Raw genomic sequence first — 288,358 nt, 5'->3', positions numbered from 1 at the left:
GAAGGACCTTTCCAAAATAAAATGGCGAAAAAAGTTGATCAGAACCTGTTTTTACAGAGAGGGCTCAGACGCCATCTTGAAAAACATGGCTCCGGTGGATTTCAGCTACCAGAGCGTTTAAACGGGTTGCGGTCGGGGAAATCATAGTAATACCTCTACCACCAGCCATTCTGAGAGGAAAGGGTAACTTTTGAGGGCTATATGAGTTTTCTAGGCATAGGGAACACTAGGTATTCCCTCCAGCACTCTGCTGTAAGGCAGTGGGTGCTGGGTCTAGCAATTTAAAAAGACTAGCAAAGTTAATTTAACTTTACATTCGCTGGGAGACAGTGGTCAGTCCCAGAGAAGGTATTTAAAGCTTGGGAGTCTGTAAGATACCCCTGTGCCACTGCACTGAGGGTGCTGTGTGACATACAAGAAAAAGATGATGCCTATGAAATTGTCTAAAACTCCATATCCAAAGAACACAAAAGGAAAACAGACATCAAAATACATGAAAGAGTGGGAAAAAAGGTTCACACTCTTTCCAGGTAAAAATTAAACTGCTAAAAATCCAGCAAAGTTTCTGGGGGTCTCAAAAGGTAAGGGAAATTAGCACATCTATGAGAATTCTCCCTAACAGTTGACTGTGTCGAAAGCTGCGGAGACGTCAAGTAGAATTAGTGCAGAGTTTGTGCCGGAGCATGCTTTTGTCTTTAGGTCATCCCAGATGGATAGGAGTGCCGGTACTGTTCCCCTCATCGGTCTAAAGCCAACTTGCACCTGGTCCAACAGCTGGTGTTTTTGTATGTGTAATTGTGTTAGTTTGTAGACGTAGGTTTCTAGTAGTTTTGCTGGGTATGGAATGTTTGAAATCTGTCTGTAGCTGGAGAGGTCTTCCACATCTCCTCCCATGTCCTTGAGGAGTAGTGGTTTGATGGGCACCGATTTGAATGATCGCTGTACTTTCCCTGTTGCATGTAACAGGTTAAAAAGTATTTATTAGTAATAGGATTTTGCACAATGCAATGTACCCCTCCTCCCCCGAGTATATAGCTGAAGTGTGAAACTTATGCACATGTAGGCTTGCTTCTGTTTTATAGCCTCATTACACGGTAGGCGGTAAGGATTTACCGGTACCAGTATTTTACCGGGACCTCGGAACCTCAGAGCTAATTACGGCACCGCAAAATTGCGGTGCCGTAATTAGCGCCTTCCCCATCCCCATAGAGCCCTATGGGGCAGTAATGGGAATGGGGAAGGGCAATGGCGGAAAGGGGATTTACCGCCCCGCCAATCTTGGAATGGGGCGGTAAATCCCCTTTCCGCCAAGGCGGTGCCGGTATTTTACCGGCATGAGCCATGGCGCTAATAGCGCCATGACTCACCGCCTACCGCGTAATGAGGCCCTTAGTCTTTCATCAATCACAAATGTTTGTAATAACTGGCAGTTTGATCTTACAGTGAGATAATATGCTCTGCTTAAAACACATTTTCAGAAATCACGTTATTGGTGAGTTATCAATTATTCATGAATCCAAATAACAAGACACTTTCCTTTAATTCTATACATACATCATACTTCACAAACTGCCTGTCTGATAATGGTACGACGTCCTTTCATCGCCAGTTTTTTCATCGCCAGTTTTTTCATCGAGGACATTTCATCGAAAAAAACTCATCAAATTTTTTTGGGGGGGGGTTAAAAATAAATAAATGGTTGAGGGTAAAGGGGAATATGTAAAAAAATAAATAAAGGGGGGGCTTTGGGGGGAGACCCCCCCAAAAAAAAAAAAAAAATTTCAATGAGTTTTTCGATGAAATGTCCACGATGAAAAAACTGGCGATGAAAAAACTGGCAGCGAAATGACATGGAACCCTGATAATATGGTTTAGTAATTTTTCTCTCCAAAAACAGCAGGGCCCAAGAGACTTTGTAAGTTGTGGATGTTTATGAATTTCCAATGTCACCACAGTTCACAGATTTCCATGAAAGTCTTCATTTAGAACATGTATATGACTCCCCCCTGTGTGATTTTTTTGGTGATGGAGGAATAGGTCAGGCTTCACTGCAAACCCATAGTGTACCTTCTCTGAATATTAGCCTGTGCCACATTGCGATAGGACTGTGAATATTAGCCGGCGTCACACTCAGAGAGAATTGTTAATACACATCTAGTGAGGACATTGACCATTGGCCTCAGCCACATTAAGATAGAACGGTGAATACCAGCCTGTGATACACTGATAGAGAACTGGGAATATCGCCTTGAGTCACATCTAGTGAGGACATTGACCATTGGCCTCGGCCACATTAAGATAGAACGGTGAATACCAGCCTGTGATACACTGATAGAGAACTGGGAATATCGCCTTGAGTCACATCTAGTGAGGACATTGACCATTGGCCTCGGCCACATTAAGATAGAACGGTGAATACCAGCCTGTGATACACTGATAGAGAACAGTGAATATTAGCCTGTGCCACATTGAGATAGAACCGTGAACACTGGCCTGCGTCGCACTCTGAGAGAGTTGCTAGTGCTGCCTTGATTCACATCTAGAGATTGCCGCACTAAGATAGAACAGTGATTACTAGCCTCCATCGCAGTCAGAGAGGATTGTGTATGGGAGGAAGGTGCTGTTTTGAGCCCCCCTACATTCTAGGCAAAGCATATGTTACGCTCATTCAATTGTTGGCAGTACCCCGATGACGGGTCGTAGGTAGCCATTGAATGACACCTAACCAATGTGTTTTGCAGGACCCCAGGGACTCCATTCTGTATTTACAACAATTCCATCGTTTGCTAGGCCTCACATGAAACTCTGAGAGGCAGGCCTGCCTATCTCCCCTGTCCAGTGCCGCACACAGCCAGCATGACAGCCCCCACCACCTCCCCACTGTCGACGCTGCAGCTTTCCTGTTCTCACGGAAGCCTGGGAGCAAATTGTTGCAAGCTGACACTGTATCTCTCTTCTTCCTCTGAGATCATTGCCCTGTGTGTGACTGCCCAAGCTCAAACAGCCCCCACCATTAAGAGTTACTGCCTGAATGAACCTCGAGCCCCTCACCTCTTTGATGTAGCAGTGGTGGGACCCCTGACCATGGGCCACCCTTAATTGCCCCCCATATAACTAATCCATAGCAAACATATATTTACGTGTACTAACAAATCCAGACACCCTTGTTTGATCCTCGAAGCACCTGATAAATGTTCCCCAGAATCACACGCGAGATAAGGCACCCGGACCACGGCACAGCTGCCCCACTCAGGTCTGAGTCAAGAACGCCACCCTTCGTTTACAATTTATCGATGTTAATGTGTTATGATGAACCCTGTGTGCCAAACTAAATCGTGCATGCCTATGATTACTCGTTGCGCTGTACAAGTGCACATCAGCTTGAACACAACACAGTACACAAGCACGCGCTGGGTGGTGTCCTTGTGTTCAGTCCCTGTTCTTCAGGACAGTGGTTGATGTGACATGTGGGTAACACCAAATCCTTGTTCATGGGTAGTGCTGTTACTATCTAGTGCCACACTGTACAGAAAGGAGAGAGGTGCACACGGCTTCACTATATACCTGTATACCTACCAGTGATGGAGAAAAGCACACACACGTGTCAGGTCCTGCACACTGAGGCAAAGTGTGGCATACAGTGGCAAGCGGTTTGCAGTGTGTAGGCCAAAATTACAAATGTTGATGACAAGGACTGTATTTTGCAATGAAGGGATGAGATGATCTATGTGCAGCACCCCAGGGGTACCCCAATAATGCATCAAACAGTGCAGAAGCGGCAAGAAATAATTGGGATTCAATCGATATGAGAAATCAACAAAGATGGAATCGAATAAACCCCTCCTATCCCCTCCCCACCCACCACGCCACAATGACACCAAGGGATCAAGCACAGAAAATAGAAAGTGTGAAGCTGCCCATGGAGAGTCCCAGGGCTCAGGGGGTCTAAGGGAAGAGGCAGGGGCACATCAACACCCGCCATCCTGCTGACAACCTGCACTTAACACTGAGCGTAAGTGGCGTTCTTGCAGGCGCTGGGACAGGTCAACACACGCAGGACCCTGGACATGCACGGAAACAGCACCAGGAAAACAAGTGCGAGAGAACTCCTCTGAGGACGAATCCCTCGACAGAGGCCTCGCTGCAGAGAGATGAGACTAGGGAACCGAGTGCACAGTGTTTTATGGTCACCCCGCCGCTGTGGACGCAGGTCATCTTCCATCCATCAAGGCACAGTGGAAGGAAAAGCAATATCAATGCACGTGTCACTGCACAAGCCACTGCAGGCACAAGACATCCTCCATCAATAACACACAGGGGAATGAAAAGCAATATCAATGCACGTGTCACTGCACAAGCCACTGCATGCACAGGGCATCCTCCATCAATAACACACAGGGGAAGGAAAAGCAATATCAATGCACGTGTCACTGCACAAGCCACTGCATGCACAGGGCATCCTCCATCAATAACACACAGGGGAAGGAAAAGCAATATCAATGCACGTGTCACTGCACAAGCCACTGCATGCACAGGGCATCCTCCATCAATAACACACAGGGGAAGGAAAAGCAATATCAATGCACGTGTCACTGCACAAGCCACTGCAGGCACAAGTCATCCTCCATCAATAACACACAGGGGAAGGAAAAGCAATATCAATGCACGTGTCACTGCACACGCCACTGCATGCACAGGGCATCCTCCATCAATAACACACAGGGGAATGAATAGCAATATCCATGCATGTGTCACTGCACAAGCCACTGCATGCACAGGGCATCCTCCATCAATAACACACAGGGGAAGGAAAAGCAATATCAATGCACGTGTCACTGCACAAGCCACTGCATGCACAGGGCATCCTCCATCAATAACACACAGGGGAATGAAAAGCAATATCAATGCACGTGTCACTGCACAAGCCACAGCAGGCACAAGTCATCCTCCATCAATAACACACAGGTGAAGTAAAAGCAATATCAATGCACGTGTCACTGCACACGTCACTGCATGCACAGGGCATCCTCCATCAATAACACACAGGGGAATGAAAAGCAATATCCATGCACGTGTCACTGCACACACCACTGCATGCACAGGGCATCCTCCATCAATAACACACAGGGGAATGAAAAGCAATATCAATGCACGTGTCACTGCACAAGCCACTGCATGCACAGGGCATCCTCCATCAATAACACACAGGGGAATGAAAAGCAATATCAATGCACGTGTCACTGCACAATCCACTGCATGCACAGGGCATCCTCCATCAATAACACACAGGGGAAGGAAAAGCAATATCAATGCACGTGTCACTGCACAAGCCACTGCATGCACAGGGCATCCTCCATCAATAACACACAGGGGAAGGAAAAGCAATATCAATGCACGTGTCACTGCACAAGCCACTGCAGGCACAAGTCATCCTCCATCAATAACACACAGGGGAAGGAAAAGCAATATCAATGCACGTGTCACTGCACACGCCACTGCATGCACAGGGCATCCTCCATCAATAACACACAGGGGAATGAAAAGCAATATCCATGCACGTGTCACTGCACACGCCATTGCATGCACAGGGCATCCTCCAAAAATAACACACAGGGGAATGAATAGCAATATCAATGCACGTGTCACTGCACAAGCCACTGAATGCACAGGGCATCCTCCATCAATAACACACAGGGGAAGGAAAAGCAATATCAATGCACGTGTCACTGCACAAGCCACTGCATGCACAGGGCATCCTCCATCAATAACACACAGGGGAATGAAAAGCAATATCAATGCACGTGTCACTGCACAAGCCACAGCAGGCACAAGTCATCCTCCATCAATAACACACAGGGGAAGGAAAAGCAATATCAATGCACGTGTCACTGCACACGTCACTGCATGCACAGGGCATCCTCCATCAATAACACACAGGGGAATGAAAAGCAATATCCATGCACGTGTCACTGCACACACCACTGCATGCACAGGGCATCCTCCATCAATAACACACAGGGGAATGAAAAGCAATATCAATGCACGTGTCACTGCACAAGAAACTGCAGGCACAAGTCATCCTCCATCAATAACACACAGGGGAAGGAAAAGCAATATCAATGCACGTGTCACTGCACACGCCACTGCATGCACAGGGCATCATCCATCAATAACACACAGGGGAATGAAAAGCAATATCAATGCACGTGTCACTGCACAAGCCACTGCAGGCACAAGTCATCCTCCATCAATAACACACAGGGGAAGGAAAAGCAATATCAATGCACGTGTCACTGCACAAGCCACTGCAGGCACAAGTCATCCTCCATCAATAACACACAGGGGAAGGAAAAGCAATATCAATGCACGTGTCACTGCACAAGCCACTGCATGCACAGGGCATCCTCCATCAATAACACACAGGGGAATGAAAAGCAATATCAATGCACGTGTCACTGCACAAGCCACTGCATGCACAGGGCATCCTCCATCAATAACACACAGGGGAAGGAAAAGCAATATCAATGCACGTGTCACTGCACAAGCCACTGCATGCACAGGGCATCCTCCATCAATAACACACAGGGGAATGAAAAGCAATATCAATGCACGTGTCACTGCACAAGCCACTGCAGGCACAAGTCATCCTCCATCAATAACACACAGGGGAAGGAAAAGCAATATCCATGCATGTGTCACTGCACACGCCACTGCATGCACAGGGCATCCTCCATCAATAACACACAGGGGAATGAAAAGCAATATCAATGCACGTGTCACTGCACAAGCCACTGCATGCACAGGGCATCCTCCATCAATAACACACAGGGGAAGGAAAAGCAATAACAATGCACGTGTCACTGCACAAGCCACTGCATGCACAGGGCATCCTCCATCAATAACACACAGGGGAATGAAAAGCAATATCAATGCACGTGTCACTGCACAAGCCACTGCAGGCACAAGTCATCCACCATCAATAACACACAGGGGAAGGAAAAGCAATATCAATGCACGTGTCACTGCACACGCCACTGCATGCACAGAGCATCCTCCATCAATAGCACACAGGGGAATGAAAAGCAATATCCATGCACGTGTCACTGCACACGCCACTGCATGCACAGGGCATCCTCCATCAATAACACACAGGGAAATGAATAGCAATATCAAGGCACGTGTCACTGCACAAGCCACTGCATGCACAGGGCATCCTCCATCAATAACACACAGGGGAAGGAAAAGCAATATCAATGCACGTGTCACTGCACAAGCCACTGCATGCACAGGGCATCCTCCATCAATAACACACAGGGGAATGAAAAGCAATATCAATGCACGTGTCACTGCACAAGCCACTGCAGGCACAAGTCATCCTCCATCAATAACACACAGGGGAAGGAAAAGCAATATCAATGCACGTGTCACTGCACACGCCACTGCATGCACAGGGCATCCTCCATCAATAACACACAGGGGAATGAAAAGCAATATCAATGCACGTGTCACTGCACAAGCCACTGCAGGCACAGGTCATCCTCCATCAATAACACACAGGGGAAGGAAAAGCAATATCAATGCACGTGTCACTGCACACGCCACTGCAGGCACACGGCATCATCCATCAATAACACACAGGGGAATGAAAAGCAATATCAATGCACGTGTCACTGCACAAGCCACTGCAGGCACAAGTCATCCTCCATCAATAACACACAGGGGAAGGAAAATCAATATCAATGCACGTGTCACTGCACAAGCCGCTGCAGGCACAAGTCATCCTCCATCAATAACACACAGGGGAAGGAAAAGCAATATCAATGTACGTGTCACTGCACAAGCCACTGCATGCACAGGGCATCCTCCATCAATAACACACAGGGGAATGAAAAGCAATATCAATGCACGTGTCACTGCACGAGCCACTGCATGCACATGTCATCATCCATCAATGACACACAGGGGAAGGAAAATCAATATCAATGCACGTGTCACTGCACACGCCACTGCATGCACAGGGCATCCTTCATCAATAACACACAGGGGAATGAAAAGCAATATCAATGCACGTGTCACTGCACAAGCCACTGCAGGCACAAGTCATCCTCCATCAATACCACACAGGGGAAGGAAAAGCAATATCAATGCACGTGTCACTGCACACGCCACTACATGCAGAGGGCATCCTCCATCAATAACACACAGGGGAAGGAAAAGCAATATCAATGCACGTGTCACTGCACACGCCACTGTATCCACAGGGCATCCTCCATCAATATCACACAGGGGAATGAAAAGCAATTTCAAGGCACGTGTCACTGCACGAGCCACTGCATGCACATGTCATCATCCATCAATGACACACAGGGGAAGGAAAAGCAATATCAATGCACGTGTCTCTGCACAAGCCAGGGCATGTACAAGGCATCCTCCATCAATAACACACAGGGGAATGAAAAGCAATATCAATGCACGTGTCACTGCACACGCCTCTGCATGCACAGGGCATCCTCCATCAATAACACACAGGGGAATGAAAAGAAATATCAATGCACGTGTCACTGCACACACCACTGCATGCACAGGGCATCCTCCATCAATAACACACAGGGAATGAAAAGCAATATCAATGCATGTGTCACTGCACACGCCACTGCATGCACAGGGCATCCTCCATCAATAACACACAGGGGAATGAAAAGCAATATCAATGCACGTGTCACTGCACATGCCACTGCATGCACAGGGCATCCTCCATCAATAACACACAGGGGAAGGAAAAGCAATATCAATGCACGTGTCACTGCACAAGCCACTTCAGGCACAAGTCATCCTCCATCAATAACACACAGGGGAATGAAAAGCAATATCAATGCACGTGTCACTGCACACGCCACTGCATGCACAGGGCATCCTCCATCAATAACACACAGGGGAATGAAAAGCAATATCCATGCACGTGTCACTGCACACGCCACTGCATGCACAGGGCATCCTCCATCAATAACACACAGGGGAATGAAAAGCAATATCAATGCATGTGTCACTGCACACGCCACTGCATGCACAGGGCATCCTCCATCAAAAACACACAGGGGAATGAAAAGCAATATCAATGCACGTGTCACTGCACAAGTCACTGCATGCACATGTCATCCTCCATCAATGACACACAGGGGAAGGAAAAGCAATATCAATGCACGTGTCACTGCACAAGCCACTGCATGCACAAGGCATCCTCCTTCAATAACACACAGGGGAAAGAAAAGCGATATCAATGCATGTGTCTCTGCACAAGCCACTGCATGCACAAGGCATCCTCCATCAATGACACACAGGGGAAGGAAAAGCAATATCAATGCACGTGTCACTGCACAAGCCACTGCATGCACAGGGCATCCTCCATCAATAACACACAGGGGAAGGAAAAGCAATATCAATGCAAGTGTCACTGCACACGCCACTGCATGCACAGGGCATCCTCCATCAATAACACACAGGGGAATGAAAAGCAATATCAATGCACGTGTCACTGCACACGCCACTGCATGCACAGGGCATCCTCCTTCAATGACACACAGGGGAATGAAAAGCAATATCAATGCACGTGTCACTGCACGAGTCACTGCATGCACATGTCATCCTCCATCAATGACACACAGGGGAAGGAAAAGCAATATCAATGCACGTGTCACTGCACAAGCCAGGGCATGTACAAGTCATCCTCCATCAATACCACACAGGGGAAGGAAAAGCAATATCAATGCACGTGTCACTGCACAAGCCACTACATGCACAGGGCATCCTCCATCAATAACACACAGGGGAAGGAAAAGCAAAATCAATGCACGTGTCACTGCACACGCCACTGTATCCACAGGGCATCCTCCATCAATAACACACAGGGGAATGAAAAGCAATTTCAAGGCACATGTCACTGCACGAGCCACTGCATGCACATGTCATCATCCATCAATGACACACAGGGGAAGGAAAAGCAATATCAATGCACGTGTCTCTGCACAAGCCAGGGCATGTACAAGGCATCCTCCATCAATAACACACAGGGGAATGAAAAGCAATATCAATGCACGTGTCACTGAACACGCCTCTGCATGCACAGGGCATCCTCCATCAATAACACACAGGGGAATGAAAAGAAATATCAATGCACGTGTCACTGTACACACCACTGCATGCACAGGGCATCCTCCATCAATAACACACAGGGGAATGAAAAGCAATATCAATGCACGTGTCACTGCACATGCCACTGCATGCACAGGGCATCCTCCATCAATAACACACAGGGGAATGAAAAGCAATATCAATGCACGTGTCACTGCACAAGCCACTTCAGGCACAAGTCATCCTCCATCAATAACACACAGGGGAATGAAAAGCAATATCAATGCACGTGTCACTGCACACGCCACTGCATGCACAGGGCATCCTCCATCAATAACACACATGGGAATGAAAAGCAATATCCATGCACGTGTCACTGCACACGCCACTGCATGCACAGGGCATCCTCCATCAATAACACACAGGGGAATGAAAAGCAATATCAATGCATGTGTCACTGCACACGCCACTGCATGCACAGGGCATCCTCCATCAAAAACACACAGGGGAATGAAAAGCAATATCAATGCATGTGTCACTGCACAAGCCACTGAATGCACAAGTCATCCCCCATCAATAACACACAGGGGAATGAAAAGCAATATCAATGCACGTGTCACTGCACAAGCCACTGCAGGCACAAGTCATCCTCCATCAATAACACACTGGGAAGGAAAAGCAATATCAAGGCACGTGTCACTGCACAAGCCACTGCATGCACAGGGCATCCTCCATCAATAACACAAAGGGGAAGGAAAAGCAATATCAATGCACGTGTCACTGCACACGCAACTGTATGCACAGGGCATCCTCCATCAATAACACACAGGGGAAGGAAAAGCAATATCAATGCACGTGTCACTGCACAAGCCACTGCAGGCACAAGTCATCCTCCATCAATAACACACAGGGGAAGGAAAAGCAATATCAATGCACGTGTCACTGCACACGCCACTGCATGCACACGGCATCCTCCATCAATAACACACAGGGGAATGAAAAGCAATATCAATGCACGTGTCACTGCACGAGTCACTGCATGCACATGTCATCCTCCATCAATGACACACAGGGGAAGGAAAAGCAATATCAATGCACGTGTCACTGCACAAGCCAGGGCATGTACAAGGAATTCTCCATCAATAACACACAGGGGAATGAAAAGCAATATCAATGCACGTGTCACTGCACACGCCACTGCATGCACAGGGCATCCTCCATCAATAACACACAGGGGAATGAAAAGCAATATCAATGCAAGTGTCACTGCACACGCCACTGCATGCACAGGGCATCCTCCATCAATAACACACAGGGGAATGAAAAGCAATATCAATGCACGTGTCACTGCACAAACCTCTGCAAGCAAAAGTCATCCTCCATCAATAACACACAGGGGAATGAAAAGCAATATCAATGCACGTGTCACTGCACCCGCCACTGCATGCACAGGGCATCCTCCATCAATAACACACAGGGGAATGAAAAGAAATATCACGGCACGTGTCAATGCACAAGTCACTGCAGGCACAAGTCATCCTCCATCAATAACATACAGGGGAATGAAAAGCAACATCAATGCACATCTCACTGCACAAGCCACTGTATGCACATGCCATCATCCATCAATAACACACAAAAGAATGAATAGCAATATCAATGCATGTGTCTCTGCACAAGCCACTGCATGCACAAGGCATCCTTCATCAATAACACACAGGGGAATGAAAAGCTATATCAATGCATGTGTCACTGCACACGCCACTGCATGCACAGGGCATCCTCCATCAATAACACACAGGGGAATGAAAAGCAATATCAATGCACGTGTCACTGCACAAACCTCTGCAAGCAAAAGTCATCCTCCATCAATAACACACAGGGGAATGAAAAGCAATATCAATGCACGTGTCACTGCACCCGCCACTGCATACACAGGGCATCCTCCATCAATAACACACAGGGGAATGAAAAGAAATATCACGGCACGTGTCAATGCACAAGCCACTGCAGGCACAAGTCATCCTCCATCAATAACATACAGGGGAATGAAAAGCAATATCAATGCACATCTCACTGCACAAGCCACTGTATGCACATGCCATCATCCATCAATAACACACAAATGAATGAATAGCAATATCAATGCAGGTGTCACTGCACAAGCCACTGCATGCACAAGGCATCCTTCATCAATAACACACAGGGGAATGAAAAGCTATATCAATGCATGTGTCACTGCACACACCACTGCATGCACAGGGCATCCTCCATCAATAACACACAGGGGAATGAAAAGCAATATCAATGCACGTGTCACTGCACAAGCCACTGCAGGCACAAGCCATCCTCCATCAATAACACACAGGGGAAGGAAAAGCAATATCAATGCACGTGTCACTGCACAAGCCACTGCGTGCACAGGGCATCCTCCATCAATAACACACAGGGGAATGAAAAGCAATATCAATGCACGTGTCACTGCACACACCACTGCATGCACAGGGCATCCTCCATCAATAACACACAGGGGAATGAAAAGCAATATCAATGCACGTGTCACTGCACGAGTCACTGCATGCACATGTCATCCTCCATCAATGACACACAGGGGAAGGAAAAGCAATATCAATGCACGTGTCACTGCACAAGTCACTGCATGCACAAGGCATCCCCCATCAATAACACACAGGGGAATGAAAAGCAATATCAATCCACGTGTCACCGCACACGCCACTGCATGCACAGGGCATCCTCCATCAATAACATACAGGGGAATGAAAAGCAATATCAATGCACGTGTCACTGCACAAGCTACTGCATGCACAAGTCATCCCCCATCAATAACACACAGGGGAATGAAAAGCAATATCAATGCACGTGTCACTGCACAAACCTCTGCAAGCAAAAGTCATCCTCCATCAATAACACACAGGGGAATGAAAAGCAATATCAATGCACGTGTCACTGCACCCGCCACTGCATGCACAGGGCATCCTCCATCAATAACACACAGGGGAATGAAAAGAAATATCACGGCACGTGTCAATTCCAAGCCACTGCAGGCACAAGTCATCCTCCATCAATAACATACAGGGGAATGAAAAGCAATATCAATGCACATCTCACTGCACAAGCAACTGTATGCACATGCCATCATCCATCAATAACACACAAAGGAATGAATAGCAATATCAATGCATGTGTCACTGCACAAGCCACTGCATGCACAAGGCATCCTTCATCAATAACACACAGGGGAATGAAAAGCTATATCAATGCATGTGTCACTGCACACGCCACTGCATGCACAGGGCATCCTCCATCAATAACACACAGGGGAATGAAAAGCAATATCAATGCACGTGTCACTGCACAAGCCACTGCAGGCACAAGTCATCTTCCATCAATAACACACAGGGGAAGGAAAAGCAATATCAATGCACGTGTCACTGCACAAGCCACTGCATGCACAGGGCATCCTCCATCAATAACACACAGGGGAATGAAAAGCAATATCAATGCACGTGTCACTGCACAAGCCACTGCAGGCGCAAGTCATCCTCAATCAATAACACACAGGGGAAGGAAAAGCAATATCAATGCATGTGTCACTGCACACACCACTGCATGCACAGGGCATCCTCCATCAATAACACACAGGGGAATGAAAAGCAATATCAATGCACGTGTCACTGCACAAGTCACTGCATGCACATGTCATCCTCCATCAATGACACACAGGGGAAGGAAAAGCAATATCAATGCACGTGTCACTGCACAAGCCACTGCATGCACAAGGCATCCTCCTTCAATAACACACAGGGGAAAGAAAAGCGATATCAATGCATGTGTCTCTGCACAAGCCACTGCATGCACAAGGCATCCTCCATCAATGACACACAGGGGAAGGAAAAGCAATATCAATGCACGTTTCACTGCACAAGCCACTGCATGCACAGGGCATCCTCCATCAATAACACACAGGGGAAGGAAAAGCAATATCAATGCAAGTGTCACTGCACACGCCACTGCATGCACAGGGCATCCTCCATCAAAAACACACAGGGGAATGAAAAGAAATATCACGGCACGTGTCAATGCACAAGCCACTGCAGGCACAAGTCATCCTCCATCAATAACATACAGGGGAATGAAAAGCAATATCAATGCACATCTCACTGCACAAGCCACTGTATGCACATGCCATCATCCATCAATAACACACAAAGGAATGAATAGCAATATCAATGCATGTGTCACTGCACAAGCCACTGCATGCACAAGGCATCCTTCATCAATAACACACAGGGGAATGAAAAGCTATATCAATGCATGTGTCACTGCACACGCCACTGCATGCACAGGGCATCCTCCATCAATAACACACAGGGGAATGAAAAGAAATATCACGGCACGTGTCAATGCACAAGCCACTGCAGGCACAAGTCATCCTCCATCAATAACATACAGGGGAATGAAAAGCAATATCAATGCACATCTCACTGCACAAGCCACTGTATGCACATGCCATCATCCATCAATAACACACAAAGGAATGAATAGCAATATCAATGCATGTGTCACTGCACAAGCCACTGCATGCACAAGGCATCCTTCATCAATAACACACAGGGGAATGAAAAGCTATATCAATGCATGTGTCACTGCACACGCCACTGCATGCACAGGGCATCCTCCATCAATAACACACAGGGGAATGAAAAGCAATATCAATGCACGTGTCACTGCACAAGCCACTGCAGGCACAAGTCATCCTCCATCAATAACACACAGGGGAAGGAAAGGCAATATCAATGCACGTGTCACTGCACAAGCCACTGCATGCACAGGGCATCCTCCATCAATAACACACAGGGGAATGAAAAGCAATATCAATGCACGTGTCACTGCACACACCACTGCATGCACAGGGCATCCTCCATCAATAACACACAGGGGAATGAAAAGCAATATCAATGCACATGTCACTGCACGAGTCACTGCATGCACATGTCATCCTCCATCAATGACACACAGGGGAAGGAAAAGCAATATCAATGCACGTGTCACTGCACAAGCCACTGCATGCACAAGGCATCCTCCTTCAATAACACACAGGGGAAAGAAAAGCAATATCAATGCATGTGTCTCTGCACAAGCCACTGCATGCACAGGGCATCCTCCATCAATAACACACAGGGGAATGAAAAGCAATATCAATGCACGTGTCACTGCACACGCAACTGCATGCACAGGGCATCCTCCATCAATGACACACAGGGGAAGGAAAAGCAATATCAATGCACGTGTCACTGCACAAGCCACTGCATGCACAAGGCATCCTCCTTCAATAACACACAGGGGAAAGAAAAGCGATATCAATGCATGTGTCTCTGCACAAGCCAATGCATGCACAAGGCATCCTCCATCAATGACACACAGGGGAAGGAAAAGCAATATCAATGCACGTGTCACTTCACAAGCCACTGCATGCACAGGGCATCCTCCATCAATAACACACAGGGGAAGGAAAAGCAATATCAATGCAAGTGTCACTGCACACGCCACTGCATGCACAGGGCATCCTCCATCAATAACACACAGGGGAATGAAAAGCAATATCAATGCACGTGTCACTGCACACGCCACTGCATGCACAGGGCATCCTCCTTCAATAACACACAGGGGAATGAAAAGCAATATCAATGCACGTGTCACTGCACAAGCCACTGCAGGCACAAGTCATCCTCCATCAATAACACACAGGGGAAGGAAAAGCAATATCCATGCATGTGTCATTGCACACGCCACTGCATGCACAAGGCATCCTCCATCAATGACACACAGGGGAATGAAAAGCAATATCAATGCACGTGTCACTGCACCCGCCACTGCATGCACAGGGCATCCTCCATCAAAAACACACAGGGGAATGAAAAGAAATATCACGGCACGTGTCAATGCACAAGCCACTGCAGGCACAAGTCATCCTCCATCAATAACATACAGGGGAATGAAAAGCAATATCAATGCACATCTCACTGCACAAGCCACTGTATGCACATGCCATCATCCATCAATAACACACAAAGGAATGAATAGCAATATCAATGCATGTGTCACTGCACAAGCCACTGCATGCACAAGGCATCCTTCATCAATAACACACAGGGGAATGAAAAGCTATATCAATGCATGTGTCACTGCACACGCCACTGCATGCACAGGGCATCCTCCATCAATAACACACAGGGGAATGAAAAGAAATATCACGGCACGTGTCAATGCACAAGCCACTGCAGGCACAAGTCATCCTCCATCAATAACATACAGGGGAATGAAAAGCAATATCAATGCACATCTCACTGCACAAGCCACTGTATGCACATGCCATCATCCATCAATAACACACAGGGGAATGAAAAGCTATATCAATGCATGTGTCACTGCACACGCCACTGCATGCACAGGGCATCCTCCATCAATAACACACAGGGGAATGAAAAGCAATATCAATGCACGTGTCACTGCACAAGCCACTGCAGGCACAAGTCATCCTCCATCAATAACACACAGGGGAAGGAAAGGCAATATCAATGCACGTGTCACTGCACAAGCCACTGCATGCACAGGGCATCCTCCATCAATAACACACAGGGGAATGAAAAGCAATATCAATGCACGTGTCACTGCACACACCACTGCATGCACAGGGCATCCTCCATCAATAACACACAGGGGAATGAAAAGCAATATCAATGCACATGTCACTGCACGAGTCACTGCATGTACATGTCATCCTCCATCAATGACACACAGGGGAAGGAAAAGCAATATCAATGCACGTGTCACTGCACAAGCCACTGCATGCACAAGGCATCCTCCTTCAATAACACACAGGGGAAAGAAAAGCAATATCAATGCATGTGTCTCTGCACAAGCCACTGCATGCACAGGGCATCCTCCATCAATAACACACAGGGGAATGAAAAGCAATATCAATGCACGTGTCACTGCACACGCAACTGCATGCACAGGGCATCCTCCATCAATGACACACAGGGGAAGGAAAAGCAATATCAATGCACGTGTCACTGCACAAGCCACTGCATGCACAAGGCATCCTCCTTCAATAACACACAGGGGAAAGAAAAGCGATATCAATGCATGTGTCTCTGCACAAGCCACTGCATGCACAAGGCATCCTCCATCAATGACACACAGGGGAAGGAAAAGCAATATCAATGCACGTGTCACTTCACAAGCCACTGCATGCACAGGGCATCCTCCATCAATAACACACAGGGGAAGGAAAAGCAATATCAATGCAAGTGTCACTGCACACGCCACTGCATGCACAGGGCATCCTCCATCAATAACACACAGGGGAATGAAAAGCAATATCAATGCACGTGTCACTGCACACGCCACTGCATGCACAGGGCATCCTCCTTCAATAACACACAGGGGAATGAAAAGCAATATCAATGCACGTGTCACTGCACAAGCCACTGCAGGCACAAGTCATCCTCCATCAATAACACACAGGGGAAGGAAAAGCAATATCCATGCATGTGTCATTGCACACGCCACTGCATGCACAAGGCATCCTCCATCAATGACACACAGGGGAATGAAAAGCAATATCAATGCACGTGTCACTGCACCCGCCACTGCATGCACAGGGCATCCTCCATCAAAAACACACAGGGGAATGAAAAGAAATATCACGGCACGTGTCAATGCACAAGCCACTGCAGGCACAAGTCATCCTCCATCAATAACATACAGGGGAATGAAAAGCAATATCAATGCACATCTCACTGCACAAGCCACTGTATGCACATGCCATCATCCATCAATAACACACAAAGGAATGAATAGCAATATCAATGCATGTGTCACTGCACAAGCCACTGCATGCACAAGGCATCCTTCATCAATAACACACAGGGGAATGAAAAGCTATATCAATGCATGTGTCACTGCACACGCCACTGCATGCACAGGGCATCCTCCATCAATAACACACAGGGGAATGAAAAGAAATATCACGGCACGTGTCAATGCACAAGCCACTGCAGGCACAAGTCATCCTCCATCAATAACATACAGGGGAATGAAAAGCAATATCAATGCACATCTCACTGCACAAGCCACTGTATGCACATGCCATCATCCATCAATAACACACAAAGGAATGAATAGCAATATCAATGCATGTGTCACTGCACAAGCCACTGCATGCACAAGGCATCCTTCATCAATAACACACAGGGGAATGAAAAGCTATATCAATGCATGTGTCACTGCACACGCCACTGCATGCACAGGGCATCCTCCATCAATAACACACAGGGGAATGAAAAGCAATATCAATGCACGTGTCACTGCACAAGCCACTGCAGGCACAAGTCATCCTCCATCAATAACACACAGGGGAAGGAAAGGCAATATCAATGCACGTGTCACTGCACAAGCCACTGCATGCACAGGGCATCCTCCATCAATAACACACAGGGGAATGAAAAGCAATATCAATGCACGTGTCACTGCACACACCACTGCATGCACAGGGCATCCTCCATCAATAACACACAGGGGAATGAAAAGCAATATCAATGCACATGTCACTGCACGAGTCACTGCATGCACATGTCATCCTCCATCAATGACACACAGGGGAAGGAAAAGCAATATCAATGCACGTGTCACTGCACAAGCCACTGCATGCACAAGGCATCCTCCTTCAATAACACACAGGGGAAAGAAAAGCAATATCAATGCATGTGTCTCTGCACAAGCCACTGCATGCACAGGGCATCCTCCATCAATAACACACAGGGGAATGAAAAGCAATATCAATGCACGTGTCACTGCACACGCAACTGCATGCACAGGGCATCCTCCATCAATAACACACAGGGGAAGGAAAAGCAATATCAATGCACGTGTCACTGCACAAGCCACTGCATGCACAAGTCATCCCCCATCAATAACACACAGGGGAATGAAAAGCAATATCAATGCACGTGTCACTGCACAAGCCACTGCAGACACAAGTCATCCCCCATCAATAACACACAGTGGAATGAAAAGCAATATCAATGCATGTGTCACTGCACAAGCCACTGCATGCACAGGGCATCCTCCATCAATAACACACAGTGGAATGAAAAGCAATATCAATGCATGTGTCACTGCACACGCCACTGCATGCACAGGGCATCCTCCATCAATAACACACAGGGGAATGAAAATCAATATCAATGCACATGTCACTGCACAAGCCACTGCATGCACAGGGCATCCTCCATCAATAACACACAGGGGAATGAAAAGCAATATCAATGCACGTGTCACTGCACAAGCCACTGCAGGCACAAGTCATCCCCCATCAATAACACACAGGGGAAGGAAAAGCAATATCAATGCACGTGTCACTGCACAAGGCACTGCATGCACAGGGCATCCTCCATCAATAACACAAAGGGGAAGGAAAAGCAATATCAATGCACGTGTCACTACACACGCAACTACATGCACAGGGCATCCTCGATCAATAACACACAGGGGAATGAAAAGCAATATCAATGCACATGTCACTGCACACGCCACTGCATGCACAGGGCATCCTCCATCAATAACACACAGGGAATGAAAAGCAATAGCAATGCACGTGTCACTGCACGAGCCACTGCATGCACATGTCATCATCCATCAATGACACACAGTTGAAGGAAATGCAATATCAATGCACGTGTCACTGCACAAGCCACTGCATACACAAGGCATGCTCCTTCAATAACACACAGGGGAATGAAAAGCAATATCAATGCACGTGTCACTGCACATGCCACTGCATGCACAGGGCATCCTCCATCAATAACACACAGGGGAATGAAAAGCAATATCAATGCACGTGTCACTGCACACGCCACTGCATGCACAGGGCATCCTCCATCAATAACACACAGGGGAATGAAAAGCAATATCAATGCACATTTCACTGCACATGCCACTGCAGGCAAAAGTCATCCTCCATCAATAACACACAGGGGAATGAAAAGCAATATCAATGCATGTGTCACTGCACACATCACTGCATGCACAGGGCATCCTCCATCAATAACACACAGGGGAATGAAAAGCAATATCAATGCACGTGTCGCTGCACAAGCCACTGCAGGCACAAGTCATCCTCCATCCATAACACACAGGGGAATGAAAAGCAATATCAATGCACATCTCACTGCACAAGCCACTGTATGCACATGCCATCATCCATCAATAACACACAGGGGAATGAAAAGCAATATCAATGCATGTGTCACTGCACAAGCCACTGCATGCACAAGGCATCCTCCATCAATAACACACAGGGGAATTAAATGCAGTATCAATGCATGTGTCACTGCACACGCCACTGCATGCAAAGGGCATCCTCCATCAATAACACACAGGGGAATGAAAAGCAATATCAATGCACGTGTCCCTGCACAAGCCACTGCATGCACAAGTCATCCCCCATCAATAACACACAGGGGAATGAAAAGCAATATCAATGCACGTGTCACTGCACAAGCCACTGCAGGCACAAGTCATCCTCCATCAATAACACACAGGGGAAGGAAAAGCAATATCAATGCATGTGTCACTGCACACGCCACTGCATGCACAGGGCATCCTCCATCAATAACACACAGGGGAAGGAAAAGCAATATCAATGCACGTGTCACTGCACATGCCACTGCATGCACAGGGCATCCTCCATCAATAACACACAGTGGAATGAAAAGCAATATCAATGCACATGTCACTGCACATGCCACTGCATGCACAGGGCATCCTCCATCAATAACACACAGGGGAATGAAAAGCAATATCAATGCACGTGTCACTGCACGAGCCACTGCATGCACATGTCATCCTCCATCAATGACACACAGGGGAAGTAAAAGCAATATCAATGCATGTGCCACTGCATGCACAGGGCATCCTCCATCAATAACACACAGGGGAATGAAAAGCAATATCAATGCATGTGTCACTGCACATGCCACTGCATGCACAGGGCATCCTCCATCAATAACACACAGGGGAATGAAAAGCAATATCAATCCACGTGTCACTGCACACGCCACTGCATGCACAGGGCATCCTCAATCAATAACACACAGGGGAATGAAAATCAATATCAATGCATGTGTCACTGCACAAGCCACTGCAGGCACAAGTCATCCTCCATCCATAACACACAGGGAATGAAAAGCAATGTCAATGCACGTGTCAGTGCACGAGCCACTGCATGCACATGTCATCATCCATCAATGACACACAGGTGAAGGAAAAGGAATATCAATGCACGTGTCACTGCACAAGCCACTGCATACACAAGGCATGCTCCTTCAATAACACACAGGGGAAAGAAAAGCAATATCAATGCATGTGTCTCTGCACAAGCCACTGCATGCACAGGGCATCCTCCATCAATGACACACAGGGGAAGGAAAAGCAATATCAATGCACGTGTCACTGCACAAGCCACTGCATGCACAGGGCATCCTCCTTCAATAACACACAGGGGAAAGAAAAGCAATATCAATGCACGTGTCACTGCACACACCACTGCATGCACAGGGCATCCTCCATCAATAACATACAGGGGAACGAAAAGCAATATCAATGCACGTGTCACTGCACACGCCACTGCATGCACAGGGCATCCTCCATCAATAACACACAGGGGAATGAAAAGCAATATCAATGCACATGTCACTGCACAAGCCACTGCAGGCAAAAGTCATCCTCCATCAATAACACACAGGGGAATGAAAAGCAATATCAATGCATGTGTCACTGCACACATCACTGCATGCACAGGGCATCCACCATCAATAACACACAGGGGAATGAAAAGCAATATCAAGGCACGTGTCGCTGCACAAGCCACTGCAGGCACAGGGCATCCTCCATCAAAAACACACAGGGGAATGAAAAGAAATATCACGGCACGTGTCAATGCACAAGCCACTGCAGGCACAAGTCATCCTCCATCAATAACATACAGGGGAATGAAAAGCAATATCAATGCACATCTCACTGCACAAGCCACTGTATGCACATGCCATCATCCATCAATAACACACAAAGGAATGAATAGCAATATCAATGCATGTGTCACTGCACAAGCCACTGCATGCACAAGGCATCCTTCATCAATAACACACAGGGGAATGAAAAGCTATATCAATGCATGTGTCACTGCACACGCCACTGCATGCACAGGGCATCCTCCATCAATAACACACAGGGGAATGAAAAGAAATATCACGGCACGTGTCAATGCACAAGCCACTGCAGGCACAAGTCATCCTCCATCAATAACATACAGGGGAATGAAAAGCAATATCAATGCACATCTCACTGCACAAGCCACTGTATGCACATGCCATCATCCATCAATAACACACAAAGGAATGAATAGCAATATCAATGCATGTGTCACTGCACAAGCCACTGCATGCACAAGGCATCCTTCATCAATAACACACAGGGGAATGAAAAGCTATATCAATGCATGTGTCACTGCACACGCCACCGCATGCACAGGGCATCCTCCATCAATAACACACAGGGGAATGAAAAGCAATATCAATGCACGTGTCACTGCACAAGCCACTGCAGGCACAAGTCATCCTCCATCAATAACACAGAGGGGAAGGAAAGGCAATATCAATGCACGTGTCACTGCACAAGCCACTGCATGCACAGGGCATCCTCCATCAATAACACACAGGGGAATGAAAAGCAATATCAATGCACGTGTCACTGCACACACCACTGCATGCACAGGGCATCCTCCATCAATAACACACAGGGGAATGAAAAGCAATATCAATGCACATGTCACTGCACGAGTCACTGCATGCACATGTCATCCTCCATCAATGACACACAGGGGAAGGAAAAGCAATATCAATGCACGTGTCACTGCACAAGCCACTGCATGCACAAGGCATCCTCCTTCAATAACACACAGGGGAAAGAAAAGCAATATCAATGCATGTGTCTCTGCACAAGCCACTGCATGCACAGGGCATCCTCCATCAATAACACACAGGGGAATGAAAAGCAATATCAATGCACGTATCACTGCACACGCAACTGCATGCACAGGGCATCCTCCATCAATAACACACAGGGGAAGGAAAAGCAATATCAATGCACGTGTCACTGCACAAGCCACTGCATGCACAAGTCATCCCCCATCAATAACACACAGGGGAATGAAAAGCAATATCAATGCACGTGTCACTGCACAAGCCACTGCAGACACAAGTCATCCCCCATCAATAACACACAGTGGAATGAAAAGCAATATCAATGCATGTGTCACTGCACAAACCACTGCATGCACAGGGCATCCTCCATCAATAACACACAGTGGAATGAAAAGCAATATCAATGCATGTGTCACTGCACACGCCACTGCATGCACAGGGCATCCTCCATCAATAACACACAGGGGAATGAAAAGCAATATCAATGCACGTGTCACTGCACAAGCCACTGCAGGCACAAGTCATCCCCCATCAATAACACACAGGGGAAGGAAAAGCAATATCAATGCACGTGTCACTGCACAAGGCACTGCATGCACAGGGCATCCTCCATCAATAACACAAAGGGGAAGGAAAAGCAATATCAATGCACGTGTCACTACACACGCAACTACATGCACAGGGCATCCTCGATCAATAACACACAGGGGAATGAAAAGCAATATCAATGCACATGTCACTGCACACGCCACTGCATGCACAGGGCATCCTCCATCAATAACACACAGGGAATGAAAAGCAATAGCAATGCACGTGTCACTGCACGAGCCACTGCATGCACATGTCATCATCCATCAATGACACACAGTTGAAGGAAAAGCAATATCAATGCACGTGTCACTGCACAAGCCACTGCATACACAAGGCATGCTCCTTCAATAACACACAGGGGAATGAAAAGTAATATCAATGCACGTGTCACTGCACATGCCACTGCATGCACAGGGCATCCTCCATCAATAACACACAGGGGAATGAAAAGCAATATCAATGCACGTGTCACTGCACACGCCACTGCATGCACAGGGCATCCTCCATCAATAACACACAGGGGAATGAAAAGCAATATCAATGCACATTTCACTGCACATGCCACTGCAGGCAAAAGTCACCCTCCATCAGTAACACACAGGGGAATGAAAAGCAATATCAATGCATGTGTCACTGCACACATCACTGCATGCACAGGGCATCCTCCATCAATAACACACAGGGGAATGAAAAGCAATATCAATGCACGTGTCGCTGCACAAGCCACTGCAGGCACAAGTCATCCTCCATCCATAACACACAGGGGAATGAAAAGCAATATCAATGCACATCTCACTGCACAAGCCACTGTATGCACATGCCATCATCCATCAATAACACACAGGGGAATGAAAAGCAATATCAATGCATGTGTCACTGCACAAGCCACTGCATGCACAAGGCATCCTCCATCAATAACACACAGGGGAATTAAATGCAGTATCAATGCATGTGTCACTGCACACGCCACTGCATGCAAAGGGCATCCTCCATCAATAACACACAGGGGAATGAAAAGCAATATCAATGCACGTGTCACTGCACAAGCCACTGCATGCACAAGTCATCCCCCATCAATAACACACAGGGGAATGAAAAGCAATATCAATGCACGTGTCACTGCACAAGCCACTGCAGGCACAAGTCATCCTCCATCAATAACACACAGGGGAAGGAAAAGCAATATCAATGCATGTGTCACTGCACACGCCACTGCATGCACAGGGCATCCTCCATCAATAACACACAGGGGAAGGAAAAGCAATATCAATGCACGTGTCACTGCACATGCCACTGCATGCACAGGGCATCCTCCATCAATAACACACAGTGGAATGAAAAGCAATATCAATGCACATGTCACTGCACATGCCACTGCATGCACAGGGCATCCTCCATCAATAACACACAGGGGAATGAAAAGCAATATCAATGCACGTGTCACTGCACGAGCCACTGCATGCACATGTCATCCTCCATCAATGACACACAGGGGAAGTAAAAGCAATATCAATGCATGTGCCACTGCATGCACAGGGCATCCTCCATCAATAACACACAGGGGAATGAAAAGCAATATCAATGCATGTGTCACTGCACACGCCACTGCATGCACAGGGCATCCTCCATCAATAACACACAGGGGAATGAAAAGCAATATCAATCCACGTGTCACTGCACACGCCACTGCATGCACAGGGCATCCTCAATCAATAACACACAGGGGAATGAAAATCAATATCAATGCTTGTGTCACTGCACAAGCCACTGCAGGCACAAGTCATCCTCCATCCATAACACACAGGGAATGAAAAGCAATGTCAATGCACGTGTCAGTGCACGAGCCACTGCATGCACATGTCATCATCCATCAATGACACACAGGTGAAGGAAAAGGAATATCAATGCACGTGTCACTGCACAAGCCACTGCATACACAAGGCATGCTCCTTCAATAACACACAGGGGAAAGAAAAGCAATATCAATGCATGTGTCTCTGCACAAGCCACTGCATGCACAGGGCATCCTCCATCAATGACACACAGGGGAAGGAAAAGCAATATCAATGCACGTGTCACTGCACAAGCCACTGCATGCACAGGGCATCCTCCTTCAATAACACACAGGGGAAAGAAAAGCAATATCAATGCACGTGTCACTGCACACACCACTGCATGCACAGGGCATCCTCCATCAATAACATACAGGGGAACGAAAAGCAATATCAATGCACGTGTCACTGCACACGCCACTGCATGCACAGGGCATCCTCCATCAATAACACACAGGGGAATGAAAAGCAATATCAATGCACATGTCACTGCACAAGCCACTGCAGGCAAAAGTCATCCTCCATCAATAACACACAGGGGAATGAAAAGCAATATCAATGCATGTGTCACTGCACACATCACTGCATGCACAGGGCATCCACCATCAATAACACACAGGGGAATGAAAAGCAATATCAAGGCACGTGTCGCTGCACAAGCCACTGCAGGCACAAGTCATCCTCCATCCATAACACACAGGGGAATGAAAAGCAATATCAATGCACATCTCACTGCACAAGCCACTGTATGCACATGCCATCATCCATCAATAACACACAGGGGAATGAAAAGCAATATAAATGCATGTGTCACTGCACAAGCCACTGCATGCACAAGGCATCCTCCATCAATAACACACAGGGGAATGAAATGCAGTATCAATGCATGTGTCACTGCACACGCCACTGAATGCAAAGGGCATCCTCCATCAATAACACACAGGGGAATGAAAAGCAATATCAATGCACGTGTCACTGCACAAGCCACTGCAGGCACAAGTCATCCTCCATCAATAACACACAGGGGAAGGAAAAGCAATATCAATGCATGTGTCACTGCACACGCCACTGCATGCACAGGGCATCCTCCATCAATAACACACAGGGGAAGGAAAAGCAATATCAATGCACGTGTCACTGCACATGCCACTGCATGCACAGGGCATCCTCCATCAATAACACACAGGGGAATGAAAAGCAATATCAATGCACATGTCACTGCACACGCTACTGCATGCACAGGGCATCCTCCATCAATAACACACAGGGGAATGAAAAGCAATATCAATGCATGTGTCACTGCACACGCCACTGCATGCACAGGGCATCCTCCATCAATAACACACAGGGGAATGAAAATCAATATCAATGCATGTGCCACTGCATGCACAGGGCATCCTCCATCAATAACACACAGGGGAATGAAAAGCAATATCAATGCATGTGTCACTGCACACGCCACTGCATGCACAGGGCATCCTCCATCAATAACACACAGGGGAATGAAAATCAATATCAATGCATGTGTCACTGCACAAGCCACTACATGCATAACGTATCATCCATCAATAACACACAGGGGAATGAAAAGCAATATCAATGCACGTGTCACTGCACATGCCACTGCATGCACAGGGCATCCTCCATCAATAACACACAATGGAACAAAAAGCAATATCAATGCACGTGTCACTGCACATGCCACTGTATGCACAAGGCATCCTCCATCAATAACAAACAGTGGAAGGAAAAGCAATATCAATGCACGTGTCACTGCACAGAGGTGATCTCTGCTAGGGTGGTAAAAAGGAAAGCTGAAGCTTCTGGTGCAAACATCCTGACTCTCTTGCAGCCTATAAGGCCACTGTGAAGTCTTTTACAAAGGTTGTGTTGAAAGCCATAGAAGCAAAGCTCAATGCCAGGATCCAGGCAGTCAAACCTATGCCCGGGGGACTGTTCTTAGTTCTACTAGAGTGGTAGATTCTGAGGTAGACAATGCATGGTGCAGAAGATTCATGACAGCTTCATACAGAAAACAAAGCTGCACCAGCATAGAATTGCAAACCAACTCCCTCTGCTCCAATCAAGGGGTAAACCTATATCTCTGCCCTCTCTGCCTTCTCCGCCTAATGCCTCGCTCCTTTCAACAGGTATCTGAAGAAGAAATTAGGGACATTGTGCTCAAAATAAAACCAACATCGAGCGAAGGAGATAGCTTCCCGGCTCAATTAAGGAGGCTTGGATTTCTCCACTATTGAAGAAAGAGAACTTAGTTCATAGTGACCTTGGAACCTTTGGCCCATCACTAATGTCACATTTTTGTTGAAAATACTGGTCAAGCTGGCCTTTACTGAATTTCAAATCTTTGTGGAACTAAACGACATCCTCGCCACTGTTCAGTCCGGGTTCCGTGATAGGCATGGAACCGAGACTGCTCTGCTGGATTTGAAATACAACATTGCAGACATAATCGACAAGGGTGGCCAGGCACTGCTTCTTCTTCTTGATCCGTCAGCCATTTTTGATTTAGTGGATCAAGCCACCTTGGCCCATAGACTGGTCCTGGTTGGTAGCTGCAACATTCCTGCAGCAGGCTGGTTTAGATCATTTCTTGGTCCTAGGTCTGCGTATGTGACTAAGGACAATGCACAATCACGGATGGCATCCTTAATGTGGAGGGGGCTGCCTGCAGCGTGGGGTCCCGTGTGATGGGGGTTGGGGTATCCCATGTGGAGGGGGCTGCCTGCAGGGTGGGGTCACAGGGCTGGGGGCTGGGGTAGCCCATGTTGAGGGGGCTACCTGCAGGGTGGGGTGATGGGGGTTGGGGTATCCCATGTGGAGGGGGCTACCTGCAGGTTGTGGTAATAGGGGCTGGGGTGTCCTGTCTGGAAGGGGCTGCATGACGTGGATTGTGAGGTGTTGGGGCGCCTTTTTCTAGGGGGGAGCATAGGGTTCGTGGGGTGTTTTCATGCGATTACGCTGGGATGCGAGCAGGGATTGCAAGGTGTTTATGCGTCATTACGCTGGGGTGCATCCGGGGATTGCGAGGTGTTTTTGTACGATTACTCTGGGGTGCGGCCGGGGATCGTAGGGTGTTTTTGCACAATTGTGCTGGGGTGAGGCCGGGGATTGCAAGGTGTTTTCATGCAAAATCGCTGGGGTCCGGCCGGGGATCGCATGGTCTTTTCACACGATTACACTGGAGTGCGTCCGGGGTGCCCGGTGTTTTCACGCAATTACGCAGGGGTGCGGCCGGGGAACGCAGGGTGTTTTTGCGAGATTACGCTTGGGTGCGGCCAAGGATTGCAGGCTGTTTTTGCATGATTACGCTGGGGTGCGGCAGGGAATTGTGAAGGGTTTCTGCGTGAATTCGCTAGAGGGTCTGTATGCTGGCCCAGGGATGGCACGGATGATTGCGCCGTGTTAGGCATTTCACTTGCTTTTTACTTTACGTGGGGGCGTGTTGGTGGCGTTACTCGCACAGCTTGCTGTTACATGCGTGAGGGCTACTCATGAATACGCGTGCAGTGCAAAGTTTTCTCTGCGCCACGGCTCATGCAGACTCTTTCTCAGCATGCGCCGTTTGTGCCTTTTCTACGCACGATTCCATGAATCGGGCCCTAAGAGTCTTTAGATGATCCAGAATGGAGCTGTCCGTGCCATTTTTTGCATGGGTCGTCGGCTTCATGTTATGGAAGCCCGCAGGAGACTGCACTGGCTGCTTGTCGGTCAAAGGATTAGGTTTAAAGGCACTACCTTAGTCTATAAGTGCCTGGCAGATGAAACCCCGGACTATCTTTCAGCCAGACTCTCAAGGGTCCCTTTTCGGCATACTCTTCATTCCAACAAGGACATCATCCTTTATCAACCTTGAGTCCTCCTGAAAAGAATTGGAGGCTCTGGCCTTCATGCCTGGTCCCTGAGTCTTTGGAATCAACTCCCCTCAACGCTGAAGGCTTGTGCATAGAGTTCCCTGTTCAAGAAACAACTAAAAACGTATCTCTTTGATCTGGGTACATGCTAAGCATGTCTCCCTGTTAAGACAGATTTCTGAACTCTGACCTGGTAGGGAGAGGTTCAGGAGGCCAGCCTATTTTCTTGGAACAGGGTAACCTGCTGGACAAGCCAGACCAATCAAGGTAGACTAGGTCCTAGGAGGGGTGAGGGTGACCGAAAGACCTCAATAAGCACACAGAGTAAAGGACACTTACAAATCACTCCCAGTCAGGTGTACATATAAAACGTATATGTACATTTATTTCAAGGCCTTTGAAAGTTAACCACACAATAATAATCACAGTAATATTTTTAGATCAATACAATCCTATCTAAATACATATATACAAGACCAAGTGGCCTAAAGGGTTAATGCACTGAATGGGTCCACAACCTAAAAGGGGAAGGAAGCAGGTAGTGCAAATGCTGTCTTAATGTAAGACCTTTCTTTGTCTGACGTTCTGCATGCCCTACTTTTGGTAGGTAGCGGGCGCCCCTCTCTCGACAGAACAAGGCCTGATAACCTGTTCAGTGGTGTGCCTTTCACAGATGGGAAATATCCATTTGTGAAAGGCACAGTGAGTAAAAGCAGTGGCTGCAAACTCTCAAGTGGTTAATAACCACTGAACAGGTTATCAGGCCTTGTTCTGTCGAGAGAGGGGCGCCCGTTACCTTTGCATACTAAATTTCAAGGAACCTGGGATTGGTAACCCTAGGTCTCCTGGGGGCAACGAGACGTGGTCTCCCTCTCACTGTGCTTAGAGAGGCATCAGCTTCACCTCACTGATGATCCCCAACAAGGGTGAAACACGTGTATGGGGTTGCTGGTGGTACTCTCGTTCAGATTGGAGTTGCCATTGTATTTCGGTGCTGGACTGCCCCTGGGCAGGACAAAGACTGATATGCAAATGGATATTTCCCATCTGTGAAAGGCACAGTGAGTAAAAGCAGTGGCTGCGAACTCTCAAGTGGTTAATAACCACTGAACAGGTTATCATGTCTGTTCTTGCGAGAGAGGGGCGCCCGCTACCTTTGTAAAACTATTTTTTAAGGAACCTGGGATTGGTAACCCTAGGTCTCCTGGGGGCAACGAGACGTGGTCTCCCTCTCACTGTGCTTAGCGAGGCATCAGCTTCACCTCACTGATGATCCCCAACAAGGGTGAAACACGTGTATGGGGTTGCTGGTGGTACTCTCGTTCAGGTTGGAATTGCCATTGCATTTCGGTGCTGGACTGCCCCTGGGCAGGACAAAGACTGATATGCAAATGGATATTTCCCATCTGTAAAAGGCACAGTGAGTAAAAGCAGTGGCTGCGAACTCTCAAGTGGTTAATAACCACTGAACAGGTTATCAGGCCTTGTTCTGTCGAGAGAGGGGCGCCCGCTACCTTTGCATACTACACTATCAAGGAACCTGGGATTGGTAACCCTAGGTCTCCTGGGGGCAACCAGACGTGGTCTCCCTCTCACTGTGCTTAGAGAGGCATCAGCTTCACCTCACTGATGATCCCCAACAAGGGTGAAACACGTGTATGGGGTTGCTGGTGGTACTCTCGTTCAGGTTGGAATTGCCATTGCATTTTGGTGCTGAACTGCCCCTGGGCAGGACAAAGACTGATATGCAAATGGATATTTCCCATCTGTGAAAGGCACAGTGAGTAAAAGCAGTGGCTGCGAACTCTCAAGTGGTTAATAACCACTGAACAGGTTATCAGGCCTTGTTCTGTCGAGAGAGGGGCGCCCGCTACCTTTGCATACTACACTATCAAGGAGCCTGGGATTGGTAACCCTAGGTCTCCTGGGGGCAACCAGACGTGGTCTCCCTCTCACTGTGCTTAGAGAGGCATCAGCTTCACCTCACTGATGATCCCCAACAAGGGTGAAACACGTGTATGGGGTTGCTGGTGGTACTCTCGTTCAGGTTGGAATTGCCATTGCATTTTGGTGCTGGACTGCCCCTGGGCAGGACAAAGACTGATATGCAAAAGGATATTTCCCATCTGTGAAAGGCACAGTGAGTAAAAGCAGTGGCTGCAAACTCTCAAGTGGTTAATAACCACTGAACAGGTTATCAGGCCTTGTTCTGTCGAGAGAGGGGCGCCCGCTACCTTTGCATACTAAATTTCAAGGAACCTGGGATTGGTAACCCTAGGTCTCCTGGGGGCAACGAGACGTGGTCTCCCTCTCACTGTGCTTAGAGAGGCATCAGCTTCACCTCACTGATGATCCTCAACAAGGGTGAAACACGTGTATGGGGTTGCTGGTGGTACTCGCGTTCAGGTTGGAATTGCCATTGCATTTCGGTGCTGGACTACCCCTGGGCAGGACAAAGACTGATATGCAAATGGATATTTCCCATCTGTGAAAGGCACAGTGAGTAAAAGCAGTGGATGCGAACTCTCAAGTGGTTAATAACCACTGAACAGGTTATCAGGCCTTGTTCTGTCGAGAGAGGGGCGCCCGCTACCTTTGCATACTAAATTTCAAGGAACCTGGGATTGGTAACCCTAGGGATTGGTAACCCTAGGTCTCCCTAGGTTTGCTTAGAACCAAAACCATACAGTAAAAGAAAATTTGGAGGATCATCTTTCTCACACCTGGCACCAAAAACATGGAATGGCCTACCAAAAAGTATACGCAATACAAGGGATCATCTGGAATTCAGAAAATGACTAAAAACCTGGCTCTTCACCCCAGAATCAGAAGGGAACGAGTAGGAATCATAAATTCTGGCAGAAACAGAAAGCCCACGGAGGGACCCACAATCCATTGCTCCATCATCCCCAACTGGTGGATGGAGGGAGGACGCGTCGACGTCTCATGTACACACGCGAGCTGGGCGGATAACTGAAGGGAAACGTGCTTGCCTTGGAAGTAAGATGACGCAGAGCAACACAGATTCGATCCCCAGATCTGCGATTAGAAAACTCTAGGTATTAAGCGCGTTATAAATAACCAATTACATTACATTACACACACCACCAAGCTCACAGATTAATGCCACAGTAGGCAGGGACCCCCCACTAGAAGTCCAGAGAGGGACCCATAACCTTCCTAACCTCAGCATCTCTAACCCTAGGGCAGGGGGGAACACACTAGCACCACCCATGTCCACATACCGCTAGATTTCTACAGAGGAAAATGACCACACCGCAACGTGCCCGCCGACTAGGATGTCAAACAATATCAAAGCATACAGGATGTTCATAGATTTAGACCATGAAAACCAATACAAGGAGGTAAAAAAAACCTGCTAACCCAATACTAAAACCTCAATTTTCCGCAAACACTTCTCCTACAGAAACTCAGACAACCACATCTCTCCACAGAAATCGCACATACTTCACCACACTGCAACACCATACAATCAACACATAACCCTGCACAACAGCACATGGGAATCGCTGAGACACGAAAATCGCACCTAAGCTCAGCGAACGGTGCAAACCAAAACTGAAGCTGCCAACAGAACATCATATCTCACTTTCCTAATCCCACTGCCCCCTACTAACCGATCCCACTCCCTCCCTGTTTCACACCGTCCTTTTCAGATCAGCGAGAGCACCAGGGGACCACTCTGGTGGTGATAGTGCATGGTACAAATAACCTTTAACATTCATATTAACATCAGCACGTTGGGCTTTATGCAGAGATTGTGGAGCAAGCAACATATCATGACAATGATATTAACCTTGCATGGTGCATACATCAGGGCTGCACTGGCTCTCGCTCCGGGCAACAGAACTCTGCTTTTAGGAGAACAAAGAGCTGCACTGTGACGTATGTCACTCATTCATACATCGGATCACTAATGATCATGTTCTCATATTCACATTTTGAGTGTGTATGGAATTGCACTCCACAAAGACGTGCACAGGAGCCACTGCCACTGCTGGACAGAACATCTGCAATTCTAATGATGCACTATATTAGTGACTGCCATGGTACTTGCTGTGTTATCAAGGAGCAGTGTGGCTGTGCTTCTGCAACTTTAAGAAATCTACAGAAACCACAAGGAGGCACAGAGCACCCGTGCAGAGTCTGGTGATGAGTACAGTCACTCGCCAGTCAGCCAGAAGTCACCAGAGACCCCATACTACTGCAGAAACATGGAGGAGTGCCCTAGGCTAAGCCTCCAGAGTAGCACAGTCCGGTGATGTGTCCAGTCACTCGCCAGTCAGCCAGAGTGTTATGGAGAATTCTCATTCTATGGCTAATTTCCCTTACCTATACAGTCCCCCAGCAGCTTTGCTGGATTTGAAGGGTTTGTTTTTTTCTCCTGCTAACAGTGAGACTCTTTTTCCCAGTCTTAGGCATTTTTGCTATGAATCTCAACACCTTGGATCCTGCCTTTGGTACTAACACAACTGGGCTAGACCATGGACTAGTAGAGGGCTCTATTACCCCAAGACCAAGCATCTTGTTGACCTCTCCTTTGATGTGGGTTCATTTTCTGACATCCTGTAACCCCTGCTTTTGACAGGTACACAGTCACCAGTATTGATATCATGCTGGCCCCAAGGGGTCAAGACTGGTGCTAGAGAAAACAGAGGGGCAAACTGATTTAACAAAACTTTGCACTCCTCCTGTTGTTCAGAAGTCAGATTAGAAGAGAGATTAACTCCTTCTATTTTCTCATCTAAAGGTTTGCCTCTGAGGAGGTCAGGCAGAGGTTCACTCTCCTCCTCCTCTTGAGCTGAAGCTAGAATCAAAGCTCCAAGTTCTGGTCTCAAGACATAAGCTTTTAGACGGTTGGTGTGAAAGACTCTAGGAGCCTCAGCCATCATGTGTGACATTCTCCTCCGGAGTCCTAGCACATAGTCAGTGACTCTGACTGGCGTGGGGGAAGGAGCACTCTCCAACCCCTACTCGATCAGGGTGTCATGACCACTGCTTTCAAGGAGTCAGGACCTACCCAACACCCTTGGAAACAGGCTCATAACATGCCTTATCGGCACCAGCAAGTCCCAATAGGGACCTTTTGGACCTTGTCCTGGCACCGGTGGTGCCAGGCTCATAGTAAGGACCCGTCCCGGCACAGGAAGCGCCGGGCTCATATCAAGTGTAAAAGTGCTTGGGTGAACCTACCTGAAGCAGACCATGCTGCTTACTTACCAGCCAGATGATGCTTTACTCTCTTCTAACAGGAACTACTTTTCTTTCTGGGTGGGGCAGGCACCACTCCCTGGATCACTGATGCTGGAACTCTTCTGGAAGCAGGAACTCTTTTACCCGGGCGCGGCTGCTGTGGAAGAAGACACCTAAGTACTCCTATGGGCTATTTAAACCACACCCGATTGGTACCACATGCTTCGCGTTATTCTGCATCTGCAGCAGGACGCTCACCGTGTCAGCTCCAGCGAATCTTCAGCTCCGGATCCTGTAGTTACGAAAATTACCTGCTGGGAACCAATCCTCAATCTTCAGCAGCTCCTGCAAAACAAAAGGCACAGGTTAGACAAAGGCAAAGTTAGCGCTTCAACTCACCCGAGCCATCGGCAGCATCCAAGTCGTTTTCTTTTCTGCATTCCGCGTCCGGCATCGGGCCTGCAAAGACAAAGAACATTGGTTAGTAACGTTCAGTTACAATACTGCTTACCTGTGTTGCGCTTGCTCCAACTTTGTTCGCGCTGCATTCCGGCACCTGTAAAAAACAAAAGGGGACATTAAGGTGCATTCTACGGCCCTAAAGCAGTCTTCCTACTTACGTGCCTTCGAATTCACCATCTTCTTGTTACGCTCTCTGCCACGAATCTGGGAGAGCATCTTCTTTGGCATCGACAGCATCCTAAAAGTAAAAGACATAGACATAAGGAAAAAGACATTTAAAGAGAGCAATCCAAAGAGAACTTTAATACTTACAAGTCACGCTCGTGCAGCAAAACGGCGGCATCGCTCTCACCTACCCTCTGCAATCAAGAGGCGGAACTCACATCCAGTGAAGTAACTGGACCCAGCGCCCCTGCACAAGACGCAGGATGGAGAGCTCAGCATTCACTTACTTAAGGTGAGCACAACAATCATCTGAGTACCACGGGGAGAAAGGGAGAGAGGGGCTAGGAACTTCTCCCATCCTTCCAGCCACTAATGCCTTGATTTTCCACTTGCAGACACCTCACTCTGCAGGTCAAGCTTTCGGTGAGTAAGGGGCCAAATCCGGGAGCCAAACGAACCCTACGCCTAACTTTGAAGACGTTTGCAGCGCCCAGCCCAAGACCAGCGCCTCCGAGGGAACCAGGTGAGCGTTACAGAACGCGAAGCCTCCCAAACATTTCCCGCCCAGGCGCAATGGAGACTTCAGACACAGACCAATTGGCCCAGTTGCTCGGGGAGTTGAGAGCAGAAGTACACGCAGCACGCCAGGAAACAAATGCCCTAAGGAGAGAGCTAGTGGTTTCTAAGGAGCGAACAGACGACTTGGCTAGACAATTGTTACAAGCCCAAGCGGGACAGACTCCTCTGCCTACCCTTGGTGGAAGCCATGCCCCAACGGCTTCCTCTAATCCGGTGCAAATTAATCTACCAGGAAATGTACCTTTGGCTCCGCCCGAACGCTTTTCAGGTGATCCGAAAAGGTTTGCTGTGTTCATCAATCAGTGTCGTTTGCACTTTCTGTGTAGACCTGCCGCTTTTCCAACAGACCAGGCTAAGGTAGCCTTTGTGCTCTCATATCTTAGTGGCAGCGCCGCAGATTGGTCTATTCCTTTAGTGACTCAGGATAACCCTATCCTTTATAATTTCCAGGACTTCCAAGCTAGTATGGAAAGATTGTTCGCAAGGCATTCTCAGGGACAGGCTCTGGACAATGAACTTCTTTCACTACGACAGGGCAATCAAGATCTTCTGGCCTACATTGCATCATTTAACAGACTAGTGGTTGAAACCGGATGGCCTGAGGATAAGAGAATCACCCTTTTCTATAGAGGCCTTCGTGGAGAACTTAAAGACGTTCTGGCCCAGGTGGTGAATCCACCACAAGACTGTTCCGAATACATTGATCTGGTGGTGCAATTAGATCATAGAATACAAAATCGAAAAGCCGATCGTTCCAGGTTTGAAAATCGAGTTTTTTCAAGACCACAGAGCTCCGTTAAAGGAAATGATACCGTGGAACCCATGCAGATTGGGGTGGTGAAAGGACCTCTAACCCAAAAGGAAAGAGAAAGGAGAAGACAACTACAATTGTGCCTCTATTGCGGGAACTCAGGGCACTTCCTCCAAGATTGCCCAGTGAAACCAAAGAAGAAGACAGTTGGACATTCCGATAAGGGTGCCAAAGGTTCAGAGTCGGAAAACGACCTCGCCCGACAAGTGTAGAGGTCCGCTTACCGAGCGTAAAAACCAGTTCTTTGACCTCGCATTTTACCATGCCCATGGTCCTCGTGAGTCCGGAACAACCCAATCGTATGCATGCCATTAAAGCATACATTGATAGTGGCGCAATCGGCAATTACGTGGACTGTGAATTGGCCGCCAGGATGAATCTGTCTCTTTGTCCTAAGTCGGTGAAAGACGTCATCACCACCGTGGATGGTACGGAAATAGCTTCCGGACCAGTTACTCACACCACCATGGAAGTGACGCTGGTAAGCCAAGATGGACATCAAAAGAAAATCGTGTTTGACGTGATCAAGGCTCCACAGTTTCAAGTTATCCTGGGAATCCCTTGGCTGGAAAAACACAATCCTCAAATTGATTGGCGAGCAAAGACAATCCGGTTTCCAGAATGCGCACCTACCTGCTATCCGCAGCCCCCCACGAAACTAGCTGCAACTGCTTCTGAGAGTCCTCACCTGCCTCCTGAATACCGGGAATTTCAGGATGTCTTTCGAAAAGATCAAGCTAATTCACTGCCTCCTCACAGATCATACGACTGCCAAATAGACTTGGTTCCAGGATCCACTCCTCCATGCAGTCGAATTTATGCCCTCACAGAACCTGAAAATCTTCACCTAAGGCAGTATTTGGATCAGTACCTGGCTAATGGATTTATCCGTCCCTCGAAGTCCCCAGCCTCTTCAGCTTTGTTCTTCGTGCCAAAAAAAGAGGGAGACCTAAGAACATGCATAGATTACCGTGCCCTGAACCAGATTACGATTAAGAACAGATATCCGTTACCATTGATCCCTGAACTTCTTGACCAAGTTAAAAGTGCCTGTATCTACACAAAGCTGGACCTCAGAGGAGCTTACCATTTAGTACGAATAAAAGAGGGCGATGAATGGAAGACGGCCTTTCGTACTAAATATGGACTGTTCGAGTATCAAGTAATGCCCTTTGGGCTTTGCAACGCTCCGGCAGCCTTTCAGTATTTTATGAATGACGTCCTCAGAGAGCTCATTGATGTATGTGTAGTTGTCTATATTGATGACATTCTGGTCTACTCGTCCTCTGAGGCGGAACATCGAAAACATGTCACCGCAGTACTGGAGCGGCTCCGAAAACACAGACTCTTTGCAAAATTGGAAAAATGCGTTTTTCACGTCACGGAGGTCGAATTTTTGGGATTCATTTTGTCACCAAATGGAGTCCACATGGACTCAAGAAAAGTGGACGCTATCATTAAGTGGCCCTCACCAACGTCAGTGAAAGGAGTTCAAAGCATGTTGGGCTTTGCTAACTTTTATCGAAGATTTATCCCAGATTTTTCTCGAGTTGTCCAACCCATTACAGCCCTCCTCAGAAAGAATAAACGTTTCGAGTGGTCTACAGAGGCTGAACAAGCCTTTCTGGAACTAAAAACAAAATTCACCTCGGCTCCAGTTCTAAAACATCCTCGCCCGGAACTTCCCTATGTCGTAGAGACTGATGCTTCCAGTCTCGCAATGGGAGCAGTGCTTTCGCAAAGAGACCCGGAAACAAATCAGTTACACCCAGTGGCATTTTGGTCCCGCAAATTTTCAGCTCCTGAAATCAACTATACCATTACAGATAAGGAACTTTTGGCGATTAAGTCCGCCTTTAAAGCTTGGCGGCATTATCTCTTGGGAGCCCGACACACAGTCACCGTCATCACGGATCATCGTAATTTACAGTACCTTAAATCAGCCAAAGCTCAATCCTCTAGACAACTTCGCTGGGCATTGTTTTTCGCCGAATTCGACTTTGTGATAACTTACCGACCAGGCAACAAGAATGGTAAAGCAGACGCTCTCTCCCGAATTGGAGTAGATGAACTCACGACCAATCTTGAACCCGTACCTATAATTCCGGAACAGAGAATCCTGGGTTTAATAGATGCACAATCCATTGAAGACATTGAAACTAAAGTTAAAGATCTTCTGACTCCAGCAGAAGTGCAAGACTGGCAGCTCAAGGGAAATGATTTCACAATGGATAAGAACCTATTATACTTTCGAGGAAGATTATATCTACCATGTACCGATTTACAAAGACAGGTGATCTCTTGTTACCATGACTCCTTAATGGAAGGACATCCCGGCATTACCAAAACGTTGGAAAAGATAAAGAGACATTTTTGGTGGCCATCTTGGAGAAAGGACATTAAGGACTTCATTAATTCTTGTGGCGTGTGCGCTCAAAGCAAAAGCCAGAAGGAGAAACCAGCAGGCCTCCTACATCCAATAGACATTCCTCCACATCCATGGCATACTCTCTCCATGGACTTCATCACGGATTTACCACCATGCTCCGGATTTAATACAATCTTAGTGATTGTGGACCTATTCTCGAAAATGGCTCATTTCATCCCATTGAAAGGGTTACCTACAGCTCCAATTTTGGCCCGAGAATTCCTCGAAAACATCGTTCGGTTGCACGGCTTTCCTTCAATTTTAATCTCAGATAGAGGGAGTCAATTTATTTCTCACTTCTGGCGGAGTTGTTGTCGTCTAGCCCAAATCGACATAAGGCTTTCGACCAGCCACCATCCCCAGACCGACGGGCAGACCGAGAGGACCAATCAAACCTTGGAACAGTATCTACGCTGCATGTTACAACAATCAGAGGGCACTTGGAAAGACATTCTCTGGATTGCGGAGTACGCTTATAATAATTCAGTCCACGCCGGAACAGGAAAAACTCCGTTTTTTCTTTCATATGGAATCCACCCTCGCACCTCAAATCTTGACCCACCTCAGACTCTTGGAACACCCGCTGTAGATCATCTGCATTCGACAATCACTCAAGCCTTTAAGGAGGCCACATCTCACCTTAAGCAGGCCAAGGAACAATATAAAAAGAGTGCGGATCTACATCGAAAGGAAGCTCCTCAATATCTTGTGGGAGATCAGGTCTGGCTATCCACCAAACATTTACCCCTAAAAGGACCGCGTACTTTCAATCCACGATACCTGGGGCCTTACCCAATCACTGCCATAATCAATCCAGTGGCGGTAAAATTGGGCCTACCTGCTCATATGAAAATACATCCAGTTTTCCACGTTTCACTACTGAAACCCATGCAACCTGGAACCCGTTTGACAAAATCTCCAGACCCTATTCTCGTGGACGGAGAACTAGAATTCGAAATACAAGACATATTAGACTCCAAGATTTCCAAATCTAAATTATACTATCTGATTGACTGGAAAGGTTATGGCCCCCAGGAACGATCTTGGGAACCGTCGGAACATGTTCATGCACCCCGTCTGGTTAAGAAATTTCATCGAACTTTTCCTGATAAACCAAGACCCCCGGAGGGAACAAATTTGGGAGGGGCCTTGAGGGGGGGTGCTGTCATGACCACTGCTTTCAAGGAGTCAGGACCTACCCAACACCCTTGGAAACAGGCTCATAACATGCCTTATCGGCACCAGCAAGTCCCAATAGGGACCTTTTGGACCTTGTCCTGGCACCGGTGGTGCCAGGCTCATAGTAAGGACCCGTCCCGGCACAGGAAGCGCCGGGCTCATATCAAGTGTAAAAGTGCTTGGGTGAACCTACCTGAAGCAGACCATGCTGCTTACTTACCAGCCAGATGATGCTTTACTCTCTTCTAACAGGAACTACTTTTCTTTCTGGGTGGGGCAGGCACCACTCCCTGGATCACTGATGCTGGAACTCTTCTGGAAGCAGGAACTCTTTTACCTGGGCGCGGCTGCTGTGGAAGAAGACACCTAAGTACTCCTATGGGCTATTTAAACCACACCCGATTGGTACCACATGCTTCGCGTTATTCTGCATCTGCAGCAGGACGCTCACCGTGTCAGCTCCAGCGAATCTTCAGCTCCGGATCCTGTAGTTACGAAAATTACCTGCTGGGAACCAATCCTCAATCTTCAGCAGCTCCTGCAAAACAAAAGGCACAGGTTAGACAAAGGCAAAGTTAGCGCTTCAACTCACCCGAGCCATCGGCAGCATCCAAGTCGTTTTCTTTTCTGCATTCCGCGTCCGGCATCGGGCCTGCAAAGACAAAGAACATTGGTTAGTAACGTTCAGTTACAATACTGCTTACCTGTGTTGCGCTTGCTCCAACTTTGTTCGCGCTGCATTCCGGCACCTGTAAAAAACAAAAGGGGACATTAAGGTGCATTCTACGGCCCTAAAGCAGTCTTCCTACTTACGTGCCTTCGAATTCACCATCTTCTTGTTACGCTCTCTGCCACGAATCTGGGAGAGCATCTTCTTTGGCATCGACAGCATCCTAAAAGTAAAAGACATAGACATAAGGAAAAAGACATTTAAAGAGAGCAATCCAAAGAGAACTTTAATACTTACAAGTCACGCTCGTGCAGCAAAACGGCGGCATCGCTCTCACCTACCCTCTGCAATCAAGAGGCGGAACTCACATCCAGTGAAGTAACTGGACCCAGCGCCCCTGCACAAGACGCAGGATGGAGAGCTCAGCATTCACTTACTTAAGGTGAGCACAACAATCATCTGAGTACCACGGGGAGAAAGGGAGAGGGGGCTAGGAACTTCTCCCATCCTTCCAGCCACTAATGCCTTGATTTTCCACTTGCAGACACCTCACTCTGCAGGTCAAGCTTTCGGTGAGTAAGGGGCCAAATCCGGGAGCCAAACGAACCCTACGCCTAACTTTGAAGACGTTTGCAGCGCCCAGCCCAAGACCAGCGCCTCCGAGGGAACCAGGTGAGCGTTACACAGGGCCAATGGACCTCTGACCGGATGGCCATAGAGAAGTTCAAAGGGACTGTAACCCACTCCCTCCTGAGGGACTTCTCTATATGCAAAGAGAAGGCATGGCAGTAGAAGGTCCCACTTTTTCTTAAGGGGATCCTCTAAAGCTCCTATCATGCTCTTCATGGTTATGGTAAACCTTTCTACCAATCCATTTGTCTGAGGGTGGTATGCTGTTCATGTAGTGGGATATAAAATTTGACCCCCTGTCGGATATTACCTCCTTAGGAAACCCAACCCTGGTAAAAAATACCAAGGAGGGCCTTAGCCACAGCCTGAGCTGTAACAGTCCTCATAGGAATTGCTTCAGGGTACCTAGTAGCATGGTCTACTACAACAAGTATAAACCTATGCCTGAAGAGGTTGGAGGATCAAGGGGACCAACAATGTCGATTCCTACCCTCTCGAATGGTACTCCCACCACAGGGAGAGGCACTAAAGGTGCCACGTTCTTGGAGACACTTTTACCAGAAGTTTGGCAAGTGTGGCAACTCTTGCAATACTTATCTACCTCAGCCCCCATTTTAGGCCAATAAAAGTAGAGAGAGAGCCTTTCCTTGGTCTTCTTGAAACTCAAGTGACCATATTATAAATCAAGGGGTAGTGTGTCCCTCTTTTTGGTCAGGGGGGCCTAAGTTATAAGGAGTATTGTAGTAAAACAAGGAGAAGAACCTAGGCTACCCCACCTGTTTCACACTGGCCGGTACTGGGTCCAGCACACACTTAACAGATCTCTGTTAGTTAATCTGCACATATGAGAACACCCAAACTGTATGCAGAACAATTACATTTATTTGTATTCGAATTTTAAAACAAGTTGCATCACACTGCTATTGACAAAAGCCCTTTTTGCTTTGCTTAAATAATCGTGGATGGTTTCAGCATTTAAGGCATTGTAAAAAAAAACCTGATACATTGGTTCTTTACTTTCACTGTTTCATAATGTGGGTTAGTAATGTTTGTGACTTCAAATGTGACAAGAACACATTACTCAATTTCTCAAGCTTCAACCTGCAATCTCTCAAAGAAAATTTGCCATACGGACAGTTCTTAAGAATAAGAAGGAACTGTTCATTCCTACCCGAATATGACCATCATGGGAAAGACCTAGATAACCGTTTGAAAACAAGAGGGTACCCTCCAGCCATCATCAGGAAAGCACGGAAAACAGCAAGAAACAGAAATAGAACAGATTGCCTAACCAAACAGACCAGAACAGAACATAAGGAAAAAATGACATGTGTCACTACATTCTCACCCGTAAGCAACGCCCTCAGAAAAACAATTCTCGCCAACTGGTATCTGCTACAGACAGACAGTTTTACACCAACTACGCCACGTTTCGCTTTTAAAAGAAGCAGAAACATCAAGGATCGGCAGGTACACACGTACCCAACAGAAAAACTCATAACCAATGCCAAAAACACCCTATGGCATCTACCCGCCGTGGTAGGACACTACCGCTGTGGCAAATGCTCAGTGTGCCACCTAACTCAAGACCAAAAAGAAATATCGCTCAATGGCACTATTTGGAAATACAAGACCTTCTCTAATTGCCTCACAAAATGGAGCGTCTACTTAATCAGATGCCTGTGTAACCTATATTATATAGGTAAAAGCAAACGTGAAATCCGACAAAGGATCTGTGAGCACAGGTCTTGTTTGAAAAACAAAATAGAGGACAAACCAATGGTAGCCCATTTTGTGAAAGAACAACATAAACACACAGAACTGAGATGGTGTGTGATTCAAACCGTTGAAGCAAAAGCAAGAGGGGGTGACAGAGATCTAGCACTAAGACAACTAGAGCAGAAATGGATACACCGTTTGGATACGGTGAAGAATGGGTTGAATGTGGCCATAGAATGGAACCTCTTTTTCTGAATTATGGTAGAGAATGTCCAATGAATACCTTTATTGAACCCCGGGTTGTTCCATAAACACGATATAACTGCAAAAGTTTGTTGAACAATCCGCAGATTTTGTGATGACCTTGTATGACAATGGCAGGTTCTGTTTTTGATGTATCCAAACATATGATGACAATGGTGAACAACAATACAACAAATATATGATGATGTATAAATACGAGAAAATGTAAGAAATTGCTGTAATATTATGAGTTAACACACTATGGGCCTCATTACGACCCAGGCGGTAAGGGGTTTACGGCAGCGTAAACAGCGCCGACCCTTACCGCCTGATTATGAGGTCCCTTAGCGCCATGGAGGTTTTAACACCTGCTTTTAGCAGGTGTTAAAATCCATGGCGCTAAGGGACCATGGAGTTAATTACGCCACCGTAATTTACGGTGGCGTAATTAACGCCTTCCCCACTCCCATTATGCCCTATGGGGCAAAAATGGGAATGGGGAAGGGTAAATGGAGATTGGGGACTTACCGCCCCGCCAAGGTCGGAATGGGGCGGTAAGTCCGCCAACCACCATGGCGTAAACGTAGTTTACGCCATGGTGGTAAAGTCACGGCCCAGGCGGTAACTTACCGCCTGGGTCGTAATGAGGCCCTATGATGCCACTGTGTTTTCACGCGACTACTGAGTACACATAAAATACCCGTTCACATAGGAAAGAAGACACACCAAGCTAGCCTGTGGAGTAAGCATTAGCCCTTAACCCACATGCATCAGACATGCCCGCGACAGAGCCACTACTCCCCATGACAGCGAGGTAAGACACTACCCACTCGCGCATGCACGGCCATAATCAAGGCGCGCTAACACAAGCGAGATCCGATTAAAAAGAGCCTACGCATGCGCGTAACTGTAGACGCCGCAGACGTTTGCAGCGAGCTACAGTTACGGGATGCACAGGTAAGGAAACAGAACAGCTCTAGAGCGGTTCGTCCGCACGCACTGAACAAGTGCGCATTCACCATGAGAGGGAGCACTTTTTCTTAAATTAATATAGGTCCCTCACGGTGAGCACACGACCATCTACCAGACAATGAGAAATAGCCACCCACGCATCACCAGGCTTAGACATGCAGCAAGCACTATACCTGAGAATGATACTGAAGTAGAAGTATCAACACTCTGTGTTTTGTAAATCTACCTTCACAGCCTTAGGCTTTTTACAATACGAGCAACATAAGCGCAGTACAGCGCTTCACTGACTAGATATTGATTTATTTATCTTTTCGACTAGCACATCCTAGAAGCACAGGATCAAAGAAACCCAGCGCACAGACGGCGCTGCAAGCAATGAACTCTCAGCAGAGTCAACGCTAACCTGTCACACCAAATAAGTACGCCACAGGTACGACAATGTACAAGCACCCGAGTACAGGATTGTCCTGTAGAGACACACCCATCACAGACCCCCCATTTTATTTTACTTACCTATATTTTAGATGTCCCAACCAATGTGACAAAATAAGTCAACTGAAGTTGTCCTGAAGACGGCACCAGACACAACAATAACAGCTGAATGCCAGAAACACCATTTAAGTGTCGACCAGATAGATGTGAAGTCAACTAGACCACATTTGAAGTCACAAACGTTACTAACCCACATTATGAAACAGTGAAAGTAAAGAACCAATGTATCCGGGCTTTTTTTACAATGCCTTAAATGCTGAAACCATCCACGATTATTTAAGCAAAGCAAAAAGGGCTTTTGTCAATAGCAGTGTGATGCAACTTGTTTTAAAATTTGAATACAAATAAATGTAATTGTTCTGCATACAGTTTGGGTGTTCTCATATGTGCAGATTAACTAACAGAGATGTGTTAAGTGTGTGCTGGACCCAGTACCGGCCAGTGTGAAACAGGTGGGATAGCCTAGGTTCTTCTCCTTGTTTAACTCAAGTGACCAGCCAAAGGTATCTCATGGGCTAGTTGCAAGAATTGGAGTCTGTTTTCTTGGGGCACTACAAGTCTTTTGTAGTCTCCAGGGATTGACTCTGTCAGTTCACTATAGAAGAGGCCATCTTCCCAGTGTAACCTATACTTCCCAGGCTCTTGCCCTTCAAGCTGAGAAGCTGCCTGGTGGCAAAGACCTTCCAGAGTTGGACATTCTCTTTGTCACTTACTGAAGTCTGCCCTCTGGGCCCACCTTCTGCCAGTAAAGACTGCAGCTCAGGATGGTCCACAGGGTCAAGATCTCCAATGAGTTCCTGGCCTCCTACTAGATCTGAATCTTCAGGCTCTAGTTCAACCACACAGGGTTGTACCTCACTCTCAGCTTCAGCTGGAGGAGGAATCACAGGTGTGATTTTTGACAACCTAGGAGATTTCCTGGTTGGCAGCACTGGAGTGCTCTCTGCTGGTTTCTTTTTGGAAGTCTTGGGTTTCCCCTTTGCTTCTGGTTGCTTTGAAATAGCAGTTAGTAACTCCAGTGGAGTAGGAGTGATTTCTTTGTCTATCATCTCCTCAGGAGAGCCCCTCAAGGTCCTCTCCCTTGCAGGTCTGGTAAGCTTCTGTAATCTCTTACTAGGAGGTCTGGGAGTACTTGACACTACTCCCAGGTCTTTCAGATCATTGCCCAACAGCACCCTTCCTGGTACTTCAGATTGTACACTCACAGGTATCCTGACAGTCATTTCATTGCACTGGATGAGAGCTGGTAATTGGGGAAGCATCTGTACAGGCCCTCTAGCTAACTTGGTGAGGCGTTTGGGTGCCTTAGAAACATCCTCCACCTTGAAAAAAGATTTGTCCACCACAGTTATGCTAGCCCCAGTGTCTCTAATGGCAGGAGTCTCCTGACCATTGACTAGGACACTGTCTTTATAATACTCTTTAGTATTAGGAGGGATAGAATTATACACATCTAAATTCTGTTGTTCCCACAACTCTAGGGATACTAAAGATACACTAGCTGAGACTCCAATGGTATCTTCAGCCAGTAGTTGAAAGTTTCCACTGACCATATGTACTTCCTCCTCTGGAGCGAAGGCTAAGGAGACAGTGTGGACCCCTGAAGGTTTACCCTTACATCTGGGATCCCCTTTCACATGATCAGTAGAGCCACAAACATAACATTTCCCAAATGTCTTTATGAATGGTGGCTGGTTCTGACCTCCTTCTGGTCTGGGACCAGAAGGTACACTAGCCTGATTAGGTTTCCCTTGTGGCTTACCCTTAGAATTTAGTTTGGGGGCCTCTTTGGAATTGGAATTATTTGAATTCTCTTTGTTGTATTTCTTAGGCTGTTATCCCTCATCCTTTTTCTGAGTTACCCCTGAATCCTTGTGAGTGGCCCTGTTGGCAACCCACAAGTCAGCAGCCTTAGCTAGTTTCTTAGAATCTAATTCTTTTGAATCAGCCAAGTGCTGTCTGAGCTCAGGAGAGCAGGCATCATAGATAGACTCCAACATTACAAGATTTCTCATCCCTTCATAAGTGTTAACTCTATAACCCTTAATCCATCCTTCTAAGTTCTTCAAACACTCATTCACCCAAGTATCCCAAGAGGTACTATCATGCTTTTTGAGGGTCCTACACTTCTTAAGGTACTGGGAAGGAGTCTTCCCAAATCTAGCTATCAAAGCTAGCTTTACACATTCATAATCCATCCTATCCACCTCCCTCAACTCCATTACCACATCAGATGCAACAGGGGGAGCCTAGAGAATAACCAGGGGATCAATTGATTCCCTGAGATGTCCTGGAGCCCATGATTGTATTCAAACATAGCTAGCCAATCTAATACATCCAACTTAGGTTCATACATACCCAGAATCTCTTTAGGCATCCGGGGTCTTTTTGGACTGGAAGATCTAGAGGATTCGGGGAGAGAAGCATTTTCCAAAGACAATGTCTTCATCTCAAGCTCATGATTGAGCTCCATTTGTTTGAGCCTTAGTTCTTGATGTCTCTGTTCAGTTTGGGCACTAATTCTTTTGAATTCTAGTTCAAGTCTCATTTTTTCTAGAGAGATAAATTCAGGACTTAATGTGGGACCTGATAAGGGTACAGTAGCTACAGGTTGAGGCCTTTCAGCAGGTAGAGGGCCATAGGGGGTGACATTGTTATCCTCCTCTTCCTCATCTGGTTCAACAATAAAATGTTCAACATTATCATCCTCAATGTTTGCTACATTTGCTGGAGTAGTGGGCACTACAACACCACTATCCAGACTTTGTTTCTCTAACAGTCTATCAATCATTTCTAATTTCTTGCCTTTGACAGGAAGACCTTTCTGTCTACACAGATCCCTTAAATAATCAGCAGTATTAGTAATGAGGGTCTCCTGGCTGTAACTTTCCATATTTTTGACTTTGTTTTTAAAATAAACTTTTTGTGATAGTTACCCTTGTGGTTATTTGAACCAAGGTACTAGCAGAACTCTAAAATGTAAATCCAATACTTTTATCCCACAGCTGCCGCCAGTATTAGGCAGAATCCTGTGCAGTTCCCTTAGGGAGCACTACAGAAGATTAGGACTACAGGTGAGAGCAATAAATCCCCTTTGGTATCAGTCTGTACCACAAAGATTTAGTTGGTAGATGTGACTGAGCAGTCAGACTTATCTCAGGAGGGAGATGAGCAGTATTCAGGGTTTACACAATAGGCCTACAGTACTATGGCACAAGGAAACACTGTCCAAAGCTTTGTATTAAAAAGTAGATATATATTAATTTTATACACTTCTAGTAAAACACATTTATCACAGTTCATAAGTAAGTTAAAGTAAGTCAAAGAAAAGTAAACACAACTCCCTATTTAAATTGTAGACCCAGTGAACCAAAGTGAAAACTGAGCAAAACGGCACAGTGTAAACTACACACAAGGGATCCTCTAAGAATTTCTCACAAGGGAGGGAAAGTACAAGTTATATAGAAATAGCTTCTTACACACCCTAGCAACACTTCCCATAAGTTTGTGAACCAGATTAAGCAAAACAGTGCTTCAGTATTGACAATACATAAATGAAACTGAGCAAAATGGCATTTTATGCACATGTGTTACACAGCACCCTCCTTGCAGTAACACAGGGGTGTCATAGACTCCATACCCTGGGACTGACTACTGTCTCCCAGGGCATGTAAAGTCCCCATTGACTTTACTAATCAATTTTTATGAACTAAACCAGTACAACCCATCTTACTATGGAGGTACTGGGAAGGGTTAATAGTTTTTCCCTTGGGTTCATTTTTGAGAGGGTACCGTACAGTCCCTCTCTCTAAAGTTTCTGGCTGGTGGCAGTGGTTACTACCATAAATACTCGACCGCGAATATTTCCCCATGGGATTGTTCGAGGCTACCACATTTTCTGACAGCCTCTAACATACCGCTGGTGTATTTTAATATTAACTTTACTCCGGTAGGTTTTATTTGCCAGAACTTTAATATAACTTCTTTCTTGTGTCTTTCTCTAAACTCCTAACCCAGGTCAGGGATCCTTTGTTTGTCCTTTTGGCGGGCTTCTGCCGAGAAGCCCTCCTTTCGGCACCACTGACTCTGGGTGGGTCCATTGTGTGGGAGGGGGAGTAGGACCCCTGGACAGGGTTGCCTCAGCAACCCATGTCGCACTCTATCTTGATAGGCTGGAGGGTCTCCCGCCAAGATGACCACTCCACTGTGTGAGTGACAGCTAGGCTGTATGAATGGGGATCTTTTTGCATAAAAGCAGGGTCCTGAGGACTGGAAGAGCAAGATGTCGCCACTGGAACTAAGAAGCCGAAGAGGAGAGAAGCCAAAGACATCTGCAACGACTGAACCTCCGGTGAAGCCCTGTTGCAGCGTCTCACCACTTTTCTCCACACAACGAGAGAAGATCTTCATCTGCAAGAGCCTTCTTCCCTTTAGCTGGTGGGGCCAACCAGTTTGCCAATCGCATTCCCGGACCTGTCTTGGTTGAATCGCCAGTACCCAGTATTCGGAGGCCAGATAGCCAGGCACCAGTCCACCCGGACCGCGATTTAAAGGAGCGTAGCTTTTATTCATCAGGCAGCACCGCGGCTGGTTTCATCCCTGGGCAGTGCAGTAACTTGAACCTTCCTCCACGACGAGGGCCTCTCTTCCTCTGCTGGATCCCCCGAACTGCAGGAACTACCAGGAACAACCGCCACCGCAGGAGCCACTTCTTCATTTTAAAGGTACATTGTTCCGCCAGGCCGCCCTTTCTTCGCGGTGGAGCTAAAGGTGTTTTAAATCCTTTACCTACCTGTTGGGTTGGCCGCCCCTCTCTTTTAACATTGTCTTTCACCTTCTGCATCCACCTTTTCAAATCGTTACTCAAAGACTTGACTGCAGCTACAAGAACATTTTGCTCCTGGGCCCTTGCCCTGTACCACTGACTCTGGCACAGGCCTGCTGACTCTGGCTACATTTGTTAGAACTGCCTTCTTTAGATTGATTCTCAACTAGAACTGTGTTGGTGCACCTACTTCTCATAACTACCCTTTTCTTCCCCTTTCTATACCTTGTGAAATGCCATTTTGCTCAGTTTCATTTGTGTATTGTCAATACTGAATGGAAGCATCCCCAAGAAGTCCCCCCCTCCTTAGTGAGAGGCAATAATGGACACACCCCAGAAGGGAATGAGACCACGACCAAGTGCGGGTGAGATCAAAAGGGTCTTTATCAAAATCGATATAGGGCATGCAAAGGACTCTGCAAACTCCGAGAGCGCTCTGTCTGACAATAGCAAAGACAGTCATACTTATTACAGAAAAATACGTCACGCCTGAAGTAGCTATAGGGGGCACAGAGCGTTGGGGATTGGGTGGTGGATGCTAGCTACTATGTATGCTGCAGGTCCGGTGTTCCAGGATTGGCAGAGGTCCACGTGGTGCAAGTGCGGGGTGGACGAGTCAGCTGGGCTCTCTGGGGTGAAGTGCTGGACCGGACGCAGCTGTAGTGATGATTGGTGGCAGTGTTGCTGCTTTGCCCTTGTGGCCACACACTCACAGGCATTCATTATACTATACAGTTTCAGTTGTCCTGTAAATTCTGTAATACATTGACCTCAGATCGTGCGGGGAGACAGAGACATCGATATGCAAAAGGAAGTTCACTAATACATCTTTATAGAGACACCTTGGATGAAACAACTTCTGATCCCATGGGTCTATGTGTGTTGTCAGGGGGCACAGGATGGGCTACTCGATCACCCTGTCTTGATGGGTGCAGTGAGAGACGGTGTTATGATATGTTGGTTCAAGGGTGGATGCCCACCTTCTAGGACCGTTAACTTGGGGTCAGTAGAAATACCAATGGGACATGGGAGACATGTAACGGGTGCCTTGGAGGCGGTGGGATTTTAGGACCAGGTAACTCATAATTCACATAGCCAAACCACGGAGGCCTCTGACATGGGGGACGTGGATGCTTGAAGCGGGTCCAGCAAGATTGGGAGGGGAGGCAAGGCTGTGCTGTTCGAGCACCAGCTATCCCTGGCGGGCCTAGGAGGGAGGAGGGGGAGATGGCCTTGCAGCTCTGAGCACGTCTCTCTGCACAGGGCTGTGCGCCATACCTTTGGCGAAGGCCGGGTGTTACTGCTAGAGTTTTTAGGATTCTTCACATATGTGTTATTATTATATCATATGCAGATGCTTTACATATTGCTTTGTAACCACTCTTTTTACAATAGCAGCAAACGTTAGTCAACATGATATTTACATGTATTGCTAGATGGCCATATCAAGATACACAATGCCTCGGGGGTAGGCGAGGGTGAGGGGTCTCAGACAGCACAAGCCATGGGTGAGTTATTCTGCATGTGTTGGGTTTTAGCACCCTCTGGCAAATGGAGTCTTGCTCAGTACAAAATGGTGTCTATTCTACGCCAATCAATGTGGTCGTGCAGCTTCACGTGTCGGTCCGCAGTGCCCCTGGCTCCCGGGCCCAGGTGCATGGTGGGCTGCTGACGAGTCATGAGTATTCACGTGGGTGGGCGATGCAGGTGAGGGGGGTCCTTCCGACCAGTCCTCCCATACATTTCCCCCTTTCATTACTTAAGTAACAAATACTTTAATTCCCCCAACCTCTGGCGTTCTTTCTCATCTAGAACTGCCTCCTACCATGCAGGTGTCCCCTTGATCAGCATCCAGGCTCTACACACTCCCCGGAGGCTTTCCCCCCTTCTAGCATATTCATCTGGGGTACAGGTCATGTATATACACCCTCCATCCCCCTCCAGGTCTACCCATACCTCTTTATACCATTCAAGTTCAAAAGGCTTGTTTATCGTTGTGTAATATAATCTGTCAACTATGTCCCCATCATAGTATAATGGCACCATTCTATACTTGGGCCCCAAGTCCTCACCTGTCTGCACTTGTGCCTCTTGAACGAGTTGTGTTGCGCCTCTACTTTTGCCCATTGTCACCATCATCATTGCACCATTAGGGACTACGTTTGCGCAGCACCAAAGACCTAGCTGGCACACACAAAAAATGAGGAGCAAAAAAACGATGATGGGCATCATCATCTTAATGGTCAACCCCAGCCAGGGGGCAACCCAGGAAAAAATGTTGTTGAACCATGAGGTTGACTCTGCGCCACCTTCCTTTTTCATGGGTTCTCCCAGTGTCACGACCCGTGACCCAGAACCCCACTGGCATGGTCACATGCCAGGTAGGGTCAGGACTCAGGGTTCATTTGGGGCCCCAAGGGCCTTGCATTATCATCATAGACTCTCCTGGAGTCAGTCCTTTGGCGCCAGGCTCATGTTCAGATTGGGACTTTACCTTGAAGGGACTACTTTTCCTGTGAAGGCTTGCAGCCAACATGGAGGCACCCATACAGTCTAGTTCCTAGGAACCAGACTGAGCGGTGCAGTGTTTTAGGGTGCGGTAGCCTGGACTACTTTACCTGGACTACTTTACAGAGGGCTATATAAACCACAGCCAAGCTACAGAACGTGCTTCGCGTTATTCTGCAGCCAGCAGCGTGACGGTCATCGTGTTCAGAGACCAGCACCCGGTGATCCTTGAATAGCGGACCTGCAGAGGAGACAAAAGAACATCATTAGCAGTCTCTGCTTACCTGCAACTTTCCATCCGTCGATTCCTGCTGCTCGCGGTCTTCCATCCAGTTGGCAGCATCATCAGGACACCTTGCTAGCACCGGAACGAAGCACCTGGAGGGAGAGAGAAAGAAGGACAAAGTTAAACAGGTTACTCACGGCATTCACGGCAGTAATCACAAAATCCTCACCTGGCTGGGCATTTCTTGGCTGGTTCCGCTCCGGAAATCTTCACACGCCCAAAAAGACCATCGCGACCTGAAAAGGAATACAGAATACAGGTTAGCAAGAAAAAGACATTACCGCGCCACACCTCGCGCTTAACCTACCTTCCATCGTACGCTCCTGCGTCCATCATCCTGGCAGGAGCCTGATCCAAGTAGCGCACCCATCGAACCTCCATGCACCTAAGGGGAAACAAACCAGAAAAGTCATTATTAGCAAGAAAGGAACGCAAGGACCTTTAAAGACTGCTATAACCAGACTTACCTCCTTAAAGACACTTGAATGGGTTAGCACCAGTGAAGTTAACTCGATCGCTTCAACCCGCAGAAGACTACGCACCCCTGCACAGAAGGCAGGACGGAGAGCACGCCAGACATCCTAACAAGGTGAGGAGTGGGCCATCAGGTCGAGTCCAGGGGGCTGGTGGGAGGAAAAGAAGTTTGTTCCTTAGTCCAGTCCACCTGTGTTTTCAGGCCCGAACTCCACTGAAGGCATCGTCTAGAATTGGGAACGTTCAGGATGAATCCGGCAACCATGGCATAAGGGCATCCCCGTGGATACCAGGTGAGCGTAACAGAATGCGAAGCCTCATAACATTATCCACCTGGGCGCCATGGAGACTTCAGAAATGGACCAACTGGCTCAGTTATTAGGACAATTACGCGCCATAGTGCATTCGGCTAGGCAAAAGACTAATACCCTGCGAACGGAGCTTGTCGTCACCAAGGATCGAACCGAAGAAATTAGTAGGCAATTACTACAATCACAGGCCGGACAAGCTCCATTACCTGGGACAAATCCACCGGCACAAGCAATCACGTTGTCGGCTGCTCCAGTGCAAATCACCTTACCCGGAACAATACCGTTAGCACCGCCAGAAAGGTTTTCAGGTGATCCAAGGAAGTATGCTGCATTTATGAATCAATGTCGCCTTCACTTCCTCTGCAGACCGAGTGCATTCCCTAACGATCAGGCACGAGTAGCATTTATTTTATCATATATGAGCGGTAGTGCAGCAGATTGGTCAGTGGCGCTTGTGAGCTATGATGATACGTTACTACGTGACTTTGGGGGCTTTCAAAGAGAAATGGAAAAGCTCTTTGCTCGACACACCTATGAACAAGCTGTAGATAACGAACTCTTATCACTCTTTCAGGGGAATCAGGATTTACTAACATACATAGCAACCTTCAATAGGTTAGTGGCCGAAACCAGGTGGCCTGAAGACAAGAGAACCACATTGTTTCACCGAGGCCTTCGAGGGGAATTAAAGGACGTCTTGGCTCAGGTAGTTGATCCACCTAGAGACTGTAGTGAATTTATCAATCTGGTGGTGCAATTAGATCATCGACTACAAGATCGGAAAGCAGATCGGTCCAGATCAGACACACGGGCCGTGTATCTACGAACCAAGGATGCTACTCCGCGCACGCCAGAGAATACCACAGAGCCAATTCAAATTGGGGGAATACGACCACCGTTAACAAAATCTGAACGAGACAAGAGAAGGCAACAGCAGTTATGTTTGTACTGCGGACAATCGGGGCATTTCCTAAAAGACTGTCCAATAAAAACCCCCAAGCGGATTGTGGGAGCTACAGAAAAGGATGAGAGTAAGGAGTTGGAAAACTGCCTAGCTCGACAAAAGAAGAGGTCAGTTTGTCGAGTGAGAAGAATGAGCCACCGACCACACATTTTGCAATACTTTGCAATACCAGTGATCCTAATTAATCACCAACAACCTTCAAGGATGCATTCCGTTGAAGCTTACATAGACAGCGGAGCAGTTGGGAATTATCTGATCAAGTCCTGGCCGCACGGATGGGGCTTCCCTTAAATTTTAAGCCGAACACAGAAAAGGTAACCACAGTGGATGGGACTGAAATTGCTTCCGGACCAGTAACCCAATGTACAGCAGGAACAACCCTACTGTGCCAGGATGGACATCGGGAATCAATTTCCTTTGATCTCATCAAGGCGCCTCAGTTTCAGCTCATATTAGGGATGCCATGGTTAGTTGCTCATAACCGCCGGATAGATTGGCAGGCTAGAAAATTGACTTTTCCTCGTGACTGCGCTTCCACCTGTTATTTCCAAGAAAACAAGTCCAGTGTCAAAGTTCCTACGAGTCCTAGAATTGGTATATCTACACTTAGCGCAACGAGTACTCTCCCTGAAGAATATCAAGACTTACAGGATGTGTTCCAGAAGGAACAAGCTAATACACTACCACCGCATAGGTCCTATGACTGTCAGATTGACCTCATACCTGGTGCACAGATCCCTTGTGGCAGAATCTATGCACTCACAGTACCAGAAAACCAGCATCTAAAGTCCTATCTGGACCAGTACTTGGCAAATGGGTTCATTTGCCCATCCAAATCACCGGCAGCCAGTCCCCTATTCTTCGTACCAAAAAAGGAAGGGGACTTGAGAACCTGTATTGACTTTTGCGCCCTGAACCAGATCACCGTGAAAAACCGTTACCCCCTGCCCATTATTCCCGAGATGCTGGACCAAGACAAAGATGCCCAGATTTATACTAAGTTAGACCTCAGAGGAGCGTACCACCTGGACCGAGTTAAAAAAAGAGATGAATGGAAAACAGCCTTTCGTACTAAATATGGGTTGTTTGAGTACCAGGTAATGCCGTTCAGGCTTTGCAATGCCCCGGCGGCGTTCCAATAGTTTATGAACAACGTCCTAAGGGAATTGATTGATGTTTGCGCCCTGGTCTACATAGACGACATCCTAGTGTATTCAACCTCAAAACAAGACCATGTCAAGCACGTCCGTGCTGTCCTTGCCAAACTGCGACAACATCGATTATACGCAAAACTTGAAAACATTTTTTTCCACGTAACCGAAGTAGAATTTCTTGGTTTCATTCTTACTCTGAAAGGCATTTGAATGGATGCACACAAGGTGGAGGCCATTCTTAAATGGCCCTCTCCGACCTCGTTAAAAGGAGTCCAGAGCATGCTGGGCTTTGCAAACTTCTACCGTCGCTTCATTACAGACTTCTCTCAGATTGTGCATCCAATCAGGTTACTTCTGCGGAAAAACAATAAAAAATTCATGTGGACAGAAGACGCCGAAAAGGCCTTCCAAGAACTTAAAGAAAGGTTCACCTCGGCCCCGATTTTACGACACCCTCTTCCGGACCTCCCTTACATCGTGGAAACAGATGCTTCCAGCATGGCTATGGGGGGTGGTTCTTTCTCAGAGAGACCCTGAAACTGGCCAATTGCACCCCGTGGCCTTCTGGTCGCGAACATTCACACCTCCTGAACTCAATTATGCCATCACCGATAAGGAACTGCTTGCTATAGATTCCGCCTTTAAGGCATGGCGACATTATCTCTTGGGGGCCAGGCATACAGTCACGGTAATTACAGACCATCGGAACTTACAATATTTAAAGACAGCAAAAGCACAATCCTCGCGCCAATTACGATGGGCCCTTTTCTTCGCCGAGTATGACTACGTAATCACTTATCGACCAGGCGTAAGAAACGGGAAAGCTGACGTACTATCTCGCATGGGCATCGATGAAAAAGATTATGCAACCCCAGATCCAGTGGCCATTATACCTGAGGACAAGCTTTTAGGCCTCACCACAGCCTTAACACAAACTGAGCTTAGAAACGTGATCCAACGCAAAATAACCCCGAACGAGTTACTGGAATGGCATATCAAAGTAAAACAATACACCGATAAAAATCAATTGCCATATTTTGATGAACGCCTGTACGTGCCTAAAACTGAACTACAACAACAAATCATTTCGGACTATCACGATTCTTTGATGGAGGGTCACCCCGGAATTGTCAAAACCCTAGCCAAAGTGAAATGCAATTATTGGTGGCCCACTTGGCGTCGAGACGTCATCCAATACGTTCAGTCATGTGGGGTGTGTGCACAAAACAAGTAATTGAAGCAAAAACCAGCTGGCCTCCTGCAACCATTAGAAATACCTCCGGCACCATGGCACACACTTTCTCTCGACTTAGTTACCGATTTACCTCTCAGCCAAGGATTCAATACCATTTTAGTAGTAGTGGACTTATTTTCTAAAATGCACACTTTATCCCTTTCAAAGGCCTTCCGGATGCATCCCATCTAGCAAAGGTGTTTTTGGAAAACGTTATCAAACTGCATGGATTCCCGTCAGTCCTGGTCTCTGATCGAGGCAGCCAATTCGTATCTAACTTCTGGAAAAAGTGCTGCGCTATGGCTCACATCGACGTCCGGCTATCCACCAGTCATCACCCCAAAACGTATGGTCAAACAGAGAGGACTAACCAGACTCTCGAACAATACCTACGATGCATGCTGCACCAAGTCGAAGGAACCTGGAGAGACCTCTTATGGATAGCCGAATATGCTTATAACAATTTATTGCATTCCAGTACTGGTCAGACACCTTTCTACACCCTCTACGGCAGACATCAACGTACTTCCGAATTAGACAGTCCTCCCAGTCTAGAAATGCCGGCTGTAAAGACTCTTCATGCAAACATCACTCAAGCCTTGAAAAAGGCAACAGAACAGTTAATCCAAGCCAAAAATAGGCAAAAAAGGTTTGCTGACCAACATCGGAAAAAGGCCCCTGACTATCAGGTAGGAAACAGAGTTTGGCTAGCCGCAAAGCACATACCACTAAAAGGAACCCAGACTTTTTGCCTTCGCTATTTGGGACCTTATCCTGTTCAAGCCATCATCAATCCAGCAGCAGTTAAACTAGCATTACCAGCCAACATGCAAATTCACCCAGTATTCCACGTCTCACTGCTAAAACCAGTACAACCCGGTACACGATTTAAACCACCACCTGAACCTATAATGGTCGATGGAGAACCCGAATTCGAAGTGAAAGAAATCCTGGTTTCCCAATATACCCGATCCCAACTATACTGCCTAGTCGCTTGGAAGGGTTACGGCCTTCAAGACAGATCTTGGGAACCTAGTGAGAACATTCATGCCCCTCGTTTAATAAGAACGTTTCATCGAAACTTTCCAGGCAAGCCTGGACCAGGCAGGAGAATCACCTTAGGATGGGCCTTGGGGGGAGTGCTTTCATGACCCGTGACCCAGAACCCCACTGGCATGGTCACATGCCAGGTAGGGTCAGGACTCAGGGTTCATTGGGGCCCCAAGGGCCTTGCATTATCATCATAGACTCTTCTGGAGTCAGTCCTTTGGCTCCAGGCTCATGTTCAGATTGGGACTTTACCTTGAAGGGACTACTTTTCCTGTGAAGTCCTGCAGCCAACATGGAGGCACCCACGCAGTCTAGTCCCTAGGAACCAGACTGTGTGGTGCAGTGTTTTAGGGTGCGGTAGCCTGGACTACTTTACCTGGACTACTTTACAGAGGGCTATATAAACCGCACCCAAGCTACAGAACGTGCTTCGCGTTATTCTGCAGCCAGCAGCGTGACGGTCATCGTGTTCAGAGACCAGCACCCGGCGATCCTAGAATAGCGGACCTGCAGAGGAGACAAAAGAACATCATTAGCAGTCTCTGCTTACCTGCAACTTTCCATCCGTCAATTCCTGCTGCTTGCGGTCTTCCATCCAGTTGGCAGCATCATCAGGACACCACGCTAGCACCGGAACGAAGCACCTGGAGGGAGAGAGGAAGAAGGACAACGTTAAACAGGTTACTCACGGCATTCACGGCAGTAATCACAAAATCCTCACCTGGCTGGGCATTTCTTGGCTGGTTCCACTCCGGAAATCTTCACACGCCCAGAAAGACCATCGCGACCTGAAAAGGAATACAGAATACAGGTTAGCAAGAAAAAGACATTACCGCGCCACACCTCGCGCTTAACCTACCATCCATCGTACGCTCCTGCGTCCATCATCCTGGCAGGAGCCTGATCCAAGTAGTGCACCCATCGAACCTCTGTGCACCTAAGGGGAACCAAACAAGAAAAGACATTATTAGCAAGAAAGGAACGCAAGGACATTTAAAGACTGCTATAACCAGACTTATCTCCTTAAAGACACTTGAATGGGTTAGCACCAGTGAAGTTAACTCGGTCGCTTCAACCCGCAGAAGACTACGCGCCCCTGCACAGAAGGCAGGACGGAGAGCACGCCAGACATGATAACGAGGTGAGGAGTGGGCCATCAGGTCGAGTCCAGAGGGCTGGTGGGTGGAAAAGAAGTTTGTTCCTAAATCCAGTCCTCCTGTGTTTTCAGGCCCAACCTCCACTGAAGGCATCATCCAGAATTGGGAACGTCCAGGGTGAATCCGGCAACCAAGGCATAAGGGCGTCCCCGAGTGTTAGGGAGAATTCTCTGTTTAGGCTGAATTTCCCTACCTAGTGAGTCCCCCAGCAGCTTTGCTGGATTTCTGGGGTTTATATTTTTCTCCTGCCAAGAGTGAGACTCTTTTACCCTCACTCTTGGACATATTTGGAGTGTGTTTCTTTGGTTATCCTTGTGATGAATGGGCTATGGGTTCTTTTACTCCATAGGGCCTCATGTGGTTTTGTGATGTGGGTTACACAGCACCCTCCGTGCAGTAACCCAGGGGTGTCCTAGGGACCCCCCAACATAGACTCCATACCCTGGGACTGACTACTGTCTCCCAGGGCATGTAAAGTCACCATTGACTTTACTAGTCACAAATCCTGAACAGAACCAGTACAAACCATCATATTGTGGACGTACTGGCCGGGGCAATTCAATTGCCCCTGGGTCTGTTAGTCGAGGGGGCACGTCTCCGTCCCCCCTGATCGAGTTTTGGCTGGTGGCAGTGGAAACTACTTTTTATATTCGACCGCGAATATTTTCCAATGGGATTTCCCATTGTTTTAGGCTACTACATTTATTTATTTATTTATGGTAGCCTCGAACATACCGCCGGTTTATTTATTTATTATTAAAACTCCGGTTGGTATTTTTTGCCAAAACTTGATTCTAAAATGGCGTTTGTGTTCTCTTCTGTGACTCCAACCCAAGTCAAGCCCTTTGTTCCACTTTTGGCGGGCTTCTCCACAGAAGCCCTCCAAAGTGGTGCCACTCTGTCTGGGGTACTTAGGAGGGGTGGAGGGGGATTTAGGCACCCTGGACTGAGTTACCTTGGTAACTCAAGTCGCACTCCGTCCCGACTGGCCCAAGTGGTGAGCCGGCCGGCTCACCACTTAGCATGTTTGAGTGACAGCTAGGCTGGGTGAATGGGGGTTTGCTGCATAAAAGCAGGGCTTTGGGGACTGGAACTTCAGAAGTCGCCACAGGACCAAGAATCCGACGAGGGAAGAGCTGAGCCGACCTGCTACGACGACACCACCGGTGGAGCCCTGCTGAACCGTCTCACCACTTTTCCCAACGACCGAGGAGATCTCCCGCCGGAGAGTCTTCTTCCCTTGACTGGTGGGGACAACCAGTTTTCCCTTCTTTTCGCTTCTTCGAGGTATCTCGTGGCCGCCTTGCCCGTGCCAAGCACCCCGGCAAGCGGAATACCACACTTTACCGCAACCGCGAAAGCAAGACAACCCTTTAACCGGAAGACTCCGCGGCTGGTCTCTTCCCTGGCAGTGCAACGACCTTCTTCTTCTGCTCTACAGCGAGACCTTCTTCTCCTCTGACCGACGTCGAGCCTTGCTTCCACTGCCAGGAACAACTGCCACCGCTGGAAGATCCTTCCCACTTAAGGTACCGTGTTCCGCCTGGCTTCCCTTGCCACCGACTGTACGGGGTAGTTTTAGCCCCCGGCTTTCGATCCTGGGCTAGCCTGGGACACCCTGGCTAAACTTTCTGAGCCTCTCTAAACTCTTTGTGAACTCTTTGCAAGACTTTGAATCCCTAATAACTTGTGTGATCTTGGGCACATTTTCGCTCTGTCTGCTCTAAGAGTGGGCCAGGCCTAGTGACTTTTGCTCACCTGTGACTTTTTGCTTCTCTGACCTTGCTAAAAGTGTTCTTGACCTTAGAGTGGTGTGTGTTGCTCATATTCTGTCTTTGTCTCTCCCTTCTTTAACTTATTGGAGTGTCATCTAAAGTTAAGCACTCACCTCTGTATGAAAATAAGTGGTGTTAACCAAGAGTTGTCTAAATAAGTAATAAGGCTTACCCCTGACTGAGCCTGGCTACCTTCCTGAGCTCTGTTGAGGTCGAGCAGGAGCTCCCTCTCCCACTAGCTGCAGGAGCAGCTCCATGTCGCCCGAAGCCCTGCCTGTTCATAGGTAAGCCTGGAGGCTATACCTCTGCATTTAGGCATCCTCTCCTCATCACATCGAAAATCGCCCGTTTTTCTCATTATTGAAAGCCTTCAGCTTGTGCAGCCACAGCAAGCTTATCAGCCCCCTGTACTGCATGGATACCAAAAACGAAGCTCAGAACACCTAGATTTGCTATTGCAAAAACACAAGGTTTTTGCCTTTTAAAAATGGCCGCCGCCTTTTCCTCTCACCTACTCTGCCTTGTTGTGAAGCCCCAGTAGCCTGCTGCCCTGTGATTGGTTGTCCGCCACATCTTAACCAATCAGGGTGCACCGGCAGGCGAAGCCGGCCCCCGACGTGGGCAACAGACAAAGGCTACCACTGACTGAGCCTGGCTACCTTCCTGAGCTCTGTTGAGGTCGAGCAGGAGCTCCCTCTCCCACTAGCTGCAGGAGCAGCTCCATGTCGCCCGAAGCCCTGCCTGTTCATAGGTAAGCCTGGAGGCTATACCTCTGCGTTTAGGCATCCTCTCCTCATCACATCGAAAATCGCCCGTTTTTTTTCATTATTGAAAGCCTTCAGCTTGTGCAGCCACAGCAAGCTTATCAGCCCCCTGCACTGCATGGATACCAAAAACGAAGCTCAGAACACCTAGATTTGCTATTGCAAAAACACAAGGTTTTTGCCTTTTAAAAATGGCCGCCGCCTTTTCCTCTCACCTACTCTGCCTTGTTGTGAAGCCCCAGTAGCCTGCTGCCCTGTGATTGGTTGTCCGCCACATCTTAACCAATCAGGGTGCACCGGCAGGCGAAGCCGGCCCCCGACGTGGGCAACAGACAAAGGCTACCCCTGACTGAGCTACCTTCCTGAGCTCTGTTGAGGTCGAGCAGGAGCTCCCTCTCCCACTAGCTGCAGGAGCAGCTCCATGTCACCCGAAGCCCTGCCTGTTCATAGGTAAGCCTGGAGGCTATACCTCTGCATTTAGGCATCCTCTCCTCATCACATCGAAAATCGCCCGTTTTTTTTCATTATTGAAAGCCTTCAGCTTGTGCAGCCACAGCAAGCTTATCAGCCCCCTGCACTGCATGGATACCAAAAACGAAGCTCAGAACACCTAGATTTGCTATTGCAAAAACACAAGGTTTTTGCCTTTTAAAAATGGCCGCCGCCTTTTCCTCTCACCTACTCTGCCTTGTTGTGAAGCCCCAGTAGCCTGCTGCCCTGTGATTGGTTGTCCGCCACATCTTAACCAATCAGGGTGCACCGGCAGGCGAAGCCGGCCCCCGACGTGGGCAACAGACAAAGGCTACCCCTGACTGAGCCTGGCCGAGCGCAGCCAGGCGCAAGGCGCTGTCCCTATGCCCAAAAATGTGTATATCTCATCTGGCCTCTAGCACCCTTCCTGCTACCCCAACCACCTACAACGTAAGGTAATCTACGCTACTTGCACTACCTTTGATGTACTTCAGTGTCTTTGAGATACAGCGCTCTGCCTATCATCTAAAGTGACCGCCTCAGCCTGCAAACAACGTGCTCATCTGCAGCACCACTTCCTAACACGTGCCATATTGTCTATGTTTTCCTGCTATGCTCCCTGATTGCACTTGCCTCTGACTAACATGTGTGCCTCCTGAATTAATCTGCCTATATCATGCATTGTCCAAACTTGTTGCTCACATATTATGATCTGCTCCACATGTTTTGTCACACTGCTCTTCTGCCTGATAATGCTTCGACGCACCATGCCTCTTTGATGTCCCATACTCTGGAATGGTTCTCTAGACTGCTCCCTACTTGACCTCGCCTGATGTATACGTAGTGTACTAGCATAACCTATCGATTGCCTCACTACTGTCTGGTACCCCTGCCTTAAACGTGGCATTGCTCTTTGCCCTGACCTATTTAGACCCTTTGCTCGCTAGCTACTGCACCCTGTGACCTATCTGAGACCCTTTTGGTCGCTCGCCATCGTGCCATTTAAAATTGCCCATAGAATGCCTTCCTAGTAACTATATCTAGATGATTTGAAACTGTCTTGATCTTGGTCATAGCAGTGATCCACACTCATAGTATTCTTGATTCTGCTCAACTGTTTTTACTACTGCACTTAGAGTGCGGGAACTGTCAAATTTAGGTGCACTCTGCTGTATGCATCTTAGTCGCTGCTGGGATTGTCAAATCTAGGTGCTCTTGCTATGCGCACTTTTAGTTGCTGCTGGGACTGTCAAATTTAGTAATGTTGATTTTGCATTGTCCTAGCTAAAATCGACCCTGCCTATTGTTGATTTTGCATTGCCGTAGCTAAATTCAATCCGGCCTAATGTTGATTTTGCATTGCCCTAGCTAATATCGAACCTGCCTATTGTTGATTTTGCATCGCCCTAGTGGCAATTGCACTTGCCCATAGCTAAGAAGCTTACCCCCTTGGTGTTCATCTACCATGCTCCTTAGGGTGCTCCTCCTTTTACTGTTCCACTCGCCGCCATCTGAAACAACAATCCTCACTCAGCCACGCACATACCTGACACGGCCGATTCACCCTCAGCCACCTGACACTATGTCTCGCCTCAGTCTTGGCCCACAGACCCTGCGTATGGCGACCTCCGCTATGACACCCACCTCAGGCCTCCAACACCTCACTACCGACCACAATCCCTACCTCAATGACCCAGCCCTTTGGTTGGAACACTTTGCTAGCAAACCTACGCCGAACCAACCGTGCCCTTCATCTCTTAGAAATAAAAGATTAAGCACCAGATTCCGCATACGCCCTACCCGCTGCAACCTCTCCAAACACACACAACACACACTCCCGGGCGACCCTCGGCCCTCAACAACAGCAAACCCCCCTCTACAGAAGTGAAACTGCCTGTCATCAAAGGCGCCCTTATCAACGCTAGATCCCTCCCAGCTCACGCTTTAGACATAGCAGACCTTATAACATGGTCAGATCTTGATTTCATTGCCATAGCTGAAACCTGGCTACATGCTGCCTCCGGTCCTTCACTGTCCCTTGCTATACCACCTGGCTTTAGCATATTGAGATGTGACCGTACCTCTGCCTCCCACTATAGAGGTGGGGGCCTTGCCATCATCCATAAAATCACTTTGGACCTAAGAGTAACGACCAATACCAAACTTGAATCAGCTGAGCTATTGTCAGTCAAACTCACGTTAACACCCAACCAAACAGCCACCCTCCACCTAATTTACCGGCCCCCAGGCCCTGCACCCTCCTTTGTCGGCGACATATCCACCCTCCTCCTTGACAACGCTAAAACCAATTCACAAATCATCATCCTGGGCGACCTCAACTTGGGACTAGGTGACCCTAAAGATCCTATTGCACTTGATCTGGAAAACTCCCTCTCCAACTCTGGCTTCACCTCACACATCCAAGAGCCTACACATTCTAAAGGCAGGACCCTTGACTGGCTAACCAGCTCTAATTGTAAGATCAATATCCTGGCCATTACCCCCTGCCTCTGGTCAGACCACCACATTATCACCTTTAATATTGAAGCCGCCCGCCGCATCCCAACCGCGATAGCGCCGGCTCTCCCGACCAGAAACAAAAAGGACATAACCAAAGAGAAACTCCTCCCTCTACTACTCCCCTCACTTAAAATAGCTACTGATTCCTGTAACGACCCGACTGCCTTAGCTGACATCTATAACTGCAGCATGCTGACAGCTGTAGATTCTCTGGCCCCCATCAAACTGAGGAAGGCCAAACCATGTGCTCACCTGAACTCTTGGTTCACCCCACAGCTAAGAATACTCCGTAAATCCAAACGCTGCACCGAAAACCGATGGAAAAGCCACCCTTCTGACGCGCATAAAGACGGCTTCCTCCTGGCCTCGCTCAGCTACAAAGCAGCCATTATAGAGGCAAAAAAAGAATCCCTCAATAATCGCATTCTGCATGCTGATTCCAACTCCAATGAACTATTTAAGATTTTAAAAGAGCTTGAAACCCCTGTTACTCCCCCTGACACCTGCATTAAAGACAGCAAATGGTGTGCCAACATTCAGGCAGCGTTACTGAATAAAATCACCATGCTTCAATCTAAAATCACAGCCAAACATGCTAGCCTGAAACTGGACAATCACCCTCCCATCCCAGCATGGGCCCTCCCTCCTGACGTCCCCAACTGCAAACGATTTGCCTTCTCACCGCTCACCATTGCGGAGGTAGTAAACATTATCCTGACGATCAAACCGTCCAACTGCCAGGGCGACCCCTGCCCTTCCCCAATTATTAAGGAGTCCGCCCACGACCTGGCCCCATTTATCACATCCTTCATCAACGCATCCTTCAAAACAGGAACTGTCCCCGACAACCTTAAGGATGCTTGGGTGATCCCCTTGCTCAAAAAACCTTCCCTCGACCCTAGCATACCCACCAACTACCGACCCATCACCACTGTCCCGTTCCTGCTAAAAATCCTAGACTGTGCAGCATACCTGCAAATCCAAGAGCACTTGGAAGCCAACAATCTTCTAGGCCTTAGACAATCTGGTTTCCGACCCAAACACGGAACAGAGACAGCTCTACTTGACTTAAAAACCCAAATCGAAGTATTAAAGGACAATGGCAAACTTGCCTTATTACTCCTACTTGACCTCTCTGCGGCCTTTGACTTGGTCAGTCACCAAATCCTATGCAAGCATCTTCACTCGGCCGCCCATTTCTCACCATCAGCCACGGCCTGGATCAAATCATTCTTGAGTAAGAGATCTATGCGGGTCTTCTCTCAATCTGCAGCTGCAGATCCTTCCCCGATTCATTGCGGCGTCCCCCAGGGCTCTTGTGTCTCGCCAACGCTCTATAACGTCTTTACAAAACCACTTTTTGATGTACTTGACTATCTGGGTGTCTCCTATACGAACTACGCTGACGACACCCAGATACTCATTCCCATCACTGGTGACTACTTGGCTGACACTAAGGCCTTGAACGAGGTCTACTTGGTTATCCAAGCTTGGATGGCACAACACCAGTTATGCCTCAATGATGACAAGACTGAGCTCCTCATCTTGGGCACAACGCAACGCCTTAGTAAACTTGAGCCATCCTACCAATCATTTGTCATCGATGGCAACACCATCCAAGTCTCGAAAGACACCAAAACCCTAGGTGTCTATCTTGACGCCACCCTATCCCTATCCCGACAAACTAATGCAGTCAGATACTCTTCAGCATACACCTGCAAACTCATTGCAGCTTGCAGGCCATTCCTGACCACCCCCAACGCAGTCACTCTGGCCAGAACTCTTATCATGGCCAAAATTGACTATGCGAGCGCCCTCTACCTTGGAACGAGCCAAGAGAATATGAACAAACTGCAAATTACCCAGAATAACGCTATCAGAGCAGCCCTAAACATCCCACGAAACCACCACATCTCGGAATCTAGATCTAACTTACACTGGCTACCGGTCAAACAGAGAATTTCACTGAAAGCCTTAAGCCTCACCCACAAATGCCTAGCTAACCAAGCCCCACCATACCTCTGTAGCCGGCTATCCCGACACGCGCCCACCCGTCCACAAAGAACGGCTCAGCCCCACTGCCTAACCATCCCTAGGTTCAAACTACAAAAGGCGGGTGGATCTAGCTTCCCCGTCCTAGCCTCTAAGCTTTGGAATGCCCTCCCTCTCACCATCCGATCCGAAGAACGCTTTAGTGCCTTCAAAGCTAAAACCAAATCCTGGCTCTCCAACCAGCCATGATGTCCGGACCAGCCCTGGGAAACTCCTGCGCTAATCTACCTTCTGTAAATATGTATATTGCTGTATGCCTTGTATACTATGTACTGTTCAATGCTTTGAATATATTTAATTGTATGCTTATGTAACCATGTCTAAATTGCGCCCTGATGCCTCCGGGCCGGATGGTGCGCGTTACAAATAAAACAAATACAAAATACAAATACAAATAAGGGTTGGGGTCTTTTCATATAACTGTGTTTGGAGTGTTTTACCATAGAGTGCTAGAGTGTATTTCAATCTGTGTGTTTTTAAATAAATAATTATATACTTTTGATACCAAAGCTCTGGTCAGTGTTTACTTGTACTATTGTGCCTGAGTACCTATTGTGTATACTTTATATACTGCCTAACTCTTCTTGAGGGAAGTCTGACTGCTCAGCCACAGCTACCAGGTAAATCTGGGTGGTACAGACTGCTACCAAGTGGGTTTACTGCTAACACCTGTAGTCCTAAATCTTTTGCAGTGTTCCCCAAGGGAACTGCACAGGTTTCTGCCTAACACTGGTGTACAGCGGTGGGATTTGTATTGAGTATACATTTTAGTGTGCTTTAGATACCTTAGTGCAACTAACCACAAAGCTTAGCACTGTAAAAGTAATCCTCTAACATACAAAAACTGCTGATTGTTTAAGAGTTCTCTGTAAGCATAAGAATCTCATGACTAAGGGCAAGAAAATGGTGCTGATAGAAAGGTTATTAGCTAACCAAAGTCTGGATGATGGTTCAGAGGAACCTACCACTCCAGCAACTGTAGATAACAGTATTGAAATTGACACAGAACAAAATGTTGGTGATCTTGAGGAAGAGTCAGAAGAGGAGGGTGAGGCTGCTGTGACTGTCCCCCCTGGGCCTCTGTCTGCTCTACCTGCTGTACCTACTGGACCTTTACCAGGTCCTACATTTAGTCCTCAGTACTTTGAACTGGAGAAAATGAAACTAGAATTGGAGTATAAAAAACTTAGTGTTCAAACAGAACAAAAACACCAAGAACTAAGGCTAAGGGAAATGGAGCTCAAGCATGAGCTAGAAATGAAGAAACTGTCTGTTGAGAATGCTTCTCTCTCTGGCTCCTCTAGAAGTTCCAGTCCTAAAAGACCCCGGATGCCTAAAGAATTGGTTGGTATGTATGAGCCTAAGTTGGATGTGTTGGATTGGTTGTCTCTGTTTGAATATAATCATGGGCTCCAGAACATCACAGGAAATGACTTACTCACCTGGTTGTTCTCTAGGCTTCCCCCTGTTGCAACTGATGTGCTAATGGAGATGGGGGAGGATGATAAGAAGGATTATGAATGTGTGAAACTAGCTTTGATAGCTAGGTTTGGGAAGACCCCTTCCCAGTATTTTAAGAGGTTTAGGAGCCTCAAAAAGCATGATGGTACCCCTTGGGCTACCTGGATGAGTGAAGGGTTGAAAAACTTAGAGGGATGGATTAAGGGTTACAAAGTGAACACTTATTAAGGTATGAGGAATCTGTTTATGTTGGAGTCAATTTATGATGCCTGCTCTCCTGAGCTCAGACAACACTTGGCTGATTCAAAGGAATTAGATTCCTGGAAACTGGCTAAGGCTGCTGACTTGTGGGTTGCCAACAGGGCCACTCACAAGGATTCTGGGGTAACTCAGAAAAAGGATAGGGAGAAACAGCCTAAAAAGGACTCCAAAGAGAATTCTAATACTGCAAATTCCAAAGAGGGCCCCAAACAAAACCATAAGGGTAAGCCACAAGGGAAACCAAATCAGACTAGTGTACCTTCTGGTGCCAAACCAGAAGGAGGTCAGAACAAGCCTCCATTCCAGCGAGCCTTTGGCTCATGCTATGTTTGTAAGGCTACTGACCATGTGAAAGGAGATCCCAGATGCAAATGTAAACTTCCAGGGATCCAACTTGCCTCCTTAGCCTTCGCTCCAGAAGAGGAAGTACATATGGCAAGTGGAAACTTTCTATTACTGGCTGATGAACCCACTGGAGTCTCAGCCAGCGTTTCTTTAGTCTCTCTGGGGTTGTGGGAACAACAGAATTTAGATGTGTATAATTCTATCCCAGATAATACTAAAGAGTATTATAAGGACAGTGTCCAGGTGAATGGTCAGGAGACTCCTGCCATTAGGGACACTGGGGCCAGCATAACTGTGGTGGATGAATCATTTTTCAAGGCAGAGGATGTTGCTAAGGCACCCAAATGCCTCACCAAGTTAGCTGGTGGGCCTGTGCAGATGTGTCCCCAGTTACCAGTTCTCATCCAGTGTAATGATATGGCTGTGAAGATACCTGTCAGTATACAGTGTGAAGTGCCAGGTAGGGTTCTGTTGAGTAATGACCTGAAAGCTCTTGGAGTTGTGTCACATACCCCCAGACCACCTAGTAAAAGGTTACAGGAGCTCACAAAACATGCAAGAGAGAAAACCCTGCAAGGGTTATCTCAGGAGATGATGACAGAGATCACTCCTCTCCCATTGGAGCAACTTACTGCAGTAACTACAAGATCAGAAGCAAAGGGGCAACCCAAGACTCCTAGGAAAAAGCCAGCAGCAAGCACTCCAGTGCTTCCAACAAGGACTTCCCCTAGGTTGTCCAAAATTACACCTGTAACTCCACCTCCAGCTGAGGCTGAGAGGGAGGTACAACCCTGTGTGGTTGAGCTAGACTCTGAAGAAGAGCTAGAAGGAGGCCCAGACCTTATTGGAGACCTGGACCCTGAGGACCATCCTGAGCTGCAGTCTTTACTGGCAGAAGGTGGACCTAGCAGGGCAGCTTTTCGTAAGGGACAAAGAGAATGTCCAACTCTGGAAGGCCTCCGCCACCAGGCAGCTTCTCAGGCTGATGGGCAAGAGCCTGGGAAGTATAGGTTACACTGGGAAGATGGCCTCTTCTACAGTGAACCAACTGAGTCTGAACCTGGAGACTACAAGCGCCTTGTAGTACCACAAGAGAACAGACAACAGTTCTTACAACTAGCCCATGAGATACCTTTGGCTGGTCACTTGAGTTTCAAGAAGACCAAGGAAAGGCTCTCTCTCTACTTTTATTGGCCAAAGATGGGGGCTGAAGTTGATAGATATTGTAAGAGCTGCCATACCTGCCAGACTTCTGGTAAGGTTGGTTCCAAGAATGTGGCACCTCTAGTGCCTCTCCCAGTTGTGGGAGTCCCATTTGAGAGGGTAGGGATTGACATGGTTGGTCCCCTTGATCCCCCAATCTCCTCAGGCAACAGGCTTGTACTTGTTGTAGTAGACCATGCTACTAGGTACCCTGAGGCAATTCCTATGAGGACTGTTACAGCTCCGGCTGTGGCTAAGGCCCTCCTTGGTATTTTTACCAGGGTTGGGTTTTCTAAGGAAGTAATCTCTGACAGGGGGTCAAACTTTATGTCCCACTAAATGAAAGCCATGTGGAAAACCTGTGGAGTTACTTACAAGTTCTCAAAAGCATACCACCCCCAGACAAATGGATTGGTGGAAAGGTTCAACAGAACCATGAAGAGCATGATAGGTGCTTTAGAGGAACCCCTTAAAAAGAAGTGGGACCTTCTACTGCCATGCCTTCTCTTTGCTTATAGAGAAGTCCCTCAGGAGGGAGTAGGTTATTCTCCCTTTGAGCTTCTGTATGGCCATCCGGTCAGAGGTCCATTGGCCCTGATTAAGGAGGGATTGGAAGGTGCTCCTCCCCTCAAGCCAGTCAGAGTGACTGACTATGTGATAGGTCTCCGGAGGAGAATGTCACACATGATGGCAGAAGCAAGTGACAACTTGAAAGCTGGACAAGCTCTGGTCAAACATTGGCATGACCAGAAGGCTAACATGGTTGAGTTTACTCAAGACCAGCTAGTTCTCGTTATGCTCCCAACAAGGCAGAGGGCCTTGCAAGACAAATGGATGTGGGACCCTTCAAGGTTGTGGGAAAACTTGGAGAGGTCAACTATCTGGTGGATCTGGGCAGACCCAGGGAAGCTCCTAGAGTCTTCCACACCAACCGACTAAAAGCGTATATCTCCAGACCTGAAGTAGGAGCCTTGCTTCTAGCTTCAGCAGCAGAGGAAGAAGAGAGTGAATATCTCCCTGATCTCCTCAGAGGTGTACCTTTGGATGAAAAAGTCGAAGGAGTCAATCTCTCTTCCGACCTGACACCTGAGCAACAAGAGGAGTGCACATCTATGTTAAATCAGTTTGCCTCCCTGTTCTCACTTTCACCAGGCTTGACCCCTTGGGGCCAGCATGATATACTCACTGGTGACTGTCTGCCAGTCAAAAGCAGAGGATACAGAATGTCAGAACATATCAGAACCCACATCAAAGGAGAGGTCAATAAGATGCTTGATCTCGGGGTAATAGAGCCCTCTACTAGTCCATGGTCTAGCCCAGTTGTGTTTGTACCAAAGGCAGGATCCAAAGACTTGAGATTCTGTGTGGACTATAGAGCTTTAAATGCAGTCACTAAGACTGATGCCCACCCTTTGCCAAGAACAGATGAGTTGGTGGATAAACTTGGTGCAGCCAAGTACCTCAGCACATTTGACCTTACGTCAGTCTATTGGCAAATAGCCTTGACAGACCATGCCAAGGAGAAAACTGCATTTTCAACCCCAGTTGGCTTGTACCAGTTTAAGGTCATGCCTTTTGGATTAAAAAATGCACCTGCAACATTCCAAAGGATGGTGAAACAAGTTCTAGCTGGGATGGGGGACTTCTGCATGGCATACTTGGATGACATTGCAGTCTTCAGCCACTCCTGGGAGGAACATGTGAACCACCTAGGACATGTTTTGCAGGCTCTTGAACAGGCCCATTTGACAATCAAGGCCAGTAAATGCCAGATTGGTCAAAGTAAAGTGGTCTACCTTGGGCATGAGGTAGGAGGTGGAGAAATAAGGCCTTTGCTCAGCAAGATTGAAGCTGTGCAAAATTGGACAACACCTGCTACTCAAACCCAGGTGAGAGGCTAGGCCTCACTGGGTATTACAGGAATTTCATTGAGAACTATGGGACCATAGCTTCTCCACTGAATGTAATCTCCTCTCCAAAATTCCCTAAAAGGTCAAATGGAATGAGGAGTGCAATCAGGCCTTTGAAAAACTGAAGAAAGCTCTTTGCCAAGCTCCAGTACTGAGAGCTCCTGACTACCACCAAACTTTCATTGTACAAACTGATGCTTCCAATGTACTTTTGTCATTCAGACTGACCACCAACCCTTGAGATGGTTAATGCAAATGAAAGGGGAAAATCCAAAACTATTGATATGGTCAATCTGCCTGCAAGGGTTTGATTTCACCATTGAGCACAGGTCAGGGTGTCACCATCAAAATGCTGATGGACTCTCTAGGATGTATATCATCGACTAGAGGTATGAGGTTCATCCAGGAGTGGATTAAATCCTCCTGTCCCTTAGTCTGGGAGGGGTGGCGAGTGTTAGGGAGAATTCTCTGTTTAGGCTGAATTTCCCTACCTAGTGAGTCCCCCAGCAGCTTTGCTGGATTTCTGGGGTTTATTTTTTTTCTCCTGCCAAGAGTGAGACTCTTTTACCCTCACTCTTGGACATATTTGGAGTTTGTTTCTTTGGTTATCCTTGTGTTGAATGGGCTATGGGGTCTTTTACTCCATAGGGCCTCATGTGTTTTTGTGATGTGGGTTACACAGCACCCTCCGTGCAGTAACCCAGGAGTGTCCTAGGGACCCCCCAACATAGACTCCATACCCTGGGACTGACTTCTGTCTCCCAGGGCATGTAAAGTCACCATTGACTTTACTAGTCACAAATCCTGAACAGAACCAGTACAAACCATCATATTGTGGATGTACTGGCCGGGGCAATTCAATTGCCCCGGGGTCTGTTAGTCGAGGGGGCACGTCTCCGTCCCCCCTGATCGAGTTTTGGCTGGTGGCAGTGGATACTACTTTTTATATTCGACCGCGAATATTTTCCAATGGGATTTCCCATTGTTTTAGGCTACTACATTTATTTATTTATTTATGGTAGCCTCGAACATACTGCCGGTTTATTTATTTATTATTAAAACTCCGGTTGGTATTTTTTGCCAAAACTTGATTCTAAAATGGCGTTGGTGTTCGCCTCTGTGACTCTGACCCAAAGTGGAGCCCTTTGTTCCACTTTTGGTGGGCTTCTCCACAGAAGCCCTCCAAAGTGGTGCCACTCTGTCTGGGGTACTTAGGAGGGGTGGAGGGGGATTTAGGCACCCTGGACTGAGTTACCTTGGTAACTCAAGTCGCACTCCGTCCTGATTGGCCCAAGTGGTGAGCCGGCCGGCTCACCACATAGCATGTTTGAGTGACAGCTAGGCTGGATGAATGGGGGTTTGCTGCATAAAAGCAGGGCTTTGGGGACTGGAACTTCAGAAGTCGCCACAGGACCTAAGAATCTGACGAGGGAGAAGCTGAGCCAACCTGCTACGACGACACCACCGGTGGAGCCCTGCTGAACCGTCTCACCACTTTTCCCAACGACCGAGGAGATCTCCCGCCGGAGAGTCTTCTTCCCTTGACTGGTGGGGACAACCAGTTTTCCCTTCTTTTCGCTTCTTCGAGGTATCTCGTGGCCGCCTTGCCCGTGCCAAGCACCCCGGCAACCGGAATACCACACTTTACCGCAACCGCGAAAGCAAGAAAACCCTTTAATCGGAAGACTCCGCGGCTCGTCTCTTCTCTGGCAGTGCAACGACCTTCTTCTTCTGCTCTACAGCGAGACCTTCTTCTCCTCTGACCGACGTCGAGCCTTGCTTCCACTGCCAGGAACAACTGCCACCGCTGGAAGATCCTTCCCACTTAAGGTACCGTGTTCCGCCTGGCTTCCCTTGCCACTGACTGTACGGGGTAGTTTTAGCCCCCGGCTTTCGATCCTGGGCTAGCCTGGAACACCCTGGCTAAACTTTCTGAGCCTCTCTAAACTCTTTCTGAACTCTTTGCAAGACTTTGAATCCCTAATAACTTGTGTCATCTTGGGCACATTTTCGCTCTGTCTGCTCTAAGAGAGGGCCCGGCCTAGTGACTTTTGCTCACCTGTGACTTTTTGCTTCTCTGACCTTGCTAAAAGTGTTCTTGACCTTAGAGTGGTGTGTGTTGCTCATATTCTGTCTTTTTCCCTCCCTTCTTTAACTTATTGGAGTGTCATCTAAAGTTAAGCACTCACCTCTGTATGAAAATAAGTGGTGTTAACCAAGAGTTGTCTAAATAAGTAATAAGGGTTGGGGTCTTTTCATATAACTGTGTTTGGAGTGTTTTACCATAGAGTGCTAGAGTGTATTTCAATCTGTGTGTTTTTAAATAAATAATTATATACTTTTGATACCAAAGCTCTGGTCAGTGTTTACTTGTACTATTGTGCCTGAGTACCTATTGTGTATACTTTATATACTGCCTATCTCTTCTTGAGGGAAGTCTGACTGCTCAGCCACAGCTACCAGGTAAATCTGGGTGGTACAGACTGCTACCAAGTGGGTTTACTGCTAACACCTGTAGTCCTAAATCTTTTGCAGTATTCCCCAAGGGAACTGCACAGGTGTCTGCCTAACACCGTGGATACCAGGTGAGGGTAACAGAACGCGAAGCCTCATAACATTATCCACCTGGGCGCCATGGAGACTTCAGAAATGGACCAACTGGCTCAGTTATTAGGACAATTACGCGCCGAAGTGCATTCGGCTAAGCAAGAGACTAATACCCTGCGAAGGGACCTTGTCGTCACCAAGGATCGCACCGAAGAAATTAGTAGGCAATTACTACAATCACAGGCCGGACAAGCTCCATTACCCGGGACAAATCCATCGTCACAAGCATCCACGTCGTCGGCCGCTCCAGTGCAAATCACCATACCAAGAACAATACCGTTAGCACCGCCAGAAAGGTTTTCAAGTGATCCAAGGAAGTATGCTGCATTTATGAATCAATGTCGCATTCACTTCCTCTGCAGACTGGGCGCATTCCCTAACGATCAGGAACGAGTAGCATTTATTTTGTCATATATGAGCGGTAGTGCAGCAGATTGGTCAGTGCCGCTTGTGAGCTATAATGATCCGTTACTACGTGACTTTGGGAGCTTTCAAAGAGAAATGGAAAAGCTCTTTGCTCGACACACCCATGAACAAGCTGTAGATAACAAACTCTTATCACTCCGGCAGGGGAATCAGGATTTACTAACATACATAGTAACCTTCAATAGGTTAGTGGCCGAAACCAGGTGGCCTGAAGACAAGAGAACCACATTGTTTCATCTAGGCCTTCGAGGGGAATTAAAGGACGTCTTGGCTCAGGTAGTTGATCCACCTAGAGACTGTAGTGAATTTATCAATCTGGTGGTGCAATTAGATCATTGACTACAAGATCAGAAAGCAGATCGGTCGAGATCAGACACACGGGGCCTGTATCTATGAACCAAGGATGCTACTCCGCGCACGCCAGAGAATACCACAGAGCCAATGCAAATTGGGGGAATACGACCACCATTAACAAAAGCTGAACGAGCCAAGAGAAGGCAACAGCAGTTATGTTTGTACTGCGGCCAATTGGGGCATTTCCTAAAAGACTGTCCAATAAAACCCCCCAAGCGAATTGTGGGAGCTACAGAAAAGGATGAGAGTAAGTAGTCAGAAAACTGCTTAGCTCGACAAAAGTAGAGGTCAGTTTGTCGAGTGAGAAGAATGAGCCACCGACCTCACATTTTGCAATACCAGTGATCCTAATCAATCACCAACGACCTTCAAGGATGCATTCCGTTGAAGCTTACATAGACAGCGGAGCAGTTGGGAATTATATTGATCAAGTCCTGGCCTCACGGATGGGGCTTCCCTTAAATTTTAAGCCGAACACAGAAAAGGTAACCACAGTGGATGGGACTGAAATTGCTTCCGGACCAGTAACCCAGTGTACAGCAGGAACAACCCTACTGTGCCAGGGTGGACATCGGGAATCAATTTCCTTTGATCTCATCAAGGTGCCTCAGTTTCAGCTCATATTAGGGATGCCATGGTTAGTTGCTCATAACCCCCGGATAGATTGGCGTGCTAGAAAATTGACTTTTCCTCGTGACTGCGCTTCCACCTGTTATTTCCAAGAAAACAAGTCCAGTGTCAAAGTTCCTACGAGTCCTAGAATTGGTATATCTACACTTAGCGCAACCAGTACTCTCCCTGAAGAATATCAAGACTTACAGGATGTGTTCCAGAAGGAACAAGCTAATACACTACCACCGCATAGGTCCTATGACTGTCAGATTGACCTCATACCTGGTGCACAGATCCCTTGTGGCAGAATCTATGCGCTCACAGAACCAGAAAACCAGCATCTAAAGTCCTATCTGGACCAGTACTTGGCAAATGGGTTCATTCGCCCATCCAAATCACCGGCAGCCAGTCCCCTATTCTTCGTACCAAAAAAGGAAGGGGACTTGAGAACCTGTATTGACTTTTGCGCCCTGAACCAGATCACCGTGAAAAACCGTTACCCCTGCCCCTTATTCCCGAGATGCTGGACCATGACAAAGATGCCCAGATTTATACTAAGTTAGACCTCAGAGGAGCGTACCACCTGGACCGAGTTAAAAAAGGAGATGAATGGAAAACGGCCTTTCGTACTAAATATGGGTTGTTTGAGTACCAGGTAATGCTGTTCGGGCTTTGCAATGCCCCGGCGGCGTTCCAATAGTTTATGAACAACGTCCTAAGGGAATTGATTGATGTTTGCGCCCTGGTCTACATAGACGACATCCTAGTGTATTCAACCTCAAAACAAGACCATGTCAAGCACGTCCGTGCTGTCCTTGCCAAACTGCGGCAACATCGATTATACGCAAAACTTGAAAACATTTTTTTCCACGTAACCGAAGTAGAATTTCTTGGTTTCATTCTTACTCTGAAAGGCATTTGAATGGATGCACACAAGGTGGAGGCCATTCTTAAATGGCCCTCTCCGACCTCGTTAAAAGGAGTCCAGAGCATGCTGGGCTTTGCAAACTTCTACCGTCGCTTCATTACAGACTTCTCTCAGATTGTGCATCCAATCAGGTTACTTCTGCGGAAAAACAATAAAAAATTCATGTGGACAGAAGACGCCGAAAAGGCCTTCCAAGAACTTAAAGAAAGGTCATCGATGAAAAAGATTATGCAACCCCAGATCCAGTGGCCATTATACCTGAGGACAAGCTTTTAGGCCTCACCACAGCCTTAACACAAACTGAGCTTAGAAACGTGATCCAACGCGAAATAACCCCGAACGAGTTACTGGAATGGCATACCAAAGGAAAACAATGCACCGATAAAAATCAATTGCCATATTTTGATGAACGCCTGTACGTGCCTAAAACTGAACTACAACAACAAATCATTTCAGACTATCATGATTCTTTGATGGAGGGTCACCCCGGAATTGCCAAAACCCTAGCCAAAGTGAAATGCAATTATTGGTGGCCCACTTGGCGTCGAGACGTCATCCAATACGTTCAGTCATGTGGGGTGTGTGCACAAAACAAGTAATTGAAGCAAAAACCAGCTGGCCTCTTGCAACCATTAGAAATACCTCCGGCACCATGGGACACACTTTCTCTCGACTTAGTTACCGATTTACCTCTCAGCCAAGGATTCAATACCATTTTAGTAGTAGTGGACTTATTTTCTAAAATGGCACACTTTATCCCTTTCAAAGGCCTTCCGGATGCATCCCATCTAGCAAAGGTGTTTTTGGAAAACATTATCAAGCTGCATGGATTCCCGTCAGTCCTGGTCTCTGATCGAGGCAGCCAATTCGTATCTAACTTCTGGAAAAAGTGCTGCGCTATGGCTCACATCGACGTCCGGCTATCCACCAGTCATCACCCCAAAACGTATGGTCAAACAGAGAGGACTAACGAGACTCTCGAACAATACCTACGATGCATGCTGCACCAAGTCGAAGGAACCTGGAGAGACCTCTTATGGATAGCCGAATATGCTTATAACAATTCATTGCATTCCAGTACTGGTCAGACACCTTTCTACACCCTCTACGGCAGACATCAACGTACTTCCGAACTAGACAGTCCTCCCAGTCTAGAAATGCCGGCTGTAAAGACTCTTCATGCAAACATCACTCAAACCTTGAAAAGGGCAACAGAACAGTTAATCCAAGCCAAAAATAAGCAAAAAAGGTTTGCTGACCAACATCGGAAAAAGGCCCCTGACTATCAGGTAGGAAACAGAGTTTGGCTAGCCGCAAAGCACATACCACTAAAAGGAACCCAGACTTTTCGCCTTCGCTATTTGGGACCTTATCCTGTTCAAGCCATCATCAATCCAGCAGCAGTTAAACTAGCATTACCAGCCAACATGCAAATTCACCCAGTATTCCACGTCTCACTGCTAAAACCAGTACAACCCGGTACACGATTTAAACCACCACCTGAACCTATAATGGTCGATGGAGAACCCGAATTCGAAGTGAAAGAAATCCTGGTTTCCCAATATACCCGATCCCAACTATACTGCCTAGTCGCTTGGAAGTGTTACGGCCCTCAAGACAGATCTTGGGAACCTAGTGAGAACATTCATGCCCCACGTTTAATAAGAACGTTTCATCGAAACTTTCCAGACAAGCCTGGACCAGGCAGGAGAATCACCTTAGGATGGGCCTTGGGGGGAGTGCTTTCATGACCCGTGACCCAGAACCCCACTGGCATGGTCACATGCCAGGTAGGGTCAGGACTCAGGGTTCATTGGGGCCCCAAGGGCCTTGCATTACCATCATAGACTCTCCTGGAGTCAGTGCTGGCGCCTTTGGCGCCAGGCTCATGTTCAGATTGGGACTTTACCTTGAAGGGACTACTTTTCCTGTGAAGTCCTGCAGCCAACATGGAGGCACCCATACAGTTTAGTTCTTAGGAATCAGACTGTGCGGTGCAGTTTTTTAGGGTGTGGTAGCCTGGACTACTTTACCTGGACTACTTTACAGAGGGCTATATAAACCGCACCCAAGCTACAGAACGTGCTTCGCGTTATTCTGCAGCCAGCAGCGTGACGCTCATCGTGTTCAGAGACCAGCACCCGGCGATCCTAGAATAGCAGACCTGCAGAGGAGACAAAAGAACATCATTAGCAGTCTCTGCTTACCTGCAACTTTCCATCCGTCGATTCCTGCTGCTCGCGGTCTTCCATCCAGTTGGCAGCATCATCAGGACACCATGCTAGCACCGGAACGAAGCACCTGGAGGGAGAGAGGAAGAAGGACAATGTTAAACAGGTTACTCACGGCATTCACGGCAGTAATCACAAAATCCTCACCTGGCTGGGCATTTCTTGGCTGGTTCCGAATACATGAGATCTCGTATTCGTCATCATTACTCATGGATGCAGGAATGGAGGTAGATCGAGTAACCCGTGAGTGATCCGCACTTCTCAGCAATGATCCATGAAAAACGGGGTAAACCCGCTTCAAGGAGGGAGGTAGGTTGAGGCAAAATGTCACAGGGTTTATTTTGGCTGTGATGGAGAAAGGGCCAATGAAACGTGGAGATAGTTTAGAGGGATGAGACCAGCGTGGGAGAAATTTGGTGGAAAGCCACACCTTGGAGCCCACTTTCCAATCGGGAACGTCCCAGCGATGCCTATCAGCTTGTTGTTTGTACCCCCGGAGGCTTTCTGATAAGCTCAATTTAGCTGTCCTTTGAGCTTCCTTTAGCTGAAACAACACGTCCTCCACGATTGGATAACCATAGGAACAGAAAAAGGGTGACATCTTAATGGCAGAATGTCGGGAATTGTTATACGCAAACTCCGCCGTGGGTAACAGTGACACCCAGTTGTCTTGTTCGACATTGGTATATGCCCGTAGATATTGTTCCAGAGTAGAGTTTAATCTCTCTGTTTGCCCATTAGTCTGGGGATGATAACCCGATGACAAAGCCCTCTCGATGCCAAGGTTCTGGCACAGGGATTTCCAGAATCGGGACACAAACTGACTCCCACGGTCAGACCGAATTTTATCCGGGAGGCCGTCTTTGATGAAAACCTGAGCCATTGCTTCTGCGGTGGGCAATCCAGGTAGCGGGGAAAAATGAGCCATCTTGGTGAAAGAGTCAATGGTTACAAGGATACAGGAACAGTCTTGTGAGACCGGTAAGTCCACAATAAAGTCAGTTGTGACATGACTCCATGGATGAGTGGGAATGACATCTTGTTGCAACAAGCCCACCGGTTTCTGAGTATTGTATTTGCTTTGGTTACAAACAGCACATGTCTGTACGTACTGTTTGACATCATTGGAGAGACGGGGCCAGCAAAATGTCCTCTTAACTAGTTCTAGAGTACCAGCCAGTCCGCTGTGACCCGCTGTCTCGTGATATTGACACCAAGACAGTACTTTGTTCTGTAGTTCCTTAGAAGGCACCCACAGTTGTCGCCCCTTAAACAACAATCCATCCGTCTTGATTAAACCATTGGGTTCTTGGTGATTCACAGTGGCTTCTTTGATTTGTTGTAGGAAAGAAGAAAGAGAACCAATGACCTTGTTTCGTGGAAACATTCTTTCGGGAGTACTAGTGGGTAGCCTGGAGCCATAGGTCTTTCTGGACAGGGCATCTGCCAAAGTATTTAGACTACCAGGAATGTATGTAATCAGGAAATCATATTGAGAAAAAAAATGTCTCAATATGTCTCCTGTCTGGAGTTAATACAGTCCATAGATTGCAACAGCCGTAGGTTTTTATGATCGGTCCTTATGATGAAAGGGTGACTGTTACCCTGAAGTAGGTGCCTCCATTCTTCACATGCCTTTTTCATAGCAAGGAGTTCTCTTTCTATGACAGAATAGTTGCGCTGGCTTTCAGAGAGCGTCTTTGACAGTTAGGCCACCAGATGTTCTATGCCTTGGTATTCTTGAAGAAGAACTGCCCCAATAGCAGCGGATATTGCATCTGTCTCCAGTATAAATTGTTTCATTTGATTGGGCTGTCGTAAAATGGGTGCGTGGCAGAACTGTTCTTTCAGACGGCGGAAACTATCTTCTGCCTGTGCATTCCAGGTAAATGGCATAGATGATTTCTTTAGCAGACTGGTAATGGGCAGAACAATGTCAGAAAACCCGGCAATGAAATGCCGGTAAAAATGTGCTAGTCCTAAAAATTGCTGTATCTCCTTTACAGATGTGGGAGCCGGCCATTGAAGAATGGCGTCTACCTTGCTCTTGTCCATCTGCACCCCTTGAGGAGAAAGAATAAATCCCAAATAAGGAACAGAAGAGACTCCAAAAAGACACTTCTCCCTCTTGGCCAAAAGGTGGTTACTTTTGAGTCTGGATAATACTTCAGTGAGGTGTTTAGTATGGTCAAGCATCTTACTGGAAAACACCAAGATGTCGTCGAGGTATATGACAACTGAGATGAACAAGAGATCAGAGAAAATGCAGTACATAAATCTTTGGAACACTGCTGGAGCATTTACGAGCCCGAAAGGCATCACATGGTATTCAAAGAGGCCGAATGGCGTTCTAAACGCAGTCTTCCATTCGTCTCCCCTCCTGATTCTGAGCACGTGGTAAGCGTTCCGTAAGTCTAGTTTAGAGAAAACTGAGGCACCTTGGACGGCTGCTAGTATGTCTGGAATCAAAGCCATGGGGTAACGGTCCTTTTTAGTTACTTTATTAAGGCCTCTATAGTCTATGCAGGGTCGTTAATCTGTGGAATCCCGTTTGGGGACGAAAAACAGCGGAGCTCCCATTGCATAGATTATCGTCCAGGTATTTCCTAAGTACCTCTTTCTCTTTACTGGACAATGCAAACATTCTGCCAAAGGGTACCAATGCGTTGGGAGCCAGGTCTATGGAACAGTCCTCTGGCCTATGGGGAGGCAATTCCAAAGGAGAAGAGTCGGCGAAAACTGCATTGAAATCCTCAAGAATCTGTGAGATTGAGTGAAGCCCTACCGTGGTATTAGGCGAACTAGAAGAAGTTTTTACTGTCTGGTATTGTACACCCTGGAAACAGTGTTCTTGGCAATAGGTAGAACTGAAGCTTAGGCGGTTGGATGCCCAATCAATGTACGGATTGTGTTGATGGAGCCAAGTAATTCCCAAGATGACCGGAAAATACGCAGCTCGGATGATGTCGAACCTTATGTTTTCAGATTGTTGGTGGATGGTGAGTAGCAGTGGTTCCGTAGATTGGGTAATTAACCCGGAGCTTAAAGGCTTACCATCCACGCCCTCCACTTACTGGCCTTCCAGAGGATCAATGCGTTTGGCTCCCACCTTATTTACCCATGGGGTATCTGCAAAGTTTCCGGCGGCTCCACAGTCAAGTAGAGCCAGCGCCTCAATCTGGGTATCCCCAATGGTAATTTGTACGGAAACAACCATGAGGCGAGAGTCTCTGGAAGTATTGGCTGAGCCGATCGACATCGAAATGTAGGGACTATTAACCACCCCTCGACATCCCATCCCTTCTAGGATCGAGGGCGTTCGTTTTCCGGCTGCTTACTGGATAACTCTGTGCAATTCCTTACAGAATGTTGATTTGATCCACAATAGGCACATAGCCCCTGGTCCCTCCTTTTCTTCCTCTCTTCTGGAGTAAGGGAGCGGCATGTTGCACCTATTTGCATCGGTTCTTCTGTCCGTTTAGGCGAAGCAGGTGGAGGAGGGGGGCAGCTAGGAAAACATGACCAGGTCCGCAGTCTCTCTTGTCTTCTTTCTGACATTCTGAATTCTATCTGAAGAGCAGCTGTCATCAAATCAGCTAGTGATTCAGGATGAGGAGAGCGAGCCAATTCGTCTTTTAGATCCTCTCTAAGGCCACGCCGGAATAAGATGATCTGTGACTGTTCCGACCAACCTTTTTCTAATGCCAGTCTTTTGAATGTTGAAATATAAGAAAGCACGTCAGTCTGTCTCTGACGAACATCTAGCAGGTCTTCCCCTGCTGCCATGGCAGTCTCGGGTCTCTCGAAGGTGCTTTTGAGAAGATCCAAAAAGGCCCCATAGTTCTGGAGCACAGGGTCAGCACCGGTTACCAGGGGGGTAGCCCAGGCCAATGCATTTCCTGACATATTCGAAATCATGAAGCCCACCTTGGCATGGTCTGAAGCATAAGTGCGGGCCCTAAAGGTGAAGTACACCTTGCAAGCGTCTAGGAACACCCTCAGTTTCTTAGGTGACCCTTCAAACTTGCCCAAAGAAAGAGCCATGGGAGGTAAGTCTGTAGACGGTGGTTCCTGGGCTGTTACCATCTGTTTCAACAGGGCATTCTCAGCCTTAATGTTTTGCATCTCCAGTGACAAATTCTAGACCGCGGCCACCAATTCCTGTACTTGCTCAGGGGTAGCCATTGTAGGTACTGGGCGTTGCAAACTGTCAGACTCTGTGTTAGATTTGTCAGTAGTGCCCAAGATACTCCCTTCTTCTTCCCCCTCCTCACCTGTGCAACAGTGGTCACTGTCCTCTGGGCTGATGGACCTCTGTGATCTGTAGTCTTTTTCCTTCCTTGTAGGGTGTCTGTGTCTCACACGAGAGGAAGCCACAGTGGAGGCCAAAGGAAAGCACCCCACTGTGACCCCGTTCCCGGGAGGGACTATTAGGGGAAAAAGCTGTGTGCGACAGAAAAATCCCTGCTGATGGCACCGGAGTCCTCCTGGAAACTGGGCTCCTCGGGAAGAGGCAGCGGTGTAAAGCGCCGAAAACAGAGAGCAGCGCAAAGGGAAGGCGAGCCACTAAAAGAACAGTGAGGCAGGCCAGGGGAGAGAAAAAAAGAGGAACCAGGCGGGAAGCCGTAGGAGGACATGGTGGAAAGAGGAGAAGGAAGATGGGAGCTGGCGAAAAGCAGATAGCAGCAGGAAGAAACAAAGAGGTAAGTATAAGCCGAGATGGCGAGAGCAAGAAAAGTAAACACAGCGTTCGCAACTGCGGCAGCATAGAGCGGCTGACTGAGAAGGTTGCAACGTGAGATGCTGCAGAGGAGGCGGGGCTAAAAAGGAGCCGCGGATATCCAGGGGAAAGACTAGACAGCACGAACGTGCGCTGCAGTGTACGTGAAGCGCTTCCCAGCGCTAAACCGGAACCTTGGCCACACACGCCAGGAAGGAATGCGGCGCGTGACAGTTAGTACCAGTGAAGTTAACTAGGTCGCTTCACCCAGCAGAAGACTACGCGCCCCTGCACAGAAGGCAGGACGGAAAGCACGCCAGACATCATAACAAGGTGAGGAGTGGACCATCAGGTCGAGTCCAGGGGGCTTGTGGGAGGAAAAGAAGTTTGTTCCTAAGTCCAGTCCTCCTGTGGTTTCAGGCCCGACCTCCACTGAAGGCATCGTCCAGAACTGGGAACGTCCAGGGTGAATCCGGCAACCAGGGCATAAGGGCGTCCCCGTGGATACCAGGTGAGCGTAACACCCAGGTTGTGCACTGCTGCGATGACGTGTGACAGTGTCCCATTATCCGCATCTTCAGAAGGCACGAATGTGCAGCACGCGCTCCCGATTTTTCGGTAAACACCTCCATCCATCGCCGTTAACAGGTCTAGGACAAACCTGTTCTGCATTGTCATTAGCCTAAGAGCCCTTAGCTCCACTTTGATCATGTTGAACCCCCCTTCAGTGTCGTTAGCCAGTTGGATCAGCTCCCAGCGCGTGATCTGCAACCATTTCGCATTTGCTCGTGCCTCGATACTTGGGACAAGGGAAGCGAAGAACGTCTCGGCTGAATTGAATAACCTGTATCTGTCCGGGATCTGTGCCAATAATTCTGAGGAGGCTTTGGATATGTAGTTTGACGACCTTCGTTTCCTGGACACGACCCCTTGGATGTTGCCCTCCGACAGGGCATACAGCGGCGGCTGCTCCGTTGGTTGGGCATTCTCAGGGCTGCGAGCCACTGGCATTCCTTATTCTCCGATGTGGCTCTCTGGAATCACCATTAGGGCTGAGTGTAGCGTCGCCAGGGAACATGTGCCTCTCCATGATGGTGGGAGGTGCATGTACGCCCGTTTGCCACAGCCCCAGTAAGTGTCCATCAGGGCTGCCATCCCTTTTTTTCATGTCTGGAATTATGAGTGTTTTACTACAGTTCATGTTTCTTCCCATATCTTTTTTACCAGGAAACATAGTTCGTTTGATATTTCTTTTTGCAGCTTAAATGGTTTTTCGATGGCGCTCACCCATGTCAGTTTGGTGTTATGTTCTGCCCAGATTGAGGTACTGGTTTTCTCGATCCATTGTAACTTTTTGGTTGTCAAACCTTGCAGTGCTTCAGCCTTGCATGTTATCACTTCTTCTTTCCATTTGTTTTCAGCAAAAAGTGTTCGTTTTATTACAAAAAAGGGCTCTTTCAGACATACCACTCCTTGGGCTCTAGAGTAGCAGGTCTTTTCATTTTGCATCATTTGGAAAGATATTGTGTGTGCTTGAAAGGTGTTCTTAATTCTACATAAGGTGAGATGGACAAGACACTGGGCATCTGTAAGAGGCAGTTCTTTTGGCAGCAAGTCTTTGGGTGTGCCTGAGGCATGTGGGATCAGTGAGCACACATAACTACTCTCGTTGGTTGTTTGTTTCGCCGTGAAGCTCATGTCCGCATACCATTTGTTTGACTGGTGTGGATGTCGGGGGTCCTCAATTGTGTCCAACCCCAGGCCAGAGTATTCATTGTATTTCTTCCTCCCCACCTCCCTTCTCCTTACACTACTTTTAAGGAATCTTTTAGCCTCTCTAGCTGCATGCAGTACTACGTCTCCTGTAAGAAGGTTGCGTGTTCAAATCATGTCGGGGTCACCACTGAATGGAAGCGTCCCCAAAAAGGCCCCCCCTCCTTAGTGAGAGGCAATAATGGACACACCCCAGAAGGGAATGAGACCATGACTAAGTGCGGGTGAGTTCAAAAGGGTCTTTATCAAAATCGATATAGGGCATGCAAGAGACTCTACAAACTCTGAGAGCGCTCTGTCTGACAATAGCAAAGACAGTCATACTTATTACAGAAAAATACGTCACGCCTGAAGTAGCTATATGGGGCACAGAGTCTTGGGTATTGGGTGGTGGATGCTAGCTACTATGTATGCTGTAGGTCCGGTGCTCCAGGATTGGTGGAGGTCCATGTGGTGCAAGTGCGGGGTGGACGGGTCAGCTGGGCTCTCTGGGGTGGAGTGCTGGGCCGGACGCAGCTGTAGTGATTATTGGTGGCAGTGTTGCTGCTTTGCCCTTGTGGCCACACACTCACAAGCATTCATTATACTATACAGTTTCAGTTGTCCTGTAAATCCTGTAATACATTGACCTCAGATCGTGCGGGGAGACAGAGACATCGATATGCAATAGGAGGTTCTCTAATACATCTTTTCAGAGACACCTTGGATGAAACAACTTCTGATCCCATGGGTCTATGTGTGTTGTCAGGGGGCACAGGATGGGCTACTCGATCACCCTGTCTTGATGGGTGCAGTGAGAGACGGTATTATGATATGTTGGTTGAAGGGTGGATGCCCACCTTCGAGGGCCGTTAACTTGGGGTCAGTAGAAATACCAATGGGGCATGGGAGACATGTAATGGGTGCCTTGGAGGCGGTGGGATTTTAGGACCAGGTAACTCATAATTCACATAGCCAAACCACGGAGGCCTCTGACATGGGGGAGGTGGATGCTTGAAGCGGGTCCAGCAAGATTGGGAGGGGAGGCAAGGCTGTGCTGTTCGAGCACCAGCTATCCCTGGCGGGCATGGGAGGGAGGAGGGGGAGATGGCCTTGCAGCTCTGAGCACGTCTCTCTGCACAGGGCTGTGCGCCATACCTTTGGCGAAGGCCGAGTGTTACTGCTAGAGTTTTGAAGATTCTTCACATATATTTACATTGAGGGAATCACATGCTGGGGGCTTGTCACTTAGCACAAACATTCCATATCAGTTGTTGACATATGAACATGAGGTAGTGTTAGGTTGGGTTATGTACAGAGAGGGCAATATGTTTTATCTATTATTTAGCACAACTTGGCTCTGTTGCTTTATCTGGTCTACGCGTGGTACAGACATGTGTTATTATTATATCATATGCAGATGCTTTACATATTGCTTTGTAACCACTCTTTTTACAATAGCAGCAAACGTTAGTCAACATGATATTTGCATGTATTGCTAGATGGCCATATCAAGATACACAATGCCTCGGGGGTAGGCGAGGGTGAGGGGTCTCAGACAGCACAAGCCATGGGTGAGTTATTCTGCATGTGTTGGGTTTTAGCACCCTCTGGCAAATGGAGTCTTGCTCAGTACAAAATGGTGTCTATTCTACGCCAAGCAATGTGGTTGTGCAGCTTCACGTGTCGGTCCACAGTCCCCCTGGCTCCCGGGCCCAGGTGCATGGGGGGCTGCCGACGAGTCATGAGTCTTCACGTGGGTGGGCGATGCAGGTGAGGGGGGTCCTACCGACCAGTCCTCCCATACAATACTGATGCACTGTCTTGCTTAATCTGGTTCACAAACTTATGGGAAGTGTTGCTAGGGTGTGTAAGAAGCTATTTCTATATAATTTGTACTTTCCCTCCCTTGTGAGAAATTGTTAGATGATCCCTTGTGTGTAGTTTACACTGTGCCATTTTGCTCAGTTTTCACTTTGGTTCACTGGGTCTACAATTTAAATAGGGAGTTGTGTTTACTTTTCTTTGACTTACTTTAACTTGCTTATAAACTGTGATAAATGTGTTTTACTAGAAGTGTGTCAAATAAATATATATCTACTTTTTAATACAAAGCTTTGGTCAGTGTTTCCTTGTGCCATAGTACTGTAGGCCTATTGTGTAAACCCTGAATACTGCTCATCTCCCTCTTGAGATAAGTCTGACTGCTCAGCCACAGCTACCAACTTAATCTTTATGGTACAGACTGATACCAAAGGGGATTTATTGCTTTCACCTGTAGTCCTAATCTTCTGTAGTGCTCCCTAAGGGAACTGCACAGGATTCTGCCTAACACATAAGTCACCGGAGACCCCATACTCCTGCAGAAACATGGAGGAGTGCCCTAGGCTAAGCCTCCGAGTAGCAGAGTCCGGTGATGCGTCCAGTCACTCGCCAGCCAGCCAGAAGTCACCAGAGACCCCATACCACTGCAGAAACATGGAGGAGTGCCCTAGGCTAAGCCTCCGGAGTAGAAGAGTCCGGTGATGAGTCCAGTCACTCGCCAGTCAGCCAGAAGTCACCAGAGACCCCATATCATTGGAGAAACATGGAGGAGAGCCCTAGGCTAAGCCTCTGAGTAGCAGAGTCCGTTAATGCATCCAGTCACTCGCCAGTCAGCTGGAAGTCACCGGAGACCCCATACCCCTGCAGAAACATGGAGGATTGCCCTAGGCTAAGCCTCTGAGTAGCAGAGTCCGGTGATGCGTCCAGTCACTCGCCAGTCAGCTGGAAGTCACCTGAGACCCCATACCCCTGCAGAAACATGGAGGAGTGCCCTAGGCTAAGCCTCCGAGTAGCAGAGTCCGTTAATGCGTCCAGTCACTCGCCAGTCAGCTGGAAGTCACCTGAGACCCCATACCCCTGCAGAAACATGGAGGAGTGCCCTAGGCTAAGCCTCCGAGTAGCAGAGTCCGTTAATGCGTCCAGTCACTCGCCAGTCAGCTGGAAGTCACCGGAGACCCCATACCCCTGCAGAAACATGGAGGAGTGCCCTAGCCTAAGCCTCCAGAGTAGCCATTTGAAGTGGAGAGTTGGAGTTTGTGCTGGGACGATTGAGGCGAGGGTGCACCTGCTGGCACCCCCATTAACGAGAGCCAGAGGAGGTGAGCCCATGCACCCACCAACTGCGCATTATATAATTACAGACACAGAGGTTCTCAACGTGCATCCTTCTTTATTAAATGTCTGGCTCCAACTGCCGGTACCCCGGACTCCCACATCACTTCCCACCCTGCCTCCTGCCTCCACTTGACCCGGAACACCAGTGTCAACATGACATCCCCCCCAATTTAAGCAGTCACCCAACGAGGTGATAAACCATACAGGAACATTGTTTGCTAAGCCATCTCCTCAATAAGGCGGCAAGGCTTATTCCTGGCCCTCTGTGGTCGAGAGCTGAAACGTTCACCAGAGCCGCTGGCCCCGTAGCCCTCGACGTGGTCCTCTTGGCCAGATGCTGCAGAGTCTTTGTGATCACCTTGAGATGGGTCATCAGAAATGTAGTCAATGGGTATCTCCACTCTACCACTTAATCTTTGGGATCTGGACAGGGGAATTCTCTTGAAATGAGAGGAATTGCGGGTGGTTGTACCATTGTCTCCTTGTGCCGTGATCATGGAAAAGTTCTTCTCCATGATGATCAGGGGTTCCTCATAAAACACGGCCGTATGCTTGTGCGTTTGGGGCTATCTCACAGCAATGATGTCCCCTACCTCTAGGTGAGGGTCCCGCACTTTCTTCCTCCCATCGGCATAGTCTTTCATGCAATCTTTTGCAGCTAGAACCCGTTTTCTCAATTCAGTGTTTATTGGCCGGTTGATCTTCAGGAAGAGTGGCCTGTGGTGGTCTCGTCCAGATGTCTCTTCCGAACATGACCTCCGCGGGGGGTTTTCCCCGTGGAGCTGTGGAGTGTGCTTTGGTAATCCCTCAGCAGTTGGTGCAGTACTTGCTCATATGGCTGACCGGTGAGACGGGCTACCTGCAATGCTCTCTTCAGGTTGGCCATGAACCATTCAATCATGCCATTGGCCAGAGGCCACAATGGGGCGACCTTGTGATGGTGAAACCCCATGTATTCTCTGAACTTTGCGAAGCTGTGTCCGTTGAACTGAGGGCCGTTGTCGGTCTTCATTGTCCGAGTGACACTATAGGCCGTGAAGATGTGGTCTAGCACTGGTGTGACGTGGTGGGCTACAGTCAAAGGTATGATTTGAGCTTCTGGGTATCTGGACTACTCATCCATGACGGCCAATAGGTACCTACCCCCTTCTATTGGACCAAAGAAGTTGACCGCTACGGCTTCCCATATGCCTTCCGGCAGTTCTGACACTCAACGGTTCAGGATGTTAATTCGTAGTAAGGAGACAACACGTGGGGCACAGTTTCAGGAGTTCTTCCACCATGGTGTCTAGCTGCGGAAACCACACTTTCTGGTGCAGCATGCCCTTCGTGGAGACCACGCCTTGGTGACCCTCAATCACCTTCTGTTTTAGAGATGCTGGAATCACCACCTTGTGGCCTTTCAGCAGGAGATTGTCATCGGAAATGCCAACTCCTCTTTCACCTGTAGCAGCCGATTCACTTCCAACTGTACCTCCTGCGCTGCTAAGCGACCTCGCTCTTTGGCCCTTCTCCATTGACCCGACATGAGCCCCTCACATATGATTTGGCAGGCCTGGTCCGCTTCCACTTCCTGGGCCAGCTGTGCAGGCTTGATCCCTTCTGGAATAGCTTGTTGGATTAAGTATCGGAGGTACCGGTCTGCCACTGATGGTTCAGGGGTACACTCTGTTCTTGGATGTCTGGATAAAAAGTCAGCAGGATTTTCTTCTTTCCCTGGCCTATGCATGATTTCAAAGGAATAGTCCTGCAGTCGTAGCCCGCACCTCGCGATGCGGGGTGGCATCTTGGCCTGTGGGTTGCCGTATAGGAACAGGAGTGCTTGGTGGTCCGTTACAACCCAAAACAGCTTGCCGTACAGAAAAAGGTGAAAGTGTTCACACGCGCAGACTACCGCCAGGCTTTCCTTCTCTGCCTGGGAATATGTCTACTCAGTAGCCGACAGGCTTCGGCTTGCATATGCGATGATATGGGTTTGCGACAGGTCTTTTGGGTCTATCTGGGCCAGGACGGTGCCCAACCCGACAGGACTGGTGTCAACCGTTAGTTCAGTCTTCCTTTCAGGATCATAATATGACATGTTCTCAGCTCTGGCGACCCTTTCTCGGATCATCTTGAAAACGCGTTGGCACCCCTCTGACCAGTCGAAAGCTGCATTTTGTTTGGTCAGTGCTCTCAAGGGCTTGCTGACCGTCGCAAATTCTTTAATGTACCTTATGCAGTAACTGGCGAGTCCCAGAAACGACCTGAGTTCTGATACGTTGCTTGGTGGCGATGTTTCATTCAGCGCAGCAGCCTTGTCAGGATCAGGTGTCATTCCATTTTGAGAAAATACATGGCCAAAGAAGCATAGTGTGCCTTTCCTAAACTCACACTTCTCTTGGTTGAGGGTGAGGTTTGCGGCTTCCAACGCCTTACACACTTTGGCTAAGGTTTTGTTGTGTTTTCCCACATCCATCCCGTACACCAGAATGTCGTCTCTATAGTTTATGCAGTTTGGGATGTGTTTTATCACATTGTGGACTTCAGACTGAAATATCTCCACAGCCGAGGAGACCCCAAAACGTAATCTTTTATACCGGCATAGCCCAGGTGGGTGATGAACATCGTGACATTCCTGTTCTCGCGGCTTGTTCCCAACTGATGATACCCTTTTTTTAAGTTCAATTTTGAGAAGACTCGGGCCCCGTTCAGTAGATGGATCATATCAGTGATGCGCAATGCCATGTGTCTCTCTCTCTGGATGGCTTCATTTGGCCTCCTCATGTCGACACACAGCCTGATTGAATCAGAGCCTTTCTTGGCAACCGGAACTATGGGCGTCACCCATGTGATGGGACCCGTGGCCAGCTCTATAATGTCCTGTTCCAGCAGCTTGTGTAGTTCGTCTTCCACCTTCTTTTGGATGTTTGTCAGTAAGCCCCTGTAATGTTGCGCTATGCGGCACACGTCTCATCTATGTGCAGTTTCACTTGCCTGTTCCGCAGTTTTCCAAATCCTTTGAAGATGTTGGGGTAGAGGTTTTGAATCATAGCCACGGGGTCGATGTACTTGTGTACCATGATCTTGTACAGGACATGTATTAGGCCCATCTCAATGACTGCCTTGAAACTGAGCATGCAGCCACTCTCACATTCTGTCGCCAGCATGTGTATTTGCACTCTTTTCTCTTGCCCTTTGTAGCAGCATGATCCCTTGAATTGTCCTTTGCACTTGAGGGGTGTCTTGGCACCGTAAGCATAAATGTCTACCGTGGCCGGGTTACATTTTGGGTTTTGTGGCAGCACTTTGAAGACCTTCTTGCTGATTACGTTCAGTGTATCCCCAGTGTCATTGAGAAATTCTGTTGGTCTTTCATTGAGTTTTATGATCAGAAGTGGACTGTGTTCGGTCGCTACTTGGTTGCCCAATGCATAGACATATGCTTTCCTTCTTTGTTCACTACCATATGAGCTGACCTCCGATGAAGACGGAGATTGTTCCACCAAGTAGCGCACATGGCGCCTGGATCTGCATTCAGGTCTCACTCGAGTGACGTACCTCCTCCTTTCCCTTCTTTCTCTCCTTTGTCTCTCGTCACCCAACTCCCGCTCCTTTGGTTCAGGGTCGTTATGGCTCAGTGAGGGATGCGATGCTGTCCCTGACGAATGTGATGATGGAGGCATTGCACTTGGCTTGAATCTTGGAAGTGGCTCTCTGGTTCTCTCTCTCCCTTTCCCTCGGGACAACCGACACACTGATTTAAAGTCTCCTTCTTCGCCACACAATGGCCAGGCAGGTACCTTCATGGGGGTATTCAAACCCACATTTGAAGCAAAATGGTTCCTCAGGTATTCTTTCTTGCTGTAGTTGATGTATTGCGTCGGCTGGTGTGACAGTATTGAAGCTTTACACTTGGGAGTCTACTGCTTTTTCTGCACGTGCGAGTGTCAAGATTTCATCCAAAGTGCAGGATTTCTGTAGCAGTTTCCGTCTGAATGTCTGTGATTCGCAACCTGCGGTGGTTTGAGCTCTCAGTGCCTCTGTGTTTGAATAGTTTGCAAAGTCACAGTGGTTCATTTTGATTCTCAATCTCATGCCATATGCGTCCATGAGTTCACCCTTCGCCTGTTTGGTGCTATGGAATAGGTGGCGCTCTTAGTCCACGTTGGTGTGTGGGGTAAAGTATGCCTACAAAGCCTCCTTCAAGTCTTGTATGGAACCCAGTGTGTCTGCAGGCATCTCATCAATGATGTCACGTGTGTCTGGCCCTACTACCAATTTGAGAAGACATTTTTGTCTATCATCTTCAATGTGCCCAGTGGCCCCCATGTATAGTTCAAAGCCCCTTATCCACCGGGCCCTCCTCGGCCCCATGTTGCTCGGCAATCTGTATGGAGCTTGTTCTAGAGGGATCTGTGGTCCATGGGCCTGGGTGCCCTGTCTGGTATCCTGTGCAGGCATTTTATCCCCTTCCTGCACTGTCTTGCTTCCTCAGTGCAGTCCTACAGCGTTCACTTTAGCTCCACGGCCACCTGTAAGGCACGAGCACCATGTGGGGGCTGGCGTGGGTGGCCCTATGGGCTTAAATACGGTGTGATACCGAGGATGGCTGCCAGAACGGCACAAGCACCATCCTCTGACCTCCTCTCCTGTCCCCTCTCACCTTATCACGTACGAGTCGCTGCCGCGGCCCGGGGTTTCCAGCTATCTCTTATACAGTGTTCTTGATGGGCGGGCACAGCTTTATTATCGCCGTGGTACAGGAGCTTCCGTTGCTTCTAGCAGTGCGATGAGAGTGGGCGGGCACAGCCTTCGAACGCTCGCGGCCGGGGCCTCCGCGGCCTCCCTATGCGAAACGCCCTGATGTTTCAACTGGGCAATGGCGGCCGCACCTCCTGGCGTCCGCTCCTTCCAGCACCCGGAAGTGGGTATGTGCACCGATGGTGCACCGTCTTCGTCGCCAGTGTGGTGGCCTATGTGGATGCCTCTCGTGCACACACCTCGCTGCGCATGAAATAATTACAGACACAGAGGTTCTCAATGTGTATCCTTCTTTATTCAATGTCTGGCTCCAACTGCCGGTACGCCGCCCTCCCACATCACTTCCCACCCTGTCTCCCGCCTTCCCTTGACCCCGAACAACAGTGTCAACATGACAGACTGCTGCAATGAAAACAAAAGTGTATGCTAAAGAGAGCTTAGCACCTGGGCTGAGACCCAACCAGCCCCGGCCAGCCACATAACACTGACCTTGAAACCTGCAATGGCGGGGATCCGGAGTAGAGGAAAAATAACATTCTTTTTCCATTCTAAAAATAACAATCAGCAGCAATGGTTTAATGCTTTGGGGAGAGTTACTGATTCCAAAATAGTGGAGGGGGACAAGGAGGTATTGGAGATGGCATCTTCCCTAAAGGCGAATCAATTAACCGCAGCATATTTGAACACTTCAAAACAACAGGCCCAGCAAAGGACTGTGGACTTTGGAAAGGTACCACTGGGCAGCGGTGAAGCTGTGAGTCAGCAAACATTCCAGGAAGGAATTTTCCTCTTGGAGGGGGCATTTGGGGACCTCACAGCTATCCATACTGGTACCCTGGAAATGTAGCTTATTAGAATTGAAAAAACGATCAAAATGGTGGACTCTGGATGCCTAACGGCTTTGTTAAAACAGACCGAGCAAGTGGGAATAGCCCCTAGCACTGACCCGACCGTTGGAGGAGTGCAAAGTGAGGCGGTCTGTGGGCTATTTGAAACCTTGGGGGACCTCAGGAATGATATACCGTTGGGTAGTCCTGTAGACAGGGACTCCAAAGGGGAGGTATTTCTTGTCTTATCTAACTCATCATCAACGTCAACAGACTCCTCATATTGAATACACGAGCGCACATGGGGAATAGACTTATTTTTTATTTATTTTTATTTATATGCTTCTATAGCGCCGTAAGCCCGCAGGCTTAGAAAAGATCATGCCATTGGCAAAGCCCCCTCCCCATGACAGAGCTTTGCAGCTCCATGTCTATGTTGACTATCGCTTTGGCCCCATTCCTCAAACTTTACAAATCAATGAATGACAACATGAAGGATCAGGCGATGTTGATCGCCATGTTACATTAAAAATGTCAATTTATTGGGGGTTAAATCACTCCAGTCAAGGTGATCGAAACACATGGCCAAAATGAAAAGGGGAAAATACTGAAAGACCAATGGGAAAATAACATACCAAGTAACAATCTGAGATTAAATTGGAAGAACGTTGGTCCCACTGTACTACGGGTGGTCGAGAAGCCAACTTTCAATAGTGCTGATGTTGAACTTCAAAGTCGGTCAGGTAGAGAACGAATCCCAGAGATGCCTTTGGAAGACCTAGGGCCTCATTAGGAGTTGGCCGGTAAAATCGGGGTCATTACCAGCATGCCGGTAAGAGCGGGTCCGTGCTCATATGAACCCGCTAATAGCAGTTGATTATGAGTGCGCGAGCACACGCAAACCCCCATGCCGGTAATGGAAATTCCGGCATGCCGCTAAAGGCCCTCCAACCCCCCGATAGCGGCATCGCGGGACCCGCCGACACCAGCACCGCCTCAGAGCAACCCCTAAACACTGGCACGGTAATACCACCATGTAAATACTGTGTTCGTAAAAACGGACCCGGAAATTACGTCATCGCGCAGGAACGGGAAATGGGCCAGAGGCCATCTTTAAAAACACAATCCATTGCCATCCTCCCCAACCAGCAGTCCTTTCGTGTTGTGCTGCATCAGAAAACACTCCGAATGTCCAAGGCAACCAGGAAGATGACCCCCCGGAAGCGGAAACAGCGTTTCTCTGATGCTGAGCTCACCATGCTGGCAGACACTCTGGCCCAGCATGCAGACATCATCAGGTCAAACGACATGAGGCATGCTGCCCAGATGAAAAAGAAGCAAATCTGGCAGGAGGTTGCCCAGAGGGTGTCGGCTGTGGGGACCACCCCACGTACAGTGCGCGACTGTCGCAAGCGGTGGGACGACCTCCGCCTGATGGTGAGGAACATCCTAGCAGTCAACAGGAGTGCGGCCATGGAGAAAGGTGGGGGGCCACACTCACCAGCAAAGCTGATGCCAGCTCATTCATTGATCCAGAGTCAATAGAGGGATTTGGAGAGATGGAGATGGGCGCCGCATCATCCACAGAAGGAGGTGAGTGACCCAGCACATCCCTGTAGGGGAAACCATGACGTGGCACAAGTGACGTGGAAGTGAAACTAGGCAAGGCAATGCATGTCCCAGACCCACATCTACATATCCAGTCAAGAATGCGTGCCATACCCTGCCACACACAAATGCATGCTGAGTGCCAATCCCAATACCAACACACGAGCAACATAACTCGATCGTGCCCATGTAACCCAACACACAGACACCATATCAATGGCATGCCACCTGCCATGCATTCATAGCATTCATGCCCCGTCAGAACACCAAATTCCACACCCCTGTAATAAATGGATGCATGAATGTATGGAGATTTCACAGCGCAATAGAATGTCGCTAGCATGTGACACCATCACTGATGACCTGCATCTCTTCTAACCCCCAGGCACCGATGAGGAAGATGCCAGGCAGGACAGGGGTGCAAGGGCATCAACATCACGGCAAGGGAGAAGGGCCACCGCTCCCACCACCCCCCAACCTGAGAAACAGGCCAGACCAACAGACACTGTGGCAGACCGGGCTGAAACCAGGAAAGAACACCTTCAGCCAGTGTGGGCCACACACATGGAGACCAGCAGCAGCCACCCACAACAGTGGTAGGTGTTCCCGTACCTGCACCGCCAACCACCGCGGACGTAGCGGATGCTAATGTGAACACTGAGGGTGTCACAGTCGTGTCCACTACACCCACCCCAAGGCCCATTACCACCCCTCACCCCATTTGGAGGCCGACGGCAGTGACGATCCCTGCCTCCACGACTCCGACCTCGGAGATTCCGACATGTGCACCTTTGAGGAGGACAGCACCCAGGATGTGGGTCCCACGCAAGCGCCATCAACCACCCCGGCTACCACCACCCCGGCTACCACCACCCCGGCTACCACCACCCCAGCTACCACCACCCCGGCCACCAGCACGCCCGCTACCAGCACTCCTGCTACCAACGACACCTATGAGGCTCGCCTGTCGAGGGTGGAGGCACGACAGGAGTCGATGCTAGATCTAATGCGGCAGTATATTGCTGATGGGGAGGACTCCAGGAGGGCCATCGCTAATGCCATTGGGGAGACCACAGCAGCCATCGCTGCAAACACTGCTGCCGTTAACGCGTCCGCAACTCTCATGAGGGACTGTCTGGGGGCAGTGATGCAAGTCCTGACGTCCATCCTGCTCCAAATGCAGCGGCCACGCCTTCGAGCAGGCGTGGGACCAGCCTCTGACAGTCCACTGCTACGACCCCTTCAACCTCTGTCCACTCAAGCCCCGTGCGGATGACCCGGAGGAGTGCACGGCAGTCGGACATGCCAGCCCCAGATGCCAAGAAGGCCAAGAAGTAGGGTGGCCAGACAATGGCCGTTGGACACATGGACGTTGGTGAAGGGAACAATCTTCAGAGTACATTTGGGGTTATTTGGGGTTTGTAGGGTGGGTTGGGGAGTTCACTGGGGTTATTTGGGGTTTGTAGGGTGGGTTGGGAAGTTCACTGGGGGTTGGGGGGAGTGTTCACATTGTTGCCTGTTTGAAAAATACACCCGTTGTGTGCCAAAAATTCAATGGCTGGACATTCTTCATTTTGGGCATGTACTTTTAATGTGTGATGGTGTTCAGTGGCCAACTCCAAACAATACAAGTGTGCATGTACACATGGAGCCAGTGTGTCACTGACACATGTCTATCATAGTCCCTGTGTTTCAGAAGTATTCGTGAATAAGTGCTTGGCGTACAGCATGGCCATCCCGTGCATCACGTGCTGGCAGGGGGGCTCCTTCACCTCCGTCTCCATCCTCATCATCCTCACCCGGCCCATGCATGTCAATGTCAGGTGGCAGTGGTACATTCCTTCGGACGCACATGTTGTGCAGCATGACACAGGCCATGGTGATCTTTGCCACCTTCTCAGGCCTATATAGGAGTGCCCCACCAGACCTGCTGAGGCAGCGGAACCGCGCCTTCAACAGGCCAAAGGTCTGCTCAATGACAACACGGGTACGGGTGTGCACACGATTGTACTCCTCCTCATGGCTGTTCTGTGGGTTAGGCACAGGTGTGTGTAGCCACGGCCTCAAGGGATATCCTCCATCACCTGCAAGCAGATACAAATAGGTGTGTGTCACTCTGAACTGCCACCTTCAGGGAGCACAGTCATGGCGGCAGCTATTTGGTGAGGGCATGCACATGTCCCTGTACGCATGCAAAAGTGTTACCTAGATGCAATCTATACTGTCATGAGGTGTGGTAGTCTGGATGGCGTTCAATAGATGATGCAGGGTGTAATCATGCATGCTGAGGCAGATGTGCTGTGGTAGTGCAACAATGTTTAGCCTCCAATTCATGCTGTTCATCCCTCACTATGCATGGTCACACTGACCACATTGCCACAGTTGCCATCCTGTTCATTCATGCATTGCTTGCCATCAACATGGTGGCCTGGTTGTGCCTCTTATTTGTTGTCATCGATATGCATTGATTGTGATATGTGGCCCAGTGATGTGTCATGTTCCGTTTGGCTGGATCAGGTCAGGAGTGTTTAGCTCTGCATGCATTCTCCAATCACCGGCTATTGGCACCCAGGTGTAGTATGCCCTCCCCCTTTCCCACCCAGGTGCAGTATGCCCCCCCTTATGCATCCCCACACATCAGTACCCCAAAGCACTGCCATAGGACAGTTGTGCTACTCACCAAGCAGCCAGGCACGTGGTCCAACATGTCGCTCCATGTGACGGGGTAGCATGGAGTTATGCAGTACCATGGCATCATGTGTTGATCCGGGATATCGGGCGCAGCAATGTGTGATGATCTTGGTGGAGTCACATACCATTTGCACATTGATGGAGTGGTATTGCTTGCGATTGCGTACACCGCTCTATGGCATGGGGGACTACCAATTCCACATGGGTGCAGTCGAGTGCACCAACACAATTGGGCATGCCTGCTAGTGCATGGAAGCCCACTTTGGTGTTGGCTATCTCCTGGGCAGTCCGAGGTAGGGATATGTGGTTGCTTGCGTGCTTCAGGAGGGCATCCAGCACTTGGTTCAACATGCGTGAAAATAGTGGCTGTGAAATGCCATGCAGCTGGCCCACTGTGTGTTGGTAGGTGCCTGTGGCCAGGAAGTGTAGCACAGACACCACCTTTAGTAGAGGGGGTATGGCAGTGCGTATTTCTATGAGGCTGGCAATGCTGTTCAGTATCATGTCCACTATGGTGGTGATGGTGTCACGGTCCAACCGGTACAGGGTGTGGATATGCTCAGGGGTTAGGTTAAAAGGGCTGGGTCTGGTGCGAGGGATTGGTGGTTGCCTACGAGGCACTGCTGCCTGCGCTGGTGGTAATTGCTGGACCTGTCTCACCCTCCTTCTCCTCCTGCGTCTCCTCTGTGCTGCCTGTTGTTGCTGCTGTAGTTGTTGTTGCTGTTGTTGCTGCTGTAGTTGTTGTTTGTTGTTGTTGTTGCTGTTGTTGCTGCTGTAGTTGTTGTTGTTGTTGTTGCTGTTGGTGCTGTAGTTGTAGCAGTATGGGCATGTCCTCCAGCGCCATGATTGCAACAGCTAGTGGTAGCATTTTGGTGTTGGAAGGGGCGTGGTGTGTGGGTGTGCTCAGTTTATACTGGCCCAGCCTCCATTGACTCCACCTGTGGGGATTGCGTGCACCTGTGGCAGCTGCCTTGTATCCTGATTGCTGTTTGCGGGTGGTCCGCGGGTCCGTGATGCCTGTATGGCCGGCATCATGCAGCCCGTGATTACCGGCTTTGCGATGCCGGTATTTACATGTCCACGTGGGTTGTAATGTCCCCCTATTACCGGCATGTCGGTATTTGCTCCACGAAGGGGCACGTGTACGCGCCTATGCCGCTATTGGCGGCGCCGTTGTTTAGGGTGCCGCTTATACCGGGTTTGCGGGTCGGAATACACCGGAGCGGTAAACGATGCCGGTATTACTATACCGGCATCGTTTTGGCTTTACCGCCAACCTTGTAATGAGGCCCCTAGTGTTAGTTATAGCTCCTCAGTTAGTTTTACGGCTATAACAAAGACCCCCTTAGAATCACATTCTACACACTCAGTTAACGGGCATCACTGTGTGGTTTAGTCTTTAGACTTATCTAGACGTTACCTGATTTTTGGGAATGGAGACAGAGGGCCTCATTACACGGTAGGTGGTAAACCATGGTGCTATTAGCACCATGGTCAATGTCGGTAATTTACTGGCACCGCCTTGGCGGAAAGGGGATTTACCGCCCTATTCCAAGGTTGGGAAGGTGGTAATTCTCCCTTCCTCCAAGGCCCTTCCCCATTCCCATTTTCGCCCCATAGGGCTCAATGGGAATGGGGAAGGTGCTAATTACGGCACCGCAAAATTGCGGTACCGTAATTAGCACCCTGGTTCTTTTGAGGGTAGGTTTTTAACGCCTGCCAAAAGCAGGCGTTAAAGTCACCAACCCGCAAAGGGACCTCGTACTACAGCGGTAAGGGTTAACAGTCACTGTTACCTTTAACGGTGACCGTTAACCCTTACCGCCGTCCGTGTAATGAGGTGCAGAGAAAAAAAAAACAGCACAGCCCGGCAGACTGTAAAGTCAAAGAAACAGAAATCTCAGTCTATGACAAGATCAAATGACTTGAGGACATTCCTACGGGATTTATCAAACCCATTGCAGATAATGAAGTGCTGTGAGAAAAATGGCATGAAATCAAATGAGAAAAACCACATCAGTAATTGATCGACAGAATCTGAAGCCATTGGTGGAGGTGGAAGGACCAGGTGGTGTCACGGATTGTGTATCTTCAAACCCCTTGATGGACATGATGTCTATTCAATTGAAAACGAGGAGCCTCAACAGGAACCAGTCTTTAGTAACACAAATTCCAGGGTTGAGAGTTCGGGAGCACCGGTCACAGCTATAGAGTTGTGGTGGAAGAACAAGAGGTAAGGTTCCAAAACTTATCAGACAAACTTGTTGAAGCAGATACTACATTTTTCTTGCATCAGAAATCAATATCTGCAGGTAAGGACTTACAAGCTACTAATGAAAAAACTATGGATTTTAACAACTTCAAAATTCAAGTCTTAAACTCAGTCACTTAAAATGGCTGGGCATCGATGGCCAACATGGAGTCCGGTGTTAGAATGTTTTGGCACTGGCTCAAAAGAGATTAGCAGCGGACAACTTCCACAGGCAGGAAGAGATGCAAGTGGGCATGGTCGGAAATACGGATTTCACGCTAAACAAATTTGTGGGAAAAGGGTCAAGGAAACATTGTAACAAAGAAGAGTTCAGGTGTCTACGACTGGAAAGGTTGGTAGAAAGAGAAGACAACCTTATCCTGAACAGGAGAAATGTTGTGGCCCTTTTTCACTTTATACCAAATTTAAGACAAATACGTTCTGACAACTTGTTTTTGATTGAATTTGCAGATGAGGTTCGTTTGAACGCGGAATCTCAATCCCCAATAGTCAAACACACTCTTCTAGAAGCAAGTGTGAGTCTTAGGCTACTGGGTTTTTACTTAATGTCAACGGAAAATTGCAGATCGAAATGGAAGCTAAGAGTGGAAAAGGAGATAAATGTCGGTCTACAGTCAGGCACATCGTGCTTAGTGAGGAGCAGAACTGTGGGGGAAGGGAAGCTGTCGACGAGGGACCCCCAGCTGTTGCAAGGAAGTCATTGATCCCGACCGGGCCTGTCCAGCCAAAAGGGAATGTGTGCAATACTGAAGGCGGGCTTGTCACACCTTTGCCAAGAAGGAGAGGTTACATTGGGACCTCATATGTCTACAAGAATCTTGGCTACGCCACAAGATAACTTTGGACGGTTGTCAGTATTTTTAAACCCAGCAACTAGTGGCATGAAGGAAAGACTGACTTCTGGTCTTTTAATGGCAGTTAGAAATGGAATTGGTCTTGAAGTGACTCAGACTGAAAATCCAAACCCATAAACACAAAAAGTGGTGTTGAACTGAGAACGCAGAAGCACACGCTCTTCAAACAGTGGAAAGAAAGATCTGACTATTGTAAATGTGTATTGAACCCACCAGCAGTGGGTGACGTCGACTTTATTGGCAACGTTTCTGATATTATAGGCGATGCTTATATCATGAATGAGAAGGGTTTAGTGAGCATTTGTGAAGATCTTAATGTTACTTGCCTAAAGAAGAAAGGGGCAATACATCAGTCCAAGGGGGTCCACCTAAGACCATCTGAAAGGAGTGGGCTGGCAAGGACGATCTTAATGGACTCCAGGGACTTACACACATTGAACGGGTGCACAGAAGGCGATATGCCTTGTAAGCCAACATGGTCCCGTTGTGCCCAAGTTGCCATAATTGACTACAAGTTTGTCTCTGAGGGTTTGGTTCAAAATGTAAGGAGTTATGAGGTAGCAAATGCCCCGGTTAGTGACCACAATTTGTTGAACATGTCTTGGTGGTTAGGGGCAGTGAAGGAGAGGGTTGGGATGAAAGTGGATGTAGTGATGGTGAACGGGGGAAGTAGGCTCAAGATGTTGCGGCAGAGCATCGAGAGACTGGCAGCCCAATACTCTCATAGGGGGAACTTACGGAAATGGTCAGACGCTACGGAGCATTTAGATTATACCACAATCCTGCAAAGCTTTAAGGTTAAAGGAAAGGGAAAAATGGGCGGGATGTTCAAATACCGCCATGTTTATGTTAAAGTCCTTGTGGGAATTATAAGATAGCTGACAATTTGAAAACCTGAGGCCTTAAACCTAGCTGTCAATAAATTGAAGAACATGTATAACAATTGGCTCCATTGGTACATGGCCACTATGCTCCATGAAAATGCAGGGGGCATGTTAAGGGCTATTTGCAAAAATAACTCTAAGGAGGTCTGGAGTCTAATTAAAAGCAATGATACCTCGCAAGTGACCCTTCAAACAAACAGTGCGTCAGAATCTAGGTGGGTGGACCACTTCAAAGCTCTGTATGCTGATGAAAATAAATGACAAGTGGAAGGAGGCAAAAGGGTGGGGGTGGAATGGCAGGTCCCGCATAACAAGAAGAGATACTGGCGCTATACATGAAGACAGGTGCTTCTCGCGGCCCAGGCCCTGATGGCCTGACTAACACCATGCTAAAGCAAGAACCAGAAGCATGGCTCCACTTCTTGAATATTTTATTCAAACAAATTGAAGGTTCCCGTAATCTACTGACTCCTGGAGGTAAGAAATTGTTGTTCCAACATTCAAAAGGGGCAATAGGGACGACCCTACAAATGATCGCGCTAGTGCCCTTTTTGATGTTATCGGAGAGATTCTTGGACCCATACTGTTGGTAAGATTGAAGGAGTCGTCTGTAAGAGAAAAACATCTTGATATTTTCTAACCAGGATGTGTGCAGGATCTGGGCACCAGCCGGAATATTACTCTCATTACCGTGTTAAAGGGAAGAGCCTAGGAAGGAATAGCTAGGACCTATGTTGCTCCTGTAGATTTGGTACAGGCTTTTAATAGTGTTAATAGGTCCAGGTTGTGAGACAAATTGGCAAAATGGAATTGTCCAGATGATCTCCTGGAGCAGTTTAAGGCCTTACACACAGGGACTAGTCTGAGGGAGAGGCTGAACACTGCTGGGTTGTTATCGGATAAGAATAAACACACTCAGGGGGCTTAAACAGGGCTGGCCCCTAGCCCCGGCACTTTTCAACCTCTACATCTAAGATATAGCTTAGAAGTTAACCCAGGCAAGAAGTATTCCACCAAGATTTGAAGGTGGTCCAATCAGTTGGCTGCTATATACAGACAATTTGGTTTTAATGGACAAACACTGTTTGGCCTGCAGCAGCAGTTGAATAAATTGCAAGAATACATAGAAGAAAAGGAGCTAGCTAAACATATAGCTAAAAGAAAGATCATAGTCTTAGAAAAAGCAAATAAAAGACCAAGAGTGCAGCTTTCTAGGCATTTGGGGTCAACGCAGACCGAGCGTTTAAATACCTGGGAGTGTGCATAAAGATGAGCAAGGAAGAGGCTGAAACAGAACAGATAATTATAAACAAGACAGGAATGCTAGCAAACCAGGCAAGGCTTCTCCAAAAATTATTCTACTTTTCAGTTTTACCAGTGTTGAATTTGTATACGTTGAAAACTACAGCAGTATTGACATACGTCTCTGTATACTTGTTTTTTTATTCCATGTTCTCTATGGTCTGTGGCTGAAGGACTTTTCTGGAAGAGGGTGTTGGGGTTGCCGAGATCGACCCCAGTACAGGTGATTAGGTGTGAGCTGGAACTGATCTTGCTAAGGGCCATGGTTGAATGGAAGTCATTGGAACTGTATAGAAAATGTGTTTTGGAAACACCCCCAAAGTTTTTTGCCATACTAAAAAAGAAATGGAAACATTTAGGGATAGAACTTTGGGGAAGTGGGAATTGTATTGGAAAGACCTGCTTGAAAGAGTTTGTGCCTCTGAAGATGATTTAAGAACAAACCCAAACAAGGTTAAGCTGAACCTTTGGAGGTCAGATCGGATACTGACATCAGAAGAGGCAAATACATGTAAACTCTTTTACCATCTGAGGCACAAATGTAGGCATTTGGTACTACTCCAAAATACTTGATGAAATTCCATAATATTTGTATAGATCTCAGATCTGTTAGAACCTGTGCAGGGCCTAAAGACGTGCAATGCAGATTTTATAAGCAAGAAGGAACGGTTGAAAATGTGTACCATTTACTGTTATTTAGCAATTCACTAACACTCTTAAGAACTAAACACTTTGAGTCCTTTTGCAATAATCTAAGCACTGGTGGACCCTCCTACTTAATGGGGAAATGACATCATTGGGTTTAGCAGTGGTCATATTTTTAGGAAATGTTTTTGATGTGAAATCTTAAGTTCATTATTAATGTGGAAAAGTTTATATTGTTGAATGGAAATTAGTGACTGCCATTCAAGGTGATCCTTAAACCCCTCAATGTGAGCTTTTAAAATATATATCCCGATTAGTTCATGTTCACAAATATTCTGTTCTCAGTATTAACTTTATTCGGCCATATGGCCATCAAAGTACATCATATACATAACACATAACTCATATACAGGTACTCATATACACTTGCATCCCAACTTCGCTGTGCAAAGTGTTGGAGCCCTCTTCCCCCTGCAGGAGCAGCCATCTGAGGATCACTGCGTCTCCCCTGACCCCTGGCAACATCCGTCGAACGATGTGCAACACCCAACCTATACCAGCACCCTAGACCCCTGTGCCTCTGATTCCAAAGCGCCCACACTTGGGAACGCTATTTCAGCCAATTTGTGGTTGATTGTCAATCTGATCTGCACATTGTTTGTGCACCGTGCCAGCTTACCTGTTCCTAAAATGGCCGGCGTAACATCCATCCCTGATCAAGGCAATCTCTCCGCAGCAGGGGCCTCCCTCTGGAATAGCCTTCCTGCCTCCCTGAAACTTGAGGAGAACCATCTCCCGTTCCGGAAGCACCTCAAAACCTTCCTCTTTGCCTCCGCTTTCTCTCCCTCTCTCCCCTGCTAAAACCACTGAACCTGCTCCGAATCTGCTACTGGGCCACTCACCGATCTCGGTCCTTGGCCCAGCTACTCTTCCCTGCACTGCCTACCTGCACTACGGGTCTGTCTCTGTATCCCACAGCCCCTTCTCCCGGCACTTACCTTGCACTTGCCACCAGCTGGCCCTATTATTTATCTTGTATTCTACTAACCATTTACTGCACTTCCTTGCACTTGCCACCAGCTGGCCCTATTATTTATCTTGTATTCTACTAACCATGTTTAGCACTTTCCCCCTCTCCCCTTCCCCTTGCACTTTTCCCAGTCCCCTCTACCCTTGCACTTGCACAGTCTGAATGTCACCTGGCCTAGTAGGATCATTGTCTGTCTCCCCGTGTCCCCCCCGCCTCGTCGCGCCTTGAAACACTTGTGTATAGGCGCGTTACAAATGCCATATCATATCATATCATATCATAAGGCTGTTTACCTGTTGCATAGTAACAGGCATGCTTATTCTCCAATCGGATCCTCCGGCAGGCGTAAGCCGGCCTATCCAGTGAGGCCCTTGAAGAAAGTCCTGTACCTGAGATTTGAGACACTTGCTTCCCATCTTTGCTGTGGAGAGGGTTGGAGCCCTCTCGCCCCTGCAGTAGCAGCCATCTGAGAATCACTGTGTCTCCCCTGACCCCGGTAACATCTGTCGAGCGACGTGCAACACCTGACCTATACCAGCACCCTAGACCCGTGTGCCGCTGATTCCGAAGCGCTCACACTTAAGAGCGCTATTTCAGCCAATTTGTGGTTGCTTGTCAATCTGATCTGCACGCTGTTCGTACACCGTGCCAGCTTGCCTGTTCCTAAAATGGCTGGAGTAACATTCAGCCCAGATCGAGGCTGTTTACCTGTTGCATAGCAACAGGCGTACTTATTCTCCAATCAGATCCACCGACAGGCGGAAGCCAGCCCATCGAGTAAGGCCCGTGAAGAAGGTCCTGTCCCGAGCCTGTCGGATCCGGGAGGACCAACAAGTCACTTTGACGCCTGAATGATAATCTGCCCGCCGTCTGAACCATCTGAAACAAAGGCTGAACATTGTTGGTTCCCATATAGGTCTGAGACATCCTGATGCAACCATACCTTGTGGTAAGAGTGTGCAGCGATCATGCCGCGGACTCATGGGTGGGGGTCACCCCACCCGCTCCGGGTCACCGAAGCGCCACACTTGCCCGGGGGCACCCGGCTCACAGCGGCCCCGGCTCTGGGGGCACCCAGGCTGGGGTCACCACCACAGCTCACATGGCTAAGGGATTACCCTAGAACGGCTTTGCCCTGTAGGGGCGCTGTCCTCGTGCTGGGCCCCGTCCGTGGGCCCAACGCATGCAGCGCAGCACCAGCATGGTGCCTGACAGACGACACTGGAGTCAAGATTACTCGGACTGCCGAGCCGGAAGCAGCTCAGACCTTTTATTGACTTGGTCACATGGGGAACCATGTGACCACACACACACTCTGGGAGTAACCATGTCCCCCTACAGGGGTGACATGCAACACTCTGGACCTCCAAAGAAACCGTCTTTAAATAAAGGCAGTCTTCCTGGTAAAAAGGGTCAGCACTTTGAATAATGTTCTGGGTAAAGTCACCCCACTTACCCTTTTAACAAACTTTTTCTATAAGCATGCAAATTCTAGCACTGACAACAGACTCGAATTGTCTGACGCAGAGATACTAGAAGCAGTTCTGGACACTCAGCCTCCCCACAAGCATAGGAGGACAGAAAATTCAACTGCAACCCCTACAGAAGCTCACTCCAGATTCAACTACTGAATCCCTTCCATGGACACCTGAAACTGAAGAGGCCTTGAGCAGAATCATGCAAGGATTATACAACACTATAGCCTTGGGTCTACAAATGATCAGAAACCTTACACTCTCTAATGTGAGCAATGTAAAGGTTTGGTTGTGGGAGCTTGCACTGTAATGCATAATGACAAGCATCGAGCTGTTGCGTATTACAGTGCTGCACAGGATCTGGTGACGGCAGGTTTGCCAACTATTTATGTGCCGAAAAATCATACACATTGGTTCAAGGTCATCCAGTTACTGTAGTGGGGCTTCAGGCTGGCTTAGCATTGCTGTTGAAGATAAAATGCAGCGCCTTTCAAATTGTTGTTTATCTTAATATGTTGAGGGGGTGTTCGTTTTTATACTTCAGAGATGGCTAGCTGGTTCTTGAGGCTTATATGTACTGTTTATTCGAATAGTATGAAAGTTCATCATCATTTGCTATTATTATGAATACCCCCTTAATGTGTCCCTGACTACTGTTAAGTGCTGCTTTGCTTATTAAGCAGCTGTGGTTATATTCAAGTGCATTATAGCTCACTGAAGCATGGCTACTAGTGTTTTGTTGGGCCTATGCAGGGATGTTTCTATGTTTGAAGCTGCTCTCTTTGTGCTGCTCTCTTTGTGCTGCGCCTTTTCACAGTGACTTTAGAAGCCTGTATTTTTGTGCACATTTGAGGTATTGAATGTATTCCCCAACATTATTGTACCCCCCAACAACTTCCTCATCCACACTATTACTACTCACTTCTCCCATGCTATTGCTATTCCAACCACCTTCAAACACTTACTAAAGAAGAGACCTTTAACACTGTAATATTCTCTTCACAGACACTCCTTACACTACCCTGTCTACACATCTGCCACACAAACACGCACAAAGTGCTGAACCACTTTCACTCCTAAGTCAATACCTCAAGTGTGCCACAAATCTTCTCCACAAACCACCACTCCTCCCTTCCTCCTGCTGGTCTCTTGGTCGCCTTCCAACTCTGCCTCTGTCCTGATTCTTTTTTACTGTCCCTCGTCTGTGGCAGTTGGTCTCCTTTCCCGATCCAATCCTCTCCTGTCTCCCCTCTCAGGTTATGAATGTGAATGATAAGAGCAGAACGGTGTGTTAAGGTAATGCCTGCCCACTTTCTCTGCATGCTTGAGCTGTGAAGTTTCCATGGTGTCTGGTGAGTACCAATGGCCACATTCATATCATTGGACTGAGTGTCATGGCCTCCACAGGTAAGTCCTTTGGTGGGGGGGTTTGCACCCTCTTCAATTGCCCCAGGTGGTCTAGGGTGGGTGGTGATCCATGTCCAAGTATGCCAGTGGCTCTACCTGGCCCATGATGCGGGTCTCTGCACAGTGTCTGCTGAAGGCTATTGCTTGTGTCTTTTTCGCTCGATTGAAGGTGTGCGACAGCTGTCGTGTTGATAAGGGGTTTTAGGGAGAATTCTCATACATGTGCTAAGTCCCCCACCTTAGAGCCCTCCAGCTCTTTTGCTAAACTTAGGGACTTTGAACTTTTCATTTTTAATGAGCTTTCTGTGTTTTACACTTTTTGTGTTCTTTGGATATGGAGTTTTAGACAACTCCGTAGGCATCATCATTTTTTTGTGTGTCACAAATCACCCTCAGTGCAGTGTCACAGGGATATCTTTCAGACTTCACAAGGTTGAAATACCTTATCTGGGACTGACTACTGTCTCCCAGTGAATGTACAGTTACATTGACTTTACTAGTCTTTTTAAATTGCTAGACCCAGCACACCCTGCCTTACAGCAGATTGCTGGAGGGGATACCTAGTGATGTCTATGCCTAGAAAACTCATCTAGCACTCAAATGCTACCCTTTCCTCTCAAAATGGCTGGTGGCAGTGGTATTACCATGAATTTCACGACAGTGACCCATTTAAATGTTTCGGTAGCTAAAATCCACCGGAGCCATGCTTTTCAAGATGGAGTCTGAGCCCCCTCTGTTAAAACAGGCTCCGGTCGACTTTTCTCGCCATTTCTTTTTGGAAAGGTCCTTCTAGTGTTTGTCTCTGCGCGCCAAACCAGGATTGGTCCCTTTGTGTGTTGGCCTTTGGCGGGCTTCAGTGCCGAGTGACCGCTAGGCTGGAATGAATGGGAGAAAACTGTTTAAAAGCAGGTCTCTGGGACTTGGAAGGCAGAGTCGACCACTGGAACGAAAGAACCGAAGACGAGCTGAAGGAAGATGACTGCTGCAACTCCTGGACTGTTGGTTTGCCCAGTGAAGCCCTGCTGCAGGTCCGAATTGCCCGAAACTCCCTTGATAGAGAAGCCCTTCAAGAACGACTTCTTCCCTTGAGCTAGTGGGAACAACCAACTCGCAAGCCACCTGAAAACCGTCTCCATACTGGTCGAATTTTCTTCAGAGTGCTGTAGAAAACCGGATAGACAGTGAGAAGGATACCAGATTGTGGACTTTAAGGCACTCACACCTTATACCAATGTTTTGCTGAGCTTGTGGATCCGTCCCCGTGCAGTGCAGGAGTCCCCAACGTCCTCCCTCTTGTCCCCACAACTGAGGCCAAGGAACAGCGAGATCTATAGGAACTGCCAGGAACAATTGCCCCAGCTACAGCTTTTCTTTATTACCAAGGTACTGTGCAAACACGGTTGGGGCCGCAGTGAAAGTTTGTGAAACTTTACAAACTTTGGGGTCTAATCCTCCCCTAGTCTGACCTATAACTCTTTTTCGTGCAATCTACTTCCGAGAACATTGGCAAAGACTTAACTGTTTACTACCAGAACTGTGCTATCCTATCCAAGACACTGGTCCATTGACTTTGGCCCAGGCCTATTGAATTGAACTGCCTCTAATAGTGAACTATAACTATTTGCCCTGCCAAGAAAGTGTTTGTGTTTGATTCTTATAACCTTTGACTTTTTACTCCCATTGAAAGTTACTGAAGTGCCATTTTTTTCCCATTTCTGGGGAGCCTAACTTGTTCACAAACTACTTGGTTCAGTACTGGAGTGCATTATGGTGAGATATTGAGCTGTGTGTTGCTAGTGGAATGTTTTCCAACTGACTGTGTAAATAAATGTATATTCTTTTACCAAGAAACCTTGAGTAAGTGTTTGTTTGAACCACTGTGATTGCTGGTCCTTTGTGTAACTCCTGCTACTGCTCACTTTACTCTTGAGATAAGTCTGGCTGCTCAGCCAATGCTACCACATAACTTTGTAGTACATGCTTGTACCAAAGGTGAGATTGTGCTTACACCTGTAGTCTTAACTGTGTGTAGTGTTCCCCAAGGGGCTGTGTTTTAGCATTGTGAATGTTCTTCTTCATCACCTTTTCAGGCCTTTTTTCTTCCATACTGCGTGTAGGTAGTTGGAGATGCTTGAGTTTCATTGATGACTTTCTGCTCTGGGCTGGTGGTCTCTGAAATAGAAATGAATCACTGGGCAGTAACTGAGACAGGAGGCAATGCAGCATATGAGGGTCTGCAAGCAAACATGTGGGCACAAGGGGAAACAGGTATTGGGGCTCTCTCAGCTGCAACCATCCATCTCAGGGGTTGGACTGACTCTGGGTTGCTCTTTGGTGGGCCTCTCTCCCATACTGAGAGGGCACGAGACAGGTTACTTGCCTTGTCACGGCATCCTCTCGCCTTCTGTCATTACTCAATTCCTATCATCTTTTCCAGTTCTTCTCCCTCTCCATCTCACACATATGGCACCTTTCAGGCATAATATTTTCTTCCTATATTCCCCAACTGTATCTGCTATTCTCTTCATCTCTCTGATCACTTCCTATTATTCTTCTCTTCTTCAAGCCACATTCATACCGATCTGCTTATTCCTCTTCTGCCTTCCCCCGCGTAGCCTCATATCTTTCAACTCCTCTACCTTTTTAATTTTTTTATTTTATTGTAAAGCTTCAGTTCAATATATTCTATCAAACCTTTGTTATATTAATTCCAAAAAAAAAGAAAAAAATGAACTCTCCACTCCAAACCAATAAATTGTAGGTCGGATGACAAAACTGCGGATAATGATGGGCACTGGGGGGCTTGATTGGCCCATGCATATAGCAATTATGCTTGGTTTAGATAAATAAATATGAAACATCATAGTGGTAAATAGCCTTAGGCTGTTTGCACCCACCAATGGTTAAACGACTGTCATTATTTACCACTATGATGTTTCATATTTACCTTGTGGAAAAACAATAATAAAGTAACAGGTTTTAAGCACAAAAACGACTGCCCTGATCTGACCATGAATCTAAACCAAGAGTAATTGCTATATGCATGGGCCAATCAAGCCCCCCAGCGCCCATCATTATCCGCAGTTTTGTCATCCGACCAATCATTTAGCCAATTGGGGATCTGGAGTTGGTCCTCAGACGAACAAGGAGTGAGGCTGCAGGTTGACTCACCAAATATTCCCTATACAAAGGTACGCGGCAGGCAGGGATTCCCGACCCAAACAACTCCAATCAATTGTAACCAATAAATTGTAGACCAAAATCGATGTTATCAGGAGAGATAAAGGATACAAAAGAAATCAAAGTAGGATCAGAAACAAATCATAACAGAAGAAAATAGACACAGAAGAAGAACAGCCTTAACAAGTTCTTAAGATCATATTTGTCACTCAGATTGAAACTTGCTATAGAGATGCATCAAGAAAATTAATTAGACCACAAGAGAGCTTTATGTTATGGCCTGCTACAACATGCTCCCACCAGTCATCAGGCATATAAAGTTGAGGTTTAAATTCACTTAAGTGAAGTTCACGCAGATTGGTCAACATCGGGCATGCGGTGACTAGATGTTTTAAGGACTCGACTTCATATGATTTACAGAAGCGACAGGTGTTGGTTGTTGTCTCTTTGCTCTTACATAGCCAAAGCATTTCGTTGGTGTTTAAGGCATTCAATCTGAGTCTAAGGAATTGGGACCTGTGGTGACGAGATGGACAGTTCGTGAGATATTCTGGGTTGCAGATGTAGTTTCACCAAACCTCTGGAGGTCGGTAAAGAGGTTTTGAGAGCTAGGTGATTATTATAGGTTGTTATCCAGTCGCATGCAGCTAGCTTCTTTTTAGCATATTGGGGACGACAGAGTAGCTCTTCTTCAGATATGCCAGCATCTTCCATAATTGCATGTATTTGAGTTTCCAGGATAATATTAGGGAAGAGTCATGACCATCTTCATTATTCTGAAAGATTTTATATGGAGGAACCAGGCAGGATTTTACGTAAAGTGGATAATGATTTCCACACAATTGGCATGTAGATTGAATTTAAGGCTAGTTCATATCTCAGAGCTGACATTGAAATATAATTAGGAAGGCCTAGCACACGCCTCCAAAACATGCCTTCCAATTTTTGCCACAGGTTATGGTTGACATTCCAGGCTGATTCGCCGCCGAAGGTAAGAGTTGGAATTACCTTCTGAAGGTAGAACATTATTACAGGAGTTGTTGAAAATTTCCCGTAATCCTTGTTAATTTTTGTGACTTGGATACTCAGATGTTTTGTTTTGGTTACCAGGTCGCTAATCCAGGCGGCTTCACAGATTGAATCGTTTACCATTACACCCAAGTAACGAATTGACTTGACAGCAGTTAGGGCCTTTTTTTCGATAAACCATCTGTAGCTCTTATCCTTCTTTGACATGGATCGACCAATACTCATGATCTTAGTTTTTTGAGTATTTAGCAGCAGGTCATTAGCAGTTAGAAACTCGCGTAAACGAAGAATCAGGTGTTGTAATCCAATTTGAGTTTGGTCAACCAACACTATGTCATCTGCGTAGACCAAGTATTTAACAAAGCATCCATTCAGCTTTGGCGGGAAGCAATGGACAGAATCTAGCCACTTTGGCAAATCAGCAAGAAAAAGTTTGAACAAATCAGCTGCTAGTGGGCATCCTTGTTTGACCCCTTTAAATGTTCTTATCGGTTCAGTGAGATCTCCCTGTGAATTCACTCTTATTTGGATCGAAGTATTAGAGTATAGGGCGATTATGGGGTCTAGCAGCATTTCTGGGCATTGCCAAGATCGTAATTTGGCCCATAATTTGGTGCGATTTACAGCATCAAAGGCTTGACAGAGTTCAACAAATGCAAAGAAGATTTTTTTCTTGGCCTCCAGTGCTGACAACTTTAAGATTGACAAAATTGTAAGGTTTACATCAACGCCCACTTGGCTCGTGAAATCCGTTTGGCGACAATCAACTACGCCTGCAGCGAGCGCCCAATTTACCAGACGTTGTCGCGGGATGGAGCAAAAGATTTTCCCAATTGTATCAAGAAGGGCGATCGGGCGATAGTTCGCTGGATCGCCCGACAGCCCTTCTTGTATATTGGCACCACAATTGCTTTTGACCAGGAGGATGGAAGTTCCTTGGTGTTTGTAATCTGAAGAAATAGCCCGTTGATAAATTTGGCCCACAATACTTTGTGCTTTTTAAGCATAAGATTTGAAATTTGTTCCGGACCAGCGGCTCGTGAGTTCTTTAGTTTGGAGATCAAGCTTTCAAGCTCTTCGCAAGAAGGTGTTATATGCCAACAGGCAGGTGTCGCTATAGTTTGCTTCAAGGCTTCACACACTGGCTCATTATAAATGGCGGTAAAATAATCTCGCCATTTATTGCTTGGGATTTCATTAGAAATTGATGGAATAGATTTGGAGGAGCCCCTGTTCAGGATTGCCCAAATTTCACATGTGTTCTTCGTGACAAGGAGTTTCAGCATTATTTCTGCTCGACTTTGGTCAATTTCAATTAAATGCGATCTTAGCCAGTTGCGATAGATCTTACGTCGATCCTTAACGTTCGTTGCCTTTGCACTAGAATTGCTGAGCTCTCTTTTGATATGCCGTAGGTCTTTCCTTAATAATTTTTTTGCTGATGCTATTTCAGCACTATAAAGATGTTTTGGAGAAGACCCAAGCAATTGTGAATTAAAGATTTTCATGGTGTAGTCACTCAGCAACAGGGAATATTCTACGGTATGCAACGCTTTTAGTCTCTGTCTTAGAGATGCAATTGCTTTACCGTTTGTGACAAACCTCTTTCCTGCGGCATTTGTTTGTAACTGAAATTGATGTTTTTCTGATGCACAGGAACAGGCTTCTAACCAGGCAAGCCGTAGCAAATCATGGTCGCTGTGCAACATCGGCTGCACCTTGAGAGAAATAGCTTTGTCGAAAAGGTCCATCGAAGCCCAGATATAATCTAGGGTATTTGAACTGCTCATACTGTGGCAAGTCGGATTAGGAGGATAGTCACCATTAATAGATCCATTCATCATTTGACAATTGCGTTGAAGGAGATCACGAGACCAAGTTTGACCTCTACAAGTGACTTCATTATCGGGAAGCCGAGTATTTGTCCTTGTGGCAGGATCATATCTAAACCAACTACAATTAAGATCGCCACATATTAGCACAGAGACGTTATGATGGGCTAGAAAAGTTTCGTCAATTTCTGTCAATACTGCATCAATGAAAGATGAAGCTGAAATCATCGCAGGATTCCAGTATGCATTGATTATCAGCAGGTTTGAAATGTTGTTAGACAGTGATAGTTTAACCAATGTACTTTGAACAAATGGATTAGGATTGGAAGAAGCAACTAATGACCACCAGTTCTGTATTTTTAGAAGGGTTATCAAGCCGGAAAAGGGGCGACCTTTGGTGTTTTTACCGGCTGGATTTATCAGAATGGGGAATCCATCACGAGACGGTGAATCACGTAGCCAAGTTTCCTGTAAGCAGATAACAAACACATTCTCCAGAGGTTCTTAAAAGGTATTGAAAAGATGCTTAAATCCACGCGTATTCCATGAGAGTAAGATTAATTCTTGCTGAGCGGAATTGACTCATGGTTACTTTCTGGGTCCTTTAGGAAATCTTCGCTCATTTATGGCCTTTCCTTCAAGTGCTTGAGGCATTATGGCGTTGTGAATGTCTGAAGAGGGCGCTAGAGATTGACGCAGAGCAGATCGTTGATCGATCTTGCAAAGCTCTTCATTATCATGGTTTGCCTTGAAGGATGATGGGGATCTCATAAGAGCGGGTTCAACAGTAAGATCAAAACCGTAGAGCAAAAGATCTTCATTTGCCTGTAATAGCACGTTTTTCATAGCTGCAGATGGTATATGGAGAAGAACTTGGTCGGATGCTAATTCCGTTATGTATTCCACGATTTTGATATCATCTGAGGAGATTGCTCGTAATGGTGGAATACATGCAAAAAGTTTCAGAATATTTGCTCGATTCAGATTAACTTCGTTGCCATCTGAGTGAATATTTTGAAGACGGAGTTTCCACCGGCAAGATGATTTTGAGGTGTTTGAGAGTATCGAAGCTTGAAATAGTTGGACTACTAGATTTCAACTGATTCAGAGTTTGTTTAGGATTTAACTTTGAGCTTAGAATTTGTTGAGGAGCCTTCATGATGGTGGCAGAGGGCTTACTTGCATTGGACCCAGAATACTGCTTTCTCGAGATTTCAGTTGAAACTGATCTTTCTGTCACCAGGGGCTCGATTAAGGCAACCCCAGAGGACACACCAGAGACATCATTAGTATCATCAAGGTTGACCGAATAGGTCGATAGATTGCATAAATCGATGGAAGAGTCGAGCGTGACATTGTTGGTAGAAGTGTCACTTGATCCTACTCGCCGACGTTTGGCAGAAATGTTTGCAGGCTCGGGTAGGTCTCCTGTACCTCTCAATGGATGATTTAAAGCATTAGAGACTGCATGAATTGGGTTGATTTTCCGATCAAAGAGGCTTGTCTTTTTAGGGGTCGTGATGTTTCGTATGAATTTTGTTCACATGTTGTTCTACTTGTTTCGGTGGCAAGCTTTTTTTTCTTAAGTTGCTTGGCTTGTTTTACAGAAGCTCTTTGAAGCTTAATTTCGAGGCTCGATGTAATAGTTTTAGCTGGGCCTTTAAATATGTCAAAAGAGTTCCCTGATGAGGAGACCTGATCAGAGGTTTGGACTTGGGCTGGGATCTCATTTGTTGTAGGTTTGATGATTTGAGCCACAACGGGTTCAGTGATCATGGTAGAGACTGGACCTCCATGGCCGACTGCTAAATTGCACGTCATGGAACCAGGTTGAACCATGTTATTAGCAAGCACGGCTGGAGCCTTTGGTCCAAGTAGATGATGAGTTCCAAGCAGTGGGTCACGTTTATTGGAGGGTTCCAATGGAAAAGAATTTGCATTCTTTCACATCCATTTCACTGATTCAAGCAGACCATCCACCAGGGAGTAATTTTGGCATTGGTGGCGAGCTGCCAAATCGCTCAACCTGTCTTGCCATCTCGCTGAGTTTTCGGCATTAGACTCCATTTGGACTTGCAAGAAGCCTGAGAATTACTCAAGTTTGTCAATTTTTATTGTTAGGTTGAGAAGAGCAGCTCCTTGGTCACTTATTGTCCCTGTCAGTGATTCAAGGAGTTTTGAAAACGGAGCTAGTGCAACAGCAGAGGCAGCAAGAACATTATTATGTATTTGCGTAAGGGCTTCAATGGATATGCCCAAAGATTGTGGGATGAAATCATGAGACGTCGAAGAGCACACTGAGCTTTCAAGGTTGTATTGCCGATTTAAGGAAATGAGATTTCCAGCATGGATTGGCTTGTGAGTGTCATTTCTGGGATGAGCCAAAAAAGCTTGAGGGGTACTTGCGTTCATCGAAGAGTTCACACCCATGGAGGGAGTTGAAGAGGTACCCCTTGCTTTTAGCTCAGCAACCCGTTGCAAGCGGCTAGCACGAGCAATCGCGCTCCGCTCGAGGTGAGTGTGAGGTAGTTGAGATTCCTGTACAAGAGAATGAACTGCACAGGAGGGAGGAACCTCAGAAGAAGGTTCATTTAAGTTCAACATAGAAGGTCGACCAGGCTCTGGCGCTTGGCAAGCAAAAGTACTGTTGTTGCAAAATTCGAAGTCATCAATCGCAAGCTCCGAAGAAGCTCGACCATCTATCTTCATCACAGTAGGATTGGTTAGGGAGTTTGCGAGAGTAGAAACGGACGAGGAGCATTGAACAGGATCACGGGGCCTCAATAGATTTTTACTTGCGGATGGTGAGATCTGCGCTGAAGACAGGATTCCGGAGACAGTAGCAAAGGTCGTATTTGTGGCAGAAGAAAAGAGTGCTCCCGTCGTTGTTGGCAAAGATTTTGTCAAAAGACAGCTTGAAGATTTCATCTGCTGCAAGATGGCCCTATCAAAGGGAGGGCAATTTGTAGCGGAAGTGGGGATAGAAGACGGAGGAGCCGCCAAATGTTGTTTAGAACTCAATGAAGAGGCCAGTTGAATATTCAGCACAGAGTTGAAAATCTTCAGGAGTTCCTCATCGCTGATTGAGTCTGGCAGAGTCCTTTTATCAGAAGACGAAGCAATGTTTTGAATAGGTTCATTTGATTTGACAGCATCAGGTGCTGTGGAGGCAAATGAGACCAACTCAAAGGAAATTGCAGAACTAATGGGGGATGAGGGCTGTTTCGGCGCCTCAATGTCAGTTGAAGGGCAGGGGGTGAGCATGGAGTGGGTAAGGGGATCGCCCAAAAATTGTTGCTGATGGACGGCCTGGTTGTCTAACAGGCAATCCAAGGGAACAATAGAAGCACTGGCCGGAACAGCATTAGCAGCACCACAAATAATAACATTGTCTTCCACAGCATGCGTTCTAGAGGACAGTTTGTGAATAGCAGCTCGATTAGAGTCGATATTAGTATGCAAAGAAGAGATTACTTGGACTGCAGGAGCAGCAGAACATGTGGATAGAGATGAAATTTGGGGCGCAGGTACTTGACACTGAGCGCCAGAATGCAACGCTGATGAAGGCTGCGGCGTGGTGGCACCCAAAGTCAGTGTTGGAGCATTAGCAGAATGTACAGCCAATAGAGCCCGTCCAGTGGCTTTGCTTACCTTGTCCCCGGCGGCCGCCTTCATCGTTGACCAGGGATTTGGCAGACGTCGCAGCTGAGCAGACTTTTTCCGCGTCTGAGGTCCGTCTGCAGACAGAGTCATTTTCGCACGGTTCCGGACAAGAAAGGTAAACAAAAAGGAGTCGGGGCAAATACAGCGGGCTGGGACCCCGGCTCCCTTGCTTCGCCAACCAGAGCCAAACAGCTGCTCAACAGCGTTGTAATAGACACGCTGCAGACACGTAGCACAGCCCTTTCCTCCGCACAGGGCTTCACGCTGCAAGGGTGCAGAGCCCTGGATTTTATTTCCAGGTCCAGGACCTGTGGGCAGGGCTTCCTTCCGCACTTCCTCACTTCTCGTGTCAGATGTTTCAAAAAATAAAAAATAAAAAATAAATAAATAAACAAAACGCGTTTCTCTCCCTCAGTAAGCGGATATGCTTGGAAGTTGCTGGGAAGTTTATCAGAACAATGTTCAAAAGTTCAGAATATGTGTGCAGATATCAGTCGCCTCAATAGGGATAGTAATCCAGAGCCACAGCGGCTTAACAGCGTTGTAATAGACACGCTGCAGACACGTAGCACAGCCCTTTCCTCCGCACAGGGCTCCTCTACCTTTATCTTCTCTCTTTCTTCCCCTCTCTCCCCTCTCTCCCAGGATGTTCTCTTCTCTCGACTGACTCTACTTCTTTAGCCCTTAACAATGCCCTCACCTCAACTATTGACTCTCTCCATCCTGTGTGCTCCTTGTGACTCTCTCCATCCTGTGTGCTCCTATTGACTCTCTCCATCATGTGTGCTCCTATTGACTCCTCAATCCTGTGTGCTCCCTTTGACTCTCTCCATCCTGTGTGCTCCAATTGACTCTCTCCATCCTGTGTGCTCCTATTGACTATCTCCATGCTGTGTGCTCCTTGTGACTCTCTCCATCCTGTGTGCACCTATTGACTCTCTCCATCCTGTGTGCTCCTTGTGACTCTCTCATCCTGTGTGCTCCTATTGTCTCTCTCCATTCTGTGTGCTCCTATTGACTCTCTGCATCTTGTGTTCTTCTATTGACTCTCTCCATCCTATGTGCTCATTGTGACTCTCTCCATCATGTGTGCTCCTTTTGACTCTCTCCATCCTGTGTGCTCCTATTTACTCTCTCCATCCTGTGTGCTCCTATTGACTCTCTGCAGCCTGTGTGCTCCTTGTGATTCTCTCCATCCTGTGTGTTCCTATTGACTCTCTCCATCCTGTGTGCTCCTTGTGGCTCTCTCCATCCTGTGTGCTCCTTGTGACTCTCTCCATCCTGTGTGCTCCTATTGACTCTCTTCATCCTGTGTGCTCCTTGTGTCTCTCTCCATCCTGTGTGCTCCTATTGACTCTCTCCATCCTGTGTGCTCCTTGTGACTCTCTCATCCTGTGTGCTCCTATTGTCTCTCTCCATTCTGTGTGCTCCTATTGACTCTCTGCATCTTGTGTTCTTCTATTGACTCTCTCCATCCTGTGTGCTCCTTGTGACTCTCTCATCCTGTGTGCTCCTATTGTCTCTCTCCATTCTGTGTGCTCCTATTGACTCTCTGCATCTTGTGTTCTTCTATTGACTCTCTCCATCCTATGTGCTCATTGTGACTCTCTCCATCATGTGTGCTCCTTTTGACTCTCTCCATCCTGTGTGCTCCTATTTACTCTCTCCATCCTGTGTGCTCCTATTGACTCTCTGCAGCCTGTGTGCTCCTTGTGATTCTCTCCATCCTGTGTGTTCCTATTGACTCTCTCCATCCTGTGTGCTCCTTGTGACTCTCTCCATCCTGTGTGCTCCTATTGACTCTCTCCATCATGTGTGCTCCTATTGACTCCTCAATCCTGTGTGCTCCCTTTGACTATCCCCATCCTGTGTGCTCCAATTGACTCTCTCCATCCTGTGTGCTCCTATTGACTATCTCCATGCTGTGTGCTCCTTGTGACTCTCTCCATCCTGTGTGCACCTATTGACTCTCTCCATCCTGTGTGCTCCTTGTGACTCTCTCATCCTGTGTGCTCCTATTGTCTCTCTCCATTCTGTGTGCTCCTATTGACTCTCTGCATCTTGTGTTCTTCTATTGACTCTCTCCATCCTGTGTGCTCCTTGTGACTCTCTCATCCTGTGTGCTCCTATTGTCTCTCTCCATTCTGTGTGCTCCTATTGACTCTGTGCATCTTGTGTTCTTCTATTGACTCTCTCCATCCTATGTGCTCATTGTGACTCTCTCCATCATGTGTGCTCCTTTTGACTCTCTCCATCCTGTGTGCTCCTATTTACTCTCTCCATCCTGTGTGCTCCTATTGACTCTCTGCAGCCTGTGTGCTCCTTGTGATTCTCTCCATCCTGTGTGTTCCTATTGACTCTCTCCATCCTGTGTGCTCCTTGTGGCTCTCTCCATCCTGTGTGCTCCTTGTGACTCTCTCCATCCTGTGTGCTCCTATTGACTCTCTTCATCCTGTGTGCTCCTTGTGTCTCTCTCCATCCTGTGTGCTCCTATTGACTCTCTCCATCCTGTGTGCTCCTATTGACTCTATCCATCCTGTGTGCTCCTTGTGACTCTCTCCATCCTGTGTACTCCTATTGACTCTCTCAATCGTGTGTGCTCCTATTGTCTCTCTCCATTCTGTGTGCTCCCATTGACTCTCTGCATCTTGTGTTCTTCTATTGACTCTCTCCATCCTGTGTGCTCCTATTGTCTCTCTCCATTCTGTGTGCTCCTATTGACTCTCTGCATCTTGTGTTCTTCTATTGACTCTCTCCATCCTATGTGCTCATTGTGACTCTCTCCATCCTGTGTGCTCCTATTGACTCTCTCCATCCTGTGTGCTCCTATTGACTCTCTCCATCCTGTGTGCTCCTTTCACCCACCCCTTAGCCTTAGCTGACAGCTCGCCTCCTCTCACTCGTTCCTCGGTACGGTTTGCTGAATGTTTGTGGAAAACCCCCAATTCCTCCACTGATCTTCCCTTGCTCTCTGCACTGCATTCAGCTTATGGCACTATGTCTCTGGTGTGATTCTGTCACATTCTCTGCACCCACATTGCTGGTTTGAGCTTCTCCTCCAGCACCAGATCCCTCTAGGTCTCCTTCTCGCTACACTTCTGATTTTTCAAACTACTTTCATTTTTTGGGTTTTAAAATTTTTATTTTCACATAAATGAACAAGAACAGCAGTAATCCATTAAATCCACACACAATTAATCATTACAAAACAGTAACCAATTACCATAACCAATTCAAAAAGAAAACACCAATATTAAAAATAGAACAGTTTGAAAAAAGGAAAAAAGAGGAAGAAAAGAAAAGGAAGAGTAAGGAAAAAAGGAGAGCCAATGCAGGAGACAAAAACCAAGAATTCTAATTGCATGAAACCAAACAACAAACACAGAATGTTACAACCAATACACAGTCTATAGGTATCATACAGATCATTAGCGAACAAGGATATGCATATATTATATTGTCTCAGACAAGAGTTCAAATCTACCCATAGGCATTAAGAAAGCAGCTCCAAATGTCCCAAAACTTCTCAACATCACCATTGAGTTTGTAAATGGCTCTTTCATATGTTGAAATTGTGAGAAGTTCCTCTATCCAATCATCAATGTTAAAAGAATTACTTGACTTCCAGGACCTTAAAATGATTTTTTAGCAACCATACATGCACGTAGCAACCAAATTTTCTTACCAAAGTCAATATCCTCCAGCAAAGAGTCATCGCCCAAAAGTAGTAATGAGGCATTCATAGGGACTGCAATGTTTAAGACCAAACCTAATCTCTCACATACTTTTTCCCAGAACTGCATTGTCTTAGGACAGGACCAAATCAAGTGGCTTAGAGATCCCCTAGAACATTTACACTTCCAGCAAAGATTGTTGTCCAAAAGTTGTCTTCTGAATAGCTTCTCTAGAGTCCAATAGGCCCTAAACAACAACTTCGTTTGAGAAGCTCTGAGGGTCCAATCCAAACTCACCAACCGAGTGTTCTCACAGCACCTCCGCCAACATCTGAAGTTCACATCTTCCCCCAGTTCCTTCGCCCACAGCGCAGGTAACCTCGGATCACCTTTCCTAGTGGCTTTTATGATACCATACATGGTAGAAGCAGGGTGTGATGCACTGCAGCATACAGTTAGAGCTGCCCAGGCTGGATTCTGAACAGTCAATTGTGGTCCTTCAACACAAGCCGAAATAATAATTTTCAACTTTCGATATTCAGCAAATGAGCAGTTCGCCATATCATACATATGGCCCAGTTGAGTGAACGTTAACCAATTTTCCCCTTCAAACAAATCTCCAATGTATTTGATACCAGCCACAAACCATTCTGACCAAAATAAAGTTTTACCTTGATACTTCAAGACTGGATTATGCCATATGGAGGCATCTGGGTGCAAATAAGGATCTACACCCACACGGTCCGAAAGCTAACACCAGCAGTCTTGCAAAAAGGAAGTAAGAGCACTGATTTTTCTTGATTTATTCCTCTGAGTGGTTAGCAGAGCTTTCGGGTCTAATTGGGATACAGCACTGCATTCCCAAGACAAGAGGTCAAAATGCTCAGATTGTGCCTCTCCAGAGCCAATCACTTTGCACAAATGTCGAGTGGAAAAAGACAAATGGTAGTCCAAGAAATTAAGTTCATTCCTCCCAATTTCAATGGGAGTTGAAGTTTCCAAATTGCAAGCCTCGGAGGCTTCCCACTCCAAATAAAGTTCTGCATGATCCTATTGACCTCCTTGAAGATGCTCCTTGGCACCTTAATGGGTAGCATACTTAAGAAATAATGTATCCGAGGTGCTAAGTTCATTTTTAAACAGTTGATTCTGCCCCAGGTTGATAACTTCAAAAGACTCCACCTCATCAAGTCCGATTTGAGAGTCGGAAGGATCCAAGCAAAATTAACAGCTGGTAACTTCACTATGTCTGCTCCAATCCAAATTCCAAGATATTTCAACTTCTCAGCACACCATCTGAATTGAAATTGAACACATGTGTGTCGGTGACACAATCCATTGATTGGCAAGATCTCGGATTTACTCCAATTAACCTTATATCCCGAAATCAAGGAGACGGAATGAATATCCTGCATCAAATACGAAATACCATCAGCCGGGTCTTGAAGGGCTATCAACAAATCGTCAGCATACAACCAAATCAAATTATTCCGGTCATTTCCAATGACAGGCTGAAGGCGCACATCCGCCCGTAAACTGGATGCAAGAGGTTCCATCGATAAAATAAAAAGGAGAGGTGAAAGTGGGCAACCCTGCCTTGTACCGCGATGAAGCTCAAAAGGGTCGGAAATAAGTCCATTCGTCAGCACACTTGCAGACGGGTTGGTATATAACAGCTTAACCCATCGCTGGAAATCTTGTCCAAAGTTCATCTTCCCCAAGCATGCGAACAAAAAATCCCATTCAACACGATCAAATGCCTTTTCAGCATCCAGGGAAATTACTGCACTGGCCACTGGTTGATTGTGCCCTTTCTCAATGGTCAATAGCAGACGCCTCATGTTGTCCGCCACTGCTCTGCCAGAGACAAAACCCACTTGGTTTTCATGCACTAGAGCTGGAATCACCCTATTTAGTCGAACAGCCAGGATCTTAGTCAGTATTTTACAGTCACAGTTTATCAAACTGATCGGTCGATAATTCTCACATCTGGTAGCCGATCTGTCTTTCTTCCTCATCACTATAATTAATGCAGTGAACCAGACTCAAAAGCAGCGTTAAATACATCACACAAAAGCTGTAGTGCGGAATCAGGAAGGGCCTTATAAAATGCATTAGGTAGTCCATCATTACCAGGTGATTTACCCATTGTCAGTTTCGAAATAGCGTGCTGAACATCATCTACTTCCACCTTCCCTTCCAAACTCACCGCATCATCTGTTGTCAGAGAGAGAACATGAGAGTCAAGAAAGTTTTCAATTTCATCATTTCCACAAGACAGATCAGAGGTATAGAGTTTTTCATAGAAGCCACGGAATGAATTGTTAATCTGTTTTTGTTGCGTCTCCAGTGTGTTAGCAAGACTCCTGATTACAGGAATGAAACGATCGCTTTCAGCCACCTTCAGCCGATGTGCCAGTAATTTCCATGCCTTCTCACCATTCTCAAAATAGTTAATTTTTTGTCTAAACAGTGCATAGTCAACTTGGCTAGAGATGAGCTTGTTGAGTTCATATTTTGTTTTTCGTAGTTCATTCTTTGTGTTTTCATCTCTGCTTGCTGCAAACAGAACATCCAGGCGCTTAGCTTCAGAAGAGAGTCTCTGAATTTCTTTCATTCTCAATTTCCTTTCTCTGCCAGTTTTTGAAATCAGTACCCCTCTAACAATGCATTTCAGAGCTTCCCAAACTGTTGAAAGTTGAACATCGGCAGTCCTATTAATTTTGATGAAGTTATCAATTTCCTCTGCCACCTCCTGTCTGATCTGATCACTTTTCAGGATATAAGAGTTCATTCTCCACCTTGGAGATTTAACCAGAGAGTATTGCAAGGACAATCGTAATGAAATAGGTGCGTGGTCAGACAGGGCAATAAGCCCGATAGCTGAGTCATAGCAACTGGAAGTCACTCGTCCAGAGGTCAAAAAGAAGTCAATTCTAGAATATGTGTCATGACACTGTGAATGGAAGCTATAATCCCTATCTGACGGGTGTTCCAACCTCCAGATGTTAGCCAGGTTGAACTCCCTAATGAAATTCTCCAAGGACCTTTTGCATCTATTCGGGGTCCTAGTACAATCCCCATTTGATCGATCCAAAGCAGAGTCCATGACCTGATTGAAATCACCTCCAACTATAATGGAGTCCATATTGAAGCTTTGAAGCAATTGAGCCACTTCATGAAAAAAGACCGGATCATCCAGATTTGGAGCATACAAATTACACAATAGAATGTCCACACTTTGAATCCTCACCAGTAAACAAATAATTCTCCCTTCGCTGTCTCCTTTGCTTTTGATGATGGATATAGGCAGATTCTTTCTAATAAGTATTGAAACACCTCTTCTACTTGATGAGTGATTAGAGAAGTAAGTATCCCCAACCCAACTTCTTTTCAATTTTTCAGCCTCCGGGTCCTCCAAATGTGTCTCCTGGAGGAAGGCGATGTCACAAGAGCTTGAACGTAGGTGAGATAAGATTTTAGTCCTTTTCACCACATTGTTGAGTCCATTAGCATTCCAGGAGACAATATTCAGATGATCCACAATTTTAGTATTCATGGTACAGTTCAAATTCTGAGATATATTACAGCATATGCAAATACAATCAAAGAACAGGATAGAAAATGAGAATAGAAAAAAGAAAAGAAAAGAAAAAGTGAAAGGAAAGCACATACCCACAAGGGGCAGCAAACCACTAGAATATACTAAAAATGGTAACAAGTAGATGGCACACTGTACAGATACAGCAGCCAGGCAACTAAGGTTTATTGTCTACTGACAATAAATTTACAGTAAATTCAAAACCAAGTCTCCCATCCCCACCCTAAAACAGCACACAATCCTAAAATCTAATTCTACAATGCCCGCATTTAACAAGGACAAACCATTCACAATAGATAAGCACAGAGCAAACCGTCACTAGTATCAGCCTTACCCCCACATAAATTATTAAACCTCTTCCTTACAGGCAGCATCAAAAAATAAAGACAAATCTGGCTACAACTCAGCTATACGTTAAGTTCTAACCTCACATATATTTGAGCCAAGCAGACACAACTAAGTATACTATATTGAGGCGCAATACTTCAATGAACCAAAGAGGACCGGCCAACAGTTGAGGCAATGGACATAGGACGATAACAAACCCAAGGATCAAAGCACACATATCTTGATTGGACATGATCATAGTTGTTAGGCAGTACCAATAGGAAAGATCCCTGATGTGGACTACATGAGATGGATTAGCATGAGCAATATTGGTCTGGGATTAAAGATGGCACTTCATATATGTCAGTGGTACTGCATTGCCCTGTAATTATAATAGAACTGCCACATTTGCATCACCATTAAGTGTACACATCAACACCCCCATCCTGCATCAATTGATCTCTCTGCCTGCAATGTTGTTGTTTCTCTACACATAAACGCAACATATTCCAACTCGGACATGGCAGCAACAATATGATAATGAAAGATAACAACCACAGAGAAACAAACCCTCCACCATCATGCCTGGAGCGCCAAGTGTTTCTACAAGGGTCGTGATATCCTGTGTCACACCACTATACATACCCATCCACTTACAGTCCAAACACACACCCCTTGACCCTTTTCCCAACAGCATATCCGCACCCATAACCAGAGTCAATCTGACCGTCTAAAGCACAATGACCCACATCCGTATAGCAGGATACTACTATAGAACACATTATAAGAACACCACTCAGACCCCACCAGTTTTTAATTCAATACACCTGCCAACCACAGGGGAAAGCAGGCCATCACATTTCACACGGGGGGCCAGACCGTCCAAATCTCGGTTTGGATTGTCATAACACTGAAAAACACTCTCCCAGACTATATAAATACTGCATCTTCATCACGATAATGGCAAATCAATATTTAATCAATCAGGTTGATGTCAGGTTCATCAATGTAGCATGTCCTATGCGCAAGCACTCTCCTAAGGAAGTGAATCGGCGGCGAGCAACATGGGTTCAATACCCAATCAAGTGTGGAGTGCGGTAAAATCAATCACATCCCCAAAAATTGCCCAATCCGTTCAAACATGAGCAACATAAAACTCGCTGTGCTGCCCAATGTGCAACTCACAAAAAGCATATCACAAAATATGCCCATCATCATTCCTTTGCCGTTGCATATTGTGCCACATTGCCAACACATATGCTGATCAGAAGTATCGTGCCTATGATCATCTGGAAAATGGGAGAGCTATCCATTTCCCATAATACATGGTAACAACATTGCCACGACTACTGGAGACACCAGGCTATCACCTCCATTAGCCCTTCTACAACTCATATGCACAGCAGCACTAGTAAGGGAGGAGGTCCCAGGCATCCGTGCCCTTTATTTTATGAGATGCTTTTCACTCACCCTTGTACATCTGCCCTCATACCATGCTCATGTACCAGCACCTATCTCACCTCCAACCCCCCAGTATCATAGCACCAGCGGGATGACCACTCTCGTGACTCGGCATTGGTTAGTCACTTTTGTGAACGCTTGCATTATTTATGCATTATGAACAACATTGCCCAAATTAACATCAGTATAAATGAGTACCGTGTACTTACACAGAAGCCCAAAACTCAACCTCGGCCCCCTCTCATTTTTCACCCAAGCCACGACACTGCGCTCTCCCAATGCTACCGGCTCCGTTTCAACATTCGGGCAAAAGTAAACACTCAGAAAATGCAGAGAATGCATCCTAGACCAGGAGCAACGCCGTTTGAATCCGAAATCCGGAAACAAATAGGCCGTCGTCACTCCGCACGCACGCACGCAACGTCGCGTGATACAAACAACAAAGGTCCTTTACTCAAATAACCTCGTACTACGCCTGGCAACCGAGAGATAACACGCGCAGTACATGTTTTAAACTGCCGTAATTCAAATCCCAGCAAAATACATTTTGGACAATAACAACACAACAAAATACAACTAAAATAAGCTATTAACAGCAGTAATATGTAAATGAATGACCATGTAATTAATTTAAGAGCATCAACAGGAACAATCACGTGAATAATAAATAAACAGCAGCTACATTAAATACAGTAAGAACAAAAATATTAATAAAACTTTAAGGAATAGGTTGAGCCATTATGCAAGGGTAATTCTTAAGCCAGGCACAGGCTTGTTCAGGAACCTCTGTGAGTTTTACTCCATCTGGTAGAAACAGTTTCAAGATTGCAGGTTTCAAAAGGGAAGTTTTCAATCCTCTTTCCTTGGCCAAGTGCTTTGCCTCCCAAAATGCTTTCCTTTTAAGGACTACTTCTTTAGGAAAATCAGGGTAAACATTAAAAGAAACTCCTTCCCAGAATAGAGAGGTCTGTTTCCTTGCAATGTTCAGAATATCTTCTTTCATTCTGGCTTTCAAAAACTTCACAATTATCTGTCTTGGTTTCCTAGTTTCCAATTTTCCAGCCCTAAACACCACATCCAAGTCCTTGGATTGCACATTGCTTCCTGGTAAACTCTTTTGAAAGACATTAATAACCAAGGTGAACAGATTGAGTTCAGGTTGTTCTTTGATGCCGATTAAGCGCAAGTTGTTATTTCTGGCCTGGATCTCCAAGTTCATATTTGACAGTTGGAGCCTAGACATCCCTTCTTGTAATTCCTGATAGGCCCTATAACTGCCTGCAGTTTCTCTTTCCAAGCCTGTAGTTCTGCCTTCTACATCCTTCATACGTGTTTCCAGACCATTGACAGCTCCTGGCAAATCACTCAAAGTTGTTTTTACTTCAACCATGTCACTGGCCACTTGCTTGAGCAACTTAAAAATGTCAGCATTGCTTGGAGCCTCTTCATCAAGATCCTCTATCACTTGTTTAGGTTTTTTAGAAAGAGGGTTGTCCACAAGCTCATTCGTCTTCTTTCCTGACATTTAAGCCAATATTAATTAGGTTTTGTAGTGATACACGAAATTGCAACCTTGCCAATCAGGGCTTTAGATGACAGCATTAGCCGCTGAAAGCCAATAGTGTATTCAAGGTATGTGCTAAAAATGCTGACAGTAGTCTGTTGTAGCACTTCCATTATGCAGTAGTGAGCTACAAGGAATATGCAGGCCTAGTATGAAATAGGTCACATTATGCATTGTGTATAGACAGGCAGGGAGAGGGCCCCTAGCTCTGTACCTAATAGGTATTTTTGGAGTGTTTGGAACATTATGGCACCTATATAGCGCTTAGATAGCCAGTCTTAAGCGCTATAAACACTAAGCTATGAGTGCATGCCTTTTAGAGCTTGCAGATGGGGTTAATACATCCCTGCTTCCCTTAGAATATTCAGCCTCACTAACGGTAGCCCTGGCTCCAAGCTAATCTTCCTTTTCTCTGGGAAGGCACTGATAAGACATTCCAGTGTTCGCAGATGGGGCCAGGGAGGGGCTCAGACGGAGCAGTGGAAATTAACAGAGCTGGGTTTTTTCCATGAGCCAGCCTATACTTTGCACAGGGAAAGTTCTGGAACTATGCGTCATGGTGACTGACAGCACGAGATTATAAAATATCCATGCACACATGACTCGGTGGGAGATCGTCCTGTGGACTTGATTCGTGTACAGTCAAGTGCCCGGAATTGGCTCTGACGGTGTCCTCCAGCATTGTTTTTCTGAGCGGGGCTTGTTTTTACAGCTAGCTTATGAAAAGCCAAGGTCTCCCAGTGCTGATTAAAGGGACATAAGACTGTGTTTCTCTATGTTTCTCTATATTTCTCTATATTTCTCTATGTTTATCTAAGTTCCATGTTTCACTATATTTTGCATTGCTCTAAGTTTTATGCTTTGTAATATTCTTTAACTTGAATCCCAAATGTATATGAAATTCACTGCTTAGAATAAATATGCTAAAAAACTTTGAAAGTGTCATTTGTCACTAGCATGAGATCACTGCTCAGCACAATAGAACCTGTATTTTGGGCTGAATAGGGTATTTTTGCTCTCAAAGGGCTGGCCCCGAGGAAGATTTTGCCCATATCAAGACATTTGGTGGCAGCTTTGTGGGATTTGTGAAGAGCAGTGCCGTGCTGTGACATGACAAATTGTGTGAGAGAACACAGTGTAGAGTGGGGAGCAGGCTGTCGCATTTCCTTGGTGGTCTCACTGCAGCTCTGAGACTTCAAAAGGCAGCAATGTTGTGTCGGCTTGCCGTGGCCGATAGCTCGTGTGGTTAAGACTCCCTTCAGTAAATCAGTCGTGACTGACTTATTGCTTGGGATGGAGCCAGGGAGTACAAGGCGATAAACAAGCGGGAAATGGCTTTGTTTAAAGCGCTCCGATGAATGGTCAAGAAAGATGTATGTTCAATTAGAAAAGAATTTTATCATGCGGTTTCCCCAGTTTAAAGTTGTAATTTGGAATGCATAGTGAGACGGAGTTCTCATCTCTATTCTGTCATGAGGGCAGGGAAAAATAATTGCAAGGATTTGACATGCAAATTGTGAATAGTGATTTAACCATTGACTCAGCCCCAGTGTGCTAGCGAGTGGGGGCTGTAATGTTCGGAGGCGAAGGTTCGCTTTTTTTTGATGTATGCTTTTGAAGTGTTGGCATTCCTGAATAATGAGGGGAATAAGCCATGCTTAGGAGAATGAGTAACATCTGTGCTGAGAGCCTAAAGGGTTTGTGTTTTTCTTTTGGCAACTGTAAAATTCCATGTGCTGGTGGTGGCGAATTCTGTTTTATAGGAAACACACTAAAATGGTTATATTGCATTTTAAGCTGTGCCATGCTTTTAATGGGTGAGAGACTCACTTAAAAAGAAAGTGAGTGAATGTTATTTGGACTTTCGATTTTTGTGTATTGATTTGAATTTGCAGAATCAGTTTGCAATGGTTTGGGGGAAAAACAATTTATATTTTTCTAAATTGCCCCTGGAGTATTTTTGATTGTTCACACGCTATGCCATGGATTTGTGCTGTTGCCTTATAAGTGATGCATGATTTGGAAATAGTGACCTGTTGACTGTGGTACATGGGGAAAAAAATGTTGTTGATACATTAAACAGCCCACAAGCAATATAGAGTGTGGGTTGTTCTTGCAGAAAAAAAAAAAAAACGTGCAGAGAGCTGCACTAAACATTGGCATTTTTATTTGTTTTAAATGCACTGAAATGAGTGGTTATATTTTGGCAATGGTACAACAGAATGAAAAATCTCTGTGTGATAAGATAGCACAAAGATTTAGTGGGTTGTGAGTTCTCTTGAAAGATCGCACATTACTTTGGATTCAGCTCGTGAAGCCAAAACTACAAGGTTACGGGAAAAGAAGAAAAAAAAAACGTATGCTTTTAAATGGGACATTAATCAGTTTAAAACAGGCAAAAAGACGCTTTGACATTTTGCAAAATTACATGGAGTAGAATCTGATGACAAGGAAAGTGCCTCTTTTGAAAATAAGAGTCTTGCTGTGTGTGCAGAGCTTGTGCCTTGAAGCTGTTTTGGGCGAGGTGCGCGAAAGGAAGGCAAACAAAAGCAGAATATTGCACTTCTGTTTAGTGAAATGATGCTTTTCTGAGTTACTGGACAGAAACAGTACAAGAAAGAGTTAATCTGGATGAACTGTCTGAAACGAGTGCTTTCCATTGAAGCCGCCACAGTGTAAGAGTTATAGGCAAAAGAGATAAGCCTGCTGCGTGCTCATGGCGCTGCCAGGTGCACACGAAAGATAAACAATGCCTGCATTCCTGAGGAAGGGGGTGCAAAGACAGAGAGCTGTTCAGAAGTAAAGAATTTGCCCAGTGACACTGTGGTAGGGAACAAAGGCTTCATGCAGGATGGCAGACGGGCACATCACATCTGAACATTTACCTATGCATCTGTGAATGGGCCAAGAAAAGACAGCTGCCCATTCCAACAGACATTACTGTGCAAACCGCATTCCCATGTGATGTGATGTGAAGTGAAACGCTATTGCTGTGCAAGCTGCATTCCCAGTGCTCCATGTGATGTGAACTGAAGTAAAGCGCTGTGCACTGGAGAAGAAACCTCTAGGCGCTTTGAGAAGAGAAAATACACATCTGGCAAACTGCAAGCTACATTGCCAGGGAATGGAGTAACTGACAAAGACATTATGGCATTCCAGATGGAAGCAAAACTGACAAAAGTGCTTAGCCGTTTTGCAAGAGACAACATGCAGAGCGGGGCTTTGGAGTATAACATGAACACTGCACATTAGCCATGATCCAGAAGCCACACGGCTTAGTGCAAGAATGAATGATTTGTTGAAGCAACAAAAGAAACTGACTTAGACTATTGCACTCAAAGGGGTAGTCCAAGAAACAGCAAACCCCCTTTGAAAAAATGACAAGTGAAAAAACCAGAGGCTTGAAAGACACTGCCTGTATGGAAAAAAACAAAAAACAAAGCTGCTTGTACAACTGTAGGCGGTATTGGACTGAAGGACTTTACCTTTGAAAAATGGAGTGATGCCAGCAGGGCAAACTAAATCAAGATCATGAGACACTGGAAGCAAGTTGGCGCCTGGCATTTGTGATCGCTTTGGTGAAAAAGAAAAGCATTGTGCGACCTGGGTACTTATTATATGGCTTTGTAAAAGCACAGATCAGTCTGAGGTACCATTGACCAACTATGATTGCATTGCACAAATGAGTTTGTGATTAGGTAGTTACACCCCGTATGGTTGAGTGTAAATAAGCCCCCAGAAACATGCAGAAGGGTGATAAATAATTGCAGTAGCAATGATAAAGTGTGTAGTTACCTGATGAGACTTTTTGAAGATGGGGGTGGTATTATAGGAAGGGGTGGATAACGCTGATATTGAAGTTTTGTTGACATCCTAACATGAAGAATAATGATATTGAACTTTTGATGAAATCCTAACATTTCTGTTTGTATTTTGCCTAGGCAAAAAAGACAGGGCATTTCACAATAACAGAAATAGATGTGTGCAGTTTGTGGGTGACACTGATCAAAGAAGGGTCAGACGCATTCTCAGAGAAAGCGAGCCACTGCGACATGCTATTTCAACTTTAACGTGCCCTGCACCGCACTCAACGCTGCTGCAACCTGTGAGAAGTGTCCAACAGAGTTATAACTCTTGCTGAACTGGCACGGTGCAGACTTGGCTAATTATCAAATATTTGATGCTACACATTCAAATGATTCAGTTGCTGGAAATAACTTAATTGACATGTCTTGCCTTTCTTGTTTAAAGGACTGTGGACAATGAGTTGTGGACTGTAACATCATGCACCACAAACAGCTGTGTGACACAGCAATTGAATGCTAACACATTGAAAAATGATTTCTAAATGCACTGTTGAGATGAATCTGAAAAAACGAAATGGTTTTACTCTTCCAACTGAATTGCTTTAACCAGAGATGTTTTGCTTTTTGAAAAAAAAAAAAACTTCTACGTTACACGTAGGCAGGAAAATGATTTATGAATTGTTGGGGCAGCAGAATTATGCAAGCAGGAGCGTAATTTATTTTGAGATAAGATGAGTGCGCATATCAAAGTCACCTGCGCGTAGGTTAAGATTCTTAATTGAAGTAATGCTGCCAAGTGTGTGATCTATAATTTGAAATGGTAATCTTTGAAACACTGGATACTTTTACAGCCAGCTTAAGGCAGGTAAATGAAACCATGACTGACTTGATGTTTGATTTTATGACACAGAGTGTGACACGGTTTTTGTTAAACCAACCAGTTTCATGTTTTTGTGGGGACAGCTGTCTCCAGCACACTAATGCAAAGAGTCACCTTTTGATTGTAGACATTTGGAATAGCGCTACAAATGAGTATCCACATGGAATTGCTAGTGTACTGGCCTGGCACATTGTCGGGCATCTTTTGTCACTGAATGGATACGATTTGTTTAATTTGTCGAATGTGATGTTTTTTCTGACCAAGAACTGCAGCGAATGTTCTCGCCAAGATTTTATGGACTATAACTTGACTAAATGAATTTGTTTAATGTGATGAAACAGCCACTGCCGGATAGTAGTGTGGTGTTTGTGGCTAAAGTTAATATTGTATATGGTAGATATCCCACTTGAAGAAGAGTATTCTCCAAGTCACCATAGGTAGACACTGTGAACATGTTAGATTTTCCAGTAGTAAGGCAACATGTAAATTGTAGGCTGGTAATGCACACCTCCATAATTACAGTGATACACTTAGACATAGATTTATCATGAGGCAATGTTTCCTTAGTACTACCAAGCTGCTACAAATGGAGTCCATTTCTATGGCCCATCACTAGAGTGCGCGTAGCTAGGGAGCTAGATTCATTAATTGCAGGTGCTTTATATGCTTGTGACATAGAAACTGTGCACAATAAGCTAGCCACTATGGGTTCTGATGCCAGCTCTGATATAGAACTTCTGGCCTAGTGGGGCCCATTGATATGCCCAGCACTGCTACAAGTATTGACAGCCAACTGAAGATGACAGAATTTTAGATATGAAGACATTTTTTCTGCCATAGGGCAGGTCAACAAGACTGCTAAATACACACGATGCATTGTATGGCAAACATTGTTAAATCAGCAGGTGTTGGCTTTTTTACTGGGTGGGGGCGACCAACCTCCACACACTGGCACGCAGAGCTACAGTTACCAGCATACATATGGATTGAATTGCTTGCTTTTGATTGCATGAATAACACATGCCATGCTTGATGTAAATTAGTAGAATTGTTTTTATTTAGATAACCTGGTGCCCATGGGTTCACCTTGTTCACGAAATTAGATGGTTTCTGGTTGGGTTCCACATACATGGGGGAAGTGTCTAGTCACACAGCCCACAGTCACGCTTGAATGCCCTGGGATCAGGGGGAGGTAGGCCCTTAGAGTGAAAGGCTGCCAGGTTTTAGAATTGGTAACCATACATAAATGCAAAAGTGCATTGTAGATTAGACTACACTGGATTGCCTTGACATTCTAACTGCATGCTGCTTTTTAACTGACAATCAGTTATACAAAATTGATTTTGGTATTTTTGTGTAGGCCAGGTTTTGGCTAGAGTAAATGTCCATGTTCACTTGGTGTAGGTATTTTTTTTGTGTAGGCCAGGTTTTGGCAAGGGTATATGTCACTGTTCACTTTGTGTACATTTTTGTTTAGGTAGTGTTTTACCTTGCATGCCACGCTAACTAACCGCTAGAAGATAGTTTGCTTAAACCTCTTGCAAAGCCCCAAGGTCTTTATCACTGCACTAAATACTATATTGATAGGTATTAGTCAGCATTTGTCGCACAAACGTTGAATAGGGGTGGAATGTAGTGATACACGAAATTGCAACCTTGCCAATCAGGGCTTTAGTTGACAGCATTAGCCGCTGAAAGCCAATAGTGTATTCAAGGTATGTGCTAAAAATGCTGACAGTAGTCTGTTGTAGCACTTCCATTATGCAGTAGTGAGCTACAAGGAATATGCAGGCCTAGTATGAAATAGGTCACATTATGCATTGTTGATAGACAGGCAGGGAGAGGGCCCCTAGCTCTGTACCTAATAGGTATTTTTGCAGTGTTTGGAACATTATGGCACCTATATAGCGCTTAGATAGCCAGTCTTAAGCGCTATAAACACTAAGCTATGAGTGCATGCCTTTTAGAGCTTGCAGATGGGGTTAATACATCCCTGCTTCCCTTAGAATATTCAGCCTCACTAACGGTAGCCCTGGCTCCAAGCTAATCTTCCTTTTCTCTGGGAAGGCACTGATAAGACATTCCAGTGTTCGCAGATGGGGCCAGGGAGGGGCTCAGACGGAGCAGTGGAAATTAACAGAGCTGGGTTTTTTCCATGAGCCAGCCTATACTTTGCACAGGGAAAGTTCTGGAACTATGCGTCATGGTGACTGACAGCACGAGATTATAAAATATCCATGCACACATGACTCGGTGGGAGATCGTCCTGTGGACTTGATTCGTGTACAGTCAAGTGCCCGGAATTGGCTCTGACGGTGTCCTCCAGCATTGTTTTTCTGAGCGGGGCTTGTTTTTACAGCTAGCTTATGAAAAGCCAAGGTCTCCCAGTGCTGATTAAAGGGACGTAAGACTGTGTTTCTCTATGTTTCTCTATATTTCTCTATATTTCTCTATGTTTATCTAAGTTCCATGTTTCACTATATTTTGCATTGCTCTAAGTTTTATGCTTTGTAATATTCTTTAACTTGAATCCCAAATGTATATGAAATTCACTGCTTAGAATAAATATGCTAAAAAACTTTGAAAGTGTCATTTGTCACTAGCATGAGATCACTGCTCAGCACAATAGAACCTGTATTTTGGGCTGAATAGGGTATTTTTGCTCTCAAAGGGCTGGCCCCGAGGAAGATTTTGCCCATATCAAGACAGGTTTCCAATGGTTGCCAGGGTGGATTCAGGAGCTGCTGCCTTAAGCTGCTTCCCCTTCAGAGGCCATTTTAATAAAGTTGCTCAACTGCGTTCATGTTTTGCTTCTATCACTGAATCTGCCATGGTCCCTTCTGCTCCAATCCCCTCATCCACGTCTACCTTCGGTCCACTCTCTGAGTCTGACACTGCTTTCTATGCATACCATTCACATCACAGTCCCTCTCGTCTTAACCCTCTCCCATCTCCTCTCGTTTCAATAGTCTATCGTCGCCTACTCTAATTCCTGAATTCCTTTTTAACATGTATCTTTCCTCCACTGGTTTCTGTTAGGCAGAATCACATGCAGTACCCTTTGGGAACACCACACACAATCAAGAATACAAGTGACATTACAAATTCACCTTTGGTACAAGCCTGTACTACACAGTAATGTGGTAGCGATGGCCGAACAGCCAGACTTATCATAAGAGTAAAGTGAGCAGTGCAAGAGGTTACACAAAGGGACCAGCAATCACAGTGGTTCAAACAAACAATGGGCCTCATTATGACCCAGGCGTTAAGGGGTTAACGGCGCCATAAAAAGCGTCGGCACCATTAAACCCTTAACGCCTGATTACAAGGTCCCTTTGCGGGTTGGTACTTTAACGCCTGCTTTTGGCAGGCGTTAAAAACCAACCCGCAAAGGGACCTTGGTGCTAAGTACGGTGCCGCAATTTGCGGCACGTACTTAGCGCCTTCCCCATTCCCATTGAGCCCTATGGGGCAAACATGTGAATGGGGAAGGGGCCATGGTCAATGGGGAATTACCGCCCCACCAACCTTGTAATGGGGCGGTAATTCCGCCATTCACCATGGCGGAGTCGGTAAGTTACCGGCATGGACCATGTGCTAATAGCACCATGGTCCAGTGCCTGGGTCGTAATGAGGCCCAATGACTCAAGGTTTCTTGGTAAAAGAATATACATTTATTTGCACAGTCAGCTGGAAAACATTCCACTAGCAAGAAGCAGCTCAATATCAAAATCTAATATACTACAATACACAACTAATCAGTTTCTGAACAAGTTCAGCTACCCTGAAGTGGGAGCAAAATGGCACTTCAGTTACTTTAAAAAGGGGTAAAAAGACAAGGTTAGAAGAAATAAAGCACAAATACTTTCAGAGGTAGGGCAGAGAGTTTCAGTTCACTACAACCAGCAATTCAATTCAATAGACCTGGGCCAAAGTCAATGGTTCAGAGTATTGAATAGGATAGCACAGTTCTGGTAATAAACGGTTAAGTCTTTGCCACGGTTTTTAGAAGAGGTTGGTCAAACGAAAAGTTAGATGTTGGTTTAGGGAAGGACAAGCCTTCAAAGTTGGGAAAGTTTCACAAACTTTCACCACGGCAGGAAGGATTCCTTGACCGCACTTGCACAGTACCTTTTAAATGAAGAAGAGCTGTAGCTGAGGCAGTTGTTCCTGGCAGTTCCTGCACATCTCGCTGTTCCTGAGCTTCAGTTGTGGGGACAAGAAGGAGGACGTCGGGAGGTTCCTGCACTGCCCACGGAAGAGGCCACACGCTTGGCAAAACGTCGGTTTAAGGTGTGTGTGCCTTAAAGGCCACAAACTGGGATCCTTCTCACTGGCTATTCGGTTTTCAACAGCACTCTGAAGAAAATTCGACCAGTATAGAGACAGTGTCCAGGTGACTTGCGAGTTGGTTGTTCCCACCAAACTCAAGGGAAGAACCTTGAAGGGCTTCTCTGTCGATGGAATTTCAGGCAATTCAGACCTGCAGCAGGGCTTCACCGGTGGACCAGGATTTGCAGCAGTCGTCTTCTTTCAGCTCGTCTTCAGTTCTCTTGTTCCAGTGTTCGACTCTGCTTTCCAAGTCCCAGAGGCCTGGTTTTAAATAGTTTACACTCATTAATTCCAGCCTGGCTATCCCTACACAGCAGGGTGGCTGTCCTTGCCGGACAATCAGCCGGCCAATCACGCCAGAGTGCATTCAGGTCTCCTAGGAGACTAAGCACAGGGAGATTCGGGCACCTCCATCACATCCTGTCCATCCGAGACACTCAGGCGCCAGAGGAGGGCTTCAGCACTGAAGGCCACCAAAGGCCAACGAACAAAGGGACCAAACATGGTTTGGCGCGCAGAGTTTAACACAAGAAGGACCTTTCCTAAAAGAAACGGCGAAAAAAGTTGACCGGAGTCTGTTTTTACAGACAGGTCTTGGGCGCCATAATGAAAAACATGGCTGCCCCGATTTTTTGCTACAGGTGTCCGCGGTCGGGAAAAATCAGGGTAGTTTGTTAAAAACCACTGCCACCAGCCATTTCAAGTAGAAAAGGGTAACATTTGACTGTTACATGAGTGTTTAGACTCAGGGGATGCTAGGCAACCCCTCCAGCACTCTATAGGAAGGTAGTGTGTGCCTGGTCTGTAAATTTAAAAAGACTAGTAAAGTCAATTTAACTTTACATGCTCTGGGAGACAGTAGTCAGTCCCAGAGAAGGTATTTAAACCTTGGGGAATCTGAGAGACACCCCTGTGCCACTGCACAGAAGTTGTTGTGTGACACACAAGAAACATATGATGCCTATGGAGTTGTTTTAAAACTCCATATCCAAAGAACACAAAAGTAAAACACACATCAAAATACATGAAAGAGTGGGAAAAAAGGCTCACACTCTTTCCAGGTAAAAATTTAAATCCTAGAAATCCAGTTCCCGGGGGTCTCAAAAGGTAAGGTAAATTAGCACATTCTTGAGATTCTCCCTAACAGTTTCCCTCTGGGCTTTAAGCAAGCAGTCCTTCTTCTAATTCTAATAAAGCCCTTTCTTGATCTTCCCCTTCCTATTAACTTCTGTCCGATCTCTCTTCTTCCTTTCCTCTCCAAAGTTCTTGAGCACTTCTTCTCTAAACTTGCATCCTATCTTGATCTTCGCTCCCTGCTCCTTCTGAACCAATCAGGCCTGTGACCTCTTCGCTCCACTGGAGAGGCTCTTCTCATTGTTTTCAGTTTACTCCTAATGCTTGTCACTATCTTCGCAGCCTATCCTACCTGGGCTTCTCTGGCTGTTCTTTTCAATTGTTTCAATCCTACCTGATTGACCATTCTTTGGGTGGTTGGATATGTCAATTTCCCGGTTGGGGAAATTTTCTCCCACCTTCTCGCTATTGCACAGCACCTGCAGGACTATATACCGCTCCCCTTTCTTCCATTGTTTCCTCATTTGGAATATTCTCCCACTTGTATGCTGACAAATCCCAAATCTATTTATCCTACTCCTCCTTCTGTGACTCTCTCAAGACTACTCTCTCGATGCAGTCTAATCCTCAAAGCATGTGCACATCCTGCATCTTTATGCCTCTCAACCGAGATTCTCTTCTTCCCTGCTTCCTCTTTTCCCCTCCTCACCCGTCTGCCTCTATTCCCTTTTCACTTCCTCTTTTGCCCTCTTCACCGGTCCTCCTCTATTCCCTTTCCACTTCCTCTCTTCCTGCTCCTCACCGGTCCGCCTGTATTCCCTTTCTGCCTCCTCTTTTCCCCCTCCTCACCCGTCTGCCTCTATTCTTCTCTTTTCCCCCTCCTCACCCGTCTGCCTCTATTCCCTTTCCGCTTCCTCTTTTCCCCCTCCTGACCTGTCCGCCTCTATTCCCTTTCTGCTTCCTCTTTTCCCTTCCTCTCCCCTCTGCCTCTATTCCCTTTCTGCTTCCTCTTTTCCCCTCCTCTCCCGTCTGCCTCTATTCCCTTTCTGCTTCCTCTTTTCCCCTCCTCACCCATCTGCCTCTATTCCCGTTCCGCTTTCTCTTTTCCCCGCCTAACCCATCCGCCTCTATTCCCTTTCCGCTTCCTCTTTTCCCCCTCCTCACCAGTCCGCCTCTATTCCCTTTCTGCTTCTTCTTTTCCCCCTCCTCACCCATCTTCCTCTATTCCAATTCCGCTTCCTCTTTTCCCCGCCTCACCCGTCCGCTTCTATTCCCTTTCTGCTTCCTCTTTTCCCCCTCCTCACCCATCCGCCTCTATTCCCTTTCTGCTTCCTCTTTTCCCCCTCCTCACCCGTCTGCCTCTATTCCCATTCCGCTTCCTCTTTTCCCCTCCTCACCCGTCTGCCTCTATTCCTTTTCCGCTTCCTCTTTTCCCCTCCTCACCCGTCCGCCTCTATTCCCTTTCCACTATCTCTTTTGCCCTCCTCACCTGTCTGCCTCTATTCCCTTCTGCTTCCTCTTTTCCCCTCCTCAAATGTCTGCCTCTATTCCCTTTCCGCTTCCTCTTTTCCCCTCTTCACCGGTCCACATCTATTCCCTTTCCGCTTCCTCTTTTCCCCTCCTCACCCATCAGCCTCTATTCCCTTTCCGCTTCCTCTTTTCCCCTCCTCACCCGTCTGCCTCTATTCCCTTTCGGCTTCCTCTTTTCCCCCTCCTCACCCGTCTGCCTCTATTCCCTTTCTGCTTCCTCTCTTCCCCCTCCTCACCCGTCTGCCTATATTGCCTTTCTGCTTCCTCTTTTCCCCTCCTCACCAGTTTGCCTCTATTCCCTTTCTGCTTCCTCTTTTCCCCTCCTCACCCGTCTGCCTTTATTCCCTGTCTGCTTCCTCTTTTGCTCCTCCTCACCCGTCTGCCTCTATTCCCTTTCCGTTTACTCTCTTCCCTTTCCTCACCCATCCGTCTCTATTCCCTTTCCACTGCCTCATTTCCCATTCCGCACCTTTCTGCCTATATTCCCTTTCTGCTTCCTCTTTCCCCCCTCCTCACCCATCCGCCTCTATTCCCTTTCTGCTTCCTCTTTTCCCTCTCCTCACCCATCTGCCTCTATTCCCTTTCTGCTTCCTCTTTTCCCCCTCCTCACCCATCCACCTCTATTCCCTTTCCACTTCTTCTCTTCCTGCTCCTCACCCGTCCGCCTCTATTCCCTTTCTGCATCCTCTTTCCCCCTCCTTACCCATCCGCCTCAATTCCCTTTCCACTTCCTCTTTTCCCCCTCCTCATCCATCCGCCTCTATTGCCTTCCTGCTTCCTCATTCCCCCTCCTCACCTGTCTGCCTCTATTCCCTTTCCTCTTCTTCTTTTCCCCCTCCTCTCACATCTGCCTCTATTACTGTTTTTTGTTCCAGCTAACGGAGTACTGTGAGCCCCTCCCCTACCAACAAAGGCCACACGCACACACTTGTTGCTGGGTCGGGCTCCCTGGTCGCTCTACCGCAGCCGGGAATGCTCACTTTATTTATACTGCACACGGCAGAGTGCAACGTCACTGCGCCACCTGCGTGTGCCCTTAAAGGGGCAGCACCACACTCCTCCTTTTTCATAACAAAACAAACAAACAAAGGATCGCTACCTACGAAACATGAGAACACAGTGCACACAAAATAATGGACCCCTTTAATCACAGCCACCCCCTTCCCGCATGTAACTTCCAGTCCACGGGGTGTTCCCGCCAGCTATGGGGTCCAAAACATAGTCACTCAGGTGGGCAGGCTTCACCCTCCCGACCCTCTGGGGGTACCTCCTGCCAGGCCAGGGAGCTTGGCGGATGGACCAGGCCAACGCCCTTGTCCGATACATCCATCCTGTCCCTTCTCTGCGCTGCCTCTGGCCTGGCTTCTCCCAGCTCTTAAAGAAGCTAGCGTTGCGAGTCACAGAGAAGTCCCATCTGACGCTGTTACCATTGAGCCGTGCACTGCTACCACATCCAATGTACCAGGCTCAAAAGTCAACGACACCTTTCCTTGCGGAAGACAATTACTGACCAGCACCTCATCGCCCAGGACGAATTGCTGGGGGCAAAGTCCCCTTTGGATGTTCTCCTGGTCAGTCCTTACTTTCCTCTCCCTTTCCACCTGCTCATCGTTGATAACTGCTGGCCCATGCTCGCCCACTTCCGGGATGAGGCCTCTTGGGCATCGCCTGAACATTGCTTCAGCAGGCGCAACACCCGTGGAGGTATTTGGGGTGGCACGGTACTCTCGTAGAAATTAGTAGAGGGCCCTCTGCAGACTTTGACCCTGGCCCTGAGCAACGCAAAATACTTTATTCAGGCTCCTTATCATGCGTACCACCTCACCATTCGGCCCTGGGACACAACAGCGTGATCTTTCGGTGGTGGACCTCATATTCCTCCAACATGTAGGCAAAACTCTCCCCTTGAAGGGTGGACCATTGTCCGAGCACAGTACCTGAGGCAGTCCGTGAGTGGCAAAGATCTTCTATATCACCACAGCAACATTGTCAAAAGCCACCGACTACACAAAATCTACCTCCGGGTATCTGGACCACTCATCCACCATCAAAAGAAAATGGGTGTCCGGCCTGTGACCCGAAGTGAGCATGGACAACCTCCCACGGCTTGAGGCCTCGCTGCATGGTCTCTATGATGGGTTCCCTCTGAGCTGGCGCTGCCGCCTGGCACCACACACAAGCACCACAAACTCCATGACCCGCCTCTCTAGATCTGGGAACCACACCCTTTGGCGCTGGTAGGCCTTTGTTTTGATGGTACCCTGATGTCCCTGGTGTGCCAGCTCGATCACCTGCGAGATCCTAACTTGTGGGACCACAATCCGGTCACCCCTGAGCAACAGTCTGGACTCGGAGAATGCAAGCTCATCCTTGACCCTCCATAGCTGTTCCAATGCAGTCTTTGTTTCCTGGGTCCTCAGTGCCAACGTGTCCACCACAGCCCTCCACGAGCCCTGTTGCAGGGCCGCTTTCAGGATGGTGAAACACTCATCCTCCTCTGCCGCTTGCTCCAGCTCACAGATCGGCACTGAGTTGGGTGTGGCCGCCTCCACCACCTGCCGGACCTGTTAATCGGCCTCCTCTGCACTGATGTTCTGTGGCCCCTCTGGTTCCCCCCTCGGGTGTCTGGACAGGTAGTCGGCCACGTTGTTGTTGCCGGGCCGGTACACAAGGGATGCCCCATTCTCTGCTTGATCCCTGCTGGCGGCTTAGAGGATGACCCCGCCAGTATGGGCAAGGGGGGATTGTGATCGGTGACCACCGTCACTGGCCTCCCCAAGGTGAGGCAGCCCCACAGGACCGCCAAGGTCTCTCTCTCGATCTGAGAGTACCTCTGCTCCTTTTCAGATAGTGCCTTGCTGGCATTCGCGACTGGCCAGACATCCGAGTTGGCATCGATATTAGTGAGCACAGAACCCAGTCCAAGTGGGTTGTTGTTAGGCAGAATTATATTCAGTACCCTTTGGGAACACCACACACAATTAAGACTACAAGTGACAGTACAAATTCACCTTTGGTACAAGCCTGTAGTACACAGTAAAGTGGTAGCGATGGCTGAGCAGTCAGACTTATCTCAAGACTAAGTGAGCAGTACCAGAAGTTACCCAAAGGACAGCAATTACTATGATTCAAACAAACACTGACTCAAGGTTTCTGAGTAAAATAATATACATTTATTTACATATCAGTTATTAAACATTTCACTATTATCAAGCAGTTTAGAAATCACGATTCTAATACACTACACTGCAACCAATAGTTTCTAGACAAGTTAGGCTCAAACAGAATTGTGAGCAAAATGGCACTCCAGTAATAAAAAGGGTGGGAAAGACAAAGTTAGACAAGAGTTGAGCAGCACCAACAAGTAAGTAAGCAGGGCATTCTAGAAAAAGGATCTACAGTGAAGAAATCAAATCAAGAGGCCAGGGCGAAAGTCAATGGACCAAGGTATTTGCAGAGGATCACACAATTCAGGGTAGTTCGCGGTTAAGTCTTTGCCAAGAGTTCAGAATGAAGTTGGTCGGACGAAAAGTTACTTTAAAGAATAGAGAAGGACAAGCCCTCGGATTGTCACTTGTAGTCTTAATTGTGTGTGGTGTTCCCAAAGGGTACTGAATATAATTCTGCCTAACACTGGTGTACAGCGGTGAGGATCAAGTATAGTGATTACACTTAGAGTGCTGCTATAATCTTTGATCAACTAACCACAAGGCTAAACATCACTAAAAAGCAATATTAATCATGTCTGATATGGCAAGCTACAGTCAGGAGACCCTCCTTAGTTACACTGTGGATTATCTGAACAAATCTGTGTAGAGAAAGGGATTTCTCTGCCAAATGCAAAAAGTCTGAATTGATTGAAAATTTGTTAAAGAACCAACGTCTGGGGAGTGGGTCTGAAATACCTCACTCTCCAGCAAATGTGGAAAATAATGAGGATGATAATGTGTCTATTATTGAACAGTTAGGTGAAGTAGGTGTGTCTCCAAATGTAGGCCTCACTGCTCCCTTGTCTGCTCAGCAACCTCAACCTTTGTCAACTGGGACCCCATCAGGTCCTACACTCAGTCCTGAATTCATTGCTCTAGAAAAGACGAGGCTTGAATTGGAATTCAAACGTTTAAATGCTCAAACTGAACAAAAACACCAAGAACATAAACTCAGAGAAATGGACTTGAATCATGAACTAGAAATGAAAAGGTTATATCTTGAAAATGCTTCTCTACCAGAGTATTCTAGGTCTTCCAGTCCTAAGAGACCCTGTATGCCTAAAGACATTGTGGGTATGTATGAGGTTAAGCTTGATATTTTGGATTGGTTGGCAATGTTTGAATATAACCATGGGATTCAAGGTCTTACAGGGAACCAGTTGCTTCCCTGGCTCTTCTCTTGGCTACCCACTGTTGCATCTGATGTTGTGATGGAGTTGGGGGAGGTGGATAGGATGGATTATGAGTGTGTGAAGCTAGCTTTAATTGCTAGATTTGGGAAGACCCCTTCCCAGTACCTTAAGAGGTTTAGGACCCTAAAAAAGTATGATGTTACCCCTTGGGCTACCAGGGTATGTGACTGTTTGAAAAACTTAGATGGTTGGGATAAGTGTTACAGAGTGAACACTTATGAAGGTATGAGGAATCCTGTTATATTGGAGTCAATGTATGATGCCTGCTCTCCTGAGCTCAGTCAGCACTTGGCTGATTCTAAAGCGATATATCCAAAGAAGTTAGCTAAGGCTACTGACTTATGGGTGGCCAACAGGGCTACTCACAAGGATTCTTGGGCAACTCAGAAGAAGAATGAGGGCAAGCAGCCAAGGAAAGATAACAAGGAGAATTCTAATACCTACAATCTAAAAGAGGGCCACAAACAGCAAAATAAGGGTAGACCACAAGGGAAACCGAATCAGGCTAGTGTACCATCTGGACCCAAACCAGATGGAGGTCAGAACAAACCCCCATTCATCAAGGCATTTGGAAAATGTTATGTTTGTGGGTCAACTGACCATGTGAAAGGGGATCTCAGCTGTAAGAGTAAACCTTCAGGGGTCCACACTGTCTCCTTAACCTTCTCCCCAGAGGAAGAAGTACCTATGGCAAGTGGAAACTTTCACCTACTGGCTGATGAACCCATGAGAGTCTCAGCTAGTGTTTATTTAGTGTCCCTGGGCTTGTGGGAACAACAGAATTTAGATGTCTATAATTCCATCCCAGATAATACTAAAGAGTATTATAAAGATAGTGTTCTTGTGAATGGTCAGGAGACCCCTGCTATCAGAGACACTGGAGCCAGCATAACTGTGGTGGATGAATCATTTTTCAAGGTGGAGGATATTGCTAAGGCACACAAACGGCTCACCAAGTTAGCTGGAGGCCCTGTGCAAATGCTTCCCCGGTTACCAGCTCTCATCCAGTGTAATGATATGACTGTCAAAATACCTGTTAGTGTGCAGAGTGAAGTGCCTGGGAGAGTCCTGTTGGGTAATGACCTGAAAACTGTTGTGTGAGTTGTGTGCAGCACCCCCAGGCCTGTAAGAGGAGACAGGAGCTCACTAGGCCATCAAGGGAGAGGACCTTGAAAGGCTCTCCAGAGGAGTTGATAGAGGAAACTATCATTCCTACTCCACAGGAGTTGCTCACTGCTATTTCTAGAAAGAATGAGGCAAAGTGGAAACCCAAGACCTCGAGGACAAAGTCAGACAGCACCCCTGTGCTACGAACAAGGACATCCCCAAGATTGTCCAAGATCACACCTGTGATACCTCCACCTGCTGAGGCAGAGTGTGAGGTGCAACCTTGTGTGATTGAGCCAGTTTCTGAAGAATCATATCTGGAAGAACACACTGTTTTGGTTGGAGATCTTAATAATAATAATAATAATATAATAATTTAGCATTTATATAGCGCTATGAACCCTCAGGCATCTGAGCACTACTTATTATTACTCACGGTGTGTGGTGCTCATTTATCCACCTTGGAAGGATGAAAACCTGAGTTTGGTCCTGCCGGGAATCAAATCTGCGTCAGCAGGCTCTGCACAGATGTCAAAGCGAGCGCTCTACTCGCTGTGCTATCGGACCGGATGATCCTGTAGACCATCCTGAGCCGCAGTCTTTACTGGCAGAAGGTGGACCCAACAGGGCAGACTTCAGCAGAGGACAAAGAGAGTGTCCAACTCTCGAAGGTCTTTGACAACAGGCTGCTAACCAACTTGATGGGCAAGAAGTTGGGAAGCATAGGTTAAGCTGGGAAGATGGCCTCTTCTACAGTGAACCGACTGAGTCTATCCCTGGGGACTGCAAAAGAATTGTAGTGCCCCTTGCCAACAGACTCCAGTTCCTACAGTTGGCCCATACCTTTGGCTGGTCATTTGAGTTTCAAAAAGACCAAACAAAGGCTCTCCTTATACTTCTACTGGCCTAAGATGTGTTCGGAAGTTGACAGGTTCTGTAGGAGCTGTCACACTTGCCAAACCTCTGACAAGAGTGGAGCCAAGAATGTGGCACCTCTGGTGCCTCTCCCAGTGGTGGGAGTTCCTTTTAAGAGGGTGGGCATCGACATTGTTGGTCCCCTTGACCCTCCCACATTGTCAGGGAACAGATTTATGCTGGTTGAAGTAGACCATGCTACAAGATACTCAGAAGCCATACCTATGAGAACTGTTACGGCTCAGGCTGTGGCTAAGGCTCTACTTGGTATTTTTACCAGAGTAGGGTTTCCTAAGGAAGTGATATCCGACAGGGGATCCAATTTTATGTCCCACTTCATGCAAACCATGTGGAAAAACTGTGGTGTCACTTACAAATTCTTTACAGCCTACCATCCACAGACAAATGGACTGGTAGAGAGGTTTAATCGTGCTATGAAGAGCATGATAGGTGCTTTAGAGGAACCCCTTAAAAGAAAGTGAGACCTTCTGCTGCCATGCCTTCTCTTTGCTTATAGAGAAGTCCCTCAGGAGGGAGTTAGATACAGTCACTTTGAACTTCTCTATGGCCACCCCATCAGAGGTCCATTGGCTCTGATTAACGAGGGGTTGGCGAGTGCTCCTTGCCCCAAGCCAGTGAGAGTCACTGACTATGTGATAGGTCTCCGGAGGAGAATGCCACACTGATGGCAGAAGCATCAGATAACTTGAAAGCAGGTCAGGCTCTGGTAAAGCATTGGCATGACCAGAAGGCCAGCATGGTTGAGTTTAATCAAGACCAGCTTGTATTAGTTATGGTGCCAACAAGGCAGAGGGCCTTGCAGGACAAATGGATAGGACCTTTCAAGGTTGGGGGTAAACTTGGTGTGGTGAAATATTTGGTGGACTTAGGCAGACCTATGGAGGCTCCCAGCGTCTTTCACACCAACCATTTGAAGGCATATGTCTCAAGACCAGAAGTAGGAGCTTTGCTTCTAGCTTCAGCTCAAGAGGAGGAGGAGAGTTAACCTCTACCTGACCTCCTCAGAGGTCAAACTTTGGAAGAGAAAATAGAAGGAGTCAATCTCTCTTCTCAACTGACTGCTGAACAACAAGAGGAATGCAAAGTTCTGTTAAATCAGTTTGCCTCCCTGTTTTCACTATCACCAGGCTTGACTCTTGGGGCCTGCATGATATTCTCACTGGTGATTGTCTACCTGTGAAAAGCAGAGGTTACGGAATGTCAGAACATGTGAGATCCCACATCAAAGGAAAGGTCAACAAGATGCTTGATCTCAGGGTTATAGAGCCCTCTACAAGTCCATGGTCTAGTCCAGTTGTTCTAGTACCAAAGGCAGGATCCAAGGAGTGGAGATTCTGTGTGGACTATAGCACTCCAAATGCAGTCAAGAAGACTAATGCCCATCCTTTGCAAGGACAGATGAACTGGTGGTTAGACTTGGTTCAGCAAAGTACCTCAGTACATTTGATCTGACGTGAGGCTATTGGCAAATAGCCCTGACAGACCATGCCAAGGAGAAAAGTGCATTCTAAACCCCAGCAGGCCTCTACCAGTTCAAGGTTTTGCCTTTTGTATTAAAGAATGCACCTGCTACATTCCAAAGGATGGTCAATCAAGTTCTGAATGGGATGGAGGACTTCTGCATGGCATTCTTGGATGACATTGCAGTGTTCAGTCCTACATGGAAAGAACATATTGATCACTTAGGATATGTTTTGCAGGCTCTTGAGCAGGCCCATCTGACCATAAAGGCAAGCAAATGTCAAATTGGTCAGAGTAAAGTGGTCTACCTTGGTCATGAGGTAGGAGGAGGTGAAATAAGGCCATTGCCCAGCAAAGTACAAACTGTGCAAAACTGGGCCACCCCTACTACTCAAACCCAAGTGAGAGCTTTCCTAGGTCTCACTGGGTACTACAGGAATTTCATAGAGATCTATTGGACCATAGCTTCTCCCTTGAATGTAATCTCCTCTCCAAAATTCCCTAAAAATGTTAGATGGAATGAGGAGTGCACTCAAGCCTTTGAAAACGTGAAGAAAGCCCTTTGTCAAGCTCCAGTCCTAAGAGCTCCTGATTATCACCAACCCTTCATTGTGCAGACAGATGCCTCCAATACAGGTATAGGTGCAGTCCTTAGTCAACTGGATGAGAAAGGTAGGGAGCACCCCATTTCTTCATCAGTAGGAAACTGAAGGAACCAGAAACAAGGTGGGCAACCATAGCCTACCGACCTAGCTAGCCTCGGCCACCTAGCCTAGCCACAATCTCAGAAATCGATCACTTCCTAGGTATTTACTCTGCTCACCCACACCCATCACGACTAGAAACACCAGATTAGGCACCCACACTGCACCATTACCCCACACTAAGATGAGCATAGACACTGCCCCTCTCCCCCACCACCCCAACCTGCCTCTACACTACTTCGCACTAAGCCCCTCACTAGCACACACCACAACAAGCACACTTCACCCCATACTAGTACAAACAAAAACATCAAAGGCACACAACACCCACCTCTTAAATGTGCACTACTGAACGTATGCTCCCTACCTGCACATGCCCTCGAGATAAATGATCTTCTATCCACACTTAATCTGGATTTACTATGCATCACCGAATCCTGGCTCAATGATGCCTCCTGCCCAGCCATCGCACTAGCCCTACCCACAGGCTACACCATCCTTAGGCAAGATAGATGTGATAAGATTGGAGGGGGAGTTGCCCTTGTCCACAAAGACTCACTATCCATTAGATTAGCAGACCATAGTACATGGGTGGTAATGCTGATATCCTATCAGCCAAGCTTACGCTCTCCCCCAATAATCTAATCAATATCCACATCCTATACAGACCTCCCGGACTCCCAGCTGACTTCCAAGAGCACCTCTCCCATCGACTCAGCAACAACATTAAAAAGTCCTCCAAAATCCTTGTATTAGGAGACTTAAATTTAGGATACAATGATCCTAAGGATAAATCCGCCGCAACCCTAGCTAAAGAACCCGCAGACTTAGGTTTCTCCCAAGGAGTCTTCACCCCCACTCACTCCAAAGGCCGCACCCTTGACTGGGTCATGGATCACAACTGTGCATCCAACATTACCTCAAACACTGCCCTTCCATGGACGGACCACACATGCATCGAATTCCTCATCCCCACCAACCCTAAACCTAAGACTCTCACTCACGCACCACCTGCCACAATAAGAAGTTCTAAAAAACTCAACGCAGACAACTTGCGTCCCCACCTTCAAAACCACCTTTCTCTCAGGACCCAAATAAACTATCAGCTATATTCAATGATACTCTCACCAATGCCATAAACTCTATAGCCCCACTTGAAAGCAAGAAGGAAAAAAAATCTTTTCACTGCAACTCTTGGTTCTCGGAAGAACTCCAAACCCTCTGAGCTCAAAAGTGTCAGTCGCTTAAAAACTGGCAAACGGATCTGAGTGATCTAAATAAGAGCCTCTTCAAACAAATAGCCCTCCAATATAAAAAAGCCATTTTAGCAGCAAAATCCAACTCCTTCAATGATAGGATCTCAAAGGCCAACTCCCAAGCTAAAGAACTATTCGCAATCTTTAATGAATTAGTCACTCCTCTGGCTACCGCTGACGAGATAACTAAAGACAACGCCTGGTGTGCCAGCATTCAGTCCGCCATGCTCAACAAAATAAAACTCCTCCAGAACAAAATCCAAAACCACTGCAAAGCCCTCGCAAACCAAAAAACCAACCGCCCTACACAAGACAAGTGTAGTAATCTCAATCATGCTCAATTCTCCTTCAGAGACGTCACTGAACCTGAGGTCCTTAATCTCATCAAAAACCTCAAACCATCCCTCTGCAAAGCAGACATTTGCCCTCCAAAAATCATCAAGGAATGTGCCAATGACCTAGCACCCCTGATTACTGCCTTCGTTAACGCATCTTACCAAATAGGAACTGTCCCAAACCATCTCAAGGAAGCCTAGGTGCGGCCACTTCTAAAAAAGGCCACACCTGACCCAGCGCAACCAAACAATTACAGACCGATAACGACAGTCCCATTCCTCCTGAAAATCCTGGACAAAGCAGCTCACATCCAGATCCAATCATACATAGAAGCTAACTCCATACTAGGTAAAAGACAATCTGGCTTCCGTGTCGGGCATGGAACAGAGTCCGCCTTATTAGACCTAACAAAATCAAATCTCACAGATCGTGGACAAAGGCAAACCTGCCTTGCTCCTCCTTCTCAATCTATCAGCTGCTTTTGACCTGGTAGATCACCAAACACTCACCACCCACCTCACCCATGCAGCTCATTTCTCTTATCAAACAGCATCCTGGATCACTTCCTTCCTTGAAGGAAGAGCCATGAAGGTCTACTCCGACACAGCTAACGCAGATCCTACCACTATAAACTGCGGTGTCCCCCAAGGATCTTGTATAGCCCCCCACCCTCTATAACCTCTTCACAAAACCCCTCTTCGACCTACTTGACTCCATGGGTGTTGCATATACTAACAATGCAGACGACACTCAAGTACTTTTATCCCTATCTGGAATCTATCACCAAGACGCCACGGCCCTTCACAATATCTATGCCACTATCCAAGCTTGGATGGCAATCAATGGCCTCTGTCTTAACGGGGAGAAGACTGAAATTCTCATCCTGGGCCAGACAAACACATTATCGAAACTAAGCCCCCAATACAACAACTTCAAAATAGACAACTCAACCATCTCTGTTTCATCCTCTGTCAAGACTCTAGGTGTTCAGATTGTTGCAAATCTATTGATGAACAAACAAGTCAGCGCCATAGCCTCTGCATCAGCGTTCAGCCCAAACTCATCAATGCCATTAAACCCTACTTATCCACCCCCAACCGCTTGGCCATAGCTAGAGCAACTATAGGAGCCAAACTTGATTATTGCAACGCCCTTCTAGCTGGCACCTCCGCCAAAAACATTCACAGACTGTAAACCACACAAAACAATGCCCTCAGAGCCGCCATGAGCATCCCTAGAAGAGACCATATATCCCACGCCAGACGTGAAGCACAGTGGCTCCAGGTCAAAGACCGTATTACTCTTAACATCTTCACCATCACTCACAGATGCATCAACAAAACCGCTCCAGCATACCTATCTGAAGCAACATCAAGGACCACATCCACACGCCCCACCAGAGCTCAGTACACCAACCAGCTACACATACCACGCATAAAGAGAGCCACAGCGGGATGTCTAGGCTTTTCCTATATTGCACCGAAACTCTGGAACTCATTCCCTGCCACCCTTAGAGCTGAAACTTCCATCTCTGTCTTCCGCAACAACCTCAAGGCCACTCTCCTCAACTAGCAAGTGGAGGACTGCCTCCTCCACTTCTGCCATGTATACTGTAATATAACACAAATGTAATATAACTATATTGTAACCTGTATATATACTGCTAATGACCATGTAACTAAGTAACTAAGCTTTGTAGTGTAACCGGTGCCACAATGTCCTTGGGCTGTTGTGCGCTATATAAATACGAATAAAACAAACAAAACAAAATAGAGTGTGAATGTTTTGCCATTGTGTGGTCTCTGAAGAAGTTTAGGCCATACTTGTATGGTTCTACTTTTGTGATTCAGACAGACCACCAACCCTTGAGATGGTTAATGCAAATGAAAGGGGAAAACCTCTGAGATGGTCAATCTGCCTTCAGGGGTTTGATTTCACTATTGAGCACAGAGCAGGATGTCACCACCAAAATACTGATGGTCTCTCTAGGATGTTTTTAACGACTAGAGGTAGAGATTCATCCAGGAGTGGATTAAATCCTCCTGTCCTTTAGTCTGGGGGGGCAAGTGTTAGGGAGAATTCTCCAGAATGGCTAATTTCCCTTACCTACTGAGTCCCTCAGCAGCTTTGCTGGGTTTTTAGGATTTATTTTTTCACCTGGTAATAGTGTGAGCCTATTTTACTCACTCTTAAAGGTGTTTTTCTGTGTGTGTTTAACATTTTTGTGTTCATGGACTGTGGAGCCTCACCTACTCCCCAGACATCATCTTTTTACTGTGTCACACAGCACCTTCAGTGCAGTGACACAGGGTTGTCTTTTAGACTTCCCAAATCAGACTCCATTTTCTGGGACTGACTACGGTCTCCCAGAACATGTAAAGTTGCCATTGACTTTATTAGTCTTTTTAAAACCACAGACCCAGTAGAACCTATCTTACATGGAGTACTAGAAAGGGTTAATACTTATCCCTTTTTGTCTGTTTCTCTTGGAGCATTGTTTTGCTCCCTTTTCATCAAGACTTGGTGGCAGTGGTAACTACCCTATTTTTCCTACCACGGTTATCTTAAATAACCTTGGTATTGTTTTAGGCTATCTTAGTAGCCTCAAACTTAAACCCGCTAGACCATATACGTTTTTTATACGGTTCCGGCTGGGTTTTTTCGCCATTTCTTTTTGAAAATGTCTATCTCATGTTTTTCTCTGCGCGCCAAACCAGGTTTGGTTGCTTTGTTCACCGTCTCTTCGTGGGCTTCTACACAGAAGCCCTCCTTAGGTGCCTGAAAGTCTGGGTAGGCAGCATGTGACAGAGGGGTTTTAGGACCCCTGCCATGGGTTCCCTTGGTATCCCAAGTCGCACTCCTGTTTCATTGGCTAGGTGACTGTCTGGCCAGGACAGCCACCCTGCTGGGTGATTGACAGCCAGGCTGTGTGAATGGGGGAAAACTGCTTAAAAAGCAGGTCTATGGGTCTGGAAAGGCAGAGACGCCACTGGAATGAAAGAACCGACGAGGAGCTGACCCCTACTACGACTGAACCGTCCGGTGAAGCCCTGCTGCAGGTCCGAATCCTCAAACTCCAACGACAGAGAAGATCTTCCCGGAATCTTCTTCCCCTGAGCTGGTGGGACCAACCTGTTCGCCCAAACTGCAAGCCAGGACTACCACCTCTGGCTGAATTCGCTGTACAGAGCTACAGTTGGCAGGATAGCCAGGAAGGTCGGAGCCTGCTTGGGTTTTAAGGAGCGCACCTTTTATTCATTGCTTTGCTCTGCTGCTGGTTTCTTCTCTGGGAAGTGCAGGACCCTCCAGTCTTCCTACTTCATGTCAGTCCGACAGTCGCTTCAGGAACCGTGGGCCTGCAGGAACTGCCAGGAACGTCCGCTTCAGCTACAGCTTATTCTCCATTTAAAGGTACTGTGTAAATCCGGTTGTTCGTTTCGTCCAGCCGCGGTGAAGGTGTGTGAAACCTTTCGCCAATCCGAGGGCTTGTCCTTCTTTACTCTTTAAACTAACTTTTCTGCCGACCAACTTCGTCCGGAACTCTTGGAAAAGACTTAACCGCGAACTACCCTGAACTGTGTGACCTTGAGCAAAATACTTTTGTCCCATTGACTTGGGCCCTAAGCCCATTTGATTTAATTCCACCACTGTAGTTCCTATTTCTAGATTGCCTTGCCTACTTACCTGTTGGTGCTGCTCAATTTCTGCCTAACTTTGTCTTTCCCTCCCTTTTTAATTACTAGAGTGCCATTTTGCTCCCACTTCATTTTGTGAGCTAAACTTGTCTGGAAACTATTGGGAGTGGTGTGGTGTATTAAGAGTGTGATTTTTGACTGCTTTACTTTAGTGAATTGTTATACAACTGATGTGCAAATAAATGTATATTCTTTTACTCAGAAACCTTGAGTCAGTGTTTGCCTGAATCATAGTAATTGCTGTCCTTTGTGTAACTATTTGATACTGCTCACTTACTCTTGAGATAAGTCTGGCTGCTCAGCCATCGCTACCACTTTACTGTGTAGTACAGGCTTGTACCAAAGGTGAATTTGTACTGTCACTTGTAGTCTTAATTGTGTGTGGTGTTCCCAAAGGGTACTGCATATCATTCTGACTAACAGTCGGGCTCTCTGGTCGCTCTGCCATGGCCGGGAATCCCATTTATACTGCACGTGGCATTTAAAGGGGCAGCACCATAATTACCTTTCCCCTTCCTCTTTTCCCCTCCTCACCCGTCTTCCTCTTTTCCCTTTCTGCTTCCTCTTCCCCTCCTCACCCGTCTGCCTCTCTTTCCCTTTCTGCTTCCTCTTTTCCCCTCCTCACATGTCTGCCTCTATTCCCTTTCCACTTCCTCTTTTCCCTTCCTCTCCCGTCTGCCTCTATTCCCTTTCTGCTTCCTCTTTTCCCCCTCCTCTCCCGTCTGCCTCTATTCCCTTTCTGCTTCCTCTTTTCCCTTCCTCTCCCGTCTGCCTCTATTCCCTTTCTGCTTCCTCTTTTCCCCCTCCTCACCCCTCCGCCTCCATTCCCTTTCCGCTTTCTCTTTTCCCTTCCTCTCCCGTCTGCCTCTATTCCCTTTCTGCTTCCTCTTTTCCCCCTCCTCACCCCTCCGCCTCCATTCCCTTTCCGCTTTTTCTTTTCCCCCCCTCACCCGTCTGCCTCTCTTTCCCTTTCTGCTTCCTCTTTTCCCCTCCTCACATGTCCGCCTCTATTCCCTTTCTGCTTCCTCTGTTCCCCTTCCTCACTGTCTGCCTCTATTCCCTTTCCACTTCCTCTTTTCCCTTCCTCTCCCGTCTGCCTCTCTTTCCCTTTCTGCTTCCTCTTTTCCCCTCCTCACCAGTTTGCCTCTATTCCCTTTCCGCTTCCTCTTTCCCCCTCCTCACCCGTCTGCCTCTATTCCCTTTCTGCTTCCTCTCTTCCCCCTCCTCACCCGTCTGCCTATATTGCCTTTCTGCTTCCTCTTTTCCCCTCCTCACCAGTTTGCCTCCATTCCCTTTCCCCTTTCTCTTTTCCCCTCCTCTCCCGTCTGCCTCTATTCCCTTTCCACTTCCTCTTTCCCCCTCCTCTCCCGTCCGCCTCTGTCCCTTTCCTATGTCTGAGCTCCCTTTATCCCCTTCAATACATAATCTGGGTGCATACTTTAACTCTTCTTTCTCTTCCATTTTACATATTTCTAATGCAGCTTGTACTTGCTATTATCAGGAGGATAGCTTAGGGGCAACGTGCTCGCCTTGGAAGCAAGACGATGCGGAGCAACACAGGTTCGATCCCCGGGTCCACGCTTAGAAACCTCAGGGTGTTAAGCATGTTATAAATAACCTACCATATCAACTCTATAATATACATAAGGCTGCCCCTTTCCTCCTCTTCCATACCACTAAGTTACTTAACTTCCTCTTCTCGTGTCTGACCCAGGCTAGTGTGCCACTTTACACACTGGTATCACTGCTGATCAACTTTCCCCCAGATTAATTATCTTTAAATACTCTATTTATATTTTCTGTTGTCTCTCCTCCTATACTTACATTTTTCCTTCCCTACAGTCGGCATCCAGTGATGTTACCGAATGGAAAATAGAGCATAACTTTAATGAAACTAAATGACCTAAAATATACAAATTTATTATTACAATATATGGGGTCGGGTATGATATGATATGATATGATATGGCATTTATAACGCGCCTATACACAAGTGTTTCAAGGCGCGACGAGGCAAAGGCGGGGGGACAAAGGGAAAAACAGACAACAATCCTACTAGGTGAGGTGTCATTCAGATCGCGCAAGTGCATGGGAAGCAAGGGGTACAAACGGGTGTGGAGGTGCGGGGGGGGGGGGGTTTGGTGAGGGTTTAGAAGCACAGGGAAGCAGGATTTTGGGGTGGGGTCCCAAATAGAAAAATTAATACAAATTGGATATTTTTTCAGTAAAAACATTTGGTAAAAAAGTATTCTCTGAAATGTCATTCGATAACATCACATAGATCCACCCAGTCTTCTTTTTGGCTGTCCTTTGAATCTCAAGTACTCTTCCGCTTTCTCACGATTCTCTGAAAATGTATACACAGCTTGGCTCCTCATCTTTCCTCACTATTCACTTTTTACGTCCCCTGTCGTCCTCTACACTCTGTAGGTTATTTCTTACTTTTAGTACCCAAACACCCATGCTCCCCATCTCGCTTCCAGTCCTTTGCTCTATTAGTACCAAAACATTGGAACTCTCTACCTCTTGATAGTAAATCCCTTTTTACCCTCCCACTTTTTTGCTTAAATCTGAAAAAACTTCAAGTTTACACTGCTCGCTAACTTTTAATTTTTTATAAATTATTTGTATCATACATGTTGTACTACTCATCACGCACAGCACTTTGGAAGAAGTGCTTAAAATAATCAATGAAATATTAATACAAATAGAAATGATTTGCCAAAGACTTGTACATTTCTGAAAAATGGCACGACCTGAACCATAAGGACATCAGAGAGACATTTCTTGCGGAAGATACATTTGATTGTGATTGCATTGTTTTCTCAGAGAAACCTTAACAACGCTGGGATAGATAGTTCACCAAAAGCAGGGAATTCCTTTTATGACTGCAGTATGGAGGCCACACACTGGCACTTATTTTTTTTAAAAACAAGTTTATTCAATTTACTGTCATACAAACATATAATAATGAATACATATTTGTGAAAACGACTCAACCATGAACATCATAATACATTTTAAACATTATGAAGACCCCCACGCCCAAACTCCATACTAGTTCAAAATGTCTAATTGAAACGAGAAATGGAAAGGGAAAAAAAGAAAAAATAAGAAAAGAAAAGAAGTGAAACAAAACCAGGGACAAAAAAAAAGGAACCACTCCTACCCTCTACGTTTGTTTGTTTGTTTGTTTGTTTGTTCATTTGTTAAGCGCTCCAGACTCGTAAGTAAAAGGGCGCAGTAATATGGAGATGCAAGACTTACATAGTTGCGTATACACACAGGTTGCAATATTTACATAATAGCAAAATATACCGTTTTTACAGGATATATACAATGTACACAATAGGACAAAGTAATGAAATTAAATAAATGATCGGTAGGCACTGTTCAGAGGATAAATGTACAGCGTAGGGCCCTTTGTAAGATACTAGGCTCCCTGGTGGATCACAGTGCGCAAAGGTCTTCAGAGATTAATGCAAACGTCAAAATGAGTAGACTGTTGCTACAGGATGACCCAGTCACTAAGCAAATGGCCAGGTCCTCTAGGGTGGTGGGAGACTAAGGATCCATAGCAGTGATGTGTTTTATTAGATTTTTCCTGAAATGTGGGTAGGGTTGGTCTGCTCGCAACTCCTGAGGCAGTGAGTTCCAACTTTTAGCTGCCCTAACAGTAAAGCTGTTACCCCCAATAGTGGTGAGCTTGTATTTTGGAATAGTCAGGCAATTAGTATTACCAGTTCTAGTGGGTCTGAGAGAAGTTCTTCTCTGGAGTTTATCTATGAGGTAGCTGGGGGCTACGTTGTTAAGGGCTTTATGTGTCAAGGAAAGCGTTTTTAGTAGTATTTTGTTGGATGTGGAAAGCCATTTATGTTGACGTCTCAAGAAAGAAATGTGAGTTTTCTTATTTATACCTAAGGCTGCTCTTAGGGCGTTATTCTGTAGTGTTTGGAGCTTTTGAATGGTGGATTTATTGGCACCACTGCGGAGGGCATTACAGTAGTCGATTCTGGAGAGTATTAGAGCTCTAGCCAGGATCAGACAACTGTTGTCAGAGAGGAACGGTTTGCCAGCTCTAAGTAATTTGCAGGTGTAAGCCGTGGAGGAGGTAAGGGATTTGACCTGTTTATCAAAGGACAGTGTGGAGTCCAAATAGAATCCAAGGGTCTTTACTTCCTTGGAAACTTTAATGGAGTTACCGTTAATATTGAACGATGAGAATTCTTGGCCTAATTTTTTGATATTAGCCTGCGAATCCAGAATTATAAGTTCAGTCTTATCATCGTTCAAGCACAGGCCATGAGTGGCCATCCATGCTTGGATGATAAGGTAAACCTTATCCTTACCGTAATCCTCAGAAAGTGGGAGGAGAATCTGAGTATCATCTGCATAGTTAGTGTAGGTGATACCCAGCTGGTCCAGATCGTCGAACAATGGCTTAGTGAAGATGTTGTAAAGGGTAGGCGAGACGCAGGACCCTTGGGGAACACCACATAGGATAGGTGTGGGGTCGGCCGCTGCCGAGGGTGAGAAGACTCTAACGTCACTCTAACATTGAGATACTTAATACATTTCACATGCATTTTTCATAATATGTATAATAGAGTGAAATCATACAAAAGTTATGAATTACAAATGTACTTATATTATCCTGCATCCTGCTTAATCCGGATCACAACTCAAGAAACCAGACCAAATTCTATCAAAAAACTTCTCCTTCTGCTGCATTGACAACACCTCTCTCTCTCTCTATCTGCCACACAGAGTACATTTCCTCCATCCACATTTTCTGTGGGGTACGTAGCTGTTTTCCAATCACGAAGAATTATTTTTCATCCAAATACGTGTCCTCACCCAAAATCAAGGTTGTAAAGTTAAACTCTTTTTCCTCTTTAAAGACTCGATTCAGCACCTCAGTTATTCCTTTCCAAAATGCTCTTACTTTATAGAATAACACAAGAATTCATAGAAGAAAACTTACTGCAGGATCAGGCACAAGTAGGCTTCAGACCAATGAGACGAACAGAAACGGCACTGCTTTCAATCTGGGTTGATCTAAAGGCAAATGCGGACTCGGACAAAAATACAGTTCTAATACTCTGGGATCTCTCCGCAGCATTTGACCGTCAACCGCGACATCCTCATCAGGAGATTTTTTTTTTTTTTTTGTTTTGTATTTGGTTTATTGAAGTAAAAACCTTTACAAATAAATTTAACATAAAAATGAGAAATACTAAGCGCCAGTAGTTTAAGACATATCATTACACCTTGACATTTAAAAAGAAGAGAAGGCTTACCCTAACAAACAAGCTTTGACTTCATTTTGAATAAACAACAAAAATGATGATATCGAATTTCCATTTGATTAATAAGACTAAAAAAAGATTAAGAATACAATTGAAAGAAAATAGAGGCATAAAACCCCATCGAGTAAGTTAGTACTTACTCTCCGCCTAACTAACTTGCTGGCATTTATAGAATTGAAGTTGGCAGAAGATTTGTAGGCCAAACAAAAAATGAGTAAATCCTACTACTAGATCGGGTAGATGGGTGAGAATGAATATTTAAAATAAATCAAATCAAACTGCATTATTATGACCCGTAGGTAAAAGCATTAAGTCCTGAACTGTAATTTTATTCTTAGAATGCTAATTGGATATTACTTGGATGTTGTTTTAGAACGCGTTCGATGGGGTTTTATGCCTCTATTTTCTTTCAATTGTATTCTTAATCTTTTTTTAGTCTTATTAATCAAATGGAAATTCGATATCATCATTTTTGTTGTTTATTCAAAATGAAGTCAAAGCTTGTTTGTTAGGGTAAGCCTTCTCTTCTTTTTAAATGTCAAGGTGTAATGATATGTCTTAAACCACTGGCGCTTAGTATTTCTCATTTTTATGTTAAATTTATTTGTAAAGGTTTTTACTTCAATAAACCAAATACAAAACAAAAAAAAAAAATGCTCTTACTTTATGGCATTCCCAAAACATATGTTCCAATGAGCCACGTGTAAGACCAAAATTCCAACAAGCTTCTGTATAACTCCAACCTTGTGGATGCATACGTTCTGGAGTCCAAAATACTCCATTCAATAATTTTACGTGTCGTGCCCTTTCTCCAATATTTAAGGACATTCTTGGAATATTTCTACATAGCCCTACTCATCTTACTTGTGTCATTTCTTCTTGCAGGCAAAGCGACCAGGACTCCATGCTCTTTTCATTCCATCCTGAATTTCTGCAAAGTATGTTATACATATTGGATGCCATATGCTCTTGTCTGCCTATTACCTTTATAGAGTCCAACAAGTCTGAACACTCAAGTTGTTGTAAATTTACAGCATTCCTTAGTTTTCGGTATTCTCCATAAGTACAATCTTTCAAATCAAATCTTTTTTTAAGCTGAAGAAATGATCTCCATTTTCCTTCATCAAACAAGTCATCAACCCTCCTCACTCCAGCCAGGAACCAGTTTAGCCAAAATATCGACTTATTCCTAAATATCGACTTATTCCTTTTCACGCCTTGAAACACTTGTGTATAGGTGGGTTATAAATGCCATATCATATCATATCATATCATATCAATCAGAATTGCAGGATTTAGCCATATTGAAGATGAGTGCATTAAGTTTGGTATCATATCCAATGACTTAGTGATGCTTCTCCACGTTGATCTCCGAAAATCGGTCAATTCTGATTTCCCACCCCAATCTTTATTTGTGGTTGACAAGACTGCCAACGTGTGTCGTGGGCCCACATGCATGCTTCTGCAATTGCCCAATCATCCTTTCCCTCATCGATAAATAGTAAAAAATGCCTGATCGTAAAAGCTTGATGATATCTTTCAAAGTTCAGAATATCTAGGCCTCCCTTTTCATTTTGAAGTTGTAGCTTCCATAACTTCAACCTAGGTTTCTTCCAGTTCCATATAAAAGATTGCATCAGACTATCAAGCTGTTTTAATGTTGACTTCTTTGCAGGCAGTGCTATCATGCTCATAACATATGTTATTTTCGGTGTTATCGTCATCTTTATAGCATTCACTTTGCCTCCCAGGGAAAGTTTTAGGGATTCCCTGCTCCCAAATTCTGCAGTGATCTTATTTATTGTCAGTGTTAAATTCAGATCCATTATTTCACCAAAGCCTGGCATTAGTCATATTCCCAGATACTTCATATTTTTAGGGCACCATTGGAAACTTTGATTTTTAACCAACCAACCGCTAGTTCTCTGACTACAAGGCAAAGCTTCACACTTTGACCAGTTGATTTTATAGTTTGTAATTGTACAAAATGTTTCAAACACATCCATTAGTGCTGGAACAGATGAAGAGAAGTCTTGTACAATGGGAAGATCATCTGCATATAGCCACAAACTTTGGGTAACACCATAAACATTTATTTAGGAGATTCTATTGTCTGTTCTGATTGCAGCTGCTAATGGCTCCATCAAGAGTACAAAAAGCGTGGGCGATAAAGGACACCCCTGGCGAGTCCCCCGGTGCAACTCACAATTATTAGAGATTTTCCCATTAGTTGACACCTCGGCCATGGGTTCTGTATAAAGTACAAGATATTCCTGGCCAAAATTCATTTTCTCCATTGTGCACAATACAAGCTCCCATTGAACCTGATCAAAGGCCTTCCCTGCATCCAGGGATAATGCTATTGAATCCCCTTTCAGTTTTCTTGCTACTGTTAAGGTTAGCAGAAGATTCTGCATATTTGTTGATGCGACTCTCCCTTTTATGAATCCTGCCTGATTCAGATGAATTAGCTTTGCTATTACTCTTTCTAATATGCCAGCCAATATTTGGGATAATATTTTACAATCTGAATTGAGGAGACTGATTGACTTCTAGCTACCCGGATCCAGAGGAGGCCTCCCTGGATCAGAATTAAAAATATTGGTGCATGTCTGAGTGTTTAAGGTAAAATGTCTTTGCCTTCACAGTATAATTATATATCTCTGAGTAGTCTAAGAATTCTTTCCGGCATTATTTTATAAAATTCCGCTGGTAGACCATCTGGACCTTGGCACTTCCCATCAATTAACTCCTGTACTGCTTTCTTAATCTCATCCATTGATATTTCCTTTTCTAAACTATTTTTTCCGTCACTCGTAAGACATTCTAGAGGTTGTTTCACTAGAAAACTATCCAAGTGAGCTGAATCGACCATCTGGGGCTCACTGTATAGACATGCGTACAAATCTCTAAACACATCATTAATCTCATGAGGATCATATGGCACTGCACCCTTTTCCCTTTTAATCGCACAGATAGCTCTGCTCGCTGTGCTCACTCGCAAACGGTGTGCCAACAAACAACTACACTTCTCTCCACCCTCATAGTGGATACATCTAGTCTGAAAAAGTGTTCTATTTGCTTTTTCACTTAAGTTTTTATTCAATTCATACTTCAGCTTTAACAGTGTCCATTTTTTCTTCTCATCACGTGAGCCTATCACCTCTTTCTCTAGTTATTTTACTGAAGCAGTCAGAGCCATTAAATCAGTGTCTATTTATTTTATTTTAATACAAGATAGTCTCCTTAGCACCCCACGCATAACACATTTGAAACTTTCCCAGACCGTGTCAATATCCACTTCTCCATTCACATTATTCTCAATATAGTCTTCTGCCTCTTTCATTAAGATCTCTGACAATGCCTCCTCTTTTAAAATCGATGTGATCAGTATCCACATATGTGTTTTACAAGATGTGTAGTCTAGAGCAAGCTGCATCTTAACCACTGCATGATCCGAAATAACAATACTCTCTATATTGCAGTTCTTAAAATTGTGAGTCACTAATCCTGAGGTGAAGATGTTATCTATTATTGAGTATATGTCATGCACCCCCGAGTAAAATGTGTATTCCCTCCCGGTCATGTTTTCAAATCTCCATACATCTGATAGGCCAAAGTCATGCAACAGCAGATCTAAAGCTTCTCTATCTTATTTCTCCCATCTCTGATATTGCGGCTGCTATGATCTAAAGCCGGATCCACTACCAAATTGAAGTCACCCCGCAGTAAGAGGTTTTTACCGCCTGCGTCGAGTAAATTACATCCCAACTTGCCTAAGAAGGGCCCGTTATTAACATTTGGAGCATAAACATTACAAATTGTCATTTCCATATCTTGGATGCGTATAGAGACAATTATCATCCTTCCTTCCTTATCATTTTTGGAACTTAAAATTGTGCCTGGATTTATTTTTAAAGAGGATTATGACCCCATTTGAGATTGAGGAGAAATAGATTGATTTTGATTGATATTGTATTTCTATCGCGCTCGTACACAAGTGTTTCAGAGCGCGACAAGGCAAGGGAGGGGAACAGGGGAGAACAAAACAGCGATCTTACTAGGCCCAGTGACGTTGAGAACGTGCAAGTGCATGGGAGAGGGGGAGGGGAAAAGTGCATGCAGTACATGGTGCCAGGATGAGCAGGTACCTGGGACCAAAGGACAGAGGGTGGCCAGGTGCATGGTGCCAAGAGAGAACAGATCAGCAGGGGAGAGTGGGAGCGAAGGCAGAAGAAAAGAGGAAGGTCTTGAGGTGCTTCCGGAACCGGAGATGGTTCTCCTCAAGTTTTAGAGTGGCAGGGAGGCTGTTCCAGAGGGAGGCCCCAGCCGAAATAGGAATTAAATACTTGACCTATCCAACCTCTAGCCAATTTTCATGCCTCTTCATCATTCAAATGAGTCTCTTGCAACATAGCAATATCAGCTTGTAAGTACATTAAATGTGAACAAATCTTTTTCTTCTTTATTGGTTTATTCATTCCATTCCCATTCCAAGCTACAACACTGATGAAATCTGCACAGGGTATGGTTTGATCCGCCATTCCCTTCCAGATGTGCCTAAGGACTCTGGAGTCGAGCGCTATAGTGATGAAATATTTCAAATATATTACCAAGTAAATACTAACTAAAAAATTAAAAATAAAATAAAAAAACATGCTCCACCATGGAGCTGAAACTGAGTGTACTACTTTTAACTCTAAACACACACCCTCCCTGTATCCTTTGTTGAAGATATTAAACAAATTAACTTGTATCTTTCCTTTTCCAATAAAATTAATAATAATAATAAAATCTCCTTATCCCTTTGTTATAACTCTTCACTTCTATATTAATTCATCTATTTTTATTCCCCTCTAATCTATTGTAAGAGTGGAGAAAATGTTCTAGACCAATGGTTCCGCGTTATATTTACTCATCCAGTTCTTCCTTTACACTACCTACCATCTTAGTCTTTCTCCCTATGATGTCCCTCTCAATATTTACCAAATCTAAATATCTTGCCGGCTTTGAGCAACCAAATTCATGCCTTTTCATAAGCACAAATAGTTCCATCTAAAACATCAAATAATTATCTCTCTGCATTGTTAGACTGCCACAGTACTAATACATACCCTCCACTTGGCTTAGAGTAAGGATGGCTTGGAGTCACATAACAGTAGATTTAATTACTGCCCTAATACCAGATTACAAAACTGTTATTTAGCAGACCTCCACAGCTTGTAATGCTGCCTCTATCCCTGTTCATAAGTTAGACAGTGGTCTGTACTTGTATGATGGCAGGAACTATCTGAGCAGCATTAACATGGTTTTCACTGACATTGGTTACATTCCAATGCAGGACTAGTCTTTTCCCTGATTGGCAGCTCCACCTCACCAAGTCTACCCAGCTCATGCCAGCTATTAAATGCTGTTTCAAATTTGGACAATGAAGTTTGGAATGCTGCAGCATTAGTTCATATGAAGGTTTTGCTTGTTGTTATGACCGGATTGAATTGCTGCATGGGGAACTGTGACATCCCTGGGAATAGAGACTGGAAGAACTGGTATGATTTAAACACATCAGAACGTCAACGGTGTAAAGCATCTTTGTGTCTCCTCAATAACTTCCTATACTTTACCCTTCATAATGGCCACAGATGCCCACAACAAGCCAGATAGAAAGGTAACACAAAGTAAATAAAGGCAAGCAGATCCTGCTTAATTCTCTGAACCCTCTGAGCTATGTTTGAATCCTGATCCTTTGCGGTTCACACAAAAGAGCATGAACGAGTGAGCAGCTGAGTGTGCAGGCTCTCTCCTCTGATTCTGATCCTTCTTTGCTACATCCAGTAATAGTAATAGCCTCAAACCCAGACTCATAGCTACAGTCACCTCAGTATCCCACCATGCATGCATACACAATGCACGGATCAGCATCCCAGTGCAGGACCAGTCTTTTCCCTGATTGGCAGACTCACCTCCCCAAGTCTTCCCAGTCTATGGTCACGATTACAGTGTAGCTGAGTTGAATTCACATGACCTCACCCCCACAGTCTGTCCAAAGTCCGCCCGATCAGATAAAGTATCAGAGATGGAGCCACCAAAATAAACACAGATCCACCCACACACATTGCTCCACGCCGCTACAGACCGCACATACACTTCCTTCCTCACCATTAAAATACATTCTGGGCCTCATTACGAGGTGGGAGGTAAGGTATTACCGGCACCGGTAAGGACACCGGTGATGGTAATCCCTTACCGTCCTACTACGAGTTCCCTTTGCGGGTCCCTCCGTATCGCCTGGTTTTTGCAGGCGTTAAGGACGGGACCCGCAAAGGGACTCTAGAGCTAATAACGGTACCGCAATTTGCAGCACCGTTATTAGCGCCTTCCCCATTCCCATTGAGCCCTATGGGGGCTCAAATGGGAATGGGGAATGGCCCTGGTGAATGGGGAATTACTGGTCCCGCCAACCTTGGAATGGACCGGTAATTGCTCTATTCACCAGGGCAGAGTCAGTAGGGTTTTGGAGGCAGCCATGGAGCTAGTAGCTCCATGGCTGCCTCCAACCTTGTAATGAGGCCCTCTGTGTGTATAGTCTGCCAAGGTATGCCGAATAACAACTTTACACGAATAATACACCTATTAATATTCCCTTTTACCTCGGCTCCCTTTAATTTCCGATGCAGTCTATGTCGAAACGACATGAGTCATTCCACATTAGAAAAGGGGACCTTATAAAACGTGATGCGTGCGGATCCCATAACTAAACTTCATCAGTGATTGTTTGTTTGTTTGTTTGTTTGTTTGTTTATTTATTTGTAAAGCGCTCCTGACTCAGGGGTATATGGGCGCTTAAACATCAAGTTACAGGCAAAGGTGAGGAACATTTGTACAATTGTGCAGAATATGTATAGTTGACAAGAGAGCAGTTAGTGCGAGATAGTAACAAACAGACATAGTAAAGGATACATTCATACATTAGGCATACATACATAGTTGGTTATTTTTTGAGTAACCAAGTGATGACGCGCATGCCTGAAAATTCAAGGTCAGTTTAAAAGAGGGATAATTCTAAACTGTTCCTAATGTTGAGCGCCATTTTGACCCTATTATTTTAATAGAAATGTGTTAAAAAGTAAATAAAACAACATGTTAGTAGTAAATAATCTTTTAATTTTTTTTATTTTACTTGTTACAATTTACAAAAATTTTTTACAAGAAAAGAAAGAAAATAAGAGGAGAGAATACCATTCTCAACTCCCTCCCTCCAAGTTCTTCGTCTAACAGTTACATCTGAAGTCCAAGGTAGCCCACATGCAAGTTTTGCACCTATTTCCAATTATTTCCATTTTTTTCCTTTTTACAGCCCCCGGCCTTATTCCAGGTTGTGATCTTGGAGCTTCAAGTTCATGAAGAACTGCGAGACCGCTATCACGTAAGAGGTATTGTCCCCCTCTATTAAGCGGTTCCACTAGTCCTCTTCGTTACACGTGGTTGACTCCTTGAATAAATGACCCAAATGCGCCATTCTCAACCTTGACAAAGAGAGCAGGTCAGTAGTAAGTGTCGAAGTGACTCTGTGTGGGTCTTGTTTTTACAAAATCGACAGATGGTGTCCTGTGTTAGTTTCCTTATTGTTCTGATCTCATTCGTCGGCAGGAGATTCATTCGCACTCGTAAGAAGATGTCTCGAAATATCTTACTTGGGAATCTTTTTAGGTAGATCGGTAAGTCATTTAAGCCTGTTGTTGTTGGTGGCAAGTGGCTTATCAGATTACTTCTCTGGTCCAGAGATGTCATCTGTATCCAATTGTATTCCTGCAATTTTTGTTTCACTTTGTTCGGATTTCGAATGAGTTCTTCTTCAGAGCTGTTTAGTTCATCTAAAGTTTTTTATGTTCTTTCATCCAACACATCAAAATTTTGCTTTTCTGGTCTTTAGTTTCCATGCGAATGATAGACATTACATTCAAGCTGGTAGTAATGAAAGACTTACTGTATAACATTAATGAGTTTCTGACTACCATTGAATCCAATGATTGCAGACAAAGTTCATGGTGTATCATCTTTGTTAGTGTTGATGGCGGGAAGTTTGGTGTGTGTTTCCAGGACACACCTTCTAGATGATTCCAGAAGTCTTGTGGTATTGTTAGCATCCACACCATAGATCAAGGACGGAACTACCTTGCCCTTATAAAATTGGATCAGCGGAATTGCTGTAAATCGGCCATATCTTCTGTCGATTACTTTCGCTTGACTTGCCAGTTTTCTTGCATTTTCCAAGAGATGGACTTGCATTGGACGCTCCGGTTTGTTGTTACTCAGGATTACCCCCAAATATTTGAATTCCACCACTTGTTCTATTTTCTCCCCTTCCAAGGTCCAGCTAAAGTTCTCATTACAGGTATTTTGTTTCTCCATAATCATGACTTTAGTTTTGGCCTTGTTGATCTCTAGGTTGTTCTTCTTCATGTATGTCGCCAGCTCGTTCAGTTGGCGTTGGAGACCAATTGGGGTGTAGTCCATCAGAATGAGGTCATCCGCATAGAGCAGTCTAGGGATCTTAACCTTCCCTACTGTTGGTGGAAAAGACCAGATATCCTGGTTGGTTTCTTCAATGTCGCAGAGATATGTGTTAAACAGAGTTGGTGCCAGAGGGCAACCCTGCTTCACTATTCTAGCCATTGGTATTGACTCAGATAACATCCCCCTTTGATTTAAATGCACTCTGATAGAAGTGTCTTGATGAAGGGCTCTAATGGGTCCTAAGATGCTTTCGGGGCAATTTCCTGTTGTTAGTTTTCCCCAAAGTATTTCACGATTGACCTGGTCAAAAGCCTGTACCAGGTCAATGAATGCAAGATAAATCTTTGGACTACCTTCTTGGATCTTGCTTTTTAGAGTGGTTAGTAGGAGAATGTTTGGTGCAGTTCCCCCATCTTTCACGAACCCCGTTTGTAAAGGGTCCTCATGTCCCATAGTCCTCGACCATTTTTGGAAATTTTCCAGCAACAATGAGCCAAACATTTTTCCAACTACATCTAATAATGCAATTGGGCGGTAGTTCTTCGGTTGATCTCTGGGTCCCAATTTATAAATCAGAACAATAGTTGCTGTGGTCCATGAAGCCGGTATCGATCTTGTATTGGTACAATTTTTTATTACCTCGTGAATGAAAGTTGACCATTCTGGGAGATGTTCCTTCAAGTCTGCGTTGGTAATCCCGTCAGGCCCCGGGGCCCTTGAGGTGTTCAACTGAACAAGTTTTCTTTTTATATCCTCCTGATCCCAGGTGTTCTCCCATGTTGGATTTAGCAGGTCTTAATTTTGAGGTATATTTACCCGTTCTTGTTTAGACTCATGTGGGTATCCCACTTTCCGGAATAACTTTGTGAAGTGAACCGCCCAGGCTTCTTCTCCCACAAAGTTGTTTATTAAGTTGTTTTGTGAGTCTGAGGTGTTCCTGATTAAAGACCAGAAATCTCTCGTTTTCCTGCTACACACAGTCTTCAGCATGCCCGCGGCGTCTGCTTGATTTATGGTCTCTTTGTGCTGTCTTAGCCAACTTTTATAATTCCTTATTACTGTTTTTAATTCATTTACCAATTTGGGGGTAGATGTTTTGTTTACTTGACGCTTTAATTTCCTTCGTTTTTTTCTCTCCTCAACAACACTTTTGTTAAATTTGTGTAAATGGATTTTTGACTTGTTGTTTGGCCAAGTCTTTCTTTTAACTTCGTAGACTTCTAGCAGAGGTTGGTAATCAATGTTGTTTTCCAGACCTAATTGCCGGTTTGTTTTGCAGGTGTTTATATATGAATCCGTAAGTTCTATGACCGCATTGGCAGACATTCTTAACTTTGTGTCACCCTTACACGTCTCATTCTCCGCTGCCATTTTCAATCTAACTTTTCTTGTTGTAGTCCATCTTACCTTTAAGAGGTTGGGGTCGCTGTTCTCACAACCTCATACTCAGTTATGATCTTAAGCAGCTCGTTGGAAACAAACATGTGATCTAAGTTTGCTGTTGATTCTTTCCCATGTCGGTATTTTCGGGTGGTTCTTGTATATCCATGTTTCCATGTACCATGTTCAATGGTACCTTTTCACCATTCTGATGCATCTGTTTCGATTTTGGGCAAACCGCATTGAGATCTCCACACAGGATAATATATTTCGGCACCCACTCCGTGTATATTCTTTCCAGGATGTTAACTGCCATGTCTAAATAGTCCTCATTTTTAATCACTGCAGGGTTTCAGTATGTGTTCAACACAATTATTACGTCCTCCTTCTCTTTGCATTGGTTCTTTTCTAGCCGCCGCCCTGACCAATTCAGACAGGACACTTGAGAGTGGATGTTTGTAATCACTGAATCTACATAGGGTATTCCAGATCCTGTTCTAATAGCGGTCAGCAGACCTGAGGAGGGTCGTCCTTTTCCTGATCGAACAGCTGGAACCAGGTAGGTTTCGTAGCCCTCCAGAAATGGTGTCTTAATTAGCCATGTCTCCTGGAGACAAATGATGTCAAACTCACCCAAGTTAACATCACTTTTTTCCAAAAGGTGGCTAAACCCCCGAGTATTCCAACATGCCATAATAATGTCCTCAATTTCCGAGTCCTTTGAACCATCAACCCCGGCATCCCTCAAGCTATCCTTCTGTTCCTTGCATGGCTAGCTTCGTTCTTCTAGGGCTTTCAAAATCCCTGCCCCTCTTGCTTGCACAGCTTCTTCTCCATCCCCGGGTTTTGTATTTGCGGCTGTTTGATCCTTTTCCATTTCACTGACGTCTTGGGCGAAAGTGATTTGTATCCTCTGCAAGGGGCCTTTTGGGTATCTATCGTTGTTTGCTTTTTCATGATAAATGTTTCCCTCTTTTCGGTCAGTTTTTTGATTTCTCTCTTTGGGCGACCCTTTCTAGGGTGCTGTGCTGATTCTTCTTCATAATAACTTCCTTTCTTTGAGTCCGCCTTATTGTTGGTCGTCGTACCGTGTCCTCCTGACTGATTGACCGCTCCCTTTGTGTAGGCCGCAGGTTGTCATTTTGTGTCGATAGTCGCTGTTCTTGTTCTGAGTTGACACCACTCGATCGACAGTCCCATAGGTCATAACCTAGCATATGGAAACTTTCTTGTTCTGAAGTCAGCATTCGTCTGGTTATGGGTGATGGAATATGCAAGTAGACACAATGGCCCTCATTCCGAGTTAGGAGGTAACCATGGAGTAAATAGCTCCATGGTTGCCTCCCAACTCGCTGGAAATCTGGCATGGTGAATGGAGAAATTACCGGTCCCATTCCAAGGTTGGAGGGACCGGTAATTCCCCATTCACCTTTTCCCTTCCCCATTCCCATTATTATTATTATTATTATTATAGGGCACAATGGGAATTGGGAAGGAGGTAATTATGGCACCGTAAATTACGGTACCGTAATTACCTCCGAGGTACCTTTGCGGGTCCCGTATTTTACTCCTGCTAAAAGCAGGAGGTAAAGAGGGACCCGCAAATGGAACTCGTAATACGGAGGTAAGGGATTACTGGCATCGGTGCCCTTACCGACGCCGGTAATCCCTTACCTCCAACCTCGGAATGACCCCCAATCTCTTTTGCCAGTGGAGCTAAACTCCACAATCTTGATGTCATCCGTGTTGATCTGTCTCAGTTTTGGGATACAGTTGATTAATGCCATAATGTTTTTCTGATTCAAGATCAAGTTGTCTCAAATCTCTCCTACCTGTTCCAGCTTAAAAGTCCTTTCACTCCCTAACTTTTTGCTGTACGGGATATGGGTAACTTTTTCCTTAGTTGTAACTTGTTTTCGATCATCTCTTGCAGTTTGTCCTCTATTTTGATCTAATGTCAATCTTCTATTTTCCTCATTGTTATTATAAATTATAAATAATAAATTAAGAATAGTAGTATATAATCTCTTCTTAAAGCTGTGTATGCTAGACTGAAATAATAAACATTTTCGTATCTGCCTGTCCCACCTAAAATATTTCCACAACCTTAAAACAGTCATGCTCTTTCAAATAACAACACACAACCTGCTTAAACCCTTTGGGATATTTACTGGTGCCTTATAACCATTTACCCATCGTTTTGCCTCCCCTGGATCCTCTGTATTTTGACACCATTTGGAAGGTAAAGCTTTAGGATTGCAGGTTTCATTAATGTTGTCCTTAAGTCTTTTTCCCTCACTAGTTTCTTTACCTCTGTAAAAAGCTTTATTTTATCCACTAACTCCTTTTGGAAATCTGGGATTTTGTTTTGTGTCTTTTGATAAAAGAAACGTGACCCTTCTCCCAGGCAGCCTTCAACACTCTTTCCTTTGCATTCATTTTTGTAAAGACCATTAATATTTGTCTTGGTGTATTAGTGTCCAGTTTTCCACCTCTAAAGGCATAATTCCGATCTCCTGGATGTATAACATCAGGACCATCAATCTCAGATAGCACTTGATGTGAAATTTCCTCCAGTCGCCATTCTCTTGTGATGCTCTCTGATAGACCCATGTGTCTTAGATTTAGCATTCTTGGTTTCAAATCCAAAGACACATTTTTAATGTTCATGTACTCTAGATTGCTCCATAACTCATTATAAGCTCTGTAACTCCCAGCGATCTCTGTTTAGAGGGCAGCTGATTCCTTTTCTACTTGATCAATTCTTCCCTCCAGATTGGAAACTTACATTCAAATCAGCATAAGAGCATTTCATCTCACCTACATCCTGGCCCACTTTCAAAAGCAGAGAATACATATCCTGGGTGCTGGGCGATTCCTCCATATCAGCTTTAGTTTTCTTAGGGGCTGGGTTCTCCTGAGTATTAATCTTTTTTTTGTATTGATTATGTCCTTGGAGCATCAGATCAGGGAGGTAGGAGGTCAGAGACCAAGCTGGGACCTGCTCAGCCAGCATTCCGGAATCCCCACATGTGCATTCCAAATCTAGTACTGCAAATAAATGGAAGGCCATCAGTCACGACTTAAAATTGACTCAGGGTCATCTATGTCTGTGGACAGCCAAAGAGAAATTGAGCAATTTACATTGCAGCTTGCTTGCCTTGAATACATTTCAGATTTGCTTTGGTTGTTATCTTACAGATAGTTTATGACCTCCTGTAACGTATACATTTTCTGCGAAATACATATATCTTTTATCTACATCATGTTTGTACAAATTTACTGTTCACAGAGTGACAAGGTTCAGACCTTTCCCAGCACAAAGAGACATTCTTTGCATATCTAATCTATGTTTGCCTTGACCAAAGGTCGTTGCGCAGCTGTGGCTCGGCAGATCACTTAAAATCATCCTTCCTGAAATGTACACGGCATATTATGCTTATGTTAGTCATTGGTTTATACAACTAGCTTTGAGAGTCAGGAGCTGGGAACATATATATGACCTCTTATCTTTACTCGCACTTGCCCATCCAAGGTTCGAAGCTTGCACAAACAATGAGCTAATAATCCTTCGCAAATTGTCGAGGTGTTATCCAGGTCAGCGCGGAAGCAGCAAGAACTCCACCCTCCCCCTGGTAGTCTTGGCGCCTGGATTGGATAACGCAATACACCACGACTCCCACGGGGAAAGAGGGTTAGGGTCCACGGATTGGATAGGTAGGGGGTGTTAGGATAACCGGGTTGAGGATTAGGGAGTGGTAGTGGACAGGTAGGGGGTTGCAGAGTAAGGCATGCTCCTTGGCTCTGTTCTCTGCAAGCCGTTTTCCTTGTCAATAGTCAGCTGAGGTTTTCCTTCTTACCTCAGTGTTCACACTCACACGCTCGCATTCATCATTCATGCATGCGTTACCCTTCAACTCAGTTGTATCAGCACTGAGTTGTAAACAGAAAACTAGTGCAGGTGCAGTGGAACCTTGGTTTCAGGGTCGAAATGTGGGCACCTAGTTTTGTACATAAGAAGACATAACTGGTTTCTGGCTAAAAGTGCGCACCAGATGAGTGCTCTGGTTCTACCAGCAATTATCACATAATGACATTCAGAAAGTGCAACACGGAAATTAGAAAAGCACTTAGCTCTGGCTTTCCCTTCTCGCTCTGCTGGCCGCCAGTGCAGTCTGCTTGGGCAGCTGGAGCATCGTAATCGAGTGGAATTTCCTGATAAAAAAGGAAACAGTTTGTTCCTCTCGTGTGTCGTGCACACTGCGTTTCACCTAAACCTGGAAATGCCAGCAACGTGCGAGCGAACTACGGCATGCATCTGGGTTAGTATCTGAAGTTTGCAAGCTAGATTCGCGGCTCCCAACAGTTAACCAGAGCCGTCCTGTAGCCTTCCGGAGTTAGGTAACCAGGTTAGAATGCTCCGCAACATCTTTAGTAAGGAATGGCACTTATCTTTCGTAACGTGGGGCCAAAGGATGTCTTCCTGGCAGCGAAGGCGGGCCCCGCGTATAGGCGTTCGCTGGAGCTCTGTACGATGCGTCCTCTCGGGAAGAGTCTCGAGCGCGAACACGCGTTTGCAGGGTGCGCAGGTGCGATTGCCATCTCGGGCGTGCGCGTTGTTTTGGGCGATGGCCTGGGCGTTGCCTGAGTCTTTTGCAGGCTCTGTGTGCTGAGTGTTTCTTTAAATGAGGCCCAGGCTGCTGGGGTTGTAGTTCTTGGCCATGGGACTGCTGGGAGATGCAGTTTCCTGGATTCTTGTGCCTCATAGATGCCCTGTAGGTACACCAAACACATTTACACATGGGACACAAATGACATCTATTCAATGAGCCACCCCCAAATGTACCAGCTATCATGTTACACCTGTTCCTACGCTTGGCCAGTCTCTGGTCTATGACAGTACACCCCCTCCCCACCGAAGGACCTGTTTTAGTGGGGTGATTACGGTGGAATAGGCGCAAGAGCCGAGGAGCATGCACATTGGAGGCAGTTCCCATGATCGATCCTCAGGACCAAAGCCCACCCAATCGATGCAATAATACAGCTCACCCCTCTTCACCCATGAGTTAAGCACAGCCCGTACTTCATATTCAGGGAACCCCTCAACCAAAATGGGTGGCGGTTTTTCCATTCTTGTGTGCAGAGCAGCGGGCTTAAGAAGGGAGGCATGGAAGACTGGGAAGGTAGGCTGAGCCGCATGGCTACTGGGTTTACGATCTGGTTTATGGGGAATGGGCCAAGAAAACGTGGTTTCAGTTTTTGTTATCCAGGCAGGCGTAAGTGTCTAGTCGAGAGCCAAACCTTATCTCCTATTTTATAGTCCTGGTTGGCTCGACGTTTTCTATCGGCATATTTCTTATATGTGTCATTGGCCATAGTTAGGTTACGCTGTGCCTTTTTCCAGATTTGTATTAAGGAGTCCACTCTGGTTTGCACCGACGGTAGTGTATCTGGAATTCTTGCGGCTGATGGCTGTACGTGCGGATCATATCCATAAGTTGTAAAGAATGGAGAATATCCAGTAGAGGTATGCTTGAAATTATTCTATGCAAGTTCAGCAAGCCATAGGGCCTCTACCCATCCTACCTCAACACCATGTGTAAAGCAACGAAGATACTGCTGGAGAGTCTGATTCAGCCGCTCGGTTTGCCCGTCTGACTCGGGGTGATAGCTGCTGGACATTTGCAGTTGTATTCCAATCTTTTTGCAGAAAAGGCGCCAGAATTTAGATGTAAACTGGGAGCCCCGGTCTGAGACGATGTGCTGTGGTACACCATGCAATCGGACTATGTGCTGCAGAAATAAATCTGCGGATTCCCCTGCCGTGGGTAGGCCTCGACTAGGTACAAAATGAGCAAGTTTAGATAAAGAGTCCACTACAACCAGTATAGTTGTATAACCTTGGTCCGGGGGTAGTTCTACGATAAAGTCCAATGATACCGTGTGCCAAGGTCGAGGTGGTGTCGGTAAGGGTCTCAGTAACCCCATTGGTTTTTTGTGGTCAGTTTTGTTTCGAGCACATACTTCACACTGTGCAATGTATTCCTGGACTTCTTTATGCAGATGTGGCCACCAATAGTGTCGTTGTATTAATTCTTGGGTTTTGTTGATCCCAGGATGTCCGGCCAAAGGCGAATCATGACACCATGTGAGGGCTTGCGTCTGCAGAACTTGGGTAGGCAAATACACCACCTTACCCTGATATGGTATTCCATCCAGGAGACGACGTTCTTGGGCAGGATCCTCCCAGCGAAGCAATTCTTGAGCAGACATGGCATTCCCAATCTGTTCTAACAATGTGTTAGTCACGCTCCCTACGATCTTGGTTGGAGGTATTATGGGTTTTGCTTTTTCTTCTATACTGGGCTCAGTCGATGGTTCTGGATATCTGGAGAGCGTATCAGCTTTCTTGTTTTCCTGTCCTGGGCGGTACGTAACCACAAAATCAAAGTCTGCGAAATACATGGCCCAGCGTAGTTGCTGTGGTGTTAGGGCACGTGCAGATTTTAGGAACTGGAGGTTACGGTGGTCAGTTAGTACTGTTATGGTGTGCCTAGCCCCCAGTAGATAATGCCTCCATTCTGTAAAGGCGGCCTTAATTGCGAGCAGTTCACGATCTGCAATAGTATAGTTCTGTTCTGCTGGGTTGAGTTTTCTTCAGTAGTATGCAACCGGGTGTAGGAGACCCAACTGATCTCTCTGTGATAGAATCGCTCCCAGAGCGTAGCTTGAGGCGTCCGTCTGTACCAGAAAGGGTGATGTTGGATCGGGATGTAGAAGAACAGGTGCCGAGGTGAAAGCCTCATTCAGCTGGCGAAAACTATGTTCTGCCTCGGAGCCCCACACAAATGGTCTTCCTTTCCTAAACAGTCGGGTGATGGCTAGACTCTTTTGCGCGAATCCTTGAATGAATCGCCTATAAAAGTTTGCGAATCCCAACACCGCCTGTACTTCCTTGATGTTTCTTGGAGATGGCCAGTCTAGAATAGCCTGCACTTTGCGTGAATCCATAGTGACTCCGTCGGGTGATAGAATAAACCCGAGGAATTCAACTGTTGAACAGTGAAACGTACACTTTCCAGCTTGGCAAAAAGTTGGTGTTCTCGCAGGCGTTGTAGCACGGACTGAACGTGTTTCACGTGCTCTTGTACGTTGCGAGAGTAAATCAGGATGTCGTCAATGTAGACCACAGCAAAAATGTCCCGATACCCTCGAAGGACCTCATCCAGAAAGTGCTGAAAGGCGGCGGGTGCGTTGCAGAGGCCGAATGGCATGACCTGACATTCATAGGGACCAAATTTTGTCCTAAAGGCAGTCTTCCATTCGTCCCCTTCACACACCCGCGCCAGATGATAAGCTCCGCGTAGGTCCAGTTTAGTATAAATGGTAGTTCCGCGTACTTGGTCCAGCAATACCGGTATAAGCGGAAGGGGGTATAGATTCTTGATCGTGATGCGATTTACCATACAGTAATCGATACACGTCCTGAGGTCTCTGGTTTTCTTCGGAACGAAGAACAAGGGTGAGGAAACAGGTGAAGTAGAATGGCAGATAAAACCATTCTGGAGGTTGGTATCTATGTATTCCTTTAGGTGTTGATTTTCCGCTTCCGTTAGTGCGTAAATCCTACTACACGGTAGCGTGGCACCTGGTTCCAAGTCTATCCGACAGTTGAATGGCCTGTGTGGGGGCAACATCTCTGCAGCTGTTTTACTGAATACATCACTGAACTCTTCATATTCTTGGGGTAGTCCTTCCAAGTGTCCTTTTTCCGTGGCTCCCAACACCTGTACCACACGCCCTATTTCCTTGGAGCAATGAGTGCTACAATGATCTGATGAAAAGAGTCTCATGCCACAACTCCAGTCAATCACTGGGTTATGTAGCATGAGCCAAGGCAAGCCGAGAATAAATCCAAACTGGGGGGCGGCAATTACGTCAAACCAGATTAATTCCTTATGACCCTGGATGTTCAACACCATCTCCCCTGTTTGCTGTGTCACAGGCCCCGACTTCAATGGAGATCCGTCAACGAAACAGACCGCCTCCTGAATGTCTTTAGTACTTACTGGTAATCCCACCCTTTGAGCGTAACTAACATCCACAAAATTGCCCGTGGCTCCTGAATCTATCATGAGGCTTATAGACTGGTTGTTCTGGCGTGTTTGCAAGATTCCTGTAATGGTGATGTGAGTATTATGGGCATGGGTCACATTTCCCAACGTGTGTACAGGGGAGTTATGATGGCTTTGGCTCGGCAGATCCACCCTACTCACTGGCGAGCATTGGCGTTTCCCAAATGTGAAGTGTTCTTTGGTTTTACCTCGCACTCCCGTACGTAGTGCCCAGATTTTCCACAATACATGCAGAGCTTCTCTCGCCGTCTTTTGTCCCTTTCTTCTTTAGAAAGCGGTCCTCGGACGGACCCGATTTGCATGGGATCAGACTCTGGGGCCTTTTCTGTTTTACTGGGACCGGGTGGGTTTCTCGGATAGTCCAACCTTGCTACATTTGACCTGGTCTCCCACCTTTTCCTATCTTACCTCCTCTCACCTTGGCGATGATCCAAGCGTAAGGCTAGGTTGATCATTCCCGAACACATGGTCGGCTGAGGGTCTATTTGGGCTATTAAGTCCTTCAACTCTTCTCGCAGCCCCTGGTGAAAAAGAGCCAGCCTCTTCTCATTGGGCCACTCGGCTTCCACCACCAAACGGTTAAATGTGGTCACATAGGTGATCAGATCTTTGCTTCCTTGCTGCAAGGTGAGGAGTTCCCGATCTCGAATCAAAGAGGCTGCTCTTCTGTTGAATATTTTCCCAAACTCCTCCTGGAATTCTGCACATTCATATAATATGGCGTCATCTTTCTGCACGAGGGGGGTAGCCCATGCTGCTGCATCCCCAGTGAGGTAGGAGATGACAAATACGGTATGCGACTGGGCAGACCGGAAATCGTTGGTTTTGTCAAGAAATGCAACTGGCACTGTGTCATAAATATTGAGTATTTTTATGGATCTCCCCCATACCTTTCTGGGGCGGCCAAGGGCATGGGTGTTTCTGCGCTTACTTGAATTTGGACTGGGGTCAGGGGGCTCCCACCGGGAAGTGGGCTTCCTTGGGCTGCAAGCCCCTGCACTCTGGTGGCCAAAGTTGCATAGTCCTGCCTTGTAGCCTCGAGTGCACCTTTTAATCCGTGGAGAACTCGGGGTATCTCTTCCATGACTCCTCTGAGCTCTTGCTGCGTGGGCGCTTAGGAATACTTGGGTTCACGCTACTGTCGAGGCGTGATCCAGGTCAGCGCAAAAGCAGCAAGAACTCCACCCTCCCCCTGGTAGTCTTGGCGCCTGGATTGGATAACGCAGGACACCGCAACTCCCACGGGGAAAGAGGGTTAGGGTCCACGGATTGGATGGGTAGGGGGTGTTGGGATAACCGGGTTGAGGATTAGGGAGTGGTAGTGGACAGGTAGGTGGTTGCAGGGTAAGGCATGCTCCTTGGCTCTGTTTTCTGCAAGCCATTATTCTTGTCAATAGTCAGCTGAGGTTTTCCTTCTTACCTCAGTGTTCACACTCACACGCTCGCATTCATGATTCATGCATGCGTTACCCTTCAACTCAGTTGTATCAGCACTGAGTTGTAAACAGAAAACTAGTGCAGGTGCAGTGGAACCTTGGTTTCAGGGTCGAAATGTGGGCACATAGTTTTGTACATAAGAAGACACAACTGGTTTCTGGCTAAAAGGGCGCACCAGATGAGTGCTCTGGTTCTACCAGCAATTATCACATAATGACATTCAGAAAGTGCAACACGGAAATTAGAAAAGCACTTAGCTCTGGCTTTCCCTTCTCGCTCTGCTGGCCGCCAGTGCAATCTGCTTGGGTAGCTGGAGCTCCGTAATCGGGTGGAATTTCCTGATTAAAAAGGAAACAGTTAGTTTGTTCCTCTCGTGTGTCGTGCACACTGCGTTTCACCTAAACCTGGAAATGCCCGCAACATGCGAGCGAACTACGGCATGCACCTGGGTTAGTATCTGAAGTTTGCAAGCTAGAGTCGCGGCTCCCAACAGTTAACCGGAGCCTTCCTGGAGCCTTCCGGAGTTAGGTAACCAGGTTAGAATGCTCCGCAACATCTTTATCTTTCGTAACGCGGGGCCAAAGGATGTCTTCCTGGCAGCGAGGGTGGGCCCCGCGTGTAGGCGTTCGCTGGAGCTCTGTACGATGCGTCCTCTCGGGAAGAGTCTCGAGCGGGAACAAGCGTTCGCAGGCTGCGCATGCGCGATAGGCATCTTGCGCATGCGCGTTGCTTTGGGCGACGGCCTGGTCGTTGCTTGAAGCTTTTGCAGGCTCCGTGTGCTGTGTGTTTCTTTAAATGAGGCCCAGGCTGCTGGGGTTGTAGTTCTTGTCCATGGGACTGCTGGGAGATGCAGTTTCCTGGATTCTTGTGCCTCATAGATGCCCTGTAGTTACACCAAACACATTTACACATGGGACACAAATGACATCTATTCAATGAGCCACCCCAAAATGTACCAGCTACCATGTTACACCTGTTCCTACGCTTGGCTAGTCTCTGGTCTACGACACAAATACATGTTGTTCAGCTCTTCAGGCTGCGATAATTTTAAACATTGAAATTGAAAACCACCAAAATGGAGAAGAAATAAAATGGAGTCTGGAAAGTAAGCTTCAATGTGAGATCTTAGACTAACACAAAATGGATGCCATTTCACAAACCCTTCTTTTAGCCAAGCTAACACATTAAAGTCAAACATCATCATAATCATCTATATCAATGGCCATAAATTGGCTGATCTCTGCATCCTGCATAATCAATGTATAATCACATTAACAGGAGGACAAGGTTCTGGTTTTAATTTCTCCAGAGCCCTAGAGCAGCAGTTACCCAGTATAGAACCTAAAAATGGTAAACATTATATACATCAGCCACAAAATACATTTCCAACAAGTATTGCAAGCACAGAGAATATCTTCCAGCCCCAGGTTGTAAACAGATTCCAAGCCAGGCCCCAATGTCCCAACTACCCCCATCGTCCTGAATTTCGGATCCCAGTGTGTGTAACCTTTTGATAGCCTGAAACACAGTAGGGAAGGAGTCTGCTATATACATGCAACATGCTGATCGGAGCATTTTGCAAACTCCTCCTCTTTCAGCTAGCATGACATCTAACACCATTCTATTCTGAAGGGCAACCACTCTAGTAGCTCTTTGTTCTAATGTCATAATAAACAATATATCATTAGTCTCATTAATTGTTTTCTCCGGTACTAAGGCCAACTTTCTGATATCTCCAGAGTTTATCACTTGGCCCCAGAAGGGAACCATTGATTTTACCACATCCCCTAATATTTGGAGAAGTGTTTCATCTTCAATCCACCTCCTAGGGCGATGTTTTAATATATCTGCAGTTGAAGTTAAGTAAACCCAAGGCAATAGTGTCCCTAAGTAACATGTTCCCTTCCAATCCTTGGGTAACCATGGATACACGTGTTTCCCAAAAACAAAGTAGATGGATCCCCAATATATAAGGGCCTTGTCTCATTCACCAAAACCGTGGTGTGCATACAGTTGTCATATGTACCCATATACCGAGAACCTTCTTTACTTAATCAACATGGTACCGTGCCAGGATTATTGTTGAGGATATAAACTGGAGGAGCTGCTTCCCTATTACCTACTGGTGACATTTGGAATGATATCATTAATTGGTATGACTTAGAATTCCTATCCGTATGTTTGGTGGAGGCGATGTTGGTAGTGCTTTTGTTTGCAAAGACAGAGCATCCCAGAGGTATTAATTCCTGTTGATCAAACACACATGTGTCCCATCAAAGTTACCAGAGGTGCTATTGTTCCATTTACCAAAAACAGAGCCCTAAAGGAAGCATAGTAAGCAGTTGATAATGTGATGGTATATATGTACCAACCTAAACCTTTCTCACCCTGTTGTGGGACGTGAGAACATATCCAACAATTTGTCCTGTTTAGGATTGCATTAGTGTCATTCATGATTCTTATGAGAGTGTTATTGAAATACCCCTCTCTGTGCTCAAGATCAAGGAGGCAAAGTGTATGGGAGTGCACATAAAAAGGAGATGGAGTAGTCAAGCTGACCGTAGGCAACAGTGAGCTAAGGGTGTGAGAGCGTTTCAAAAACCATAACACAGGTACCAATATGAGCACAATACACACTACAATAGTTATAATTACACATGTGTCCCTAGTTGACCATAGTCCTTTAGACCTGTTTTTTCCAGTGGCAATATTTTCCATGTCCTCATTTCTACGATACACAAACAGAAGCATAGTCTTTCAGTGTCCATTAAGAAGCCTCACTGAAACAGGCTCTATAAGTTCATCGGTGGGTGGCACCTGACCACGTTGCCAATCTTGCTTGTAGTCTTCCTTTCCCTGTCCCCCTCTACCTCCAGGCGTCTTTGGTGGGTATGGAGGGAATATAGTTGGATTCATGTGGGTGCAGTATGTTACCACACTTTCTTACTTACAAAATGTCAGTCCCTAGCTATTTCCATGGTCGAAGGTTATATCTGGACACTCCGGGCACAGAGGGATTTGTGAACAGGGGTCAGTATCCAGGGGAAGAGGTGAACAATTGTGCTGCTTAGGGTCAGGATCAGTGCATTTGCCGTCACTGAAAGGTACGTACTTGTGTTCAGGATCTCCTACCCCCTACTTTACCCACTTGATGTAGGGCAAAGGCAAGGGCACTCATTTTAGATGTGCTGTATGGATCCAGTGCTTCTTTCCATCCACTGGAACAGCCGTCTGAGTGGCCAGTAGCACCATATAGGGTCCTTTCCAGCGCGCTGCAAGATTGGATTTTCGCTCGAAGTCCTTAACGAGGACGTAATCCCCCGGTCGAATGTGGTGACCATGGCCCACATATTTATCGGGCAGTGCTGCACCAACCTGTTGGTGAATCAAACACACATTCTGAGTCAACTGGTCACAGTAATCAATCAATTTTGGGTATTCAACGTCAGACAGTTTCTTAGGTCGGGTGCTCTCCATACATTAGCGGGTCTCCCAATTACTATTTCATAGGGGGAAAGTTTTGCCTGAGCTGTGGTTCTCATAGACAACAGAGCTAGGGGTAGGGCATCGGGCCATTTCATTTTACAGTGTGCACACACCTTCGGTAGCTTGTTCTTAAGGATTCCATTATGGTCTTCAATCAATCCGGCAATCTGAGGGTGCTGACAGGAGTAACATTTCTTCTTAATCTGTAACCCCTCACACATCTGTAGTATTATGTACACATTAAAATGAGGTCCATTGTCAGACCATATTACTCTACGTAACCCAAATCTAGGGAAGTACTCTTTTAGCATGACTTTTGCAGTTAACAGAGCAGTATTATCCTTCAAAGGGAAAGCCTTAACATATTTGCTAAATGTACATATTACTACCAACGCATATGTGTAATTTTGGTATCGTTCCATTTCAATAAAGTCAAAATGGATCACTTCAAATGGCATGGAAGGCAGTCCAAAGCTACCCTTAGGTGCTGGTGTTCCCTTCTCAATGTTGTGTTGCAGATAGATCATACAATTCTGAACTAGTCGTTCCACAATTCTGGGGATGTTGTCATTCCTCCATACTGGGTCTAAATGTTTACAAATACCTTTCACACTAATGTGAGCCGGCCCATGTGCCATAGCAACTACAGCTGTTACATAAGCGTTGGGCAACATCCATCTTTGTTTGTCATGATGAACCCAACATCCTTCATCATCCAACCCCGCTGGTCCAAAAGCCCATTGTTCAATTTCCTCTGCTGTGGCCTCAGCCTAAATTTCTTTCACACTGCTAATGCCTTCTTTCATCCTCCCACTCTCAGCAACCCACCTAGAGGTCCCAATGCATACATTCTTGATTGTGGGTCGGTGGCAGTTTGCGTGGCTATTGTGTCTGCAAATGCATTCCCTTTCCCAATATCATCAGTCACCCTCTGGTGTGCTGCGCATTTCATTATGGCCAGTTGTTTAGGGAGACCCAATGGCAATGCTGATAACAGTTGCACTATCAACGTACCATGTTGATTCTTAGCGCCATGGGATGTTAAGAACCCCCTCTCAGCACATAGGGCCTCATCCCAAGTTGGGCGGTAATGCCGGCGCTATTAGCGCCCGCGTTAATAGCCCTACTGCCAAACCCCCCAGTGCTAATAGCGCCGGATCACGGGTTTGGTGGAACGGGTATTGCCCATTGCCCACTGAGCCCATTCGGGAATTCCCCATTGGGCTCAATGGGGAATTTTCACGCTCTTACCGCCAGCGGATTTCGCGCCGGCGGTAAGAGCACGAAATTTCGGCAGATTTCCCCCCAGCTCAGAGCTGGGGGGACATCTGCCAAACCAGTGATTTGGCGAACCCTTAAATGCAGTGGTAATAGCGCTACTGCCGCATTTAATGGTTACCACCAAACTCGTGATGAGGCCCATAGTCTCCCAAAGTTGTGAGCTACTCCAAAGGCATACTGACAGTAAGTATAAATATTTACTCTGTGCCCCTGGTATCTCACAAGTTCTATTGAAAGTGATTATTTCTTCAGCCTGTGCAGAATTCTGAGGAATTCTCCTTCTTTCGACAATGGTGTCTTAGGTCGTGATTGCATAGGCAGCAGTAGAAGTGCCGCCTGGGAGTTTAAAACAAGAACTGTCACAAAATATTTCCCCATCCGGGGATGGGAAGGGTGTGTCACTTAAACCAATCCTCCCTTTTGTGTCCTGTTCAGTGACATAGAGTCAATCATGGTTGGTGTCAATAATACTGTGCTCGTTTAGAGGAGGTAAAAGTTTGGCCGGATTCAAAGAACTGCATCTCTTCATTTTGATGTGGGGTGCAAATAGAATGAGCTTGTATCTCGTGAGCCGGGCAGATGTGAGACGCTGAGTTTGCGTTCTATTCAGTAGTACATCTACTGAGTGAGGTACCACTATGGTTAAGCAGTGACCCAAAACCATGCCTTCACTTTGTTTTACTGAGGCAGTGGCAGCAGCCACAGCCTTGAGACATTACGGCAAAGCGCATGCAACAGGGTTTAATGTGGAGGAAAAATAGCCAAATGGCCTGTTCTTTCCTCCATGTTCCTGTGTCAAAACAGCCAAAGCACCACCATCCGTTTTGTGCACAAATAACACAAATTCTTTGGTGTAATTTGGTGTGCTCAATACCGGCACGGAACAAAGAGAAGTTTTGAGTGGATCAAAAGCTTCCTGACAAACTGTATCCCAAGGTAGAGGTAAAGCTACATCCCAAGGGTAAACGCTAACAAATATCTGCTATCCGGGTGTATGGGTATGCTAAATAATGCATAGCCGTTGCAGGGATCATGGTTAGAATGGTAGTTATGTCAGGAACAATGTGAAACTGGGGTGAAACAAAGCATTAACAGCTCTCAGATTAAAAACAAAATGGTAGGGTAAAGCATTGTCACCTTTCTTATAAACAGGCAAAATCAGGCTATTACATGTGCTACCAGAAATGTCTTCTATCACACCTTGATGTACGAGGTCAGAGATAATACTTTAAGTGTTTTCTCACCATCAACTGAAACTTTATATTGGGGAATGTGAGGCAATGTGACACCGGTTTTCAAAACAATGCGTACTGGTTCAAATTCTAAAATTCCAACCTCATTGTCATTATTTGCCTACAGATGTGTAGCTACTTGGTGAAGCTCACTGGGTAAAGGCAAAGCAATGTATTGTGTGGTGGAATTCAGCTGGGGGGAAGTTGTCAAGTACACTCCATCCGGAGAGCAGTAAATTACAGCGTGTAATTTTTTTCAATAAGTTCAGCTCCAGCAGATCTTCACCGCAGTTGGTTGTTAACATAAATGGACATGAGTCAGTGAAAGTCCCTAAAGAAATGTCAATCGGTCAGGAGTTTGGGTTTACCAGCAGGGTACCAGAGAACCCTACTGATAAATTGTGTTTCCCTGACAAGGCAATATCTGAAACCTTTAAGTGTTCAATTTGAGCTCCTCTGTCCACCAGAAAAGTGTGTACCCTATCCCCAACTTTAATTTTTATTTAGGGTCCTTTCTGGTCTACGGGGATAGGGGTGGGTTCCAGATCCTGCTTCAGGCTGTCCTAGTTAAATAGAACATCGTCAGATGTAAAATCCTCAGACAGTAAGTGTGGGTAATGTTGTCAAAAATGTTTGCACCCCTAGTATTCTGTTGCCCATCTTGATTTCTCGCATTGCTGTCATATTGCTGGTTCTGGGAGAACGGATTTCTGTTTGGCCCCTGCATGTCATTGCTACGTGCTCTCAACCTTCTACTAGACATCCCATTCGCTTTCTGCTGGAGGATCGGACACTGTGCCCTCCAATGGCCTTCTTGCTTACAATAGGCGCACTGGTTCACATTCACAGTTCCCACGTGCGGGGTAAACTGTCCCCCAGGTTGGGCATTCCCTACTCTCGGTCCTCTTGCAATTTGTTGCAAGAGCTCCCTAGTCTCTATATCAACCTTTTTATTTTCAGTCTTTTCCTTCTCACTGTTCACTCTATTCTCATAATACTGGGCCATGTGTTGGATTTCAGATGGTGTCTTAGTTTGCCAGGCACTTTCAGATGCACTTTCAGATTTGAGACTGAATGTCAGGCAATATTCCATGTACACATTTATCAACAAACAATATTTTCCCTGGTTCAGCACTCAACTCATGGCTACTGAAATCAGAAAACACTGGTTCAAACCTATTAAAGTATTCTGTGGCCCCCTCTGTCTTCCCTTGCATGCAGGCGATCAACTCATCCCAAATGATCCTTTTCTCTGCCACCAAGGACTTAAGTTTGTTTACAATTTGGTGTGGTAATGTCAGTATGCTTTGAGGAGGTTTCTCTCCTGCCTTCCTTGTCCTGTCTGCCAGCTCAAGTGCAGCCCATGTATCGCCAAATGCAGTTGCATCGTCTACGGTTCTAACCTGTTTCCATAAATCTGCTGCTAATATGACAGGGAATAACAAGTCTATGGGCCTCATTTCGAGGCTGGCGCAAATGGATTACGTGCACCGGTAAGGACACCGGTGCTGGTAATCCCTTTGCGCCCTATTCCGAGGTCCCTTAGCTGGCCCGTCCTTAACGCCTGGTTTTACCAGGTGTTATGGACGGGGCCTGTTAAGGGACTTCAGAGCTAATAACGGTACCGCAATTTGCGGTACCGTTATTGGCGCCTTCCCATTGAGCCCTATGGGGGCTGAAATGGGAATGGGGAATGGCGTTTTCAATGGGGCCTTACCGGTCCCGCCAAGGTAGGACTGGACCAGTAAGTCCCCATTGAACGAGGGCGGACACGGTCCCGTTATTGGTGGTAGTCATGGTGCTAATAGCGCCATGACTACCACCAACCTTGGAATGAGGGCCTATGTCTCCTAAAGTGAAAACTGAAGAGCTCAAAACGGACTCAATTTCTTCATAGAATCCTGTGGGATTCTTTCTTATGTCAGGGATGGACTATTTAAGAGTGTTAACTTCCTGCCTCGAAAAGGGGACATATGTCAATTGCAAGATATAATGCACAGGGATAATCTTTGCAAGTAAATTGCCAACGGCCGGTTCCTCTTTCTGTGGCACAAGAGCAGGGGGCACTTCTCTCATGGGCAATTGCGCAGTGGGATTCTCAAACCTTTTATTAAGGAGCAAGTCTAGGTTGAAGGACAGTGAGGTCGGCGGGGTGTAATCAGTAAATGTGTGTTTGTATATTGTCATAATATCTGCGCGACAACCCAATTTTTTCTCAAGGCATCCATATTGCAAATATTCAGCCATAACCTGCAACGCTTCACTTTGCATGGATAAGGAACATTGAGTGAAAGTGCCGTGGATCTTCATAGGGGAGATAGTGGAATCCAAAAATCCATCTGAGAGTGTTCCTTGTGATGACACACATTTCTTCACTATTTGTAATGTGTGTGGGTGAAAATCTTTTCTGGACATAGGATGAGTGCCGTATCTCTCTATCTAATTTGAATTGGTGTAGCTGGCCTAGTTCCCATTTAAAGGAAAATAGTATTAACAGGTGTTCGTGTATTTGCAGTGGTGTATTTCGTGTACAAGTCAAGAAGTTCAAATCCTGGAAATCCTGGGGGATGGCAGTGTCGGTAAAATCACCCCAAATCTGGGCCAGGGGTTGTCCCATTTGTTCTAGCAATACTTTTTGTTTGGGGATGCCTCAAAGATCTTTCAGAGAGCTGGAAGTGGCTGCTTCCTTGCCCTCCTGTATATATATTTCTGCCCATTGTTGTAAGGGCTTTTTCTGTTCAAGGGGTACTGGAATAGGAGTCACAGCCTCCGGTCTCTGGGGAGGTGTGAGGACAGTAGAAGGGGAGTATCAGAAGTGGCAGGGATCGCTGATGGACAATTATCAAAGTGCGTGTTGGGAGCTGGTAGTTGTGGCTGGGCTGCCACAGGCGGTGGTGGAACATAGGGAGGGGGTGCAGAAGGAGGTGCTCACCTTTCATTTAGCAGTTTGTCTATTGACTCATCAGATGTGCGCAAATATTTGGATGGGTATATTTTTTGTACTTCTAATTGAAAGCCCCCATCCATAGCCCTAATAGCCTCGTCCTGTTTTTGCTGATCATGTGCTAAAGCCTTCTCTGCTTGGGTATTGTGTCTACGTGCACATTTCTCCCTACTTTTGAGGCGCTGAGTGGCTTCTTTGTGCCAGTCCCAAACTACATCAAATGCGGCAGGTCTAGCCAGTTTCTGCAACAGTGCTGACTCTAAGTGTTGTATTCTAGCAAGTTCAAAAGATCCAAGAGATGGCCACTGAAGGTCTGCCTCATGTCTAGTCTGTTGGTGCCAAATACTATTAACAACTATGGCTCCTAACCCGTACTTAATGTACATGTTAAAAGTGGGGGAACCTTCCATCGGGGCCCACTGACCATATTCTAAACCTTTTACCTGTTTTCTATTGCAACAAAGTGCGGCCCAACAGGTGCACATCTTGCTAAAACCTGGCATTATACTTTTACTTCAAAAACGATTTTTAGCTCGTAAAATATTTTCCAACATATTTTTATATCCAAACAGTTTTAAACAAACTCGCCTGATTCAAGTCAAAATCAATCCCCCATCAAAAGGAACCCCCATCGTGGCTGGTGGTCTTCTAATAAAGCGAAACCCAATCGCTACTTACGGTTCGGGAATCTCGCTGTGATGACCTCTGGGTGAAGAGACGGACGTGGATCACGAGCAGCAGACTGTGAGAAACACTGTCTCCTATTTGCAGGGTCCCCCGGTACTCACTGGTCCCATCTTCGGGAGAGCCACACGTTCCAGGCGCCAATTGTGAATTCCAAATGTAGTACTGCAAATAAATGAAAAACCATCAGTCATGAGTTACACAGTAAAAACAGTTTATTTCGCTTCAAGAGGACTCAGGTTCAACTATGTCTGAAGGAGGTGTGAGGACAGTAGAAGGGGAGTATCAGAAGTGGCAGGGATCGCTGATGGACAATTATCAAGGTGCGTGTTGGGAGCTGGTAGTTGTGGCTGGGCTGCCACAGGCGGTGGTGGAACATAGGGAGGGGGTGCAGAAGGAGGTGCTCACCTTTCATTTAGCAGTTTGTCTATTGACTCATCAGATGTGCGCAAATATTTGGATGGGTATATTTTTTGTACTTCTAATTGAAAGCCCCCATCCATAGCCCTAATAGCCTCGTCCTGTTTTTGCTGATCATGTGCTAAAGCCTTCTCTGCTTGGGTATTGTGTCTACGTGCACATTTCTCCCTACTTTTGAGGCGCTGAGTGGCTTCTTTGTGCCAGTCCCAAACTACATCAAATGCGGCAGGTCTAGCCAGTTTCTGCAACAGTGCTGACTCTAAGTGTTGTATTCTAGCAAGTTCAAAAGATCCAAGAGATGGCCACTGAAGGTCTGCCTCATGTCTAGTCTGTTGGTGCCAAATACTATTAACAACTATGGCTCCTAACCCGTACTTAATGTACATGTTAAAAGTGGGGGAACCTTCCATCGGGGCCCACTGACCATATTCTAAACCTTTTACCTGTTTTCTATTGCAACAAAGTGCGGCCCAACAGGTGCACATCTTGCTAAAACCTGGCATTATACTTTTACTTCAAAAACGATTTTTAGCTCGTAAAATATTTTCCAACATATTTTTATATCCAAACAGTTTTAAACAAACTCGCCTGATTCAAGTCAAAATCAATCCCCCATCAAAAGGAACCCCCATCGTGGCTGGTGGTCTTCTAATAAAGCGAAACCCAATCGCTACTTACGGTTCGGGAATCTCGCTGTGATGACCTCTGGGTGAAGAGACGGACGTGGATCACGAGCAGCAGACTGTGAGAAACACTGTCTCCTATTTGCAGGGTCCCCCGGTACTCACTGGTCCCATCTTCGGGAGAGCCACACGTTCCAGGCGCCAATTGTGAATTCCAAATGTAGTACTGCAAATAAATGAAAAACCATCAGTCATGAGTTACACAGTAAAAACAGTTTATTTCGCTTCAAGAGGACTCAGGTTCAACTATGTCTGCGGACAGCCATAGATAAATTGATCAATTTACATTGTGGCTTGCTTGCCTAAAATACATTTCAGATTTGCTTTGGTTGTTATCTTCCAGATAGTTTATGACCTCCTGTAATGTATACATTTTCTGAAAAATACATATATCTTTTATCTACCTCATGTTTGTACAAATTTACTGTTCACAGAGTCACAAGGTTCAGACCGTTCCAAGCGCAAGCAGACATTATTTGCAGATCTAATCTATGTTTGCCTTGACCAAAGGATGCTGCGCATCTGTGGCTCAGCAGTTCACTTAAAATCGTCCTTCCTGGAATGTACACAGCATATTATGCTTACGATAGTCATTGGTTTGTGCAAATAGCTTTGGGAGTCAGGAGCGGGAAGACATATATTACCTCTAATCTTTACTTGTGACTGCCAGCCCAAGGTTCGAAGCTTGCACAAAACTGAGCTAATCATCCTTTGCAAAGACATGTTTTTCAGCTCTTCAGGCTGCTATCATTCTAATCATGGAAATGGAAAACCACCAAAATGATGAAGAAACAAAATGGAGTCTGAAAAGTGAGCTTCAATGTGAGAGCTTAGACTAACACAAAATGGATGCCATTTCACATACACACACTGGCACTTTAATGGGCATACCCAACAAAAGATATTCCATGAGCTATGTTGGAGTCATATAATCCTGCTATATTAAACCTAACACCTGATCAGGCACCAGATCATTCACGGGCAGTAACCTCTGCTTTCCCATCTCCACTGGGTCTGCAGATTCTTTCCAGAGCCCAGATCCATCTCTCTGAGAACCACAAGCACACAATCAGCCTCTTTGCTATCACATCACAATTGCTTTCAGCGATTGATGTCCTGCATGATAGATGGGCGGTTTATGAGATCTTCAGTGCCCACCAGCATCTAATAGCCCTACAAGCTATGAAAGGTTCACAACTGCATCCGCTTCAGCTTCCGTTGCAGCGCCCGCTTTTGAGACAGTTTCCTTGCGAAGGTGATATGATAACGACTGTGCATCACCGTGAAGCGCCCCTGATCTATACAATATTCTGCAGAGAGTCCCAGAAATTCAAAGATCCTGTTCAATTTCAAGAAGCATTACAACTCATCCTTCACTGTTACAATCCAACTTGTTATGACCATAAGCAGCTGTTGAGAATCCCCTCCCCCATGACACTTTCACTTTATTGCAGTGGAAAAGCAGTTGCAAGAAAATGCTACAGAAGCGCTAGAGGATTTTACCAATAAGTCACTCCAAACAATCAAGGATATTTGCCCAAAGAAAACAGACTTGACTAAGATAAATGCATGGAAACAAAGTAAAGTGGAGAATGCAGCAGACTATCATGAGAGATAAAAGTAATGTTTTGGGGGGGATCCACAATGCAGTGATTACTGCACCGCAAGTCCATCGTTTCAGCATTTGTAATGGGTCCGAGCCAAAAGACTGATGATAAAGTTGGAAAGTGCTCTTTGCTGGGAAGGCACACAATTGATTGAAGTGTTATTAGCTGCAGAGCATTTGCAGGAAACACAAGAGAAACAGAAATAAACCACTGAGGCTAGATAAATGGCATTACAATTCCACCAGCTACAGCCTTTGCAAGGAAGGATGGGGCACAGAGCAGGTTCTAGCTTTTGGACAAGGTGAAGAGGCAGATGAATAGGAGTCCCTGTTAATACAAGACAAGAAGGAGCCCCAGATAGTTATCAAATGCGTATAAAAAAGAGTTTGTTTACAGTCTGAATGAATCAACTCAGCAGTCGGTGCAATCAACACACACACCTCCTTTTTCACAGTAATTTCCACCTATTCCACTACTCGCTATATTTAATGAACAACAGGACAGTAGAGCACCAGTAATATTGCTGCACCACTGTTGGGAATCACCCTCCTGCCACTAGACCTAAATTGGTCTGATCGTGATTGTTGCCGGGTAGGCTTTGGCAACCTTCCTGGACTTGAAGATATGGCCCATTATTAACCAAAAGCCATTGCTTCCCTTTTGCTGAGTTGCGACTACCAGGAAATACTTCTAAATCGGTCCTATAAAAGACGTGCACATCATCACATGCACGTCCTTCAATCCATTTTGGGATGGATTCTAGTCCCGAGCTACTGTCCAGAAACATTGCCATGCCATAGAACCTCATCACTGTTTGTACACTAAGCTCTGTTGCCCCCCCTGCACCTTCTCACTTCCCCGATGGGATTTGCTCATCGGATCCTGACCGTAGTGCCTGGAGACGTGACGACTCAATCTCTGGTTGCCAACCATGACTTTCTCCACTTACCGTACACTGGAGTTACCGGCCTGAAGGATTTCTGGGATCAAGACCCTTTTGGCGATATAATGTTTTAGCTATCTAGTTTCTTCCTTGTTTTTCTGCGGTTGTGCCAATGTCCAACAGGATAAACAGCCCTCAATATTGTGCCTACTGCACCAGCAAATGTACAATACACTTTTACTGCTACTGCTGGCTGTCATGCATCGGGGCTGCTGGCGATGGTTACCAGGGTGGCGAATATCCTGATGGCTGTTCCGCCATTGAAGGTTCTATCACATCCTCCTCGCAACGTACTAGTGTTGCACAAACATGGCCGCCGCTGGGAGGTACTTAGTTTCAGTACTCCAAGCAGTCGGCGCGTTGCAACCGCTTTGGCATTATCTTTTCTCTGACTGGTTAAAGCGCTATGTTTTCTCTCTATTTTGCTTCACACGGAAGCCCTCCTCCCTCCTGTTTCTTTCACAGGTTGTTCTTCCAGCCTGCATTTCTACCGGTTCCCGTGCCCGCTTACGGTGGCGTACGTTTTCTCTTTCTTCCTGCTTGTCTGTTCTTTCCTCTTTTCACTTTTCTCTTTCTCTGTGCAGCTCTCCGCTGTTTTGTTATCCTGCCTTCTACTTGGCTCCTCTGCCATGCCTCTCCAATGCCAGTGGCTAAGATTAATTCGAACCCTTCCAGCCATAACCTCTTTGTTTTTGCTTTGTCACCCCTGTGGGACAGGTATGCCCAGACGTGGGTCCTGTGCCTGTTGGGCCTAGAGACCAAAGCTACTGCTCTCTGATGAGGCCCAACAAGGCCGAAACATGTTTGGGGATGCTTGTGGTATCTTGCAGAAGGAATGTGACCTAGCAGTTCGGGCTGCACTGCCACTTTGAGATGGGACCAAGCCTGATTTGCATATGGTCATTCCCCTTCTGTAATGGCTTGGCAGGCGAAGAACGATGGTCTGATGGGTTGCCCAGAGCAATGCTAGTGGTTAAGATTCATTCTAAACCTTCCAGCCATAACCTCTTTGTTTTTGCTTTGCCACCCCGAGTGGGACGGTATGCCCAGACGTGGGTCCTGTGCCTGCTGGGCCTAGAGACCCAAGCTACTCCTCACTGATGAGGCCCAACAAGGCCGAAACATGTTTGGGGATGCTTGTGGTCTCATGCAGAAGGGATGTGACCTAGCAGTTTGGGCTGGACTGCCACTTTGAGGTGGGACCAAGCCTGATTTGCATATGTTCCGTCCCCTTCTGTAATGGCTTGGCAGGTGAAGAACAATGGTCTGGAGGGTTGCCCAGAGTAATGCCAGTCGTTAAGATTCATTCTAACCCTTCCAGCCATAACCTCTTTGTTTTTCCTTAAGCTCCTGCATTTTTCTATTTCATGCACTCCCTCCATTTTGCCAATCTCCTATTTGGAGCTAGAAGAAATATGTTTGCCGCACAGAAATGCTGAGCCACCAAGAAATGTTGTTTGTAAATAACGATGAGCTCATTGTTCATACAGCTTTGGGTCTTGAACAGCCAGGACATAGCACAATAAGAATACGGGGTGCCGTCCCGTCTGCAACTGTTAATTGCGTGGGGCTCACACATGCACATACTAATAATTCATGACACAGGAGATGTTCTGTATGTACCAGAGAAGCGTTACCCTAAATAAACTGTGAAACACACCGATTTTCAGTAACCCTTGGCCATGAAAACAAAGAAAATGGCGGTTGGAATGTCTCCTTTCAGTGAGAACAGTCTGTTGCCTTATAAGGTCAAAAGGTTAGAATGTACGTGCATGAAATCCCTGGCGAATTAATGTTTTCACAGAAAACCTTATTCTTAGCAGGGAGTTGTAAACTTTCTATGACATGGCACTCGTGGCAGTACTCATGTAAACTGGGGTGCATACAAGACGTGATTTCCATTCTGTAAATTGCTCCCTTCTCCATGACTATTGTTGTGTAAAACATGGGTCCGCTTGAAGCAAATAAACTTTGTTGTTTATACTTGCCTCTTTGCCTGATGGTCTTGTCTTATCTTATTTGCAGTACCAGGTTTTGGTTTTACAATTGGAACCTAACGTGGGGCCCTTTTGAGGATGATCCATCGTATTTCAAGGTTGGAGAGACTGAGCGATGGGACCACTGAGTACCAAGGATCCCTGCCGAATCTGAGATGAATTTTCTTGCAGCTGCTACTAGTGATCCACATCGGCCTCTCCGCCCAGCAATCATCCTGATGAGGGCTCTGGAATGTAGCTGTCCAACTGTGTTTCGCCCTTTTGAAGACCACCAGCCACAGATTTCGTTGGATGGGGGAAGTTTGATTGAAATCAGTTGAGTTTTTTTTTAATTGGTCGCACAACAATATTTTGTGAAACATTTTGACAGGTGAGATACCATCTTGTGTAAAAATGCCTGGTTTCAATAAAAATGTGCTCTTGTTGGGCAGTGTTGTGCTGTTGTGGAAAACGACCCACTGGATAAGAATTTGGACAGCCTGCCCCACCTAGAGGCTTTCCTTCTTATGATAAGTGCGTTAAATGTGGGTTAGGAGCAATTGTTTTTAATAGTATTTGGCATCCCCAGACCAGACATGTACCTGTTTTACAATGGCCTGACGATGGCTGATTTAACTGGCAAGGATATAGCATTTGGAGTCAGTTTTATTGTGGAAAAAGGCTAGGCCAGCTGCTTTTGATGTGGTTTGGGATTGTCGAAAGAGGCATCCCAGTGCATCAAATGTAGACAGAAGCAAGCTTGCAGACATATGACCCAAACAGAAAAGGCTTTAATGCATGACCAAAAGCAACAGGAAGACTGTGATAGGGCAACAGATAGACCAATACAGTTGGACATATGCAAAATATACCCATCTAAAGAGATGCACACAGCTGATAAATTAATGGATGCACTATTGAGTGAAAGACGAGAACATCAGACTGCACCACCTCCCTGTGTAGCTTCACCAGCAGCGCTGCCTTGACCAGTGCTGCATGTACCCAACACAACTCTTGGCCTCCTGCACCTCCCACACCGGAGCTCCTTAAGGCTATGCCACCTAGCTCCCCTGCCACATCCAAATACAATATCCTTCTATTGCAATATTCACACCCGCTTAGTGATCAGAGTTCAGGGCTTCATAGCGCTCTGACGGAGAAGAAAAACACAAGGTTAGAAGAATCAGCAGAAGAGTATATACTGGAAGGGAATTAATTAGTTGTCGCACATATGTTGACTGACTACCATACGCCTGAACATAAATATTTGCTAGAACACATGGGAAACACACTTGCCCGAGAATTGTGCTAACTCACTAATACCATAATACCCAGAGAATTGCAACATTTAAATCATTCAGCATGCATCATCAATACATTAGAAGGCGAACATCATCACCTATCTGAGCTGTTCTCACATAAGGAGGAACTACATGAACTACAGATAGTAAAGCTAGATGTTTTAGGAATATCTAGTGTTTTTGAGCTGTTCTCACATAAGGAGGAACTACATGAACTACAGATAGTAAAGCTAGATGCTTTAGGAATATCTAGTGTTTTAACAAACAACGCATTAATTCAGAAGAGCACTGTCCCCAAACACGGTGGAGATACTGCAGAAATGTGCATCATCACTAGAGATGCTCTTAGATGGATTCCTAATACATCCCTTTCCCCTATGGAGATCCATGACTCATTTAAGCAATACTCCCCAACCATTCAGAAACAGGTATTACAAATAATGGCTGAATATCTACAAGATGAAAACATTAAAAGGAAATTGTGGTGTGCAGCAGATGTTATGAAAATATATTAGCGCACCTTCACAGATGATGATACACTCACTTCCCTGTCCCTCGACTGTCCCTCGACTTAGCTTTACTGCTCAACAATAGGATTGAAAAGGCCACCGCTCAGACGCCCATCTGAGAGGTGTCTATAACACTTGTCCCACAAATATAGGAGTCAGCCAATAGTGACCTGCCTGCTAGAACAGTTGCCGCACACTATATTGCACAATTTGTATATGTCCCATTTACCAGACAAGAAGTTAACACAATTAAGCTATCCATCCTAGATTTAAGGAATAGCCCCACTGCGTTCTATAAGGAAGCACAAGTCGGTCTTGGCTTTGTCAGTTATTACCTTCAAGATATAGATTGGTTATTTCCTGTCATTTTACCTTGCAATTTATGGAAGAAAATCAGGAACATAGATGATAACAGGGCCAGAACTTATGGCCTCCGACATACAGGGAAAAGTAGGTGAGAAACCCCCAAGTAAAATATTAGCATTACCTAACACCTTCCTTGCTAAAGTTAAGACCAGAAAAAAGGATTATATGGGACAAATTAACAACCTGCATGCAAGTGAAATCTGAAGGGGCAACAGAGTACTTTAATAGATTTGAACAGGTGTTTGCAGACTATAGCAGACACGATTTGAGAACTGAATCGGGAAAGACATTGTTTGTTACGTGCTCTCTTGCCTGAAATTCATTCTCAAGTCATGGACTATCTCTTTGTCCCTCACTGAAATCTTCCCTGTTGGGTCCACCTTCTACCAGTAAAGACTGCAGCTCAGGATGGTCAACAGGGTCCAGATCTCCTACCAAGGTAAGATCTTCTTCTAGATCTGATTCCTCAGTATCTAGTTTGACCATACAGGGTTGAACCTCACACTCAGCCTCAGCTGTGACTTTGGACAGTCTTGGAGATGTCCTTCTGGGCACAGGATTGCTTGCTGGTTTCTTGCTGGCAGACTTAGGTTTCTCCTTTGTCTTTCTTGCCCTGCAATGGCAGTAAGTAAGTCCTGTGGACTTGGGGTGATAGCTTCCTCTATCATGTCCCCAGGAGATCCTCTTAAGGTTCTCTCCCTTGCAGACCTTGTGAGCTCCTGCTTCCTTCTACTGGCGGGACTGGGGGTACTAGACACAACTCCAAGAGTTTTAAGGTCATTACCCCACATGACCCTCCCAGGTACGTTATTTTGCACACTTACCGGTATCCCGACAGTCATGTAATTACACTGGATGAGAGCTGGTAACTGGGGAACCATTTGCACAGGGCCTCCAGCTAACTTGCTTAGGTGTTTGGGTGCCTTAGCAACATCCTCCACCTTGAAAAAACATTCATCAACCACAGTTATGCTGGCTCCAGTGTTTCTGATGGCAGGGGTCTCCTGACCATTCACAAGAACACTATCTTTGTAACACTCTTTAGTATTATCTGGGATTGAGTTATAAACATCTAAGTTCTGTTGTTCCCAAAGACCCAAGGATACTAAAGAAACACTAGCTGAGACTCTCATACCTCATCAGCTAGTAACCGAAAGTTTCCACTGGTCATAGGTACTTCATCCACCTGGGAGAAGGCTAAGGAGACAGTGTTGACCGCTGAAGGTTTACCCTTACATCTGGGATCTCCTTTCACATGGTTAGGCAGCCCACAAACAAAGCATTTTCCAAATGCTCTCTGGAATGGGGGTTTACTCTGACCTCCATCTGGTTTGGGACCAGATGGTACACTAGCCTGATTCAGTTTTCCTTGTGGCTTACCCTGGTCATATTTGGGGCCCTCTTTTGGATTGGAATTATTGGAATTCTCTTTGTTGTCTTTCTTTGGCTGCTTTCCGTCATCCTTTTTCTGAGTTGCCCCAGAATCCTTGTGAGTGGCCCTGTTGGCAACCCACAAGTCAGCAGCCTTAGCTAGTTTCCTAGGAGCTATCTCCTTTGGATCAGATACGTGATGTCTAAGCTCAGGGGAACAGGCATCAAAAATAGACTCCAACATTACAAGATTCCTCAAACCTTCATAGGTTTTCACTTTGTAACCCTTAACCCAACCATCTAAGTTTTTCAAACATTCACACACCCAGCTAGCCCAAGGGGTACCATCATGCTTTTTGAGGGTTCTAAATCTCTTAAGATACTTGGAAGGGGTCTTCCCAAACCTAGCTATTAATGCTAGCTGCACATACTCATAATCCTGTTTATCCTCCTCCCCCAACTCCATTACAGCATCACTTGCGACAGGGGGGAGCCTAGAGAAAAGCCAGGGAATCAGCTGATTCTCTGAGATACCTTGAATCCCATGATTGTATTCAAACATTGCTAACCAATCCAAAACATCAAGTTTAGTCTCAAACATACCAATAATTTCCTTTGGCATACAGGGTCTCTTAGCTCATTTTGCGGATGACATTCAGCTCATTTTCAGGCTACCCTCGGCCTCTGCCTCTCCTTCCCTCATCTCTGTCTGTCTGCCATCCAGGAGTGGTGTGCCGCCAATGACCTCTTCCTTAATGCCAGTAAGACTGAGATTCCACTCATCGGCACACCCACTCCCTCCTTCCCTGCAGCTCTCTGGCCGGCCTCTCTTGGCCCTTTTCCCGCTCCCACCTGCATGGCTAAAAACCTCAGGGTCATCTTCGACTCCACACTCTCCTTCTCTCCTCACATCTCTGATGTCTCTAAGAAGTCACACTACCAGCTGCACCTCCTCAGAGGTATTCTTCCTTTTCTCTCCTTTCCCCAGAAGCTCACTGTATCCAGAGCCCTGGTTCTCTCTAGGATGGACTACTGTAACAGCCTCTATCAAAATCTGCCTGTCTCTACTCTCCGCCCTCTGCACCTTATCCAGAACAGGACTGCGAGACTTGTCCTTGGCCTCAAGCCCAGGGATCGTATCTCTCCAGGACTGAAATCTCTGCACTGGCTCCCAGTGACTGCGAGGATTAAGTTCAAAACCCTCTGCATTGTCCACAAGGCCTACTGGGGCCTGGGGCCAAAATACCTTAAACTCTCTCTTCCTAAATATCTTCCTTCTCGACCTCTTTGCTCTTCCGGCTCCAACTCCCTCAGGGTCAGTCGCTTCTCCAAGCAACAAGTTGGTGGTAGATCTCTCTCTTCGGCAGGGGCCTCCCTCTGGAACAGCCTTACTGCCTCCCTGAAACTTGAGGAGAACCATCTCTGGTTCTGGAAGCACCTCACAACCTTCCTCATTGCCTCTGCTTTCACTCCCCCTCTCCCCTGTTGATTTTCCTGACAGATACTGCACTGGATACCTGGCCTCCCTTCTGATCTCGGGCCCAGGCCTGCCAGTTGCCCACCTGCACTGCCTCCCTGGCAACCCCTGCACCTGAGGACTGTTTCTGTACCCTTACAGTCCCCCTACCAGCACTTATGTTCTGCACTTACCATACACTTGCCACTTGCTGGACGTTTTTTATTTATCTTATTTATTATACTATCCCTTGTACTGCACTTCCCCCCTCTCCCTTTCCCCTCGCACCTTTCCCTTTCCCCCTTCCCTTGCACTTGCGCGATCTGAATGACACCTGGCCTAGTAGGATCGTTGTCTGTCTACCCTTGTTTCCCCGCCCTTGCCTCGTCGCGCCTTGAAACACTTGTGTATAGGCACGTTATAAATACCATATCATATCATATCATATCATATCATATCATATTAGGGCTGGCAGACCTAGAAGACTCTAGGAGAGAAGCATTTTCTACAGACAGTTTCTTCATCTCTAGTTCATGATTCAGCTCCATTTCTCTGAGCCTTAACTCTTGATGTTTCATGGCAGTTTTTGCATCACTACGTTTCACTTCCAATTCAAGTCTCATTTTCTCAAGTGCAATACATTCAGGAGTAAGTATAGGACCTGTGGGGGTCCCAGTGGACAGAGGTTGTGCTTTCTGAGAAGGCAAAGGAGTTGTAGGGTTACCTAACAAAGACTCATCTACTTCTTCCAAATCAACACTCTCCGAATCAGAAACATCATTATCCACATTTGCTGGAGGGGTAGGCCCTTCTGACCCACTCTCCAGACGTTGTTTTCCTATTAACTTTGCAATACATTCAGATTTCTTTCCTTTACCAGAGATACTCCTCTCTCTACACATGGTTCTCAAAACCTCAGCAGTGTAGTTCAAAAGACCCTCTTCAGTGTAGCTTTCCATATTTGACATGATTTCTTAGTTAGATAGAATTAGTGGTGTTAACCTTGTGGTTAGTTGAACCCAAGCAATAGCAGCCATCTAAGTGTAATCACTCTACTTTCAAATCCTCACCGCTGACACCAGTTTTAGGCAGAATTCCGTGCAGTGCCCTTAGGGACCACTACACACAACTAAGACTACAGGTGGAAATACATTTTACAATTTTACCTTTAGTACAAGCCTGCACTACTATGTCAGAGTGGTAGCAGTGGCGGAGCAGCCAGGCTTATCTCAAGAGTATATGAGCAGTAGCAGAGATTACACAAAGGGACCACAATTACTGTGACTCAAGCAAACACTGACTCAAGGTTTCAGGTAAAAATTACAAAAACATTAATTTTTAAACCATTTGTTATGAACACGACACTTCTATTAATTCAAAAACCACACGTAAAATATACTACAACTAACTAATTCACTTTGTACAGTATTTTTCTAGGTACGTACCCTGTGTTTGAATGGACCAGTGTTAGGAAACAGAACACGTTACCGTGAATGCAATTGCGATCACTTTTTGACAGTTCGGTCTACTAGATAAACGCGTATCCGCGGCAAGAAATGCTACCGGTGTAAAAACACACTTAGCACCCGAAATACCCAGAGAGAGTTGGGGGCAAAAATCACAGGCAATATGTTGGTTAGGCAGACAGAATCGTAGAACACACATAGACAGGAATTCAAGAGTCAAGGGGCCAGAGCCAAAGTCAAGTGACACCGGGTGCCTGTTGTCGAGGATCACACAGTCGGACAGTTCGAGATTCAGCGTTGCCAAGAATACTTTGATATTGTCAATGTTCGGAAGCAAAAGTTATAAGAAGGAGGGACAAGTAAGGACAAGCCTTAAAGTAGAGAAATAGGGATTTCACCCAAAATTCCTCAAACAAGACACAGTACCTTTCTCAAAGAACAAAGCTGGTGCCACGGCAGTTGTTCCTGTTAGTTTCCTGCAGACCCACGCTTTCCTGCAGCTTCAGCACGAAGAAGGACGATGAGGGGGTCCACACCACACAGGGATGAGGCCAGCAGCAGCGACAATGAATAAAAGGTGCGCTCCTTAAAAACAGGAGAGGTTCTTCAGGTGACTATCCGGACCACTACAGCAGTGTGCAGCGATTTCGACCACGAAGGCGACCTCTTGCTGAAGAAGATGAGCTGGTTATCCCCACCAGGCTCAAGGGAAGAAGACTCCGGACTGGATCTCCTCTTAGTCGTTGAAGGGTAGATAGCTCAGAACTGCAGCAGGGCTTCACCGGTACGGGGTAGTTGCAGCAGTCGACCTCTCCTCCATTTCTCATCGGTTCCTTGTAGTTCCAGTGGCGACTCTCTGACTTCCAGCCCAAGAGACCTGCCTTTTATGCGCAAATCCCCCATTCACACAGCCTGGCTGTCAATCACCCAGCAGGGGGTTGTCCAGCCCACACAACCACCTTGTCCAATCATGTCAAAGTGTGACTTGGGTTTCCTAGGATACCCTGTGCAGGGGGTGACTACACCCCTCCCTCACATTCAGCCCCCCTAAACACCCAGGCGCCCTGAGGAGGGCTTCTAGGTAGAAGCTCGCCAAAAGACAGTGAACAAAGAAGGCAAACCTGGTTTGCCGCGCAAAGTAAAACACAAGAAGGAGTTTAATAAAAAGAAATGGCGAATAAACCGTGCCAGAGCCAAACGAAAAAGGATTTGGTCAAGCGGGTTTTTTAGTCTGAGGCTAACACAATAGCCTACAATATTACCACAGTTATATAAGATAACCGCGGTAGAAATATAGGGTAGATACCACTGCCACCAGCCATGTATAAATGTTAAAAGAGTGAAACAATGCTCTAGGAGGTAGAGATAAAAAGAGTTAAGAGTTAACTCTTCCAGCACTCCATGTAAGATGGTGTGTACTGGATCTGTGGTTAAATTTGACTAAGTAAAGTTAATGGTAACGTAACCCTTTTCTGGGGGACGGTAGTCACCTCGAAATGGAGTCGGGGGAGTCTGAACGACAACCCTGTGCCACTGCACAGAAGGTGCTGTGTGACACACACAAAGAGGGGGCTACTGAAGTGGTGTACTCCAGAGCCCACAATCACAAAAACAGTTCAAAACACATAGCAAAATACAGGTAAGAGTGGGGGAAAAGATCACACTCTTACCAAGTGGAAAGAAACAACTTCAGAGATCCAGCAAAGCTGCTGAGGGACTCACTAGGTAAGGGAAATTAGCCATGAAATGAGAATTCTCCCTAACAGACGTCACCACTTGAACTAAGAAGCCGAAGAGGAGAGAAGCTGAAGACATCTGCAATGACTGAACCACCGGTGAAGCCCTGCTGGAGATCCTCACCTTTTATTCATTTGGCAGCACCGTGGCTGGTTTCATCCTTGGGCAGTGCAGTAACTCAAACCTTCCTCCACGATGAGAGCCTCTCTTCCTCTGCTGGATCTCCAAAACTGCAGGAACTGCCAGGAACTACCGCCACCGCAGGAGCCTCTTCCACTTTTAAGGTACATTGTTCCGCCAGGCCTCCCTTTTCATTGGGTACTGCTAAAGGTGTTTTAAACCCTTTAATTACCTACTGGGTTGGCCGCCCCTATCATCTAATATTGTCTTTCACCTTCTGCAACCGCCTTTTCGAATCGTTTAACAAAGACTTGACTGCAGCTACAAGAACATTTTGCTACTGGGCACTTTGCCCTGTACCACTGACTCTGGCACAGGACTATTGACTCTGGCTAAATCTGTTACAACTGCCTTCTCTAGATTGCTTCTCACCTAGAAATGTATTGGTGCACCTAACTCTCATAACCACCTTTTTCTTCCCTCTTTTTAAACTTGTGAAGTGCCATTTTGCTCGGTTTTCACCTCAGTGTTATACATGCTAAAGTACTGCCTTGCCTAACTTGTTCACAATCTTATTGGGAAGTTTTGCTGGTGTGTTAAAGAGTATATTCCTGTATAACTTGGCCTTTCCCTCCCTTTTGAGAAATTGTTAGAGTGCCATTTCTGCTCAGTTTTCACTCTTGCTCAAACTTGTCTACAATTTAAATAGGGAGTTGTATATACTTTTCTTGACTGATTTAACTTGCTTTTATAATAGTGATTTGTGTGTGAACATCAGAGTGTGTAAAATAAATATATATATTCTTTTTGATACAAATCTTTGGTCAGTGTTTCCTTGTTCCATAGTATTGTAGTCCTAATGTGTAAATCCTGAATACTGCTCTTATCCCTCTTGAGATAAGTCTGACTGCTTTGCCACAGCTACCAACTAGATTTTTGTGGTACAGACTGATACCAAAGGGGATTTATTGCTCTCACCTGTAGTCTTAATCTTCTGTAGTGCTCCCGAAGGGAACTGCACAGGATTCTGCTTAACATGCCTCTATTTGGGGTATGCAGAAGTGACGAAATGGAAAGTTTTACCACTGGAATGACCGTGTCCAGGGGATTGTGGTCAACTAGAACTAAATATGTAGTATTAGTTATTGTGACATGTATCGTACCTATATGAACACCCCCTCAGCTCACTATTGCCCACGGTCAGCTCCACTACTATGTCTCCTTTCTACGTGCACACATACACACTTCGCCCCTTTGATTGTGAACACTGAGAGGGATATCTCAATAACACCCTCATGAGAATAATGATTGATACTCATGCAATACTGAACAAAACCAATTGTTGGGTATGCTCCCACCTTCCACAACATGGTGAGAAAGGGTTAGGATGGTACATATATCCTCTCCCATTGTCCACTGCTTGCTATGCATCCTTCAGGGCCATGTTTTTTGGTAAGCGCTACTACCTTTGGGACGCACTGTGTTTGCTAACAGAAGCACTACAAGCACTGCCTCTACCAAATGCTCTAAGAGGAATTGTAGGCCACACCAATCAATTATATCATTTCAAATGGCACCAGTAGGGAATAGGAAAGCCACTCCTCCAGCATACACAATTAACAGGAATCCTGCCACATTACCCTTTTGTCTGAGAAAGGAAGGTTTTAGGTACATGGGTACATATGACAAATGTATAAATACTGCAATTTTGGTGAATGAAACAAGGCCCTTGCACTTTGGGGGGTCAATTTATGTTGTCTGCAGGAAGCAAGCATATACATGGTTACCCAAATATTGGAAGGGAACATATTACTTAGGGATACTGTTACCCGGGGTTTATTTGACATCAACCTTAGAAATATCGAAATACCATCCTATGAGGGATATCAATGAGGCTACAACTGGCCAAATATTGAGGGGATGTGTAAAAAGATATAATTCCCTTTTGGGCCCCGGCAATAAACTCTTGAGATATTAAAAGGTTGGCACGAGTATTAGAAAGAATGATTAATGAGACAACCGATATACTATTAAATATGACATTAGAACAGAGGGCTATTTGTCTGGTTGCACTTCAAAATAGGATGGTACTGAACACAATGAGAGCTGCAAGAGGAGGGGTTTGTAAAATGGTGGAGTCATCTTGCTGCATTTACGTAGTTGTATTTCAGGCCATAAAGAGGTTACACACATTGGGGTCCAAAATTCATGTTAACGAATATAGCTGGGACATCAGTACTTGGGCTTGGAATTTGTTTACTGCATGGGGTTGGAAAATACTTTCTGTCCTTGCTATGATCACAATTGCTATTATCTGTTGCTGTTGCTGCATACAATGCTTACCTACTTTAGGGTCTATGCAATGACAATACTGTTCTAGAGCTCTGGAACACTTGCATCCTGAACGCTTGTCCCCTGGGAATGTGACAAATGCACTAATTATCTAGGATATGGAAATTCAGAAATTAATGAATATCAATATACATACATATGATGATGTATAGAATAATGGGCTAGCTTAGGCTGAAAGGTTGGTTTGTAAAAATGCATGTATTCAGGTAAGCTTTAAGCTCTTGAATTTTTTCATTTCATGCACTCACTCCATTTTGCAAATGCCCTTTTTTTCAGAGCTGGAAAAAATATGCTCACTGCGCAGAAATGCTGAGCCACCCAGAAATGTTGTTTGCAAATAACGATGAGATCATTGTTTATACAGCCTTGGGTCTTAAACAGCCAGGGTCTGAAACGATAAGATATAAAGGGTGCCTATCCATCTGCAGCTGTTAATTGCGTGGGACTCACAAATGCACATACTAATACTTTATGACACAGGAGATGTTCTGTATGTACCAAGAAAGGGTTACCCTAAATAAACTATAAGACACAACGATCCACAGTAACCCTCAGCAAGAAAACAAAGATAACGGCGGTAGGAATGTCTTGTTTCAGTGAGAACAGTCTGTTGTCTTGTAAGGTCAGAAAGTTAGAATGTACAAGCATGGAATCACTGACGGATGTATGTTTTCACAGAAAACCCTACACGTAGCAGGGAGCTGTAAACCATACATGATATGGCACTCGCAGCAGAACTCATGTAAACTGGGGTGCATAAAAGACGTGATTTCCTTTCTGTAAATTGCTCACTTCTTCAAGACTATTGTTGTGTAGAACCTGGGTCCGCTTGAAGCAAATAAACTCGGTTGTCTATATTTGCCTCTGTTATTGATGGTCTTGTCTTATTTGCAGTACCAGGTTTTGTTTTTACAATTGTCACCCAACATGCGGCCCTTCAGAGGATGATCCATCGTATTTTGAGGATGGAGTGACCGAGCGTTGGTACGACTGAGTACCGGGGATTCCTGCCAAATCTGCAATAAAGTTTCTCGCAGCTGCTACTAGGGATCCACATTGGCTTCTCTGCCCACGATCATCCCAACAAGGGTTCTGGACCGTAGCCATGCAACTGTGTTTTGTCCTTTTGAAGACCACCAGTCACAGATTTCATTTGTTGAGGGAAGTTGTTACGCTCACCTGGTCTCTGCGGAGGTGTTGGGGCATGGTTGCATCCCTCCAGTGGGTGAGGTCGCTCGGGTCCGACTTCGCCCTCTGCACTTATGTGGTGACTGGTGGTAACAGGTGATGCTGCTCGGGACTGTTCCTGCGTGGAGAATAGGGGGCGTGAGTATGCCAGCTTGTGAGCCTGATCCACTTCCAGACCCCTTCTCCCAAACCGTGGTACCCGTGGGATGTGCTGTCCCTGGAAAGCTCACCTGTTGATTAGTTTTGGCGAACACTCATGATCTGGTCCGAGTTCCTTCACTGGTCCCTTGCAGGTGGTAGTCCAGTCCTGCTGCGACTAAGCCACTATATTTCAGTTAAGTGTTCCTGTTTGCCTTTGTCTTTCCTCGTCTGTTTTTGTTGTATTGTAAAGTTCGTTGTCTTGTATTGTTGTCCGTTCCACTTTTGATGTTTGCTCTTTTGCTTTCTTCCCTTGCAGGTGACGTTGCCGGCCTGGCAGAAGCTGCGGAGCTCGAGGCGGCAGCCGGAGGGAATGGAGAACGAAGCTGCCACGGTACAGTAACTGGTAAATTGTTAAGTAGGGGGCGCGCAGGGTTCAAATGAGGCTCAGCCTTAGGACGGATTGTTCTAACCTTGTCTTTCTTCTTCTTCACAGGGTCCGAGTTCGTGTATGCGGAGTGCAGTGCTCCGGCGTCGGGAGCAAGATCACTGGATGTCAGGAGATGAGTCTGCAGATGAAGCGATGAAGCACCGGTTTCCTGGAGGTGAGTATGCAGGAGAATGCCTGGTTTCAAAGGTAAGTAAACTGATCCAAGCGGCGGTGAGCGTCACGTTGCATTCGAGTGCACAGTAACGTGAAGCACCGGCCTTTAGGATGGAACAGCTTATATAGATGAGCTTCTGAAGCCACGCCCACCAGGTTCAGCCTGTCTGCAACACCCTGCCACACCTGATGAGTCAGCACATGAAGACCAGGCCTAGGGAGCCACACCTGATGAGTCAGCACATGAGGATGTTCTCTGGAATAAAGGCTTTCAGCTTCTGGAAAGTTCCTATAAAATAAAAGCACTCCTGCACTGAAATAAAGTGTTCCTGCTGCCATCTCTATATGTGTCTGTGTCCAGCCAGGGCCCTTGTGTTTATGGGTCCCAAAGGCACATAAGTGAGTCAAGTGAACCATTGCCCCATCACTAGATGGTGTGGTTTTTCTGTTCTGTGGTCTGTGGCCATGACAGAAGTTTGATTTTGATTGAAATCAGGCAAGTTTGTTTCAAGTTGGTGGTACAAAAGTATTTTGCAAAATATTTTGCCAGGTGACATACCGTCTTGTGTAAAAATGTCTGGTTTCAGTAAAGTGTGCACTTGTTGGCCAATGTTGTGTTGTTGTAGAAAATGACCCACTGGGTTAGAATATGGACAGCCTGCCCCACCTGAAGGTTCTCCCTCTTATGATGTATATATTAAATATGGGTTAGGAGCAAATGTTTTTAACAGTCTTCGGCATCGCCAGACCAGATATGTACCTGTTTTACAATGACCTGACCATGGCTCACATTAACTGGCAAGGATACAGCATTTTGAGTCATTTTGATTGCAGAAAAAGGCTAGGCCAGCTGTTTTTGATGCGGTTTGGGATTGGTGCAAAGAGGTAACCCAGCACATCAAATGTAGACAGAAGCAAGCTTGCAGACATATGACCCAAACAGAAAAGCCATTAGTACATGACCAAAAGCAACAGGAAGACTGCAATAGGGCGATAATTTATGATACAGGAGATGTTCTGTATGTACCAGGAAAGGGTTACCCTAAATAAACTGTAAAACACACCGATCCACAGTAACCCTCGGTCATGAAAACAAAGATAATGGCGGTAGGAATGTCTCCTTTCAGTGAGAATAGTCTCTTGTCTTGGAAGTTCAGAACATTAGAACGTACAAGCATGAACTCACTGACGAATGTATGTTTTCACAGAAAACCCTATACATAACAGGGAGCTGTAAACTGTCTATGACATGGCACTCACAGCAGAACTCGTGTAAACTGGGGTCGATAAAAGAAGTGATTTCCTTTTGCTAAATTGCTAACTTCTCCACAACTATTGTTTTGTAGAACCTGGGTCTGCTTGAAGCGAATACACTATTTTTTACACTTGCCTCTTTGCCTGATGGTCTTCTCTTTTCTTATTTGCAGTACCAGGTTTTGGTTGCACTGGTTTTACAATGAATACCTCTCCACCTACCTCTCTCTCCAGACAATGAATACACAACTTGGTACATGGAGATGATATGCACTTAGTACAGTGTGGCCTCTCAACATCAGTGGAAGCACACCAGGAGACATACACAGGTACAGTAGAAAACTAGCAGTAAACCCCAAGCAGCACCCTAACTCAACAACTCATACCAAAATATCTAAGCTCCTGCAGGCGCACTACAAAAGGTACCAGTGGAGAAATGCACCCATGAAGCATCACAGTTCAACAACTCATACCAATATAGCTAAGACGATCAGCAGTCTCACTACAACAGGTACCAGCAGAGGATATTCACCAATGCCCAAGTAACCTCCTAACTATTCACTGACCTTGCAGAGCACTTTCAAAACAAACAAAAAAACTAACATCCAATAAATCATGGAGAGCAAGCTGAAAAGCAACATCCACCACCTGAACCAGCCAACAGCAGAACCACCTACTAGACTAACCACCTCAAGCCGATCGACTGATAAATTCAACAGCCTGGTGAGCAATAGCAACAGAGCTGGCTCTCTGGCAGACCTCTGCCCACCAGATGTCTACAAGACTATCCTCACCCAGTAAAGACCTGCAGCATACTATCTCAACCTCTTCAACCAATCACTAGCAACAGGATCCATGCCACGAGCCGTCAAATCGGTGCACATCAAGACACTCCTTAACCCTTTAAGTGCCACTGACGAGCCGGCTCATCTGTCGAAACTGCTCCAGGTTGCCACCGACGAGCCGGGTCGTCGGTTTTGGCGCTCCGTTTTGCTCGATCCCTGCAATGCAGGGATCGAGCAAAACATTAATCCAACCCCCGGGCTATGTGAGGGGGAGGTCCCCCCTCACTGCCAGGGGGCTGGATTACCTTCAGTTTCACGTCGGCGTGTGTAAAGCACATCGGCGTGAAACCAAAAGTAATTTTCACTGCAGCAGCCATTTCGGGCTGCTGCAGTGAAAATATAAGGTGAGTCTTCACTTTTCTCCCCCCGATCTCCAGCTGTATTTCAAGCCGGAGATCGAGGGAGGTATCGTTGGAAAGGGGAGATCCTCTTCTTTCCAACGATACCCTTTGGGTCAGCATTGCTGGGCGCGGATCGGGCGCAGGGCGCTCGATCCACGCCTAGCAATGCCCACTAGACACCAGGGATGTCTTTGAATGCGGGGGGAGGTGGGGGCTGTAAGCAGTAAGCAGCCCTTGCCCCCCCATCCCCCAAAGCATGGGGGCACATATATAAAGACCCCTGGGGGCAGACAGGAGACCATCTTCCCCCAGGGGAGGGGGCATAAAAAAATAATAATAATTTAAAAAAAATCGAACGAGGATGGGGGTGGGGTGGGGGACATGGGATTTTTTTTACCACACCTGAAAGAGTGGTGGCCCTCCCCCTCCCATACCAAGTGGATTTCTGCCCCCAGGCAGGAGTACACGAGGTGGCCCCCATCCATTTGGGGGTGGGGGGGAGGGCCACCAGGAAGAAGTGTGCAGGCCCCCAAAGGATGGGGCCTGCAGGTTAGAGCCCCCCCTGAGGCAGATGGCTGATCATCTGCCCCAGGGAAGGGGGCAAAAAAAAAACAAGGCAAACAAAAAGTGATGGGAAAGGGGAGAGGGTTTGGGGGCCCTAGCCACCAGAGATTTTTTCAGAAAGGGTGTCCTTCGAAAGGGGAGATTCTCTCCTTTCGAAGGACACCCTGTGTGACAGCATTGCTGCCTGCGGATCGGGCGCAGGGTGTTCGATGCACGGGCAGCAATGGCCACTAGACACCAGGGATGTCTTTGAATGCGGGGGGAGGTGGGTGCTGCTTACAGTAAGCAGCCCTCGCCCTCCCAGCCCCCAAAGCATGGGGGCACATATGTGTACAACCCTGAGGGCAGATGGCTGATCATCTGATCAAAAAAGGGAATTTTGGGTGGGAGTGGGGAGGCACTAGCCACCAGGGATAGATTTTACAGAAATGGGGGGTGGCCCTCTCTCCCTCACCCCAAGGGGAAATGGGGGCACCCCTTGTAGCCATCCATGGGGGCAGATATCTGCTCCTAGGAAGGGGCATCTGACCCCAGGGAGGGCTGCATGAGATGCCCCCCTCTTATCTGCCCCCAGGGAGGGCTGAATGAGATGCCCCCCTGCATTTGGTGTGGGGGGTAGAGGGTCACCCCCCATTATATTAGAAAATTGCCTGGTGGTTTAGGGTGCCCCTCAGCCCGCCCTAAAGTGTAGTGTACCATTTTCCATTTTTTTCTTTGTTCACAAAACTTGCCTTGGCGCAGAGGGTCACATTGGTGTGCCAATCTGGCACCGGGGGGCCCAGACCTTACTTCCCCACCCACCGGGGGGGCCTGTCTCACCATTTTTTGGGGCCCTCTCCCCCCCACCTAAATGGATGGGGGTGTACCTCACGCAGCCGTTTGTAGGAGGCCCAGGGAGGCATGCATGAGGTGCCCCTGCCACCCATTTGGGGTGAGGGGGGAGAGGGCCCCTAAAAAGGGTGAGTCAGGCCCCCCAGTGGGTGGGTCAGTAAGGTTTGGGCACCCTGAGGCCAGATTGGCACATCAATGTGCCTCTCTGCACCAAGGGGAGTTGGGTTACCAAAGGAAAAAAGTGAAAATGGTGGAACGCTTTTTAGGGGGGCCGTGGAGCACCCCAAAGGGTTGGGAAATGTTCTAATGGGATGGGGCATTGACCCCCTCCCGCCCCACCCGCAATGGAGTGGGTGCCATGTCATGCAGCCCTCCCTGGGACCAGATTTCTGCTCCTAGGAACGGACCCCTGAGCCCAGGGAGGAGTACAGGACAGCCCCCCCTTATCTGCCCCTGGGGAGGGCTACATGAGATGGGCCGCCCCTCCAATTGGGCTGGGGGTGGATTTGCACGGGTGTCCTCTTTTGGGAAATGCATGGGGTTCCCTGTTTTCCTTGCTGGCTTCGACACCCTAGGCCCAAATCTGTAGGTTGCCCACATGAACAAAATGGTCAGTGGCGAAAGGCTTGGGGTTCCCAGTGGGTTACCCTTTTTCTTTTGCACCCCCGGTAGGTGCACCCATTGGGACATGTGTGGGGACGTGGGAAGGTAGGTCATGTGTTGTTGGCGGTGTGTTTCGGTGGGTGGCCAGAGCAAAATGTCTGAGAATTGTCTTCATTTCAAGCCAATTTCAGAGACATTTCCCTGTGTCCACTCACTGAAACACGTTGCCAACAACAGATGTCATACCTTCTCGCATTTCCACAGGTGTCCCGATGAAAACGGTATCTCACATGTGTGGGTGCACCTACCGGGGGCGCAAAAGGAAAAGGGTAACCCACTGGGAACCTCAAGCCTTTCGCCACTGCCCATTTTGTTCATGTGGGCAACCTACAGATTTGGGCCTAGGGTGTCGAAGCCAGCAAGGGAAACAGGGAACCCCATGCATTTCCCAAAAGAGGACACCCGTGGGAATGCACAAAGGTCTGACTTGTGCGAAGCAGCCCAGAATGTATTACCCAGAACTCCAGACAAAGTGAACATTGTGTTTTTTCCCTACCAAATATCACACTTTGTCAGGGATTGTGGCTAATAAAAACTGGGGCAATTTGCGCAAAGGCAGACCTCTGTGGATTCCCAGGGGTGTCCTCTTTTGGGACATGCATGGGGTTCCCTGTTTTCCTTGCTGGCTTGGACACCCGATGCCCAAATCTGTATGTTGTGCCGGTCGGCAGAGCGTCTCAAATTCTGGTCTGAAAACAGACTTGGGGTTACTTGTGTTTTAGGCTTTCCCCTTGGCGGCCACATAGGTGCACCCACACATGTGAGGTACCGTTTTCATCGGGAACCTGTGGGAACGTGGGGCGGTAGGCCATGTGTTGTTGGGGGCGTGTTTCGATGGGTGAGCCGAGCGAAATGTGCGGAAAATGTGTTTTTTTCCCCACATTTCAGACTTTGCAGGGGTGTCTGGGTAATACATTCTGGGGCGATTTGGGCAAATCATACCTCTGCGGATTCCCACAGGTGTCCTCTTTTCGGAAATACATGGGGTTCCCTGTTTTCCTTGGTGGCTTGGACACCCAAGGCCCATATCTGTATGATGTGCCCGTCTACAGAGAGTGTTAAATTGAGGTGTGAAAACAGACTTGGGGTTACTTGTGTTTTAGGCTTTCCCCTTGACGCCCAGGTAGGTGTACCCACACATGTGAGGTACCATTTTCATCGGGATAGCTTTTGGGAAGGCGGGGCGGTAGGCCATGTATTGTTGGCGGCGTGTTTCGATGGGTGAGCCGAGTGAAATGTGCGGAAAATGCATTTTTTTCCCCATATTTCGGACTTTGCGGAGGTGTCTGGGTAATAAATTCTGGGCCGATTTGCGCAAGTCATACCTCTGCGGATTCCCACTGGTGTCCTATTTTCAGAAATGCATGGGGTTCCCTGTTTTCCCTGGTGGCTTGGACACCCGAGGCCCATATCTGTATGTTGTGCCGGTCGGCAGAGCGTCTGATATTCCGGTCTGAAAACAGACTTGGGGTTACTTGTGTTTTAGGCTTTCCCCTTGGTGGCCAGATAGGTGCACCCACACATGTAATGTACCGTTTTCATCGGGACACCTGTGGGAATACGGGACGGTAGGCCATGTGTTGTGTTTGTGTGGTTTTCAGAACATTTTGACCCATTTGCTGGTCGCCTTTGTCACACAACCCTTTCATTTCCCAAATGTGAACTACATTTAGTCGCTGCTTTAGGCACCATACACTTTTGTAACCTGCACAAGTCACCTATCCTTGAAAAGGTCTGCCAGTGCTCTTTCAAAAAATGTATGCTTGCCATTCCTCACCACATTGGTTTTCCCGATTTACACATGCTAAGTGCGTCAGTTCAGGCCGTGAGCGTAAAACTCCTGTGTACCATGGCTCAGTGTTTGGCTTGTGGTATTGCTTGTTTTGTAAAACACTACAAAAATGTGTGCTCTCCTAACTGAAAGAGTCGGGGGAATGTAGCGGAGCATGGTTTTTCTCAAAATTCATAGAAGCCATTGCCGTACCAAGCCAACCATGTCCAACACATACCTTTTTTTCTGTCATTTTCCCGCTTTTCCCCCAATCTATGGCAGTTTCCCCTACCTAGTTGTTGCCTGACCTACGCAAATCACCCCTTCCGAAATTTGGAATTTTGTCTAATTTTCAGAAATACTTGCCTTTCTGTCCTCCAATTCGGCTTTCCTACCCTTTTCTTCCATTTCGTCCATGCATGTCCAATTGGCAAAAATGGCCAAAATCGCCTACCTCTCACAAAACGGTTGATAACCACATCAAAATATATTTTTTTCGTTTCCACTCAGCCTGTTCTTGAAAGCCAGGAAATTGGCAAATTCGGCACAGCAAATCATTTGTTCCTAGCTCTTACAAGGAAAAAACACAGGCTTCTTTGTACATCATTTTATTGACATTTTTGGAAGAAAAAAAAAACACATTTTCCCACTTTTTGCTTATTTTCTCTCACCCCCCTATAGAAACCTAGGATTCCTGGGTGGCGTTACGACCACCTACATGTGGGAAAAAAAGGAGCCAAATGTGGCCGAGATACCTCATGTAACAAAAAAGTTACAAGCCATTGAATGGCCACATACCGAAATCCCCAAGAATGCCCTGGCACTGGGGAGAAATACCCATGGCACTTAAAGGGTTAAAGATCCATCAGTGAACATGGAAGACCTAACCAACTACCAATCAATCTTAATCATCCTGTACCTGGCGAAAATACTAGAAAGCTACATATATTAACAAATCCTGGAACATGTAGAAAACAATCAGATACAAGATCAGGCACAAGTCAGCTTCATACCCATGAGAAGAAGGGGAACTGCATTACTATCTATATGGGATGATCTAAAGACCAATACAGACTCCGACGCCAATTCAGCACTAATACTACTCGATCTCTCAGCATCCTTCGACACAGTCAATCACAAAACACTCATCAAAATACTTGAAGGTACTGGAATCAGTAACACAGCTCTCCTCTGGCTACAACCTTTGTAATAGAAAGAATGGAAACAACTTGAATAGCAGCACCTCAAAAAATAACACGTGTAGTCCCACAGGGCTCATCGCGATCACCACTAACCTTCAACATTGGCATGACCCCCTGATTAACCTCATCAAAAAAAATTGCCTCACCTGCTACAACTGGGCAGATGACACTCAAATCATCTACAAAATGAACACAAGTGAAGAACAAAACACAACCCTTACCAACTGCCTCACTGAATTAAACCAATGGATAGTTACCAACAGCCTTAAACTCAACTAGGGCAAAACAGAAATCATGATCACACCCAATGATCCATTGAATAACCGCCACATTCCTGTGTCACACCGAGCTGGGAAGCCCATTAGCACCAGCCAAAGTAGACAAAAATCAACGCAGTAGTTAAGAAATGTTTCTTCCACTTACACACTATCAAGAGAACACTTCCCTTCTTCACCTTCCCACACAACATTGGCCATCAACTCATTCATCATGTCAAGAATAGACTACTCCAAAAGCATCTATTTCCGAATGCTAGACTACCGTATGAGAAAACTACAACGAATACAGAATGCAACAGCAAGATTACTCCTCAGACTCGCTAAGAGAGAACACATCACAGCCGCAGTGAGAACAGTACATCAGCTACCAGTCAAAATACACATATTCTTTAAAACACACTGCATAACACACAGAGCATGGCCAAGGATCGGAATTAATACATGGAAGAATCCTTATCTACAAACGAATATGAGCAGTAAGGTCCAGCAATGAAATGTGTCTCAAACCGAAACAATAAGCAACACAGAATGTTGGGGATCAGCACTCTCCTGCATAGCAGTGTAACTTTGGAACTCGCTCCCAAAGGAAATACGAGTAACATAAGATCACCAAGAATTCAAGAAAATTATAAAACGTGGCTTTTAATTTACTAACCTAAAAAGGTAACACCAGAGAAAGAAAAACAACCAATGCAACACAATAAGAAACTGCAAAACCAGATCACCCAAAGAAAGAAAAAACTGTACCTGAAATTCAGTAAAATAAGACTAACCAACAGAGCAACTCAAAGCACAGAAAAACACCACAATGATCCTTGACTAACCCTACAAAAAACTCTCTCATACTCTGCATACCCACCACACAACACGGAAGAAACAAGACACACACCTTCTTCACAAAAACAAAACCACTGCAAACCACAAGCATTCTAGTAGGCAAGATGCTCACAAATCCCCCTCATACAATGACTCACCAAACACCACACAAATCACGATCAACTGAAAACGCACCAGCAAACAATAACCATGTTTTCTGAACTGAATCTACCAACATCAGATTAAAGCTCTCTTGTGCTTTTCCTTCTCAATCCCACTAGCTAGCCTATCCCAACCCCCTTCCTTTTCAGATCCACCTGGGCACCTGGAGAGCATGAAAATGTCAGTGGTGCGTGGTGCCTGGTATAAATCAAAATAACATAGCATAATTTAACAACTCATACCAACATATCTAAGCTCCTGCAGCCGAACTACCGCAGGTACAAATGGAGGACATGCACTAAAGTTTCTGCACACTCATACAACAGCCAGGAGAGAACATGCACCAAATCCCAAGCAGCACCCTAACTCAACAACTCATACATACAAACCTAAGCTCCTGTAGTCACACAACAACAGGTACCAGTGAAGCACTAAAGCCTAAGAAGACTCCAAACACAACATCTCATACCAAATATTTGTATAGGTGCGTTACAAATGCCATATCATACATAATATCATATCATATCATAAGCTCCTGAAGACTCCCTGCAGCAGGGTCCAGCGGAGGACATGCACTAAAGCCCAAGCAGCACCTGAACTCAACAGCACATCCCAAAATATATAAGCTCCTGAAGACTCCCTGCAGCAGGGTCCAGCGGAGGACATGCACTAAAGCCCAAGCAGCACCTGAACTCAACAGCACATCCCAAAATATCTAAGCTCCTGAAGACTCCCTGCAGCAGGGTCCAGCGGAGGACATGCACTAAAGCCCAAGCAGCACCTGAACTCAACAGCACATCCCAAAATATATAAGCTCCTGAAGACTCCCTGCAGCAGGGTCCAGCGGAGGACATGCACTAAAGCCCAAGCAGCACCTGAACTCAACAGCACATCCCAAAATATATAAGCTCCTGAAGACTCCCTGCAGCAGGGTCCAGCGGAGGACATGCACTAAAGCCCAAGCAGCACCTGAACTCAACAGCACATCCCAAAATATATAAGCTCCTGAAGACTCCCTGCAGCAGGGTCCAGCGGAGGACATGCACTAAAGCCCAAGCAGCACCTGAACTCAACAGCACATCCCAAAATATATAAGCTCCTGAAGACTCCCTGCAGCAGGGTCCAGCGGAGGACATGCACTAAAGCCCAAGCAGCACCTGAACTCAACAGCACATCCCAAAATATATAAGCTCCTGAAGACTCCCTGCAGCAGGGTCCAGCGGAGGACATGCACTAAAGCCCAAGCAGCACCCTAACTCAACAGCACATCCCAAAATATCTAAGCTCCTGAATCCTCAAGACAGCAGGTACCAGTGAGGAGATGCACTAAAGCCCAAGCAGCTCCCTAACTCAACAGCACATCCCAAAATATCTAAGCTCCTGAATCCTCAAGACAGCAGGTACCAGTGAGGAGATGCACTAAAGCCCAAGCAGCACCTGAACTCAACAGCACATCCCAAAATATCTAAGCTCCTAAAGAATCCCTACAGCAGGTACAGGTGAGGACCTGCATTAAAGCCCAAGCAGCACCTGAACTCAACAGCACATCCCAAAATATATAAGCTCCTGAAGACTCCCTATAGCAGGTACAGGTGAGGACATGCACTAAAGCCCAAGCAGCACCCTAACTCAACAGCACATCCCAAAATATCTAAGCTCCTGAATCCTCAAGACAGCAGGTACCAGTGAGGAGATGCACTAAAGCCCAAGCAGCTCCCTAACTCAACAGCACATCCCAAAATATCTAAGCTCCTGAATCCTCAAGACAGCAGGTACCAGTGAGGAGATGCACTAAAGCCCAAGCAGCTCCCTAACTCAACAGCACATCCCAAAATATCTAAGCTCCTGAATCCTCAAGACAGCAGGTACCAGTGAGGAGATGCACTAAAGCCCAAGCAGCACCCTAACTCAACAGCACATCCCAAAATATCTAAGCTCCTGAATCCTCAAGACAGCAGGTACCAGTGAGGAGATGCACTAAAGCCCAAGCAGCTCCCTAACTCAACAGCACATCCCAAAATATCTAAGCTCCTGAATCCTCAAGACAGCAGGTACCAGTGAGGAGATGCACTAAAGCCCAAGCAGCTCCCTAACTCAACAGCACATCCCAAAATATCTAAGCTCCTAAAGAATCCCTACAGCAGGTACAGGTGAGGACCTGCATTAAAGCCCAAGCAGCACCTGAACTCAACAGCACATCCCAAAATATATAAGCTCCTGAAGACTCCCTATAGCAGGGTCCAGCGGAGGACATGCACTAAAGCCCAAGCAGCACCCTAACTCAACAGCACATCCCAAAATATCTAAGCTCCTGAAGACTCCCTGCAGCAGGGTCCAGCGGAGGACATGCACTAAAGCCCAAGCAGCACCTGAACTCAACAGCACATCCCAAAATATATAAGCTCCTGAAGACTCCCTGCAGCAGGGTCCAGCGGAGGACATGCACTAAAGCCCAAGCAGCACCTGAACTCAACAGCACATCCCAAAATATATAAGCTCCTGAAGACTCCCTGCAGCAGGGTCCAGCGGAGGACATGCACTAAAGCCCAAGCAGCACCTGAACTCAACAGCACATCCCAAAATATCTAAGCTCCTGAAGACTCCCTGCAGCAGGGTCCAGCGGAGGACATGCACTAAAGCCCAAGCAGCACCTGAACTCAACAGCACATCCCAAAATATATAAGCTCCTGAAGACTCCCTGCAGCAGGGTCCAGCGGAGGACATGCACTAAAGCCCAAGCAGCACCTGAACTCAACAGCACATCCCAAAATATATAAGCTCCTGAAGACTCCCTGCAGCAGGGTCCAGCGGAGGACATGCACTAAAGCCCAAGCAGCACCTGAACTCAACAGCACATCCCAAAATATATAAGCTCCTGAAGACTCCCTGCAGCAGGGTCCAGCGGAGGACATGCACTAAAGCCCAAGCAGCACCTGAACTCAACAGCACATCCCAAAATATATAAGCTCCTGAAGACTCCCTGCAGCAGGGTCCAGCGGAGGACATGCACTAAAGCCCAAGCAGCACCTGAACTCAACAGCACATCCCAAAATATATAAGCTCCTGAAGACTCCCTGCAGCAGGGTCCAGCGGAGGACATGCACTAAAGCCCAAGCAGCACCCTAACTCAACAGCACATCCCAAAATATCTAAGCTCCTGAATCCTCAAGACAGCAGGTACCAGTGAGGAGATGCACTAAAGCCCAAGCAGCTCCCTAACTCAACAGCACATCCCAAAATATCTAAGCTCCTGAATCCTCAAGACAGCAGGTACCAGTGAGGAGATGCACTAAAGCCCAAGCAGCACCTGAACTCAACAGCACATCCCAAAATATCTAAGCTCCTAAAGAATCCCTACAGCAGGTACAGGTGAGGACCTGCATTAAAGCCCAAGCAGCACCTGAACTCAACAGCACATCCCAAAATATATAAGCTCCTGAAGACTCCCTATAGCAGGTACAGGTGAGGACATGCACTAAAGCCCAAGCAGCACCCTAACTCAACAGCACATCCCAAAATATCTAAGCTCCTGAATCCTCAAGACAGCAGGTACCAGTGAGGAGATGCACTAAAGCCCAAGCAGCTCCCTAACTCAACAGCACATCCCAAAATATCTAAGCTCCTGAATCCTCAAGACAGCAGGTACCAGTGAGGAGATGCACTAAAGCCCAAGCAGCTCCCTAACTCAACAGCACATCCCAAAATATCTAAGCTCCTGAATCCTCAAGACAGCAGGTACCAGTGAGGAGATGCACTAAAGCCCAAGCAGCACCCTAACTCAACAGCACATCCCAAAATATCTAAGCTCCTGAATCCTCAAGACAGCAGGTACCAGTGAGGAGATGCACTAAAGCCCAAGCAGCTCCCTAACTCAACAGCACATCCCAAAATATCTAAGCTCCTGAATCCTCAAGACAGCAGGTACCAGTGAGGAGATGCACTAAAGCCCAAGCAGCTCCCTAACTCAACAGCACATCCCAAAATATCTAAGCTCCTAAAGAATCCCTACAGCAGGTACAGGTGAGGACCTGCATTAAAGCCCAAGCAGCACCTGAACTCAACAGCACATCCCAAAATATATAAGCTCCTGAAGACTCCCTATAGCAGGGTCCAGCGGAGGACATGCACTAAAGCCCAAGCAGCACCCTAACTCAACAGCACATCCCAAAATATCTAAGCTCCTAAAGAATCCCTATAGCAGGTACAGGTGAGGACCTGCATTAAAGCCCAAGCAGCACCTGAACTCAACAGCACATCCCAAAATATATAAGCTCCTGAAGACTCCCTATAGCAGGGTCCAGCGGAGGACATGCACTAAAGCCCAAGCAGCACCCTAACTCAACAGCACATCCCAAAATATCTAAGCTCCTGAATCCTCAAGACAGCAGGTACCAGTGAGGAGATGCACTAAAGCCCAAGCAGCTCCCTAACTCAACAGCACATCCCAAAATATCTAAGCTCCTGAATCCTCAAGACAGCAGGTACCAGTGAGGAGATGCACTAAAGCCCAAGCAGCTCCCTAACTCAACAGCACATCCCAAAATATCTAAGCTCCTGAATCCTCAAGACAGCAGGTACCAGTGAGGAGATGCACTAAAGCCCAAGCAGCACCTGAACTCAACAGCACATCCCAAAATATATAAGCTCCTGAAGACTCCCTATAGCAGGTACAGGTGAGGACATGCACTAAAGCCCAAGCAGCACCCTAACTCAACAGCACATCCCAAAATATCTAAGCTCCTGAATCCTCAAGACAGCAGGTACCAGTGAGGAGATGCACTAAAGCCCAAGCAGCTCCCTAACTCAACAGCACATCCCAAAATATCTAAGCTCCTGAAGACTCCCTATAGCAGGGTCCAGCGGAGGACATGCACTAAAGCCCAAGCAGCACCTGAACTCAACAGCACATCCCAAAATATCTAAGCTCCTGAAGACTCCCTATAGCAGGGTCCAGCGGAGGACATGCACTAAAGCCCAAGCAGCACCTGAACTCAACAGCACATCCCAAAATATCTAAGCTCCTGAAGACTCCCTATAGCAGGGTCCAGCGGAGGACATGCACTAAAGCCCAAGCAGCACCCTAACTCAACAGCACATCCCAAAATATATAAGCTCCTGAAGACTCCCTATAGCAGGGTCCAGCGGAGGACATGCACTAAAGCCCAAGCAGCACCCTAACTCAACAGCACATCCCAAAATATCTAAGCTCCTGAATCCTCAAGACAGCAGGTACAGGTGAGGAGATGCACTAAAGCCCAAGCAGCTCCCTAACTCAACAGCACATCCCAAAATATCTAAGCTCCTGAAGACTCCCTATAGCAGGGTCCAGCGGAGGACATGCACTAAAGCCCAAGCAGCACCTGAACTCAACAGCACATCCCAAAATATCTAAGCTCCTGAAGACTCCCTATAGCAGGGTCCAGCGGAGGACATGCACTAAAGCCCAAGCAGCACCCTAACTCAACAGCACATCCCAAAATATATAAGCTCCTGAAGACTCCCTATAGCAGGGTCCAGCGGAGGACATGCACTAAAGCCCAAGCAGCACCCTAACTCAACAGCACATCCCAAAATATATAAGCTCCTGAAGACTCCCTATAGCAGGGTCCAGCGGAGGACATGCACTAAAGCCCAAGCAGCACCTGAACTCAACAGCACATCCCAAAATATCTAAGCTCCTGAAGACTCCCTATAGCAGGGTCCAGCGGAGGACATGCACTAAAGCCCAAGCAGCACCCTAACTCAACAGCACATCCCAAAATATATAAGCTCCTGAAGACTCCCTATAGCAGGGTCCAGCGGAGGACATGCACTAAAGCCCAAGCAGCACCCTAACTCAACAGCACATCCCAAAATATATAAGCTCCTGAAGACTCCCTATAGCAGGGTCCAGCGGAGGACATGCACTAAAGCCCAAGCAGCACCTGAACTCAACAGCACATCCCAAAATATCTAAGCTCCTGAAGACTCCCTATAGCAGGGTCCAGCGGAGGACATGCACTAAAGCCCAAGCAGCACCTGAACTCAACAGCACATCCCAAAATATCTAAGCTCCTGAAGACTCCCTATAGCAGGGTCCAGCGGAGGACATGCACTAAAGCCCAAGCAGCACCCTAACTCAACAGCACATCCCAAAATATATAAGCTCCTGAAGACTCCCTATAGCAGGGTCCAGCGGAGGACATGCACTAAAGCCCAAGCAGCACCTGAACTCAACAGCACATCCCAAAATATCTAAGCTCCTGAAGACTCCCTATAGCAGGGTCCAGCGGAGGACATGCACTAAAGCCCAAGCAGCACCTGAACTCAACAGCACATCCCAAAATATCTAAGCTCCTGAAGACTCCCTATAGCAGGGTCCAGCGGAGGACATGCACTAAAGCCCAAGCAGCACCTGAACTCAACAGCACATCCCAAAATATCTAAGCTCCTGAAGACTCCCTATAGCAGGGTCCAGCGGAGGACATGCACTAAAGCCCAAGCAGCACCCTAACTCAACAGCACATCCCAAAATATATAAGCTCCTGAAGACTCCCTATAGCAGGGTCCAGCGGAGGACATGCACTAAAGCCCAAGCAGCACCTGAACTCAACAGCACATCCCAAAATATCTAAGCTCCTGAAGACTCCCTATAGCAGGGTCCAGCGGAGGACATGCACTAAAGCCCAAGCAGCACCTGAACTCAACAGCACATCCCAAAATATCTAAGCTCCTGAAGACTCCCTATAGCAGGGTCCAGCGGAGGACATGCACTAAAGCCCAAGCAGCACCCTAACTCAACAGCACATCCCAAAATATATAAGCTCCTGAAGACTCCCTATAGCAGGGTCCAGCGGAGGACATGCACTAAAGCCCAAGCAGCACCCTAACTCAACAGCACATCCCAAAATATATAAGCTCCTGAAGACTCCCTATAGCAGGGTCCAGCGGAGGACATGCACTAAAGCCCAAGCAGCACCTGAACTCAACAGCACATCCCAAAATATCTAAGCTCCTGAAGACTCCCTATAGCAGGGTCCAGCGGAGGACATGCACTAAAGCCCAAGCAGCACCTGAACTCAACAGCACATCCCAAAATATCTAAGCTCCTGAAGACTCCCTATAGCAGGGTCCAGCGGAGGACATGCACTAAAGCCCAAGCAGCACCCTAACTCAACAGCACATCCCAAAATATATAAGCTCCTGAAGACTCCCTATAGCAGGGTCCAGCGGAGGACATGCACTAAAGCCCAAGCAGCACCTGAACTCAACAGCACATCCCAAAATATCTAAGCTCCTAAAGAATCCCTACAGCAGGTACAGGTGAGGACCTGCATTAAAGCCCAAGCAGCACCTGAACTGAACAGCACATCCCAAAATATATAAGCTCCTGAAGACTCCCTATAGCAGGGTCCAGCGGAGGACATGCACTAAAGCCCAAGCAGCACCCTAACTCAACAGCACATCCCAAAATATCTAAGCTCCTAAAGAATCCCTATAGCAGGTACAGGTGAGGACCTGCATTAAAGCCCAAGCAGCACCTGAACTCAACAGCACATCCCAAAATATATAAGCTCCTGAAGACTCCCTATAGCAGGGTCCAGCGGAGGACATGCACTAAAGCCCAAGCAGCACCCTAACTCAACAGCACATCCCAAAATATCTAAGCTCCTGAATCCTCAAGACAGCAGGTACCAGTGAGGAGATGCACTAAAGCCCAAGCAGCTCCCTAACTCAACAGCACATCCCAAAATATCTAAGCTCCTAAAGAATCCCTACAGCAGGTACAGGTGAGGACCTGCATTAAAGCCCAAGCAGCACCTGAACTCAACAGCACATCCCAAAATATATAAGCTCCTGAATCCTCAAGACAGCAGGTACCAGTGAGGAGATGCACTAAAGCCCAAGCAGCTCCCTAACTCAACAGCACATCCCAAAATATCTAAGCTCCTAAAGAATCCCTACAGCAGGTACAGGTGAGGACCTGCATTAAAGCCCAAGCAGCACCTGAACTCAACAGCACATCCCAAAATATATAAGCTCCTGAATCCTCAAGACAGCAGGTACCAGTGAGGAGATGCACTAAAGCCCAAGCAGCTCCCTAACTCAACAGCACATCCCAAAATATCTAAGCTCCTAAAGAATCCCTACAGCAGGTACAGGTGAGGACCTGCATTAAAGCCCAAGCAGCACCTGAACTCAACAGCACATCCCAAAATATATAAGCTCCTGAAGACTCCCTATAGCAGGGTCCAGCGGAGGACATGCACTAAAGCCCAAGCAGCACCCTAACTCAACAGCACATCCCAAAATATCTAAGCTCCTGAATCCTCAAGACAGCAGGTACCAGTGAGGAGATGCACTAAAGCCCAAGCAGCTCCCTAACTCAACAGCACATCCCAAAATATCTAAGCTCCTAAAGAATCCCTACAGCAGGTACAGGTGAGGACCTGCATTAAAGCCCAAGCAGCACCTGAACTCAACAGCACATCCCAAAATATATAAGCTCCTGAAGACTCCCTATAGCAGGGTCCAGCGGAGGACATGCACTAAAGCCCAAGCAGCACCCTAACTCAACAGCACATCCCAAAATATCTAAGCTCCTGAATCCTCAAGACAGCAGGTACCAGTGAGGAGATGCACTAAAGCCCAAGCAGCTCCCTAACTCAACAGCACATCCCAAAATATCTAAGCTCCTAAAGAATCCCTACAGCAGGTACAGGTGAGGACCTGCATTAAAGCCCAAGCAGCACCTGAACTCAACAGCACATCCCAAAATATATAAGCTCCTGAAGACTCCCTATAGCAGGGTCCAGCGGAGGACATGCACTAAAGCCCAAGCAGCACCCTAACTCAACAGCACATCCCAAAATATCTAAGCTCCTAAAGAATCCCTATAGCAGGTACAGGTGAGGACCTGCATTAAAGCCCAAGCAGCACCTGAACTCAACAGCACATCCCAAAATATATAAGCTCCTGAAGACTCCCTATAGCAGGGTCCAGCGGAGGACATGCACTAAAGCCCAAGCAGCACCCTAACTCAACAGCACATCCCAAAATATCTAAGCTCCTGAATCCTCAAGACAGCAGGTACCAGTGAGGAGATGCACTAAAGCCCAAGCAGCTCCCTAACTCAACAGCACATCCCAAAATATCTAAGCTCCTGAATCCTCAAGACAGCAGGTACCAGTGAGGAGATGCACTAAAGCCCAAGCAGCTCCCTAACTCAACAGCACATCCCAAAATATCTAAGCTCCTGAATCCTCAAGACAGCAGGTACCAGTGAGGAGATGCACTAAAGCCCAAGCAGCACCTGAACTCAACAGCACATCCCAAAATATATAAGCTCCTGAAGACTCCCTATAGCAGGTACAGGTGAGGACATGCACTAAAGCCCAAGCAGCACCCTAACTCAACAGCACATCCCAAAATATCTAAGCTCCTGAATCCTCAAGACAGCAGGTACCAGTGAGGAGATGCACTAAAGCCCAAGCAGCTCCCTAACTCAACAGCACATCCCAAAATATCTAAGCTCCTGAATCCTCAAGACAGCAGGTACCAGTGAGGAGATGCACTAAAGCCCAAGCAGCACCTGAACTCAACAGCACATCCCAAAATATATAAGCTCCTGAAGACTCCCTATAGCAGGTACAGGTGAGGACATGCACTAAAGCCCAAGCAGCACCCTAACTCAACAGCACATCCCAAAATATCTAAGCTCCTGAATCCTCAAGACAGCAGGTACCAGTGAGGAGATGCACTAAAGCCCAAGCAGCTCCCTAACTCAACAGCACATCCCAAAATATCTAAGCTCCTGAATCCTCAAGACAGCAGGTACCAGTGAGGAGATGCACTAAAGCCCAAGCAGCACCTGAACTCAACAGCACATCCCAAAATATATAAGCTCCTGAAGACTCCCTATAGCAGGTACAGGTGAGGACATGCACTAAAGCCCAAGCAGCACCCTAACTCAACAGCACATCCCAAAATATCTAAGCTCCTGAATCCTCAAGACAGCAGGTACCAGTGAGGAGATGCACTAAAGCCCAAGCAGCTCCCTAACTCAACAGCACATCCCAAAATATCTAAGCTCCTAAAGAATCCCTACAGCAGGTACAGGTGAGGACCTGCATTAAAGCCCAAGCAGCACCTGAACTCAACAGCACATCCCAAAATATATAAGCTCCTGAAGACTCCCTATAGCAGGGTCCAGCGGAGGACATGCACTAAAGCCCAAGCAGCACCCTAACTCAACAGCACATCCCAAAATATCTAAGCTCCTGAATCCTCAAGACAGCAGGTACCAGTGAGGAGATGCACTAAAGCCCAAGCAGCTCCCTAACTCAACAGCACATCCCAAAATATCTAAGCTCCTAAAGAATCCCTACAGCAGGTACAGGTGAGGACCTGCATTAAAGCCCAAGCAGCACCTGAACTCAACAGCACATCCCAAAATATATAAGCTCCTGAAGACTCCCTATAGCAGGGTCCAGCGGAGGACATGCACTAAAGCCCAAGCAGCACCCTAACTCAACAGCACATCCCAAAATATCTAAGCTCCTGAATCCTCAAGACAGCAGGTACCAGTGAGGAGATGCACTAAAGCCCAAGCAGCTCCCTAACTCAACAGCACATCCCAAAATATCTAAGCTCCTAAAGAATCCCTACAGCAGGTACAGGTGAGGACCTGCATTAAAGCCCAAGCAGCACCTGAACTCAACAGCACATCCCAAAATATATAAGCTCCTGAAGACTCCCTATAGCAGGTACAGGTGAGGACATGCACTAAAGCCCAAGCAGCACCCTAACTCAACAGCACATCCCAAAATATCTAAGCTCCTGAATCCTCAAGACAGCAGGTACCAGTGAGGAGATGCACTAAAGCCCAAGCAGCTCCCTAACTCAACAGCACATCCCAAAATATCTAAGCTCCTAAAGAATCCCTACAGCAGGTACAGGTGAGGACCTGCATTAAAGCCCAAGCAGCACCTGAACTCAACAGCACATCCCAAAATATATAAGCTCCTGAAGACTCCCTATAGCAGGGTCCAGCGGAGGACATGCACTAAAGCCCAAGCAGCACCCTAACTCAACAGCACATCCCAAAATATCTAAGCTCCTGAATCCTCAAGACAGCAGGTACCAGTGAGGAGATGCACTAAAGCCCAAGCAGCTCCCTAACTCAACAGCACATCCCAAAATATCTAAGCTCCTAAAGAATCCCTACAGCAGGTACAGGTGAGGACCTGCATTAAAGCCCAAGCAGCACCTGAACTCAACAGCACATCCCAAAATATATAAGCTCCTGAAGACTCCCTATAGCAGGTACAGGTGAGGACATGCACTAAAGCCCAAGCAGCACCCTAACTCAACAGCACATCCCAAAATATCTAAGCTCCTGAATCCTCAAGACAGCAGGTACCAGTGAGGAGATGCACTAAAGCCCAAGCAGCTCCCTAACTCAACAGCACATCCCAAAATATCTAAGCTCCTAAAGAATCCCTACAGCAGGTACAGGTGAGGACCTGCATTAAAGCCCAAGCAGCACCTGAACTCAACAGCACATCCCAAAATATATAAGCTCCTGAAGACTCCCTATAGCAGGTACAGGTGAGGACATGCACTAAAGCCCAAGCAGCACCCTAACTCAACAGCACATCCCAAAATATCTACGCTCCTGAAGGCTCCCTACAGCAGGTACCGGAGAGTACATGCATCCGGGCTGCCTCCTAAATTAATATGATATGTTTTGTGGTGGGTAAGACAGGCAGGTGCATGCTCAGCACAATATTGGATCTTTCATAGAAACACCTGTGTAGGAGCACATGTGTTTGTCATGGGTACATGCAGGGTTGGCAGGGGGCTCCCGAGCCCTTCTCACCATATCAAGTAAGGTGTGATCACATGACACCTGCCATCTCACAGGTCTGGGTGACTGCCCAGGGTGGCATTGGAGGCCGGTGCCACCCCATGGGTGACCACAGTCATACTTTAGGTTTATTGAATGACAGGAAACATAAAGTGAGACGCAATGTATGACCTTTCACCTTAGGGTCACAGCACAGGGTAGGGGTCAAGATGTAATGCTGCTGTGACAGACAGTGGGCAGTTCCCTGGACCCCAAGGAGTCTAAGGGGACACCTTCCCGCCAGCAGGGGCCCCTGTTTACAAGGACAGACAAGCAATTAGGAGGCGATGCCAAGTCTGTCATATTCATCCTGGAAAGATCTCAACTTTGCCACCTGTATTCTGCATCCTTCGAATATAACATGCAAGGGTTTGGTTCTTCCCCTACACCGCCCATTGGGGCCAAAACACAAGAATACAACACACCACACATCTATAAATAGACTGTTCTGTAGGCTCCCATCCAACGGGGTCCTCTATAAGTACCTGGCACGGGCAGCGCCTCGCACAGTTCCTCCCTTCTCGTCTCAGATTCCAGTCGCTATCACTTTGCTGGACTGGCACAGGCTCCAGTCTCTGAGGACAGAAGACCCCACCAGGAGGAGCACAGGAGGCACAGGGCCTGGCTGTTGCAGGATCAGTGTGACTGAAATAAATATAATACTTATCCAGTGTGTGCCAGGTAAGTGTTTAAGCGGAGGAATGTGCCACCAGCACCTGTACCTTGCAGGGACACCCTTGGCATGTGCACTTCAGGGACAGGCATTCTGTGTTCAGGGATTGCATGGGTTTGAGGTGTGCACAGTATCATGCCCACAGGCCTCTCTGGGCAGTGCACAACGTGTGGCTCTGAGGTGGCGCTCGGGGTCATGGACACTGGGTGGCCGAGTGCAAGGCAGGGGTCTGCATCATGGGGGCGGGTAGCAGGGTCTGGGGGGCGGGGGCAGCTGGACTCCCCCTGTACAGCGGCCGTGGGTGTGAACACAATGGTGCTGGTGGGCTGGCATGTAGCGCCCAGTGTGAGCAGAGTCCACTAGAAGCACTTGATTGCGAGTGATTGATGGGGCGCAGGCATGGGTACCCACTAACTTTCTGGACCCACTCACAACTACTAAGCAGTGTTTTTATTTTGAGGATCGCAGGATTTCTACTGTATTTTAATGATTGTTATTGTACTGTGTTGCAAACCCTAGTAATAAAGAAAGCCACTTTTTGCATTGTTTGGGGATTGCTTCTGGCTTGTTTTCAAGCTGCAGTTTTTTTTGCATTTATTTTTGATTTTTGGGGGATTTTTCCAGGCAAGGATTTATTTGTCTTGGGTTGGAGGATTTATTTTGAATTTCTACTGACTTGTTTCTCAGTAAAAACTATCCACTAACATAGGCACACATTTTTACTGCACTTAAATGTTGGAAAAACAATGTCAAACTAGTTTCAACATTGGTTGCAGTTATTTAGCTTTGTAATCTGGTTAATTTTTTTTATTTATTTGCATTCATAAAGCGCCAACTGCCCTCGGGCATCGCAGCGCTGTTCAGAAGGCTTACTTGGTTACATACGTGCTTTCCACGGCACACATACATACATGTTGCTTCATACAGTTGCAATAAGTGCTTTGCAGTAAATACATAGATAGGTTGGCAAGTAAATGGTGCCCGCCACATCTTACACGGCGGTACCTACATAACGGTGCGTGGCCAGCATCGGTAAGCAAAAGCATGGTGCCCACCACATGTTGCAAGGCGGCAGCTACAAACAATTGTGTTGTCAAAATTAGTGGGCATATACATGGCGCCAGCCAAATGTTCCATGGCGGTAACAACACATCGATGCGAGGTAGGAGTCAATAGGTGGGTGCATGGTGCCAGGCACAGAAGCTACACATAAACGCATGGTTAATGTCAGCATTGAATAGCATGGTGCCAGCCCCATGTTGCAGGGTGGCAAGTACAGAGGTGGCAGGTACAGGGGCGGGAGGGAGGGATACAAGCATACTGGCAACAATGGGGGGCACTCACCTCACGATACGGGCTACGAACAGGGAAACTAACAGGGACTTAGAAGGTGGGCCTTGGGGAGGAGGGCAGGCGTCCACCTGCCGGCATCAGCATCGGGACTCAAAAACCCCACACATGAAGGGAGATATCAGTACCCCAGGGGAGACAATGAAACTGGATGCACAATGTAGGCCAGTCTTATCGTCAGGCCTGGCTGAAGAGGTGTGGGGGCCTATTTCAACATGATGGTTGGGGAACCCTTGCTTAGAGTGGAAAACAGTCTGAGGCACCTGTGGGGTGCATACATTATAATGGAGAGAAAGAAATACAGCCATGGGTTAATAGCCGCCGATTTTTCCCATGCACTTGCACAATCCAAATGCATCTTTGCCTGAAGATCCTCTGTCTGTTCTCCCTTGTCCTCTCCCCTTAATTGCACTGGTAAAACTGCAGAATCGCTGTGAGGCCTATTTGCTGTGTATCAACTGTTAAACGTATATTACGCACTTACTCTGCCTGTGCAGACTATTATCGTCTCAGAATTTCAAGGGCTCTGAGCAACTTTTGTTTTTTACCACATTCCCACCCCACTTGAGCGCTTTGAAACACTTTCCGGTGTATAGGCGCTATATAAATAAACAATACAATAGATGGCCAACCAGAGGGAGCTGAAACACTAAATCCCCACTGAAAATATACAAATCCTTTTTTGTCAGCAAGTGGCTGATGTGTAAAACCTGTGTTAAAGGCAAAGGGGCGAACAGAAGGGCTCCAGCAAACACAGCTTGTAAGGCAAGCGCTGAAAAGCACACATTTAAAGCCCCAGAATGAAAGTAATATAGAAAGCAATATATTTCAGTGTTATAAGACTGCTGATTAGCAATGCGGGGGCAGTTGCTGGGGGCCCCCCTGACCGCTGCCAGAGCATAGAGACTAATCAAGGACCAGTTGGACGAAGGACCAGAAGTGAAGGACCAAAACCCAGTGATGTACTTTTAGAAGTTACTCACATATAAGAAATTAAAATACTGATTGCCAGAAAAATAAAATCAATTTCAAATCAATGCTTTTTCTTCTAAAGTATGATGTCTGGGTTATATGTATGTTTGCGTTATTTTGTTTTTTTGGGGGAGTCAGCTTGTTTTTCCTCCTGTCCTGGCAACACCCCAGCAGCAATGGCGGATCGAGTGAGTGTGGGTCTTTGGATCACAAGGTAAGGCAGCTGCACACTGTTTGGGGGTACTTTATTTGTGGGTGAGGCTTTTGCTGTGCCTGCTCTCAGCGCCCCAGGGTGGCCCTCAATGCGAGCTTCGCCATCCTCCTACAGGCGTGAGAATAGAGAGTAGGAAAGGACCAGCTCCAAGAGCTGCCTCGGCCATGCTTCCTGGAAGCGCCTGGAAGCACCTACTGGCTAATAACATTCTTAGTAGCCTTGCTCACGTGTTTTGAATGTTGTTTAACTCCATTTGAAGGGGCTTGTAGTTGTAGCCCTCGTCTGGCCATCTGTGTGCCGTTCCCTCATGTATCTTCTTTTAGTGAAGGTGGGTGAAGGGTGGGATGGGGCCATGGGGGCGAGGGAGGCTCATTTCGTCCACTGTGGCACATTGCAGTGGAAGTGCAGGGCTTGCACAGAAGTCGGAGCTGCTGTGACGGCGGGAACAGAGGGCCCCATTGGGCGCTAGAGGGACGCCCCTTCTGCGCAGCCCTCTCGCCTGGCTCAGTAGCCACCTCACGCTAGAGGGACGCCCCTTCCGCGCAGCCCTCTCGCCTGGCTCAGTAGCCACCTCACACTAGAGGGGCGCCCCTTCCGCGCAGCCCCCTCGCCTCGCTCAGTAGCCACCTCACCCGCGCACCCCTCTCGCCTGGCTCAGTAGCTACTTCATGCTAGAGGGGCGCCCCTTCCGCACAGCCCCCTCACATTGGCTCAGTAGCCCTCTCACGCTAGAGGGGCGCCCCTTCCACGCAGCCCCCTCGCCTGGCTCAGTAGCCACCTCACGCTAGAGGGGCGTCCCTTCCGCACAGCCTTCTCGCCTGGCTCAGTAGCCACCTCATGCTAGAGGGGCACCCCTTCCACGCAGCCCTCTCGCCTGGCTCAGTAGCCACCTCACGCTAGAGGGGCGCCCGTTTCGCACAGCCCTCTCGCCTGGCTCAGTAGCCACCTCACGCTAGAGGGGCTCTCCTTCCGTGCAGCCCCCTCGCCTGGCTCAGTAGCCACCTCACGCTAGAGGGGCGCCCGTTCCGCACAGCCCTCTCGCCTGGCTAAGTAGCCACCTCACGCTAGAGGGGCGCCCCTTCCACGCAGCCCCCTCGCCTCGCTCAGTAGCCACCTCACCCACGCAGCCCTCTCACCTGGCTCAGTAGCCCTCTCACGCTAGAGGGTTGCCCCTTCCACACAGCCCTCTCGCCTGGCTCAGTAGCCACCTCACGCTAGAGGGGCACCCCTTCCGCGCAGCCCTCTCGCCTGGCTCAGTAGCCACCTCACGCTAGAGGGGCGCCCGTTCCGCACAGCCCTCTCGTCTGGCTCAGTAGCCACCTCACGCTAGAGGGGCTCTCCTTCCGCGCAGCCCCCTCGCCTGGCTCAGTAGCCACCTCACGCTAGAGGGGCGCCCGTTCCGCACAGCCCTCTCGCCTGGCTCAGTAGCCGCCTCACGCTAGAGGGGCGCCCATTCCACGCAGCCCCCTCGCCTCGCTCAGTAGCCACCTCACCCGCGCAGCCCTCTGGCCTGGCTCAGTAGCCACCTCACGCTAGAGGGGCTCTCCTTCCGTGCAGCCCCCTCGCCTGGCTCAGTAGCCACCTCACGCTAGAGGGGCGCCCCTTCCGCACAGCCCTCTCGCCTGGCTCAGTAGCCACCTCACTCTCTCGGCTGAACACTGTATTTGTATTTGTTTTATTTGTACCGCGCACCATCAGGCCCGGAAGCATCAGGGCGACTGTGCAGACGAACCTTGTGAAATGCCAGCCCGACTTGCCCAGCAGAGTTGCCAAAGTCTTTGGAATGCATTCGGTGCACAGTAGCTGCAGTGCACCCTTTCGCGTGCACACGCCGCTCGGGTGTGGCTGCAGTACACCCTTTCGCGTGCACACACCTCTCGGGTGTGCCCATGTATTCCATCAGTCCGACGCCAGGGCCAGGCATGTCCTAGCCTTATCTTCCCATCCTACTCTTTGTGGGCTTTCCTTTCCCAGTCCAAATGCCGGACTACGAGTACCAGCATGCGCCAGATTTTCAAATCTGGGTTCGGTCGTGTATATACAATAAGAATGACGCTTCCCTTAAAGGAATTAATGGAACAGAGACACAAGTGACTTTAACCCTCCTAACATAATATCCACAAAAGAGACATTTAATTTCATGAGAACTGAGCCGAATGCCATGAAGCAGCCGCCTGCTTGCGGGGCGGGGGGGTCAGTCGATTCTACACTGATTAGGACTAGGTCCAGGGACTTGGGGTGCACTTGAAGACCACTGCTGGGGAGATTAGAACACGAGAGCTGCTTGGGTCAAGACTCTGCCCAGATACCCTTCACCCCCAAAAACACACACAATCATCGCCGGGCAACCGTGCCAATGTGCTGCGTCAAAACATGCCATCCTACAACTGGTTTGGGAATTTGAATGGGTTTGTACCAATGGGACCACGGTTAATCGTCAAACATGTAACCCAGAAAGGGTGATGCTGGCACAACACCAGAGATCACAGCGCTTCTTTTAGACAGTGGTGGCACATGGGCTCCCATGATCTTGCCGCCTTTGTGGGGCTGGGCAGCCATGCTCTAGCCCAGCTGCCCTCCCACACTCTGATGCCAGCCTGGAGGGCTGTGAAAGCATGCCCCCAGGGCACTGTAAGTACCAGAAGCACCGGGGCGCTACTGCTGAGCACGGTGCGCGCCCCCACGCCCTGTACCCGCCACTCTTTGTGGTAATGAGTGGAACTCCAGCGTCACAGGCTTTTTCCACACTGGAGATACCAATGGATTTGAGAACCAAAGGGAAGCTGTCTGCAGTGGCCAGCTCTTTCCTAGTTCGGCCTTTTGTCTTGCTAGCACTACTAGGCCTGACCACACAACTAATATGGGATGGAAATGAGGGTCCCATGACACTATAATTGGCAACAGTTCTGTCACCTAATCAAAATGAATGCAGCCTATGCCTGTCAGGTTATTCAGCAAGGCATGCAGCCCGCCCACATCGTTGTGTGGGCAGACCACCGTTGCAGTCTTATTCCCCCTGCAAGGGGAAGTGACGTTGGGTTAGGGAGGGGGGCTATGGGGAGTTCAGGCAGTTCCTGTTTGTACAAAATAAAGACAAGGTGTATGAATTCCTGGCTCCGGCCTATTACATTCTGCGTACTCGGTTTGAGGACCCGAGTAAAACCTAACAACTGGCGACGAGGGGTACGCGATACCCGCTCGTGCCGGGAGGAGGCCCGCAGTCGAGCGGTTGCAGCGCGTCGGCGCACCTCTGCTCCTGGAGCCTGGGACACACGCAGAGGACTGCGGTCGAGCGGCTCTGGCGCGTCGGCGCTCCTCGCATGTGCGTGGACCCGCCAAACACAAAGGGACACGACCAGCACCGCGAACGAGGCGGAGGAAGGCCGCCTTCGCGGGGGTGTGCTTACGCAGCACGGAACCAAGGAAATACGTCCAGCACCACAAGAGCGGCGGAGGACGACCGCCCTCACGCGTGTGTGCTCGCGCAGCACGGTGAGAGCCCGACAGGCGCACAAAATCATTGCGGTAACAAGTCCGCCCCCCTAGCCCCCCACCTCGCTCTCTCTTCAACTCGCAGACAGCGGGAGGCCCCGCGAGAGTCAGGGAACCCGAGGGCGATCCACCAGTGGAATCAAGTGTGCGTATCACAGCCCATCAAGACGACACAGTGCGGCCTCCTCAAGCACGTGCTGTGGGTTTGCAACCCAACAATAGAATAAGACTCCAGAGACACGCCAGGCCTCAACCAGAGCACATCACACGACGTAGGCATGTCGGCCCCAACGAGCCCAGCAGCGTCCTCATCTGGAAGACCTGGAGCAGCGGCAGACGATCCTCGACAGACACATGGAGCAGGTACTACCTCCCAAAATCTGCCCTTGCCAGGCCCATTCGATGTCAGAGACACCTCCAATTTAGGACCCAGATGGGTCATATGGCTCAGGGATTTTAAATTTTACACCGGAGCGATCAGTTTAACTGATGATGCTATGCTAAGAAATGCACTATTTATGACAGTAGGTCCTGCTGTCAGGGACATGGCGGGCGAATTGATGAATGTGGACACTGTCACATATGGAGAACTTCATGGGAAGCTGTCTGAATACTTCACACCTCATACGAACATCGACTATGAGCGCCATGTGTTCCATAGCACGAGACAAGAAAAAGGGGAGTCGCTAGATAATTTTGTGATGCGATTACGCATCAAGTTGAAATACTGCGAGTTCCACAAATACTCAAATGATGAGGCACTAAGGTCCCAAGTCATAGCTGGCTGCATTTCACAACCATTTAGAAAGCAACTGCTCCAGAAGCAAAGGTCCCTCGAGGAAATTCTCGCCCTCGCCAGAATGGAAGCGGCAGTCGAGTCTCAGCTAGATAATCTGGGCAAGGTCACGATTCAGCCCCCGACACCCAACCTGGACACAATCAACAAGCTATACGCTGCTCCCTCTCAAAGTGGGAAACACACAGATGCCACGTGCTACCGATGTGGGTATGAATATCCATATGTGGGCGACTGCCCGGCAGTCGGACAAAAATGCGCCGCCTGCGGCGGTATAGACCATTACAGAGCAGTCTGCAAAAATACACCCGGACCAGCGCCCAGCAGACCGAGACGACAGGAGAGGAGAAGAAGCTTGCAACACAGCCCACCCGAGGTGAGAGGAGACGAAGAGCAGATGGGATCCTGGAGAGAAGACAGAACATGCAGGAACACATATGCCAGGGATGACAGGAAGCTCTACGACAGCTTTAGGAGATCTCAAGGGAGACGATTTGTCCGATACATCGAAATGAGATCCCCATCAGGCAGTGAATCTCAGTCATCAGAGGATGATCAACGGAAAAAGGGTACGTGTGGGCACTCAACAATGCCACGGCCACCCAACACAGTCCAATGCTCACACTACACATCAACAACACACCTCTGGAATTCCTCATCGATACAGGAGCAACAGTCAACATTATAAGCGAACAAGCATATAACTCTCTCTCCAACCCTCCAAAACTCCGAAAGGCAACGGTGGACATATATCCTTACGGAGCCAGAACCCCACTACCCTGCAAAGGGACTATTTCTGCTTGGTGTGTACACAAATCACACACGGCTAAAATTCCCCTGCATATTCTGAAGACAGAAGCCAACAGCGGATGCATCCTTAGCTTCAAGACTGCTGTCGAGATGGATCTGGTGCACATTTTGTACCAGCTCATGGCCCACAAATATTTCGCCAGGCCGGACTCAATAGAACAAACTTTTCCGGACCTATTCAAAGGTCTAGGAAAACTCAAACACAGAAAGGTACATAAACCCGGACATACAGCCCATCGCTCAGCATTATCGAGGGATACCTGTCAACATACAACGCCAAGTCGAAGAAGAACTAGACAAACTCATAAAACTCAAAATCATTGAACCAGTATCAGGGCCCACTCCATGGGTATCCCCGATTGTTCCCGTCCCCAAAAAGTCACCCGACGGGTCAATACGCCTGTGCGTAGACATGAGGAGAGCCAACGCCGCAATAGAGAGGGAGAGACATCAGGCACCCAGGATCACTGACATGATCCACCTTCTCCACGGGGCGCAAGTTTTTTCCAAGTTGGACCTTACAAAAGGCTATCATCAAATTGAAATCGCACCCGAATCCAGATACATTACGACATTCGCTACGCATTTGGGCTTATTCCAATATAAAAGGCTCAGCTTCGGGATATCCTCCTCAGCCGAAACTTTTGAAGAAGAAATACACCGAGTCATCAGACACGTGCCAAACTGCCTGAATTATTCTGATAATGTCCTGGTATTTGGTATGACCAAGGAGGAACACGACACCGCCCTCCACAGAGTGTGCGAAGCATTGCAAGCGGCTGGACTGACCCTGAATAAGGCCAAATGTGAATTTGGGAAAGCATCACTGTGGTTTTTCGGCCACATTTTCTCGAGCAATGGTATGTGGCCAGATCCGGATAAAGTAGCAGCGCTCAACTCTGCCACGCCTCCGACAACCACGACGGAGCTTCGATCCTTCTTAGGTCTGGCCAGCTACTGGTCCAGATACCTAAAAGACTAAGCAACAATCAGCAACCCGTTACGCCTGCTGACGAGAAAAGACCAACCCTACACACCGAAAAGGAAAGCCTGGCGGTGGTGTGGGCATGCGAGTACTTCCACCTGTTTTTATACGGCAAGGAGTTCACCATCATAACGGACCACCAGGCCTTGCTCACAATTTACGGAGATCCCAAATCAAGGATGCCACCGAGGATAGCCCGATGGGGTCTACGTCTGCAGGACTACAAATTCGTCATTAAGCACGGTCCGGGTAAAGAAGACAACCCGGCTGACGATCTGTCTCGCCACCCAACTGGCCCTGCAAATCCTCGACCATCTATCGCCGATGAATATCTCAACTATGTCGTCCACCACCTGCAACCCCTGCCCGTGGGGTGGGCAGACATAATCACACACTCAGAGCAGGACCCAGCATTACGAATAGTACGTCACTGCATACAAGAAGACAGAAGAGCGCACATGCGTCAACAAGCGAGACAGGAACCGGAGGAGATTCAAGAGGACATCAAACACATAGACCAGGTCAGAGACGAACTTTCTATAGTCGAAGATCATGTAATACTAAAAGGGTGCAAAGTACTCCTCCCGAAGTCATTGCGCATCAGAACAATCCAAGTAGCGCATGAAAGCCACCGGGGAGTGGTGGCCACCAAGAGACTGCTGAGGCAAAAGGTGTGGATGACACCACTACCGAGACATGTGTGGGAGGAACTTGCGGTGGATTTCTTTGGACCCCTAAGAGATGGCACTTACGTGTTAGTGTTAATAGACGAACACTCAAGATTTCCAGAGGCACAAATCGTTGACAGCACCGCAGCCTCCAACGTCATACCAGCACTGGACCGCATGCTGTCCATATACGGAATACCCAGGGTCATAATGTCCGACAATGGAGCACCATTCATGAGCAGGGATTTTGAAAACTTTGCGAATTACATGGGGTTTCAACACCGGAGAATTACACCACGATGGCCAAAGGCAAATGGCATGGTCGAGAGATTCATGGCCAACATCAAAAGAACCCTACAAATAGCGGCCATACTCAACAAACCTTTCGAGCAAGCACTCTATCAGTTCCTTAGGGACTATCGACACACGCCTCATAGCACGACGGGCATATGCCCAGCTGATCTGATGTTCCGAAGACCGATTCAGACGCGGCTGCCAGAAGACACACACACGACTGAGGATACACCACTCAAACAGGAGGCCAGAGACAAAGATGACACAGTGAAGGCCAGAATGAAAGAAGTCACGGACCACAAGAGGAAAGCACAGGCGTCCAACATTGAGCCCGGAGATCAAATGTGGTTAAGGCAACCTAAACAAAGAAAGGAGGTGTCAATCTGGAAAAACGAGTACCCTTCATTTCTGGATGATAGACGTATCTTGATGGCCGAAGGCCAATCGTCTTATGCACAGGATTATAGAAATACAGATTGCTATACTTGACCAACGAGCGGCCATTTTAAATGTAGCAAGAATTGCCATTTTGCTTGTTAACCATTGCTCATTGCTTTCTGTCTAAACTGCTTTGCAGCTTGCGATTCTTGCAAATTCTGCCTACACTGCACAACTGTTAACATTGTTGTCTGAATATGAAAAGGGCAAGGCCGCGAGATTGAGGAGTTCGCTGAAACTCCCCGCAAGTAGCCCAGAAAGGAATGCCCAAGCTCCCTCTCTGCAGCCTTGAAGACGAGCCGCAGGGCATTTAATCATTTCACAGCTGCCAGCCAGTCTCGTATGATGGTAGAATATGTTAGAATGAAGCAGCTAAAGGCTTGAATTATGCTTTTCTTACGGCCCCCCTTTCACTGGGCCCTTTATAGCGTGTCGGCTCCCAGGACACAAATAGTACCTTATAGATAGCGAGACCGGAATGTGACTCTTCCCCCGTGTGCAGCTTGCTTCTAAGAACCGAAACGCTGTGTTCTATTCAACAACTAGAGAATGCCTCTGCACTTGCGGAATTACATATTGTTATTGAAGATGATATTAAGGGTGTCATAATTGTCACGAATGTCCATCATCACTCCAAGATCAGAGAAACGCAGTAGAAGGGAGTGTTAAACGTGTAAAACGTGTCACAGCTGATTATATGATACATGTTTTGTACATATGTAACTGATGTACGTAATTCGCTCTCTTGCATCCCTCGAGGTCTAGAGAACACACGTCGCGGGGTGTGAGACCACAGTTGGCCAATTGGGACTATTTTGTTTGCAATAAACCCTCGCATTGGGAATTTGAACCTCGTGTCTGGCGCATCTTTTCGTGTATGGTCATTGCCTTGTTTCCATATCGCGAGGGACCCCTAACGGCCCCTTTCAAGATGGTGCCCGAATAGGGACCTTCCCCCACTTGCCCCTTCGTAGACGTTGTAACTGAGTAAAGGCGGAAGAAAGGCGAGGACGGGACGAACGAGCCGGGATCAAGAGGTGTACGGGGCACCCTGTAGAAGTGAGGAGAGATTCCTTCGCAGATCTGCACACATCTGATCCCTGATCGACGTACCGGGCCAGAGGGAAGAGGAGGCGAGGGTCCCAAAACGAGGCAGAAGCCAGGGAAGCTCAGACACGACGTTGGGAGGGGTTGCTTCAGGACAGGCGACTTGTTTCATCAGCTGAGTCATTCCCCGGTTCAAACAAAATACTGATTATTGGTAGAGTGTTGATTTTGCAAATTCAAACATCCAGAGTAAGTTTAAATAACCAAGGGGAAGGTTAAAAAACATGCCTGGAGTACTGTTCACTTTAGCGGGGCTTTTCCGCTGCGGTAGACAGACCTTGGAGAATGGCCAAAGTGCACCGCCTGGGGGAACGCCTGCTTACGACATGTATGCAAAATATGGTGTGGGTGCGATAATATTTTGTGAAATTTGGCATAGGCAAACTAGAAAGCAGCAGGACCATCAGTGGCCGATTAATGGTAGTTTTGAGATGGCGAGGATAGATAACCTGGAAAGGGTGTTGATAAGAAAAAAAGCGCGACCCGCAGCTTTTGAAACTATTAAAGATTGGAGGAGGGAAGCAATGCTACGACTTAGGAGTAGAGAGAAGCATGCGCGTAGGCACAAAACAAAGCTTGAGATAGCAGAGGAAAAGGAGGAGGAGGAGTGGACGGCAAGTCTGAGACGGGAAGGGAGACGTGAGCAAATGAACATAGAGGGAATATACCCGCAGCGGGAGCTACACATAGAGGATGAATTAATGGAACATTTGTTAACCAATACGGGTCGAGGCCCAAAACCAGAATCGAAACCAAACATGCCAGTAGTAACTGCGCAGGCCCAACCAGTAGCTGTCATACCCCCTCCCGTAGCCCAAGCATTTCCCCTCATGCAAGTATTAATCCACGCACCACCCACAACTCGAGCCCTCCCACAAGAGCAGGCCGCACACGTGCCACTGCCCAGCACCCAGCAAGGCCCTTCACAGCCACTTGAGTCACCTGTCCCATCCGCACCTCCCGCTACAGAGACAGATTCAGCACCATCCGCCCCTCCTGAGGTCGAAATTGAGACCGGGGAGGCGAGAGGCGGGGCTAAAGGAACAGGATTTGGACGAGTAACTCGCAGCGCGGTCAGCAAAGAAAGAAAGGTTGAATTACAGCAAGAGGCATAAATATACATAGAAGGAAATGATGGGACGGCAGCAGTGGCCTCATTATATGGATATCGAGGAAGCAACGAGAGACAGGTAGTGTTGGAATGCATGGGGGAATTTCTGGTAAGAGAATGGAAAAAGTTGCTTGGGAATTTGCCGCCACAACGATTGTTAGACTTGAATAAGTTAGCATGCAGTGAGCAAAGAGATGAAGATGTAAGAGAACATGTGTACAAACTCATTGAACTAAAAAATGAAATGGAAGATAAATATGCTGAAATGTTTGCCACACCTGAATATAGTCATGAGAGTATTAAGAAAGGTAGGAAGGAGGCGTCGAGGTTGTATATGCAAAAATCGAGGCCGATAGTTTTTTCAGGTGGTGCAAAGCAAGGGAGTGCAAAGCATAGTGGGGCAAGGCATTTGCTGATACCGGGACAAATAGGTGATAAACAAAGGTTACAGGCATGGGTGGGGGAAACAATGCGATGGATGTCGAATAAAAGAACGTCAGTGGAGGAAGTAAGTGAGGTGTAATGGGTACCCATTGGAGATGAGAAAAGAAGTGATGCGAACAATGGTAGGGGTGCTACTGCAGCAGGTAATTGGATACAATAGAGGTAGAGGAAATGCACAAGGCAGGGGAAATTTAAATAATATGCATGGGGTGTCATTGGGATTAAATCAATGTGCGTACTGTAAAGAGGAAGGACACTGGCGAGCGCAATGCTCGCACCTACAGAATAGAGGTGGGTTCGGCCAGAGAAGGCCTCATAGAGGGCATCAGGGGTCAAACGGCCCAAGCAGAAATAGCATGCAGCAGCAACAGGGACATCCCAATGGAGGTAATCAAAACCAATCCCACGGTCAAAATCAAGTTCAACAAAGCCAGGGATTGAACCAAAGCGTTCCTAACCAAAATCAAGGCGGGCAGGGTCAACAGAGAAATGATCAGAGTGGAGGACACCGAGGGGGAAATGGGAATGTTTTCGATAGTCAGCCAAACACGTATTATAGCAGCGGCGGGGACTACACATCGGATGACGTGTTGTTCTCGCAATAGGACAGCCCACGGCAGGGGTCGGAACCAGTTTCTATTCCCGTGAATCAGAGAGGACCCTACGTAGAAATGAGAGTCGGGAATAAGGAGCACCGTTTCATTGTAGATACAGGGGCACAAAGGTGTTCAATAGACCACCACCTGGTTCCGGAGATCCCACTGTCGGGGCAAAATAATGTTTCTGTAGGGTTTGCAGGTACACCAGTAATTAATCCTGTGTCCGAAGCTGTCCCAATTACAATAGGACCATTCACAGAGCAGTGTCCATTTCTTCTGACAGAAAATTGTGGAGAGAACTTGCTAGGATTAAATTTGTTGAGAAAATTGGGGGCAGTTATACATTGTACGGCAGACGGGGTGTTCCTCACGATTTGGCCTCATGATGCACCGGTGACGGAATTTATGTCGGAAACGTTACCAGAAGAGCTAAGTAGAGTACCAACCCGTCTATGGGCAATGCATGATAACGATGTAGGATGCTTGAAAATAGAGCCAGTAAAAATAACTTTGAAAGAAGGTGTTACATTACCACGAATTCCGCAGTACAAAATCTCTGTTGAAGGTGAGATGGGATTAAAAAGTATTGTTACTGACCTGGTGAGATTGGGGGTGGTGGAAGAAATTGCAGGTAGCACGTGCAACAGTCCGATTCTCCCCGTCTACAAGAAAGGAGGCAATGAAGTGCCCTATCGTTTCATAATTGATCTGCGCGCATTAAACAAAGTGGTAGACCCACAATTCCCTTTGGTGGTCCCAGATGTCACAACAATACTGACAATGATACCGGCCACTGCAGAATACTTTAGTGTGGTTGACTTAAAGAACGCGTTCTTTAGCATTCCAGTGGATGAAAGCAGCAGATATTTGTTCGCGTTCACTCTAGGAGGTTGATCATTCACATTCACACGCATTCCACAAGGATACACAGAAAGCCCGAGCATTTACAGCAGGGCACTAAAGGAACAGCTGGACATGCTAGAACTACCAACAGGTTGCGTACTTTTGCAGTACATAGATGACTTATTACTAGCTGCTGACACAAAAGAGATATGTAAAGAAAGTACTATATTACTACTGACACACCTAGCAACCCATGGTCATAAGGCAAGTTTGAAGAAATTCCAGTATAATCAAAAGGAGGTGTCTTATTTGGGTTACCTACTTTCAAAGGAAGGGAGAAGATTAACACCAGAACGAATAGAAAGTATTTATAGTATGCCTATTCCAAAAACGCAAAAAGGAGTGAGAGCTGTAATAGGCATGGCTTCTTATTGTCGGCAGTGGATCAGTAATTTTGCGTTGATTGTGAAGCCGATGATAAAATTGACTACAAAGGATACAGTGATGCCTTTGCAGTGGGATAAAGAATGTCAGAAAGCGTTTGAACAGTTGAAAGTGGCTTTGTGTTCTGCGGCAGTTTTAGGCACACCAGATTATGCTAAAATATTTAGACTGATTATAAGCGAGAGTGAAGGATGTGCGCTGGCGGTGTTGACACAGGAACAAGGTGGGAGAAATAGGCCCTGCAGCTATTTTTCTTCTACGCTGGGCCCTGTAGCACGCGCCCTACCACGATGTTTGCGATCTGTTGCAGCAGCTGCTGCATTAGTGAAACAAACGGAAGGAATGGTATTGGGGCACACTTTAATTCTGATGGTGCCACATGCTATAGACGTCCTATTAAACAGGACTCAGACGCAGCACCTCACTTCCGCGAGATTGACAAGGTATGAACTGATCCTATTTGCACCCCACATCCAAATTATGAGGTGTAGCGCATTGAATCCTGCAGAATTAATGCCATTGCCCATAGCAGAAATTGGTGACAACGAATCACCACCCCATGATTGTTTAATGGTCACCGAGGAAGAAAAAAAGGGAAGGGTAGACTTGAGTGATACCCCACAGAAAGAGCCGGATGGGGAGTTGTTTTGTGATGGCTCTTGTTTCAAATTACCGGACGGCACGTCAACTGCCGCGTATGCTATCACTACTCTAGAAAGGGTTGTGGAGAGTAAAAGAATCCCATATAATTCATCACAAGCCACAGAAATTACAGCCTTGACTAGAGCTTGTGAACTCTCTGAGAATTTGAATGTGAACATTTATACTGACAGCCAGTACGCCTTTGGCGTAGTTCATAACTTTGGTCGACTCAGGGCTGAGAGGGGTTTCTTGACATCACACGGGGCAAGGATTCAGCATGGACCTTTGATTGTGCGATTGTTGTCTGCACTCACGTTTCCAAAAGTGCCTGGCAATAGTAAAATGCGAGGCACATAAAAAAGTGACATGCAAAATAGGAGAAGGAAACGCGTTTGCAGACAGAATTGCTAAACAAACTGCCACTGACCTACATACTAAGATGATGACAGTATAAACAGAGGAAGTACCTTGTATGATAGAGGATGGAGTTGCCACTGTCAAAGAAATGCAGGCTGAGGCCACAGCCGAAGAGATTCAGGGATGGGCTGAGGGCTCTGCTGAGTTAGATCTGGAAGGTTGTTGGGTGGACAAAGAGACAAAGAACTGGATGTTACCGAATTGCTATGTAACTGCAATGGTTACAATGGCGCATAGTCCTACTCACATTTGTGCGAAAAAGATGGTACAGCATTTATCCACAGTATGGAAAAATTAGCACATAAAAAAGAATGCCGAAAGACTAGTGCAGAATTGTATTACGTGCCTGCAACTCAATCTAGGGAAGGGAACCGTGACTCCAGTAGGTAGTTTTGGCCCACCGTCTATGCCATTTGAGGTAATCCATTTTGATTTCATAGAAATGGAAAGGTGCCAAAACTACAAATATGTGTTAGTGGTGATTTGTGCATTCAGCAAATGGGTGGAGGCATATCCCTTAAAAGACTGTACTGCCATGTCGACGGCAAAAGTACTGTTGAAGGAGTATTTCTCCAGGTTCGGGCTGCCTCGTGTCTTGTGGTCAGACAATGGCCCCCACTTCGTGGGCACAGTAGTACTACAGATCTGTGCAGGTCTGCAGATTGATAAGCAATTCCACAGCTCAAGGCACCCGAGTTCCGCCGGACTTGTTGAGAGACACAACGGTATCTTGAAAGCAAAAATGGCAAAGATATGTGCCGGAAGCAAGTTGAGTTGGGTGGATGCGTTACCTCTAGCACTTTTATGCATGCGCACGTCTGTACAGGCTAAAACTGGGCTCTCTCCCTATGAAATTATCATGGGGAGACCGGCGAATGTATGGTGCGCACCGCAGCCTAGAAAACTGTGTGAGGTTGAGCATCCTGTGTTGAGCACATACTGTGGGCTTTTAATACAAAAGTTGCGTTTGATTCATCAGCAGGTGCAGGAGGCATTACCAGTATTCTACACAGGACCTGGGCACACGCTGGAACCTGGAAGTTGGATCCTGATCAAGAACTTTCAAAGAAAAATGTCATTAGAACCCAGGTGGCGCGGCCCCTACCAAGTACTTTTGGCGACACAGACGGCTATTCGAGTGGATGGTCGCAAAGCATGGATCCATGCGACACATGCCAAAAGGTTCCCAGGACTGCTGACAACTTCCGACGACCAGAGAAAGGAAACAGTCGTGGAAATGAAAGGAACTGTTGCCAATCGAATAACACAGCACCAGCCTGAACAAGAAACGAAACCTGAAACAAAGCTTGGGCAAGAACCGAAACAGAAACCAGAGCCTGGAGAAACTGCCAAAAAGGGGAAAGGACGAGCAGGGCCCCAACGCTGCCCACCAGAAGCAGCAACATCGCTGAACGACACAAAATCAGCAGTACACACGTCTACGAATACAGAGCGTGTGCCCCTTTGGCACCCATCAGATCGTGTAACCGCATCAGAGCCAAAAACAGAATCTGCATCATTGCCGCGGTGCTCCGCAACATCGATCATTGCGCCACAGGCTGACACTGAGCCTGATACTGGAAGTGCATTGGCACTGTTCACGGATCACACAATACCAGGTGTAAAACGTTACAACCTCAGGCCTCGAAAGGCAAAGTGATCCACTGATTCTTGGTATTTTTGCCTTTGGTCCCACTCACGGACGGAGAAAGAAGGGACCAGGGGTGTAGAGGATAAAGGTGAGAGAATTGTGCAGTCGGACAATTCAAGACTCATGGCTCCTCGGTGCGTTTATAACAGAGTACGAGTGTCAGAAGCCAGAGTGGAACAAGCTGGATGCACATCGTACTCTGTCACTGAAAAAACTGCCCAGAAATTGTCTAAGCAGTAATCTTGCTCAAAACAAATGGTAAAAGCTGAAGAGGGCTGGCAGACTGAACTGGTTAATTGAACTATTTGCATCAAAGCAAGTGTAACAACGAGAAATATCAGCGACAAACTTTTCCAGTAAGAAGAAGGACGATGAAGAAAAAGTCGAAACTGGTTTCAGCTTCCTCCTGCACCGCTGCTGAGAAAATAATAGATATAGAGACTGTAAACTTAAGGAAAAGGCCTAGTAAAAAGAATACTGTGCTAACGTGGATATTGGTTCTGTGTTTCATAAGTATGGTAGTACCGATAACAATAGCAATGGTATTATGGTGGATGGAGTCAAAGTACCCATTAATAACACTCTTATCAGAAACGAATGTGTCAACTACTGAGAGCCCGGTTCATGTGATCACTGGTACATTATCTCCAATAGAAGAGAGACAAAGAGAGGGGTATGGCAACAATACATTGTTGCTAATTATGAATATGACCCATGCAGTTTTGAAGAAAAGAGACTGCTGGGTCTGTGCACATTTACCACAGCATGGTGGGAAGGGGATAGAATGGTATGTGCAACCACTGCCATTAAGTTCTGCATGCAGGGCATCTTTGGGTGCAATGTTTTTCGGGAAATGGAACCAAAGCAGTACGGGTCAATTAGATAGAACAAACATGGATGAATTTGAGGAAATTGTCATGAGACCCGTGGGCTGCTCCATATTCCACAAAACACGTGTAATAATACAAAAACCAACGCCAAAGATCGCACGAAAAAAAATGACGAAGCAATATAGGCAGGATAGATTGTCCCTGCCAGAAAAACATCAGTAATGATGTTCCACATGAGAGAGGAAGGGAACAAAAACCCCAGACTTATCATCATCAGAGAAGGACGCGATGAATGAATAAGACACTTGGCATACGGCCAAAAGGAGGGTTTGTCAATCTGGAAAAACGAGTACCCTTCATTTCTGGATGATAGACGTATCTTGATGGCTGAAGGCCAATCGTCTTATGCACAGGATTATAGAAATACAGATTGCTATACTTGACCAACGAGCGGCCATTTTAAACGCAGCAAGAATCGCCATTTTGCTTGTTAACCATTGCTCATTGCGTTCTGTCTAAACTGCTTTGCAGCTTGCGATTCTTGCAAATTCTGCCTACACTGCACAACTGTTAACATTGTTGTCTGAATATGAAAAGGGCAAGGCCGCGAGACTGAGGAGTTTGCTGAAACTCCCCGCAAGTAGCCCAGAAAGGAATGCCCGAGCTCCCTCTCTGCAGCCTTGAAGACGAGCCGCAGGGCATTTAATCATTTCACAGCTGCCAGCCAGTCTCGTATGATGGTAGAATATGTTAGAATGAAGCAGCTAAAGGCTTGAATTATGCTTTTCTTACGGCCCCCCTTTCACTGGGCCCTTTAGAACGTGTCGGCTCCCAGGACACAAATAGTACCTCATAGATAGCGAGGGCCGGAATGTGACTCTTCACCCGTGTGCAGCTTGCTTCTAAGAACAGAAACGCTGTGTTCTATTCAACAACTAGAGAATGCCTCCGCACTTGCGGAATTACATATTGTTATTGAAGATGATATTAAGGGTGTCATAATTGTCACGAATGTCCATCATCACTCCAAGATCAGAGAAACGAAGTAGAAGGGAGAGTTAAATGTGTAAAACGTGTCACAGCTGATTATATGATATGTGTTTTGTATATATGTAACTGATGTACGTAATTTGCTCTCTTGCGTCCCTCGAGGTCTAGAGAACACACGTCGCGGGGCGTGAGACCACAGTTGGCCAATTGGGACTATTTTGCTTGCAATAAACCCTAGCATTGGGAATTTGAACCTCGTGTCTGGCACATCTTTTCGTGTATGTTCATTGCCTTGTTTTCATATCGCGAGGGACCCCTAAGGGCCCCTTTCAGAGGACGCCACGTTTGCACAAGAACCACTGACTGTCACGCATAGAAAAGGGACAATGATCAGAGCCCAGAGAAACGACCAATCCTCCGTCACTCGGAACGTATCGTACTTCAAACCTAGGAAGAGCCACATGCAGTACGTACAGGATGGATCTGGACACAGCGACGGTGATCATGAGCGAGACACCCCCTACATGGGAGAGGGTGAGGCCTCGGAAAGTGAGGACAATCGAATACCCCAGGGACAAACTGAGAGGACACCCTGCAACAACGGTCGACCCCAGAGAAGCCGTCTAAAACCTCACAGACTCATAGAAGAGATGGAGTGAGGAGAGTCAAGCGTCTTGCCTGTTAAAAAGGAGGGAGATGTCAGGTTGTTCAGCAGGGCATGCAGCCCGCCCACATCGTTGTGTGGGCAGACCGTCGTTGGGGTCTTATTCCCCCTGCAAGTGGAAGTGACGTTGGGTTAGGGAGGGGGGCTATGGGGAGTTCAGGCAGTTCCTGTTTGTACAAAATAAAGACAAGGTGTATGCATTCCTGGCTCCGGCGTATTACATGCTGCGTACTCGGTTTGAGGGCCCGAGTAAAACCTAACAATGCCACCCTCCAAGTTCTCACAGTAGTTTTTAGTTCTTGCCTACCACCCCACTGCTGAACAGAACGGGTTGTGCCATTGCAGGCAACTACATCAGCTGCACACATACCTGATGCACCCATGAACCCTAATACACTTTCTTCTCTCAACTGACCTGGACTACCGTCTTCCCTCCCTTGCCTTGAAGCGCTTTGAAACACATTGTGTATATGCGCCTATACAAATAAACTATCATATCATATGATGCCAGTACTCTCTGATAGTCTTCTCCCACTTCTACCGCCGTAAGTGAACCTCGGACATGTGCGTTATTGTTTCCATTTGTGCTGTCAGAGTCAGTCTGTAGTTTAGTAAATGGGACATTCCACATGGACTCCTTACTTAGACTTGTACAAGAAATGCCTTTTCTTTATGGGGGTCCACAGGTAGGCGCATATGTGGTCAGCCTGGAGAGCTCATTGTCCCCCAGATGTACTATTCTGAGCTCACATTTAGAAAAAACAGCGCATTCTGGGGTTTGTAGTGTTTAATTGGGCTTAAATGCAGAAGCCACTGGTTTGTACAAGTAAACTCTGAACTGCTTAACTCGTGACTACGAGCCTTGGACTAATTTGGGTCTCCGACTGGGAAAGTACAGGTTGGCCCCATGTCGGAGGTGAATATTAGCTTCTTGTAAGCATGGTGTTCAACACATTTTAATATTCAGATAAAATGAATCCCTTCCTTTGCGTCAAATGCCTATATTGTTAAAGGATTTTATGGGGATTACATTTATTTTTTTATTTGTAAAGTATTATTTAGTGACTACATTAATTGCTTTTGGATTTGAAAAGGTTTATTTGGGAATTGCATTGCATTGCTTTTGGATTTCTACGAGGAAGGATTTCTAAATAAAAATTTTCGGGTGGATTGAGCCAAAAGGAAGCCAGATGTAATCCAATGCTTTTGGATTTATTTAGGGATAGCATTGCTTTTGGATTTTTACTGGATTGTAGGGGGATTGCATTGGTTTTGGATTTTTACTGGATTCTTTGGGGATTGGATTGTTTTTGAATTTTCTGTGGATTGTTTGGGGATTGCATTGCTTTTGGATTTTTTGTGGATCTTTGCGGATTGGATTGTTTTGGGATTTTTAGTGGATTGTTTGGGGATTGGATTGCTTTTGGATTTTGTGTGGATCTTTGCGGATTGGATTGTTTTTGGATTTTTCGTGGATTGTTTGGGATTGCATTACTTTTGGATTTTTACTGGATTCTTTGGTTATTGGATTGCTTTTGGATTTTTAGTGGATTCTTTGGGGATTGGATTGTTTTTGGATTTTTAGTGTATTGTTTGGGGATTACATTGCTTTTGGATTTTTAGTGGATTGTTTGGGGATTGGATGGTTTTGGGATTTTTAGTGGATTGTTTGGTGATTGGATTGCTTTTGGATTTTTAGTGGATTGTTTGGGGATTGGTGTTGCTTTTGTATTTTTAGTGGATTGTTTGGGGTTTGGATTGCTTTTGTATTTGTAGTGGATTGTTTGGGGATTGCTTTACTTGGATTGTTTTGGGATTGCATTCCACTGAGGATTTCTAACTAACATATTTTTCGTGGATTCTTTGGGGATTGGATTGTTTTGGGATTTTTAGTGTATTGTTTGGGGATTGCATTGCTTTTCGATTTTTAGTGGAAAGTTTGCTTTTGGATTTTTTGTGGATCTTTGCGGATTGGATTGTTTTGGGATTTTTAGTGGATTGTTTGGGGATTGGATTGCTTTTGGATTTTGTGTGGATCTTTGCGGATTGGATTGTTTTTGGATTTTTCGTGGATTGTTTGGGATTGCATTACTTTTGGATTTTTACTGGATTCTTTGGGGATTGGATTGCTTTTGGATTTTTAGTGGATTGTAGGGGGATTGGATTGCTTTTGGATTTTTAGTGGATTGTTTGGGGATTGGATTGCTTTTGGATTTTTAGTGGATTGTTTGGGGATTGGATTGCTTTTGGATTTTTAGTGGATTGTTTGGGGATTGGATTGCTTTTGTATTTGTAGTGGATTGTTTGGGGATTCGATTCCACTGAGGATTTCTAACTAACGTATTTCGGGTGCATTAAGCTAAAAGGAAGCCAAAAGCAATCCACTGAGAACAACGGGAGTTTCTGCAGTTCAAGCGGATTTTAATGTTTTGGAAAATCCAGTAGAAATGCACTTTCAATCCAGATTTGTTTGGTAGGGAACGTTGCTTTTCGATTGGAGTTTATCTGTCTCTCTCTCTCTCTTTCTTTCTCTTTCTCTTTCTTCCCATACAAATAAAAGTGAGCAATTGGTTCTTCTCAATAGAGGGCAGAGGCCATTGCTGCCTTGTTTCCAAGATCGGTGCATTCCCTCGCCTAAAGCTGACAATTAGGGCTCGCGCAGAGTGGGGCCTCGGATAGTTCAAATAATCCACCTTACACCCAAATGATCAAGGTCTGAATCTGGCGCTTTAGCCGCTTCCACCAAGTTTACCCTGGCTAAGATGGTGGCTTTTTTCATTACTGTAATTTGAGTGCCCCCAATAATCGTGTATGGCTCTTCCCAAAGTGCTGCTTCATTCAGACAGTGCTTCTGGTGTCAGCCACACTGGGATTGTAAGCCACTGCTTTTGAATTTTCCCATACTAGAATACTAGTATGACACTTATTTATTCAAAGCTACTTCTGAATCTTGCCACACTAGAATTGCAAATACTGACAGGAAACAGATTGATTCTCGGCGGTATTTATGTGTTAAAACCAGCAAAAATGGAAAAGAGGGAGCATTACTTATAAAGCAGTTTGGGGCTAGTAAAACTATGCTCCAAGCGGGACTTGGTTCTCGATAAGGACATCTCTGGAAATTATTCTAAAATGATGGATTTTAAGGTATATCAGGCCCATGACAATGGGTCATGTTAATTTCCTCCAAGCCCCCCCACCTCCATTTTTCTCACCTCCATATGTACGTTTCGGAATTACATCATTCACGTCCGCTCTGTCTCTCACCTCCTCTCACCTCATTTTCTTGTATTATTCCTCTCCACCTATATGTATGCCGATGATACTCAGCTGTTTTTTAGGCTTGATTCCCTGATCTCAGATCGTCCTCAAAACTTAAGAAGTGTTTGGTGGAGATTGGTGAGTGGATGTCTGGAAACTGGCTGAGGTTGAATGGGGAGGAAACAGAGGTCTTGGTGGTGGGCTCTTCTGTCATTCAGGTGGTTGGTCGGATTTTCTAAGACCCCGCCTGGCATTTATGTTTAGAGTTTAGGGATTAAGCTTCTTCCCATTGGCTCTTGTGTGGCCCAACTTGCTTCTGTTTAAAGGCTGGCTTCCTTAGACTAAAACATCAAGGGAAGATTATTCCTCTTATTCCAGCTCAGTTTTGCTCTTCAGTCGTCACTGCTTCAGTGACGGGCTCCCTGGACTCTTCAGTCGTCGCTGCTTCAGTGACAGGCTCTCTGGTCTCTTCAGTCATCGCTGCTTCAGTTATGGGCTCCCTGGACTACTGTAATGGTATTTACTTGGTAGCTTCGCTCACCAGTCATCACTGCTTCAGTGACAGGCTCCCTGGACTACTGTATCGATATTTATTTGGGAGCTTCGCTCATCAGTCGTCACAGCTTCAGTGACGCGCTCCCTGGACTACAGTAATGGTATTTACTTGGGAGCTTCGCTCATCAGTCATCGCTGCTTCAGTAATGGGCTCCCTGGACTACTGTAACAGTATTTACTTAGGAGCTTCGCTCTTCAGTCGTCGCTGCTTCAGTGACGGGCTCCTTGGACTCTTCAGTCGTCACTGCATCAGTGACGGGCTCCCTGGACTACTGTAACAGTATTTACTTGGTACAGCCTAAATTTCTTATACAGAGGCTCCAGGCCTTATGTTTGGCTCTGAAGGCTCCCAGGCTTGCTCACTCTGCCACGCTGCTGGCCGAGCTTCATTGGCTCCAGGTGAGTTCTTTATATTGTCCTTCGAGACATTAATCTTTCTGGTCCTACCTTTCTTCCAGCTAAGCTAAGCCATGAAGTCCCCTCATGGGTTCTGTGATCTGGAAAGTCCAGCACTTGGCTGGAGGGTGATCCTTTTCTGTGTTGGCTCCATCTCTGTGGAACTCTCTTCCTGGTCATGACAAGGGGTCTCTGACCATCTCCAATTCTGAAAAGTGTTGAAAAATGTTGTTTTGATTTCTGAAATGGCCGTAGGGACTTGTTTGTTGACTGTCAGAGCCCAGATGCCTTCGGGCCTTGGTCTGCTCTTAACATATACAGTTACATACATACATGCATACATACAACATTCCCTCCCTCACTACCAGTCTTTTACTCTCATCCCCCACTTCCTCTCTCACTACCAGTCTTGCTTGCACTCTTTCCCCCTCTCACTACAAGTCCTGCTCTCACTCTCTTTCTCCCCTCCCTCTCTCTCACTAACATAATTTTCTCTCACTCTCCCCCTCTCTATACCTGCTAGTTGTGCTCCCCCTGCCCCCCTCTCTCACTACCAGTCTTGCTGTCACTCTATTTCTCCTCTCACTCTCTCTCACTACACTCTTTCTCTCACTCTCTTCCCCTACCTCTCTCACTACCAGTCGTGCTCTCACTCTCTTTCCTCTACCCCTCCCTCTCTCACTACCAGTCGTGTTCTCTCTCTCTTTCCTCCCGCTTCCCTCTCTCAATACAAGTCTTACTCTCACTCTCTCCCCCATCTCTTACAACAAGTCTGGCTCTTATACCCCTCCCTCTCTCACACCCAGTCCTGCTCTGTCTTTCCCCTGACCCTCCCCCCTCGCTACCAGTCCTACTCACATTTTCTTCCCTCTACCACCACCCCTCTACCACAACCAGTCTTGTTCTCTCTCTTTCTCTCTTCCCCCACTCCATCCTCACTAAGAGTATTGCTCGCACTCTCTTTCCCCCTACTCCTCTCTCACTATCAGTCTTTCTCTCCCTCTCATTCCCATCTATCACTACCAGTCTTGCTCTGATTCTCTGTCCCCTGCTCCTTCCTCTCACACTACCAGTCTTACTCTCACTGTCTTCCCCCTCCCTTCTCTCACTACCAGTTTTGTACTCTCTCTCTTTCCCCACACTTCCCTCTGTCACTACCAGTCTTACTCTCACTTTCTTCCCCCTCTCTCACTACCAGTTTTGCTATCAATCTCTCTCCTCCTCTATCAATACAAGTGTGTCTCTCACCCTCTTCCCCTCCTCCTTCTCTATTACAACCAGTCTTGTCCTCACTCTCTTTCCCCACTCCACCCTCTCTCACTACCAGTCTTGCTCTCACTCTCTCCCCCCTCTCACTACCAGTCTTGCTCTCACTCACTTTCCTCCTCGCCATCTCTCAAACAGTCTTTCTCTCTCTCTCTCTTCCTCCTCCCCCTCTCTCACAAACAGTTTTGTTCTGACTTTCCCACTCTCAGTCTCTCTGTTCCTCTCTCTCTAAGAACCAGTTTTGCTCTCTCCCCCGCCCCTGCCTCTCTCCCTGCAAGTCTTGTTCTAACTCTCTTTCCCTGCACCTCTCTCTCTCCCTACCAATCATTCCCGCACTCACTTTCCCTCACCCGTCCTTCTCTCAATACCAGTCTTCCTCTCACTCTCACTCTCTTTTCTCTCTGCCTCTTTGACTACCACACTGGATCTCTCTCTTTCCCCCGCTCCACCCTCTCTCACTACCCGCCTTGCTCTCCCTCTCTTTCATCCTCCTCCCCATCTCTCGAATAGTCTTTCACGCACTCTCTTCATTCCCCCACTCTTACAACCAGCATTGCTCTCACTCGCTTTACCTCCCCCTTCCACTCTCACTATCAGTCTTGCTCTCTCCCCCGCCCCTGCCTCTCTCCCTGCAAGTCTTGTTCTAACTCTCTTTCCCTGCACCTCTCTCTCTCCCTACCAATCATTCTCGCACTCACTTTCCCCCACGCGTCCTTCTCTCAATACCAGTCTTTCTCTCACTCTCTTTTCTCTCTGCCTCTTTGACTACCACACTGGATCTCTCTCTTTCCCCCGCTCCACCCTCTCTCACTACCCGCCTTGCTCTCCCTCTCTTTCATCCTCCTCCCCATCTCTCGAATAGTCTTTCACGCACTCTCTTCATTCCCCCCATTCTTACAAACAGCATTGCTCTCACTCTCTGTCTCCCTGACTTTCTCTCTAAGAAGCAGTTTTGCTCTCTCTCTTTCCCTCTGCCCCTCACACTCTCACTACCAGTCTTTGTTGGCTCTGTCGCAGGCCCTGTCTCATGCAACACACACATCCATAAATACACAAAAGACTGGCATGGAGTCGACCTTCCCTTTATTGCTCCATTACTGAATGCACTTTCCTCCCCTTTTTGTCCCTCCCCTTCCTCCCCTTCCTCCCTCCTCCCGCTCCCACCCCTTACCCTGAGCTCCCCTGTTCCTTAAAGGGGCTTGGTCCTTATTCACATGCAACACCTCCTCCGCACTTAAAGAGAGAGTCTGTGGATCACATTTGCTGGATCAGTCTTTCTGGCTCTCTCACAGTTTTCTGAGGTCTGCCTGGGGACTCTAGAGTTTCACCTGCTATCTCAACAGGTGGGTCCGCTGCAACTTCGTGATTGGGTTCACTTGCCGGCTCTCCAGATGATTCTGGTTCTTCAAATAGAATTTCCGGAAGAAGGATGCGTTTTGTGTGGTGTCGCCTTGCTGTCCTGTGGCTGTCACCATGGGGCGTGTGATGGTTGTGATCACGTCTGGTTCCGGGTTGTAGTGGGTGTCTGTTTTCTTTTGCTGCCTCTGCTGCACTAAGACGGTCTGTCCTACTTCGAGTTGTTGTTCTTTGGCTTTCCTCTTTCTGTCTGCCCACTCTTTGGCCTTCCTTTTCTTCTCGGCGTCCCCCTCACGTATTTCTGCATCTTGTTCAGGGGTACAGTCATCCCATTTTGGAAGGCGCGTCCTGGGCCTATATTTTACCATGAGTTCAGCCGGTGTTCGCCCCGTTGTGTCGTGGGGGGTATTCCAATAGCTCCCGGGCATGCAGCATATCGCTTGGGAGTGCGGCATCTGATCCAGGAGGGCTTTTTGTCTGGTCTGTTTTATGGTGGCCATGAACCTTTCCACCATCACGTTGGCCTGGGGCCATAGTGGGGTGACTTTCTGGTGTTTGAATCCTAGGAGATCAGCCAGCCTTTTAAATTTGTGTCCTTGGAATGGAGGTCCATTATCTGTCATCACTGTGTCGGGTATGCCCCACTCGCTGAATAGTTTGTCTACCACCAGTGCTATGCTGTGGAATGATGTTGAATTTATCTGTTTGACGAACGGGAAACAAGAGTAATCATCCATATGCTACAAGTAAGTGTTCTCCTTCTTTGTGGGGTCCATAACAGTCAATCGATATTCTGTGCCATGGCTTTTCTGGAGTGGTACTAGCTGTAGCAGGTTCGGGTGTGCTTTGGGTGCTGATTCCTCTCTACCTTAGAAACCCCCAGCTCTTTTACTGGACTCTAGGACTTTCTCATTTTTACCTGAAGAGAGTGAGACTCTTTTTCCCACTTTCTCATGTATTTTAATGTGATTTTTACCTGTGTGTTTCTTTTGGTTTTTGGAGTGTGACAAACTACATAAGCATCATCTTTACATTGTGTCACACGGCACCTTCAGTGCAGTGGCACAGGGAAGTCTTTCAGATTTCAACAAAGGTTTAAACACCTTTCTCTTGGATAAACTACTGTTTCCAAGAGCAGTAAAGTGAAATTGACTTTACTTACAATTGTGTCTTTGTCAGACCCAGCACACACTATCTTACAATAGGGTGCTGGAGGGGTTACATAGTATCCCCTTTGTCTAGCTTCTCATGTAACAATTTTATGTTACCCTTTCCTAGATGTATGGCTGGTGGCAGTGGTTTACTTTTTACTACTATGGTGTGTCTTTACCGGGGGCTGCATTCGCAGCTGCAGTAAAGCACCCTTGGGTGCCATTTTTGTCAAAATAGTCCCGGTCTTCTTTTTTCCCCATTTCTTTGTGGAAAGTTCCTTCTTGAGATCCCTTTGTTCATTTTGGCTTGGCGGGATTCACGAGTGAAGCCTGCCTCAGGCTCCAGGGTGTCTGGTGGGGGCAGGAAGTGAGGGAGGTGCCTGAACCTCCTTGTGCTTAGTCTCCTAGGAGACAGGAATGCACTCCTAGATGATTGGCCAGCTAGCTGTCCGGCAAGGACAACCACCCTGCTGGGTGATTGACATCCAGGCTGGAATGAATGGGAGAAACCTGCATACAAGGCAAGGCTTTTTGGCTTGGAAGGCAGAGACGACCACTGGACAAAAGAATCTGAAGAAGAACTTGAAGAGGACGCCTGCTGCAACTCCTGGACCATTGGTTTGCCCAGTGAAGCCTTGCTGCTGTGCTGAAACTCCAAATTCGTATCGACGGAGAGGCTCTTGCAAGGACAACTTCTCCCTTTGAGTTTGTGGGACCTATCAATTCCAAAGTAAACCCCCTGGACATCCTCTCAAAGCTGGATGCACTTCCACTACAGTTGCTACTCGAACCGAAGAGCCAGGGAGAGGAACACTAGTTTGTGTGTGTTGCTTTTAAGCTGGCCAAGAGTTCCAGAAAGATCCTCCAGACTCCCAGGAAGCTGACTGAACCGCAGAAGCAAAGGAAGCCCATCTTGACAGCCAGGAACCGCAGTGGTGCTGTTTGCGGTAGACACAAGGAGCTGAAACACCGAATTGCCACTTGTTTGAAGATTGCTGGTTACTGTCGGTGACAGTCCCATTGCAGTGCAGTAGTTCCAAGACCTCCTCACTCTTGTCCCCATGACTGAGGCCCAGGAACATCAGGATCTGCTGAGCTGCACATGAACATACGTCATCTGCTGCATTTTCTTCTAACTAAAGGCACTGTAAAGTCTAAGAGAACGTACCTCTTGTTGGAGATTTGTTTGTACGCCTCACAAGCCTAACAGCTTGTGGCCCTACATTGATTTTTCCTTTTCATCAAAGACTTCTAAAAACATTGTCCCAAGACTTTTATTACTTGCAAGCAGTGCTTCAACCACATAGACTTTTGCCCATTGAGTTTGGCTTAGCCTGTTTCATTGAAAGACTCTTCTCTCCTCTGACATTGGGGGGATTGGAAAGTATTTGCCTGCTTAAGGATATTTGTGATCTCTTGTTTGTTGTAATAACCTTTTCTTTGACTCTCATCTCAGTACCATTCTAAATGCCAACAGTAATATGTCAATGTCCAGTGTCCTAACTACTGAAGTCTGTATGTCATCCCCAATGGGTGTTTGCTGATTTAGAAACTAAGAGTGTGTATTTTGAAGGTATTTGTGTGGGTCCTTGTCGATGTCGGTAGGACCAGCGTCTAGGGTTGTAATACTATGGACCGGTAATTGATGCCGGTATTGCCTTACCAGCTCCGTTATTACCGGACCGCCAACCTCGTAATGAGGCCCACTGTCTCTTGAAAACATTTCTATCCCAGAGTCCTGTAGGTCTTCCAGTCCAAACAGGCCTCGCCTGCCCAAAGAAGCAGTGAGTATGTATGATGTGAAACTTGATATTTTGGATTGGTTGTGCACTTTTGAATATAATCATGGGATTCAGGGTCTCACAGGGAATCAGTTGATTCCTTGGCTTTTGTCTAGGCTCCCCCAGGTTGCACAGGATGCTGTAATGGAGGTGGGAGAACTTGAAAGATTGGAGTACGAGAAAGTGAAGCTAGCTTTTATAGCTAGATTTGGGAAAACTCCTTCCCAGTACCTTAAGAGGTTTAGGACCCTCAAAAAGACTGATGGTACCCATTGGGCTACCTGGGTGTGTGAATGTTTGAACAACTTAAATGGTTGGATTAAGGGTTACAGAGTGAACTCCTTTGAAGGAATGACAAATCTATTTTTGTTGGAATCTATTTTTGATGCCTGCTCTCCTGAGCTAAGACAGCACTTGGCTGACTCTAAAGAGTTTGATCCCAAGAAGTTAGCAAAGGCTGTTGACTTGTGGGTTGCCAACAGGGCCACTCACAAGGATTCTGGGGCCACTCACAAAAAGTATGAGGGAAGCAGCACAAGAAAGATGACAAAGAGAATTCTAAAACCTCCCATCCAAAATAGGGCCACAATTATAAGAAGGGTAAGCCATATGGGGAACCAGGTCAGTCTAGTGAAACCTCTTGTGCTAAACCAGAGGGAGGTCAGCAGAAGCCCCCATTTGTCAAAACATTTGGAAAACATTATGCTTGTGGGTCAATTGACCATGTCAAAGGGGATCCCAGATGCAAGGGTAAACCTTCATGGGTCCACACTGCCTTCTTAGCCTTCATCCCTGAGGGAGAAGTTCATATGGCAAGTGGAAACCATCATCTACTGGCTGAAGACGCACTTGGAGTCTCTGCAAGTGTATCTTTAGTATCCCTGGATCTGCAGGAACAGCAGAATTTAGATGCGCATAACTCTATTCCAGATAATACCAAAGAATATTACAAGGACAGTGTACTTGTGAATGGTCAGGAATCCCCTGGCATTAGAGACACTGGAGCCAGCATTACAGTGGTGGGTGGAACCTTTTTCAAACCTGTCGATGTTGCTAAGGCACTTTAGAGCTTGCTAGAGGCCCTATCCAGATGGTTCCAATACTACCAGCTCTCATCAAATGCAACAATATTCTGTAAGAATACCTATCAGTGTACAAAATGAGGTGCCTGAGAGAGTCCTGTTGGGGAATGACTTAAAAGCTCTTGGAGTAGTATCCAGTACCCCCAGGCCTCCCAGAAAAAGGAAACAGGAACAGACTAGGAAGGCCAGAGAGCTCACTTTGAATGACTCTCAATGGGAAGTTACAGAATCCCCTATAACTCCCAGTCCTCAGGAAGAATAAACTTCTGATTCCAGGAAGAAAGAGACATAGGGGAAACCCAAGGTCCCAGGACAGAAGAAATGTAGCACTCCTGTGCACAAAACCAGGTAATCGGCAAGAGGACAGTCCCAAGTCACACCTGTGACTCCCACACCAGCTGAGGCTGAGTGTGAGGTTCAACCAGAGGATGTTGAATCAGCTACTGAGGACTCAGAGCTGCAAGAAGCCCTGCTCCCTGTTGGAGATTTGGATCCTGCAGACCATCCTGAGCTGCAGTCTTTTCTGGCAGAAGGTGGCCCCTGTAGGGCAGACTTCAGCAGAGGTCAAAGAGAGTGTCCTACTCTTGAAGGACTTCACCAACAGGCAGCTTCCCCGCTGGAAGGGCAAGAGCCAGGAAAACACAGGCTATACTAGGAGGATGACCTCCTCTACAATGAGCCTATAGAGTCTACCCCGGGGGACTACAGAAGACTTGTAATGCCTCAGGAGGTGAGACCACAGTTTCTACAGATAGCCCATGAGATTCCTTTGGCTGGTCACTTAAGTTTTAATAAATCCAAGGAAAGGATTTCTCTATATTTCTACTGGCCCAAGATGGGGTCTGATGAAGATAAGTACTGTATAAACTGTCACACTTGTCAGACTTCTGGCAAGAGTGGAGCCAAGAATGTGGCACCTTCGGTGCCCCTCGCAGTGGCGGGAGTCCCTTTTGAAAGGGTAGGGATTTTCATTGTTGGTCCCTTAGAACCTCCCACATCTTCAGTCAACCAATTTATATTGATTGTGGTAGACCATGCTACCAGGTATCCTGGAACTATACCTATGAGGATTGTTACTGCTCAGGCAGTGGCTAAGGCCCTCCTTGGTATTTTTACCAGGGTTGGGTTTCATAAGGAGATTATCTCAGACAGGGGGACCAATGTTATGTCTCCTACATGCAAGCCATGTGGAAAAACTGTGGTGTGACCTACAAGTTCTCAACAGCCTACCATCCCCAAACCAATGGGTTGGGGGAGAGGTTTAACAGAACTATGAAGAGCATGATAGGTGCCTTAGAAGAACCCCTTAGAAAAAAGTGGGACCTTCTACTGCCATGCCTTCTCTTTGCTTATAGAGAAGTCCCTCCGTAAGGGGTTGACTTCAGCCCCTTTGAGCTCCTCAATGGTAATCCGGTTAGAGGTCCATTGGCCCTAATCAAGAAAGGGTTGGAGAGTGCTCCTTCCCTCAAGCCAGTGAGTGTCACGGACTATGTGTTAGGTCTCTGAAGGAGAATGACACACCTGATGACAGAAGCTTCTGGTAACTTGAAAGCAGGTCAGACTCTGGTGAAGCATTGGCATGACCGGAAAGACAACATGGTTGAGTTTACTCAAGACCAGCTAGTTCTATTTATGGTACTTACAAGGCAGAGGGCCTTACAGCACAAATGGATTGGACCCTTCAAGGTTGTGGGCAAACTTGGAGAGGTCATTTATATGGTGGACTTCTAAGGAGGCCCCCAGGGTCTTTCACACCAACTGCCTAAAGGCCTATGTCTCTAGACCAGAACTGGGTGCTTTGCTTCTAGCCTCTGCTCAGGAAGAGGATGAGAGTGAACCTCTACCTGACCTCCTCATGGGGACAACCTTTATATGGAAAGATAGAAGGAGTTAATCCCTCTTCTGATCTGACTCTGGAAGAACAGGAGGAGTGCAAAGTTCAGTCAAATCAGTGTGCCCCTTTGTTTTCACTATCACCAGGCTTGCCCCCTTGGGGCCAGCATGATATTCTCACTGGTGACTGTCTCCCTGTCAAAAGCAGGGGTTACACGATGTCAGACCATGTAAGAACCCACATAAAGGAAGAGGTCAATAAGATGCTTGATCTTGGGGTAATAGAGCCCTCTACAAGTCCATGGCCTAGTCCAGTTGTACCAGTGCTAAAGGCAGGATCCAAGGAGTTGAGATTCTGTGTGGACTATAAAGCTCTTAATGCAGTCACCACAACTGATGCCCATCCTTTGCCTAGGACAGATGAACTGGTGGACAAACTTGGTTCAGCCAAGTTCCTCTGTACATTTGACCTGCCCTCAGGCTATTGGCAAATATCTCTGACTGACCATGCACTGTTTAAGCTTTGATAACAAGAATAAGAAGGGGTTATTGACTTTGGACTGAGGCCCACTCGAAGCCTTGATAAGAAAAGAAACATGCCAAATTTTGATTGTGCACACAGCAATTGGAAAAGGAAACAGTATCCTTATTCATTCTACACAGAACTCTTGTTCAGTGTTACTCATGGTGTTATCCAGTGATGACCTTGCTAGGCATATACTTACGCATTTTGAGTTGGTGTTACGTTCATATCCGTCACTGGTGGGGGGAAATACTGGGATTCCAATTTTTCTTCAAAATCCTGACAATGAGAACATTATAAGGAGACTATTTACAGTCATCACCGAACAATTCTTGCTGTTACCCGAGTACAGTGAAGAAAACACAAATGCCCTATCACCCGACTCAGCACATAGACTGGTCGGTGTGGTGTTTGTTCGGTTAATGGAAGACTACCAGCATCTCGTTGGAAGACACACTGATGTGACAACCTTTCTTCGAGACCCAGGAAATACTGCAAATTTGAATGTGATCCTGGAAGACATCATAATCCAGTTAGCAATTTATTCTGAAAGAAATCACAGAGCTGTGTAGAAACTTTCCTCCGAGGGACAGATCGAGGAAGTGATAAAAACTTAAAATGTTGTTCATGCTGACAGGGAAGTTACAATGTCATCTGGACTAAAGCAGAATTGAGGCATTGAGTGAGCACTCTGTTAATGATGCATAATAGCTCATAGAAATTCTCCGTTGTCATGATAAAGGAACATTTACAGCGTGACTGTTGAAAGAACTGGTTCCAGAAAACAGCTGGTTGATCGAGAACGAATGACGGAAAGAAAACAGTTTCCAGAAGCAATCTAAAAGTGCAGTGTCATTAAAAAGTATTTTTTCTTTCCTTAGCATCAAATGATTGAGATGGGGAACTTCAATAGCAACATTGTATTGCCCCGTGAGAACCAACATACAAATTGTCCAAGAAGTAGATGTTGTAAGATAACTTACCACTGCATGATCTATACATGCATTATATTCATACTCATATTGCACTCTTTATGGTGTCTGTTATCCTCTGGCTCTCCTAACTTGGCTCCACACTGACGCAGATGGCATGGTGAACTCTTTAAGGTGTCTGGTATCCTCTGGCTCTCCACATCTCTGTGTCTGCTTCCAGACTTTCCTGACTTGGTTCCACACTGACGCAGAGGGCGGGGTGCACTCTTTAAGGTGTCTGGTATCCTCTGGCTCTCCACATCCCTGTGTCTGCTTCCAGACTTTACTGACTTGGTTCCACTGAAAGGGGCCCTTAGGGGTCCCTCGTGTTATGGAAACAAGGCAAATCACCACACACGATGGATACGCCAGACACGAGGTTGTATTGCCAAAAGCTAGGGTTTATTGCAAAGCAAATAGTCTCAGTTGGCCAACTCGGTCTCACGTCCCGCCACGTGTATTCTCTAGACCTCGAGGGACGCAAGAGAGCGAATAACGTACATCAGTTACATATATACAAAATGGACATTTTACAATCAGTCATGACACGTTTTAACACCGCCCATTGTATCGTTCCTTTGAACTGGGTCTGATGATTGACAATTTCGACGAATATGACACTTTCTAACAATAGTTTTAGCAACAATACGCAACATTGCAATACTGGAGACATGTTTCTTTGTTGAACAGAAAACATTGCTTCTGTTCTTGTGAGCAAGCTGCTTATGGGGGAAGAGTCGCATTCCAGGCCTCGTTATCTCCTATCGTTATTCGTGGCCTGGGAGTCCTCATGCTCTACTGGGCCCTGGAGAAGGGGGCCATAAGAAAAGCATAAATCAAGCCTTTAGCTGTTTCTTTCTAGCATTTTCTGTCATAGTGAACCTAGCTGGCATTGGGGGAATTATTAAATGCTGTGGCGCTCATCTTCAAGGCTGCGTGCGGGAGGGGATCTGGGCATTCCTGTCTGTGGCTGCCTATATTATGTTTCAACGAATACTCCCAGCCTCGCAGCCTTGCTCTTTCGTAGTGAGCGACAAGGCAACAGTGAAGCAGAATAAGCGGAATAAGCTTTCGGCTAAGCATGTTTGAACAGAAAGCAATGAGCAATTGTTAGAGAACAAAATGGCAAATCTAGCTACATCAAAATGACCGCGCATGGGTCAAACTTATAAGCCTGTATTTCTAACGTTTGGTGCATGAGACGGTTGGTCCTCGACCAATATAATACCTTGCTATTCATCGTGAGAGGTATCTATTTTTCTAGACTAACACCACTCTTCAGCAGAGGGCGGGGTGCACTCTTTAAGGTGTCTGGTATCCTCTGGCTCTCCACATCCCTGTGTCTGCTTCCAGAATTTCCTGACTTGGTTCTACACTGATGCAGAGGGCAGGGTGCACTCTTTATGGTGTCTGGTATCCTCTGGCTCTCCACATCCCTGTGTCTGCTTCCAGAATTTCCTGACTTGGTTCTACACTGACGCAGAGGGCAGGGTGCACTCTTTATGGTGTCTGGTATCCTCTGGCTCTCCACATCCCTATTTCTGCTTCCAGACTTTACTGACTTGGTTCCACACTTCAGCAGAGGGCAGGGTGCACTCTTTAAGGTATCTGGTATCCTCTGGCTCTCCACATCCCTATTTCTGCTTCCAGACTTTACTGTCTTGGTTCCACACTGAAGCAGAGGGCGGGGTGCACTCTTTATGGTGTCTGGTATCCGCTGGCTTTCCACATCCCTGTGTCTGCTTCCAGACTTTCCTGACTTGGTTCCACACTTCAGCAGAGGGCAGGGTGCACTCTTTATGGTGTCTGGTATCCGCTGGCTTTCCACATCCCTGTGTCTGCTTCCAGACTTTCCTGACTTGGTTCCACACTTCAGCAGAGGGCAGGGTGCACTCTTTATGGTGTCTGGTATCCTCTGGCTCTCCACATCCCTGTGTCTGCTTCCAGAATTTCCTGACTTGGTTCTACACTGACGCAGAAGGCAGGGTGCACTCTTTATGGTGTCTGGTATCCTCTGGCTCTCCACATCCCTATTTCTGCTTCCAGACTTTACTGACATGGTTCCACACTTCAGCAGAGGGCAGGGTGCACTCTTTAAGGTGTATGGTATCCTCTGGCTCGCCACATCCCTATTTCTGCTTCCAGAATTTACTGACTTGGTTCCACACTTCAGCAGAGGGCAGGGTGCACTCTTTAAAGTGTCTGGTATCCTCTGGCTCTCCACATCCCTATTTCTGCTTCCAGACTTTACTAACTTGGTTCCACATTTCAGCAGAGGGCGGGGTGCACTCTTTATGGTGTCTGGTATCCTCTGGCTCTCCACATCCCTATTTCTGCTTCCAGACTTTACTATCTTGGTTCCACACTTCAGCAGAGGGCGGGGTGCACTCTTTAAGGTGTCTGGTACCCACATCCCTATTTCTGCTTCCAGACTTTACTGTCTTGGTTCCACACTGAAGCAGAGGGCGGGGTGCACTCTTTATGGTGTCTGGTATCCGCTGGCTTTCCACATCCCTGTGTCTGCTTCCAGACTTTCCTGACTTGGTTCCACACTCTAGCAGAGGGCAGGGTGCACTCTTTATGGTGTCTGGTATCCGCTGGCTTTCCACATCCCTGTGTCTGCTTCCAGACTTTCCTGACTTGGTTCCACACTTCAGCAGAGGGCAGGGTGCACTCGTTATGGTGTCTGGTATCCGCTGGCTTGCCACATCCCTGTGTCTGCTTCCAGACTTTCCTGACTTGGTTCCACACTTCAACAGAGGGCAGGGTGCACTCTTTATGGTGTCTGGTATCCGCTGGCTTTCCACATCCCTGTGTAAACATCCAGACTTTCCTGACTTGGTTCCACACTTCAGCAGAGGGCAGGGTGCACTCTTTATGGTGCCTGGTATCCTCTGGCTCTCCACATCCCTGTGTCTGCTTCCAGACTTTCCTGACTTGGTTCCACACTTCAGCAGAGGGCAGGGTGCACTCTTTATGGTGTCTGGTATCCGCTGGCTTTCCACATCCCTGTGTCTGCTTCCAGACTTTCCTGACTTGGTTCCACACTTCAGCAGAGGGCAGGGTGCACTCTTTATGGTGTCTGGTATCCGCTGGCTTTCCACATCCCTGTGTCTGCTTCCAGACTTTCCTGACTTGGTTCCACACTTCAGCAGAGGGCAGGGTGCACTCTTTATGGTGTCTGGTATCCGCTGGCTTTCCACATCCCTGTGTCTGCTTCCAGACTTTCCTGACTTGGTTCCACACTGAAGCAGAGTGCAGGGTGCACTCTTTAAGATGTCTGGTATCCTCTGGCTCTCCACATCCCTGTGTAAACATCCAGACATTCCTGACTGGGTTCCACACTTCAGCAGAGGGCAGGGTGCACTCTTTATGGTGCCTGGTATCCTCTGGCTCTCCACATCCCTGTGTCTGCTTCCAGACTTTCCTGACTTGGTTCCACACTTTAGCCGAGGGCAGGGTGCACTCTTTATGGTGTCTGGTATCCGCTGGCTTTCCACATCCCTGTGTCTGCTTCCAGACTTTCCTGACTTGGTTCCACACTTCAGCAGAGGGCAGGGTGCACTCTTTATGGTGTCTGGTATCCGCTGGCTTTCCACATCTCTGTGTCTGCTTCCAGACTTTCCTGACTTGGTTCCACACTTCAGCAGAGGGCAGGGTGCACTCTTTATGGTGTCTGGTATCCGCTGGCTTTCCACATCCCTGTGTAAACATCCAGACTTTCCTGACTTGGTTCCACACTTCAGCAGAGGGCAGGGTGCCCTCTTTATGGTGTCTGGTATCCGCTGGCTTTCCACATCCCTGTGTCTGCTTCCAGACTTTCCTGACTTGGTTCCACACTTCAGCAGAGGGCAGGGTGCACTCTTTATGGTGTATGGTATCCGCTGGCTTTCCACATCCCTGTGTCTGCTTCCAGACTTTCCTGACTTGGTTCCACACTGAAGCAGAGTGCAGGGTGCACTCTTTAAGATGTCTGGTATCCTCTGGCTCTCCACATCCATGTGTAAACATCCAGACTTTCCTCACTGGGTTCCACACTTCAGCAGAGAGCGGGGTGCACTCTTTATGGTGCCTGGTATCCTCTGGCTCTCCACATCCCTGTGTCTGCTTCCAGACTTTCCTAACTTGGTTCCACACTTCAGCAGAGGGCAGGGTGCACTCTTTATGGTGTCTGGTATCCTCTGGCTTTCCACATCCCTGTGTCTGCTTCCAGACTTTCCTGACTTGGTTCCACACTTCAGCAGAGGGCAGGGTGCACTCTTTATGGTGTCTGGTATCCGCTGGCTTTCCACATCCCTGTGTAAACATCCAGACTTTCCTGACTTGGTTCCACACTTCAGCAGAGGGCAGGGTGCCCTCTTTATGGTGTCTGGTATCCGCTGGCTTTCCACATCCCTGTGTCTGCTTCCAGACTTTCCTGACTTGTTTCCACACTTCAGCAGAGGGCAGGGTGCACTCTTTATGGTGTCTGGTATCCACTGGCTTTCCACATCCCTGTGTCTGCTTCCAGACTTTCCTGACTTGGTTCCACACTGAAGCAGAGTGCAGGATGCAGTCTTTAAGATGTCTGGTATCCTCTGGCTCTCCACATCCCTGTGTAAACATCCAGACTTTCCTCACTGGGTTCCACACTTCAGCAGAGAGCGCGGTGCACTCTTTATGGTGCCTGGTATCCTCTGGCTCTCCACATCCCTGTGTCTGCTTCCAGACTTTCCTAACTTGGTTCCACACTTCAGTAGAGGGCAGGGTGCCCTCTTTATGGTGTCTGGTATCCGCTGGCTCTCCACATCCCTGTGTAAACATCCAGACTTTCCTAACTTGGTTCCACACTTCAGTAGAGTGCAGGGTGCACTCTTTAAGATGTCTGGTATCCTCTGGCTCTCCACATCCCTGTGTAAACATCCAGACTTTCCTCACTGGGTTCCACACTTCAGCAGAGGGCGGGGTGCACTCTTTATGGTGCCTGCTATCCTCTGACTCTCCACGTCCCTGTTTCTGCCTCCAGACTTTCCTGACTTGGTTCCACACTTCAGCTGAGGGCGGGGTGCACTCTTTATGGTGCCTGCTATCCTCTGACTCTCCACGTCCCTGTTTCTGCCTCCAGACTTTCCTGACTTGGTTCCACACTTCAGCTGAGGGCGGGGTGCACTCTTTATGGTGCCTGCTATCCTCTGACTCTCCACGTCCCTGTTTCTGCCTCCAGACTTTCCTGACTTGGTTCCACACTTCAGCTGAGGGCGGGGGAACTCTTTATGGTGCCTGGTATCCTCTGGCTCTCCACATCCCTGTTTCTGCCTCCAGACTTTCCTAACTTGGTTCCACACTTCAGTAGAGTGCAGGGTGCACTCTTTAAGATGTCTGGTATCCTCTGGCTCTCCACATCCCTGTGTAAACATCCAGACTTTCCTCACTGGGTTCCACACTTCAGCAGAGGGCGGGGTGCACTCTTTATGGTGCCTGGTATCCTCTGGCTCTCCACATCCCTGTTTCTGCCTCCAGACTTTCCTGACTTGGTTCCACACTTCAGCTGAGGGCGGGGTGCACTCTTTATGGTGCCTGGTATCCTCTGACTCTCCACGTCCCTGTTTCTGCCTCCAGACTTTCCTGACTTGGTTCCACACTTCAGCTGAGGGCGGGGTGCACTCTTTATGGTGCCTGGTATCCTCTGGCTCTCCACATCCCTGTGTCTGCTTCCAGACTTTCCTAACTTGGTTCCACACTTCAGTAGAGTGCAGGGTGCACTCTTTAAGATGTCTGGTATCCTCTGGCTCTCCACATCCCTGTGTAAACATCCAGACTTTCCTCACTGGGTTCCACACTTCAGCAGAGGGCGCGGTGCACTCTTTATGGTGCCTGGTATCCTCTGACTCTCCACGTCCCTATTTCTGCCTCCAGACTTTCCTGACTTGGTTCCACACTTCAGCTGAGGGCGGGGGAACGCTTTAAGGGACACATGCGCATTTATCTGATGACTTGGTTTATTTCTGGGGTCAATGGCCCACAAAAAGGAATTAATGCAAAGGCTGCAGAACTGGCATACAAATGATGGGCCCCACATGCTAAGGGCCCTCTGATAGCCGGTGCCACCAATGGGGCCCGGAATCTATTGTAGCACATATGGCTCATACAGTTATATTTGTGCAGCTGTTTCCAATCCTTAGCTAGAGACTGCTCTGCTAATTCCTAATTGTTTTTTTTGCATCAGGTTAACGTATATATGTATATATATTGTTCTTCCATCATATTCACTTATGTAAATACGCTGTTCTTTCATTTCAACACTGTATGTTATAAGCCCATGGATAGTACAGCACGCGGCAGCATTCCTAGTTGAGAGAGATGTGAGGATTTAAAGGAAGCAAGCAGACTGATGACAAGGCAGGTTGGGGCTGCTTAGACTGTAACTTGATTGGAACTCACAGGAAGTAATAAAATCCTCACAATTTCTCCCTGCCTGTGAAGCCTTCCGGGATCACCTGTTGCCCTCCGTATGATGGATGCCATTTGCCTATGGACCTCCTCATCCAGGATTCCGTAGAGTTTCACTCCTTGTTTTGGGGGTGTCCAGATCCTGGTGACTGGCCATTGCAGGCTCGAGGGGCCGATGTGCCCTTGGACCTGTATCAGGTGTTAATAACCGGGATTTGAATAGGACATTTCTCCATCTGGAGATTATTCTGATGTAAAAGGGTGTCTCCACAATGATGGCCCAGGACACTGGTGGCTGAGGTGCAAAGCCTTCCTTCTTGCTTCACTGGGTGCAGGAGACCCTGGGTGCAGGGCAGGGGTGTCTACTCTTCACAATGATGGCCCAGGACACTGGTGGCTGAGGTGCAAAGCCTTCCTTCTTGCATCACTGGGTGCAGGAGACCCTAAGTGCAGGGCAGGGGTCTCTACTCTTCACAATGATGACCCAGGACACTGGTGGCTGAGGTGCAAAGCCTTCATTCTTGCATCACTGGGTGCAGGAGACCCTGAGTGTGATGGCCCAGGACACTGGTGGCTGAGGTGCAAAGCCTTCATTCTTGCGTCACTGTGTGCAGGAGACCCTGAGTGCAGGGCAGGGGTCTCTACTCTTCAAAATGCTGGCCCAGGACCCTGGTGGCTGAGGTGCAAAGCCTTAATTCTTGCTTCACTGGGTGCAGGAGACCCTGGGTGCAGGGCAGAGGTGTCTACTCTTCACAATGATGGCCCAGGACACTGGTGGCTGAGGTGCAAAGCCTTCATTCTTGCGTCACTGTGTGCAGGAGACCCTGAGTGCAGGGCAGGGGTCTCTACTCTTCACAATGCTGGCCCAGGACACTGGTGGCTGAGGTGCAAAGCCTTAATTCCTGCTTCACTGGGTGCAGGAGACCCTGGGTGCAGGGCAGGGGTGTCTACTCTTCACAATGATGGCCCAGGACACTGGTGGCTGAGGTGCAAAGCCTTCCTTCTTGCGTCACTGGGTGCAGGAGACCCTGGGTGCAGGGAAGGGGTCTCTACTCTTCACAATGCTGGCCCAGGACCCTGTGGCTGAGGTGCAAAGCCTTCATTCTTGCGTCACTGTGTGCAGGAGACCCTGAGTGCAGGGCAGGGGTCTCTACTCTTCACAATGCTGGCCCAGGACACTGGTGGCTGAGGTACAAAGCCTTAATTCTTGCATCACTGGGTGCAGGAGACCCTGAGTGCAGGGCAGGGGTCTCTACTGTTCACAATGCTGGCCCAGGACCCTGGTGGCTGAGGTGCAAAGCCTTCATTCTTGCATCACTGTGTGCAGGAGACCCTGAGTGCAGGGCAGGGGTGTCTGCCCTTCACAATGATGGCCCAGGACACTGGTGGCTCAGGTGCAAAGCCTTCCTTCTTGCATCACTGGGTGCAGGAGACCCTGGGTGCAGGGCAGGGGTGTCTACTCTTCACAATGATGGCCCAGGACACTGGTGGCTGAGGTGCAAAGCCTTCATTCTTGCTTCACTGGGTGCAGGAGACCCTGGGTGCAGGGCAGGGGTGTCTACGCTTCACAATGCTGGCCCAGGACACTGGTGGCTGAGGTGCAAAGCCCTCCTTCTTGCATCACTGGGTGCAGGAGACCCTGTGTGCAGGGCAGGGGTCTCTACTCTTCACAATGATGGCCCAGGACGCTGGTGGCTGAGGTGCAAAGCCTTCATTCTTGCATCACTGTGTGCAGGAGACCCTGGGTGCAGGAGAGGGGTCTCTACTCTTCACAATGATGGCCCAGGACACTGGTGGCTGAGGTGCAAAGCCTTCCTTCTTGCATCACTGGGTGCAGGAGACCCTGTGTGCAGGGCAGGGGTGTCTACTCTTCACAATGATGGCCCAGTACACTGGTGGCTGAGGTGCAAAGCCTTCCTTCTTGCATCAGGTGCAGGAGACCCTGGGTGCAGGGCAGGGGTCTCTACTCTACACAATGCTGGCCCAGGACACTGGTGGCTGAGGTGCAAAGCCTTCATTCTTGCGTCACTGTGTGCACGAGACCCTGAGTGCAGGGCAGGGGTCTCTACTCTTCACAATGATGGCCCAGTACACTGGTGGCTGAGGTGCAAAGCCTTCATTCTTGCGTCACTGGGTGCAGGAGACCCTGGGTGCAGGAGAGTGGTCTCTACTCTTCACAATGATGGCCCAGGACACTGGTGGCTGAGGTGCAAAGCCTTAATTCTTGCTTCACTGGGTGCAGGAGACCCTGGGTGCAGGGCAGGGGTGTCTACTCTTCAAACTGATGGCCCAGGACACTAGTGGCTCAGGTGCAAAGCCTTCATTCTTGCATCATTGGGTGCAGGAGACCCTGGGTGCAGGGCAGGGGTTTCCACTCTTCACAATGTTGGCCCAGGACACTGGTGGCTGAGGTGCAAAGCCTTCATTCTTGCGTCACTGTGTGCAGGAGACACTGAGTGCAGGGCAGGGGTCTCTACTCTTCACAATGCTGGCCCAGGACACTGGTGGCTGAGGTGCAAAGCCTTAATTCTTGCTTCACTGGGTGCAGGAGACCCTGGGTGCAGGGCAGGGGTGTCTACTCTTCACAATGATGGCCCAGGACACTAGTGGCTCAGGTGCAAAGCCTTCATTCTTGCATCATTGGGTGCAGGAGACCCTGGGTGCAGGGCAGGGGTTTCCACTTATCACAATGTTGGCCCAGGACACTGGTGGCTGAGGTGCAAAGCCTTCATTCAAGCGTCACTGGGTGTAGGAGACCCTGGGTGCAGGAGAGGGGTCTCTACTCTTCACAATGCTGGCCCAGGACACTGGTGGCTGAGGTGCAAAGCATTCATTCTTGCGTCACTGTGTGCAGGAGACCCTGAGTGCAGGGCAGGGGTCTCTACTCTTCACAATTCTGGCCCAGGACACTGGTGGCTGAGGTGCAAAGCCTTCATTCTTTCTTCACTGGGTGCAGGAGACCCTGGGTGCAGGGCAGGTGTCTCTACTCTTCACAATGATGGCCCAGGACACTAGTGGCTCAGGTGCAAAGCCTTCATTCTTGCATCATTGGGTGCAGGAGACCCTGGGTGCAGGGCAGGGGTCTCTACTCTTCACAATGTTGGCCCAGGACACTGGTGGCTGAGGTGCAAAGCCTTCATTCAAGCGTCACTGGGTGCAGGAGACCCTGGGTGCAGGAGAGGGGTCTCTACTCTTCACAATGCTGGCCCAGGACACCGGTGGCTGAGGTGCAAAGCCTTCATTCTAGCGTCACTGTGTGCAGGAGACCCTGAGTGCAGGGCAGGGGTCTCTACTCCTCACAATGCTGGCCCAGGACACTGGTGGCTGAGGTGCAAAGCCTTAATTCTTGCTTCACTGGGTGCAGGAGACCCTGGGTGCAGGGCAGCGGTGTCTACTCTTCACAATGATGGCCCAGGACACTGGTGGCTGAGGTGCAAAGCCTTCCTTCTTGCATCACTGGGTGCAGGAGACCCTCGGTGCAGGGCAGGGGTCTCTACTCTTCACAATGCTGGCCCAGGACACTGGTGGCTGAGGTGCAAAGCCTTAATTCTTGCATCACTGGGTGCAGGAGACGCTGGGTGCAGGGCAGGGGTGTCTACTCTTCACAATGCTGGCCCAGGACCTTGGTGGCTGAGGTGCAAAGCCTTCGTTCTTGCGTCACTGTGTGCAGGAGACCCTGAGTGCAGGGCAGGGGTCTCTACTCTTCACAATGCTGGCCCAGGATCCTGGTGGCTGAGGTGCAAAGCCTTCATTCTTGCGTCACTGAGTGCAGGAGACCCTGAGTGCAGGGCAGGGGTGTCTACTCTTCACAATGATGGCCCAGGACATTGGTGGCTGAGGTGCAAAGCCTTCATTCTTGCTTCACTGGGTGCAGGAGACCCTGGGTGCAGGGCAGGGTTGTCTACTCTTCACAATGATGGCCCAGGACACTAGTGGCCCAGGTGCAAAGCCTTCCTTCTTGCATCACTGGGTGCAGGAGACCCTGGGTGCAGGTCAGGGGTATCTACTCTTCACAATGCTGGCCCATGACACTGGTGGCTGAGGTGCAAAGCCCTCCTTCTTGCATCACTGGGTGCAGGAGACCCTGTGTGCAGGGCAGGGGTCTCCACTCTTCACAATGATGGCCCAGGACACTGGTGGCTGAGGTGCAATGCCTTCATTCTTGCGTCACTGTGTGCAGGAGACGCTGGGTGCAGGGCGGGGGTCTCTACTCTTCACAATGCTGGCCCAGGACCCTGGTGGCTGAGGTGCAAAGCCTTCATTCTTGCGTCACTGTGTGCAGGAGACCCTGAGTGCAGGGCACGGGTCTCTACTCTTAACAATGCTGGCCCAGGGCACTGGTGGCACAGGTGCAAATCCTTCATTCTTGCTTCACTGGGTGCAGGAGACCTTGGGTGCAGGGCAGGGGTCTCTACTATTCACAATGTTGGCCCACGACACTGGTGGCTGAGGTGCAAAGCCTTCATTCTTGCGTCACTGGGTGCAGGAGACCCTGGGTGCAGGGCAGGGGTCTCTACTCTTCACAATGCTGGCCCAGGACACTGGTGGCTGAGGTGTAAAGTCTTCATTCTTGCTTCACTGGGTGCAGGAGACCCCGAGTGCAGGAGGGGGGTCTCTACTCTGCCTTTGTCTGTCTTGTGACCCCGGCTGCAGGAGCACCCGGCTCTCTGAGGCGGGTTCAGTGTGGGATGCAGATGGGGGAGTAAAGGTTTCGGTGTTAAAGGTTCTTCATGCCCACTCCTAATTTTAACATGTGACTCATTGGGTGTGTATCTTTATGTTGGCAGCTTGGAGGGTGTTGGTGACAGTCAAGGAGTCCCAGGGCTGACAGGCTCTGTGTCAGGAACCCACCCTGCTCTGCGAAGAACTTCATTCTCACCCTGCAGAACATGCAACAAAAAGCAGGTCTGCATTCAAAGTCTTTCAAAGTAATGCTGCCATCCTGTGTGCTGTTTCTTCTTGTGGTCTTTCAATGGTCATTTTGGGAAGTCTCAAACCATAACCTCAGCTGTGCACTGACAAACAGCAAACAAAGTAGCAACTACAAGGAGGGGGACATCCTGATTGGAGGAATCGTACAATTATTTAAAGAAAATTCGCTAAGTGAAGATTTTTTAAAATTGCACAAACGCCCTTGGCAATGTTTGACGTAAGTACTCTAAGCTTAAAGAAACACTTTGATGTCCTGCCTTTCTTTGAATGGATGATGTGCATATTAGTGATGCATTGAAGGCTGGGGTACTTGCAGGGGGGCACAGCCTTCAAGCAGATCTGAAGGCAGATAAGACCCCAAACCAGACAGAACCAGGTGTCCAGGTCCCTTGGTCTGAACAGCAAAAGGTGGGGGCTTCAATGGTGCCCAGGGTCGTGCTGCAGACAGAGCCATCCATGCAGTGCACACATGTGGCATCGCATCTGCTTAGGCGCAGGGCCTGTTACACAAGGAGCATCTCTGTGTCCTCCCCGGGCTCTGTGTAGCCGAGGGGACTCTTACTGAATCTTCTATACAGGGCCAACGCCGATCATAAGCCTTCATCATGTACTGTGGTGAATGGACCTGTGGGGGCGCAGGTCAGTCTGACCAGGGCTGGGCCCCCCCACAACCTCCTCTTCAGTGGTTACAGTTGTGGACTGGCTAATAGACACACAGGCCAGCCAGGGGTGCTGGGGATGCCTAGCACACACTTACAGTTGTAGGGATCACACTGCTTGTCTGGGTGCACAGCAAAAACTCAGCTGCCCAGTGGCGTAACACAAAATGTGGGGTCCCTCTTGCGAGACATGCTGAGGGCCCCCCCCAACTTGGCAACAAACCACGGGTCACGCCACACTCTGGTCCGTCCTAGATTGTCATGCTTGCGCAATACGCACAAACGTGCTGCTGAAGGGGTATGCCACACACTGCACTAGGGGTAAGATATAAATATGTGTTTTACTGCTATATACAGCACACTTTCTGAGAAAAATTGGCTCAAAAGCCACAGTGTTTGGTATTGTTGTGTAGGGTAACACCAATCCAATACATGCAAGTCACCAACAGTGCACAGGAACATGAATGCTTTGCTATTAAAAATGCCATGCCACAATGAAAACATGTCCAACTGGTTGCACAATGTAGACCAGTGTAGGCACGTATTAACATTACAGTAAAGCATGCCAGGCCACATTTAGACATAGCTAGACTGGTTGCACCAAAATGCCAATGAAAGCAAGAACACTCATCAATAAGAGAGCACACATTGAAGCCTGCGTCTCCGTGGCCTCTAAAAACACAGCTGCGCTCTTTCAAATCTGCAAGGAACTGGTCAATCCTGTTGTGGTCTCTACCTCTCCTGTTCCATCTCAGGCCCTCTGTATGGCTCTGGCCTCTCACTTCTCCGCTAAATCTCAGGACATCCTATCATCTATCTCCTCTTCCTCTCCCGGCCCCCTTTGGCCATCTCTTCCTCTCCTCCATCTTTCTCCTCTTTCTCTCTGACAACACCTGACAAGGTTTCTAGACAAGTCTTGTAAAGGAGGTCCCAAACATGACCTGCACCCCCGCCCCTCATTTTGAGCTACCAAGAAGGTACTCACCAAGGTACGTGACGTATGAGGAGCAAATGAACCAACAGAGAGCTGCACTAGGACTCTGCCCAGTGTACATCAGAAGATCCGTACCTATTGAAGCGCCCATAACCAGACAACCCTGGGCAGCACGGTATCCTATCAGACAGCCATACCAGCTGCTGATACGAAACAAGGAGAATCTACATACGGTCCATGAAGATAACCCAAAAGCAGTAATGTAAGGCCAGTGGAAATGACACAAGTGCCTGAACATGAATGAGCAAAAGTGGCTATCAGAGACAAGCACGCCAGTGCGAGTAGCTACGAAAATAAATGTAATGAACACAGAGAAGAGACAATGTTAAAACATAAGGAGATGGAGCTACGAGACAAGATGGAAGCAACTGCCCTGTTAAACGTGTGTAAATAGGCTTTAAACGCAAGATGCTAAGAAATCGATACTGCTTGCAATGCTTAGTAGAAGATAGAGCGGCAAGCACCAACCATATATCTACCTCAATAAGGCACATTATACATTATACAAGTGTGACTCCATTTTGTAAAAGCAGAAATGTACCCAGGCGGCCAGAGGCCTGACAGGTCAAGTTTCGAAACCCAGCCAAAAACAAGAGATGGAGCAGAATCGAAACTCAACATCTAGCGGCTCAGGCTGAGGAAATCGAGGTCACCAGAGTAGGGGAGGAGAGCATGAGCTCACAAGACTCTGACTACAGAGCATACCAGCTCGCCCGTGAAGGTCAAGATAATAGAGGCCCAGGCAGATGGCAGAGCCGAAGCAGAATTAAATACAATAAAAGCTGGAAATTGAAGCAGATTCATGGTGAACCAACACGTGACCAGCCAGGCGCGAAGATGTACCACGCCTGATGTCATCCAGAACCAGAGGATGCCATAACTTTTCCTCATAAGAGGCTACATTTTCGAGGCCATTCTTATCCAACTAATTGACACATTGCCCTAAAACACTGATTGATGGAAAGGAGGAAGGGGAATCTTGGGGCACTAGGCACCTGGGTGTCTATTCTGCATGCTGCTAATTAAAGTGGAGATTTATGTTTAGGGGTGTAACTTGCCCAATCAAAATGGACCATGTAATCTAGGGTCCTATAGACACTGTAACCAATGGAACGTCGTACTTGTAGTGATGTCAGTCACGCGTGATGTAGAGGGATGGGCGTAGACGCCCACCCGATAAGAGTTATCCAATCCACATGCTTTATTTCCGTAGACAGATCTAGCACCTATACTTAAGTTACCTTTCCTAACCAATTATATTGCATGATGATTTTTTTATAGAAATTAGACGTCAGCGATGACGATTTTTGCCTATAAGAATTGCTGTTCTACCAAAGTTCGTGGAAGTTGGGGCGAGACAGGTGATCGCAACGATGCTGATTCCCATTTGCTTCCCTGTTTGATGTACATGTCATTAAACAGACTTCCCTTTGCCAAACTACTGAGTCCTCATCATTGAATCGTGTTGGAGTAAGTGAATCCTGCACCCCCTATCCTCACATGGTGCAGCTATTTTGGTTTACAGGTTCCAGAGGATGAGCACTGACCTATGGGCCCGTCAGTGATTTCCTCCCCTCGAGAACAGTCTGATCTATGAAAGTGTCGTCCAAACTGGTGCTCCCCAACTCCTCCAGAACCATCAAGTACCATATTGACACCCTCGCTCCAGGCTTGGCTGATTTCTGTAATCACTCTTTCGCAACTGGAACGTTCCCCTCTCCCCTTAAGCACTCCCTTCTGCACCCACTCCTCACAAAGCTGTCTGCTGATCCTACCTGTCCGGCAAACTATTGCCCAATCTCCATCACCCCTTTCCTGGGCAAACGCATGGAAAATATTGCCATTTCTCAGCTTACTCTTCACACTGAATCCGTAGGTTGTCTCCATGACCATCAGTCTGGTTTCAGGGCTGCCAGAGGCATGGAAACTGTTCTCCTGAACACCTGTGAAGATATGCTCTCTAACCTTGATAACAGCATTCCTTCTGTTCTCAACCTCCTTCTTTTCATCTGCTTTCAACACGGTAAACCATGCCATCCTGATCAATCGACTCTGTGAGAACCTGGGCATCACAGATCAGGCCCTGGAGTGCCTGACCTCCTTCCTCTTGGACTGCCCCTCCCCTCCCAGGTCCAACTTGGTCCCATATTCTCTGCCACCTCTCTCTACCTTTTACGTTCCCCAGGGCTCTATCCTCTCACCCTGGGTTTTCAACCTCTACTTGGCCCCTTTGGCCCACCTGATCTCTACCTTCTCCCCTAACTTTCAGTTATGCGGATGACTCAGCTTTCCTTCAGGCTCCCCCCAGACTCCTCTCCTCTCTCGCTCATTCCTGACTGTCTATCCACGATTCAGGATTGGTGTGCCTCCAACGATCTCTACCTTAATGCCAGTAAGATGGAGATCCTTCTCATTGGGACCCCTGCCCCTGCTTTCGCTCTCTCACTCTGGCCGCCCACGTAGGGCCCTCTACCTTCGCCTTCCTGCAAGGCAAAAAACCTTGGTGTCATCTTCGACACCACTCTCTCTTTCTCTCCTCACATCTCAGACGTCGCCAAGAAGTCCCACTACCAGCTGCTCCTCCTCAAAGGGACTCGTCCCTTTCTCACTTACAACCAGAAGCTCACTGTCTCCAGAGCCCTGGATCTCTCTAGGCTGGACTACTGCAACAGCCTCTTTCTCAATCTGCCTTCCTCTACTCTCTGTCATCTGCAACTAATCCAGAACAGGACTGCAAGACTTATCCTTGGCCTCAAGCCCAGGGATCGTATATCTCCAGCCCTGAAATCTCTCCACTGGCAAACGGTGGCTGCAAGGATCAAGTTCAAGACCCTTTGCGTTGTCCGCAAGGCTTTCTGGGGCCGGGCCCACACTACATCCAATGCTCTTTTCCAAAATACCTTTGTTCTCGAGCCCTTCCCTCAGCTACCTCCAGCTACACTCCAGAGTGCCTCATACACAAGTACTGCCTCATACATAAGTACTGGGACGAGGAAGAATAGGGCTAGGAGTAATCAAGGCATTAAACACAAGTACACAATTAAACACAAGTAGTGGCGCAACACCATTGAGTTGACTGGGCTTCAGCACCCCCCCCCCCCCCATGAAGTATTGGGCTATGTTGACTCGACCTGGCTGACCTTTAGAGCATTTGCCGGACAGAACAGGACACAGATGGTAAACAGCACCTGGGGTTTGCTGTTAACAAGAGCCCAGCAATTACCAACGTAAAGCATTTCACTTTTAGTACCTGCATTCAAATGCCACATTTTTCAGGCAATTGAAATCATGATGTGGGTTAAGTACTTGCAGGCCAGGGGAGTGATTGGAAGGGTAGAGAGGGAACAGGAGACTTAAAGGGGAGAGTTAACTGCTTGTAACATTGAAGCTGCACTAGAATAGTCTCATTAAAATGCGTAAAGAAGTTAGATGCCCCCACACAAATAAGTTAGCGCCTCTCCCAACATGTGAAGGGTTAGCCCGCGAAATGTAGGTTTTGTTGTGACCCTGTACACAAGCACACACACCATTCACCATATACATATCCTGCCATCCATACATTTAAGTGTGCACCCTTTCACCATACAGGCACACTCAGGCAGCCACCCGTACATAGATGTGTGCACCCTTTCACCATACAGGTACACTCAGGCGGCCACCCATACATAGAAGTGTGCACCCTTTCACCACACAGCCACACACACCCAGCCACCCATACATTTGTGTGCACCCTTTCACCATACACTCACACAGCAGCCACCTATACATAGAAGTGTGCACCCTTTCACCATACAGGCACACACCCAGGCACCAACTCATACATTTAGTGTACACCCTTTCACCATACACACACACAGGCAGCCACCTATACATTTAAGTGTGCACCCTTTCACCATACAGGCACACTCAGGCAGCCACCCGTACATAGAAGTGTGCACCCTTTCACCATACAGGCACACACCCAGGCACCAACTCATACATTTAGTGTGCACCCTTTCACCATACACACACACAGGCAGCCACCTATACATTTAAGTGTGCACCCTTTCACCATACACTCACGCATACACACGTCATGGGGTTATTACTTCAAAAAGAAATTGGGGCTCATTACGGGTCCGGCGGTAACCATGCTGGTGCTAACGGCGGGTTGCCCCCGGACCCGTAAAAAATTACTGGCGCCTGACTTCACGGTGCCACTGGGCCATTCCAAGTCCAGCAGCCAGGAAGTTAGGCGCTGGTAATTTTGTTAATCCCCATTCCCGTGGAGTCAGGAATGGGGACATGGAAGCACCGGCACTGTTGTTAACGGTGCCGGTGCTTCCATGACGGGTCTGCCTACTGTGGCCCCTGTGCCCGGCAGGGTCAGACCTGTCGGGCACAGTGGCCCCAGCAGGTAGATCTGTAATATGCTGGTCCGGAAACAACGGTGCCGGTAAGATTACCAGCACCGTTGTTTCCGGGCCGGTATGGTCAGAATGAGCCCCATTGTTTCTTTTTGAAGTCATTCTGACTTCATTAAGACATTATTTCAGTTAAGGGCCGAACCATAACGGAAATAATTTCTTTATGAAGGGAGAGTGACTTCAAAAATAAACTATTTCTTTTTGAAGTCATAGGGCTCCTCCCCACCCCATGACATGGATTCCTCCAGCCTGGGGTCTTCCATGTCCTGGGGTGGAGGCGACCTCAGACTTCAAAAAGAAAGTTTCTTTTTGTAGTCACTCTGCCTTGAAAAAGAAATGATTTCTGTTGCAGAAATCATTGCTTTATGAATGCAGAATAAATTCAAAAGGAAACGTTCTTTTTTTTAGAACAATTTTAAAAATGGCTTTTAAGTGGGGCATCGGGGGCCCCTGTTACGCCAGTGCAGCTACCAGGGCCACGCCTGGACTAGCAGCTGCTCTTTGTTCACATAGAGGGACAGTGGCCTGGGGGTACCCAGGCTACACATGCTGATCTGGGGACATCCCGAGCTGCAGGGTGGCAGGACTGTGATCTCACGGTGTAGGCCTGCAGGCGCAACAAAATGAGACACATAGACAAAAGTGCCATGACATGGAGTCTGCCGCCATTCTGAGGCATGTGCCATGACATGGGGCCTCATTACGAGGTGGGCGGTAAGGGATTACCGGCACCGGTAAGGGCACCAGTGCCGGTAATCCCTTACCGCCCTACTACGAGTTCCCTTTGCGGGTCCTTCCCTAACGCCTGGTGTTACCAGGAGTTAAGGACGGGACCCGCAAAGGGATACCGGGGTAAATAACGGTACTGCTATTTGCGGTACCGTTATTGCCGCCTTCCCCCTTCCCATTGAGCCCTATGGGGTCTCAAATGGGAATGGGGAATGGCTCTGGTGAATGGGGAATTACCGATCCCTTCAACCTCGGAATGGACCGGTAATTGCTCCATCCACCAGACCGGAGACGGTACGATTTTGGAGGCAGCCATGGCGCTAATGGCGCCATGGCTACCTCCAACCTCGTAATGAGGCCCATGGAGTCTGCCGCCATTCTGAGGCATGTGCCATGACATAGAGTCTGCCGGACATGTAGTCTGCCACCATTCTGAGGCATGTGACATGACTTGGAGTCTGCCGCCATTCTGAGGCATGTGCCATGACATGGAGTCTGCCGCCATTCTGAGGCATGTGCCATGACATGTAGTTTGCCACCATTCTGAGGCATGTGCCATGACATGTAGTCTGCCGCCATTCTGAGGCATGTGCATGCGGAAGCTCCTTTTATCCACAGTCATTCATGATGTCGTTATGACGCATCCTTAAAGGGGCAACAGCACATGTACTAGTCAGTCATGCAGTCTTGAGTAGACCCAATTGCGTCATTTCTCAGGACCAAACTTAATAACAGCAAAATTGAAAAGGGACTATTGGCCACTTTGAAAACCTCTGTGAGCTGCCGGTGGGAAATCGGGCCGGGGTAGGAGTCCCACCTGCTCACCCCTAGTTCATAGATATCATTGCTCTGCACCCACAGTGCTACTGCCTCCATGATCAGTCCTTTCACCACTTGGGCGGCTGCTGTGACAGTCGACACTACCTTATGGAAGGCTGGAAGGTCCTGGTTGCACCACATAATTACTTATTAGCCTTCTTTATTTTTGTATTTTTATTGTTTTTTGAGTTAAAATAAACCTTTAATATTGAAATCAAAATTAAATTTATAACAAACTGTTAGTTACAAAATTAATGAGTGGCCTGTGAAACATCAAGACGACTATACATGCTCACCACATCATGGCTAAATAACTCTGTTGATAAAAAGTTCATATTCCTAAGTTGTGTGTCCCCTTATCTGTGCTATGTGCCTGGACTACATGCGATGTTCTGTGCCTGTGCTACATGTGATTTCCTGTGCGTGGGCTACATATGATTTTTTATGCCTGGGCTACATGTGTTGTTCTGTGCCTGGGCTACATGTGATGTTCTGTGCCTCGGTTACATGTGATTTTCTGTGCCTGGGCTACATGTGATTTTCTGCTCATGGGCTACATGCGATTTTCTGTACCTGGGCTACATGTGATTTTCTGTGCCTGGGCTACATGTGATTTTCTGTACCTGGGCTACATGTGATTTTCTGTGCCCGGGCTATACGCTATTTGCTGTGCCTGGGCTACTTGTGATTCTCTGTGCCTAACTCGGAGGGAGGAATAATCTTAGTGCCTGGCCTGCCTTCACTCTATCGCTGCAGATAAACTGCAACACCTCTGGTAATCGCAATGGATAGAGGGTCTTAACTGTGCTTCCATTCTTGGTGTCAAGTGTAAGTCCATGTAAACAAATAAACCATTTTAACCCTTCAACTGTATTCATCTACTATACCTTCAAGCTCGTAGCGTTGCCGGGAGGTGCTACCAGGTAGAAAGGTATAGTAACATGTCCACTGCATGAGGCTCCCTGTCTATTGCTGAATGAATATCCCCCATGTTGAGGGGTCTGAATCTACAGCATCAACACCACCAACCCGACAGGACTCATGCCCTCATTGCACCTTTTGCAAAGCCACTCCTGAAAGGTTCTGATGTCTATTAAGCCTTATCAGAGAGGAACGACATGTCGCATTCACCTATGGTGACTGGTAATTTATCAGTAGAAGGAGCTCGACTTGTAGCTCCAGAGAACTTTTGAGCATTCATGGCAATACCTGACATTGGATATTTTCCCTCTCGTATACATGAACGAGTTGCTCCGGTGTCTACAAGAAAAGAAAATGATTTGCCTCCTCTCATCACATCGACCCTTGGTTCCTCTTGGGGGTCTGGTATCACTGATAGTACTGAACAGATCAAGTCACCTTGTGAGCTGTCCTATTATGAATACAAGCTCATCCCTGTCCCTGCAAAAGGATTTCCTCCTACCACAGTGACATCTCCTATTCTGGGTGTCAGCACTTGTCCTGTAGTCGCATACTGCTGTGTCTGCATAGAGGCTTGTTGCGATTGCCCTTGTGGTGGATTCATTTGTGCTTTTCCCTGCTGTTGCATCTTCTGTACTCGCAGTGCTTGTGCCTGATAAGATGTGCGATCTTGGGTGAAACCCTCTCTGGTCTATGTGCTGTATGGTGGAGGATAAACTGTTCCCCCTCTGGAAAATTGGCCATTTTGTACATTCCTTTGGTTCCCACATATGCTCGCAATATGTCCTGTCATTCCACAATGCCAACATACTTGGGGAACCCTTCTGTTAATCCAACCTTGGTTATATCCTCCCTGAGCACTCTGGTTCTCATTCTGTGTATTTTGAAACCCACCATGGTTATTCTGAAATCCACCCCCTCTTCCCCTATAATCCATACCTCTGCCTTGTGGTGTAAACCCATACCCACCTTGGTCCATTGGGTGCGGATTATTTGCCTGGGATGTACCCAATGTTTCCTGCATTCCCATTCCTTCTCCGTGTGTCAATACCGCCCCTTCTATGGCAAATTTTGACAACCTTTTCTGAACTAACTTGGCTTCCTCAATCTTTCCAGTCTCATCTTTCTTCTTGTTCTTTTCTTGTAATAACCAACAATGGTGCACTATTGTCAACTGTATCTAAGCCCATGGTTTGTTTCCACCCCTTCTTGTTTTTTCATCTCTGTCTGCCCTGGTTCAGGCAACCCCTAACATAAAATGTGGTAAAATAAGTTTCAAGCTGCCATTTCTCCTGAGCATGCCACACACTTGAAACTAACTTACAACGTGTCCTTACAAACACAGTCGTCGGATGTCAACTGACAAAAAACTGCCATACAATAAACACAAAGACAAAGGGACGTTTCCCTAGCCAACGCTGGCCCAGCCACCTGAGAAGCACAGATTGACAAAGACAGAGACAAAGAGACTTGTAGGAAGACACAGGGCAGCGGACCTCCACCTCCACATAAAGTGGCAGTGACAAGCGAAGAACCCAGCCCCGGGACTGGGTCAAGCCGCCAGTAAGTTCTGGGAAAACATAGAAAACTAGACCTGATTGCGAGATGCGAACAACACGTGAAGAAAACCTCACAGACACCTGGTGAGGGGGCGCACGCACCAGGAGCAGCCTTGCAAGGAGGAACGGGGTGATCAGACTCATGGTTCTATGAACCCCCCTGCTGTTGACACTGCTTATGAAAGTCAGGAGAGAAATAACGGAGCGAGACGCAGCAGACTGAAGAAGTGGATGAGGTGTCAACGAAAAGAAGGTTAGGAGCGCGTGGGGGACTGGGGGCTCCACCTAAACACCTCAATGCCTACGAATAAAGCAGGCTCCCCCCACCCCCAGAGCAGCTCCTGCAGGCACGGAAGCCCCTGGCTGACAGGTAAACTGGGGCCCTGCTTAAAACAGACCTTCTTAGTACAAAGGGCATTGACCCAAGGGCATTGAGGTGCTTGCAGTGCAACTATAACAGGCACTTGCACAAGAAACAGAGGGTGCTGGCGCGCTGCGTCAGAACAGTGGTTCTAGGCTGCACAAACCACGGAAGTAACAGGCACGAGACACTAGAGATGTGGACCCACTAAAGGTGCATAAGAGTAGCGGATCACGACACCACCAAGGTCCCGTAGCGGGACATAGCCAAGTCCACGGAAGGGTAATGGCAGGTGGAGGCATACGCAAGCCGAGACACGCCAACATTACAGGACATTGCAAAGCCACAAACGATCTGCGTGCTTGAGAAGTGGCGGGGAAGTGAGGTTCGCTGTTGTTAGGGAGAATTCTCCAGAATGGCTAATTTCCCTTACCTACTGAGTCCCTCAGCAGCTTTGCTGGATTTCTAGGATTTATTTTTTTCACCTGGTAAGAGTGTGCGCCTTTTTTCCCCACTCTTACATGTGTTTTGCTATGTGTGTTTAAACATTTTCTTGTGTTCATGGACTGTGGAGCCTCACCTACTCCACAGGCATCATCTTTTTATTGTGTGTTACACAGCACCTTCAGTGCAGTGACACAGGGTTGTCTTTTAGACTTCCCAACTCAGACTCCATTTATTGGGACTGACTACTGTCTCCCAAAACCTGTAAAGTTGCCATTAACTTTATTAGCCTCTGTAAAACCACAGACCCAGTACAAACCATCTTACATGGAGTACTGGAAAGGGTTAATGCATATCCTTTTTTGTCTGTTTCTCTTGGAGCATTGTTTTGTTCCCTTTTCCTCAAGACTTGGCTGGTGGCAGTGGTAACCACCCTATTTTTCCTATCGCGGTTATCTTAAATAACCTTGGTATTGTTTTAGGCTATCTTGGTAGCCTCAAACTTAAACCCACTAGACTATATATGTTTTATTTCGGTTCCGGCTGGGTTTATTAGCTATTTCTTGTTGTAAAAGTCTTTCTCGTGTTTTACTCTGCGCGCCAAACCAGGTTTGGTTCCTTTATTCACCGTCTCTTCGCGGGCTTCTACACAGAAGTCCTCCTTAGGTGCCTGAAAGTCTGGGTAGGCAGGATGTGAGGGAGGGGTTTTAGGACCCCTGCCACGGGTTCCCTTGGTAACCCAAGTCACACTCCTGTTTGATTGGCTAGGTGACTGTCCGGCCAGGACAGCCACCCTGCTGTGTGATTGACAGCCAGGCTGTGTGAATGGTGGAAAACTGCATTAAAAGCAGGTAACTGGCTCTGGAAAGGCAGAGTCTCCACTGGAACGAAAGAACCGACGAGGAGCTGACAGAAGAGGACCCCTACCACGACTGAACTGCCCGGTGAAGCCCTGCTGCAGGTCCGAATCCTTGAACTCCAACAACAGAGAAGATCCTCCAGGAATCTTCTTCCCCTGAGCTGGTGGGACCAACTAGTTCGCCCAAATTGCAAGCCAGGACTCCCTCCTCTGGTCGAATTCGCTGTACAGAGCTACAGTGGGCCGGATAGCCAGGAAGGTCGGACCCTGCTTGGGTTTTAAGGAGCGCACCTTTTATCGTTGTTTTGCTCTGCTGCTGGTTTCTTCCCTAGGTAGTGTAGGACCCTCCAGTCTTCCTACTTCGTGTCAGTCCGACAGTCGCTTCAGGAACCGTGAGCCTGTAGGAACTACCAGGAATGTCCAACCTCAGCTACAACTTCTTCTCCACTTAAAGGTACTGTGCGAATCCGGTTGTACGTTTAGTTCAGCCGTGGTGAAAGTGTGTGAAATCTTTCTCCAAACCGAGGGCTTGTCCTTCTCTATTCTTTAAACTAACTTTTCTGCCGACCAACTTCGTCCGGAACTCTTGGCAAAGACTTAACCACAAACTAGCCTGAGCTGTGTGATCTTGAGCAAAAGATTTTTGTCCTATTGACTTTGGCCTTAAGCCTGTTTGGTCTGATTCTATCACTGTAGTTCCTCTTTCTAGATTGCCCTGCTTACTTACCTGTTGGTGTTGGTCAATTTCTGCCTAACTTTGTCTTTCCCTCCCGTTTTAAATTTTGGAGTGCCATTTAGCTCCCACTTCATTTTGTGAGCTTAACTTGTCTGGAAACTATTGGGAGTGGTGTGGTGTATTAAGAGTGTGCTTTTTAAACTGCTTTACTTTAGTGAAATGTCATACAGCTGATGTGTAAATAAATGTATATTCTTTTACTCAGAAACCTTGAGTCAGTGTTTGTTTGAATCCTAGTATATGCTGTCCTTTGTCTAACTATTGATACTGCTGACTTACTCTTGAGATAAGTCTGGCTGCTCAGCCATCGCTACCACTTTATTGTGTAGTACAGGCTTTTACCAAAGGGTACTGCTTATAATTCTGCCTAACACTGGTGTACAGCGGTGAGGATAAAAGTATAGTAATTACACTTACAGTGCAGCTGTTACCTTGAATCAAGTCAGACAGCACCCCTGTGCTACCAACAAGGACATCCCCAAGATTGTCCAAGATCACACCTGTGATCCCTTCACTTGCTGATGCAGAGTGTGAGATGCAACCTTGTGTGGTTGAGCCAGTTTCTGAAGAGTCAGATCTGGAAGAAGACACTGTCTTAGTTGGAGATCTTGACCCTGTTGACCATCCTGAGCTGCAGTCTTTACTGGCAGAAGGTGGACCCAACAGGGCAGACTTCAGCAGAGGACAAAGAGAGTGTCCTACTCTTGAAGGTCTTCAACAACAGGCTGCTAACCAACTTGATGGGCAAGAAGTTGGGAAGCATAGGTTAAGCCGGGAAGATGGCCTCTTCTACAGTGAACCGACTGAGTCTATCCCTGGGGACTGCAAAAGAATTGTAGTGCCCCTTGCCAACAGACTCCAGTTCCTACAGTTGGCCCATGAGATACCTTTGGCTGGTCATTTGAGTTTCAAAAAGACCAAGGTAAGGCTCTCCTTATACTTCTACCAGCCTAAGAAGGGTTCAGAAGTTGACAAATTCTGTAGGAGCTGTCACACTTGCCAAACCTCTGATAAGAGTGGAGCCAAGAATGTGGCACCCCTGGTGCCTCTCTCACTGGTGGGAGTTCCTTTTGAGAGGGTGGGCATCGACATTGTTGGTTCTCTTGACCCTCCCACATCTTCAGGGAACAGGTTTATCCTGGTTGTAGTAGACCATGCTACAAGATACCAAGAAGCCATTACTATGAGAACTGTTACGGCTCAGGCTGTGGCTAAGGCTCTACTTGGTATTTATACCAGAGTAGGGTTTCCTAAGGAAGTGATAGCCGACAGGGGATCCAATTTTATGTCCCACTACATGCAAGGCATGTGGAAAAACTGTGGTGTCATTTACAAGTTCTCTACACCCTACCATCCACAGACAAATGGACTGGTAGACAGGTTTAATTGTACTATGAAGAGCACGATAGGTGCTTTAGAGTAACCCCTTAAAAAAAAGTGGGACCTTCTACTGCCATGCCTTCTCTTTGCTTATAGAAAAGTCCCTCAGGAGGGAGTTGGTTACAGTGCCTTTGAACTTCTCTATGGCCATCCAGTCAGAGGTCCATTGGCCCTGATTAAGGAGGGGTTGGAGAGTGTTCCTTCCCCCAAGCCAGTCAGAGTGACTGACTATGTGATAGGTCTCCGCAGGAGAATGTCACACAAGATGGCAGAAGCTAGTGTTAACTTGAAAGCAGGTCAGGCTCTGGTCAAACATGGGCATGACCAGAAGGCCAACATGGTTGAGTTTAGTTATGGTGTCAACAAGGCAGAGGGCCTTGCAGGACAAATGGATAGGACCCTTCAACCCTTCAAAGTTGTGGGCAAACTTGGAGAGGTGAACTATTTGCTGAACTTAGGCAGACCTACGGAGGCTCCCAGGGTCTTTCACACCAACCATTTAAAGGCATATGTCTCGAGACCAGAAGTGGGAGCTTTGCTTCTAGCTTCAGCTCAAGAGGAGGAGGAGAGTGAGCCTCTACCTGACCTCCTTAGATGAGAAAATAGAAGGAGTCAATCTCTCTTCTCAATTGACTTCTGAAGAACAAGAGGAGTACAAAGTTCTGTTAAATCAGTTTGCCTCCCTGTTTTCACTTTCACCAGCCCTGGCCCTTGGGTCCAGCATGATATTCTCACTGGTGACTGTTTACCTGTGAAAAACAGAGGTTACAGAATGTCAGAACATGTGAGATCCCACATCAAAGGAGAGGTCAACAAGATGCTTGATCTTGGGGTTATAGAGCCCTCTACCAGTCCATGGTCTAGTCCAGTTGTTCTGGTACCAAAGGCAGGATCCAAGGAGTTGAGATACTGTGTGGACACTAGAGCTCTAAATGCAGTCACTAGGACTGATGCCCATCCTTTGTCAAGTACCTCAGTACCTTTGATCTGACTTAAGGCTATTGGCAAATAACCCTGACAGACCATGCCAAGGAGAAAACTGCATTTTCAACCGCAGCAGGCCTCTACCAGTTTAAGGGTATGCGTTTTGGATTAAAGAACGCACCTGCTAC

At 47.0% G+C, this 288,358-nt stretch overlaps 1 long non-coding RNA gene across 1 annotated transcript; it reads left to right on the top strand.

The window, feature by feature from the left end:
• The first annotated feature begins 62,066 nt into the window (after window positions 1-62,066).
• Window positions 62,067-194,633, top strand: LOC138502968 (uncharacterized). The gene is made up of 2 exons (XR_011279558.1): window positions 62,067-62,482; window positions 194,237-194,633. It is a non-coding gene; the product is annotated as an uncharacterized lncRNA (long non-coding RNA).
• Window positions 194,634-288,358: the final 93,725 nt, after the last annotated feature.

This window comes from Ambystoma mexicanum, chromosome 11 (genome assembly GCF_040938575.1).
Source record: "Ambystoma mexicanum isolate Mex_15411 chromosome 11, UKY_AmexF1_1, whole genome shotgun sequence".
Taxonomy (NCBI): Eukaryota; Metazoa; Chordata; class Amphibia; order Caudata; family Ambystomatidae; genus Ambystoma; species Ambystoma mexicanum.
This window is presented reverse-complemented; position numbering and strand designations above follow the sequence as displayed.